Raw genomic sequence first — 271,698 nt, 5'->3', positions numbered from 1 at the left:
GTGCGTCTGTATATGTGTTTGGGTGTGTGCGTGTGTGTGCGCATGCATGTGTACTTGTGTGTGTGTGTGCGCGTGTGTGTGTGTGCGCGCGTGTGTGTGTAAGCATGTGCGTCTGTACACGTGTTTGGGTGTGTGTGCGCGCGTGTGTACTTGTGTGCGCGTGTGCGTACGTGTGCACTTGTGTGTGTGTGTGTTTCTGCAATGACCCCAGAAGCCTTCAGTGATACTCCACCAAGTTTCCACGAAATCTGAATGAAATGATTAAATAAGTGAACAAATCTGTTCTATCCCCTGGAAAGCCGGGGATTAGATTCTGCTTGTTACTGCCGTCATCATTATTAGCACAATTATTTCCCCCAGTTCAGAGGAAGCTTAACCCCCCCAAGACCCCCCGATGCAAATGCAAAGCCTGCATTCCACCCTCCCTCCAGCAAAAGCCATTTTACACACTCTGAATAAGAAGCAGAACGCCAGGCCTGCGGCGCGCTCTGGCTGTCTTACGCTGCCACCTGCTGGCCACTGCGGGCAGTGCATGCCAAAGAGTCCGCGTTTCATCAACATGGAGAAATTCCCCCGACAGTTCAGAGTCTAATCCACACAACATAGATGGCAGGAGGTTCACCCAAAATGACCAAGCGTTCATCACAGGACGATATGTACAAACAAGGCGCTACCTTGCAGTGTCCAATTTAGTTTCTGTCCAATTTAAATATGCTCGTAATGAATGTCGCTCAAAATCTTCAAATCGGTTTATGAGGGGGAACATGACCACTTCTAAAAAATAAATAAATAAATAAATAAATAAATAAATAAATTACCAAAAAAAAACACTGCAAAATGCTAAATAATCTAACGAGGAGCGATTTGTGCCAGAAGAGAATGTTTTTGCAATTAACGTTGGATTCTTGCCAGAACTTTATTTTTTGCAGCTGTCAAAAACTTGTTTGCTTAATGAGCACAGAGCATCTGGCTCTAACAATCAACACGTCTCCAAGCAACACATCCCCCCCCCCCCCCCCGTCACCTGTTCGACACATACCTGTTGCTGAACCCACTCACCCCCCCCCAAACCTCGACAGGGTCACCGCAAATGAGAAAGGTGCTGGGTAGAGAGGCTGTGCGGAGACGGCTTGGGGGGGTTGGGGGGGTCGTGGGGGGTTAGGTACTGTACAGAGACAGGTTGGTGGGGTGAGCGGGGGAGTTGGGGGGGTGGCTGCGCAGAGACAAATTGCGGGGGGGCAGGGGGGGTTGGGTCCTGGCCAGAGACGGATTGGGGGGGTGGGGGCTGTGCAGAGACCGATTGGGGGGGTGGGGGCTGGACAGAGACGGATTGAGGGGGGGGGGGCTGTACAGCTGAGCGCGGCGGGCTTGGCGGTCTCAGAGACAGATGGCGGGAGCTCTAACGGCAGTTATTCCGCGGACCGCCGCTGAGGGTTCGCCACTGCAGAGGCCGCGATGTCACATGGTACGCAGGCCAACGGAAGCCAAGCTCCGCAGTTATAATTACACAATCAGCGCGTCCTCCCTCCGTTACAGCCCTCGCCCTCGCCACCGGCATCGCTGCGTTTCCATGGCAGCACCGCGTCCGAAGCCTCGGGGACGTCCGCATGACAAACAAACGAAGAACGGAGACGCACCCGAGCTTCCTGACGCACCCGAGCTTCCTGACGCACCCGAGCTTCCTGACGCACCCGAGCTTCCTGAAGCACCCGAGCTTCCTGACGCTCCAGAGCTTCCTGACGCACCCGAGCTTCCTGACGCACCCGAGCTTCCTGACGCACCCGAGCTTCCTGACGCTCCAGAGCTTCCTTGGCGGTCTCAGAGACAGATGGCGGGAGCTCTAACGGCAGTTATTCCGCGGACCGCCGCTGAGGGTTCGCCACTGCAGAGGCCGCGATGTCACATGGTACGCAGGCCAACGGAAGCCAAGCTCCGCAGTTATAATTACACAATCAGCGCGTCCTCCCTCCGTTACAGCCTCGCCCTGCCACGGCATCGCTGCGTTTCCTGGCAGCACGTCGGCTCAAGCGTCGGGGAGTCCGCAGACAAAAGAACGAAGAACGGAGCGCACCCGAGCTTCCTGACGCACGAGCTCCTGACGCACCCGAGCTTCCTGACGCACCGAGCTTCCTGAAGCACCAGAGCTTCCTGACGCTCCAGAGCTCCTGACGCACCGAGCTTCCTGACGCACCGAGCTCTGACGCACCGGCTTCCTGACGCTCCCGAGCTTCCTGACGCACCCGAGCTTCCTGACGCACCCGAGCTTCCTGACGCACCCGAGCTTCCTGACGCACCCGAGCTTCCTGACGCTCCAGAGCTTCCTGACGCTCCCGTCTGCAGTAATGCAGGAGCAGGAGGAGGTGCTGTACTCCCGTCTGCAGTAATGCAGGAGCAGGAGGAGGCGCTGTACTCCCGTCTGCAGTAACGCAGGAGCAGTAGGAGGCGCAGTACTCCCGTCTGCAGTAACGCAGGAGCAGTAGGAGGCGCAGTACTCCCGTCTGCAGTAATGCAGGAGCAGGAGGAGGCGCAGTACTCCCGTCTGCAGTAATGCAGGAGCAGGAGGAGGCGCAGTACTCCTGTCTGCAGTAATGCAGGAGCAGGAGGAGGCGCAGTACTCTCGTATGCAGTAATGCAGGAGCAGGAGGAGGCGCAGTACTCCCGTCTGCAGTAACGCAGGAGGAGGTGCAGTACTCCCGTCTGCAGTAATGCAGGAGCAGGAGGAGGCGCAGTACTCCCGTCTGCAGTAATGCAGGAGCAGGAGGCGGCGCAGTACTCCCGTCTGCAGTAATGCAGGAGCAGGAGGAGGCGCAGTACTCTCGTATGCAGTAATGCAGGAGCAGGAGGAGGCGCAGTACTCCCGTCTGCAGTAATGCAGGAGCAGGAGGAGGCGCAGTACTCCCGTCTGCAGTAATGCAGGAGGCGCAGTACTCCCGTCTGCAGTAACACAGGAGCAGGAGGAGGAGCAGTACTCCCGTCTGCAGTAATGCAGGAGCAGGAGGAGGCGCAGTACTCCCGTCTGCAGTAATGCAGGAGCAGGAGGAGGCGCAGTACTCCCGTCTGCAGTAATGCAGGAGCAGGAGGAGGCGCAGTACTCCCGTCTGCAGTAATGCAGGAGCAGGAGGAGGCGCAGTACTCCTGTCTGCAGTAACGCAGGAGGAGGTGCAGTACTCCCGTCTGCAGTAATGCAGGAGCAGGAGGAGGAGCAGTACTCCCGTCTGCAGTATCGCAAGAGCAGCAGGAGAAGCAGGAGACGCAGGCTGGGCTATGCTCCTGCTCTGATATCCAGCACCTCCCCAGCTCACAGGATGACAGGAGCAGCGCAGTAATCATCTATTTTTAACGAGGCGCAGGCTCTCTGCTCAGTGCGCTGCAGGAGAGACGTTCTGGAAAGAGCAGCCGCACGCATGATGAGTGGAAAAAGAGCACGGAAATGAAAATGGGTCAGAAACGGCACAAAAAGAAAAATTAATCATTCTCAGAATGAAACTAATTATATCTCTTTGGGTTTCATTAAAAAGGGCACATTTATAGTAGGTACACGCCTGAATTCTAGGAACTGAAAGAGAAAGGATTTTTAAAAAAAGAGAAGCAGGCCTAATTAGGATGATACAACAGAACTAAAAGCCCAGCGATACTCCCACAGACCCGGCGAATTACAGCCGTGACTGCACACCACTTCCGCCTGAATGCCGTTGAGCCACCGTGGGGGGGGGGGGCGGGGGCGGGGGGAGCGGGCACGGACAGGAGCTCTTCCCCACAGGTGCAGCGGGTACAGGAGTGGTACCAACGCGCCAGGCGAAATGCCAGCCAGCCCTCCTGGAGCGTGCCTGGCACAGGCTGGGACTGCATCACTGTGGCCCAGCCCAGCGCTTCCCAGCCTTTTCCCTTCCGCGGCACACTTTCCAAATTTACAGAGTCTCAGGGCACGTCACCCTCAACAGAAAACAAACGCGAGCGACGTACTGACGTTGATGTGACGCACCAACAGTGGGCCTAAATGTTCTTTTGGGGATTTAATGAAGCAATGTCCATTTTAATGACATTTATTTTGGCTCTTGTGAATGGGATTTGTTCATTTAAGTTTTTTTAATTCATTTGAACGTTAAATTTTTTTTAGAGGATTTCTCTCACGGCACACCTGCCCTCGCCTGATGGCACACCGGACACACCGGTTGGGAAACGCTGGCCGAACCGATGCCACCGTTTCCCAACTGCCCTCTCACTGCTGTGACATCACCGTGATTGTGACATCATCACGCATGACTTTCCCGCCCTTTTCCAGTGGAACGCCAGAGCACTGAAGAGAGCGGAGAACACAGACACAGCTCAGCCCCTGGAGGACCAGAGCGAGGCCTAGACTGTCTGAAACCCCGCGGCTCGCTGGCGAGGGGGGGAGGACATCGTTATTTAGGCTAAAGCGCGGACTGCAGGAAACTCTCAGGCTTCCCACTGAGGCCTCTGGATCTCCAAACACACAGCATACAGAGGGCAAAGAGGAGCTGCTTAGTATGACAGGAGATACACGCGTGTGTGTGTGTGTGTGTGTGTGTGTGTGTGTGTGTGTGTGTGTGTGTGAGAGAGAGAGAGTGAGTGTCTGAGCGTGTGTTTATGAGAGACTGAGTGCATGCGTGTGTGTGTGTGTGTGTGTGTGTTGTGTGTGAGAGAGAGTGAGGTCTGAGGTGTGAGAGACTGAGTGCATGCTGGTGTGTGTGTGTGTGTGAGAGAAGAGTGAGTGAGTGTTGGGAGTATGAGTCGCGGTGGTGAAGAGTGGATGTCAGCATGTGTTGTGAGATGAGTGTGTGGTGAGTGGTAGTTTCTTTAGAGATGAGGCAGGTTGGTGTTGTGTGAGAGGATGACTGGACGGTTTCACGGTGTTGAGGTGGATGTCTGCTTTCAGACAGGCAGACGTACGTTTGAAGTATACTACAGTGCACTTAAGAACACTTGAAGTATAATCAGAAGTTCATGCCGTCATGCTGAAGTGCACTACCATTTCCACGCTGGTGAAGTCACTGCGGCCTCAGGTACAGCAGCCAGAGGTAAAGAGTGAAGCCCACACTACAAACCCCACGCAGCGGAGACATGACCGACATGCAGCCGTGCGTTAGCAGTACCGGGCTGACACGCAGCAGGAGGTCACCCTGGAGGGGGGGTGGTGGGGGGTGTGTTGACCAACCCAGCCCCGCCCCGCCCCGGCCTGCTCACAGCTAGAAGGACACAAGCAGCAGGAAATGTGATTTTGTGCATGAGGTGCCACCGCAGATCAATAGTAATCGGATGCCTCCTCCCCTCCCTGAGCGGGTAAGAGCTCTCTGGCTCCTCCCATCGGGGGGGCGTCAGCGCGAGCCGGGGCGTGAGTCACCGTCCTCCTGACCGGGACCTCCTTCCGTTTTTTATTTATTCATTTCTTTTTTGGCAAGTCATTCTGATCATAATAAAGTGGATGGCCAATCGAGGCAATAAAAAATACATCCAATCAGTGGGTCCCACGCAAAGGCAAGGCGTCCTTTCGAGACGCACGCACACGACACACACGCACACACACGCGACTCACAGCTCTCCTTCAGGACAGCGGGGAAGCCACACAAAAGATGACGACTATAAAAAAATATTACAAATGTAAAGAGACTCATAAATATCACAGGTGCGCTGGCATCAGAAAGGCCGCTGCTCTCGACACCTGCCTCGCCTCCAGGTAAACCTGCACAGCGAGCGGCCAAGCACCGAAAACAAGGCTCGCCCTGGGTACGAAAGCAGTGCATTCTGGGACGAATCCAAAAAAGCATCAACAGACAGAGGTCCTGCACTGACCTGACTGGCTGCACACACACACTCCGGTGCACTGGGGGGGTGGCGGGGGGGGTTGGCGGGGCAGGGGGCGGAAAGTCAATGTAAAAATGAATTAGGGTTCCATCAGACACGGCCCTCTGAGGCCCTCTGAGGCTCAGGGAGGTGGGGGGAGACATTAGGCGGAGTTTTAATTAAAAACATTTCGGCTGGACGTGTTACTCAGGGGCATCCAGACAGCCCAGACGTCTCTCACACGCCCCCCCCCCCAGCCCCCCCAGCCCCCCCAGCCCCCCCCCATCCGCAGCAGCTCGGCCGGGGCGTGCGTTCTCTCCACGCGTCTCACTCTGCGATGCTGCAGAAGACGCAGCGAGGCCCAGACTGCGTTTCCCCGGCTCCACGTTACACCAGGGAGGACACGCACACGCGTGCACACCGCCCTGCACCGCCCTGCACCGCCCTGCACCGCCCTACACCGCCCTGCACCGCCCTGCACCGCCCTGCACCGCCCTACACCGCCCTGCACCGCCCTACACCGCCCTACACCGCCCTGCACCGCCCTGCACCGCCCTGCACCGCCCTGCACCGCCCTGCACCGCCTCGTTAGGGTGTGCGTGCTTTCCTCCTTTACACGCACGGCTGAGAAAAAGCTGAATACTGCACGTGCTCACACACACATTCACTCACTCACACACACTCACTCACTCACATACTTGCACACTCACACTCATTCGCACACTCGCGCACACACACACACACACACACTCACACACATGCACTCACTCAGATACTCACTCACTCAGTCACTCACATACTCACTCATTCACACACTCACACACTCACGCACTGACTCACTCACGCACTCACACTCACTCTCTCACACACTCACTCACACTCACTCACACACTCACACACTCTGAGCCGTGTGTGTTGGGTCCATGGAGGAACCCCAGGCTGTAGACAGGCCGTGAGGAGGGCACGCACACACAGCTCAGTAGGACTCGGGTTCGAAACCTAACGCACTGTGGAGACTCACACACACACACACCCGCTCACTCACCGATCCAGTATCCGCCCTCACACAGCGCAAAACAGGGATTAGATCCCCCCACAGACACTCCACACTCCACAGGCTTACTTTCACCAAGAGACACACTCCACAGAGCAGCAGAGCAATCTTAAAGGATCTGACAGCAGATCTTCCGGGGGGTCGGGGGGGAATATGACTTTGATGGGAGCAGAGTTGCAGGGGAATGAAGTTAATTTCACAGTGGCTGCACAGGGGGTTAGAGAAACAGCCATTCCGCACAGTTTAACATACTGTAATTACCAGGAAAAAAAAGTGAAAATGATTCAATTTCGAAAAGGACTTCAAAAAAGAAGAAAAAAAACATTTACGTTAAACAGAGTTGAGGGGTGCATCCATGTGAGTACATTCGCTTTTAATGAGTGACAAGGAAAAATTACGATTCCAGGCAGGAAATGGAGAGAGAGGGAGAGAGAGAGAGAAAGACAGAGACAGAGAAAGAGAGCGAGACAGAGAGAGAAAAAGAGAGAGCAAGAGAGAGAGAGAGAGAGTGAGGGAGAAGCCCCCCACTGCTTGCATCACATCCAGCAATCGCTGTTTCAAGAGAACACAAATGCATGGGGGGGGGGGGGGCTAGCCAGTCATGCTTTTCCCCCAATGCATGGAACATCTCCAGAAAAGACAGAGAATTAAATTAACCATTAAAAAAATAATAATAATAAATAGAGAAGAAACAGAAAATGAGAGGAAGATGGTGTGAGTGAGGAGGCCACGCCTTTAAATCTCTGGTTTTCAGTGACACAGGAAAGTGGAAAGAGCTGTTCCGGGTTTTACTCAGCGCAGTTATCCAGCTAACTCTGTGATCCCGTTTTGTGATACCGGACCCCCCAGGGCTCTCCGGCTTATCCACAATGCTGTCGCTTGAATTAGCTACAGCGGGGAATCTGGAACTCCAGTCCTGAAGGACAGTAGAGCCCGCTGGCTTTATGTGCATTTCAGCGCTGAAGAGCTGAACTGATGGTACAAACAGTTCACACAACTGTTTCTATGGTCTTAATGGCTGCTGATCAAAAAAATGAAACACTGCCCTCTGCAGGCCTGGAGGACTGCAGTTTCAGACTCCTGGTCTACATGGCATTAGATATTTGAGTGTTCATATATTCATATTAAATACGCAGCAGGACTCAACTGCCTTTCAAATTGTGCCACAAACTTAATCTACAACGCATGCTTTCAGGTTATCACTGGCACTTAACTGAAAATGGCTCAAAATAAGTTAATAAATCATAGCGCCTAAAAGAAATAATGATCACTTACGCAAGTTGGAGTCAAATAAATAAAGTGTGAGTGTGTGCGAGCTCGCGTGTGTGTGTGTATGTGTGTGTGTGTGTGAGTGTGCTTGCGTGTGTGTGTGTGTGTGTGTGTGTGTGTGTGTGTGCGTGCGTGCGTGCGTGCGTGTGTGGGGAGGGGGGGGGGTTTCCGAGTTCATAATGAAAAATAGCTCCTTTTTGATCAGCATGAAGGGTATCCATAGCAACCGCAACTTTGCGCTTTGGAGAGTGGATAAAAAAAAAAAACTGAGAAGCACAAATGAGAGAATATTTTTAAAGAGAAAATTCTGGAGTTTGATGACATGAGCGCACACACACACACACACACACACACACACACACACACAGACACACACACACACACACACACAGACACAGACACAGACACAGACACAGACACAGACACAGACACAGACACACAGACACACAGACACACACACACACACACACACACACACACACACACACCACACAGACACACAGACACACACACAGACACAGACACAGACACAGACACACACACACACACACACAGACACACACACACACACACACACACAGACAGACACACACACACACACACACAGACACACACACACACACACACACACACACACACACACACACACACACACACACACACACACACACACACACACACACACACACTCACACACACACACACACACACACACACACACAGACACACACACACACACACACACAGACACACACACACACACACACACACACACACACACACACACCACACACACGCTCTTAATAACCAAGGACAGGGTTTGGGAGGGAGAAGGGGAGGGAGGGGGGGGGGATATCCTTTGGGCGAATTGATTCTGTTTACCTTGGTTAGGGAAAGGGACAACCAGGCTTTAATTGGGTGATATTTATCTGTCCGCTGTGGCAGGTCCGGGGCAGCGGATTTGGGGTGATATAGAGGGTAGCTCGGCTAATGAAACACCCGCTGATAGAACGCAGGCTTGCTTAATGGTCACACTTGAGTCTGTCCGCTTGGACACACGTCCCCGCGCATGAACGCGAAATGGTAGCACTTAAACAAACACCTCCCTAAAACCACCCACCTGATAAACACACCAACGAGCACACCACACACATGAACACACACACCCATGAGAGATATGACACGCAGTACACACACCACACCACACCACTTAAACACAAATATACAGCACTTAAACACACACACACACACACACACACACCACTTAAACACTACACACACACACACACACACACACACACACACACACACACACACACCACTTAAACACTCTCACAGCACTTACACACACACACACACACACACACACACACACACACACCACTTAAACAGATACACACACACTCCACTTAAACACACACACACACACTCCACTTAAACACACATATACACACACACACCACTTAAACATACACAACACTCCACTACAACACACAGACACACACACTACTTATACCCATACACACACACCACTTAAACACACATATATACACGCACAAACACACCACTGAAACACACACACACAAACACACCACTTATACCCATACACACACACAGACACACACAAATGCTGATCAAAAAGAGAGGGAGAGAAGGGAGAGGAGACAGAGGAGAGGAAAAGATAAGAGAGAGGGAGAGAGGGGGAGAGAGAGAGAGCCCTAAAGACAGAGGGGACACACTGGCAGAGTTCTCCTCTTCTCTGTCAGATAAAAGCAGAGTCAGATCCGGTCCAAGTACAGGCTCAGTGACCCTGCTCCAGCAACAGAGAAAGGTAGACATAAAAAGTCATGGTTGCCGAAAGATGAATGTTTATGTGGTCACTGTAAAAAGAGGAGAGGTGGAGACAGAGATGCAATTCCTCCTAGCACTGTGAGAAATATACTGGGGTAAGAAAAGAACATTTCAGTAAATTTTCTCAACTTCAAAACAACTTTTCTGCCCTGAAAAATGAGGAAAAGCTGCTAAAAATCCTTTCACGAGAAGGACCAACAGCGCCCCCCACAGGACATTTCAGCCTGTGGTACCCCCTCACAGAAGGGACAGTGAGTCCCCACCCAGCGATACAGCATAACCACCGTTCAGAGATATCATACAATAGCTTATACTCACATAATCATTTTATCTTATTTTTCTAAATAATCTTTGTACATTTATTTAAATATAAATTAACGTTTTCCTTTTAAACAGTTTAACCACATTTAGTACGAACTACAAAACTAAATCCTCAGTTAAGATGTTTACGGTACTTGTGCTACCCTCCATTTTATTTAATCAACTCGCATAATGCTTCAGCAATATTTACTGTTTGTACTTCACACCAATAAAGCATACTGAATTTAATTAAACTGAGAGAGGGAGAGGAAGGGAGGGAGGGAGGAAAGGAGTGGGGGGGGGAGGGAGAGAGAGAGATAGAGGGAGGGAAAAGGAGATATCTACACGGCGGGGTATGATGTCGACAGGGCTACACTTAAGCGCAGAATCCTCCAGAGCACAAGAGCAGCCTGGATGCAAGAACGAAGAAAGACGCACAAGTCTCAGGACCAAAGTCTCAGGCAACCCAAGAGACAGGTCACCAGCTCAGCCTGGCCTGGGTGTCAGTGAGCTACTGCAGCAAGCATGCCACCTGGTAGCTCTTATTTTCTTTTTTTGACCGGCCAGCCCTATAAACGCGAATGTCCGTGACTGAGTGAGTGATGACGTTACACCGCGCATGTCTGTGACTGGGTGAGTGACTGACTGATGAAGTTACACCATTGGTCGGCCGGTTCGGTCCAGCCATATACTAGGTTTAGACCTGGCCTTGCTTCCCTTTCATGTATGATACCTGCACTGGTCGTTATTGTACATTCAAATGACGATGGGGAGCGGCGGCAAAGTAAAATGCAGGAAGGCTTCGTTAAAGTAGGACCGCACCGAGTAAGCCTGTAAACCCGCACTTTTAAAATATAACGGCTGAAACTCACCCAAGATGCTTCCAAAAAAAAAAAAAAAAAAAAACTCCCCTCGAGCTTTAATCAATAGACAACAACAATAATAAGCGTAAATTAAGAATCGGTAGCAGGGAAATGCTGAAAAGGTTTGCGGCTATCGATCCTGGCAGTGGCGGAAGTGAGGAGGTTTTAATCCCGATAATCTTGGAGGCACGAGCTCGTTCCTCACGCGGGGTTTAAACAGCGGGGCTGCGCCGCCGCGCGCGCCGTGTCGGAACGCACCAAGGTCGCCATCGTTACCGTAAACTGCAGAAGTACTACTCGTGCCATTCGCGGTACTCGCGCAGAAACGCTTTTTTATCTTTATTACTTTGGCAATGGCAGAGAAGTGTACAAGGGATTAGCAAAACCGCAGTTACTTCAATTCCCGAGCCACCGTGAACATCATCCATGCCCATTCTACCGTAAACAAATTATTTTTTTATCTGACTTTTTTTACGAAGGGATACGTCCAGTGGAAATTAGCATGGGTAATGTTCCTCATACTCCTAGTCAGATATGTGTTTTAAATACTTTAACTCTTTAAGATGCTGGCAAATTGTAAATATCGCCTTAGAATTTTCAACAAAACATGTCACTAACCAAAATGGACAACCATGACAAACTTTTTTGCTCTGAATATTGTCAAAAAAAATAGACGTTTCTCCCACGGTTTCAGTAATCACCAGTAATTTTAGGGCAGCTAATGGGTTAACGTATTTCATTTGATTCCTACGCAGCACTGAGGAGGAAACAGACGGATTATGGACGGTTAGTTGAAACTCAAAATCAGCGATAGGATAAATTAACAGTAACTGGCCAATTCAGCCCTTCAGTTCGAGGCAGAAAAACGTATGAACTGGAGATAATGACTGGAATATGGAATCTCTGTCGTCATGCCTCACTGCGTAGCAGTGAACTCCAAGTACATCTACAATTCCTTTTGATATACGCACGCATGCACACACGCGCGCACGCAGCACTTCAATCAGATCAAGCGCAATTGCGTTTATAATCTCTCAAGAAGGTTGGATCCGTGACAGGTTGGACTGGTTTTATCATCACCGCGGCAGTTTATGTGTACATACTGCCCTCCAGTGGCTACCCGTAAAACTACACCATCCAACTGCCTGCGAACACATGTAATCACATATATAACTTGCAGACGCTCAACGCTCCCAGACAAATGTTTAAATTACAGTGGCTTTTAAAGGAGAACTTCACTCATTTTGTAATAGTTTCTGTCGTTGTCTTTCACCCTGACTGTAGTAAAAAAAAAAAAATGCAGCCAAACGTATACGTTATGCAGATCTCCCACAATGCATTCCTTCGTCCCATGCCCACGTTGCAAAACACATGCAAACCAATGGTGAGGGTGAGGCGCAGACAGTGGGTTAGAAGAGGCAGGTACAGGGGTCATACAGGTGAGGTAAGTGGGGCTAAGTCAGGACAGGTGACTTATTAGGAGTGAGGCAGAACAGGTGAGGTGCGGGGGGGTGAAATGGGAGAGAATCCCATCAGACAGCCAAGATCCAACTACTACAGGACCTGAGTCACCCCAGCAGCCTTTAAAGTGGATGTCTGTTCTCTCATACATTTGTGTTTAGTGAGTTTACCTTTCTACATCCCATAATTTCTCCAGAGTTCAACCTGACAGCCATTTTAAATGGGGCCTGTGAATCATTTTCCCAAATTATTATTATTTTGTTTGTTTCGTTCTTTCTTTCTTTCTACATTACATTACATTACATTCTAAAATGCCTCAGGAAAAATATCCACCACAGACCAGACGGTACACCAGTTAGCTTAGCCAGGCTAGCGCACATGCGCTGGTGAAACCAGACCAGACGGTACACCAGCTAGCTTAGCCAGGCTAGCGCACACGCGCTGGTGAAACCAGACCAGACGGTACACCAGCTAGCCTAGCCAGGCTAGCACACACGTGCTGGTGAAACCAGACCAGACGGTACACCAGCTAGCTTAGCCAGGCTAGCACACGCGCGCTGGTGAAACCAGACCAGACGGTACACCAGCTAGCTTAGCCAGGCTAGCACACACGGGCTGGTGAAACCAGACCAGACGGTACACCAGCTAGCTTAGCCAGGCTAGCACACGCGCTGGTGAAACCAGACCAGACGGTACACCAGCTAGCTTAACCAGGCTAGCACATGCGCTGGTGAAACCAGACCAGACGGTAAACCAGCTAGCTTAGCCAGGCTAGCACACACGCGCTGGTGAAACCAGACCAGACGGTACACCAGCTAGCTTAGCCAGGCTAGCACACACGCGCTGGTGAAACCAGACCAGACGGTACACCAGCTAGCTTAGCCAGGCTAGCACACACGCGCTGGTGAAACCAGACCAGACGGTACACCAGCTAGCTTAGCCAGACTAGCACACACGCGCCGGTGAACCCAGACGAGACGGTACACCAGCTAGCCTAGCCAGGCTAGCACACACGCGCCGGTGAAACCAGACCAGACGGTACACCAGCTAGCCTAGCCAGGCTAGCACACACGCGCTGGTGAAACCAGACCAGACGGTACACCAGCTAGCCTAGCCAGGCTAGCACACACGCGCTGGTGAAACCAGACCCCCTGTCTGCAAACGCAGAGACGCTACAGAAACGAAGACTTGAAAGGTGAATTGACCGTGAGACTCGGCATGCTGGCAGTCTCAGTCTCAGTCTCAGTCGGGCGGGAGAAAGGGACTGACCAGGACTTGGGCTCGCCGAAGTGCAGGTAGTTGATGCTGTAGAGGTCCATGTCCTCGGTGTGCCAGGCGAAGGTGGTCTTCCACATGCCGAAGTACAGGTACGGGGTGTTCACCCCCTCGATCACGATGCCGCACTCCTGCTCCACCATGTCCAGCAGCGTGTTCAGGCGGCTGATGTTCCACTCCCCGATGTCCTGGACGCAGGACACAGGACACAGGACGCAGGACACAGGACACAGGACACAGGACACAGAACGAGACGTGTGAGAACGCTGTTTCAGGACCCACCGTTACCGTAACCAGGACAGGGAGGCACGTTTCGCCTTCATTAGTCAGGAAACACGAGACTTTCATACCCGGAAATGTCTCAACCAAACACAAACTTGGGTATGTCATAAGCACACACACACATCAAGAGGTTTTTAAACCAAGAGGGGCACTGTAACAGGGCAGGGGGAGGGCTTTTGAATATTAGAACATAGGATTTTCTGGGGTGGTGGGGTCCAAAGTGAGATCTTTTCATGGGACCCAAAATACCTGTTGTTGCCCCCTGTCTCTGATAGTTGATAGAAGGAGACCACTTCAGCCAGTCAATCAGTACTGGCTCAGAGACATTTAAGGTCTGATAAATCTGTTTTGCTGATTAATTATAAGAAGAAGAAGAAGAAAAAAACAGGAAGAAAACTAAATAAACCTCTTAACTTTTTTCTGTTTTTAACATTGATTGGCATTTGGTCTTTTAGACAAAAAACCTACTAAAATACTAACCATACTAAAATAGCATGGCTAAAATAGGCATATATCTATGCTCTAGCTGAATCATAAGAAATTCTGTGCGTTTGGACTCCTCCACGTTTTTTTTTAAGAGGAAAGAAATGCAAAACTGCACACGTTCTTCCTCAACTTGAATTTGACTTCAAAACAACTGAGATGGGAGAATCGATCGAATGACTACAAGGCCAGTAAAATCCACCAGACATACACAATCAAATCCACCAGGTGGCGCCAAAACCATACTATTCATTCAGGGAAACTGCCTTGTTGTTTCTTAGTGAATTGCTAATGGAAGAATGGCAAATTAATGATCACATTTTATAACATGTGATCAGAGGGGACTTCCAAACATGCTGAAGATTATGCACTCAAGTAACACGACAAAAACACAGCACTTGTAGGCTGGGAGGCTCGTAAAAATAGGTAAATGAGGCTTCACCTGACACAGGACAGTCATTTCCCTAACAAATACTGAGCTGAACTAGGAGGAGGAGGAGCCAATTCAGCTCCAGGTCTCGTTTTCACTGTAAAACAACGGCTCACTTCCTCACATCCGCAGACGGTCACTGGCCGGTCGCGGAAGCCCCTCCCACTCACCCGACAGCACATAAGCCACGCCCACCTCTCACCACATGGCGGAAGCCCCTCCCACTCCCACTCACCGAATCGTAGAGCGAGCCGCTGATGTCGGCGCCATATATGGGCGACACAAACGTCAGGTTCTTCCAGTACTTCCTCTCCAGGTCGTCAAAGTCCTTGTGTGGAGGAGTGCAGTACCTAGAGAGGGAGAGAGGGAGAGAGAGAGGGACAGAGAGAGAGAGAGAGAGAGAGAAGGACAAATTTATTACATCCAGTGATTTAGTGCACTTACACAGCTCACTTTCGTTTTTGTTTTTGTTTTGTTTTTTTGTTTGTTCTGTTTTACATACAGCGCATTAATACAGCCGGATGTGTCCGGGTGCATTTCGGTTCGCTCAAAGACACGGTGACATTGCAGGGAATTGAACCTGCAAACCCTGCTGGTGTGTGCACAGCTCCCTATCCGTCACGGCTGTGCCCCGTCTCCGGCCCACAGCGAGATACCGGTGTTCACTGCGCAGTCAGCCCAGGCAATAATTCACTCCGCAAAAAAAAAACACAGAACTAAAAAAAAAAAAAAATAAAAAAAAACCAGGGCCTCTGTGATCATCCATACATGAAATTAACCAAAAACTTCCCTGTCCAGTTAAATATACTACTCTTCTTATGAAAATTATTCAGTTTGGCCTTAACCAAAAGAAAGTAAAAATTTAAAAAACACGCTGCTTCATACAGGTTTTTTATGGAGTCAATGAAGTAAATAAGAATGAGCAACTTTTTGATGAGGTTTTGTTTCAGTTCTTTTTTAAAAATGAAAATCTATTAATACTAAGAGGCAGTGAAGCACGCTCTGGGTTAGAAAGGAAGCAGGGGGGGTTGGGTTGGGTGGGGGGCGGGGGTGTTTGTTTCTAGTGTGCAGCTTCACTGCTGCAGCTCAGGGATCCGTGACTGCAGTCACTGCAGCTCTGGCAGATGGCAACAATGGCCGACTGGCGCAAGATGGCTGCCCTCCAGACCCAACCTCCACTCCCTCCTCCTCCTCCTCCTCCACCCTCACCAGACCCTCAGAGTCAGGGCCGGAGTGACAGCTGATCTGTAAAGGGGGGGGGGGGGGTCGGCATGGGGATCGGGGGGGTTGGTTCGCTTCTGATCTCTGCAGACACTGCCAAGAGACCACAGGCTGATCGCTGATCCAATGGCATGGACATCTGTGATTTTCAATGCATGTCAAACTACAGCACGATCAGTGATTTCACTCCATGGTGATCAGTGATTCATCTCCATGGTGATCAGTGATTTGACTCCATGGTGATCAGTGATCCGACTCCATGGTGATCAGTGATTCGACTCCATGGTGATCAGTGATTCGACTCCATGGTGATCAGTGATTCATCTCCATGGTGATCAGTGATTTCACTCCATGGTGATCAATGATTAATCTCCATGGTGATCAGTGATTTCACTCCATGGTGATCAATGATTCATCTCCATGGTGATCAGTGATTTCACTGCTTATCAAACTGGATGGAGATCTTCCACCTCCTCTATCACACCACATTTCAGCAGCAAACACAAGGAAAACGTAACATAGTGGTGCAACACGTGTCACTAGATAATATTTATTTGCAATCAGGAGAAATGTAATAAATTCCCAACTTGTAAGCGGCTTTTTTAAAATGTCAGTAAGTGACTGACTGAACCGAACACCTGGAACAGTCGCTCAGACTGCAGCGTTAGAGAGACAGATCGACAGCGAGACAGCGGTCCTCTTATCGCACAGCGAAGAGCGATCAGCTGCAGAGAAACTGAACACACCACTGCTGCGGGCCAGCGGAGAGCGATCAGCTGCAGAGAAACTGAACACACCACTGCTGCGGGACAGCGGAGAGCGATCAGCTGCAGAGAAACTGAACACACCACTGCTGCGGGACAGCGGAGAGCGATCAGCTGCAGAGAAACTGAACACACCGCTGCTGCGGGCCAGCGGAGAGCGATCAGCTGCAGAGAAACTGAACACACCACTGCTGCGGGACCAGCGGAGAGCGATCAGCTGCAGAGAAACTGAACACACCACTGCTGCGGGACAGCGGAGAGCGATCAGCTGCAGAGAAACTGAACACACCACGGCTGCGGGACAGCGGAGAGCGATCAGCTGCAGAGAAACTGAACACACCACGGCTGCGGGACAGCGGAGAGCGATCAGCTGCAGAGAAACTGAACACACCACTGCTGCGGGACAGCGGAGAGCGATCAGCTGCAGAGAAACTGAACACACCACGGCTGCGGGACAGCGGAGAGCGATCAGCTGCAGAGAAACTGAACACACCACTGCTGCGGGCCAGCGGAGAGCGATCAGCTGCAGACAAACTGAACACACCACTGCTGCGGGACAGCGGAGAGCGATCAGCTGCAGAGAAGCTGAACACACCACTGCTGCGGGCCAGCGGAGAGCGATCAGCTGCAGAGAAACTGAACACACCGCTGCTGCGGGCCAGCGGAGAGCGATCAGCTGCAGAGAAACTGAACACACCGCTGCTGCGGGACAGCGGAGAGCGATCAGCTGCAGAGAAACTGAACACACCGCTGCTGCGGGACAGCGGAGAGCGATCAGCTGCAGAGAAGCTGAACACACCACTGCTGCGGGCCAGCGGAGAGCGATCAGCTGCAGAGAAACTGAACACACCACTGCTGCGGACCAGCGGAGAGCGATCAGCTGCAGAGAAACTGAACACACCACTGCTGCGGGACAGCGAAGAGCGATCAGCTGCAGACAAACTGAACACACCACTGCTGCGGGACAGCGGAGAGCGATCAGCTGCAGAGAAACTGAACACACCACTGCTGCGGGACAGCGGAGAGCGATCAGCTGCAGAGAAACTGAACACACCACTGCTGCTGTGGGCTACAGAAGCCGTGTGAAAAACGACTCGGGATTATTGCTGCACGTACGGTCAAAAGCAGAGACGCAAGATAACATCAGGGGCTTTTTCTCTGGGCTGATAGCACCTTACACCAAACCTGTCAGCATCAGCCCATCGCCAAGGTTACGGCCGATTCGGTGGAGCACACGTGTGCCAGACAGGAGGTACGTTTAACGCACCACTGATGCCCTGCTCAGAAAGGAACCTAATCATATTCATCAGAACGTCTCAATGTTTTAAAATTCACAAGTAAGGCTATATAGAGACTCCAGATTCTATACAATAAAATAAGCCAGTTGAATTATTTGTTATATCAATAAAATCTGTTTAATTTTTTCCTTCATAAGTCTGTATCTCATCTACTTTTCTTGATGAATGTGGAAACTTGGCTGCAGTTTGCATTGGTGTCATAACATGACACAGGAAGGTATCGGATCGTAAGACCAGTACTGACCTCGATCCCAAGAATTTCCACACGGTGAATCTATAGTCAAAAGGCTATGAGCATTAATGATTTCTGCATTCTTGTAAAAGGTTAAATCTGCTTCCAGTCAGCAGTTCACAGAAGCAATTAAGTTTAACCCTTCAAGGTGTAAGACCACGAATGTGTGATTGGAATGTTCATAACTGAGCGTTCTAATGCTGATGTCACAATCGCTGCTGGCGACTGAAAGCAATGTGGAGTTCTAGAACTAGGACTTGAAAGTTCGAAAAAAATATTCCAAAAAAAAAAAACCATCTCTTTAAAGGGTTAAAGAAATCTTTCCCAAGGGAGTGACTTCACCTGCAGCTGTTGTCTGTGAATAGCCACTAGCACATGACTGCAACACTCCAATAAAATAATCAACTCATCAAGTTACGAGGGTTAAATTTAAAACCATTTTCAATTTTACATATATATTTTTTCATGCAGCATCACCGTTGCACAGTGCAGTGCATTAAACAGCCATTTTCACCTTTCCCAATTTCAGTTTCAGAAGACCAGCCTGATGGTGTAAATATTTAGGCTAAAAAAAGGTGTCATATAATGTGATATAGTGTGATATATTGTGATGTGGGGGGTGGGGGGGGGGCAAGTCCACAACTTAAGCCTAGAGGGGGGGTCGCCAACATAAATGTTTAAAAGGTTCAATGACTGCATCATAATAAAGCTGATTTCCTGTGTGTGAGGGGGGTGGTGGTGAGCAACAAAAAAAAAAAAAATATATATATATATACACACACACACACACACACACTCACTCACACACACACACACACTCTCACACACACACAGTCACACTCTAGTGTTCAAATATGAAAGCGTAGTGCTTTAAAACATGGCTCACAAGTGCGTTCACACTGACTGGTGACAGTTCCATCGTGGCACATTCTCACCGCTGTGCTCAGTTTGACTGGTGTGAATGTTTTTGGAGAGCGTTCAGCCAAAAAAGGAGTAGAAATGTCTTTCCACATCTCGTGACCCAACATAACCCCTCTCAGAGCCCAACCAGGGTTCTTCCGGCAGAGAGACATCCTTAGCGTGTGCCCAAGCAGAATTTACAAGCACCAAAGCAAGGACAAAGCGGAAAACAAACCATTAAAACTACAGTTAGAATATAGTTTTGGTAGCCCTCTAATAAACAGACATTCAAAGAAAGAAATCAAATCAGACAAAGAGTTGAATTGTGGAGCCTTTTTTCTCAAAACTCAGTTTGGTGACAGTTATGATTTAAACGTGCATCTATCACGCTGAACATTTGGTGTAGAAAGACAATATTAATAATCACGAGGAAGCTGACACTCCTCTTACAGATTGACATGGAAAGAGGGAGATCAGAAAACATAGCAGCTGAATTTCCTGACGTTTTTGTATCGTTCAGTTCTACGTTTGCAAAATAAAGAGTAATTTTGGCAAGCATTTTAAACCTTGACTATTAAGGGGGGCCAATTCAGGATAGTACAATGCTAACAATTTGAGGTGACCCTACCTTCGACTGCAAGCGCTGACCCAAAGATGGGGAACTGGTCATGCCAGGAAACACCCTCCCCACGGTGGGGGGGAAGGGGGGGGGGGGTTTATGGCATGACCAGTTCCCCATCTTTGGGTCAGCGCTTCCATTAGGCTGTGCTCAGACCTGCCCCCACCAGCCAGAAAAAAACTGATGTAGGAAAACCCAACCATCCCTTAAATAAGGACAGTGCATCATGTGCTCAGGGCTGTGTTCACGTACTGCCCTGTTTATCCATGTATGATGGCCGTGTTCATATCACAAGCCAAGAGAGGAAGGAAAGTGTACATTACATTTAACCCTTTAAGGTGTGAGGTCACAAATAAGCGACTGGAATGTTCTTAAATGACCATTCCAATGCTGATGTCACAATCGCTACTGGTAACTGAAAGCAGTGGAGTTCTAGAACACTGACTTAGAATTTTGAAAAAACATTCCGAAATGCTTTTATTCTATTGTATTTGAATGCATTCTGTTGTGTAGCAGAACCCCCCCCGCCCCCCCCCAGCCCAGCCCACTGCTGGTGGGCACTTACTTCTTGCTGTTGGCCAGCTTGCGGTACTCCCCCACGGTCATCTGCTTCTTCTGGATGTTGTACTGGGTGAAGAGGCCGGACTGGCCCGTCACCACCTGCATGATGGGCGCCGGGATCACCATCTCCTCGATGGTGTCGTACGATTGCCGTGGTTTCCACTCCTTCGGCGGGATCACCTGGCACAGAGAGGTGGGGGGGGGGGGTCAGGGGAGGGCGTGTTGTAGGACATTGTACACAAGTAAATCTGTCAGTGAGTCAGTCGGGGAATTGGTGAGTCAGTCAATTTATCAATCAGTGAGTAAGTCCAGCAGTAAGTCAGGGAGTCAGTGAGTCAGTTGGTGAGTGAGTGGGAGAGTGAGTGAATCAGTTGGTAAATCAGTCAGTGAGTCAGTTGGTGAATGAGTCAGTGAGTCAGTTGGTGAATGAGTCAGTGAGGCAGTTGGTGAATGAGTCAGTGAGTCAGTTGGTGAATAAGTCAGTGAGGCAGTTGGTGAATCAGTCAGTGAGGCAGTTGGTGAATCAGTCAGTCACTGAATCAGTGATTCGGTCAGAGTCAGTGCACCCCTGCTCGTACCTTTGCCAGCCCGGCCCTATGGGCGCCCTGCGCCTCGATGTACGTGATGTACTTGGCGAAGTCCTGGAACTCCTCCATGGTGGGCCGGAAGGTCATGATCTTGCAGCCCGGGTTCTGGGCCATCGGGCTTTCCACAGACATGGCGGCAGGGGGGTCGCTGGAGAGGGCGGAGAGAGGAGAGAGCTGGAGCATCAAGCAGCACAAACCAGAGAGCAGCTGGAGCATCGAGCAGCACAAACCAGAGAGCAGCACAAACCAGAGAGCAGTACAAACCAGAGAGCAGCACAAACCACAGAGAGCTGGAGCATCGAGCAGCACAAACCAGAGAGCAGCACAAACCACAGAGAGCTGGAGCATCGAGCAGCACAAACCAGAGAGCAGCACAAACCAGCCAATCAGGACCCGTTCAAAGGTCCCGCGCCATTAAAATGCAGCATTTTAAAGCAAAGCTCTCTACAAAGCTCTCTTACTGCCCTCTAGAGGAGGAGCTGGTATGCACGTTTAAAGTGAAAGTAACATGGCCAGTAAACCAATTAGGACCGCATGATATAACAAATCGTGATTTTTAAAAGTGTAATAAGAACAACCACCGTCATGGGGCGCACAGGCGATCTTTTGTTTTTTTCTTACAACATACCTGACGCAGTAATAAAACGGCAAATGCAGGAGGCCATGTGAAATGCCTCAGGGGGGAAAAAAAACAGCTGACATCTATAGGGTGCTGATCAGACAGCCAATCAGCAATCAGCAAGGCCATGCAGATTCCATGTGACTGGAAAAAACAAACCACATGATCACACATGACACGCTAAGACCATGCTGCTGAATGGCAGTCTGATCAACAACAAAAAAAAAAAAATGCAAATCAATATATCTGTGCAGCCGCGAAACAAGGCCGTTTAGCCAGCTGTCAATCAAACGCCAACCCAAAGCGCACGTAAAGAACAGGCAAGCTTCCGCATGCCAAACGTTCCGCTCTCGCTATTGTAAACGACATAGCCTACCTCACATCAAAAGGAATTTTTATCGTTTTATCGTTTGATCTATGTGGTTGGTGACTTCATTCATGTTCCAAATGCAAAAAAAAGAAGAAAAAAAGTGACTGCCCAGGGTCTTTAAGAGAATTAGAAAAAGTGTACACAAACCACAAACAGCACAACTACCATAATGCACTCACAGAAATGGCCATTATAGGTTATGGTAAATGGAGATAACTTTTGTAAAATATAACGGAATTTGTACAAATACAATTTCATAGTGGCAATAATTTGTGCGTTTTAGTCCATATATTTCCAAATGTTGCAATATAGCAGGCTATTTGAGTCAGCTGAGCTCATGGTCATTTACCTGAAAATGCACTAAACCTGCATCTGTACACATGCTGTGCAAGCTGTTCCACAAGAGGATCGCTCAACGCTCCAAAAAAACAAATAATATTATGAAGCTCCAGTTCCACGAATAAACAATTATCTGTGTGGAATGAGAAATTAAAAATGCTTCCGGATATCAATGCAGAATTTACCTGCACCTAATTTAGACCCGTGCGCTCACTGCTCTGCTGACAGAAAACAAAAAATAAAGAACGTTCTGCCGTTCATTTTGTTCGAGCCGTGACTGTGATTGACAGTTGTATGCGGACGGCCCTGGGCGAGTTTAAGACCGGAGGTCGAGACTACCCCCCTCGATTCGCCCCGTTCACATTTGGCCGTCCTGAAAGGACCTTCCGAGGTAAATAGCTTCTGCAGACCCTCCTTCTCTCTCAGTCTTACACCCTCCGAGACTGAAGAATAAAACCAAAGGGCTTCTAGAACACTTCCTTTCAACCTCCAACCTCAAACACAGGCACCCGTTAACAAGGGAAGAAAGACAAGGTTTCGCCTTTTAAAAACACAGCTGTGAAACAAAAAAATAAATAGTTTGTCAACGTCCAAAATTTTACCCCACTGAAAAAACGGTAGTGGATATTTTTTGGCAGGGATAATGTTGTTTTCGTGTTGCTGTGGGGAACTGTAAGTGCAAGTATGCGGGAGTTCAGGAACAGCCGAAGCTAAGTCAACACGTCACTCCGATTGGACACACCTGCCTACAGGTATCCCCGCGTTCGAAACAGCTGGAGGGCCAATGTACAGGTGTGCCGCTTGAATACAGGACTGTTGCTTGGAAACAAGCGAAGGCTTCAATCTTATTGTTGCAGCACTGTTTTTAAATTGTAAATAACTAATTAAACGTCCGGATTTAACTTGTTATTTCAAGCTTGTTTCAGGACAACCAGTAAATAAAAGAACAGATAAACACTTCTGTGTTTCAGTTTCACTTCTGTTCAAGCAAAGCCTGTTTTTCCCCCAGCACGAAACCCGGTGTTAGAAAGAAAAAAATAAATAAACTCGGCACTCACCTCTAAGTGGATAATCTAGTATTTCAGGCAAATCCTCTGAAATGATTGTGCCGATATGATACCAGGTGCCAAAGTCAAACGGAACTGCTTTTCCTAAGTTTTTCATCACAGTGTTAGCCTATCTTAAAGTCGTTCTTAAAGAAGGAGAATGTTGCAAATGTTGGAAGGGTTTAGCCTAATATTTAGGTTAGAATACACGATCGAGACCGTTTTTATGTTATAAAGTGATATTCTAGCTACGTTTTCTTTCTTTCTTTTTTTTTTTTTTACAGCAGGTTGTTGTTATAAATGAAAATCGTCAGTCATTGAAACGTTTCGTCACTAAGGGTTAATAAGATTAGCTTCCTTTCCCCTTGCACCCCCTAGTGGACATAACGGGCATAACAAGAAGTCCCTAAAAGTAGACTCCATACAATTCATGGCAGTGGAGTACTTCTGCACATTTTACAGTACATATTTGAGCTCTTTATTTATGAAATACAATATACAAATTAATTTTTTTGGTCTAAACTCTAATAACCTGTTGCATTGTTGTAAATTTTGTCATTCCAGCAGTAGTCTACACATTATGCTGGCCAATCACATTTTTAGGTAGAACAGGAAGCCTGACATAACAAAGGTGAATTTAACCTTCACAGCTAAAAGAAAAAAAACGTTGCCTGACTACCTGTATGTTCACGGGTATTTAAGTCACATTGCATTAATACCGTCTGCAGCAATAGATTTACAGCAAGCCTAAAAGAAAATTTACTATCAGCCAAAAACGAACAGCTTTTGGAGAAAATGAATCCTCTTCTGGTTTTCATATTTTGCTTCCTCAGAGGTGGGAATACTGATAGTTTCGAATGGGAACAGATATTTCTCATCTACAGAACCTACTCCACACTGACAACACAAAAACAACAGAAACTAAATAATCGGGTTACAGAAAAACTAAGGGAGAGGACTTGTTTGAGAATTCAAACTCTTCATTACGACCACGTTAAATCGGCTAGCTTGCAACGCTAAAGTCAAACAGCTGGTCGAATGGCCCGTCTCTGTGCTGTCGTGGTGGTTTGCGTGATTTCAGACGAAATACCTCTGGTACCTGTAAGGTGCTCTTGGTCAGGTAGGGAATTTCAATCGAACTGAAGACCATGGAGCATTCAAACCAACTGAAGGCCAGGTCATACCCATACTGCACATCGCCCATATTGTGTTGCCATGATGTAACCGTAGCCAAGAAATACAACCAACATGCTCATGGCGCGAGTGGTGTATTTGCCTCCTATAGCCATCTGAACCCTGAATGCATTTTGAAAAAAAATGTTTCCACAATTTATACCGTCCTACACTTCCCCCACCAGTAAACTGCACGATCAACAGGGTACAGACTTTAAAGATCTGAACTCCAGAAGAGTCGGAAAAAAGGTTTTTTGGGGTCTGCTGATTGGCTCAACCTGCTAAGACACCGTTCCATTGTGAAGGGAGGGAGTGACAGCTAAATTAGCTAATTAGCCAGCTAGTGCTGTTGAACTGCAGAAACTATAAATGTGAAACACGGGTCACTCGTCACATTCGCAAGCAGGAGCCCGGCTATTTTTTTAAAGAAGATCAAAAATCCTGCGATTTCAATTTTTTTTTTCCAAGCGACTTTGGGGAAAACCGAGCCAAGAGTCATGCATTACCAGCGTGCTGGGCAACTCTGATGAGCACGGGCCTCATTATCCAACATTTCGTTCGGCCCATTCCAAAGCCCCAGCAGGAGGGCGTGAGATTCAGACGGAGGGGATGACCATGTTTCGACGCTCACTAGCGACCCCCCCCCCGGTCAACCAGGTGGCCACGGTGTCTTCCTATGACTCGTATCTAACACAACCCTAAACGCACGAGCGGCGACCTGACAAGAAGCAGAGGCTTGACGTCACGTGTTTTTGGGGGAGCGCCCGTCGGGACTGTGCCCTCGACCGAACTGACCGACGTTACAGCAACGGGACGTCCCCGGTGAGGCACATGACTGGGCATTTCAAAAAGGAGAAAAGACCTGAGAAAAAGCATTCATAACAAAAATTGTAATAATTAAAAAAAAAAAACAAGACTGTTCACCACTGCCCTTCTCATCAGCGTCTGTGCTACAGAAAAGGATCAGATTAATTTACTGGCATGCAATTAATATTAATCTTTCAAGCTGCCTTTGAGCTCCACCACGGAATGAATACACGGCAAACACTGTTCATAAAGCACGCTGACCTCTTCACGCTCGACTTCAGTCTACTGAATTTAACCACAGGGCCAAGTCACATACCGACGTGAAGCTACGTGTCATTCATAAAACCACAGATATGTTTGATGTATAGGATTGAGCAACTGAAGCCATGCCACTGGCTTGCCACTGTGAAACTGCAGAAGTTGCACAAACTCGTCACATTCAGGCAGCCATTTTTACTTCAGAACGAAGCCCAACTGTTCTCAGTTGATCCCAACTGCACTTCCTGTGCCTAAAACAAGTAAGCATGAATGGCATTTTACAACAGAGCACTTGCATAACGTACACGAATGGAACATGAGTGTAGAAAGGATTTGGGACGTATAAGCACTGCTTAAAAGCACCTACAGGCAGACATCCACAAGTCCCAAGCCAATGAGAACGCTCGGTCAGAGAATCGGCAGGTTATTTGTTTCTGGTTAACCTGGTTTGGAGCCTCCAGAGCACAGGTATACCAAAGCAGAACTCTGTCTGGTTCGTTCGTTTTCCCATCACATCCTAGTTTTGATAGCCTTCGGGTAACAACTTAGGCAACCTCACTCACAAAAAAGGGTTCACTTCTGAAGTTTACCACTGATGTAGCTACCGTTTGTGTTAGCGGTAGCATTCGTGCTAAAACTCCAACAGAAACAGTGTCGTTAGTGAACTCTATTCCAGGGCTGGGTGAGTTAAGCAGATGAGTGAATATTCTCAAAATCTCAAAAATAAAAAAAAAATTACACACAGGTTAGAAAATAAAAATATATATATATTCCTTGAATTCTTCACCAAAATAAAATAAAGCACTTTTTTTGCTCAAGCACACGGTAAAAATCGTGCTTGAGGGCAGAAGCTGTGGGCCGATTCGATCGTTCTGAAAAGGTCCAGGGTTCTGCAACCATGGCAACAAATCAATCCCCTCGACAGGTTTGAATTCGGCGTCGCCGCTCGCTGGAGAGAGCGAGGCGCGGCGATGAAGTCGCTGAGGCACGCGGTACCGAGCGCGAATTTGCAATGCAAAACCCGGACACCGCCGTTTAAGGGCACGAACCAGTCAACCCGGCGAAGGACAAGGAGGCGCGGAAGATAAGAGGATCCGCCAGGGGAACCGCCAGCCGAACCCGACCCGGCCGGTTCAGAGAAAACCCCGCCCCGCCGCGCTTCGACGAAACAGCCGTCGAGTTTTAGTCAAGGCGAGGGTTTTCCCGAAGTCGCAGTTTGCACTCGATTCATTACATTACATTACAGGCATTTGGCAGACGCTCTTATCCAGAGCGACTTACAAAGTGTATAACCATAACCAGGAACAGGTATGACGAAAACCCTAGAGAGAAGTACCGGTCCAAGTGCAGGGAACAACCGCATAGTTCAACTTGGACCCTGAAGGTTAAACTGATTAACACTAAACAACGAGAACGGCAACAACGCAGTCTGTGGAAAAAATACAAGCAGTAGTTAAGACGATTCGGTTTTTTTCTTCTTTTTTTTTAAAAACCTCCAGTTATTTCAGGCCGAGTAGCCTATCAGACGCAGAGCTGGTGCTTCGTGCCCCAGTTCAGAAGGATCTGCTTTGACTGCAGAACGCTCTAAATGACTCTCCCCCACTGTTTCTGTGTTCAGTTTTCACACCCTGATGTGAATGAACCTATGAAAGCATATAAAATCTAAAGTCATTTAATGTGTCATTTTTTTTGCCCAAAAATCTTCTTTGAATATCAGATAAAGGGGAAAGATCATTGAGAATGTCAGTTCAAAACAATAAACATCAATCATCTACTGCATGAAAACTTTTTTATTTATAATTTATGCCCCACATGCCTTCATTATAGTGTATTTATATAAATCATATCTTTAATCACAAAAAAGAATGAATGCGATCCAGCAGAGGTAGGCTAAATGGCAATCATTAAACATACAGTATGTATAACATATAGGCTAGAGGAAACACTGTTTGGAATTGAGCTAAAGATAATATATATCAACTATTTCTGCATATATTTATTTCTGTATACCTGTAAAACTATATAATAAGCAAACAGAAACAAGGGTTAATCAGCCTCTAGCAATGAACCTATCCAGTATTTATAAGCCAGCACAGGCATTCAGTATAAATGCATCCCGGGCAATACTATAATTACTTTTGCCGGATTCTTCCGGGGCTGACGTCAAGCCACGTTTGTAGTTAAATTAAACGAGTATGGTCTTCATACAGTTCATCTATTTTTTATTAGAACAAACTACCTCAGGATACGAGAGTAAATGTACATGAACAACAAAAAAAAAGACACTGGAAACAACCGGTCCAAACGTCTCAAACTTAAATGCGCAGAAATTTATTTACATCAGGGCTCGACAGTGCTTCCATTTTAGGAGCATTTGGTCCAGAAAATTGATGTGCGCTAACTGGAAAAAAATAATTGCGGAGCACGTCTACTAACTGGGATGCATTAGTGTGCTCCAAAATTTTTCAACTTCAAAGCACATGTGGGAAAAATGAGTAGAGCCCAGGTTATGTACCTGTAAATGTATTAAAATGTTTAGTACTGATTGTTTATTTATCCTGAGATTATATAGCTCAATGAGGTGCGCATTACTGTACAGTCTATTGTTGTTCGCTAGGAAATCCTCTATAGAAGCTGCTTTCGGTTTGACAGTATAGACCGCCCACCTCCTCTTCCGTGACACTATTCTTTGAACTTACTGCAGAAAGTTGAACTTTTTTTGTGCATATGTAGGCTATCGTGTGAAACCAGTATAAGTCAGACTATGTCACAAGCTTTACAAAAGTACACTAGCCAGCGACCTAGCTATGCATTATTGTTCATATTTACATGCATTTGTGATTTTCACTGTCAGGCACTGATGTTTTTATGAACTTCCCATAGTTGACATGGATGACGAGATGTACGATGTCCAACTCAAGTGCAGCTATCACACAAGGCATGTTGCAATGTCACACATTTGCAATGTTGCAAATAACACAAAACTATCTAGATATAGCTACCAAATTTTACACAGTGCCTCTTGGTCTTTGTGTTTTTATTGTGTTGTTTTTATGGTTTTGCTATTTCTGATTGTACAGCACTTTGGTCAGCTGCTGTTGTTTTTAAAGTGCTTTGTAAATAAATTTGGATTGGATTGGATTAACCAAAATAGTCGGTAATTTACAAAATCTTTTTTTGATATATTTTGTCATTTCTATTTTATGGGGTATTTTATGTGGGGAAATAGCAAAACAAAATCTACATATACATAGGGGTTTTAAAGTAATTAAATAAATAAAACAAAATATCAAACAACTCCTCAATAAATGACCAGCGATGGAGTTATTAATCACACTGAAAATGAATAATGAACTCTAACTTAATCCACTGAGGAAAAAAAAAATGTTTCAACTAATATACAAATTTAGGTTTTTTTTTTAAATTATACATGAGCTGATGAGCTAATGTTCCTAGAAAAAGAAATAAAAGTCATAATACACAAAAAATGTTTGCATTTGATTCCACGTTCAAAATACAAAATTCCATTTTGATTGGAGGAAAGGAATTGTTTTTCCCCCATTTCACCAATGGTATCTCCCCTTAAGCTGCCCTAAAATTCAGCCCTGCGAAACTAGGACTTGGGCGAAGCACACCAGCGATACCAGAGCCATCAATCGGGGTTCACTATGGTGCCAAACTACACACAGACGCAGAATACCGTATTTAAATCACTCACAGTAAGAAATACCGTATTTAAATCACTCATAGTAAGAAATACCATATTTCAAATACTCATAGTAAGAAATACCATATTTCAAATACTCATAGTTAAATAAAACACACAACATTATTTATTCAGCAACTACTTTCCACAATATATTACCCAAGATATGCATCCATCCGTCCATCCATTAAACTATCTATACTCGCTTATTCCTGGTCAGGGTCGGGGGAGGTGCTGGACCCTATCCCAGCATGCATTGGGCGAGAGACAGGAATACACCTTTGAGAGTTTGCGAGTCCATCACAGGGTACACATACCATTCACACACACACACACACACACCCACTCACACACATATACACACACACTCATGCCTAAGGGCAATTTGAACTCTCCAATTCATTACCCAGGATACACATTATATAAATAACACAAAGACTAGTAATGCAGCATATGCTATGTCCTCCACAGCCAAGATAATTCCCATCCTTCAGAGCTCGACTGACGGCAAACAATTCCCTTTTCTTTCAACAGTCCTACACAATAGACTCTGCAAGTTGCACACAAAGTTAACGTCACTGCAAGTTAAGCATGCGAAGACATCATAGATACCCTCGGAGGGCCAGACAGAAACATCTGCGATCAAAGTATCCCATTTCAGCAGACACACCCCCAGCCTCCCGGACGTTCTCCAAGTCTCCCGGACTTAAGCCCAACCTCCCACGTTCCCTCAAATGGCATGCAACATAACCGTGGATAATAAAATAGGGATAGAAATGATTGGTCTTCATTTTTTTTTTTTGTTGCATTAAAAACCATTACATTACAGGCATTTAGAAGACGCTCTTATCCAGAGCGACTTCCACAACTTTTACATTGTATCCATTTATACAGCTGGATATATACTGAAGAAAATCAGCTTAAGTACCTTGCTCAAGGGTACAAGGGCAGTGTCCTACCCAGGAATCGAACCTGCGACCTTTCGGTTACAAGCCTTATCCACTGTGCTACACTGCGGCCATAAAACCAGAGAGGAGCTCCACCAATCAGGGAGCATGAGGGTAAGAAGGACCATAAGCTCCTCCCCCCCTTGTGGTGATTGGTGGATATTTTCTGGCAGCACTTACAAAATCAACTTAACCCTCAAGAGAGTATAGCCAGAAGATATCCACCAATGACTCCACCAACCTGCCTACTTGCAATTTCTTCCATTAAACAAAGAAGTTAACTAGACATGCTGGAGCTCCATTTTACCACTGAGCTAGCGCAAGTGATGATGATGATGATGAAGTCGAGTCAGAAACGCAAACAATACTGTTGGCAGTGTGTTGAGAGAGTGTAAGATTATGGACATTTAAATAAGTACTTCGCTACGACTCATAACGACCCGGATCGATTTTTCCACTTTGAATCGATTTCATCAATCCTGTTCAAAGTATCTTTGCTCCATTTTATTTTCATGGGCGAAACAAATATTGCCACTGCCACAGTAAATGTTTGGGGTCATTGAATATGTACCTTAATTTCAGCCTGATAGAGAACTGACTGAATTAAGTAAGACCCATTTCCTTTTTCCTTCACACCAGGCTTGCTTTTTAAGCATTCTGAGAAGGATTTGCACACCATGTTAGCTAAATATTATTTTGCATGGATCTTTTCATTAGTGACATAATGACCATTTGTCCCATATCGAAAATCGAATAAACAAACCAGGTTCTGACAAAACAAACCCTACTCCTTTTGAAGCAAAGATAAAACTGCATTAACCTTCTTCTAGCATGTGCATGCTTTGATAGCTTTACAAGGTTTTGATACAATTTCTTCAGGCAATTTATGCTTTTGGCCAAGATTACAACAGCACTTTGCGCATACTACTTAATATTTCCACCTCAAAATACATCTGCGATATCCATTGCAAGTTGAATTGATTATTCATTAATGTATCAATTGAACAAGGAACCAGCAAGAGTGGTACTGAGAAAAATCTCTGCAGTCCTACCAACCCCATAATTTAATTGTTTCTTCACTATCCCAAAAGCAAACTGTCTCACCAAAAAAAAGTTTCACTGAAATCCAATCACCCAGTCCACACTAATCTCACTCGTCAGGCCCATAAGTACAATTTCTGGGGTTGAGATCATGTTCACACACAATCACACAACCTCCATTTAACCAACAACAGCAGAGGTCCCTATATAACCAATTTGTAGAAATGAACCCAAACAACTTGCAGCGATATATCTTATGCATGCTACCGTAGACACATTTTCGACATTTCTTTCGCAAAGGAGTTGCTTAGAAAAGAACTGGCAAACAGTATTACATTCATACAGGTATTCAACTGAGAGTCTGAATTCGAAATACAGAAAGAGAAGCCCGTTTTGACAAAGGTGCCTTAAGGTAACGACGTGTCGTCATTTTTTTAAATGTATTTGCTTTATTTGGGTGGGGGGGGGGGTGGCAATAACTCTGAAAATTGGACTAATGAAAGGTAACTGAACGTCACGGGTGAAGCTCTGCTGAAGTAAATCGCTCGTATACAGTTGCCTCCTGCTCTTGCGCACCGTGTATCAGTTGTGGATTTAGTCCACTTACAACGAAGTTACATTTTCACAATTAAAATCCGCAAAAATAAGCAAGTGCAACGCTGATGTCGTAAAAAGACAATAATATTGTACGTCTCCTGATAAACTGTAAAGTTTTGCATGTTGCACGAAGCACCCGCAGTCGTGATTTGCTTGCCATGGCTTTTCTATGGTTTCACAATGTACATCTTATATTTTAAAAATGAAAGTACATGAGACACACGCATCCTAAGTTTCATTTGGAAGATCGGAGTAATTATTTTGCAATTAATTTTGTTTCACTCCAGACAACTTGGGGATGTCCTCAACATCCTGATTTAAAAAATAAAAAAAAATTTACAATCCGAGATGGCTTTTAAATTCACGTTGCAAATCGTTCATTCATATTATCCCACTCTAGAGTCTAATCAACTTGATGCTCTTTATCAATATCAACAAATAAAGGCTTTATATGCACATCCGATTCAGAAATTAGTTTATCAGTTCGACAGTTTATGGAGGTCGGCAAGGGGTCCATCCTTTGTTGTGCTGATACATATTAGTAACGTAAAGTTTCAATAGCTCCGCTCGTTTTATAGTTAAAGGAATAGCATCGCCATTTTATTATGCAAAACGATATATAGCTAGAGTACAACTAATGTTATAAAAAAAATTGACTTTCTCGCTGATCGCCTAGCTTTATGTCCACTTACCCAACTTAGCCAGCTCGCCGCGTATTTAGATCATCTAGCCAACATTAACAGTTGTAAACTTAAGTTATATCTCATTATGGCTGCTACCAAGCTCTCGTGACTACTAAACGTTGCGATATTAACATTAGGTAGCTAGCTGACGAAATTCGGCTAACCAGCCAACTAGCAGCTGATGCAGCGTAAGTCACGTAGCACTCGCCGGATAGGAAACACTGGCTAACTTAGTTCGCTAGCTAGGTACGCTAGCAAACACCAACAACTCGATGTAAAACACTGGATGGCTGAACACACCGTGGCGTGATCAATTGATGTCAGGCTGAAAACTCGCTAACCTACTCGGCGGCTTTCTCTTTCCTGTTTCGCTCGTCTTGAAGATAGCTAGTTAGCACTTGGCTACCCGCTAGCTAGCTTGTTGCTAACGTTAGTTATTAAGTCAGGACAGACAATGCATTGCATTTTAGGGCAACAGATCATGCAATCACGCTGTTCAAACGTCAACGATGCATTTCGCATTTCGGGCTTACAATTAGCAACCCTATAATGTTACTCCACCACTCCTAGATGCCCTCCGACCCCCCATTCCTTCCATAAAAAGTCAACAAAAACAGCACGACGAAGGCAACCACAGCTGTTTGGAATAGCTTCGAATACAGCAAGCAATATGCACCATCACGCGCAATAACGGTAAATGAAAAACGCTTTTTACCTCCTGCTCCCGAGTTCTGTTCTTTATCGAAAATTTTCGTATTAGATTTGTCTCCTTTCAAAATCCACACGATCGATTATCTTGTGAACACTGCACAGAAAACCTCGACGGCACGCCTACTCCCGCATACTGTTCAGCGATTGGTTAGAAATTCACCCTCATAGGCGAATGCAGGCCAAATTCTGGAAAACCGATTGTCTAGTCTCGCTGACAGAAAGGCTGCTGCACCAATGGTATTAGCGAGCATATGCGATAAACTTATCACGGGAAAGACGTCCGTGGAACACAGGTTAAGCTTCCGGCTTCAAGGGGGTTAATTATATGGAAACGTTGCAAACTTCCAAGATGCCATGGAGTCTCTAACCGTATTTATAATTCCGGCCATTGGAACCTAGCAAGATTTTATCAAGACACAGCCCACTCCGTAATGACCTAGCAGACTATAGTTCATATGACGAAACATACTCTCTAAAGACAATGGACACGAGATCTCAAATATTTACCAAGCACCCATTCAGAAGTATCACACCGATATCACAATTATGTTACACCTTAATACACAATAGACTAAATCTGACAAATTTCATTTTTAACTACTGAATCAGCTCAAAGCCCATTCACATACTGTTTGAAGCAGCACCTTCAATGATACAAACAGCCAAGCCACCCAAGTTTCATTGGTCTGCCCTATCCCATTCTGCCATAACTCGTATAGAACCTCTCCCTCTAATTTTTTAACCCACCTCAAATATAAATACTGTGGCAATGCATTCCCTTCGTTTGCGTTTTCCCACCCTCTCGTAAAAAATGGTTCGTAAAACTCAGAAGCCACTAGAACTGATCTGTGCACATCAGACGAACATCGAATAGTCCTACATGTTTAATACAAACTTTATTACATTGTCTTGTGAATTGCATTGTATAGCTCAATGATACAAAAAATGGTTTAAATTTTCATTTTAGTTTTATCAATTCTTTGTTTATCTGACAATTATAGATGAAACATTACTGCAATTAAAAAGCAGTTTATATACATTTATATAAAACCATAGCTACATAAGATAAAACGGCTATAAAAAAACAAATTAATACTACAAATATACAATATGAAAATATACAAAAGTTCCAGTCTGTTTATGGCAACATTTGAGGTATTGTAAAAATAAAAAAAACACCAGCAGCCTTCGTGTTTGTGACCGTGAGTAGGGAACTGAACAGGGAATGAAGTGAAAATGACAAGAGTTCTTTCAAAAATATGCACTGTAAAAAAAATAAAAAAATAAAAAATTAAAAAAAATTTTTTTTAATCAGATTAAATTTTAAAATTAAAATCAGTTTCCCAATGGGCTATAAAAATAATTTTTAAATGATGAACAGATTACAGCCGAGTCCATTGCTACTTTATAGCAACAGTATTAAATGCTAGAGAGTCATGATCATCCAAAAAAAAAAAGAAAATTATTATAATATAATAACCTGCTGAAGAGCTTTAAGGCTCTTGGAAAAAAGTTATGAATTTTATCCACATTTCCCCCCCCAAATACAACAAGAGGGAACTGCACCGATACAGCAGTTAATGAGAACATGGAAACAGAAAATACACAATATGGCCCAAAATGTCCATAACTAAGTTTCAACAATTTTTAAAACAATGACTGCCTGCTTTAGAGCTAAAGTCGGTTACATTTATAAAATTAAAAATCTTGCTACCCCTTTTGCTCCCAGTTTTAATGGACACATTTAACAGGATACCTACTGCAGGCAGATCAATCGGTTATGGGAACAAGTGCAGGACACTTGGTGAATTATAATGAAACAACTAGTTAAACTACTTCTGAGCAGGCAACGTGTCCAGTGTCTTTGTCAGAACATTCTCCTGGACCTCAGAGTAGACAGAGGGATAAACAATCTACATAACACCCTCCCCTGCCCCCCGCCCCCCCCAAAAATAAGAGAGAAAATGCATGGCTTCATTTTAAAGAGGACCCATATCTTTCCTTTATAAACCTATGTTGTGACCAAAGGCCTCAACAATGTTCTTCACATAACCCCTCCTCCAAAAAAAAAAAAAATAATAATAATTTCTAAAAAGGGAGGCCAAAAGCCATCGAACAGCCTGATGGTAAAAGTTGTTCTCCTATGGTATTGCTGTATTACCATCCAAGATTCCATGGCGGGGGGGGGGGGTAGGCGGGATGCAGCAGCAAATTACAAAGGAAATGGCAGAGCCATCATCGGCCATTGCTGTAGCCAGGGAAGAACTGGCTGAGAATGGCTTGCAGGGGCTTGTTGACGCTCATGGCGTAGGTCTTGCCCAGGTCGCTCCTGCAGGCCGGGCAGGTGTACACTTCCGCCTTGAACGACCGCTGGAGGCATTCCTGCAAGAGGGCGAGAACCAGACCGAGAGCGCCTTTATACACTCCGACCACCAGGGGGCCTCGCATCCTGAAGTTCATTCCGCTAGCGCCCGTGGTGTAGCGTGCACAACCACAGGAGAAAGGCTTTAGGTGCCAAGATGCACCCCAAGGTTTAGTCCTACAGTAAATCAGAGCACCCCAGGTATTAACATAAATAACTGGAGATTAAATGGCTCTGTTCCTCACACCATTTAAAAACAAATTCTACTGAGGGCGTTATTGACGTCTTTTCAGAGAATACAAAGCTATGTGTGCCTTGGACTCCAGTGAAAACTACACTTCCCACTCACCCTGCAGACATTGTGTTGGCACTCTGTGGTGATTGGCTGATACACCACTTCCTGGCAGCAGATACACAAGAAGACCTCTTCAACTTTGTTCAGGAATCTCTGCAGGTTTAAAAAAAATAATTTTTTTTTTTAAAAACCCCAAACACAAAGTCACATGACCATCTAATCCCAGAATCACAATCAAAACAGAATCCACACACAAACATTCCCAAATCCTTGCACGTTAGGCGTTCCCGTTTCAGCGGCGTTCCAGAATGCGGGAATCTCTGTGGGATGTACGCACCGGGCCGAGCTTCAGAGACTCCATGGCTTCGCCCCACAGCTTCTTATTGAGCTCATCCCCCTTGATCAGGGCCTTCTGCTCTCGGGTCAGCTTGTAGGCCTCGACCTTCGTCTTCTTGGGTGGGGTCTTGGCTGGCGGGGGCTTCTCGGTTTCTAGGGCAACGTTTCACAATGCAGCCATTTGCAGTTGAGAAGCAAGACTCCACACGGTGGTGGAAAAAAACCAATACCCACAGTAGCCCACAATGTTTCACACAAAATTACAAATAAATGAAAAAAAAAGGAACAACTATCATAGTCCAGCTCATGAGACAAACCCCCCCTTTCAGGCACCCAAATCCACAGTCCACTGGACTCTATGCAAATGTAAATATTACGACGGCCTTGTGTGCATTGGATTTCTCTAATTCTGATATAACGGGTTGCTTGATCCCAGGCTGCTGATTGGCTGTGACCGCATTCTACAGTGATTGTAAATCCGATACAGTAACGGTTAATGAAACAGCTGGTCTGTAAACAGCATCGTTCTTCTGTGTACAAACAGCTACTTACAAATAGTACTACAAAATAAATAACATTGTGTCATCAACAAATTGTCTCTACACATTGTAACCGTTCTATAAAAGTGGCATGGCACGTTGCCTAGCAACACCCCCGTAGCCATGACTGCGTGCGCGATACAGCGCGGCCTCTTGTGCCGTACGGCTGAGGTATTTCAGTACGATGTCACAGTGAGCTCACTGACCGGTGTGCGACTTCCTCTTCCTGCTGCCCTTGGCGGGCGAATCCGTCGCCGCCTCCGATTCCTCCTTGTTCTCCTTCTCCTTCTCCTTCGCAGCGATCGCCTCCAGGTAACCCTCGGGATACTGGGGACGGGACAGAAGAGCACGGATAGTTACAGTAGGGCCTTTCCACAACGGCTGCCTGCAGGCCAGACCACAGGTGCACACAGCTGTCTGAAAATGTTTTTAAAAAGAAGCATAAATGAGATGAACTAGAAGTAGAAGCCTTCTTGAAGTATAGCCGTAAGTTATTTTGGTGTGTTGGCACTGTGTTAAACCTGCATGGTGAGGCCCGGTTTCTGAAAGCGTCACCTGCATGGTGAGGCCCAGTTTCTGAAAGAGTCACCTGCATGGTGAGGCCCGGTTTCTGAAAGCGTCACCTGCATGGTGAGGCCCAGTTTCTGAAAGAGTCACCTTCACGGTGAGGCCCAGTTTCTGATAGCGTCATCTGCACGGTGAGGCCCAGTTTCTGATAGCGTTACCTGCATAGTAAGGCCCAGTTTCTTGATCCTCTCTTTCCCCTCCCGGGTCCAGGGGGCGGGCTCCTCATCATTGCGTTTCAGCAGGTACCGCCACACCAGGAAGCCAGACTTGCCCTTCTCCGGCCAGTACTTCGCCACCTGCGACAATCGGAGGGGGGAGAAACAATTACCCTGTGAGCAGGCCAAAAAAAAAAAAAAAAAAAAAAAAAACTGCCTTTGACACACTTTACACCGCACACACTCACACTCACACTCGCCCACGCACACACTCACACACTCTCACACACACTCACACACACTCACACACACTCACACACACTCACACACACTCACACACACTCACACACACACACACCTTGTAGATGCCGTCGTAGCGGTTTCCGTCCTCAGGGCAGTACTTGCTGTGCTTGCGGCCCTTGGAGCTGCGCACCACCCTGACGGGCTTCCCGGCCTTCCAGTTCCGCGCCTCGGCCCCGTCCTTCTCACTCAGCGGCGCGCTGCAGTTCAGCGCCAGCGCCCTGCAGAGAGGAGCCAGAGAGCCGCGTACAGCATCACCGTCACTATAGCAACAGCACAGCACTGTGTACAGCATCACCGTCACTATAGCAACAGCACAGCACAGTGTACAGCATCACCGTCACTATAGCAACAGCACAGTACAACTCCACCACACAGAACGGTGTACAGCATCACTGTCACTATAGCAACATCACAGTACAACTCCACCACACAGAACGTGTACAGCATCACCGTCACTATAGAAACGTCACAGTACAACTCCACCACACAGAACAGTGTACAGCATCACCGTCACTACAGAAACATCACAGCACAGTGTACAGCATCAACGTCACTATAGCAACAGCACCGCACTGGGTACAACTTCACCGTCACTATAGCAATATCACAGCATCGCGTACAGCATCACCGTCACTATAGTAACAGCACAGCACCGTGTACAACATCACCGCCACTATAGCAACAGCAGTCAACTACACCACACAGCACCATGTACAACATCACAGTCACTATATCAACAGCACAATACAACATACAGCCACACAGCACCATGCACAACATTACCCTTGCTATAGCAACATCACAGCACCATGCACAATATTACCCTTGCTATAGCAACATCACAGCACCATGTACAACATTACATTATAGCAACAGCACAGTACACCTCCACCACACAGCAGTGTACAACATTACCCTCACTACAGCAAAATCCCAATACAACTCCACAGAAGGCTTGCAGAAGAAGAAAGAAAAACACGGTAGAAAATGCAGAGTAGACAGAACAGGGTATTCTAGATAAGTTTAATACAAGGGTGCATTTGGGGGGTTGGGGGAAATTTGGACAATAGACACCTCATGTCCTTCTGAAGTTTTTAACCTCTGTAACAAAATTACTGTAGAGCAATCCTACCTTCAGTCACAACGATTAGACCTGAAAATAATACTCAGGTTGTCTATCCCTGAAAAATAAAGTTATGTAGCCAGACAAGTGTCATTTTTTACCACGTTCCAAAAATCACTGCCAGCCATTGCAAGAGCTTTTTTTCCCTGCATTTTGATAAATGTACGGACTAGGAACCCCTCTAATTCTCCTCACCTGTTCATATTGGTCAGCTTCTGGTCACATGACTGCTCAGCGGTCCTCTTGTTACCCGACAGGTCCCGCCCACCAGAGCCCGTGTAGGTGAACTCATTCCCATAATCCTAGAGGGGGGGGCGGCGGGGGGGAAAGGTATGATTCAGTGTTTATTTACACACAATGCAGTCAGATAGAAATGCTAATCAGTCCAGCAGGAGGACTAAATAGCTAAATTAATTACTGAAATTGTTAAACTAGCTGCTTAGAAACAGCGGTACCGCAATAGCAGCAGGTACCCATTGCTCGCTCGAACAGACAATTAGAGTTGCCCTATCCGTAGCACAAGAGCGCCCTCTACTTTTACAAGATGTGCAGCAATTTGTCTGCTACGAAAGACAATTCTGTAGAAGAGGACTGTATTTTACAGCTGACAAATAGTGCAACTATTTAGCGGATTTTATTATTCAAAAATACAGGCACATCTTACAAACCAGTACATCTCATATACCATGTTTTACCATGAGCTTTGACCAGGGCTTTACCAATGTGCATGCACAACACGCTGCCTCAAACAAGAGCTGCTATCCTGTTGTCCTACAGTTACCATCACTACACCACTGGACATTCAGGGGGTGCGATATTTCCCAGCATGCCCTCATAAAGCGAGTCACTCTGGAGAACAGCGTCCGCTTACAGCATATAATGTATGGACTGGGGGGGGGGGGGGGGTGTAGTATAATGGCTAAGGAGCTGGTCCTGTAACCTAAAGGTCGCAGGTTCGATTCCAGGGTAGGACACTGCTGTTGTACCCCTGAGCAGGGTACTTAACCTGCATCGCTCCAGTAAATATGCGCATATAAACAGATGGAATGGTAAACGCTACGTAAAGTCGCTCTGGATAAGACTGTCTGCTAAATGCCTGTAGTGAAATGCAGGAGAAGGACCCGCTGTAATGTAGCAGTTCTGTGCTGTATGTAGGAGAAGGACCCGCTGTAATGTAGCAGTTCTGTGCTGTATGCAGGAGAAGGACCCACTGTAATGGGGTATGCGGTATGCTGTATGCTGTAGTGTAGCAGTTCTGTGCTGTATGCAGGAGAAGGACCTGCTGTAGTGTAGCAGTTCTGTGCTGTATGCAGGAGAAGGACCTGCTGTAGTGTAGCAGTTCTGTGCTGTATGCAGGAGAAGGACCTGCTGTAGTGTAGCGCTGTATGCAGGAGAAGGACCTGCTGTAGTGTAGCAGTTCTGTGCTGTATGCAGGAGAAGGACCTGCTGTAGTGTAGCAGTTCTGTGCTGTATGCAGGAGAAGGACCTGCTGTAGTGTAGCAGTTCTGTGCTGTATGCAGGTATGCGGTATGCTGTAGTGTAGCAGTTCTGTGCTGTATGCAGGAGAAGGACCTGCTGTAGTGTAGCAGTTCTGTGCTGTATGTAGGAGAAGGACCTGCTGTAGTGTAGCAGTTCTGTGCTGTATGCAGGAGAAGGACCTGCTGTAATGTAGCAGTTCTGCGCTGTATGCAGGAGAAGGACCTGCTGTAGTGTAGCAGTTCTGTGCTGTATGCAGGAGAAGGACCTGCTGTAGTGTAGCAGTTCTGTGCTGTATGTAGGAGAAGGACCTGCTGTAGTGTAGCAGTTCTGTGCTGTATGCAGGAGAAGGACCTGCTGTAGTGTAGCAGTTCTGTGCTGTATGTAGGAGAAAGACCTGCTGTAGTGTAGCAGTTCTGTGCTGTATGTAGGAGAAGGACCTGCTGTAGTGTAGCAGTTCTGTGCTGTATGCAGGAGAAGGACCTGCTGTAGTGTAGCAGTTCTGTGCTGTATGCAGGAGAAGGACCTGCTGTAGTGTAGCAGTTCTGTGCTGTATGCAGGAGAAGGACCTGCTGTAGTGTAGCAGTTCTGTGCTGTATGCAGGAGAAGGACCTGCTGTAGTGTAGCAGTTCTGTGCTGTATGCAGGAACAGGACCTGCTGTAGTGTGGCAGTTCTGTGCTGTATGCAGGAGAAGGACCTGCTGTAGTGTAGCAGTTCTGTGCTGTATGCAGGAGAAGGACCTGCTGTAGTGTAGCAGTTCTGTGCTGTATGCAGGAGAAGGACCTGCTGTAGTGTAGCAGTTCTGTGCTGTATGCAGGAGAAGGACCTGCTGTAGTGTAGCAGTTCTGTGCTGTATGCAGGAGAAGGACCTGCTGTAGTGTAGCAGTTCTGTTCTGTATGCAGAAGGACCTGCTGTAATGTAGCAGTTCTGTGCTGTATGTAGGAGAAGGACCTGCTGTAGTGTAGCAGTTCTGTGCTGTATGTAGGAGAAGGACCTGCTGTAGTGTAGCAGTTCTGTGCTGTATGCAGGAGAAGGACCTGCTGTAGTGTAGCAGTTCTGTGCTGTATGCAGGAGAAGGACCTGCTGTAATGTAGCAGTTATGTGCTGTATGCAGGAGAAGGACCTGCTGTAGTGTAGCAGTTCTGCGCTGTATGCAGGAGAAGGACCTGCTGTAGTGTAGCAGTTCTGTGCTGTATGCAGGAGAAGGACCTGCTGTAGTGTAGCAGTTCTGTGCTGTATGCAGGAGAAGGACCTGCTGTAGTGTAGCAGTTCTGCGCTGTATGCAGGAGAAGGACCTGCTGTAGTGTAGCAGTTCTGTGCTGTATGCAGGTATGCGGTATGCTGTAGTGTAGCAGTTCTGTGCTGTATGCAGGAGAAGGACCTGCTGTAGTGTAGCAGTTCTGTGCTGTATGCAGGAGAAGGACCTGCTGTAGTGTAGCAGTTCTGTGCTGTATGCAGGAGAAGGACCTGCTGTAGTGTAGCAGTTCTGTGCTGTATGCAGGAGAAGGACCTGCTGTAGTGTAGCAGTTCTGTGCTGTATGTAGGAGAAGGACCTGCTGTAGTGTAGCAGTTCTGTGCTGTATGTAGGAGAAGGACCTGCTGTAGTGTAGCAGTTCTGTGCTGTATGCAGGAGAAGGACCTGCTGTAGTGCAGGAGATTTTGGCGCTCACCACGTCGTCCTCGTACCCCCCCGCCAGCACCAGGGAGTACGCCCCTTCGCTGCTCCGCCCGTGGATCCCAGCCACGTGGGGCCTGTGCACCCCCGACTCGCTGACCTGCACACACACACACACACACACACGCACACACACGCACACGCACACGCACACGCACACGCACACGCACACACAGACATGCACACACACACGCAAGCATGCACACACACACACACGTGCACGCAAGCAGACATGCACACGCACACAAGCATGCACACACACACACGCACACGCACACACACACACACGCGCACACAGACACGTGAGATCACTACGCAGAAGCACACAGAGCGCCTGCGCACTGCATCAGTTTTCCATCAAAGCTTTAACAATGCATTTCCGATATGCAAAAAAAAAAAAAGCCGAACTTATTTCCTGGGAATCTGACCGGATCTGAAATGTTTGCGTTCCCTGGCTGTGAATCAGAAGGGTTACCTGCACGCGGAACTTCCACAGCGTTCCCACGGGAACGCCGGGAACGGGGCCGTGGTGGTTGGACGGGACGATGGTGCACTGCTTCGTGCGGCCCACGCACGCCATGCCCTGGGAGAGGAAATGACATCATAACAGGACATCGCCACCCGCCAATCGGGAAACACCGATTCACAGACCCTGAAGGTCTCACCCACGGGCAGGGGGCAGAATGGTGTGCGATTGAACTGCATTATTTCCCCTGTCTGAATAAATGCACTCTCCATTTGGACCACAGACACACAAGGCCGGATGCAAGACCCCTTCAATCCTCCTTTCTTTATGCACCAAGGCCAAGACGAAAAGAAAGGGGGGGGAGGAATAAAACCGACGTCCTCTGGCTTACCTTCCCCCAGTCCCTCTGGCTGGACGAGCTCGCGGACGCCATCTTGGCTTTCTTCTTGCTCTCCTTCAGCTTCTCCCCGGCCAGGACCACCTCGCTCACGTCATTCCTGCACTCGGGACAGTACCTGCGGCGGGCCAAACCACGGCGGCCATCACACCGAGGGAAACGATCACTAAGCACGAGCCGCGATACACTAGCGCATAAAACCTGGAGTGAGAGTCGTTTATACTTCGCCGCACACCCTCGTGACAAGTTTCGCATGACGAAAATCACGTATTTTCAACAGAACAATGAATTTTAATGTCGCAGAACTTCACACTTTGTCGCGCAGTGCTGATTGGACAGCCAGATGAAACGCTGAAAATGTTTGTTGTCATGGATACAGGTTAATTCACAGAGCGCTGCCATATTTTCAGAAACACAACGTTAAGCTGTCAAGCAAACTGTCAGGAGTTTGGCGTATTGTTACCATAGAGACAACAGACCTTCGCAGCAGTATAAATGCAAAATGTTGTGCGACAAAGTATAAATCAGGCTTTAAGGCTGGTGCTGTCATATTAACTATAACTGGTTTTCAACAAACAGAAATAGAAAATTTCAGTATCACTGCCCATAATTCCTAGTTACAATGCGAAATGTGTCACATGGCTAATAATGTGTGCGCTTAAAAAAATAAATAAATAAAAAAAAGGATTTTAGAGATGCCCACAAGAGGGCAACAGAGAGCAAGAAGAAAAAAAGCTACCGTTACATAGTTTTCAAATGAACGTAACCACATTCATGCTAATAAGTCATTTCCTCCGTCCTACTTTAGGATCGAATTAACAAGCCAGCGCAAACCGAAATCGCCGGGTTCATTAGTTCCACTGGCAGCACAAAAACGTAATGCCACATTTGATAATGGTCTTCAAATGAGAACCTGACCAAAAGGCCAGTCAACAATTAAGAACGCAGGCCTGGCTCGGGGTAAAACATTAGTTCAAAACACACTCAAATCATTAGTAGGACCACTTGAATGTCTTTATATAGGGCTGCTGGGTGGCTAATCTTGTTTTTAAAAAAATAAACACACTGTTCTAGTGTGTGGATGGGCCCCACGGTCTGGTACAGAGTCAGAACCGTGCTTAATAAAAGGGAAAAGGTCTTTAAAAAAGGCCTAAAGTTCCTGTAACGCTGACGAATCGCAGGAGAGTAAGAGCCACGCCCCTTAGAGACCGGCAGGCGAGCCGGGGCCCTGGAAGGCCTCAGCGCGGTGCTGCTCTGAGCTCCCCTCCGCGGCCTGATTACCCAGGTGGGTTTAATTTAATTCACTAATCACCTCCCCGGCTTTCAGAGGTGCCCGATTACGCGCTCGTTAATAAACCCCCGGTACGGGGCGCTTCAGACCGCGCAGGAGAGCGCCCCCCCCCCCCCCCCCCGGAGGATTCTAGGAAGGGAACCGAATTTATTTATTTTTATTCGACCTTTACTTAACCGGGTGAAATCAGCTGAGAACCAATTCTCACTTACAACAATGACGTGGGCCAAGAGGCGTCAGGCAAGAGCATGTGAAATAAACACAGTCCACACAGAACGACACATACGGTACAGACACAGAAACTCTCCAAAATCTGAGCACCCGCCCAGCTTCGCCTTCCCCCCCCCCCCCCCCCGGGAGCCCCGCTGGGTACGGACCAGTCCTCGTCGGCGGGGATGGCGGGCAGGGGCGGGTCCAGGCAGTAGATGTGGAAGGCCATGTCGCACTCGTCGCACAGCAGCTGCTTGTCGGGGTCCTGCTTCACGCCGCACAGGCGGCAGTTGCACATGCGGCAGGCCTTCTGCGGGTGGTCCTTACAATGCTTACACTCCGGCCCGTTGGACCCTGCGGGGGGGCGGGGGGGGGCAGGCGTCAGGACGCTACTGCAAACACACACACACGCCATACACTCACACCATGTGCCCTCACACCATGCACACACACACACGCCATACACTCACACCATGTGCCCTCACACCATGCACTCACTCACACCATGTACAAACACAGACACACACCCGCAAACACACCACACACACACATACGCACACACACCATGCACAAACACACACATACCATATACCCTCACAACTCTCTCTCACACACACACACACACACACACACACACACACACCACGCACTCACACACACGCCACGCATTCACACCATCCACAAACACACACACACTCGTCACACACTCACACCACACACACACACACACTCCCATCACACACAGGCCGTGCATCATCTATGTTCTAGGACTGGTTCTAGGTTTGTAAAACCCAGCACGTAACATCGTGGAAAAACCTACTGGGGCAAGCTAGCCCTCCAGCGCTGTTTTCTAAAGGACGAGCTCATATGAATAATTAACAGGAGCTTTAATCTCAACCATCAGTGAGCGCAGAATCAGACACCATCTGTGAACACGCTCACCTTGCAGCTACTCAATGTACAATCCCGCCAAATTATCTTTAGGAAAATTATTTAACTGCTCGACCTTAAATAGGTCTTTAAAAAAAAGAAATACACTTCCACACTGGAAGCATGGCTGAATTACATATTCGGGAATATTCAACTTGCCTTAACATTGTAGCAAGATTTTATTAGTTTTATTTGTCAGGAATGAGGGTAGACTTGGGTAAATTAATATGTAAGTCATGCTAATAAAGCTAGTCAACCTCAAACCCATTACATAAGAACACAAAGTTCAGCAAGTGGTAAAAAAAAAAAATGATGATTAAAAAAATAATAATTCTTTTTAAAGAACTGGGGACTATTCTGAAATAAAATCTGCTCTTTTGTGAAGGTCCTTTATCACTACAAGCCTACTAAGCTGACTGAGGATTTTGCTGCCAAGAACAGGCCAGCAATCACAATAAAGTAAACCACCCTGTTGTCTGTAGTCTGTTACTTTTCATGTACGTTTTGGGGGGGGGGGGGGGAGGCAGCAGTTTGTTACTTTTCAACGGGCTCTCCGACGCCGTCCCAGAATCCTCGGCGCTCCCCGGCTCCTCAATCTTGTATATCTCCGTGGTGAACGCGATGCGGCAGTCATTCAGGGAGTCCCCCGCGTCTCTACAATGCAAGCAGGGTGGGGGGGTCAGCACCGGCACACGCCCTGCCCCCTGCTGGAGGGGCAAGACACACCGGCGCCCCCGTGCTCTACGCGCAGCACGGTTAGAAACAGCACAAGCAGGGTGGGGGGGTCAGCACCGGCACACGCCCTGCCCCCTGCTGGCGGGGCGAGACACACCAGCGCCCCCGTGCTCTACGCGCAGTACGGTTATAAACAGCACAAGCAGGGTGGGGGTGGGGTCAGCACCGGCACACGCCCTGCCCCCTGCTGGAGGGACGAGACACACCGGCGCCCCCGTGCTCTACGCACCGTACGGTTAGAAAAGAACGAGGGAGGCAGCAGACTGAGCATTACTAATGAAAGCAGCTTAGCTATTTAACAGACACCCTGTATACATGTATGCAGGTGAGTGAGTGAGCGAGAGTGAGAGCAAGAGTGAGAGAGAAAGTGAGTGAGTGAGTATGTGAAAGAGAAAGAGAGAGAGAGTGACAGCGAGAGCGAGGGCGAGAAAGTGAGAGCAAGAGCGAGAGCGAGAAAGTGAGAGAGTGAGAAAGTGAGTGAGTGAGAGAGTACGTGAAAGAGAAAGAGAAAGAGAGAGAGTGCGAGTGAGAGCGAAAGCGAGGGCGAGGGCGAGAGAGAAAGTGAGAGCGAGAGTGAGTGAGAAAGTGAGTGAGTGAGAGAGTACGTGAAAGAGAAAAAGAGAGAGAGAGAGTGCGAGTGAGAGCGAAAGCAAGAGCGAGGGCGAGGGCGAGAGAGAAAGTGAGAGCAAGAGCGAGTGAGAAAGTGAGTGAGTGAGAGAGTACGTGAAAGAGAAAAAGAGAGAGAGAGAGTGTGAGTGAGAGCGAAAGCAAGAGCGAGGGCGAGGGCGAGAGAGAAAGTGAGAGCGAGAGCGAGTGAGAAAGTGAGTGAGTGAGAGAGTACGTGAAAGAGAAAGAGAGAGAGAGAGGTACCCGAGCAGTATCCTGGCGTAGATCTCCCTCAGGGTGCGAGTCTCTCTCTTCCTCTGGATCTGGGCGTCGTACCAGTAGCCCCTCTCCTTGGGCTCGTCGGGGTTGTAGTTGAGCATCACCACCATGCCCTCCTCCAGCTGGTGCCACTGGTACACCGTGCGGGCGCGGGGGCGCACGTCCTTCCCCCGCAGCCGCACCACGCCGTTCTCCGGGTAGCTGGGAGAGCGCCAGAGGAACCGGGGGTGAGAACCGCAAGAACCGCGAGAACCAGGGGCGAGAACCCAACACGAACCCCAAACCCCAACCCCAGCGAATCAAATACCCCTAGCAGATGAGAACACACACGCACACGCCAACCACTGCACTTAACCCTCTTTAGAGGAGTGAGGTCACAAACACGTGATTGGAATGTTCTCGACTGAGCATTCTAATGCTGATGTCACAATCGCTGCTGGTGACTGAAAGAGACGGAGTTCTAGAACACAGGCTTAGAATTTAAAAAATAATCGTAATTCCAAAAAACCCTACTCTTCAAAGTAAGGGTTAATAAACAAGGCACTTTCGCCCGCTGAAGCACAATTCTCCCTGCTGCTCCACAGTGCCGTGTTCTCCTGCGGCAGCAGAACCAGCAGACGAGCCAGCAGCTACAGGAATCACACAATAACGGCAGCTCATTCCTGAAATGAAGACAGGAGCGGGTCTCACTTTTCGTATTTGACGTGGTAGAAAACCGCCTCCTCGTCAGAACGAGAGGCCACGCCCTCCGCCTCTCCGGGGGGCTCGATCTCCTTCGTTACCTTGACGATCTGGGCCTCGAACCAAGCGCCCATGTTCAAGTCCCGGGCATCCACAAACTCATTTATCTGACAGAGGAAAAACAAACAAACATAGTATCCATTCATACAGCTGGATATATACTGAAGCAATTCAGGTTTAGCACCTTGCTCAAGAGTTCAATGGCAGTGCCCCACCTGGGAATCAAACCTGCAACTTTTGCAGTGCCCCAGTGCAGTAATGGGGACACTGTGATGTAGGAGATGCTGTCTTTCGGATGAGATGTTAAATCGAGGCCCTGACTCACTGTGGTCATTAAAGACTCTACGAAACTTGTTGCAAAGAGTAGGGGGTTCCCCAGTGTTCTGGATAAAGTCCCAGCAGACTTGCCACCTAACCATCCCCTGATTTAACTGGATAAAAAAAACGTTCTCTCCCTCTCCACCTTAGCTAATGTGTGGTGAGCATTCTGGCACAATAACGGCTGACGTACATCACCCAGGTGGGTGCTACACATTGGTAGTGGGTGAGGTGTAAAGCACTTTGAGCGTTCGGGAAAAGTGCTATATGAATGCAATGACTCATTCATTCATCTATCTTTGGATTACAGGCCCAGCTCCTTCACGCTTGTATAACACAGCGCTGCCCAGTTCACACACGTCCGCACCTTGTAGTGGCCGAACCCGGGGTCGACGAGGTCGGGCAGGTCGGACTGGGCCGAGGTCCCGGGGAGCTGGCCCTCCGCCTCGCCGTGGGTGGAGCTCTTGTCCGACTCGCTCTGGCCCGACCCGCAGCCGGAGTCGGAGTCCGAAAGCTCCGCCTCCTTGTCCTTGCGGGCGGGGAGAGCGAGCGGGGGCGGAGCCTGCCTCACCAGCAGCTGCACGATGTCGTTCAGGCCCACGTTGTAGTCGAACAAGGTGTGGTCGTCCTCCAGCTGGGGACAGGGAGAGGTCGGCACGGGACAGGCGAACATCAACGGGTGCTTTTGAAACGTGGGGGTGCACAAACTCAGAGAAGCACACTGAGGCAGACAGGCTCTCACACACACACACACACACAGAAACACAAATGCACACACAAACACACAGACACCAGTATGCACAGATAACCACAAAGAAAGAAATACACACACACACAGAAACACAGATGCACATGCACGCACAAACGCACGCACACACAGAAACACAAATGCTCACAGAAGCACACACACAGACGCCTGTATGCACAGATAACCACAGACAGAAATACACACGCAGAGTCACACACACACACACACACACACACACACACACACACACACACACACACGTGCGAGATTAAGATCTGTCAGTTGAGAGCGTCACACACAGGGCCCCCACCTGCTTGCCCCTGTAGAACAGCCTCTGGCGCTCCGGCTCCACCTTAAACAGCTCCGACACCTTGAGCCTCAGCTCCCCAACCTTGGTGAGTTTGGACAGGGAGTCGATCCTGTGGGTCTCCTTCCCGTCCATGGTGCGCACCTGAATCCACATCGCTGCTGGCCCTTACGTTACACAGACAACGCCACAGCAGTTCAGGTTTGAGCGCACAGGGAGGGGGGACACACACACAGTAACATTCCAATAACCAGACACTCCTATCCACAGACACACAAAAAAAAACCTACTGAAAGAGGTTTGGGTAACGAGTCATCAGTGACACAACCCAATGGCGGTAGTCCGGCTAAACGGAGCGCAGGTCTTACCATAGGAACACAAAGCAAAGTTAAGGGGGCCTGAGCCTGGAATCCAATATGGGCAATAACCAAAAATCAAAGTCCAAAACATAAACTACATCCCAGTTTGCATTCACAGCACAGATACACAAAGGAAGGAGAGCATGTTCTTCTTCTCCAGTGTTCTGCACTACGGACAAAGGCAGCACCTCGTCACAGTCAACTTACAAATGTTCCTGACACTCAGTTCCCAGAACAGAGACGCTAAAATTAAAACTTCAAACTTTCAGAACTCCTGACGTCAGTTTGAGAACATAATGGTCTCAGCCAATGCCGAGAGCTGCCAAAGACCAGTAATTACGAGCAGGGTTTATTTTATTACTGTGTGACACGACGGAATGGCCATTTTGTTATTTCCTTATAGCTGCCTTCACCACCCCCACCCCCACCGCAAAAACGCCAGACCCCCACAGCGGCGACACCGCCGGACGACATGTAGTAGGCAGTGCATTCCTCACGTCTGCCAACACTACTAGCGATACACGCTAGCTATGGGGTAAATGTAACGTCCACCCTTTTACGCGTTATAAATTACGCGTTTTATAGATTACTGCCAGTGTTATCTGGTGATTGCAAGCGAACGTGCAATGTAACGAGGCGGTAAGAATACCGGCATCACAGGAGAATGTCCAAGTCAAAGAGGCCACGTAACCTTTCAATTACAGAAAACACACACATGTGTCCGTAGAATGGGCCAGTTTACTGGCACCGTTGGCCGTAGAGACAACAGTGGCAGTAAACAAAAACACCCCCATTTCAGGCAACGGATAGCACCCCGCCGAGTATTTGCATTTGGTCATAATGGGACTGAAACCCACTGTGGTCACTATTAAAATACGCAGGCGGTTACGTTGGAAGTGCTGCGTGCAATGACCGGGAGGAAGATAAAACTCCCAACAATAAAATCGAAACCAATTCCAGGCTAGCGACTGCACTTAAAGTTGCCACGCTGACTTCAAGCGCAATTAAAGACGGCCAACTAAGATAGCTTAGCAACATATTTTGGCACATGCCTTAACATACGCCTTATTCGATTTGATCAATAAAGCGAAATATTGAGTTTGGTTGGACACTAGTCCATACTCGTTCCAAATCAATAAGACTTCAATTTCAGAAACACATACGGCACTGATCTTATTTTGAAGCCAAGTTACACAAAGTCTGCCAAAAAAAAAAATAGAAGTTTCCTGTTCGCACAAACACTCTCCATTGGCTGGAACCGGCTAGCTGGTGCGTCTTATCTTTTACGGCTATGCCCTGTTCCGTCTAGATAGCCGACCATCGAACAGAAACGTAACGTTTAAAAGCCATAGCCTGGGAAGAGGTTGTGCTAGCTGCCCAACTGAACAACACAAATACATTACACTTAGCAAAGTTGCTTTGTCTAAAAACGTTACGTCAATGTTACTCTCTCAACTTTGGCTGGTTCCTCAAAATGACACTGACAGGCAGTTAGACAATATAGCAATGAGTTCCCTCGCTAGATAAAACATAAAGAGTGCAGTTAGCTAACGAGTTACTGTATGTAGTAACTGTGAAAAGTTCCTTGATAAACAAGCACTATCAAAACGTAACTAATGATGAGTAGCTAAAAGGTTGTTGTTGAATTTACTACAATGTAGCAAGATAGCTGTCAGTAAGCTATAGTAATTGTAAATCAGTAATTACCTGTGTCCCCCTTCCAAAAAAACAAACAAAACTTTAAAAATTGTCGTTCTAAAAGTTGACTCCACACTGCAAGTTATTTTAACACTAAACTCCAGTGACTTCAATCAATGAGATTCTTCAACCACATGTTGCCCCGCCTACAAAATCCACTTCGCATTCCCATTGGTTGAAAAGTCTCGCATTGTTAGTTGCGATAGGTTACTGAAAGTGTCTTTCAGCACAGCGACTGGAGCCTCAGCTCAGCGCGCGAAAGTTTGGTCTCGCGCCTTAAAGTTGGCCCCGCCCCCCCAATAACTTGCCGCGAGAATATGCAAATTTGTGGCACCGGGGCCGCAGTTGCAAAGAACATGAAGCCCATTGTCGCTGTCCGAGGGAGAAATGCGGCTGAATGGTTGTACATTTAGTTAGCGTTATGCAAATGAAGAGAACAGTGGTACTTATATTTGTTCATAATAAAACCAGTAACAGAATAAAGTTTGAAGATGCACTCCATTGTTGCACCCTGTGCGACGTGATAGGATGTATGATCATGGAATGTTGCGCCATTAGGCCGTGAAACTGTTTGTGGCGCGGTTCCCTGTTTTGCATAGAGCTGCAGCTGTAGCGTTTGGCGGGAGAACTCTTTGCCAAGACGCTTCAGAAAATGGGTAACCCCGCCTCCACCCCACAGAAGACAATACATATCTTATGCGCTGCGTCACAATAGATGAAATACATTTGATCTAACTGCCGCAGCGCCTTCATTCCACTGTCCCCACACCACAGGGAGCTTTTGGCCAATGAGTACAGGAGAAAGTTATAATGTCGGGTCTGATTTTGCGTTCCTCTCGTCAAATTGAAATTATTGTGGTCCTATGAGGAGCATTTCAAAAGGAAGTGGACCAAGTATGAATTCACTTTGTGAACATTGTATGAGAACAAGCAACTGTCAATATGGGGTTAATTAAAATATATTACAATTCTTTATTACTTGTGTTGTTTTTCTTTAATGATTTTTTGGATGGAGGAAAAAAATAATCACAAGCTACATTGATTTGTCTGCATTTGTACATACATTAACTGCATTGTTAATACCACATTAGCCAGACAATTATTTGAGTCTAGTTGAACACTCGTTTTTGGGCTATCCACTCTTATTCTTCCCCCCCCCCCCCAACTTTTTTTCCTTTGCCTTCCAAGTAATGGCCTAACCATTTCCTGAATCATACCACAGCTATTACCCATGCTGTCATATGACCTTTAACCCCAATCCCTCTGTTCCATTCATTGTGCTCCCCGCTCACAAACAGGAAACTCGATCCGTAGGTGGTTCGCCCGCCCCCGTTTGGTAGTAGGGGGGCGACTGTGATGATTCTATCGTGAGTCACCTCCTTTCCTTCAGAAGCCACACAGATGTTCAGGCAGAAGGGAGCACCAACATTTCAGTTCAAAAAGGGTCTCTTATGATGCTGACAATAAGTATGACACGTAAACAAGTAATGTAAAAAAAATACAATTTCTTAATTTATGACATATCATTTTGCCAGATATTTTCCACATCGTCCTTATTGTTGTTTTATACCTTCTTTTTTTTTCTTGCATCCTCCGTTGCCTTCGATTACCAGTGGTGATTGTTACATCGGCATTAGAATGTTCGGTTAAGAACATTCTAACATGCATATTCACCTTGCTCTTTAAAGGGTTCATCTGCTCCTCCTCCTCCTCCTCCTCCTCCTCCTCCAATCTCCAATATCAGCCACCTGTCTCCATGAGGTAGCAGCATACACACTCACACAAACAGATTCTTCTGCAATATATAATAAATGGAAATACTACCATAAAACTTCGTATGTACTTAATATACTTATTGCATAGACCTTACTTGTGATACACACGAAATAAGCTGATGGACAGGACTATTTAAAAAATAAAATAAAGTTAAAAAAAAATTATATTCTACAGCTTAGCATTTTATTTTTATTTTTTGAATTACATTTTAGGGATTTATTTACTTTGCACCCTTCGTTCCAGAAAAGGTTTTTGGACCGGATCCCCCAAGAACATGACTAGCATATTCGTATTCTGCATTTGTGGTGGAAAACCATCGAGTCTACGTGCGCCAGGATGCGAAATATAGCTAGTTGGACTAAGTACAAGCAATAGTCGTCTATTCGTTTTTTTTTTTAATTGATAGCATTATTCTGTAATGGCCACAAGGATAATGTAACACTAACGCGGTCTCTACTGCCATCTACTGTGGGCACGAAACTTCATCAAAAGTGAAAACTGAACTTTGTTACTGCACGTGTTGCTAGCAACCTCTAAAGTTTAAACAAATGTCAGTTGAGACTTCTAATGAAGCTAAATGAATCACTAGGATTGTAATTGTTTTGAACGGAAACATTGCGCTGTCTTTCTACCATCTCCTTGTGAAACTAAAGTAAATCCAACTCTGCCATAATGGTTAGAACAAGAGAAAAAAATAGAAGTTTGAAAGGAATGCTTGCGTCTGGGGGAACTTCCGGGAGCGAATTATTCTTTGCCCTTCGTGTCGTAACATGTAGTGGATCATTTCCGCTTTCTCAGCTGTAGGATTATTTCTTCCTACTGTATGGTAAGTTTGCAGTTTGAATGAATATCGGCTGTTTTTTTTTTGAGCCAGTGCATAGGGAAATTAAGTGCAGGATGTCGCCGTGACAGGCATTTTGCTGTTTAGGCCTACTTATGAAAATGTGAATCAACACATTTTTTAAAAAATGAAAGTGGTTTTAACTGCAGGTGCGCAGTTCTTCCAGTCGTTTCTTAACAGCTGTGAGTCAGTTTTCAGGTCTTTCGATGTGTGTCAGAACGCGTACAGTGTGGAATGCGTCTTGTCAATGCAGTTTTTTTGCCATTAGCGGTGTGTGCAGTAGATTAAGGACAGGCAGTCAACGTGATTTGATCATTTTAAATAGTATTGAAGTCGCAGATGTGGCTGTACGACTGATACGTTTTTATAACTGAACGGATTGGCACGTGCTTTAAACGATTCCATTGTCTAGTAACCGGTAATTAAAATTCCCACGTATTAGTACTTTCAGAGTTTAGTTTGATTGTGGTTATTCTAATCGAACCCCTTGTTTGAAGCCGTGTAGATCTACTATTGGTACGTCATAAGTAGATTAGTCATAGGAGCAAGTGGTCATATCTCAAATATCGCAAAAAGCTGGCCAGATATAGGGGGGGAAAGGTTGTCCGTTGTAACTTTATAAGATATCTCGTTGCTGTGATAGCAGTGGCTTGTATTGCGTCTCCCTTATATTGTTTGTCCCCTTGTCTTTTCAGACGCTCTGGTTGCTGGGGAAGGGAAAATCATGAAGCCTGAAGTGGAAGATAGCTGGTTAGAAATTTCGTTTCGTTTGAAAAGCATGCGCTTGTAAAGGCTAAATTTTTTTTTTTGTTGTTGCCTTTTACAACCATGTGGTCTGAGCATACGGGCCTCTTCTGCGAGATCAGAACAGGATGTCCGAGCGGGAGAGGGAAGCTACGGAGGGGAAACCGCAGGCGGTGGGGGAAGACGAGGCAGGGATCGCGCTGGAGGACGCGTTTCGCCTTCTCTCCCTCGCTCCCAAAGAGAGGCTGCTCAGCCTCACTTTCAAACTCGGCCGCAGCCGGACGGAGGAGCTCGTGCACGCCATGTCCCTGATGGGTCTGGGGAACGAGGCCGAGGCGCTCGCCAAGCTCCGGGCGCTGGGGGACACCGGGGTGGCTCGGCGCCTGGCCGAAACGCTCGAGAGTCGCGGGCGGGGCCCCGAGGCCGCGCGGAGGGGCGGAGGTTCGCCGCAGGAGCCCGGGGCAGACTCCGCCGTCGAGCTGGCGCGGATCTTCTGGCTGCTGGCCGACGAGAAGCTGTGCCTTGAGTCACGGCGGGACCGGGCTTACCGGGCGGCGCTCCGGGCGTGCTCCCGCCAAACCGGAAACGGGGAGGGGCGCGGAACGCTGGCGAGGTTAACGGAAGAGGCCCGGGAGGCCTGCGGCTGGGAGTTCGGAGCTGCGTCCGGGGGGGCCTCTTCCTGTGAGGACGGAGAAACACTACGGTCCGGCGCGGGGGCGTTCCCGCACGCCCCCCCGGGGAGCAGGGGGTCCGGCGGGGGCACCGCGGCCGTGAGGATACGAGGCAGCCGGGACAGCGCCCCGTCCGGGACGGAGGGCGCCAGCAGCCCCCCGTCCTCCCTCCGAACCGTGCACTCGGGCTTGGTGTCCTACCCCAGTCACCTGGAGGTGAGCGCATCCCCCACCGCGCTGTACGAGGTGCGCAGCGCTCTGCGCGACGTGCAGGACCCCGAGACGCCATCTCCGCGGGGCAGCCCGAGCGAGGAGCGGCGGGAACGCACGCTGACCTGCGAAGGGGCCTGCAGCGGCCCGGGGGACGAGGCCACCCCCGGCCTCTCTCCCGACCGAGCTTACACTCTGGAGCACAGTGCTCAGCGCCGCCCCCTGGTGGAGAAACCGAGCGAGGAGTGGCGGGAACGCACGCTGACCTGCGGAGGGGCCCGCAGCGGCCCGGGGGACAAGGCCACCCCCGGCCTCCCTCCCGACCGCGCCGACGTTCCGGACGGCAGTGCTCTGCGCCGCCCCCTGGTGGAGAAACCGAGCGAGTGCGCGAGCCCGCCCGTGGCCCCGGCGGGGTGCGGCCCGCCGCGACAGCGCCCCCCAGAGACCGCGGGAAGCGGCCGGGCCGACGCACCCGAGAGCGCCGAAGCCAGAGCCGCGCCCGGGCGGGGCGGCCGCTCGGCGGGAGCCGTGGAAACCCCGTGGACCCCGCCGTCAGCTTCAGCCTCCCTCAGCGAGGACCGTAAACCCGAGAGCCCGGAAGCGCGCCCGAAACAGGAGGAGCGGGAGAAGGGCGAGGAGGAGGAGGAGGAGGAGGAGTTCTTCTCGTTTGTGATCCTGCACTCCCCGGCGGACGAGGAGCTGGCCGGGCGGCTGCAGGAGAGGCTGGAGGCCCTGGTGGTCGGTCCGGGCGCCACGTTCAACGAGGACTTCGCCGTCCCGGGGAAGCACCGGCTCAGCTGCGTGGACGACGCCATCAACAACTCGGCCTTCACCCTGCTGCTGCTGTCGCGCAACTTCAACCCGCGCATGCTGGAGTTCGAGTCCAACTGCGCGCTCATGAGCTCCCTGGAGAAGCGGCACAAGTCCAACACCGTCATCCCGCTGCTGCCCAGCGAGAACCGGCTGCCCCGCGAGCGCCTGCCCGCCAGCCTGCGCATCTTCGTCCCGCTGGAGGAGGGCGGGCGCGGCTTCGACCGCAAGGCCCGCAAGGCCATGGCGCCGGACCGGATCGCCCGGCAGCGGAGCGTGTGGCGGCAGGAGCGGCGGATCCGGGCGCAGCGGCGGCGGGAGCGGCGGGCGCGCGAGGACAACGAGCGGAGCGCGGAGCTGCTGCGCGGGACCGAGCTCCTGCAGGACCACCTGCGGCTCAGCCGCCTGCTGTCGGACCAGCAGAGGATGCTGGAACATTACGAGGCCCTGCTCGGCGCCCAGCCCGGCGCACACGGCCCCTGGTACCCCGTGCCCCTGGCGCCGTCCGACCGGCGCCCCAACATCCACATCGCGAACGCCAGCTACGTCATGATCGGGAACGACTCCCAAATGACGGTCGGGACGGGGGGGGAGAGACCTCCGAGGGAGGGGGGGTGGGAAGGTCCCGGAGGAGAGGAATGGGAGGAAGGTCCCAGAGGCAAGAAACGGGAGGAAGGTGCCAAAGGAGAGGAACAGGAGTCAACCTGACAGGAGCCCCCCCCCCCACAGAGAGTCTGTTTTAGTCCATGTTCTCATTGTTTCAGTCCAGAGGGTCTGGGTTTTTTTGGGGGGTTTTTTTTTTTGATCTTACTTCCGTTTTGCTGGGAAAGCCACAGCTTAAAATGATTGGGGGGGGGGGGTGTCGCAGGTGTTCTCATTTTTAAAAATCTCATACCATAGGACTGCTATTCTTTATATATGTGGCACCCATATATGTGCTTGTGTAAATGACACTGTTCAACATTTCCTTAAGTAGCTTATAAGGTACTGAGAAACACAGCACTGTATGGACCAAATGTACTCTAACAGAGTTGATTTTATATAGAAAATTCTGTTGTATATTTGCTTTTAGGCATTTGGGAAGGTCTTTTGTGTGTAAATTGACGGTGATTGAATGGTGATTTCTACAAGTGCGATTGCATTTATTTTCTGAGGTGTGTCAATCTTGATTAAATGCATTCCTTTAAATGCAGTGTAGTTGTCAAATTCTTAAAGGCGATGTTATGGACCTGGAGATTTACTAGTGTAAAAAAAAAAAAAAAAAGGAACATTTTTGGAATTTTATTGTATTTTAAATTGGAAACAGAAGCGCTTGTGATACAGACCAGGTCATTCGGTCATATTGTGCATTTGAAGTCAACTATACAAGCATCTCTTTTTGATGAACCAATGTCAATTGCATTAGTTGACAATTTGAAAGTTATTATATGCGCAGTCCGATTTCTGACGCGGTTAGATAAATCATATTTAAAAAATTGTACAACAGGACAAATCAGTTGTTTGGTGTTGGGCCAATCAAAAAATGGAACTGAACCTGAAATGAAACCTACAATAGGGTGTTCATTTGTATAATATTTGTGTAATAATTTATAAAGGCATCGAACAGGCCAGCTGAGCAACTATTTCACCCTGAACAAAAATAATGTTTGACAAAGTTCAGCCTTCAGAATTGGATCATTCAGACGATTTGTGCGAAGTGTACGAATGATTCATTTCTTGAGAAAGAATTTGTTGTATTAATACCCCCCCTAAAATAAACGTGGCTGGGAAAAAAAACATGTTTTGCGTGTCTGGATTGACCGACCTGTTCCCCTGGCACTCCCCAGCAGGCTGACACCAGCAGATGCAGTTTGACCTCACTGTAGGTTGGCTTCCAGTAACCGGCTTACTGTACATAGAAGCTTCCTAATATAGAGGCAGTAAAACACCAGAGAAGCGACAGTGCCCTCGCTGACGCTAATCGAAGGCTATTTATACGAGCCCCTTTAAGAGCTCAAGGTGTGACGCGGTCACATTTCCGCATCGCGTTTCAGGAACGCCCCCGGACGACCGCAAACAAAGCGTGGACTCCAGAAGTCCGAAGTCCAGCCGTTCCGGGCGGAAAGATAAAAACGCAGAAGAAGTGGAAGAGCGGTTTTTAACCGTTCCAACGCGTGGCCCGGCGAGAAACACGGCGTTTTCTCCTGTCCCCGACCGCGTCGCCCGCCGGCGTCAAAAACAATTCCGACAGTCCCACCTTAACCCCGCCCCGCGTGCCCACGGAACATTATTCCAGCTCGGAACGTTCCTTCGCCGAACATTCTAATGCTGACGTAACAATCGCCGCCGGCAATCGAAAGCAGCGTTCGATTTGCTCTAGAACACTGACTAAGCAGCGTTCCATTTGCTCTAGAACACTGACTAAGCAGCGTTCGATTTGCTCTAGAACACTGACTAAGCAGCGTTCCATTTGCTCTAGAACACTGACTAAGCAGCGTTCCATTTGCTCTAGAACACTGACTAAGCAGCGTTCCATTTGCTCTAGAACACTGACTAAGCAGCGTTCCATTTGCTCTAGAACACTGACTTGGAATTGTAAAAAATAAATTTAATACATAAATAAATAAATAAGCATTCTGAAAATCCTGCACTTGAAAGGGTTAAGTGTGTGTGTGCCAGGGCTAACAAGGGCCTGGCAGTTAGGCAGGCGGGCAGGCGGGCAGGCGGCGGGTGGGTGGGCAGGCAGGCCGGTGGGCGGGCTGGCAGGCAGGTGGGCGGGCGGGCGGGCTGGCAGGCAGGCGGTGGATGGGCGGTCGGCGGGCTGGCAGGCAGGCGGGTGGGCGGGCGGGCTGTGTATAGACCCGGTGGGGTTTATTTTTACCTTCATTACTCTCGTTTCAGTTCCTCTCTGAACGGGCTCCCGAGCGAGCGCACCTCGGGTGCCTCCGAACTCAGCCTGACGTGCGGCCCTGTGCCTCTCCTCCGGAGCGCCCTCTGCTCTCCCGCGGGCAAAGCGTTTCGAACCCGTGCGCCTTAACGGGGAAACGAAAGAGGCTCAGGCGCAATCGTGAATCAAAGGTGAACCACCCCCCCCCCGCTGCTGCTGCCATCTATTTTACAATGCACTTCTGACCCCCCTTTCCAAATTCAACACAAACAGCGGGATGAACCCCCTTCCAGCAAGCCACACCCTCTCACGCCCTTTTCTAGAAGGCCATCGCGGGGGGTCCGGGTCAGGGCTCAGAATGTGCCCCGCGTCCCCGTGCTCGATTTCGGGAGGGGGGGGGGGGGGGCACGACCCCAAGCACATCCTCGAGCGAGCAATTTCCCCGAAGGCCCCGTGTCCCGTCGTCACGTGTCCCGTCACCGAGGAAGAGCAGCAGGCACGCCGAAAAGGAGGAAGAGGAGCAGGCACGCTGAAAAGGAGGAAGAGGAGCAGAATTCCACCGATGATGAATTAGAAAATATTCCCATAATGCTCTACGCTTTCTTGAATGAATTGCTTGGATTTAAATTCACTTCCTGAATTGAGGCGACAGAAGTGCAGCATAACCCAAACCATCCCTCACGCGTCTGCACCACAAAGGGAACCAACCTTCCCATGGTGAATTTTCAAAAAAAACAATAGAAAGATCAAACACAATACTGAATAGGTTCACCGTTCTACTAAGTACCGGAAAATCCTAGACCACCATTGGAGCCAACTACCCTGCTTCATGAAACACTTTCCCAGGCAGATATTATTATAGAGATTATATTTTCCATTTTGTTCTATTAGTTTACCAGGATAAAATTCAAGGCCTGAAAACTTGTATTAAATTGTTCACTGGAATATACCTCTGGTTTCGTGGTGCTCGGATGGCCACGTTTCCAGAAAGCTGGTATTTATAAAAACCCTTAGATGACACATTAGTGATTATTTTATCTTGGTCAAATCACCACCTCTAACTCTGACTCATGGCTGCGAAAGGAAATGCACAAGCTGTCATGTGATAAGGGGTTTTATTCAGACGGCTCATTTGGGTTTTTGTTCCTGACAGTTAAATCATTTGATTTGTTATACAGGGGGACTTGTTATGAGGTACTGAGCACTCTATAAAGTTCAGATGCACAATAAAATAATGGGGTTTTTCATAAAAGTGCTTTAAATGCAGAAAATTAGCAACAAAAAAAGAACATGATATAGTCAAATAAAACAAACAAAAAAAATCACCAAATAAGACTGAGGCAGGTTCAGTTGCCTTCCAGGCCTGTCCATCAATGTCAGTGTAGTCTGATGGGACAGACTGAGCCTTTACAACAAAACCATATAAATGACTTATCTAAGGTTATCTAAGGAGAAGAATCTGATGTGGCCATGGTTTTTCCATAGATGCTAAAAGGTTGCCCTAAATCAAACCCTTGTGGTGTAAAAATCACCTGTTCTACAAAGCCCCCACCCCCCATCCCCAACCACAGCCACACAGGTTTCCAGGCCAACAAAAATAGAATGCAGAAATACTCCAACATTCCAAACATCCGAGACACTGGGGAAGAATATTTAAGGTAGAAGTGGTCAGTCCAAATGCTGGGTCTATGGTGATTTAAGCTTGCAGGCTGTACGAGGCAACATATCCAAATCCGTATAACTCAGCATTAACTGAAATTTAAGATATTCTGGCACTTCAATACTTGCACATGTTGTTTCACATGTTGTAATAAGGGGGGGGGGGGGGGATCAGGGGAGAATATGATAAATCAGAAATGCAGCCCTGCTTATACACAACAGAGATAATAAGGAGCCAGTTAGACTGATTTTTTTTTCCTGCAATACAATAATTCAATTGCAAAAACAGAACCAAAAAAAAAAAAAAAAAAAAAAAAAAAACAACCCTAACAACTCCGTATCCTCACATGGATGCATCATCTGACACCAAAACAGAAAAGCACCCCACTCCGGATTCTCCCCTAGCTCAGCACTGTGCGGCACACGGGCACCCTCTCCGAGTTCGCCTCCGTGTCGAATGGCACGCCAACGAGCAGCGCTAAGCATACGCTGCGTCAGCCGAGCAGGAAATCGTAGAGGCGGCGGCTAGAATAAGACCTTAAATCAAATTTAGAGGTCTGTCCGCACTTTAAGGGGGCTATTCCCAGCCCGTCCCCCCCCCCCCCCCAACCCCAACCCCAACCCCAACCCCAACCCGAGCGCTTCACAATGTCTCTATTTTTAATTTGGCTGGGAGAAATAAAAATTAAAATAAAATACAATAAAAAATAGTTTACGAGTGAATTAACATGACTTGGCAAAGAGTGGGTTTAAGTGCTATCACATTACAGATCGGGGGGGCTCGGTGAAATGCCTGAGGGGACCGATAACAGGGCAAAGCAGAGGGGTGCACAGCTCCATTTCGGGGGGCGGGGGTGGGGGGGGGGGGGGGCAGGTGTATGTATGCCAGTTTTGGCTCCTATTGATTACCCAGGCATCATTTTCCAAACAGCTGCGCACAACAACAACGTGTGTGTACCCTCCTCCGATGTCAAGCCCCAAAATGCAAAACGTACTCTACAGCCCACCAGGCTCTTTCTGCCTCACAAATTCGGAAGAATTTTTGTAAAAATAAAAATTCAGCGGCAAGAGAGCAGGCGTGAAATTGGCCGTCGTTGTGCACACCCCTCTGACAGGAAAGAGGAGGGAACAAACAAAAACAAAAAAACGGGCGGAGGTCGGAGGTCAGAGGTCGCGAGGTCAGTGCAGCTCGATGAAGGCCTCCATCTCGCGCGGGACGAGGCCCTTGTAAGGCAGCCTGTGCCTCTCGATGGCGCGCGCGGCCAGGCACTGCAGCGTGACGTGGGCCAGCGGCGGCATGGCGTGGCGCCCGCCGTGCCGCTCCTCCAGCAGCTCGCAGGCGGTCCTGCCCGCGGCGTTGGTGGCGTCGAAGTGGGCGCCCGCGCGCACCAGCGCCGCCATGATGTCGGGGCTGCCGCTGGCGGCGCACACGTGCAAGGGCGTGTTGTTGTCGGAGTCGCGGGCGTCCGGGTCGGCGCCGCACTCCAGCAGCAGCGCCGCCACCGCCGCCGACGGGAAGCGGCCCACGGGGTAGCGCCCCACGGCCGTCGTGTCGCGGTCCACCGCCATGTGCAGAGGGGTGTGGCCGTTCCGGGCGCGGGGGTGGAGCTTGAGCAGGCGGTAGACGGCCTGCCTCTTCTGGTGCTCCTCCTCGGGGCCGCCGCCCAGCCTCTCCAGGAGGAAGAGCAGGTGCAGGATGATGGACAGCACCTTGGTGAACTGGGGCGCGTCGGGGTGCCCGTCCCGCTGCGCCACCGCCCGCTCCACCTCGCGCACGCTCCTGCCGAGCACCGCCATCAGGTCGCGGAAGGTGACGCGCGTCGCCACGGCTCCCTTGGCGCGGTCCTGCAGCACGAAGGAGAAGAGCTCGGCGAAGGAGAGCAGGCTGCTGGCGGTCATGGGGCTGAGCGGCTCCAGGTTGCCCTGCTGCATGTCCAGCGCGTACCGCCACAGCAGCACGCAGCGCTCGAAGTTGCCCGAGTCGGCGTAGACGGCGCCGCGGTAGCGGATGTAGTAGGACGTGTCCGGGTGCGCGGGCCCCAGGACGCGCTCGCGCACCAGCAGCGCCTGCATGCGCATCTCGTCCGGGTCCGCGATCAGCGCCTCCAGCTCCTCCGGCGTCGCCGCCTCGCGGGCGTGGTCGTACGCGGGCACGGGGGGCCCCGCGGCGGCGGGCTTGGCCAGGGCGCCCGCCCGGCCGCCGGGCTGCCGCAGCTCCATGGCCCGGCGCCAGTAGCGCATGGCGCCCAGCAGGTCGCGCTTCTTGTCCACGAAGGTGGCGCCCAGCAGCTCCAGGGCGTCCACGCGGTCCGGGCGCGCCGTGCGCGGCTGGTGCACCAGGTACTCCACCACGTTGGTGTGGCCCGTCACGCTGGCGGCCAGCAGCGGCGTCATGCCGTAGCCGTCCCGCTCCACGCGCGCGCCGCACTTCAGCAGCATCTTCATGATGTCCAGGCTGCCGGACTCCGCGCAGTCGTGCAGCGCCGTGTTGCCCTTCACGCTGCGCCGGTTGACGTCCGCGCCGCGCTCCAGCAGGAACCGGGCGATCTCCTTGTGGCCCTTGTAGCAGGAGATCATCAGGCAGGTGTGCCCGTGCCGGTTGGCCACCTCCATGTCCGCCCGGTGCTCCACCAGGTAGCGCACGATCTCCAGGTGGCCGTCGAAGCAGGCGGCGCGCAGCGGGGTCGAGTTGGTCAGCGTCGTGCTGTTGACGGACGCGCCGTGCTTCAGAAGGCTGCGCACGACCGGCAGGTGCCCCGCGGCAGACGCTGCCCAGAGAGGTGGGGCTCCTTCGATAGTTTCCCCGTCGAAATTGACCGAACCCCCAAGTTCCGCATTAACCTTACAATGCTGGAGAAGGTAGTCGACCACCTCCAGGTGACCGTACCGGCACGCGATTAGCAGCGGCGTGCCTCCCTGCGTCTTCTCCTCCGCAAGCGCCTCCAACTCCTGCGGAGTTTTGTTGCACAGCAACTTCTGAATAAGTTTCACCTTCCCGTCTCGAGCCGCGTTGAAAACCGCAGTTTTAATATCCATTTTAACGGCATCCGACACGGCCTGGGGCCATTTAAACCCGTGTCATCTGTGAAAAACGAGAGAAGGATTCGCTGATTCAATGGGAAAACAGAACCCTCTCCCGTGCTCCCACTGCTGGCTTGCATTTTCCAGCCATTTTAAGGCTGCGATTAAAATGGCGTCCTCTACGTTTGACAGGTCTGCGTTTACCATATTCGCTGAGCATCGCGAAAGTTGTAGTCTTCGGAGAGCAGATATGACATTGGATTCAACGGCACCATTGCCGTGCCATGTACACCATTTCCCCAATGTTATTGCGCGAGATCGGCCCGCCTCCGTGTTTTAAGCTGCCAGAGGTCACTGGGACTTGTAGTTTTCAGAAAACAAGCCCTTGTTTCTGGGTGTCAGAATTTCGTGACAGTTCAGTAGCGACGCTGATTTTAGACGTTGCATGGCGAGTCTGTTGTTCTTCTCGTTGAATTATGCTTTTGAATGTCCCGGAGAGAATTTTACCCAAAAAAAAAACTGATGAAAAAGGCCAGCTATATAGTAGGCTAAAATTAGGCTGGGTGGGTTAGGTTAATCGAGGGGAGGTCTTCGATATTACACGGCTATTTTAGGAGAATGTATTGGCTCTGCACGTACCGTTCCGAAGCTATAGCCTACTCAGTTCATCAATAAATCTTAGACCTGCTATTCTGGCGCTAATCAATTATCCTCGCGCTACAAATCTGCCAGGGCGGCACTGTCAACGTCTGATTGATATTAGCGTTTAAAAAGTTGCTACAGAGTGCTGCATTATAGCTAGAGATAATAATTTGTGAGGTTGTCACAGAGACCGGTGAAATCTTACTGGCAATAGAATGAACGTTAACTGGAGAAACGGTGGCTTGTTCATGCCCATATAAACAGTAAATCACATGACAATTTATTTGATGGAATCTATAAAAGGAAGAAAACGCCAAGATATGAAAAATGAACGACGCTTATGTTGTTGGGAAGATTGCACTGACCTACAGAGCACTGAGGACTGAACTTGTCGATACTGCTCTGGTCGGAAAAAATAGCTCAGTCTATATTTTAGCCAAAGTGATGGAAATTACCACCCCAGGCAAAGGAATCGGCTAGTCTAGCTTGTTTCAGGAACTTGAAGTCTCAAGACGAATGAACAAAATAGAGAAAACATAGCCTATAACAGCGTCTAACCGAAGCTTGCAGTGATACCTTTAATCTTCTGTGACTCGAGCGATGTAGTCCTTGAAATTAGTAACGTGAACTAGGGCGATGAGAGCCCGGCTATCCGATGTGTTTTACAGCTGTGCGACCAAACTGTGACCCTGGATTGATTTCAGCGGTTTAAGATCAGGTTTGATCCAGCTGATCCAAGACCAGTCGGAATCGTTTTGCGCCTTACGGGATAATGAAGTTAACAGATTTTTTAATTGGCAATTGCAAAAGAACAGGGCCCCTGGGGTTAAATATAGGCTATTTCGTTTAGCCTATGACACAAGCCCACGACACATGTTACTGTTTGATTACTTTTCTCGTAAATAAGATTTATCCAATATATTTTTTAAAGTTTTTTTAGCCGTACGCTTTTGTCTACTTTTGTTACATATTATGACCATGTGATTCGTAAGGTGTGAGACGGAATTAAATTCTTTAAAGAAACGGTTTACTTTCTTGGTGGGAACAGTTTTTGGAGTGCACGTAGGCCCACAATGAAACGATATTGTTTTACATTATAACAGTTCGCGGGAGGGTTTCACGTGAGTGTTAGTCCAAGGCGTACATGGGTCGACTTTGAACAGAATATGCTTTATACAGATGGTAAAAATTGTTTTTTATGAATCCGTGGCATTGAACGCGATGTTAATAGAGTAGGCTACTGTTACTAAATGTTGCGTTTTTGTATTTTCAATTCAATCAGTGTTTTCTAAATAATGTCGTGGACAATAATCGAAAAGATATCTTATCAGAATGTAATGCATATTTCTCACGGCTACGGCCAACTTTCTTATTAACAAACGTAAAAGAGAGCAATAACTTAAACTTGCACAGTAAAGTGTTCAGTGTTAATTCAACTCTCAGAGTAGCTACATATGGGTCCCTATTGGACTCATATGTACACTTTTACAGTTGAACTAACACTGGACATTTTACTGTGTGGTGCTCTGGCAAATTCTTATATAATTATATAATTTATATAAAATATATAATTTGACCCAGTTTTTCACATTATTATGCTAAATAATGCATAAATATTTATATTGAAATATATATTAATATATATGTTAGATGTTCTTTGTAGTAACACGGTTCAAATTGAATGCATTTATACATTTGTACTTAATAAGTGTAATCTCAGTCAATAAAACTTCCCACAATTTCACCTTCTACCTAACCCTTTGCCACAATGCCACCCCCCCCCCCCCCCCAGATTAATTTAATCTGTCATATGATCTATGACCCATCTGTTACTTACTGTGGCCATGGTTCGTCCCTAATTTTAATTCATATCAAATGTTTTTCTCATTCTATATGCTCAAGTAATGCTTTCGGTTTTTTGTAGCCAAGCATGTGATGAGAACCATTGGAATGTGTCAATCAAACGCAGGGATGGTCTTCATTGGTTCATTCATTGGTTAATGCTCACGGAGCAGTGCAATTTTGTCCAATGAAAATCATGGAGCAGTGCAATTTTGTCCAATGAAAATCATACAGATGGTTTATGACCGCGCATGCTCTGCATGCACCCGCCCCTCCTGACCCTCTTCCAGTTTGTGTTTCACCTGAGTTTTAACGGCACATTTCAAATATAAATGTCACAGTGTTCGGCAGGTAATAATTTGCAGCGCATAAGGAACCAATTTTAGTCAAAATGGAGACAGCATGAGACACTCATTTCAGCTTACATAAAGCAGCAAATATAGAAGTGGCCACAAGTTCGGTTTTTTTTGTTGTTGAAAATTACACTTTATTATAATGCCACCAATCACGCCTTTCAGGAGGCCAGAATCTAACAAGTCAACAGTATTACTCATTCACTTACCCATTTAATCTTCCATTTTGGAGGATGACTGGCATTGGAATGAATTTGAACTTCAACCAGATACAAAAAAGGTGCAGAGGTGTTTGGAAACGATCTGTCCAGTCGGGACAGATGTGTTAATGGGAATTAATAATGAGTAATCTAGGACTGCTAATGGACAAGGCAATACATGTGGACACACATACCACACGTCAGTCACAAAACCTTAAGATTCACTAATATACGTTTGGTTGTGAATGGAAACTAAGAATCTCCACAATCTGCATCAGCTGAGTGACTGCTGTATATTTTAATATGTTTCAGCACATCACAGTTCAATCACTTAGCCAGTCACACTTACAGGCACACATGCACGCACATACACGCACACGTGTACACATATACATGCACACATGCACGCTCACACACACACACATCAAATCATCCCATAATGGTTGGTGCACATACACACATGCACATTCACACACACAAACAAACACATCAAATCATCTTGCAATGCTTGGTGCAAGCATGCACATGCACGCATGCACACTCACACACACGCACATGCACACACATACACACACACACACGAACACACACACACACGCATGCACACACACGCTCACACACGTACGCACACGCACACACACACGCACACACACACGCACACACACACACACATCCCGTACTGCTTGGCGTGGCCACAGCCCCATGCCGGAGGGCAGACTGGGATTTGTTGTCATCTCTGTTCAGTCACACAACAAAATCACTAGTCTTCCATTCAGCAGCTCGGGCAATTCGCTCTTCTTCACTGACTGCACCAATCCGCTCGCTTCCCCCGCCCCTGGGGTGTCTGAGTCCACCGATACGTGATTAAAACATCCTCATTTACCACCGGAAGCCAAGGCCCCGGAACAGGTTCTGCATATTCTACCGGAAAATCCATGCGCTCTGGATCCCCCCTGGCGACAAATATCACAGCGAAAAAAACAACATCTTTTATGCAAAAACTTTTCTCATTGCAAGATAATGTTTTTTTTTTTTTTTGGTGTTCCAAGAGCCAGAAGCAGTCTGATCATCGGCGTATAAATGTATATAGAAAGAAAAAAAATGCACTAGAGGGTTGATTTTCACTGTACTTTGAGATAAGATTCTAATGTGAGGTTCACACCGTATTCATATCTAAGATTAAAATGGCATGTGTCAAGACATTATAAATAGCACTCCCACATTGTCCTGTAGGTAGAAGGCTCATACAATGGGTTCTCAGTCCATTAAAGGTGAAAGCAACCAAACCAGTATTTTTCTCTTGCCGCCAAAATATCCACATCCATGTGAAGCAAATAATAATCAGATCAATTGTTAACAGTCTCCTGGATTTTTTTTTTTTCCCCTTAAGATACATGTAACCTTCCTCTGACACGTTCATTCACCAGAGCAATTAAGTGAAGACATTATAATGATGAACACAGATTACTGCTCCCAGTAACAACCTATAACGTTGCTGCTAATGCTGTTTGTGAAAATAATTGCTTTTTTTGTGCTCATCTTCATTTTATCTCTCGGTGCCCCCGTCTGTGTTGCTGAAAACAAGACGTGCACGTTATTCTGAATGCCCCCCAACCCCCCCCACCCCCCCACCCCCCGTTCTCCTCCAGGCTTTTCTGGATACAGCCGGTAGCTATGCAACCGGACTGTGGAAGAAAAACAGATTGGCGGTGGTTAGCAGTGGTGGAGGGTTCGAGTGAAAGAGGAACCGAAATGGGAGGGGAGGGAAGGGTGGGTCTGGGGTTGCAGACAAATTCTGAGGCGATCCATGAGGTTGGGGTGCAGGGAGAGACGGGTTTCATTTAAATAAATAAACAACATAATGGTTCTATAGCCTATTAGATTATTTGTCTGCAGTCAATAATCTTTCTGCATTCTGTGTCAGATCACGGCACGGCAACACTGGTCTTGCTGCTCTTAGTTAATGTTACTGGAGGGTCAGTGCAAATCTAGGGACCTTATTTCCCATTTGGAAACATCTCTTAGTGCTCTTAATGGCAAGCACCGTGTGAAATTAATGATAATTCTGACGTTACTGTAGTGCAGTAGCCTAATGTCTTTATGTGACATGATAACATTATGTACACACTGGATGAATCTTTTACTGAAAGGAGCTTAAATGGTAAGTGCTTAGTTTGTAATTTATCTCTCTACAGTAACTCACATAGATACTACAATGATAGCCCCACAACGAAGAAACCATACAATTACAGATATTCACATGAATTAAGCGAATGTCTGCGTCATTAACGTCCAGTAAAGAACGTGAAGGACAAATTTGAGTTTGTCCACGACAAATGTCAGAGACAGCTGTGCGATAATGATGAATTTAAATGACAGCGCAACAATAAGAATAATATGCAAGGTTGCGAATTATAACCTAATCTATAAAATTTTAATAATGAAATAAAAACCACAGGCCAATTGTATTTCAATACATTTAAGTGAAAGGTCGGCATTTTTGGGAACATAAGGTTTTAAATGCCTTTATAAAATGGTATTTTACCACCTTGCTGACTGCACATGTCTTGCTTAATCAATCTTATTTTTTCTTACCTAATGCGAAGGGAAAAAAAGAAATGCATTTTGCCGAAATACACATTGGTCGTGATGTTTCCAGAAACGCTAGATAAATGTAAGCCTTTCTTTTAATTTCCAAAAATATATATTGTGAATATATAGTTAGTATAACAGAAATGTCAATAAAATTCACCATATTGACAAACCCGTAATTGAGTGACGGCACTGAATCTGGGTCTGGGAGCTGTTCGCCGTACGAGGTGCTGAAACCGGCAGGTGCTGAACCCTCCGCTCGTCGTTCGTTGATCAGCCGCTGGATCGAAAGTTTAGCTGTTGTGGGGAAAGTTAGAGGACATTAATGGTCATAGCAATAGGTTGTTTATTACTACCGGAGTCGTTAACAACAAGAACGTGCGAAAAAAGGCAAGCGGCGATGTTTAAGTTCTGTCGACAAAAAGTAAAACGATGCAAATGACGCAAATCGCAATAATAATACTAATACTAACATTTAAGACCAAAAGTCCAAAATCTGATACACAAACGATTTTCAGTTTTCATAGCCAACATAATTACTTGTATTCTGGCACACACCCAGCACAGATTCCGCTGGCAAAAAAAAAAATCAACTACAAGCTAACTCAGTCCTCGTGACAGCCATGTCAAAGCCCGGGTTTCTCTCCAGATGGATGCCTGACTCACCGTTTCTCCATGACGAGATCAACAGGTTACTCTGAAACCATTTAAGCATCTCCTATCGCTCTCGTTTCTCGCTCGTCTCTCAGGCGCGACTGAGGCACACGCCAATATGTTGCCCAGAGCCCCACCTAAATATTCACGTAACATTACCTTTTCAAGTGATGTTACTAGGTGCCTCGAGACAGATTCGTTTTTCGTACATACGGTGAAAACGCAGGGAAGGGACGGATTGTTATGGAGGACGGCTTTAAAAAGCAACCAATGGGATTTCGCTTTTATTTTACATGGGCCGATTACCTCATAGCCACCATGCTGCTGTCAGAATAGCCGGAGTATTAATGGGAATATTGTTAATAATCAATACATTGAAATTATTCAATATCTATTATTCAATGTATAAACATCGAATTATGGAGTGTGTTTACTCTTTGTGTACATAATTACGCAAATTACGATATCGATTATGTTTTACTGTACAATTACAAATAACCTTTACTTATACGCGCGAGCACAAACACGTAGGCTACGCACAAACACAAAGACACACTCACGCACACACGGTGATGGAGCACTCTGTATGTATTTGGACACAATTGTTGTTGTTTTGACTCTGTACTCCAGCATATTGGATTTGAAATTCAACAATGAATATGGGGATAAACTATATATATATATATATATATATATACACACACACACATCCATATTGGGTGAACAAGATAGAAATGAGTCATTTTTTGTAATCAGTTCTCCCATAGTAGGGGACCAAAAGCAATTGGACGAATTCACATAAACTTAAAATAAAGTCACCGTATTTAATATCTGGCTTTATTACTGTAAACCCTTTGCATTCTGTCGCTACCACAGTCCGGTGACCCACAGACAACACCGGATGCTGGCCAGCCTCCCTGCTGATGCTCTACCATCTTTACTTTCTGTTAGTTTCTGGGCCTTTTGCATTCAGTCTTGTCTTCAGAAAGTGAAAGGCAGGTTCAGTTGGGGTCAGGTCATGTGATTGACTTAGCCAGTCAGGAATAAACCACTTTTTGGCCCCTGAAAATCTCCATGGTGGCTTTGGTAGTTTGTCTGCGGTCACTGGGCCTCATTCACAAAATGATTCTTATTCTGGGATTCATGACGCAATTTGCAGATCTTTGTTTTTGTACACATCCCAGGTGTATGAGATGATGAACACTGGCTGTTTGTTAATTTTATGCGCAATCCTGTTCATGTGATTAGCATAAGGAAACAGCCGTGAACAAATACAGATAAGAAAAAAAGGGACTAATGGCGAAATGTTCTTGGAAACGTTCTTACACGCAGTTTACGATCAAATATGATCGTACGCATGTTTCGTGAATGAGGCCCATTGTCCTGCTGCAAGTGTAACAAGTGAGAAGCACTCACCTAGGGTTAGATTTGAACCTGTAACCTCTCACTCGCCCAAATACTCAACAGGCGAATGCGCTACCAGTCAGCTAAAGGCACAATCGCCCCTAGCTAAGGGAAATGTTGGTATTATTTTGAACCATCACCAGAGAGTGTTGTCACGGTAACCTGGACACCCCTTTGCCTGGGGCTTTTTCATTGTTTGGGTTAGGCCCTGCAGGTCCAGTGAAGGCAAATCTTAATGCTACAGAATATAATCACATTCTAGATGATCTTGTGCTTCCCCAACAGAAGCACAGAAGGGACCGGCCCTTTCCTGTCTCAGTATGACAGTGCCCCCGGGCACACAGCAAGGTCCATATAGAAATGGTTTTGTCGAGAACAGTGTAGAAGAACTTGACTGGCCTGCACAGAGCTCAGATCTCAACCCCATCCAACACCTTTGGGAAATCAATAGGAAAGCCAACTGTGAGCCAGGCCTAATGGCCCAATCAGTGCCTGACCTCAGTAATGTTCCTCTGGCTGAATGGAAGCAAATTCCTGCAGCATTGCTCCAAGATCTAGTACAAAGCCTTCCCACAAGAGTGGATGTTGTTATTGCAGCAAAGGGTGGACCAACTCCATATTAAAGCCCATAATTTTGGATGAGATGTAGGATGTCAGGTGTCCACATACTTTTGGCCATGTGGCGTTTCTATGCCTATATCCAAGAGAGTGACCTTGATCTGTTGCACAGTTGAAAAGGGGTTATTCTTCGCAAATGAAAGTATTCTTCAGTCAGCCACTGCAGTGGTCTTCTGTGGTCTACCAGGTCATTTGCTATTGTTAAAGCTCATCCGTGCATTCTTTCTTCTGAACAATTTTGATTTTGACACACCCACTGTTATGGCTATGACTGAAATACTGATTTATTCTTATTTTCAGCCCCATTATGATCTGCTTCACTGCCTTTGACTCTTCTCTGATCCTCACATTGAGAGACAACGGCAACAGACTCCTTTTTTGACCTTCTGTTAGCTTTCTTGTGCATGAACTAACGATGCAACACAGCTGGTCAAGAAACAGATAAGCAGCCAATTGCCCAATTACTTTTTGTCCCTTAAAATGGGGGAACTATGTCTGTAACTCCAACATGGTTAATCCAATATGGAATACCACAAAATTAAAGCAGACAGTCCGCAATTTCATCTCACATTGTTTCACTTTTTCAAAAATCTTGTCACTGTCCAAATACTCATGAACTGCACTTCCCTTGATAATAAAGATTAAATAATAATATAAATAATAAAATTACGTAGCCATGTTTTAATTCTCAGACATATGGCAAAATTAGTCTACGTTAATAATGATTCATAAACAGGTGGTACAGGCGTGTATGTACGTGTATATATTCACTTTTCTTAAGCGAGCCCTCCTCCATCTCAGACGTTCACAGCAAATATAACTACGATAAAAAAAGATGGCGGTAAAACAACAATCAGCGCGGTGACTCTCTGCGTACTCCTTACTCCTGACCAGTAGTGGCTGTCCGCCATTCTGGAGGAAGCAGCCACTCACAGCCAGAGTCAGCGCCGCGCGGTCGGTCAGCCCATGGGGAGCGTGAGGAAGAGCTCGGGCGATGATGATGGTCCTTGGAGAGCGGTGCCCGAGGGATGGGGGGGTGGGGGTGGGTGGGGCGGGGGGGTGTTGTGAAGATGCAGCTACGGAAAATGGCAGCCATCTCCAGCCATTAGCTCTAATGCGGGCTGCGTGCGGATGGCCAGGGGAAGGAGCGGAGGGGCGGCACACAAACAGGGATCCGTTTCATTATGGCCACGGCCCGCGAGCACCGGACACGACAGGGAAAAGGGGCAAAGAGGCGAGGGTGAGACCATGAGCTCACAACACTAATAATAGTGAGGAAGAGACAGGAAGTGGAAAGGCCAGGTAGGTTATGTTACACGCGTGCACATCTGCCGCTGGGCTTATTTGTCCCATCGTCAACCTGAGAAGCCCCCGCCCGCCCCCATCGCCCCGCTCCCCCACCTTCTATATTTCACAAATACCGCCTGTCTTTTTGTAACTTTCCATAAAATGCTTTTGCTTCAAATGCTTCAATAGTATTTCAGAAGATGTCCAAGTCTCTCTCTCTCTCTCTCTCTCTCTCTCTACACAATAAATGATAGTGCTCTTGTAAAGTATGCTTTCAAGGGCATATTTCAGAGAAAGGAAAAAGGAAAAAGGAAAAAAAAAAGGTTATTTTTGGAAATTACAATGAAAGCATTTAAAATGGCCGGATCTCCAGTTTTGTTTCTATTCCTCTCAGGGATGGGCAAATGAATGTATCTATGAACTACATATTAAAATGGTGGAGTGTGTAGACTTGCAGTGTGCTGTGTTACTATAACAACAAAGAACCAGTGTATGACTTAATAATGTGTCCCCACCCGTACAGTGAGTGACTCATGTTGTTTTCTTACGTGAATACCTTTGCCCCTGGAGTTCTTCTCATGTCTCTTCTTAGTATTTGTGCTCACATAATTATGACCAGAAATATATAGCAGCTCTTTAGGAGAAAACCACATTCTACATGCACAAAGAATAAACCAGCCAGAAAAGATATGGGCTGATGAGGGACAGAAAATTTATTTTGCATCAATAGCCATTCTTCCATATGAAAATGGCTGACCTGATGAAGGAAGTATTTAATGTCAAACCAATGGGGGTGGTTGAGGTTTGAAAGGACAAACCACCCACTGTGATCACTCTCTGCGGTAATGTGATTTGGGGAAGAACAGATATTGGGGACAAAAACACATTAATATAAAAACACCGTGTTCATTCCTCCCAACTGGAGTGCAAAACAAACTTCAAAGAATATTACAAATCAACCAGGAACAAAGTCCTTCAAAATCACATGCTGATGCATTTGTCACAAGGTGTGGCAATCTAGCCTTTTGTGTCCGAGCAGGCAGGAGACCCGTGTTCCCCTGTGAGCTATGGACATAGCTCATGACTCAAGTTTTATGGTACGCTCAATATTTTGGCGCAGTCACTCAAAGTGCACTCTGCACTGATTTGTATTGAAACTGTGCCTGTGCGCAATTCAGTCAGACGCAAAGCAAAACACTGCACCTTGTGGCCACCGAAGGAATACACTGTGTCTACAAGATGGGGTCAATGTTTTTTTGAAACTGTGAAATAATATATTAGTCTGCTGGCCAAAAGCACAAAACTACTCATCTCACTTCTTCAGTTCAATTGAATTTACAGCCTTCAAACTGTCATAAATTCAGCCTGCATGCAACATGCCAGCTTTACAGTGGTTTGCAGAGGGACCATTCTCATTTAAAGCCCAACCAGAGCGCGAATGATACTTACACAGCTAGATATCGCACCAATGCCCCATGTAGTGCACTCACTGAACAGCTGAACAGTGCACTACATAGACGTAAAGCCGGCACCAGCCTATTGGATAATAGCCGTGAAAAAAGAGTGGTCTGCGTTGGCCGGGAATCGAACCCGGGTCAACTGCTTGGAAGGCAGCTATGCTAACCACTATACCACCAACGCTGCACACGAAAACGGGGGTCGAAAAAAATTGCCATATATTGCAATATTTACAGTTAATACAATATATATGCTTCGCTATTTCAGGCGACGGTGAGGTATATTATTAATGATCAGATCGTAATCGTAACATTTCCAAATGGTCCCTCCTAATCGCCTTAGATGTTTTCAAGGTTGAATTACCATCACAATCAACTCCAAGTAACTATTTCCTCAAAAACTAAAACATCTAACGTTACTGCAACAAATAAAAACAGCTATTTAGGCCATACAATAAATATTTATTGGGGGAAAAATGCATTGAAACTACGTGACGCAATATTATTTAGTTATTACAATTTTAAGTCGGTCTAATGTTGATTTTAAAACAGCAAAGACAAATTTTATTTTCTGTCAAATCCAAATTTAAGACTTTGCTTGAGTAAACCACCGAACGACCCTGCGTTTGGAATTTATACCGGGAAATAATTAGATACGCAACAAACGAACAAAAGCAGCATTTATTTGCTTGCTAAAACAACTTAACTGCTGATAGTATTTTGGTGCGAGGTAATGAGTTTGACATATTCATTAGCATTATCAATGGACGTCGATGTCCTCCATGTTCTGTAGTTAATAATGGCAACCAGCCACATTCAACACATTGTTTTCTCGGAATCGCGTAGCACTGCAATAAGCGCTAGGCCTACATCGGGGTCGATGTTAGAAAAGCAGAGACCATTCCATGCACATTGTGTGATGCTCGTTCCGCATAAACGTGCAAAACGTGGGCTATTACGTTGTGTTGTGATGAGTTTTTTTTTTTTTTTTTAATGCAGGATTTACTTACAGTGCATCTCTGACAGATCATACATCCACTGCGGCTTTGAGCTGGCCAGGCAAACGTTCAAGACATGCGTCGGGGCCTTAGTTTTACCGAAAAGTTCGCTACTCGATCACGTTGACACCACTGAACTCTGATTTATATACGCTCTATGGTTGACACTAACGTAAGATGAGTCCGCCCTTTGTTGTCAAGCCGACCCGGAGCTCTGACCAATCATTATCTCCTGTTTATGAGTCCAATACTCGGATCCAATACACTCTATGGTCCAACTGGATGTGGCAATTCAGACCAACTCTGCTCCCGTCCTAAAACTAGTTAGAAACGGGTTAGATCAGTGGTCTCCGACCCTGGTGCTGGAGAGCTACAGGGTCTGCTGGTTTTTGTTTTCACCTTAAAATCAGCACCCAATTGAGGCCCAAGACACCAGGTGAGTTGAGTTATACACTTTGTTGTACGTCGCTCTGGATAAGAGCGCCTGCCAAATGCCTGTAATGTAATGTAATGAGTTAACTGTGTAATCAACTGCTCTAATTGATTCATGAAGTACACTAGAATCACTATGAAAACCAGCAGACCCTGTAGCCCTCCAGGACCAGGGTTGGAGACCACTGGGTTAGACAGTAGAAAACCAAAGTCCAGATTCGTCCGAGTGGTTCAGTCGGTGCTTGCCGTGACTTCAGACTGACGCCTGTACCCTAGACATCACCAATTCAAGTTCAAGGCATGTTGGCATCATCGATATAAACACCAGGAACCCATAGCAACTGGTAATTTAAATTCTGGGATGAAAATTGGGGTGAAAAAACCCTTTCACTTTTGTGAGTAGGTTTATGCACTTCTGAGTGAATTATGCAAGAGCTGCTATCAAACCTGCCATAAATTCTTAATAGGTTTGGGCCTCATTCAGGAAACATGCGTACGATCACTTGATTGTAAACTGTGTGTAAGAACGTTTCCATGAACTTTTTTGTCATTCATCATTTATTTATTATCTGTATTTGTTCATGGCTGCATTTGTTTATGCAAATCACATGAACAGGATTCAACAAAAGTACGAATAATTTAAGAAAAGTTTTGTGAATGAGGCGCATTAGTTTCATCCGCTGTGATCAGTTTGCATTGAAAACGCATTCCACGCTGTATGTGGGTCACAAGACAGAATTTATTCTGTTTATTTTACATTCTTTACGCTGTTCGAGTTGGCAGTTATAATTGCAGTTCTGTCGATGATAGAAAAGAGGAATAGAAAATGTCTGTTCAACAGGCTTACCCACCTTTTTGTTGTCAGTGGAAAAGGAAAATACAAATGGATGCACAAACAATAGGTCGTCATTCATTCAACATGCTTCTTTTCAAGCGTTTCGCTCAAGCCAACAAGATAACACTGATTCAGAACTCAAATAAATAGCATTCATTCCAGCTGTACAGTAAGAAACAAGCCACCACAAACAAGAGCTAAACTGTATTTTTACACGACAAAACTTTCAGAGGGAAATCAAGCCTCTCTGTTCAATCAGAAATAAAAACAGAGTATCTTTTGGGACACGGACTTTCAAAACCACCCGTGTTCAAGACTCTCCTGGCCAAATTATACAGGCTACGCCGTGCTTTTGGAGATCCCAGTTTAACCGTCCCCTAGTTATACAATCATCACGATGTCTTTTTCAGTTCAGTGTTCCGCAAAAAAATTATGCCTTGTCGGTTTAAATTTTACTCAAACACTCCGGAAGAAAAAAAACGTAAATGGAATACTGGCACAGGTACCACTGCTCAGACACAACGTGTTCAGCCTCTCCATACGCGGATATGCACAGGTACAGAAGAACACTGGTGGCACAGGTTGGAAAGGTAAACGCATTGAACCGTTGTTCCAATATGTTAAAAAGCACCCACAATAGTGTAAAAAAAAGTGTTTTTCTAATATGCTGCATATGGTCATTGGAATACCAGCAGCTGCTACATCCTTTAAGACACAAAGTCAACCAATGCTTGTTCCGATAAGACGTTTACACACACTGGCTGACAGATCTCTCAATGTCCTGTTTAAAATGAAGTGCTTCTGCATGCCATGAACGTGCAAAAGTGGTAAAGGTAACGTGCTTGGCCGTACTCCATAAAAACAAGACCGCTTTGACTGATCTCAGATCCTCAGTTCCAAAGATTTTCCAAGAGCAGCTTGAATTTTCATAACATCCATTCATATGTTTGTTTTTAAAAAATATTTCTTTTCCCCCATTGTAAAAAACATTTGTTCTTCCATAAATTCCATTTATGCACGTTTGGCCAATTATATTATAATTGTCAAAAGTATTATTACAAAGTAAATAAATTAGAATTCTAGAAAAATAAAATGGCGCCCGAGTCTCTCTCTCTCCCAGTGGTTAAATGGCGTTGGTGTACAAGGCTGTTTCCAACAAACTTAAGTGAACACAGAGGACACAAAAATAGAAGAAAAAAAAAAGACGTTGATATTTTAAAACAAAATAAACATTAAAAAAAAAGAACATCAAAAACAAAACCAACAAAACATTATCCAAATACTCATTTGGCGGTCCTGGTAACAAGTCACGTGTGTGTAAACAAATATTGAGGAAAATGGGTTCTTTCCATTTTGACTCCGGCCTTCTTCCTCTTCCTTCAGCGTTCCTCTCCGGAAGGACGTGCAGGAGGAGCTGTAGTTCGGTCCGTCCCTGGCAGAATGATCTGAGCTTTGCGTGATGCAGTCTGTGCACCTTCCTCTCTCAAGTCCCCCGCCCCCCAAACCCAGTCCTAATATTACCGTATCCTGGTAAACAGGTTCAACACCGACACCGACTCCTGAAAAGGAAAACAAGAGCAGGCGAATTATGACACGACTCTTTCAGCTCGACTGCAAACAGTTCTGACCCAGATAAGCAGGTGAGGTGGGTCCAGCTGTGAAGCCGACTTCCTTAACCCTCTGAAAGAGTGGGGTTTCACAGAACGTTTTTTTAATAGAATGTCTTTTCGTCAGTGTTCTGGAACTCTGCTGTTTTTCCACTGCCAGCAGTGACTGTGACATCAGCATTAGAATGTTCAGTTCTGAACACTCTAATGACATGTCTCACATCTTAAAAGGGCTAACAGGGTCACAACTAAGTGCTGAGTGACGGTCAAACCCAGCCGACCCCCCGAGGTTCTCCGGGACCGGCGACCGTGGCGTACCTTCGTCGACCGCGTTTTGCTGAACACGTTCCAGAAGCGCAGGGTTTCGTCGCCGGCGCCCGTGACGATGGCCTCCCCGTCTGGAGACATGGCCTTCAGGGGAAGCAGAGGTCAGAGGAAGTACAGGTCAGAGTTCAGAGGTCAAAGGAAGTAGAGGTCAGATGAAGCAGAGGTCAGAGTTCAGAGGTCAAAGGAAGTAGAGGTCAGAGGAAGTACAGGTCAGAGTTCAGAGGTCAAAGGAAGTAGAGGTCAGATGAAGCAGAGGTCAGAGTTCAGAGGTCAAAGGAAGTAGAGGTCAGAGGAAGCAGAGGTCAGAGTTCAGAGGTCAAAGGAAGTAGAGGTCAGAGGAAGCAGAGGTCAGAGTTCAGAGGTCAAAGGAAGTAGAGGTCAGAGGAAGCAGAGGTCAGAGGTCAAAGGAAGTAGAGGTCAGATGAAGCAGAGCGCACAGAGGTGAGAAGGCAGCAGCAGCCATCAGGCTAAAGAGTGAGGCCTAGCACTGACACATCTACTGAGCCACGCAGCACGTTACACTGCTCTCATACACGCCTGCTTCAGAACGCCGTTAAAATCAAATTACTCAAATGAGATCATACGCTTTAATAATGTGTCGCCACACTCGCTGTCAGATAAACTATCAGAGACCAATACAGGACAGAATTTTAGCTTTGGTGCAATTATAGTTGGCGACACAATTCTGGGTCTCTGCGCTAACATGTGCTCCTAAGTGGCAAAAGGAGAACGCTACTGCATCCCAATTAGCAGAAGGGATAAATTATTTTTCCCACTTAGCGCTCATCAATTTGCAGGAGAAAAAAGCTCCTAAAATGAGAGCACCGCACAGCCCTGAATTTTGTTAAATTCTACTGTTTTCAGAGTACACCAGCAGCCGAAGCAGGGCTGAGTAACTCCGGCCCTGGAGTGCCGGTGTGTAAACAGGTTTTGTTTCCACCAGTTACCCTGGCTAAATGAGCTAACTGGCTGTATGAATCCCCACTGGTTCAGTCCAAGATGAACTCCCAGTAAAACGTTTCATACAGGGACACGAGAGCAGTCTCCAGCTGTCATTCGTGCGCTCATCAAGAAATGTAGCCAAAACAGTCAGTTGGCGTAAATGTTTGGGCCAATAAAGTAATTAAGGCCAGAAGTCGGCATGGAAACCAGAAACGGATGCGACACTCACTGCCCGCCTCTCAACCTCTAAAGGGTTAAAGCACAAACGTGTACTTGCAAACGTGTACTCAACACAGGTGTGCCTCTCACACAAGGCCAGGTGCCGGCCCCGCCTGCCACAGGGAGGGCTGGAGGGGCGGGGCGCTCACCAGGTAGAGGACTCTGTAGGAGTGGCCCGTCAGCTTGGCCACCTGCATGAGGGACGGGTACTTCCACACCAGGATCTGGTTCTGAGAGTATCCGTGCGTGCTCACCTGCGCAGGACAGGGAGAGAGAGTGGAGATCAGAAACGGAACTCTCACCTGCGCGGGACAGGGAGAGAGAGTGCGGACCAGCAACGGAGCTCTCAAAGCTTACTGCTAAGGGAACGGGCAAACACGGCCAAAACATTAAGAAAAAATCCACTGTAGCGTACTTTATAAAAATAAATTAAAAAATGAATTCACTCTATTCCCAAACAGTCTTAATTTTTACGCCAACGCGTGCCATTGATTTACTCAATACAGTGTTTTAATGACTGATTTCTTCAGCATTTAGCATATTACACCATAACCTCTGTGAAATTAAATTACCGTTTCACTCAAGTGATTGAGTTTTAAACACGCACTCCAAGAGCTATTCGATTTTATTCAAGATTGTATCATTGCTGGAGCTTATGCCTCAGAGCAAAAACTCAAAAAAAAAAATTTCCCTCCAACAAAATACAAGGAGATTAAGTATAAATGGAGGTGTTACAGAAAAATGCAAACTATAAAGTAATATCTGCACACTGCAGTAAATCTGGTTATTTAAAAACACATTTCCTCACCATAACAGTGTAAGTCACACACAATGAGGACCTGCTATATCCAGATAAAAGCGTCTGCGCAGTGACTAAACCTCACATCACAACTGTAAACTATTCACGGGTGACAAAGCAGACGCGCCATAAAGGAGATGGAGAGATGAGAGGGGGAGAGGAGAGGGAGCGATGGGGGGAGAGGAGAGGGAGAGATGAGATGGGGGGGGGGGGTGGACACGGTCGCCATGTGGTCACCCTGCCCTGCGTCGCCGCGGTTACGCACCAGCTCGTTGGCGTGCTTGGACCAGGCCAGGTTGCAGACCTGGGAGCCGGTGTCCATGCACTGCAGCGGCTGGCCCGTCAGCGTGTTCCAGAAGCGCACGCAGCGGTCGGCCGTGCCCCCGCCGGACGCCAGGAGGCCGTGCTGGTGGGGCGACCAGGCGATGGCCTTCACCGCCGCCAGGTGCTCGGTGTACTGCTGCACCGGCAGCAGGCTGGAGTGGTTCCATACCAGCAGCTGGGGGGGGAACAGCATCATCAGGAGTGACATCATCACAAGTGACATCATGTTACTTGATGTCACTTGTTGATGTTACAGTCGCAGGTTTACAGTCAGTCGTTGCAGCCGTGGGTTACAGTCGTGGGGTTACAGTCGGGGGGTTACAGTCAGTCGTTACAGTCGCAGGGTTACAGTCGCGGGTTACAGTCGCAGGGTTACAGTCGCAGGGTTACAGTCGCGGTGTTACAGTCGCAGGGTTACAGTCGCAGGGTTACAGTCGCAGTGTCACAGTCGCAGGGTTACAGTCGCAGGGTTACAGTGGCGGGGTTACGGTCGTGGGGTTACAGTCCCAGTGTTACAGTCGCGGGTTACAGTCCCAGTGATACAGTCGCAGTGTTACAGTCACAGTGTTACAGTCGGGGGTACCTTGTTGTCGTTGCCCCCCGAGGCCAGAAGCTGGTGGTCCGTGCTCCACTTCAGGCCGCAGACCTCCTGCCTGTGGCCCTGGAGCCGTCGCTCCGACTGGAGGGGCGGGGTCCGGACGTCCCGCTGCAGGATCATGCGGTCCCGGCTGCCCGAAGAGAGCTGGTCCGCGTTCCACGCCAGCGCGCCTGGGGGGGAGGGGGGGGGGGCAGGAAGTGGATGAAGGACCCGGGCTACAGAGAGGCGGAGGGGCAGTCGGGGACCTGGGCTTGTAACTCAGAGGTTGCGGGTTCAATTCCAGTGTGAGTGGCTGTGCTTGTGCCTTTGAGCAAGGTACTTAAACTAAACTGCTACAGTAAATGCACAGCTGTATAAACTAACTGAATGCAGCAGTGTAGGCCGTGGAAGTCGCTCTGGATAGCATTTTGGGCTAAAAGCCTGAAGTATATATGTGAAATTGACAGGGGGGGAGGGCAGGGGGGGTGAGTGTCGGCACGGTCCAGTGCGGGTCTGTCCTCACCGACTCTGGCTGTGTGACCCTCCAGGGTGAACATCTTCTTCCCAGCGGCCGCGTCCCAGATCTGCACAAACCCTTTATGAGTCCCCACCGCCACCAGATTACCCTGAAACACACCAGAATACACCATCAGCGTACACCATCACAAACCGGCACCTCTCTCTCAAACAGTAGCATACACCATCAGCGTATACCATCAGAAACCAGCACCTCTCTCAAACACACCAGAATATACCATCAGCGTATACCATCAGAAAACAGCACCTCTCTCTCAAACAGCAGCGTATACCATCAGAAACCAGCACCTCTCTCTCTAACAGCAGTGTATACCATCAGAAACTGGCACCTCTCTCTCAAACAGCAGTGTATACCATCAGAAACCAGCACATCTCTCTCAAACACACCAGTGTATACCATCAGAAACCAGCGCCTCTCTCTCAAACACACCAGTGTATACCATCAGAAACCAGCACATCTCTCTCAAACACACCAGTGTATACCATCAGAATCCAGCACCTCTCTCTCAAACACCAGTGTATACCATCAGAAACCAGCACATCTCTCTCAAACACACCAGTGTATACCATCAGAATCCAGCACCTCTCTCTCTCAAACAGTAGCATATACCATCACAAACCAGCACCTCTCTCTCAAACAGCAGCATACCATCACAAACCAGCACCTCTCTCTCAAACAGTAGCATATACCATCACAAACCGGCACTTCTCTCAAACAGCAGCGTACACCATCAGCGTATACCATCAGAAACCGGCACCTCTCTCAAACACACCAGAATGTACCATCAGCGTATACCATCAGAAACCAGCACCTCTCTCAAACACACCAGAATACACCATCAGCGTATACCATCAGAAACCGCACCCTCTCCTCAAACAGTACATATACCATCAGAACCAGTACCTCTCTCAGCGTATAAAAAACACCCTTCAAGAATACCAGCCACACCAGCTATACCATCAGAAACCAGCACCTCTCTCTCTCAAACACACCACTTATACCATCAGAAACCAGTACCTCTCTCTCTCAAACACACCAGTGTATACCATCAGAAACCAGCACCTCTCTCTCAAACACACCAGCGTATACCATCAGAAACCAGCACATCTCTCTCAAACACACCAGTGTATACCATCAGAAACCAGCACCTCTCTCTCTCAAACAGTAGCATATACCATCAGAAACCAGCACCTCTCTCTCAAACACACCAGTGTATACCATCAGAAACCAGCACCTCTCTCAAACACACCAGAATATACCATCAGAATCCAGCACCTCTCTCTCAAACACCAGTGTATACCATCAGAAACCAGCACCTCTCTCAAACACACCAGCATATACCATCAGAAACCAGTACCTCTCTCTCAGACACCAGCATATACCATCAGAAACCAGTACCTCTCTCTCAGACACCAGCATATACCATCAGAAACCAGCACCTCTCTCTCAAACACACCAGCGTACACCAGAAACAGAACTGTGTTGACAGCCGCCCACACACTAATTAAAAAGATGGTCTGCGATGGAGCCAGACCCCAAACGTTCTCTTTAGCAGCGGCTATCCTCACTTTTGAACAAAGCAAAGACCGAAATGTCAGTCAAATCAGGAAAGGTATTATTTTGGTCTGCTTTTCACAGCATGGCTGCTGCGCTGGCTGAATTATAGGACAGAATCTTCTCCCTTCAAGGCCATTTTCTATGGTCTAGCCAATGCAGTGACTATTGTGTTCTGTGTGTGTGCCGTGTGCGTGCGCGTGTGTGTGTGCGCATGTGTGTGTGTGCGTCTGTGTGCGTGCTCTCTATAAAACACACTCATAACAAAAAGAAAACTGCAGGGATCACACACAGCAGTGTAAATGGTAAAATGGACTGCATTTATAAAGCGCTTTACAACTGATGCCTCTCATTCACCAGAGCAGTTAGGGGTTAGGTGTCTTGCTCAGGGACACTTCATTACATTACATTACATTACAGGCATTTAGCAGACGCTCTTATCCAGAGCGACTTACACAACTTTTACATAGCATTTTTACGTTGTATCCATTTATACAACTGGATATATACTGAAGCAATTTCGGTTAAGTACCTTGCTCAAGGGTACAACGGCAGTGTCCTACCCGGGAATCGAACCTGCGACCTTTCGGTTACAAGCCCAGTCCCTTACCCACTGTGCTACACTTCGACACGCCCAGGGCAGGGTTCGAACCGGCAACCCTCCGACTGCCAGACAACTGCGCAGCGTCCAGTCGCTCTAGCCTATCGCAGACACCGCTCATCGCGGGTTAGCGTGGGTCGCTGTTCACGAGCAAACGCAGACGCAAACGACGCCGAACTCACCCTCTCGGACCAGCCCACTGACGTCACGGAGTCTCCCTCCACAGAGAGGTCACACAGACGAGTCACCTGAGGATTCACACACAAACACACCTGGTGAGCCGCCATTCCAGCCAGGTGAGCTGCACTGTAAGCAACCGCTCACAAAGCTTAGATTATTACTGTACGACACCAGCATTATTAAACTGAACCACCATCCATGACATGCCAATAGTTATTCTTTAGTAAAGGTTCTACACACACGTACAGTGCACAGGGACATTCTAATAATGGTAACAGCACAGCTATAATCAGAAAGACAAAAGACAGTGATACCAAGTTACTTCTATATTCATGTTCATATTCACACACACACACATACACTCGTGCAGTACACTTACAGGTACCTAAATGCATGGGCACACACACACATTCATATAGTACACTTGCACGCACACACACGTACTTACACGCACGCACACACACACACACACACACACAAATACAGTACACTCACACACGTGCACACACACACACATAAATACAGTGTACTCACACACGTGCACACACATGTACGTGCACACACACACACACACACACAAATACAGTGCACTCACACTCACACTCACACACACACTCGTACAGTACGCTTACACACACACACTCGTACAGTACACATACACACACACACACACACACACACACACACACAGAGAAAGCCGCACCTGGCTGGTGCAGGCGCTCCACAGGTAGACACACACCCACACACACACAGAAAGCCTCACCTGGCTGGTGCAGGCGCTCCACAGGTAGACGCACACACACACACACACAGAAAGCCTCACCTGGCTGGTGCAGGCGCTCCACAGGTAGACACACACCCACACACACACAGAAAGCCTCACCTGGCTGGTGCAGGCGCTCCACAGGTAGACGCACACACACACACACACACACAGAAAGCCTCACCTGGCTGGTGCAGGCGCTCCACAGGTAGACGCACACACACACACACACACACACAGAAAGCCTCACCTGGCTGGTGCAGGCGCTCCACAGGTAGACGCACACTCACACACACACTCGTACAGTATACTTACACACACACACATAAATACAGTGTACTCACACACGTACATGCGCGCACACACACACATTCGTACAGTACACTTACACACACACACACACACACACAGAAAGCCTCACCTGGCTGGTGCAGGCGCTCCACAGGTAGACGCACACACACACACACACACACTCACACACACACAGAAAGCCTCACCTGGCTGGTGCAGGCGCTCCACAGGTAGACGCAGGTGCCCAGGCCCACGCTGAGGACGTTGAGGGCCGACCAGTCCACCAGGTTCAGGTAGAAGTCGTCCTGCAGCTCCGGGGCGTCCAGCACCTTGAAGGGGATCTTGGAGATCTTGCGCGTGGGTTTCCGCGGCGACCGTAACAACTTCTGGCTGCAAACGGAACGAGGACGGCGGTGGTCTCACGCACTGAAAGCAACCGCCACTCACCGCAACACCACGTCTTTAACAGCCGTCACGCAGCCTCAACTTCACACTCATCACTAAACCACTTCACGCCAAACACACTGTGACGAGCACTAATCCTAGAGCCTGACTCTTCTACCTCACATTTTGGGGTCAACCAAGACCGTTTTTTTGACATGCGAAAAGGCCGAAGCCAAACTGGACAGAAGGTAAGGCACCAAAATGGCCGCCCTTCCACTCATCTCGATGGAAGATTAAAACGCAGAAGCGCCGACGTACCTCTTGCTGCTGACGGGGGAGAGGGAGTACGGGGAGACCGTTTTTCCATCGTCGGGGCTACAGCGTTTGGCACTGAGGGAGTACTGCGCATGAAACCAGGCAAGCACACAGTCAGCACAGGCGGCCATTATGGCTCTGCACATCAACATGACAAAGAGGAACAATAGCAATGAAAATGGCACTGAGGGAGTACTGCGCATGAAACCAGGCAAGCACACAGTCAGCACGGGCAACCATTATGGCTCTGCACATCAACATGAGGATAAAGAGGAACGATAGCAATGAAAAGAACTATAAGCCACTACCACTGCTACTGCTACACTACTGAGAACAATACTGCTGCCATTAGAAATGATTTTAAAAAACGTACATACACTCAAAAAAATGAATTGTTGTTAATATTTTGTGCAACCAGTGTCCACAAGCTTATTGAGAAAATCCAACCATTCATTTTTTGAGAGTACATTCTCACACACACATGCACGCACCAACACACACACACACACACACATGCACGCACCAACACACACACACACACACACACTGACACACACACAGACAGGCAGGCAGGCACACACGAACGCACAACCACACTCTCACACACACAAATGCACACACACACACTCTCCCTCACACACACACACACACACACATTTTATCTATACGGACATTCCAGCAGCACCGAAAGCTCTCAGGGTTGGAGAGAGAGAGGGAGGGAAGCATGGAGGGATGGAGAGAGGGATGGACAGATGGAGGGATGGAGAGAGGGAGGGAAAGAGAGAGAGAGTGAGGGAAGCATGGAGGGATGGAGAGAGGGAGGGAAGCACGGAGGGATGGAGAGAGAGAGAGGGAGAGATGGAGGGAAGCATGGAGGGATGGAGAGAGGGATGGACAGATGGAGGGATGGAGAGGGAGGGAAAGAGAGAGAGAGTGAGGGAAGCATGGAGGGATGGAGAGAGGGAGGGAAGCACGGAGGGATGGAGAGGGAGAGATGGAGGGAAGGATGGAGGAAGGGAAGCATGGAGAGAGGGAGGGAAGCACGGAGGGATGGAGAGAGAGAGAGGGAGAGATGGAGGGAAGGATGGAGAGAGGGAGGGAGGGGTGGAGAGAGGGCTTCACACTGACACTAAAGAGGCTCCTCCTCTCGGGGGTGGAGGGCTGCAGCCTGCGGTCCTCGGTTTGGGGGTCCTGGACCTTCTCGATCCCGGCCCCGAGCAGCTCGTTCTTCAGCAGGGCAGAGTAGGCCAGCCCGTCTGCTGCCAACACCACCGGGGACAGGGACAGGGAACATAAACACACCTTACCAGCCAGCACTGACACCTCCGGGGGGAAAAAACACACACGCAAGCTACCGTCAAACTGCAGGAGGCGCACGTACACCTCGTGTGACAGCTTACCTTTGGTGGTATCCGACGTCGCGTCTTTTGTTTTCCTGTTTTGGTTGGGCGACTTCTCGTTCTCCTGAACGCAAGACAAAGGAGAAGCAAGGAAAATTGATTGTGTCGCTCGTAATTTACTCAAAAATGAGGTTTGGACAAAACACAGCCACTTTCGTGTTTCCAGACTAACACTTCGAGTCATTACAGGAAATGAAGTCAGTCTCTAGCATCCAGATTTATTTTTCTGACTTTCCTGTGCCTCTGCGGGCTACTGCAAACAGCGTCTGTCGCCATCCTCTCTGCATGAAAGGCAAGCAGTCTCGCTTTCGGCAGTTCTCAAGAACAGAGGGCAGCACCCAATAGCTGCGCGGTTTTTAATCTACATTCGCGGAATGTAATGCTGTGGACCGCGGGGGATTTTCGAGGAGGCAGAACGGCTGACCCCGCAATTACATCGACCGAACGCAGTCTCGCGGTCTCGCCCCCCACTTCAGTTACCGTCTCGCGCTTCTTGGCTAAAATGAACGGAAGAGACGCTCACACGCTGTTGTATACTGCAGCGCTCCACGTGACAGAACACCTGACATTTACCGCAGTTCAATCGTCAATATCCAGCGCAAGCGAATCAGCATGATATTATTTACAATAAAAAAGTATCGCTGTAGTATAATGGTGGGGAAACTTGGCTTGTAACGCAATGGTTGTAGGTTTGATTTCCAGATGTAAAACGGCCGTTGTACCCTTGAACATGGCACTTAACCATTATTGCTTCAGTGAAATATCCACCAACACAAACAGACTGTGCGTAAAAACGTAATCTGCGCACGTCTTTCTGGATAAGAGTGCTGCCAAATGGCAGCAGGCAATGACACGTAAATCCTAACCGAAACTCTGGGTTTGATCGGTGACGCGCGAGCAGTCTGAATTCTGGCCGACAGGGCAGCGCGCGGGACTCACGTTGATCCTGTGGAAGTTGATGTTCCAGTTGGCTCCGGCGCGAGACGGAATGAACCTGTCGCCGTGTTTGCTCGGGGAGGACACGGGCGAGCTGGTGGGCGTCAGGGTTCTCCTCGAATCCGCTGCTTTCTGCACAGGATTCAGAGAAGAAGAAAAAAAACCGACACATTACGCCACGTCGCCTGCTGAAGAGACAGACGCTTAACAGAAACACGTTACTCTGGAGACAAGAAAAGGCCTGCTTTGCCATTCAAAACTTAACTGTCACTGAGGACCAAGCTTAAATTATATCACCGCCTAGCTCACAGTACACCAGGTCCCAACAATGCCCCCTTTTTTAAAGTGTGCTAACTGTAAAAATAAATAAATAAATAAATACAGTATTTTAGGAGCACATCTAATAATTGAGATGACTTAGGACAACAGGCGTTCCTTGACAAAAATGTTAGCGTAGAGCCCTGCATAGTTTTTTTCACTAAAAAGTTTACCCAGTTGGTATGATTTCATTTTGTTCCAACCCAGACATCTCCCTTTAATTATGTATAAAATGTGTGACTTGCATAGACAAAGACTGAAAATTAGATGCACAATTTTCAGACCATAAAAATGAGGCAAGTCACTCTAAAGTTTTCACAATTCTGTATTTTGTGAACACATTTGTTTTGTAAAAGTCCTTGTTTCTGTAAAGTTTGTCCCATATAAAACATATAAAAATACTTCTATAAACATACAGTGTGCACAAATGTAGGATTAAGGTCTGGACTCAACCATTTTTACATTACATTACATTACAGGCATTTGGCAGACGCTCTTATCCAGAGCGACGTACAACAAAGTGTGTAACCATTCCTTAGCTTTGGCCCAGCAATTTTTTGTTCATCGAAATCATCTTGCCGAACTGTGTTTGTGAAAAACAGACGCTGAAATGTATTCGCAAGGCGAAGTCAAAGAAGGAAATGCTAAGTGAACCCAGCTGAAGTTTCATGTCTTTCTGTTCTTAGATTTCCCTCCTGTGGGCGAACAAAAGAATGCACTGAGAACCCCACCCAAGAAGAATGGAAACTCCTCTGGTACACAAGAGCACTCCCACCAATGCAAATTCACTAGCGCCCCCGCTAATCCTGTGACACCTTAGGGTGTGGGCTATTGTAAAGTATATTATTTCAACAACCGGTTTCAACATGGGCTGGGTGGCTCACCTGTAGTCCCTTTGTAACAATCCAGGGGATCCATCCATGCAAAATCTACAGAAATGTGTTTATGCTTGGGTTTGTGTGTATGTGTGTGTGCGTGCGCGTTTGAGAGGTCAGAAGTGTTCGAACACACGCATAACTAAAAAAAAACATTATGGATGTCTCTCAAATAAAAATTTGTTTGTGTAGGAATGTGAGAATTTTTGAGTCTACGCGTGCATTCACTCAATGGTAAGGAGCAGAAGACTCACTACAGGGCTGGCATTCTCGTTGTGGATATTGATCTGTCGAAGCAGCCGACACTCATAATCCTGGTCCATGGCAGTGTTGGATGGAGACAGTTCACCAACGTTCAAGACACCTGTCTACACTCCCAAAGGGAAAACAAACAAGACAGCGGACATTAAAAAAAGATAACTCCTTTATCTTTTCAATTGTGTAGACAGGGCACAATTATCTTACTGCTGCTGCTAAGGGCATCACCACAAAATGCTTGCAGCTGTAGTTCAATTGGTCATTACGTTGCTATAAACAGTATTATCAGCAATTGCTCGCTGATAAAAACAAAGCTAAACAAGCATTTCCCAGTGTACACATTTCACATACTGGAACTTCGAGAGACGTGTGGTTGTATTGGGTAAAGAAGTGATGCGACTACACGACTTAAAGACCGTAAAAATTTCAAAATATAGGTTTAAAACCAGAGGCAGGATTTGCCAAGTTAACAGTTAATGTGTAACGTATTGATGAAAATGATTCCAATGAAAAGAGACGGCACCTAACCAGCCAGTTAGCTTATCTGCCGAGACTGACAGCTATTTTGATTTAGTTAGCTGGCAACTGCTAACGTAGGAAAATGACAAAGATTTGAATGAATGTCAAGCTTAAATGGACAGCTAATGTGAACTGCCTGCTAGTCTGATGTTACTAACTTAGAAACAAATGCTTAGTCTAGCTAGCAGTATCTACCATTATGTAGCTAGCTTAACACAAAATGTAGAACAGAACGTAGTGACTTAGGAATTAATACATTCATTTGAATTAAAACGCTGAGAAGTTCAACATTTAAAATATAAAAATCATCACCAAACCAACATACTTACGGTCACACTGGTCACTTTTGTTGTGTATTTGGTCAACCGGCGACCTGAGCTTAGCTAACAAACCAAGCTAGTACTACAAAACAAAACAAACAGGTTTTACCTCAAGTGGATTTTGGCGATTCTGTAGACAACTGATATGCAATCCTTCGGATTTTCACCCAAATTGAGCTGTGTTCGTGTACTCTGTTACCGTCTCTACACCCGAAAGGCAGTGGAATATGTGCAAGGCAGATATGAAAATACAACCGTTACATATTCCATTGATAGTCGTCCCTGCTCTGACTCTCCCAATATGGAGGCTTCCACAATGTTATTATTCGCATCGCAATGCATTCTGGGAACTACACTTCCGGTGTCAGGAAATTCGAATAAATACAACTTAAAAGCCAGGTAGCGTTGCTAAGGGAACACAATTGTGTGCGAATGCAGTAAAAGAGCATGCAGTGTCCAGTGCAACATGTGAATATTTTACTACGATTGACACAAATACTGTCTGTGTCTCAAATGGGCCACTTATTCCCTATATACAGTGGACTAACTTGGGTGTCAGCCAATTTCTAGCAAATGGTGAGTGCCTGACACCCCATTTCACAGGTGTCAAACTACAGCCCTGGAGGACCACAGTGTCTGTCGTTTTTTGGGGGGTGTTCTGAGCAGCAGAGATGCACTTAATTCATTGATTGGCTAAATAACCCACACACATTGTTCTCAAGGCCCAAATTGGCATCTGAGCGAAAGGAAACTGCAAAAACTTTCAGACACTATGCCCCCCACCCCTCAACATTAATTTTGACACCCCTGCCCTATTCAGTTAACTATATAGGGGCACAGTCAAGATCACTGACTGAGTTCGCTCTCGTAAACATCATACTTAAGAAAGAACAGCAGCAACAAGCTATATCATTTGCTTGCATCAAATCCAGGTCAGCATGAAATCACCAGTTTGGTCAAACCTTTCATTGGAAAGCTTGGCTTGAATGAAATAAAACAAATGCAACAGTGGATCTTAGTAATTATTCTTTACAACCATCGACCACAAACACTCATCAGTACTGTTCAGCTGGAAGTGATTGGAAGGCTAAGATTGGTTTTGCACAACAATTTATAAAGATTGTATGACCGAGTTAAACAGCAATGGGAATAGCTGTATAACTCCACCATTGCGAGAGGACTATATTCTAAACGCAGAAACCACTCTTATTTTGACAGGATCACTGCCTTACGAACGCCGGAAGTCCGAGGTTTCATGCTTGAAGTCGCGCCTTTGATTTCTTTAGCTTTAGCATAGAAAGGAGTTATCAAAATCTTCCGCTTTGCAGTAAAACGTGTGATGTTTTAGTTTAGTCGAAACGTCTCGATCAATTTGTTCCGAGTCAAATGCATGTTTTGTGCATGTTCTGAAAATGACAAGGGAAGAATCTGCGCGGCACATAAAGTCGTTGCTTGTGCACTTGCTTCGCCAGCGACGAGAGTACATAAACAATGCACTCGTACAGAGGCGGAATGAAATAAACAGGCGAATCAGGCACAGAAAATTCCTTTTACAGAGAATGAAAAGGATGCGCATGGTATGTAGCGCAATATCTGCAAGCTAGACAGCATATTAAGTTCTTTCTGGTGGTTAGCGCCTGCCGGCTCCTGTAATTATGTATATTTTCGGTTGCGGTAAGCGAAGTGATGTTATAAATTAACTTTAAATAATGTTGTATATCAAAAGGGCTGCCTATATTATATTGCGTAATTTATAACAGTCCAAATGTTTGAGGAGTTTTTAGCTGACCTTTTCTTTTCTGAATAAACAAGTGTTTCCCTTGAACGTGACAATGCCCCGTTGAATACGAAGCCATTTTTTCAGCTTTCACCTAGCTAACTTTCTCCCCTGTCCTCCCTCTCAGATGGCCTCAAGAGCGCACACGCGGCCCTGGAGCATCACGGAGAGCACGGACTGGTGGGAGCGGGTGGTGATGAAGGAGTTCCAGCCGCGCGACTGGCTGGAGAAGTTCCGCATGAGCAAGGACACGTTCTTCGCCCTGTGCGGCAAGCTGCAGCCGCGCCTGACGCGGATGAACACCAACTTCCGGCAGGCGCTGCCGCTGGAGAAGCGCGTGGCGGTGGCGCTGTGGCGGCTGGCCACCAACGTGGAGTACCGCACCATCAGCGCGCTGTTCGGCGTGGGCTGCTCCACGGTGGGGCAGTGCGTGCGGGAGGTGTGCCACGCCGTGGTGCTGCTGCTGAAGCCCGTGTACCTGCAGCAGCCCAGCGAGCAGGAGCTGGACGAGGCGGTGCGCCTCTTCAGCATGCGCTGGGGGTTCCCGCACTGCGTCGGGGTGCTGGACAGCCTGCACATCCCCATCATGACACCGCCCAGCAAGGCCACGCACTGCTGCAACCGCAACGGCTGGCACTCGGTGGTGCTGCAGGGCGTGGTCAACGGGCTGGGCCAGTTCTGGGACGTGTGCGCGGGCTTCCCGGGGAGCACGGAGGACGTGAGCATCCTGCAGAGCTCCACCCTGTGGACCATGGCCAGCGAGGGCCGGCTGTCGCCGCAGCCGCCGCGAAACGTCCTGGGCCAGCCCATGGGCTACCTTCTGCTGGGCGACGCCGCCTACCCGCTGCAGAGCTGGCTGCTCAAGTGCTACCCGGAGTCGGGTCAGCTGACGCCCCGCCAGCGCCGCTTCAACTACCACCTGCGCCACGCCCGCTCGGTGGTGGAGGTGGCGTTCCAGCGGCTGCGCGCCCGCTGGCAGTGCCTGCACCGGCGCAACGACTGCCGGCTGGACCTGGTGCCCACCATGGTGCTGGCCTGCTGCATCCTGCACAACATGTGCGAGGTGCACGGCGACGCCTTCGTGGAGGAGTGGGCGGACGACGTGAGCCAGGCCGAGTGCGTGCAGCCGTGCGACGCGCTGCCCGCCTACATGGACGACCCCAACGCCGAGCGGGTGCGCTCGCTGCTCTGCGACTACTTCTGCCAGCAGCAGCAGCAGGAGGGCGGCGGGCACATCCCCGAACACCTCCCCTACCGCTCCGTCGCCTCCTTCCTCCACGTGGCGGAGACCACCGCCGCGGCGGAGCTGCTGACCCTGCTTTAGACCCGCGGCGGCCCGACCCTGTCCCCGGAGATCTGCCGACCCCGTTTTTGGGTTTGTCATCCCAATCCTAATAAAAGCACACCTCATTCAGCAGATAAAGCAGGGCTGCCCGACCCTGCTCCTAGGGATATACTGTTCCTGTAGGTTTTCATTTCAACCCTACTTTGGCGACATAGCTCAGGAGGTAAGACCGATTGTCTGGCAGTCGGAGGGTTGCCAGTTCAAACCCCGCCCTGGGTGTGTCGAAGTGTCCTTGAGCAAGACACCTAACCCCTAACTGCTCTGGCGAATGAGAGGCATCAATTGTAAAGCGCTTTGGATAAAAGCGCTATATAAATGCAGTCCATTTACCATTTACACCTGACTCTTACTGATTAGCAGCTCGACCAATATCTCTGGCTGTTCAATGAGGTGCGCTTTTTTTTAGGGTTGGAATGAAAACAGGCAGGAAGACAGTAGATCTCCAGGAGCAGGGTTGGGCAGCCACGAATGAGGTGTGGCTTTGTTAGGGTTGGAGTGAAAACCTACAGGACAGTAGATCTCCAGGAACAGGGCTGGATACCACTTCTTAAGATCCTGAGCCCCCCCCCCCCACCACGTGTGTTAGTTGTGATTACAGCCATTCTGTCCGTCAATGAAACCTGTTAGAAAAAAATATGCTTGGGTTCTCTAGTAATGTTTTTCCTGAAACCAGATAGCACAATACAGATTTGCCCGATACCCATTTTCTTTGTCTTTCAACAGTTTTTCTTTCTTTCTTTTTTTTCCACAAATGCCTTGGATTCAGTTTACGCTTCCAGCTGTAAGGATCCCACTGATTATGCCTGTCAGCCTCTGATTTGCTCAGCTTAAAGACTGGGAACTCTTTTTGTACAGGTAGCGTCTGCCACCCTACACATTCTAAGAATGAAAGCATTAGCTGCTCTTGACTGATTAAAAATGTGCATGTTGGTTTTTTGTGATTTCCTCTCGATCAACAACCAGTTTAGGCCTTGGAAACGAGGTGTGTGGACTCTTTAGCCGGCCAGTGACTTAAATTAAGTGCTCAGCTGCTGAAATGCACCAAAAAAAGACCATCAGATACTGAGGCCATCCAGGACTGGAGTATGATATTCTTGCTCTAACATGTCCTCTCTGTCTACATTTGTATCTTATGATGACTTATCACAACTACCAATTCCTGACTTGAATGCGTGAACATGAATAAATAATGGAGACAGTCCATTTTTTATTTTTTTTCATATTCAAAGCTCTGTCTGACTCATTTCTCGCATACACGGAGGGAAAGTGGTCTGCAGTGTGTGTACTGTAGCTCTAAAGATCATTGTGCTCGGTCAGCATCTTTTTTTTTTTTTTCAAACAAGGTTTTTATTTTGTCCTTTGTTGGATTGGAGGCAGATTCACGTCTGAATCTCTGTTCCAGCCATATTTGTCGTATTTGTTTGCTGGTTATAAAAGTGGAGTTTTTACTTCATTCCATGAGTTCCGGCCTTGGAATTCATTACATTCATTCTGCAGACGCTTTTATCCAAAGCGACGTACAGTCGGTACATACCGAAAGTCACTGGAACAAATACAAACTCAGGTCAAATAAAAGATACAATTCTGCTATAAGGTAGCAGCTATCCACAGCCAGGAACATCAGTCTAGTTCACACAGTAAAGGTAATGGCTCAGTCCTAAAGATAAGTCAGTAAAGCTAATGGCTAAGTCTTAAGACAAAGTGGTGAGGCACGGTCATAAGCATGAAAAAAGAACTAAGACATGATCAAGATCACAGCTGCATGGACATGCTACTTCATTGGTTACACAATCAGGGTAGCCCCGCAGAGAGGTGTAGTGTGAATGCCAGTCATGGTAGAGTCTGAAGAGATGTGACTTAGAGAAGAGCCTGTGACCACTGAGTGTCTCGTTGAATGGGCTGTCCTGTTGGCTGCAGTGTAGGCCATAGTCAGAACTGTGATCCTGACCCTGGTGGTTTTTTGCAAAAATATTTCATTCATACTATTAATTTGGACATGCTAAAAAAACAAAATCTAGTATGTAGTACATAGTATGTGATTTCGAACACAGCCAGCGTGTCAGGGGCTTGCAAACCTGGTGCCTGATGTGTCTGATTTTTTTATTTTTTATTTCCATCTTAAAATAAGCAGCCAGTTCTGACGTGAGAAACCAGGCGAGTCAATTGTGCAATCGCCTACTTTTAAATGATCCAGTTGAGTGAGTTATGGGTAACAACAAAACCAGCACATTCTGCAGTTCTCCGAGACCAGGCAGACCTCTTCTGTATGGAAGGTGTCAATGTCATTACTTATTTCATATTTCAAATAAAATTAGTAATTTACTGCCAGTAATATTTGAAATAAGTGAATATCATCTCTCGTAACAGTATCTAAACTTACAGCATAACCTTTTTCTCAGGTCCTTGTAAATAAATTATTCTGAAGATGTCTTTTTATGACAAAATATAGTTTTTCTGCGGGGTTTTGGAATATAAATTGTCCAGTCTACTGCTGTGACACAGGGCTATTAAAATCCATATATTTTCATGGTTTAGTCCCTTTTGTACACAAATGTTGTTGCACAGTGAAAATCACATTCAGTTATAAATATATTGTACAATATAGTGTATCCAAATATTCAAATGTGTGCGTTCATTTTTAGTTCAGTTTGACACCATTTCCTTGTCAAATAAAACCAATTATGATTAAATGTAAAATAGCTGGTCATTTCAAGTTTGACAGCAACATATGAAATTGTATACTGAATTTTTTTTTGTAATAAATAAATATGGTCCTCTCTAAAACCATTTCTATTATGAGTGCTCTACATTTCAGCCAGTATGTTTTTTTAAATATATTTTATGAGGCATGAACTGTGATATGTTTTTGAAGAGTGAGAGTCAAAGTGAAGCTGGACATTATTACAGACCATGGAGATCTGCTGGGTGAGAAGTGGAGCTGGGCTTGCATTAATAATCAGTCCAATTTTACTAATATAATGGATAAACCGAGGATGTGGACAGAGGACCCCTTGCCCTGAGAAACTTTAAGAATAAGCCCTGTCCAGAATATTCCATCCATCTCTCCATCTCCATTAATTCTAAGCAATCAAACGGACAAATCCGCCGCACGCCGAAGCGGAATTCGGGCAACACGAAGATAGACGATACCTGGATGTGCTTGTGCTGCATTCCGTCGCCCGAGTCGATCCGCACAATATGGAGATCTGTGGACCTACGCGAATCCGACGCCAATCCGACTGCGTATAACGTACGCGACGTTAAAGGAAAATCCAAATGTATGTGGGAGGGGGGTTATCATTTACTAGTCTGACAAATATACATGCAGATGCCATTACAGTGTAGCGTGTACTAGAAAAATTATAAAGAATACAAGTGACACTAAGCACAGCATACTGTCCACAAAATGTGGGCAAAACACAAAAAAGAAATCTTACCGTTTTCTGGTATTCCCTCTTCCGCAGTGCGTAGACTCGCTCTTACGCCGTGCCACACGTGTGGAACAAAATGGTGTCGCCCTGTCACTTGATGTTGAGTTGAAACCGGTAAGTACAGATATTTTACTAATATAGATAACGGTTTAAATAGAATACGGAGTAAGCAAGCCTAAAAAACAACAAGCGGCGTCGGACTGTTGGATATATGTAAATATTCTGAATATATGGCGCAGTTAACTAGCAAGACATCCAACATCAAGTCGTGTAAGTTAACTTTACAAGCTGGCATGGTTACCTATGAAAACTAACGAACATATAAACGGTATATTAACTAATGTACAGTATTTAAGCAGCTAGGATATAAAAGTGGTGGGGTAACATTATGTAGACAACTGCGAGAAAACTTGTTTCAATCTTGAACGTTAGATCTGCAATTTGAGAGAGGGCAAGCTGGTTAGCTACTTTTCTAACACCTGCTTTTTCTCAGTTGGCTAGCTAACCGCTAACAGATGTATCGACATGGGCCTGAAAACCAATCGTACTACACTCATTTATAGATTAAATTCAGATTGTAGCTAGCATGCGATATGTCAGTTTCCTCCAAGCAACACAAAATTCATTTTCAACATTTAGTTGATGAATAACGCTTTAAAATGTGTATCTACTTTACCAAAAATAGAAAACGTTTTCTGCATTTGATTTGTAATGAAATCTAACAAGTTACTCCACATTTCCTTCACAATGCAGACACCGAAACTTATCTGGAGGTTTTTGCCATTCAATGCTCCAGCTCTGAAACGCAGCTACGCTCCAGGGACAGCTGAGCGGTCGGACCCCACTTTCATTTCCCCCCCTCCTACCCTTGACTCTCGGCATGGCCGGAACGGAAGAGGTGAATGCCGTGGGCACGATTCTGGCCAATCCAAAGGAATCGCTGACGACCCGCTTTCGGGCGCTGTTCACCTTGCGCAACCTGGGCGGCGCGGAGGCCGTCGAGTGGATCAGTCGGACGTTTGTGGACGATTCGGCGCTTCTGAAGCACGAGCTGGCCTACTGTCTCGGGCAAATGCAGGATGAGCGCGCGATACCCATACTGGAGACCGTGCTGAAAGACACGAATCAGGAGCCCATGGTGCGACACGAAGCTGGTAAGCAAGGCACTCCCCCACCTGTTCACACTACAGCAGTGGTAAGCCAACCTTGTTCCTGGAGATCTGCCGTCCTGTAGGTCTTCCATTTCGACCCTAATTTGGTACACCTGACTCTTAATAATTAGCAGCTCAACAAGATCTCTAGCTGTTGAATGAGGTGTGGCTTTGTTAGGGTTGGAGTGAAAACCTTCAGGTTTAGATCTCCGGGAACAGGGTTGGTTACCACTGCACTGTGCAGCAACATGGTCACACTTAAATATGCATTTGGAATACTTAAGCCTGTAGATGCTGGTAAGATCTTAAAACAATCCTGCACATCACTGAAACTTTACAATATAACTAATTAAAATGTTGAATATGTCGTTTGAAAGGAGAATTCTCTAATGAATATTGGCAAACAAAGGGCAGGTTAGAGTTGTGTATTAAACCTCTTGTTCTGCTGCCCGTTTCTCCAGGTGAAGCTTTAGGGGCCATCGGTAACCCCAAAGTGCTCGACCTGCTGAAGGAGTATTCCGAGGATCCCGTCGTAGAGGTAGGATTCTCGTAAAGGCCAAGCAAAGAAAACGGCAAATTTCTGCTTGTATGGGGGATCCAAATTTGTGTCCGTTTCTGACACAGAACTGAATTAAACACATTCTGATTAAACAGGCTAATGTTGGTGAGGTTGATTCAGATACTTGTCCAGATGTTTGTTTTTTTGTTTGTTTTTTTTTACCCAGCATGCTCTGCTTCCTCTCCCAGGTGGCGGAGACGTGTCAGCTGGCCGTCAGGCGGCTGGAGTGGCTGGCCGGCGGGGGGGGCCGGGGGGAGGAGGCGGCTGACGGCAACCCGTACGCCTCCGTGGACCCCGCCCCGCCTGCGGCCAGGAAGGGCGTGGCGGAGCTGAGGGCCCAGCTCCTGGACGAGGCGCTGCCGCTGTTCGAGCGCTACAGGGCCATGTTCGCCCTGCGGAACCTGGGCACCGAGGAGGCCGTGCTGGCCCTGGGAGACGGTGAGGGGGGCGGGGGGAGGTGAGGGGCGGGGGGAAGGGGGGCGGGGGGAAGGGGGGAGGACAGAGGGGCGGCAGGTCACTGGGTGGAAGTTTGTTCATTTATTTCATTTATTGTCGTCAGAGGAAACATGCATTCACAGCTCCCAAGATTATACACAATATCAAATCAGAGTTGGACAGTGCAAATATGTTCATGTCTTAAATGTATCGATTTAAAGTTATGGGTTAGTGGCTCTAGGAATGACCATTTTTGTGAAATAATAATAATAGATGATACTTACATACTGCTTCTCAGAAGCCGAAAGACTCAGTATGTTGTGGTGAAAGATGGCTGAGCTCTGCCTTTGCGTTTGGAAAGATCATATTTGTGAAATAATAATAATAATAATAATAATAGATGATGCTTACACGCTGCCTCTCCCCTCCCCCAGGCCTCCTGTGCGGCAGCGCCCTCTTCAGGCACGAGATCGGCTACGTCCTGGGGCAGGTGCAGCACGAGGCCAGCGTCCCGCAGCTGCAGGCGGCGCTGGAGCGGGCCGGGGAGAGCGCCATGGTGCGGCACGAGTGCGCGGAGGCGCTGGGCGCCATCGGGGCGGAGCCCTGCCTGCAGGTCCTGCGCCGTTTCCGCGCCGACCGCGAGCGCGTCGTCAAGGAGAGCTGCGAGGTGGCGCTGGACATGTACGAGTACGAGAACAGCGGGCAGTTCCAGTACGCCGACGGGCTGCAGCGTCTGCAGGGGGCGCAGTGAGGGGGGGGGGCGGGTTGGGGGGGGGGGGGGGCGGAGCTCCGGACGGCGGGGGAATGGGGGGACGACTTCGCCTGTGCTCGATAAGACACGCTCAGAACTCTACAGAACATGCTCAACAAAAAAAACCACCAATCAGCTTGCACGTCTGTCACACCGTCTCAGTCATCAAATCTTTAGACCTGTTTGCTGAGAACACCTTGTTTGCTTCTGTTAAATCGGTGTCTCCATGAGCTGTGGATCCTCTTATTTACTTTAAACACATGCATTCTTTCTTACCTTCAGAGGTAAACATTGAGAATGTTTGAATTGAATGACGTTCAAGAGTTTTCAGTGTATTCGATGAAATGGAACGACCATGGCAACCTTACTCATACTGGATGCATAAATACAATGAACAAGAAAATCAGGTAGATGAAAAAGAAACCTGGAAGTTGTATTAACAAGTTGTCACTTTTGTTTGTTTGTTTTTTTTATCCCGTTTTAATTTATTGCTGTACAGCTTTATAATGGCTCAATCAATGTCAAACACATTAAAGTGAGATGGTGTGAATAAAGTGGGTGAATAAGTGGTGGTTTTTCCAGAGAGGAAGTGAAGACACGCCTCGGTCGACGGAGGTGACGAGGTGTGGTCAGAGAGCGATGCTGGGCCCTGTGCGTGTTCCCCTGTAGCCTAACCTTAGGATGCTCTGAGCCCGTCATAATCCTGTTCATATTCAGCATGCCACTCGCATAAATGTAACTCACTTTTCCTGAAGGAACTTCAGTTGTGGCGTTCAGCCCACATACAAAACAACAACAACAAAAAAACCACTGTCATGAAATTTGACATTGCAGTACTGTGTGGTCCGGACAGTCAGTCGTGTTCTGCTTTACTTAAAACAGGAAGAAACGGAACGCGCCAGCAGAATGTTGAGAGCTGCAGGATTCCGTCCTTCATTCTGCCGCTCGCGAGCACAAATAATGAGATGGACCCTCCTGTGTGGATTAGTGGGAGTAAGGGACAGGGAATTAATTAGCATCATAGCAAGTGGGGGGGGTGCAGGGGGGGGTGGTGTTAGGGGTGAGGAAAGGCTCATTATTGGAGAGCCAGAGAGGGAGGGACCCACACTCCCTCAGACCCCAAAAAGCGGAGGAGCCCAGCGACCCCGGGACAGAGCAGAGAGCGCATCCCGTCCCGCCAACATGCTGCACCCGGTCATGATCGCCATCGTCACCGCCAACACCTCCATCACCATCTTGTACTGGGCCTTCATCCTCACCGAGGTCTTCTCCAAGAAGATCAGCGCCGAGGCCAAGGCGAAGGACAACCCTGTTTAAGGGAACACAGCCGTTTATAATTATAACTAACTTAGCCACCTGAACTATAACTGTCAGAGTATTGGCTCAGTTCTGAGTGCGTGGCTTGTAGTGCTATTGCAGTAGGTGCTCACTAGGGGGAGCTCTCACTCTCCAGGTTCTTTACGATGTATTCCGCTGCTTGCTTCCTGACCGGAGTTCCCAACCCAGCTCCAGGTAAGAAATATGTTATGTATGTATAATCTTCATTTACATCCTGGGAAGGTTGCAATCATTTGGCCCAATAACTGAGTAACAATAAAAATTAGAGATAGACATAAAGACACAACAATATCAACAAAAAACAATACAGTTTGTAAAACTATCATTGCAAATTTGCATATAATTGGTTGGGTGGGAAATTTAGTATGAGAGCAAGATTCAATGGTTGATAAAAAGGCATATACCTATACAGAAACACATGTGAACACGTTTGATTATACATCAGCCGGGTTTAGACTTTTCTGGAAAAAGCAAAACAAGCCCAGTAATTAACCCAGCCATTTACGATAATTAGCATTTTGTCCACGCTTAAAATTTTTTTTTTTTTTGATGAGCTCATGACTAACAGCTAAATGAATATTAAACGGTTTACTGTGTTCTAATCCATGACTCATATTATAGACTTACAGTCATGTAACTATGTAAGCCAAGTCACTGTGTGAGCAACATTATGAATGAGGAGGACACCCTTCAGGACTTGCTCATGGGACAGAGAGAGAATTAGGGTCAGGGGGAAAGGAGAGGAGTTTTGGAACTAGACAGACAGAGCGAGAGACAGAGAGAAAGAAAGAAAGAGAGGGCACCCACTCGCACCCAGAGCTCAGGAACACACCAGGCAGAAAGCGCGATCCAGGAAGAGAGGGCGTTCAGCCACACTCAGTCAACATGCTGCACCCCATCATGATCGGCATCGTAACCGCCAACACCTCCATCACCATCATCTTCTGGAACTTCATCTTGTCTCAGGTCTTCTGCAAGAAGATCGAGGACAAACCGCACGACGAGGTGGTCCCGGTTTAGTGAGTTAGCACGAGGCGAAGCATTTTTTTAAAACAAACATTTTAAAAGTCATGGACTGGCTGGCAGGAAGCACCATTTTGTTTGGGGAGTAGTTTATTCCTTCCTTCTCTGCATCCATCATCTCTGTTAAAGATGGTCTCCACCCAGACAGCAGGTAATGTCTTATGATTACTTCCTGTGAAAAGCCTGAGCCACCTAAAATCAGTGTGTGACTCTTCGGTTCACTAGAACTACAGTAGATATTAATGTTTTGGTCATTGCTATGTTATACCCCATATCAGCAAAATGTTGTGACAATAAAATAGCAGCACAAAAGAACACAGATCGCAGTCATGCCAATGACATCATATTCACTTAAAAACTTTATGTTTACATTTTAGGCATTTAGCCAACGCTCTTATCCAGAGTGACTTATAATGAGTGCTAATTAGAAAAAGGCTTAGATTCGCAAATCACCAACATCCAGCAAGTAGCAATTAATGAGAAGTGCAATGGCCAGCCATAATACCCTGGCGACAGGTAATCCTTTCGTCACTACAACTGACTTGTGGAAGGGCAGGTCAACTGTTTTCTGGCATAGGGGAATACAGGGTAGATAGAGGGGGGGAGATATGGAAGCGGAACATGAGAACAGTTGCAATCTGACGTGAAAAAAACAAATCTTATTTCAGAAGATTTCACTCTCTCACTGACGGAGTGCACGGGGCACAGACCGTTCTCTGATTGGGAGATTAGGGGGTTGCATAAACCCCGCTGTCCCCGATCGCCCGAGAGGCAAAGCCGCCATCGTCACGCAGCGTGGACTTAGCAACAGAAAGACGATGTCCAGTGTCAGCTGGAAAAGTGCTCATGGATTTACCTGCAGATTAAGAGACTTTCAGGGAACCTCCTCCTCGAGAGGGCTTTGTTTACAAACACGGTGGAAGCAGTGCACTATGGGATTTATAGTTCTCTGGTTCCAAAGTCTCCATTTTTGAGAGGCCCATTGAAATTTCCCAGTGTGCAAAGGTGACTACACAGGTGTAAACACCGAACACAAATAGCTGTGATAATCTATTCTTTTTTCCACTTGGAGGAGGTATCTGTATGTGCTAACTTGCAAAGGCCACCACCAAACCTGAGTCAAAAACATATGAGTACATTGTAATATGAGAAATACTTCAAATGGAGGTTCACAATTTAAAACCATGTCTGCTGATTCCCTCATTTTCAATCAAGTGTGTTACTGTTACAAAAACTTACGAACAAATGAAATTTTGTTCTGAAAAAATTGGTGAAAATAGATGTTTCTTTTTACATCTTTGTCTTTAAGTAATATGCCAGGAATTTTTACTGGTGACTAAAGAGTTTGAGTATTTCAAGTGACATGTCCAAAGCCAGGTCTGGCACCACCGTATAGAAACAACTATCGGTGTGAGGCAGAGATTAATGTCTTACACATTTTCTCTCCCTCCCTCTCTCTCTCCTCTCTCCCTCCCTCTCTCTCTCTCCATCTCTCTCTAAGCCCCAGCCTGAGCTCTCGTCCTCCCTGACGGGAAGGAGGGATTGATGTTCCCACCTGGAAGAAGAGAAGCTTGAGGGATGAAATAGTAACCCCGCCAAATCTGGAACATGGACTGAAGTAAAAAGAGCTGTTCTGGGTTTCGCTCAGCAGTTATCCATCTAACTCCGTAATCCTGCTTTGTGAAATACCCCCCAGGTGTAACAACATATCATATAATATTGAGGTTATAATACGAAGATCATTTCCCATAGAATTTTATCTTCCTGTGGATGATTCTTCAATAGAAACTGCTGTTAAGTAGAACTGAATATGCTAGCTTATGGCTGTGCAGTACACATTTTCTGCACTATAAGCGTTAATCAAACATGCTGCGTTGCTTCACTGTGCAGTAGAGGTAGATTAATCTGTACTTGTAATTAAGCTGACCAAGTGGTTTACCAGTGCTGCAATAAAGAAAGGAGTGGGATTTATCCCTTTCCATTTTATCTGATTGCTGTGCTTATCTCTTTTCTTAATTCTGGTACTTAATCAGCGAGTGTGTGAGGGGAAGGGTGCGGTGGGTGCGCCGGTGAACACAGGAAGATCACACGATTCATAACAACAGCAGGAAGGTCTTTTTGGGGTCCTGTTTACAATCATGTTACCTATGAAAAGAGGCAGGCAAATTAGCCTAAAAGGCCCTAAGCTTCTTACAAACTGGGACTCTTAATTAAAACCAGGATTTCAGAAGCTTACTGTGCACTTTATCAAATTGATTCATTACAATGTAAAAAATCAGATTATGTATCATTATTAACACAATGATGTTATATAATTGGGGGGGGGGGGGGCAGGGGGGATTGGGGTTGTGAGAGAGAGGTACTTATTTACTTATTGTCTCTGGATAAAGCATCTCATAAATTCATTTAGACGCTAATTTAAGCGTCTTTGAGTTCTTGAAAAGCGCTATATAAAATAAATGTATTATTATTATTATTATTATTATTATTATTATTATTATTAATACACAGAAAATTAATGCTTCGCTAAATTACACACACGACATAAACCGACGATATTAAGCCAAGATACAAAGCAATCTTTTACTGCGCATCCTCTCTCACCGATCTTCTCAATTTAAATTCAAAATCAGCGGAAGGTGGACATCGCGTAGAGGTTAAAACGCACCCCTGCCGTTAAGATAAACCCGGGGGGGGGGCCTCAGGAACCTGACCTTGAGCTCCCTGGGCTTCACTCAACCTCGGCCGGGTTCCTATTCCGGAACCCTGGGAGTTAAGGGTCCGCCTCGCCGCCATGGCAACTTCACGAACACGGAAACGGAACCCCCGCGGCGCGCGAAGTTACCGCCGGGGATGAGAAATCCACAGGATGACGGTCATCCGAGGCTTGAGACGCCGGCGTGAATCAGGAGAGAAACTTTGGTTCGTCTTCTGAAAGGCAACGGAACAGATTATCTCCTGGGGGGGGGGGGGTGAGTACTGTCCTCTCTCACCCACAGGAAAAGAAAGAGAGAACACAGAGAGTCCACAGGTATGAAAAAAGCACGTGTCCCTGCTTTTGTTTTTCTTGAAATCTGTCTGTCTTATAGTTGTGAGGACAGAGCAGCAACACCAAATCTAATACATTCCTATCTCAGTGAAGGTCATTATCAGTGTATAACATGCAAGTATAATATATTCTAAATACAAAATGCTTTCCGCTTAAATATGAAACAGTGACTATCATGGTTGTTTTACAGCTATGCGGTGGTAAACAATCATAATAATTGATATTTATCAAACAGTATCTGCTCTGTTAAACATGTGATTTACCAGTGCGGTTTTACAGAAAAGCATACAGATATGCCGATACATGCAAATGCTTGTATCAGCTATAACTAGTCACCAGCCAGCAGCTCAACTGACTGCATCCTGTGTCAGTACTTGGGAGTTACTTTACTGTACCTTTCTTTAACATGACTTCCTAACTCCACAGACCTTATGTACGAGCAGACAGACAATTGATGTCAATTCACGGTCCCTCAACAAAGAACCATGCCACCGTCACCTTGAGGTACAGGTTGGGAAGGAAGACTATTGGGCGAGGACTGTCGTCATGGAAACCAACCGAATGCCCCGGGACCCTCAGGAGGACTCATTTTTCGAGAAGTACAAACCGGCGTCCTGGGACGGCGTCACCCTCCCCAACCACGTTGTTTACCTGCCCCTGGCCATGGCGGCAGTGCTCTTGTTGGCTTTATACGCCATCACAAGGCATCTGATCACAGGCCTGATCCATGACCTGGCAGGTAACGTTAGTCCTGCCCATCACCCCCCACCCACCCTGCCACTCTTATTGGTGCATTCTGGCCAATGACAGTGGATCACATTGAGTAGATTGTGCAGTAAGAAGACAAAAAAACCCCAACAGCTAATCTGCTTTGCAGTGTGTCACATACAACTGACGTAGACTGTATAACATACAAATTACACACAGATAACACGAGTAATGAAAGAAACATTAAAATTTGAATGAAAAATTTGTAGTGGCACGGTAAAAGGTTGTGTCCAGGGTGGTTTGGGCTATTTCCGCTGGAAACCTGTGCTGTGTAGTTTTACTGCTGTGTAGCTTCTTTCTACTTTTACAATGCACTGCGTAGTTGCCATCCCATTACCCCCACTCTAAAGACCCCCTTCAGTCACATCACTTCCCGTCTTTTGATCTCAATCAGGTTTTGTGGGTTTTGTGGCTAATAACCTTACAAAATCAAATACAGCTGAATTATAATAGTCCGTTTTTAATAAAATGCATGAAACCAAATTTCTGCCTTATTTATGCCCCCACAGTATTTCATTATGGATGCTGACCTTAAAGTTGCACCTTAAATAAATGTAAAAACAGCTTTTAAAGTTTTTTATAGAGGGGATAACAATACACTTACACAATACACAAGTATTTAATGTTCTTGGAGGAGATCCACTAGAAGGATTTATTGCTTGACCTTCAGACAGGCAGATTACCATGCTTGGTATTTTCCATGAACAGATAACAAAAATCATTACGGGTAGGTCTTCATTGCTTTATGGATTGGCTGAAATATCCATGCACGTGTTCTGCCCACAACCTTTAATGATAATTAATGTTGTAAATTAATTCATCTTTATTCCAGCTAAACTGCCTGGTAATACATAACCATGACTCTCCCATCGTAAATGAGTCTTTACAGGTTAGCTTTACTCAACTGCTGTGTCACTAAATTTGCTTGAACAACATAGAACATTGGCCTCCACTGCCGTGGGAGGGAATTATTAATAAATTTATAAGAAATGATAAATTACATGATGATGACCCATCCACAGCTCAGCATGCAGAAACACACGAGACAAAAAGCAGAGGTGGGTCAAATAATTATGGAAAATTGCTGCAGATCCTTGGGAATTCACACGAAACATTCAACCAAACCAAAACGTACGATCATATGAAAGAAGAACGCTGAATGTTGAATATTGACAATAGATTTATTGTTATTTGTTGACTGCCAGTATCCTACTCTACGGCCTTTTTGTTTTTGTACTGGTGTCTGATTTGTGCAGTATTTTGAATAATTATTTGACCCACGTATCGTGCAAACATTATATTATATATTATATTACCTGATATTTACCTGAGCGAATATTACCTGAGCGTACGGTTTCACTGCTGTCTCCCGGCAGACTGCCTGTTTGGGGAGCAGCCCCCGGGGGTGATGGTGAACCCCTGGGACTGCAGAGACAAGTTCCGGGTCGACTGGAGCCCCAGGGCCCTGCCGGAGCTGGAGGAGCTGGCCAGGGCCGAGCAGATCCAGGAGGAGATGGAGAGCGATCGCAACCGCAAACTGTCCCCCATCTGGGTCATTCCTGACTGTGCCGTGCCACGCCCACCCCGAGCTGGGCCCCGGGTGGCCTTTGGGAAGATAATTTAAACACCCATGAGAACATACAGGCCCTCTCACATCCACACCCAGAGTGAGGCACATTCAGAAGCGCGCGCACCAATATATATACTGACACAAACAAAGACACTTGCGGAGTAACTGACACACAGATACATATGCTGACACAAACACAGACGCAGTAAAGTTCACTCACCCGACTAACTCACACACAACACGAACACATATACTGCACACAGAGACAAAATGCACAGACCACGACGACACATAAGACACACAGACACATATACTGACAAAAACAGAGAGGCATGCAAAACCACTGACAGGCATATGACATAAACACAGACCCATATACTGACACAAACACAGATGAAAGTACTGCCACTGACATGGATAAAGGCACAGACATTGACACTGACACTTGAACAGATATATACTCTTTGTCTTTTTTTTCTAAAAATATTCACAAACTATATACATTTCTACTCATCTTAAGTGTACACACAAAACAAAAAGAAAAAAACACTAAAATAAAATTCAGTTTGATTTATTTGTAGATTCTGTCATGTCCTGTCTAAAATGTATTTGTGTGCTTTATAGTGTTATTTACAACACACATTTTACTTGAATTTGGGGTAATAATGGTAATAAAAAATGTTACCTGTAAAAACGGTTCTTAGATGCAATAAGGGTTATGGGTGAACGATAGAACAATGACAGTTATTATGATAAATTACCTCGCACTTACTGTGTACAGAACATTTAGTCAATGCGTATGCCCCAAGGTTGCTCAAGCACTATTTGCAGCCGTCTGTTTGCAGAACCTGGTTTGAAAATTAACGGGAATTTACCCAGGAGGAGGCAAAACAAGAAGCAGCATCTTGAGTCACGTGTTTTGGATGAGAGCACCTGCTGTGCGTTCTCTCAAACTCTTAGCCGTGGCTGCGATGATAAACACAGCCGTGAATATGATCGGGCGTTCCAAAGAGGGAGAGAGAGAAAACAAACCAATGATTAGATTTGTTGGAAAATGCCTTCCTTTACAGGGCAATAAAAAGCTGTTATATGGCCACATAATCTCTAGGCACTTTTACGCAGTCTGTACTTTGGTCACTGAGGATGTAAGCGTCTACCATTTAGTAGTAAAAAAAAAACACACAGACATTTACAGACAGTCACAATCACGGCACGGAATAATGTCTCTCCAGCTAAGTATCCTAGCCTTAGTGCTGGTGGCTGTTTCTGTCTGTCAAGCACAGACTGGTAAGTCCATCTTTTTTTGCCTCTCTCTCATAAAATTGAGATTTTTTTGTGAATTAACTGATTTTCTAAGTCTAGCACTGTTGTTTGCACCTTGCTATACATACATGGAAAGTCAATTTGGTTAAGGATCGTCTGCTAAATGCCAAATTTAATGGTAATGTAGCTGTACCAATACCTGAATTGTAGGTTTGCAACATGAATGCATTTCATAATGGCATAAGGTACACAAGCTGTTCTCTCAGTGTGTAATCAGCCACTCCTTGTTTAAGTTAAATAAGTCCTCACACAATGCTTCAGACTCCCTGGCGACCACAGCAGTTGTCAGCCTGTTGTGCTGGAACAAGACAAACCCAGGTTGGGTATAGACTTTGACTACAGGGGACAAGTGTTGGCTGAAAGGCCAAAAAAAAAAAAGATTACTTCTACATCCTGATGAACCCTTTAAAGTGTAAGATCACAAATGTGTGATTAGAATTCTTAACTGAACATTCTAATGCCGATGTAATAGTTAATGATCACTACAGGTAATTGAAAGCAATGGTGTTCTAGATTCTAGAACACTAGCTAGGAGAAAGAAGGAAAAAACCTACTCTTCAAAGTAGTTTTTAAAGACCAAAACAATATAGAGATTCCTGCACGATATGGAATCCTTCCAGAGGACATTATATTCCTAAGATTGGGAGCCATAAATGTTGTATATTAAACTTTTTTTTAAATTTTTTAAACTCTGCAGCAGGTTTTGTGTTTTGGGCGTAGAGTTGTTACATTACAGGCATTTAGCAGACGCTCTTATCCAGAGCAACTTTTGACACAGCATTTACATTGTATGCAATTATGCATGCTGAGGCAATGCAATGCAATGCAGGTTGGGTACCTTGCTCAGGGGTACAGACGCAGTGTCCTCCCGGGGAATCGAGCCTGTGACCTTTAGGTTACAAGACCAGCTCCTTACCCATTATACTACCCTGTTGCCCCCTCCACCCCCCAGGCAGACTGACCGGCGGCACGACCGGCGACGGGGGGGCCATGAAGCCCTGGCTGGTGGGCATGGCCGCCGTGGTCGGCTTCCTCTTCATCGTCTTCACCCTGCTCATCATCAAGAGGCTGCTGCGGAAGGACAGGTGAGCCCGGGCGGCTTCCACAGAACCAGGCCCCTCACCCAAACAGTCCACTCTGTTCACCGGGGCGGCCATTTTAAACTCGCCTCCAGGATGTTTGGTACCGGGGCGGCCATTTTAAACTTGCCTCTAAAATGTTTGGTTATTCACTGTTCTTCTGCTATAATGCCTTTTTTTTAAATTCAGGAGTTGGGATAAAGGAATTAGCAGAATGGAGAGAGAGAACTGGCTCAAAATAATGTGCAAGTCATGCAAGCGTATTTCAGGGAACATTACATAATTAATAATGGTTTATGGCCCAGGTTTATGGCCTAATTGAGATAAGCAGTATTAAGATGTTCTTGGCCGTTTTTCTTTTCCATATGTTCTTAAAAGTTACAGCCTAGTCCTGCTCTTTCTTTTAATTGAGGAATTATTAAGTTGTTGATACTTAATTGTATGACTCTATAGGCCAGATATTCTAAATGTTTTAATATGTGCAGGTAATATTAAATAATCCTGATCCCCGGACAGCCATTACAAGTTTCATTTTTACAATTGATTTTCCTTTCTACAGAGGAGAAGAGGAAAGTTTGTGTGACAATTGCTCAGAAAAGGGAATTGAAGAGGCACCTGAAATCAAACAGACCAACCTATAGGGTGAACGGGAAATGGGAAAGAGAGTCACAGATTGTACCGTAAAGGCTTCTCAGACAATTGCATAAGCATGTATTTGATCTACTGCAAGTGCAACCATCTTTTTCCTTGGTCAACTGCATCACCAGTAAACAAATTCGCCCAAAGGAAAGCACATGCTTTCACTCAACAGCAGAAATATCTATAAATGAGCAACAAATCTTGACCGGGAGTGCAGTATGTATTTATACGTATGCGAAAGGATCGACTGAAAAATAACATTATGACGATTGCCTTTACCACCACCAGAGGGAGCCAGATGCTTAGCTGCTGCTTCTGATGAAGAACCACGTCATTATCATGCATCAATATATGATGTTACTTTTAGAGATGGGCTACACTGGGATCATGTTTCCAGTTTCCATTATGCTATTATATCCTTAGCGTTGTTGTGTTATTTTGCCCACATTGTTTCCAAATAAAGCATCGCTTTGCCAACAAAAGCTTTCTGATAACATTTAAAGCACTGTTTAAATTAAGGGAAATGGAAGATAGACAATAGAAGAGGAGTGTCCAAGCTTAACCAAAAAGGGTCAGTGTGGATGCAGGTTTCTGTTTTAGCCTAGCACTAAGACATCTGATTGTACTTATCAAGGTCTTGGTTGAAGACCAGGATTAGTTAATTTGTTGAATGGGGTGTTGTAATGCTCGGGTGAAAAAAAGCCTGCACCCATGACGGGCATTTTCAGACAGACTACTTAAAAATGAATGGAAGTCAGCAGGTATTTGACAGGGGAAATGCAGGAATGGCAGTGAATTGGTTCAGACCAGTAATGGTGATGATGATGATGATAATGGTGACGATGATAATGAGGGCGATTATTCAGTTCTTTTTCTACCCAATCAGAGATTTGTAAAGGTAGTAAGATGGAGACATCACCATTTCTTGGCGCTGAGTGATCAGTCACTACATGGTAATTGAAAGCAGTGGAGTTCTAGAACACTGACTTGGCAGTGTTTTTGAAAAAAAAAAAAAAAAAAAACATTCCCCCCCAAAAACTCTTCAAAGGGTTGGTCAATTAAGTACAGAATAACAATGGAAAACAGCAGATCCTATAGCTCCACAGAACTAGGGTTTGGGGAGCCCTGGGATACTCTTGGCCTAAATGTGAAGGGCAGGCTCTTGTATGTTTTTATTTTTGCCGTTGGATATTTTTCTGAATGAATCTACATTAAGTACCTTGCACAAAGGTACATGGCAATGCCCCTGCTGGGAATCAAACCTGCAACCTTGGACTCAAAAGCCCAGTTTCCTACAAAAATTCAAAAATTCAAAGGTCATTTTAGATCACTCATATCAACACACATTGAATGGCCTTGTCCACAATTTTTCTTTAACTTTCTTAATTTAATTTGAGAGCACTTAAAGCGGTATTCAGCTGAATTTTGGAATGTATGGCCAAGATCTTTTTTTTTTCCCCGAAGCTGATTGCGTGTTTAAATTATGCTGTGAAAAAGAATAACAGTGGTTAAAAGGCGGTTGCCAATTTTTTATCTGACTCTTACGCTGATTTACAGGACCACCCAGGGGAAAAAAAAAAGCCCACATTAATTTCGCGAATAGGTACACTGGCGGCAACCCGCAGAAACAAACCTTCTGTGAAATCTCTTTCCCTCCTGTCGCAGTTTCACAGCGCTGTCATCTCGGGTTCGACACAGAAGAGCAGCATCTGAAATCGGAGCCAAAGCGAAGAACGGCAGAACCTATAAACTATCCACAAGGCCGTACGGACAGCCTTGACCACCACGTGGCAGAACCAGCAGTATTTAAGCCACAGTTACCCACGCTACATTCAGCGCAACACCACACGGATTTTCATCAAGTTACAATTTTTTTTTTTTTTTTTATCAAGTTCGGTTTCAATTCAGGCCCGATTCTCATTCTGACTTTTTACAATTTTACCTTCGGGAGCACAGAAGTTCATCATTATCCTGAAGTAGATCTGGTGGCTCGTCAGATTATCTGTGGCAGCAGCACTGTAAACCTAGAGATTTAAAGGCCCCGGTGAAAGACTGAGCATGATTTATTGTCATCAGTAATCTAGCTGTCTGGCCTCCATTTTCCCACAATGCACATCAGTGTTTCTGCAGCTGCTGATGGGGGTTTAAAAAAAAAAAAAGATTTTTCAAGATTATTTTCAAGCAGGAACGTCACAGCCTCCGGTTCCCCAGCTGAACTGATTTCTCAATTTGTCTTTTCTCGATACTTAATGCACCAGCATGCGATCCCTCCGCTCTCATTTTGTCACCTAATTGGTCTTGTGCAACAGAAAGAGGAATTAAAGTCTTTGTTGGGTCATCTGGCGCCCATCTGTGTGCGGTTTTTATGAGCTGTTCGTACGCCACGCTGCGAATTGAGTTATTACATTCATGAGCACGGGCCTAAGTACACTGAAGCCTGACAGAATATTATTTTTAATACCGAACTGACAGCCAAGGAATGCCCGAGCTCAAACACACACATGCGGGAACAGCCACTGAAAACCTGGTGAAACTTCTAACTGGCTTTCTGGAGTGGTAGGCCTACGCCATTTTAAATTTGCTGAGAAAACTCGCATTAGCCTACATTTTCTTTGTGACCCCAAATTGTATTAAGAGGGGGTCACAGGTCACAATTTATTTACTTTGTGACTAGTTATGGTGAGGATTTCACATTTAATTGAAGAACAAAGATGCACTGCCAGTGAAAAGGTTCAGTTCAACTTTCCAAACAGGCAGCCTGGCTTTAATATCAATGTTAATATTAATACTGATACACCAGTCACAATTTGTTAATGGCATTAAGTGCAAAACAAAATTTATGTCTGCCTTCAGTCAATTTGACTTTTTAACAGTCCAGTGAACTTCCTCAGCCCACGTTTGGAAAGGGAAGAGACGGCAAGTCCAGCATTTGCGGCGCTAATTTAAACGGTTCCTTGAGGACGGAGTTCCCGCGATTTAGGCAACGGTTGCGCAGCCCGAGATCAAAATTCTATCAACAGATCTGAGATAATGGAGCGAGGCCACCCCTTGTCTCTCTGAAGAAATAAATGGGTGTGTCCGCGCGGAGGCTATCAATTTAAGAACAGAGGCATTACACATGAGGACGGTTTAACACAGAAGTTACAAATCAGTGGAACTACGATAGGAAAGCCACCTGTCATGGCTATCATCAAAAAACCTTTAAAAGTGTGACGAATGGATGTCAAGTGAGGACAGACTTCTATTTTTTTTTTTTTAAACCAAACTGAAAACTTCTGCTTTCCATATTTTTACTCTTTGTAACTGCATGGCTCCTGGAGTTTTACTTTTCTAATCCATCTCTAATTGATTTGACTTTCTATTTTTCTTTTAAAACATGTGTAACCACCCCCCTCCCCTTTTCCGAGCCAAAAATACAGTTTTCATAATATGTGGAAACTTCGCTTTCTACGCTGGGTCTCGAGTCAAATTGCTTTAAATGGCGGCAGCGACTTCAAATTTCCTGGCTGCGGCTGGCGCTTTTGTGCGCCGTATTTCATCTTTGGCCAGACGAACTGTAACGCTCTTTGAACTTTACGAACGTCCATAACCGCCAGGGGAATCCGCGCGGTCCGCGAGCCATTTTTCAATCCCCGTGACATCGGAGCGACACAGGAGGTGGGCTAAGGACAGCGGTTAACCAGTTCAAGTCTTACGTCACAGCCTTCCCACCACGAACTGTATACGCTGTAAATGTTCAATGTCAATTTAACTCTATCGGAGTACATATGATTACAATGGGGCCATGTGTAGCCTACTCTGTAAGAGTTGAATTAACACTGAACATTTTGCTGTGTACCGTGACCTGGCCCCCTCCACCAATGTTTCCCACAATGCCTTGGATACTTCCTACCCTCCTGATGATGAACAATAATGTATAAACATAAAATAAAGGTAATTTGATTTACAAAAAGCTTATGTAAGATAGAGGCCCATTCAATGTTTGTTGAGACATCTGCCACAGGGGATATGCAGTGTATTTATGCAGTAAGATCATGTCCAGGAAATTTCCACTTGGAGACTAAAAAATAATTCAAAATTTAAACATGAATCTTGAACTCCTTATTATATAATGCACCAATTTTCCATGCCCTCCAAATCCCACACAGATCAAGACCAGACAGTCCACAAGCAGGTCTGTTTTACTACAGCAACACATTTCATCTGTTTTACATGCAATTACTGCAGTCTTCCATTTGTACTTTTGATTGCATCAAAGTTCAGCTCAGCCAGTCCTTCAACCTCATTTAACTCCTGCCAAAACAAAAAAAGCAGAAATAAGACTCCACATGTAGAACCAGAAGAAACATATGGAATAACTAAGGAACATAATTTATCAGGAACTACGGAATTTGCATGCAGCAAGTGATGCCCCCTTTTCATTAAATTTGTCCAGGGACATTACCTCAAGCTCTACAATAATCACTTTCCAACAACCCCCCCCATCCCCATCCCCCCCGATCCATTCTATGCTGATGTAGGAAAAGCAGAGCTATAACCTTTAGCAGGCTGAGTAAAGCTTCTGCAATGATACATCACACTTGCGCAAGCAACAGGCTTCACAACGCGGCCTAGTTTTGCCATCAAGATTGAAAGCACTGTATGGCCCTGTCTGTAATTAAAATGTTCCCTTGAAAATTTATATAGGTTTGTTTTTTAAATGAAAAAAGCTCAATTTCACTCCATCTATAACAGTGTAATTTAGGAGAAATTTTCTTAGAATGTCTGGGCTGTCCAACTTCAGCTAGAAAGAGCCAAAGCAAACAGCCTTCCCCCTATGGGGAATTGCCTCATTATGTGTGGGTATAATGGCTTTGTTTCACAGCAATGGCCACATTTTACACCTCAGCTCAATGAACTCTCCTCCTCCAGGGGTGTTTTATAACTCGCTCAGTCACACTCCAGGTGCACAACAATACACTACATGGCCAAGTATGTGGACACCTGACATCCAACATCCATACATCCATTATCTATAGCAGGGTTGCGGGGGGGGGGCGGGGGGGGGGCGGTGCTGGAGCCCATCCCAGCATGCATTTGGTGAGAGGCAGGAATACACCCTGGACAGGTCGCCAATCTACCCTATTCACTCACACACTCATTCACACACAGTCTCCAATTAGCCTACCTGCACCTTTGGAGTGTGGGAGGAAGCCGGAGTACCTGGAGGAAACCCACGCGGACACAGGGAGAACATGCAAACTCCACACAGAAAGGCCCCAAGCTGAGATTTGAACCCGCAACCTTCTTACTGTGAGGCGACAGTGCTACCCACTGCACCACCGTGCCACCCTGACATCCAACATCTCTTCCAAAATAACGGGCATCAATATGGAGTTGGTCCACCTTTTGCAGGGATTTGGTTCCGTTCAGCCAGAAGAGGTCGGTCACTGATTGGGCGATTAGGCCTGGCTTGCAGTTGGCTTTCCAATTGATCCCAAAGGTGTTGGATGTGGTTGAGGTCAGGGCTCTGTGCAGGCCAGTCAAGTTCTTCCACACCGTTCTCGAAAAAACCATTTCTATATGGACCTCACAGTGTGCCGACGGACGATGTCATGCTGAAACAGGAAAGGGCCTTCCCCAAACTATTGGGGAAGCACAGAATCGTCTAGAATGTGATTATATGCTGTAGCATTAAGATTTGCCTTCATTGGTACTAAGGGACTTAGCCCAAACCATGAGCAACCGCCCCAGACTGAGGTGTCCAGATGCTTTTGGTCATATAGTTTATGCCTTCACAATCCTGCTTAAAGCCTTCATAAGCAGGCTATTAATGCTTTGTACGGTGTTATGAAGGCTGACATAGTAAAAAAAGGGCCTGTTATGAAACACGCAATATCACATTTTGACTTGTGTCACTTGCTATAAAAGTATGAACGCTGCACTGAAGGCTTATGGCAGAATATTCCAATGTACATTAAAGCGTAACCCAACTCTACTGAGATTTTATTCTGGACGGAGGAGAGATCACCGGTGCCAACATCGTTACCGTACTCCCATCCGTAAAAAAAAAGAAAGAAAAGCAAGTCTCCACTCTTCATTTTATTCAAATCGTTAAAATGAAATAAAAAGCGGACTTCCTTTCCAAACCGAAGACTGTATTTTTCCATCGCTGGTTCCAGCAAACCTACATATGAGGGGTAACGGCTTGAGTACTGATTAGAGTCAGGTGTGTTGGGCCCCGTGGCCAAGCCTAACTGAAACCATACCCCCGAACATCAATTGTGCAGGCTTTTTTATTTTCTTTGTACAGGTTTGAATCAGGACTCTCTCTCCTTCGCCTTCTTGGAAAACGCTGCCGGGCATCGGAGGAAGGAATCGAAAGTTGCCACCGATCCCCGAGTTATCTTCTGGGTTCCGAGTCCGTTAATCGCGGCAGAGAAACAGGAGAAACGGCGGGAACGGGATCAGTCGGTCACGGTTGGGGAGCGGGACAAGGGGCCGCGGAGTTCAAACGCACTCGCCGACTTTCGGTGAGCAATCGAAGTTTCCGCTCGAGCGAAAGTCAAATTGACCGTTTCTTAAAACGGGGTCATAAAACGAAAAAAAATTCCGAAAGTATCCTTACCTCCCGAGGAATCCGTTTGAAACCAGAGAACGGTGGTCCCTCTGCGTTTTCTCTCCACGAGCTCCCACAACAGAAGAGTTACGTTCAAATCCAAACCTGAACCATGAAGCTTGAAAAAGCACGAAGCATTTTAGCACTTCATAAATCTAAACAATTTAGCAAGTTGCTTATTACATAAATGAGCATGTTCAAGTTTCAATATTCTTTATTTACTGAAATTATTCCATATTCTCAAAATCCAGTAGTGCAGTTGCATGCAATTGAAAAATGAAATTCTCAATCCCACAGAGCAAAACGTTCAGTGTTAAATCAACTCTTAATGGTCCATATTGAACTCATATGTACATTTTAAGAGTTAAATTAACACTGGACATCTTACTGCATAGCATGTCTATCTTTCATTGTACAGTTCTGCTTGCTTAGAAGCCATTCAGCCCTTTAACATGTAAGATCACAAACACCTGGTTAGATTGTTCTTAACAGAACATTCTAATGCTGATGTCACAATCACTACTGGTAACTGACAGCAATGGAGTTCTAGAACATTGACTTCTGAATTTTTGAAAAGGAAAAAAAAAAAAAAAAAAAACCATTCCAAAAAAAACCTGCTCTTCACAGGGCTAATGCACATCAGAGTGTCTCGCACAAGGCAGTCACAGGTCCTCTGAGAAGCTGTACAACACTCTGCAGTACTGACTGTACTGCATAAAGCAGCTCATTTGTTATCTTTTCCACTGCCTGCCCCCTTTCAGGGGTCCCAGACAGCGTACGTGAGATGCGACAGGTCAGGGTCGCGGTGAAGGGGCCCGGGGTGCTAAAATTAGGCCGCAGTTTTCGGGGAACAGAGCCCTGCGTCAGACGGGGTCTACGCTGCAGTTTGAGGGGCGGCGGCTGTGGAACACAGACGGGCTGCTGGGCCTCAAACGGAGTACTGAGAGACCGTCCGGAAAACTCTTACGGAAAAATGGAATGTACTGCCAGATATTGTAACACATGGGAATAGATAATTGTGGATATATATATATATATATATATATATATATATATATATATATATATATAGAGAGAGAGAGAGAGAGAGAGCGAGAGAAAGAATAACCTTGAAATTAGATTTTTTTTGTCTATAAGGGACATGTAAGTTACACAGGAAATGCAGTGATTAACTGTCATGGCAACTGCTTGATAAATTGTTCTGAAAATGCAAAAAAATACAGACATACAGATAATATATGTTCGCTTCTTGATTATGCTGTTAATTTAACCAAGTGCTGCAATCAGTGTGGTTTATTTTTTCTTTAAAAACGTACTCGCAGTGAATTGCAATTTCATTTTCACAAAAGCAAACATTGTACATTCTTACACGCATTTAAACGTAATGCAATTAAAGGAACGCAACGTAATGTATTTAATCTGATTGATTACATTTATATAATGAGAGAGTAAAATGATACACTCATAAATTGGAATTAGGTCTTTCTGTTGATTTCAGGGCTATTGGAATGTGACTGTTTCTCCGGCTGTGTTCTGTCAGGACTCGTTATATTGTAATGGTTTGGCTGCATTTTCACGGTGCTCAAATCCTTGTCGTTGCTCTCCGAACTCTGTCCTCTGTACCTATATATCACAGATTCTCTATATCACAGACAGAAATGATTGGATTTACAAATAAAAACCAAGACCGCAATTCTGAGTTGTAGCATAGCTTGTTTATTATTTTTATACTTTTTTTTTTTGTTGCATAGGGGAACATCCTCATTTCCAGTAATGCAGTTATGAGTTTTATGCTAACAGCGACGGCTGAATATAATGTTATAATCAAATATTGTCAAAGCTGTAAAGGCCCCAGTTCGGACCGAAGATTCGCGAAGCAACGGAACAATTTTAGAACGTTGCGGTGAGGAGTCGCGAGCGGCGCGAACTACCCCATCTCAGAACGTCCGCTGCCGGCGCTCGCCGTTGCGCGCGATCCAACTCGTCTAATAGCAGGTTGGCGAGTTTTAGAAGGCTGCGAAGAGTCGCCAGCTGCAGCTCGTCACGTCGCGAATTTTCGGTCGGAACTGAGCTCGAAAGTCTTCCCTCACACCAGTTGAAAAAAACACGTGGCAAATTTAGTTTTGCTTCCCAAAAAAACCCTCTTTGACCGTATGACAAAGAGGGGTAAACAAACAAACAAACAAAAAAAAAAAAGCATTTGCATTTTTACATTTCAGCTGTTTCAGTGAGAAATGATCACTGACATTTTGATGAAGAAGCGCTTTTAATTCTGTAAGCAAAAGAAAAAACAAACATACTGTGATTAGTGATCCACATACTATATATGAACCAGCGTGATTCCTGGTTGGTTCAATAGGCCAGGCCAGAACTAAAGGCCCACATGCTCTTTCCTGGTGTGAAGTGTGTATGTGTGCAGCAAGCAAGCGATTAATGGTAAACTACTATGGTAATATTGTAAAGTATAATGTGAAAAGCAAAACCCCTTAAAATGTAACACTGCATTAGAGTGTTCTCTGAGAAGCACCTCGACCTCACACGACCTCCGATAAAACCAACTTCTACTCGCCGAGAAATTTAAACAGCATGCTTTAAAAGAAGGCTTTAAACAACCAAACGGAATACCCAACAAAAACAAAAAAACAAACAAAAAAAGTTGAAACAATCACGCAAGTTGTCATGATAGGTTGAGGTTTTCATCGAGTGGTTCACAGCCCAGCTTAACAGTAAAAAAAAAAAAAAAAAAACACCCTCTTGAATAAACACTGAATCTGTGGAATGAAAATGCGCATCTCTGCTTCCCAGGCATGTTACTGGAGAATTTCTTCAGAGGGAAACATTAAAATGTTGTCGTGGAGATTCAACCGGACAGATTCTGGTTCTGATTCTACACCCTCAGCTGGAGACTGTTGCGCCTCTAACCTCCGAATGGGAGTCCCATCATGACAGCTTGCCTGGTGAACGGCGCGCAGAACACAGCGGGATGGGCGGGGCCAAGACAACTACAGCCACGCCCACCCCGGCACAAATGAAAAAGACATTGAACTCTGACGAAAGTGAGAAGAGACACTGTAGCTCATTGTACAGAGAGCACAAAGGTTGCTGGACAATAAAAAGGTTTTGCAGTAAAATGACAGGCACTGCTTGTTGAAATCATTTTTGGTATTGACTATTTGTATCTATTTCACTGTCTTTTTTTATTATTTTGTTTACCTGCTGGCTTATTCAAAAGAAGAAAGATGATTTTTAAAACAAAAAAAAAAAAAAAAAGGTACCCAGTTGCCCCGTGAGGCAGTACACACACGGAATCCTAACAGCTCAAAGGTTCTAATGGAATCTGATAGGCCTTGTCGCGGCTGTGACCTCACAGAAGCTTAAACAGGAAAAGCCCGAGGTCACTACAGATCAAAGGAAAATGCACAGTTTGAGCAAATTTATACATTTTCCTGAAGCTATTCGTGCACAAAGTTTTCTGCATTTAGCATTATGTGTTTAATTCAGGTATTTTTTTAAAAACAGATCTGTGGGGGAAAAAATCTCACTTCCAGTTCCCAAGTGCATTACTGTCTTTTTTAAACAGTAAAAAAAAAAATCATGAGTTTTTTTTTTAAATCAAAATTTGATTATCTCCTGTCCTGGTACTGTTCAGTAAACTCTGCCTGCTGGGGATTATTAGATTTGAGCTAATGCACACAAAAAGGCTTTCACTGTAGTGGCTGTTTCACAGCAGAAATGTTAATATCTTAAAATAAGCAGTATTAAGTTGTAAATAGGCTGAGATATACATTTGGCCCTGGCATGTAGTCAGTCCATATAGCCCTTGTTTTGGGTCAGGGAAAGGGTAACTCCACCGGTACCAGTGGGTCCCAGCATAAACATGTACCGTCTGATTAGCAGATTCAAGACTGGTTAAATTCATGTGATCTTACGTGTAATACAGGAAGTGCAAGACCAGAGGATGAAACCGAAGCTGGTCACCCACAGACCCAGTCGAGTTGCCCTGCCCTGTGCATAAGGTAACACCAGAGTACTGAAAAGAAAAGAAAAAAAAAAAAAAACGTCCCGCCATTTTGTTTCTCTCGCACGGCCGTACAGATCAGGAAATCACAACTGGAAACCAAAAATGAAATTGTATTACAGGAACGTAAATAATGATAACAATAATTATAATTTTCAAAATTCTCTTGGCTAAATTAGTTCTCCGATTGCCTGAGTTTGTAATAAAAAAGAAAAGAAGGGGGCTCTTTGTTAATTTCTCAGCTTACTGTATAACTTTATAAGACTTGTAAGAGTTACAAAGGGCCATGGATCAAGACTCAGGGAGTCCAGGCACCAGCCATTTTACTTCCTTCCATCTTCTGCTGTCATATAGCTTAACACAGGTTTCTGGAGCCATGATTTCAATAAGCCTATATTTACTGTAGCTCTCTCCTCAGAAAATAAAAAAGAGTAAAAATACAAAAGCGTAGCTGGCGTTGAAGACACACCCCCACACCCCCACCCCCACCCCCCACCTCCCCACACTCTCATTAGCAGAAACAGGCCACTATGTTGTCATCCAGAGCAGAACAAGGCCACCCTTGAGTAAAACTACAGTAACATTCACAGCTTGGCTGACACAAGAAAGGCACTCGAAGCCAAGCGAGGGCGCTTCGGACCTGGACTCATCCAGCGGAGCGCGTCTGATTGGTACACACACTTCCTTTTTAGCGACTGAATCTTCACAAACAGGCTTTTTAAAAAAACAACATTTAACTGCACTGTGTCCACATTTCATGTGAACCAGTTTAATAAAAATAAAAAAAAGAAAGAAAAAAAAAGCAGACACTTCCAATGATTGTCAAGGACTGTTCCAAGAGCTTAGCTTTGCCAGAACACAGCTCACAACTAAATCAAGTCCAAAGAATATGTACCATCTAAGCTGAAGTTCAAGTCATTCGCTCTGCAAAGTCAGTGAAACACAAGACAAAATACAATAACAGGCTAAATAAAGTTATTCCCGTTGGCTAGCTATGTAAGTGAAACGAGGCCAAAGATAATACAAAAAAGCGGTTGGATTTAAAGCAGCTGTTTTTTTTTCTTGCTCACTCTTTCATAATTCTCTCTCTCTTTCTCTTTCCCACTGCCTCAACTCCTCATCTCTCAGGTAGAGGATCGAAGGTATTTCCAGACAAACAAAAAAAAAAAAAAAACTTTTGAAGGAGGTTTTCCTACAACGAAACATCAATAACCAGCATATCTAGTGCAATCTGCCGAAAACAAAAGACGAAGAAAATAATAATAATAACTGCGCGAGTGATCTCGAAGGGTTGTATGACAATGCCGAAAATGAAAGAAGCACAGACCCGGGAAACAGACTGTGGGGGAAAAAAAGGCAAATGGAGTTTGCATATTCCCTCGAGGATAGACCTGAAGACGACGACAAAAATCTCTCCGTTTAAAATGACGATAAGCGAAGCTGAAATTACTGGAGTCAATGTTTCAAGTCGAAAACCGGCAAGACAGGTACCCTTCTTCAAGCATCGGTAATGTGCTCACGCTATCCACATAAGATCTCCCCCCCCCCCACCCCCGAAGGAATTCTAATATACTGTGGCTTGGCCACACGCTTATGACAACTAAAACAACACACAAACACAAACATGTATTTTCTCATACAAAAAAAAATAAAAGAAGAAAAGAACGGTAGTTATATGTACATTTTCGTGTGGCGCTCTAATCGATATACTGCAACAGAAGCGTTTATACACAGGCTAACGTGTCCGAATTTAAACAATCCTATAATAATCATAACAACAATTACTACAAAAGAAAAAATATTAGTAAAAGGGCATTGAAATAAAAAATAAATGTTTTTTTTTTTTTTACATGCATCGATTTTGAAATGCATGTTAATGTCATTCAAAGCAAGTTCAATCATCACCTGTGGCCACTTTAAAAAAAAAAAAATTTTAAAAATTAAAATAAGAGTGTGCCGTGGAGAACGACCCTGTGTTTCTAGTCCCACTCAGCTGGGTCGGGAACCAAATACTACTCAAAAGACAACGGTGTGCTACAGGACCAGACCAAGGTGCCAGACAATGAAAACCCTGCCCCCCACCCACGCACCCCCCCCCCCCTTCCCCCTGCAACCCCCCAGGTGTTGGTCCCCGGCTGAAGCTGTGTGTCGGGATCATAAAAATGTGTGAGTGGAACAGTGCAAATCTTCAACAGGACATGTACAGAGACGGCTGGGTCTCCCCCCCGTTCTTCAGGGGAAACGGCCGGACGGGGTACAGCGAGGGGGGGGGGGGGGGGAGCGCGAGACAACTATTTTGGAACTGCCGGTTTCAAGCGGCGATCGTTTAAGGTCTTAAGTCGCGCGCGTGTGTACGCGCGCTTACGTTCGCCCAAAGGAGTCCAAGTGAACCTCCCCGCATGTAGTAGCCGAAGAAATCGTCCAGCTACATCGCCCAATAGCGGTGCCCCTCTCTCGCTGAGGTGTGTAGTGTATTAATAGCTGAATGAAATTAAACGAGTGTCGGAGATGTGTAACAGGGCTGCTAATCACAGCAGGCCTCGTGGCCCACAATGCACTGCGGCACACAGCTCTGGAGAGTGCTTCAAAAATAAATTTAAAAAATGAAATACTAAGAGCCCTTTTTTTTTTTTTTTTTTGACTAAGACCTTTAACACAAGGCAAAACCTTTTAGCACAACCAGTGATCGGTGCGAAAACAAATACCATGACCAATCGTTGGTCACGTTGTTGGTTTTGTGTGTGGCTATAAGGGTTTTGCACGTGCTGAAAGTCTTAGAAAACCAGGCCCCAGGCCCCTAATACTCGGGATAGTGAACAAAAGAGCACGGGTTGTGTTCATTGCCCGACGGGTAAGACTCCGGTCTCATTACATGTCCTGTTTAAATACGAGGAGCCGCTTCCTGATTGGCGGCAGCGTTTGGGCTTGGCGCGCGGGAACGATGGATTTGATGGAATGCCTAAAACTATCGCACTTGCTTCAGCCGGGAACCGCGACGGTGGGGTGCAAAAAAAAAAACCGTCCCCCACCAGGATCTTACGACGGGGATGTAAACAATACCTCTCACTTGGCCATTTTTTATTTAAAATTCTTCTCTTTTTTTAAAAATAATTCTTGAGTTCAATCTCAATAGCTACCAGCACTGCAATGTCCATTGCAGAATCAACACAGTACACTGCATAACAGTCTTTTCAGAACGCGGCCTCTTCGGACCCTCAACAATCGCCCCAAATAAAACTGACTCTCTCAACCCGGCAAATCTGCGCAGTAACAACTGATAAATTATCGCCAAAAAAAAAAAAACTACTGAAGCATCTTTGCATCGCTTAGAGAAAAAAAGATCGAAAAAAAAATCGACAGGTCAAATTAAACATGAACGTGCAATTCTCCCCCCCCCCCCCCATGAAAACTACTCTCTTTCCACTGTGTGTGTTCATTCATTTTTCATCTTTTGCATCAGTTGAAACACCATTAGCCTACACTGGGGGGCCAAGTATAGGAATATGCAAAACTATACGAGGATGCACCTCAGGCCTAAATATGGTGATTCCTAAATGTCAACTAATTTAATTTTTTAATTAATTAATAAATGCTTTTTTTTTTCTAAAATTCTAAAAATGGTACATAATGCCAAACATTCTACTGGAGCCAGTGTAAAGTACATGTTTTTGTACTCCTCCTCCCCCCCCCCCCAATCATTTTAAAAATCATTTTTACAAAAAGGGTAAGTCAGGTACTTAACAAAACTGTACATCTTACAAATGACAGAATTTGCCTCCGGTGTCCGCCCCCCCCTCCTGGCCCCTCCCCTGTTAAAGAGGCACAACTGGAACGAGTGGGGGGGGGGGGGGCACAGAAACCTTGTTCATATGCCTTTCTGCCGCCCCCCGCCCCTCCCCCCCCCCGACTGCCAGTAAAACTCATCAATTTTAATCTCAGGTCATTCCACACTCCTCTCCCACCTGTCTGTCCAGCATTTTTACTATTAATTCATTCATCAATTTTATTAACTGTGCTCTCCAGGACTGTTTTGGGTCAAACTCCTGTCTCCATAATGGTCTCTCTCTCTCTCTCTCTCTCGCTCACTCTCTCTCTCCTAAGTACAATCTGAGAGAGAAAGCAAAGTGCCAAGGAAGCCAAAATGTAGGCTGACTCTGCGGAGATCAGTAGACACACACAAGCGCGGGGATCTGTGACCCACGGAGGAAGACGGGGATGAATTCTTCCCAGGGAATTAGCCTTACACCTTCGTAGTGTGTTGTAGTATTCACTCTTGAGTCCAAAAAATAAAATAAAATAAAAATATTCCCACTTTATTTACCCTGTTTTGATGCACACCTTCCTGATTTCCAAACATACGATCGAACTCCACACAGCAGACGGGACTGCACAGGAAACATTCACATTACAATTTAAGTGTCTTCAGCGGTGGCTGTGAAGATCATTGCTATGAAAGTAATTAATCCAGACCCTCTCTTTCATGAAACAAAAGGGTGAGATTCAATGGTTGTCGAATGGAAAACCGACCAGAAAGAGAGGTCTGTCTTTACCGTCCGTCTCCACAAGTTTTCAGCCACTCTGTGGCAAACTCCTCAAGCCATTTCCCTCGAATAGGGGCTTTAGTCTGTGGGAGGGTAAGAGGGACTGTTTAGGCTCTGTTCTGTGTTAAGGCATTTCACATGGCTCTTTCCTACGCACTGTTTATCACCCTGCCTCTCACTCGCCCTCCAATCTGCATAGCCAGAACAACAAACTAGACTAAAGTCAGTCAAGTTCGTCTATTGCAAATTCTTTTCTACTAGTACACGCTCATCACTGCTGATGGTCAATACTTTGGCTGACACCAACGAAACCACTTCTCCACACAATACTCATTACTCTGCAGTTTCTAAATCAGAACGATATCGAAAACAGGGAAACACTGAACTTCTCAACTTCGTCTCCAGCCAAACGCTGAGTGGACAAACTTTGTATTGCATATTTTAATACATTGCAACAATAACGTTAGATGGAAGACAGACAACGGGCCAGAATGTTAATTATGAAAAGAAAAAAAAACATTTTTTAAAGATGAAATGATCAAATTAATTGGACTCATAGCATCAATGAGATGGGTAACAAGAAGGAAAACAACAAATAGGGCATCCGGCCCGTTCATTGCCACTACACTATTTCAGGCATTACCAGCGTCCTTTGATCAAGTCTTTCTGTTTCTTTTTGAAAGTTCTGCTTTTATACAAATGGCAACCTATAATTTATTTATCTTTGATAACTGGATAATGGCAAGCAATCACACATGCAGCATTATTATTATTAATTATTTTGTGTCTTTATGGACAGTAAATCGATGGCTTTAAAAAAAAACAGTTTTATTAATTATTATTTTTTGTTTTTTTAAACAAATGCAAGGCACATAATGTGGTTTTAAGTATTAAAAACATCGTGCAAAGTAGTAGCTAAAACGACACAGCCAGAAAACCAGAGTCAACGAGAGGCCCCGTCGCGCAAGCGAGCCCCTGTTTGGAAGGTCGGGGGGGGGGTCGGGGGTTGGGGAGGGGGAAGGGATCAAGGCGGGGTTGGGGGTTAAGGGGGGGGGGGTCCAAACGAACGCGTCTCAGCCATGCACCCACAACAGCGCTACGCTGGTTAGTACGGCTAAAAATCACTTGATTTTCTTGTTTGAAAGCACCATGCATTATTATATATTATATATATATTTATTTTTTTCAGTACAATTTTATATCAGCACCTTTAAAAAGTCGTCATATTCTGTCTTTAAAAAAGGGGTAGAAGGCTGAACGGCAGCAGTCAACACCAATTCAAAGTTTGCAATCTGCCAAGCTGCAATCTGAAGGTTATCGCTAGGTAGCTAAATGCTAAATGCACAGTATTACTTTGAAAAGCTGCTTATGAAAGCCATACACGCACGCACGTACACACACGCAGGCACGCACGCACGCACGCACGCACGCGTGTATGAATGTTTGATGTGTGTCAGTTCGATTATGCGCGCGCTGTTAGCGCAAACACAGGGCGTTTCGCGTGTTGTTTCCTTCGACGGTCCCCGCCGGTAGCGGTAGCCTTTGAAAAGGTGTAGCGCGCTCAGAGCACTGTAGAACCTGTCCACCTCTCTCAGTCTCACACGATTTCCCTGTCTCACCTGTAGCCTAGCAGGAGCTAACTGAGGCTCACCTCTCTTTCACGCACACTCAAACACACAAAGACAGAAAAAAAATAACTTTACAGAGAAAAATGGGGGGGAAAAAATCATTATTTTAGGCACTTTTTATGGCTTCACGGTTTGGGTTTGGTTTGGAAATCATTAGCCCTGATGTTATTCTTAATTGTTTTCATACTGGTATTCTCGAGCTATAACAGTAAGACGCGCGTACACAAGGCGACAACTGCACAAGGATACCTCCGCGATGTGAAATCGTTGTTTATCCTTGTGTGAAAATTCACATTTAGGGTGCACACTATGGATGCGATTTTGCCTGCTCTTTTTTAAGGTCCGCGTGGGCTTCTCTCCAGAAAAATTACGGGTTAGTTAGTGTTATTCAACAGCTACATGTATGCTTTCAAATAGCAATGTAGAAAGCTTGCTAACTGCAAATATATGTATATATATGTTTATGTGGAAAAAAAAAAATTATTTTTAACCTTTTTCTGGGATAATTTTAATACTTCTGGTTTCTTTGCCATTTTAAAATGGTTTGTGGCTGTTAATTTTAACGGTACAAGTATCTTTTGTCTTCATAAAAATGTTCAATTGTTCTATACCGCTGTTGGCCTGTTGGGGGCGCCAATGTGCAAGCGGCTAAGCACAGCAGCCAGTACACCTGGGGTTGCCTCAGAAGCTGATACCCAGATAATCCACTCACTCACATTCCCATTTCCCATCAGTGTGCGACACGTGATTTGAAAAATGTCATCATAAATTACTTTCTTTTTTGTTAAAGTATTACATAAAGAGAGCATCGTTTTTTTTTTTTTTTTTAAAAAAGGGGGAAATATCGAGTCTCCATTATGTGGGAACAAACAGTTAAATATAAGCAAACTGGGCTGGACAGTCCAGTCAATCCAAATCTGTTCATTTTTCCTGTACTTCTACACACACAAGACATCTTCTGGATACACATACAGAATATTTAAGTGCACTAGGGCGGGATAAAAAAAAGTTGCAATACACTGTAATAACTTCAGAAAGCCAACGCTCACACACCATGTACCCTGCTACCAAATGAACACAAAAACACTACGCCCTAAAAAAACCCCTAAAAACCTACTTCTGACTTGCGGCATATCGTATCGATTGCGCCAAACAAATAAAAAAAATGAAAAGGATAAAATAGAATAAAATCAGCTGCTAAAGAAGAGAATTAAAATCAGAGTAGTGCAACGCCTTTCATTTCCAATGCAATCTTAAACTAAGTACACAAAGCGAAGAATGTTCATCCTCCACGCTCAATACTGCAGCACTAGTGACATAACTACTGTAGTAGTCACTGCTTCACCGTGCAAAATAAACCCTGTGAATTACCCCAATAAAAACTGTAATAGGGAGACAAGTCTGTGACTATGGGGAGGCTGGGGAGGGGGGGGTGGCTCCAGATGTTGGGGTCTTACACAAACTAGGAGAAGAGAGCAGCTTTTGATCAGGAGAGAAACACGTTCTCCCCGGATTTACCAAATAGTTTTCTTTAAAAAAAAAAAAAAAAAAAAAAAACTGCTTCAAAAGGTCATAAATCTGGCCTCAGAAATTAAAAATACAGATGAAACAGGGCCAGGTCTCCCTGCCAGAAGGGGGAAGGGGAAGTGGGGGGGGGGGGGCACAGGCTGTTCCTCAACACTTGGAAGAAAAAAAGAGTTTAAAAAGTGCCTCGTTCCAAGTTTCGTGCCTCTGCTTAGTGCTGCACATTCAGGCGATTCCCAGATGGGACGGGAGAGGGGTTGGGCGTCGACCCGCCACTTCCTGGAGTGGCGATGAAATTCAAAAAGGGGCGGAGCTACAACGATCCGTCAATCACTCTGTTTTGAACCAATCAAAATGTTTAGCTCTCCAACCGCTCACGGTTCAGGTCACAAATGCGTACGGGCAGCTCAGACTACACCACCTGCCCGCTCTCCTGCACGGCGAACCTTCCGGAAGCACAGGTGTGTGCACATGGGCTGAATATCCGCCTCAAGGCCTGTCTGCTCCTCACCTGTTCCGTTTTCTACCTGTTGCCGCTCCGTTCTTCAGCCTAGCGTCAGACAGCGGGGCCCTTAACTGCAGCGCACACCGCCATTCGCCAACACGCCCACGCAGCGAACCGGCTAACCTAGCGGCTAACCAGCGCACGGCTAACTCCCCCCGCCCTCTTCCCCTGCTATGAGGGTCAGCTTCCCGTCATTGGTCATCACTGAGTACTGGTCTCTGAAGACGAAAACAGAACCACCCCCTCCACAACAACAAGCCAGTTACTGTAATACATCTGGCTGCTTACAAGGAGACCTTTTTTTCCCCAAACACACCCCCCCCTTAAACAAAAAAGAAAAGTTAAAAGAAATAAAAATGAACAGGCATAAATGATTGTCTAAGGAACTCAATAAAACACAGACCTTTTTTTAGTTATAGTCACAATGTTGGATAAAGAGGGTCTTGACCAGTTGTCAACTTTCCATCCCATCTAATCCCCCCTTCCCCCTCCCTCCCCCCTCCCCTCCCCTCCCCCTCCCTAGCTTCAATACAGGAACCATCAGCGTCGTCCCAAAACTTCTGGAAAAATATAATCGCTTGGAAACACTTCTTTCACTTTTCACTCTCTTGTCGATTAAGAAAATAAAGGATACTTGTTTTGCATATATGAGGAAGGAGCACCTGTAGCAGAGGAAGGATGATTAGGCAGGGGCATTGCAGAGGAGGTGGGGGGGCGGGGGTAGAAATTCTGCCCCACTGTCCATCCCAGTCACCCCCAAGAATCCTCTTCTCTCTCTCCTCTCTTCTCTCCATCTTCTCTTTCACTCTTTCCACTCGAAAAGGCCAGCTGCAGTATCTTTTACATCTCTGCATATATATATATATATATATATACATATGCATACGTACATACACACATATGTATATATACATATGCACACATACATACACACACACACACACACACATGTATGTATATATATACACATATATGTGTTTTCCCTCTTGCATCTCCTTTGCAATTTTTTTTTCTTAATTCCACAAAAAAAATTTAGAATCTCAAATCTTTATGTCCATGCCCCTCAGGCTCATCCTCATCTTGTTCAGTTCCCCAGATACCAGGACTAAAAGAGAGAGAGAGAGAGAGAAAAAAAAACAACAGGAAAAAACATTATTTAGCAAAAGTCAGACCAGAAGCAAAACAGGAAATAACAAACGGCACGCAGAGAGAATGAAGAACGCGGTGACACTGCCCGGCTTCCTACACAACGCGCTTCGCCACCGCGTTCATTTTCACAACACTTCCTGTCGAACACCACAGAACGTGGCCTCCTTTGTTTTGTTTTTTTTAAACCTTCAGCCCTTTAAAGCCAGGCGCAAGATCACAAACGGGTGATTAGAATGCCCTCGGCTGAACGTTCCAACGCTGATGATGTCACAATGAAAACCAGTGGAGACTGAAAGCGGTGGAGTTCTAGAACACTGGCTTAGAATAGCGAAGAAAGAAAAAAAAAACATTAAAAAAAACCTACTCTTCAGAGAGTTAAAATCGCACAGGTTTAAGAACTAGTTGAGGAACAGCACCGCTGCCCCTGTTCTGTGATATGGAGATGGGTTGCAGTCTGTAGGAAGATTAATGGCTCTGCAGTGTCATATCCTGCCCAGGGCAGTACATGTAAGCAACTGCAAGTGCACAGACTCCCCTACTGCTTACTGATTAGGCCACATTCAACCTCAGCTGTGAATCCCAGTTCACTGCACCGTCTCAGTAAAGAATATACCTGTATGTGCGTGTGTGTGTGGTGTATGTGGTGTATGTGCGCATCTGCGTGTGTGTGTGTGTGCGTGTATGTGTGCATGTGTAAGTGTGTAAGTGTGCATATGTGCGCGTGAGTGCATAACTCTGTTAGTCTGAAAATATCCATTCCTCTGACCCACAGCTGAGTTTCTTAGAGCCCTGAAATGAGTGTCTTCTGCCCTACTGGGCCGAAGCACCACCAGACCAGAGAAAACCAGGAAACAAAGAGCTGCTAATAAAAATAATATGAAGGAAAAGTGATTCTGCAGCTAGAGAGAGAGGGGGGGAGAGGGGGAGAGAGAGAGAGAGAGAGAGAGAGAGAGAGAGAGGTGGAGAGAGAGAGAGAGAGAGAGAGAGATCCCAGCAGGATTCGCATTCGCAAAATGCGAGTTTGGCTTCCAGCTGCAGAGACGGTCGCTGAAGTCCGTTTAAAATGTGACGCCGCTAAAATTGAAAACAGACCAAAAAATAAAAAATAGAAAATAAAAAAAACGAGGGGGGGGGGGGGGGGACGGGCCAAACGACTCGCTCCGCTCCGCTCCTCCTTTGCATCAGGCCGGGCTTCGGGGTCGTTTTTCGCGGCCCTTACTGCAGCCGTCTCTAAACGCACCGCACGGTATCGAGCCAGCACGACAACAAAAAAAGAGAGGGAGAGGCCGGAAAAAAGCATGTGCTTCAGTACGTTCCAGCTCCACAAATCTCTCCTGCTTTTCCAGAGAGGAGAACACTATTATTATATCATTATTATTATTATTATTATCTGTTGCATTTACACAGCGCTTTTCTTTCTGGCTGGTGAATAAAAGCGTTTCACGGTGATGAGGGGGAAACTCTGCTCAACCACCACCAATGTACAGCACCCACCTGGGGGATGCACGGCAGCCATTTTGTGCCAGAACGGTCACCACACATCAGCTGAGGTGGAGCGTGAGAGAATGATTTTTAGCCAATTAAAACAGAGGGATGATTAGGTGTTAGGTTGAGAGAGCCAAGTTGGGAATTTAAGCAGAACACCGGGGAACCCTCTATATGTGAGGGTAGTGGGCTTGTGAAGCCAGGTCCTTTCGGATTCTCCTTCGCCACACGCAACACGGAGATGTACGCCACACAGCGCTCCCATTTCTCCGGCTCCCGCTCAGCTCCAGGATCCCTGATCAGGGCTGATCACCCTCAGCAAACGGCTCAAAGCCACCCAGAGACACCGGCTCTCCGCTGACATCGCTGGACATCGCTGGAGCGCAGCGCGCACACACAGGCCCCCGCAGCTCTGGTTTACGTCCACGTCGCCCGCTTTATGACTCCGCGCCATCTCCTGAGCGAAGCCAGCGCCACGCATAAATACATAATCCGTCCCCCGCGAGAGCCAGCGCTCCTCTGGTTTACATTAGAGGGGCTGAACGTTTGTTTGACTGGGAGCTGGGGGCTTTTCAGGCCAGGTTTTCATTCAGGCATTTCTCTGGCCACCTCCTAGGTCCTTCACCTCACCAGCAAAAGTACAAGGTTTCCCCCCAAGACTTCTTCCCCCTGCCCCTGCACTGGCGTTTAAACGGATTATGTTTGCGTTACGTTCACAATGGGCAAGTAAGAACCGCTAGCACCGCTACTTTTGCTAGCAAAACAGTGCGGCCACTATTCAGTGAGCAACAGTGAGGCATTTGTGAAACCTGTTTTTAAAAATGTCCTGTAAATTACCATTGAGGGAACTGAAACCAGCCCTATATAACTGATGGGAATCATACAGCAGTCAGCATCTCTGTTTGAGTGCCCGTCTCAGTCACTCCATTCGCTCATCTATACCGATAAGGAAGAAAGGGTGGAAGAGGTGCTATGTGGGCCCAGAGATAAATTCTCATTGGCTGTAATACACACTATGGCCTCAGGAGGGCAGCATTCTTCACCGCCGCTCATAGCGGTGAGTGTGGAGCGCAAGCTCAGCACTTGTGCACACGTGCGCACCCGTGCGCGTGCACGCTCATGCGCTCACGCTCACGCACGGCGTGACCTGCAGTGTGCACACACACAAAGGGCCCTTGTTCTGTATGGTACGCCGAATTACAAGATCAGTACGCTTATAATAACTGCATTAGAGAGAGAGAGACAGAGAGAGAGAGAGAAACAGGAACGGGATGGGGGGGGGGCTGGCAGGGTATTGCTTCAGATGAGAAAAATCCAACTATTCCCTCACTCACTTATTTCATGATCTTGAAACACAAATTCTCTCATCATCTCCGGAGTCCAAACCCTTTGTGTTCCCCGCATTCAGATGTCTGGTGGGGGTGGGGGGGTGTGGGGGGGGGGGGGCGCCACCGCCGAGTTCTGTCTGCACACCCCTCCTCCCACCCTGCTGCATCTCTCTCTCTCTCTCTCTCTCTCTCTCGTTCGCTCTCTTATCATCTTCCTTCCTCCCTGCGCATAATTACACCGATGCAATCGTGCCTATTAATGCCTAATTAACGCAGAATGCTGATCAGTGACTTTCATTTCCGTGATTTGTACACCATCGCCTCTTGCTCTTTTTGCAAGACCTGCAGTTCACTCTGAGGCACTTTAACAGAGGAGAGTAGGGGCTGGATTGGGCATTTTGTCCATTTTTAACCGAGCCTACGTATACGGCTTACTGATGTGCAGGTTTAGGCTAAATGAGTGCTCTATGTCTGCTCAGAGAAGACAAATAAAAAGCTAGCTTTGAGGGCTGCTACTGCACTGCGCACCAGAAAATGGAGGGAAAGACTAAATATTGCTCCTTCCCTCCGCCTGTGTCCAACTCCCTCCCTCACTCCCTCTCTCCTCCTTCTGCCTAACTGCTGCTCCCTTTCTCCCTGCTCCTGTCCTTGCAGACTGCTCCTCCCTCCATCTCGCGCTGCTCCTGCCACCTCCTTCAGGCGCCAGGTCAACTCTTTGCCTCAAAACACACTTTATTCACAAGAGCTGAGGGTATACATTTAATTTTGCTGCTGATCGGTTAATTAATTATTTTTTCTTTTTCTGCTATGCTCCCCCCCCCCCCCCCACGCATACAAATAGGAGCAATAGAGGGTAACAGCTGACTAGGGCATAACTGCCCTCTGAAATAATTTGGTTCTTGTGAGCATATTTGCCTCGATGTCGGGAAGGATCCAAGGTGATGAGAGCAAGGGGACGTAAGTGTGCGGGCGCTCTGAGTCAGTGGTGCGGTAGTCTAACCTCACACGCTGCACTTTTAACAGCGCTACCAAAGTGAACTGCGAGCAGGAGGCAGTGACAAAGAGCTTAAAGGTGCAGCTTCACGCAAAAAATATTATCCACCTGTATTGTAGCACTCTTATAATATCTAATAAGTAAATTAACAATCTAGAGCAGTGCACACGTACACAAACACACTGACGTGCACAAATGCGAGTATGTTTTCAAAACAGGCCTGAAAAATCTATCCCCGCTGTGCACGTCCAACAACCTGTCAGAACCGTACCAGTTGCAGGACAGACTTTGATTAGTTTGGTCTGTTATTACTTTCTTTCTTCTTACTCTCTCTCTCAGTCCCTGAAGTTCAAGTTCACCCTGCAATTACATCATGTCTCGTTTCCCCTAGCAACCAGACTGCCGTGGACGTGAGCATCCCATTGCGAGGGCCCTCCTTGCCCCCCCCCTCCCTTCCCCCCACCCCTCCCCTCCCCTCCCCTCCCCTCCACAGCATGAGCAGGGCTGAGGCCCACAGTGGGAGGAACTCTGGGAAGGCTTCACAGAGCAGGAGTCCTCCAGCACAGCGTTACAGCTCTACTGCACGGTCCCGGGCCACACTCTGCCGGTGGCGGGTTCGAATGGAGCGCTCCGGACGAACCCGCTCGTTTAAATCAGCCAGCCCACCGCTGTGCTTCTCCGTGTCTCCTCGTACCCGTGTTAACGCGTACCCCAGGGATCACCAAGGGCCGAGAACTGCCGGTTTTCCACACTACCTGGGAGTCAAGACCGTCGGGCTAATCAGTAAGACTAACTGTTCGGTTGACTGCCTGGGAGGAAAGCAAACCTGGGCCGGATTTGGATTCGAGGATCAGATTTGATGATTCGTTGCGTCACATGATCACCATCTCTCAGTGATCATGTGACGCCCCAGCGTGTCACTGCTGGACTGCTTGAGCCTCATCTGTGCGTCACCTACATGAGGAGGAGCAGCCAAGGAACTAAGTAACTACCCATCCATATCAATAAAACGCACACACACGCGCGCATGCACACACACATGCGTGCACACACATACACACGCACGCACGCGCACACACATACACGCACGCGCGCGCACACATACACGCACGCGCGCGCACACACATACACGCATGCGCGCGCACACACATACACGCACGCGCGCGCACACACATACGCATGCACACACACACATACGCATGAAAACACGAACATCTGCACTCGCACAACACACACACACACGTGTGCAGGCACGCACAGAACAAACATAAGCACACACACAAACCCGCACGCACACATGCACACAGGCACACACAAACACATCACATGAATCAGTGTGCCTGCAATGTGCACTGGTGTGCTGTGTATGGTAAATGTGCGTGAGAGAGACAAAGAAAGAGAGACAGAGAGCGAGTGAGAGAAAGACAAAGGAAGAGAGAGCAAGTGAGAGAGAGAAAGGAAATGAGAGAGAGACAAAGAAAGAGAGAGAGAGAGTGAGAAAGAGAGGGAGGGAGAGAGAGAGAGAAAGTGAGAGAGAGAACAAGAGAGGGAAACAGAGAGACAGCGAGAGCAAGTGAGAGAGAGAGAGCGAGAGAGAGTAAAGTGAGAGAGAGAGAAAGAGAGAGTAAAGTGAGAGAGAGAGAAAGAGAGAGAGAGAGCACACTCATTCACAGATTCACAGACTCTGGGCTGTTTCCCTTACTCAGCAGTATCCTAACTCTGGTGCACTTGCAGTTTTTTATGCAGTGCGCAGGACTGCAATGCAGCAGGGCCACCGCAGCAGGCACACCGCAGCAGGGTGGGGTAGGACAATGGGCAAGGAACTGGTCTTGTAACCTAAAGGTTGCAGGTTTGATTCCCAGGTAGCATGGTATCACACTGATCATGGGCTACACACTCATAATAGATTACACACTGATCATGGATTACCACTGATTATAGGTAACACACTGATAATGGATTACACACTGATCATGGGTTACACACTCATCATGGATTACAGACTGATCATAAGTAACACACTGATAATGGATTACCACAGATCATGGGTAACACACTGATCATGGGCTACACACTGACAATGGATTACACACTGATCATGGGCTACGCACTGATCATGGATTACCACTGATCATGGATTACCACTGATCATGGATTACCACTGATCATGGATATATGCATTTGAAACACATAAAAAGTCTGCAAATGTTGGCAAAACTCCAACCGGGCCCAGAATTTTAAACACAAATGCATTTCAAAACAACACGTACAGCTGCGCGAAAGAAGTACTGGAGTCTTAAAGGGTTATTTAAATATTTAAAGCCAAACGATCCGATGCAAGTCCGGAGGAGAGCGCCCGCTCTTTACGGGCCGGGCCGTCGCCGGGAGCGGAGATTACCCAGCTGCCACCGGGAGTGAGCACCACACAACAAGCCAAGGCCACGAAACGATACGCAATAATACAAAATGAAAGCTGGGAGGACGAGAGGAACGAACTCGCCATGCCAGAAACATAAACGCGCCCACGTGTTTGCAGTTTTCACCGCCCGGAAAACCTCATTTTTAGTATGAGGTATCGCATTAAAGCTGTAGCGACAGGAAGGCGTGCGCTCAGGACGACGGCCAAGGCCAAGGCGTTAGCCAGGTGTGGTGCCCGTGCTAGACACACGAGGGCACGTGCCCGGATGCCACGCTGTAGCGCCCGGGTGGCTGGGCAGGAGCAGCGGCAGATCCCAATTGGCTGGAGAAGCAGCTTACCCCCACAATCTACGATTAAGCCCCCCCGATGTGATAAGAATGTTCTCACCTGAACATTCTAATGCTGATGTAACAATCACCCAAGGGGAGGTGGTGGGGGGGGGGGTTGGGGGTGTGACTGAAAGCGCCGGAGTTCTAGAACGCTGACCTTGAGCGGAATTTCCAAAAAAAAAAAACCTTTACTCTTCAAAGGGTTAAACTGTGAATGTGAGTAACAGGGCCGTCGGAGTGAGTGAGAGAGAGAGAGAGAGAGGGGGAGAGAGAGAGAGAGAGAGAGAGAGAGAGAGAGAGAGAGCTGGACCTACAGCACTGCTGGAGTGCGAAGCTCCAGGTGAAGCCCGCTGCTCCAGTCCCTCCCCTCGTTCTCACTCCCATATCACTACCAGGAACGGGAATTCCCATGCAAACGGACACCATGCCGAAATGGTACTGTAAGTACCTCATACTTTGGCACACCTGGAGTGCCATTAAAGCGCACGTAATTACAGTCCAGGTATGCTGAAGTACACTACCCTCATCACGTGCTGCCAACAGCACCGTAGCGCTGAGTGAGAGCACAGAGAAGCACTTTAGCAGAAAGGAAAAGATGATGTCACACGTGTAAAAAAAAAAAACATACGGATAAGAGTCTGACCCCCCCCTCCCCCCAACCCCCTTACCTGCGCCTGGTAGAGCCCTCCAGGGTCCCGGGGTCCGATACCTACAAAGGGACGGTTGGGGGGCGTCCCAGGGGCCGAGTATGCTAAGAGAGAGAGAGAGAGAGAGAGAGAGGGAGGGAGAGGGAGATTGAGAGAGACAAAGAGAGAGATGAATGCTTACAGATCTTATCTTGCCCAAAGTCGATAGTTAATATCAATATTACAGACTATTAATCCTTCAATACAATATATTTGCATTCAGCAAGCAAAACTAGAACTGGGGGGAAAAAAGACACACACACTCACACACACACACACACACATGCACATACACAGACACACACACACACACAGACAGACGCACACAGTCATACACACACACTCACACACAGACACACACAGACGCACACAGTCATACACACTCACTCACACACAGACACACACACACAGACACACGCACACACTCACACACACACACACTCACACACACAGACACACACACACACACACACACAGTCATACACACACACTCACACACAGACACACACAGACGCACACAGTCATACACACTCACTCACACACAGACACACGCACACACTCACACACACATACACACACACTCACACACACATACAGACACACGCACACACACACACAGACACACTCACACAGACACACAAGCGCACACACACACGCACACACTCACACACACAGACACACACACACACAGACACACACACACACACACACACAGACACACACACACACACACACACACACACACACACACACACACACACACACACACACACAGACACACACACACACACTCACACACACAGACGCACACACGCACCGGCATTAGCACATTACTGCATTTGTAATTGAGTCAGATGCCATTGGATATGTGTCAACGGGGCTCAACCGGGGAGCCACTCCGCAGACTGTTACTCCATTAGTCACGGTGTCAGAAATGTCACGCGTCCCGCTAGCTTTTCACTCGGCCGAAATACGCATCTGCGAACAATCCCGCTTTCGCTGGGCCGTGAATGGAGCTTTCAAGAGCCCGGAGACTGCAAGCCCGCCCGCATGCATTGAGGGTGGGATTACCTCACCATCTGCTCAGAGTGCTGCGTTAAAGATCCGATGTCGGGCTAAATTACACTAACGACAAACAGGATGGAGCCGAAGGAGACTGTGTGTGTGTGTGTGTGTGTGGTGTGCGTATGAGAGGGAGAGAGCGAGAAAGAAAGGGAGAGAGAGAGACTACGAGCGTAAATGACTTGTTATGTAAATCACGGTCCTCGTTAATGAAAAACATGTCTAAATCCCTTGTAAATTCAATTAGCCTTCTGAGCCGGATAATTAAGGAGACCACTTCTCTTCCCCGGCGACGTCTTCCCAGGGATCCCGCGTCTGAGTTTATTAGCACCGCTGGCTTTGAAGGCCGTATATTAAGGAGCCGCGCAGCGCGGTCCGCAGACGCACGCTGTATTTCTACGGGAGGGGAGTCCGACTGCGAGCCCGTCACTGCAGTTAACCACAGCCGGACCTCAACAACGATTCAGGCCCGTGGCTATTTTTGCGCGTAACTTGGCCCGCTTGGAATCACCTGTTTTGGAATACGGGCAGTTCCCATAGTAAGTGCAAGCGGTGACAAAGCAAACGTAACTAAATGGTTCTGGAATACCATCCGTCCTCCCTGGATAACTTTCAAGTTTACTAGAGGGTCAATATCTTAAAAGTCTGAAGCTCTTTTAAAATAATTTATTTTCTCTGTTTTTGGTCGGGGTTGGGATGAAGTATTGTTTACTAAACGTTGTTTATGATCAGTTCTTTGTAAACTAACAGAAAAGCACTACTGCACAAACAAAAAAAAGAAAGAGAGCAACAAGGCTGAGAAACAAATGTCTGAGAAAGTGAGAGGCAGAGAGGGGAACAGAGATCAGGGAAAATTAAAGACATAGCGCAGTCAGGTGGTTCTTACAGTATTCCACAAATTACTGCAAGAAGGCAAAAAAAAGAGGCCTGTATTTGTTTATTATGAAAGGGGTCGTTTCGAATCCCGGATGCTGATTGGCTGTGGAAGCGGCAGTGATCACGCCCTCACAAATGTAGCAATACAAGGGTGCGTGGCTCAACAGCTAAATTTAACACAACGTGAAACGCTTCCCGATCGGCACGACGCACAGTGCTTAACTTTAGCACGTCTTCATAAACTGACTACTGAGGTAGAACCAGCTCCAGGGTTCTGCAAATTACCGGTGTGCTTATTGCTGCAGAAATCGCAACATCGCTTCAGTCAGGTTTATAAATCTATATTAATAAACGCTTGCTCTCGCGCCCCTCAGTAATGAAATGAATGGCGCGAGCTGATCTGGCGAAGGGACTCCGCGGGATTAAGAGACCGGTTCACAAAAAAAAAAAACGATTTAAAAAAAAATACCTGCCAAGGATTAAGTGCCACTGTTTCTGATTCAAGTGCTCCGCGTGTCCGCGGCAACCCGGTCCTCACGGCTGTCAGTGAGCGTATTGAGCTGTCCTCTGCTCTTCTTAATTAAATTAGCGTGATTAATGGGGAGTGGGAGTTCTGGCGGCGCAGCGGATGGCTGCGTTCTATCGTTTTCTCCGGAGAAAAGTGCCTCTCGCTGCTGCGACGTTTTCCAAGAAAAACAAAACAAAGAACTAAAAAGCTGGAGTACTGGAGATCGTAACGGTGCAGTTATTAAAGGCTCTCGAATGTAACACACAACTTAAATTCAATATTACGCCTGGTAGTCTCGTTTTACAAAAGAGAAAAAAAACACGCATGCACGCACGCACGCACGCACGTAGACACACTATCTGAGGCGATGCATCCGGTGTTAAAATAAAGATGAACTTTGAACCGTATAAATCCGACGAAATCAGAACGCTTCTGCTTGGAGCCTGTCACTGTCATTGCATGCCACTGTAATTACGCTACATTTCATGCAGTTGAAAGAATGTGTATGTGACTGTTTGAGGATTATGGGAGTATGACAAACTTATATGAACCGAATATTAAAATTCAGGGAGGGGTGCAAGTCAAGGCTATGAGAAGGAGACTTAGGGGGGGTGTTGAAATGAGGGGGGGTACTCTATGGGCTGGAGCCGCAGATACAGCGGGGGAGGGGCTTATGGAAGGGGGAGGGGCTTACTGGGAGACGTAGGCGAATTGGCTCCGCCCTCGGAGGTGGTGGCGCTGGATTTGGAGTCGGTGGGCAGCGAGAGGCGGGGCATGCCGGGGGGCGGCGGGGGGGCCAGCATCTGGGAGGAGATGTAGTGGCTGGGCACCTTCACCTGCCCACTGCCGTTCAGCTGCGGAGAGAGAGAGAGAGAGAGAGAGAGAGAGAGAGAGCGCAGGTGAGCAGGGGGGGCACCTGTGGAACACCTGCAGTATGGGGGGGGGGGGAAGCCCCACACAGCTCCTCTCCAAAGCATCGCTTTTACTTTACAGCCGTTCTACAGACAGCATCATCCAGGGCGACTTTCAATGCAAGAAATTCCGATCAGTGATGGAAGTACGAAGAATTCCCTGGGGGGGGGGGGGGGATACAGACCCAAGAGAGACCGTGTAAGAAAGTAAAGCCTCCACTGACACGCTTCTTGTCAACGACTCAACTGAACATGAAAGTATCTTATACAAACAAGAACACGACAGCCCTAATGAGCACTAACCCCTCAAGGTGTTATATCACTACTATGTGGTTACAGTGCTCTTAACTGAACATTCTAACGCTGATGTCACAATCACTGCCGGTGACTGAGAACAATGGGAGTTCTGGAACACTGACTTAGTGTTTTGTGAAACGCATTCCAAAAAACCTACACTTCAAACGGTTAAACGATGTTATGTGAACGTTGGGAGGACAGAACAGAGGGGGCGGGGTCCCCAAAGCGCGGCCTGGGAACGTCCCGACACCGCCGCACTGCAGAGGGAGAATTTCAATGACTCTGCAGAGAGGGGCGAGCGGCCTGATAAATGTATTCTCTCTCTCTCTCTCTCCCTCTCCCCCTCTCTCTGCCTATCTGTCTCTCTCAGTTTTCAATATTCAATTTCGAGGCACTTTATTGGCATGACACGCATTGTGTTGCCAAAGCAAATATTTCAAAGAACAACAATCTCTCTCTCTCTCTCCCCTCCTGTCTCTCTCCTTCCCTCTCCCTCTCCCCCCTCTCTCTCTCTGTCTCTCTCTTTCACTCTCTCGCTTGCTCTCTCTCTCACCCTTTCCTCACTCTCTCTCTCTGTCTCTCTCTCTTACTCTCTTGCTCTCTCTCTCCCTCTCTCACTTGCTCTCACTCTCTCACCCTTTATCTCTTCATCCCCCTCCCTCCCCCTCTCTCTCTCTCTCACACTGACATCAGGGTGGGAAACGGGGGACTCCTTCACCCCTCTCAGACTGTGCTCTGTCCATACTGCTCCCGAGACGTGCCACTGCTTTGCTGAAAAAGGTTAATGTGCATTACCCCATGCCTAACAGACCCGACGGAAGACTCAGTTACACTGCCGCTGTTCTTCCTGTTTGCCAAAGCTGAGAGCCCTTTGTGTGGTTTGGGCCCAGCTGAGAGACTCAGACGGGTGCAGTCCCAGTGCAGCGTCACCACGGCAGTCAGCGAAGCCTCGGCTCCTGGGGGGCTTGTCCGGTTAAGGGGGCACACGGTGGCGCACGGACGAGCCCCCAGCGGACTCGGATCGAATTCAGCCCGTCCCAGAGCTGACTGTGGCCAGTAACACCACAGGACAATGTGCAACTGCTGAATGTGTGGCGGGGGATGGGTTATTTATGGGAGGGGCTCAGTCAGTCAGGGGTCAGAATTTCATTGTTATTTAGCGACCCCCCCCCCCCCTCCCGCTGGTCGATCGTGGGCCCGTGGATGGCATGTCATTAACACCAGATTTGACAGGTCCTCCTCTGACTCCACTCTGTGCAGGCTCAGTTGCAGTCTGCAGTGTGCAAAGAAGAACAGCTGGCGCCACCATGTGTTTTGGAGGAGAACTGCGGGTGTCTACACTCTCCCTGAATGGGCAGTGGGGTTTGCAGCTCGCAAGTGGCCGCGGTTGCAGATAACGCAGATAACGGGACATTCCAAATTAGGGTGGGAACTGGATACGCTGGAAGATCTGCTTGCTACTTTATTGGGGGAAACACAGTTACAGTGAACGACCAGTGGGTGGCGCCGTTCATACTCTTGGTAATTACATTACCGGGGGGGCGGGGGGGGTAGTCTCACACACAGAGGGACGAAGAGGTCCCATGCCAGCCCTCCTCCTGCTTCACAGCAGAGAGCTGGTAACTGGAGCCAAATTAAAGGCTGAGCTTCGGCAGGGCAGAAATGGAGTTCATGGTCCATGACCATCCAAAAAATAAAAAACCTTTCCAAGCAAAATACGCTTCTCACAGTGCGGTCAAAGAACTGGCTCAACATGGTGGAGAGAAGCCTGAATAAAACGTTTGGGCAGATAGAGTTTATTCACAAAAAAACAGCTAGTGGGAAAAAAAGAAGAAGAAGAAAAAAACTGTGATCCAGACTGAAAAGCTGTTTGCATACCCGCTATCAGCCACAACGCACCCAAACAGCCTGAAATCCCTGGTATTCATTTCATAATCAATCATCATTGATCTTCCGCTGGCTGCACTCACAGCAGTGTGTGGTGATATTATATAAGCAGCACCGCATGTCAGCCGTGTCCAGAGACAGAGCGGTGTGTGTGTGTGTGTGTTTGTGTGTGTGTGTCGTGCGTCGTGCGTTGCGTCGTGTTGCGTGCGGTGCTGTACGTTTGGTCTGACGAAGGCGTATCCGTGGAAACCTGAAGCCGCGCGGCGTTCCTACATGGCTGCGGCCTCCAGCCGGTATCTCAGGTTACAGAGGAGAGAGAGAGAGAGAGAGAACAGAAGGAGAGTGAGGTAAGACGAGAGAGGAGAGAGGGAGAGAGACAGGTACAGAGGGGAGAGAGAGAGTGAGATTGAGAGAGAGATACAGGGACAGAGGGGAGAGAGAGAGAGAGAGGGAGAGAGATACAGTGTGCAGGAAGTGGAGGTAGAGAGAGAGGAAGAGAGAGGGAGAGAGATACAGGTACAGTGCACAGGAAGTGGAGGTAAGAGAGGGAGAGGGAGAGAGAGAGATGCAGGGACAGTGCACAGGAAGTGAAGGTGAGAGGGAGAGGAGAGGAGAGAGCAGGGACGAAGTCACAGGAAGAGGATGAGAGGAGAGCAGTAGGTAAGAAGAAGAGGAGAGAGACTCAGGTACAGTGTGCAGGAAGTGGAGGTGAGAGAGGTAAGACCAGCGTAGAGGCGATCCTCAACCCTGGTCCCGGAGAGCCACACCACACGGCTGCTGGTTTTCGCTGTGACTAAGCGTTTAATTGACCAATTAAAGAGGACGATTACACGGTTAACCCCCAACACCTCGCTCGGCTCCTTGGGCCTAAATTGGTTGCAGATTTTGGCAGAGGTTGGTGAAAATAAGAACCAGCTGACCCTGCAGACCATAGCTGCGGTTCCCCTGGAGTAGAGGAACCGAAACCAAGGTTGTGTTAGACTGACTGCATTGCTACAGGGCAGGGCAGCACCATGTGGACCTGACTTGTGACTAACTCATACATTCACTCACTCATGAACTCACTCACTTAATCACTCACGTTTAGCAGGCTGAAGGTTCACCACTAGGGGGAGCTTGTTAGCACTCACGGTGCTTCTAATCAATCACACCGTGTGTCATCGCGAGCTCGTTTGCGCGTGCTGTAGAGGCGCCATATGCGACCGTGCGAGCGCGCGCGCGCACTCACTCACCGGGCCGGGCTGCTGGCTGGACGGGTCGCAGGCCAGGGACACCAGGTCTTTGAGCGGGTCCTGGGAGCTGAGGTGCGGCGGGTAGCGGATGGCCGTGTGGGGGAAGTAGCCGGAGGCCGACTGGTTCAGGATGGAGGTGGTGGGGAAGTGCAGAGCGGAGGAGGGGTGGGGACTCCTGGAGATACCTGCGGAGGCGGGAGACGCTCGGTGAAAAGCGCGTTTTGGCAGGAGGGCTCGGTTATTGAGGAGCCCTGGCAGGGAGCGCTGAGGATAATTGCGTTTAATTTAATTTTATTTGGGCTTAATTTGATGTACCTCGTTAAGCCTAATATGCGCTGCGCGGCTGAGAGTCAGCAAAGCTCTGAACGGCGTCTCAGTCGATTCAACCGTTCGTGCAGCAAATTCAAAAAAGCCGTTTAAAAAGTAGAACGTGTGTTGCCTGCATTCATGGAGCTAAACCGTAACGTAAGAACGTCTCGTGGCACAGTATGTGTAAGCATGGGCGAGCTCAGCGCCCGTTGTGTTTGTTAACTTTCACTCTCATCAGCGCATTCTCAGATAAGCAATGAGAAATCTCTGAGCAATAGGCCTGTTCCTAAGTCTCTCGCGACTGAGGGTGGCGTTCAGCGAATTGTTCACCTTGAGCCGCGCTTAATTCTCCAGTCGTGCGGCGGATCTGAGCGCTCTGTTCATTAAGTACAAAGTAAGAGATGAGACTAGCCTACTGGACGGGCCATAAGGAAGGAGCTGACTCCGTTTCCTTTTTTCGTATTCATTTCCGGTCTCGACAGTGCGTTGCACTGGAATACACATTTTAACACTGGGGCCTAACGAAGCTAAACAGGAGCGACTCCACAGTTTACCTGACAGCGCGAGCATCGTTAGCCATGGCACACTTATTCCCCTGCAGCAGGGGAGTAATTTAATTTCTTACGTCCGCTGCGTAAGGAGAAGCTCATTATGCCTTTCACAATGCAGAGGAAACACCGCACAACCTCCTGATAATAACTCAGATTCTCTCCTGATGCTTACTCATCTGGTTTGCTGGACGGGGACAGAGCCGCTCGCTCGTTATAGAGACGTTAATTTATGTAACTTAGCGCGGCCGGTTGTACTATCGGCGCAACGCGCTAATGCGTCTGACATATGCTAATTCACGGCCAATTCATTTTAACGGCCGCTTTAATTATTCGTGCATCGCCCGTCACCCATTACTCTATATTGTCCCTGCAAACAATTACGTGTCGGACCAGCCTGGGCAGCCTTGCCTGCTGTTCGACTCAATAAAAAAGGAGAGACGAATCCACAGAGGGACGGCCTCCCTCTCCCTTGGTTAATGGTGTTATGGCTTTAAACAGGAACACGCACATTAGCGCTGTTTGGATTAATGGGCACTCAAGCATGACCGTGAGAGAGAGAGAAAAAAACTTCTGAATGCCTCTCATCTCTAAGCGTGGCTTTAAACTCTTAAGCACAGAAAGTGCATTTCCTTTAAACAAAGAACTCACCAACACTCTAAGCTGTAGGCCTACTTAAACTACACTACACTGTAAACAATACTAAAACATTGGAGCATTATAAGCTATACTCATGCTGTACTGCACTATGAAGTACAATTTCTATGTCAAATAAGAAGTTGTTTTCCAATCAGAGTTTTGGGTGCTGAAACAAGGACATCAACTATGCTAAATAACCGTGTCTGTGCTTTTCTTAAAGTTCAGGCAAACCTCTCCTCCAGACGCTTTATAAATGCACTGACACTTGGGGTACATATGAGAGCCAATGCGCGAGTCTTAAGATAAATACAGAAAACCCACACCAGGATCATCGCATTTACTGTTACCCAGCACTCCACAAGCACCGTGGACTTACTGACATGACAAAATGTCAGATGCAACACTTAAGTTCCATTCAATAGTCTAAACCTGTATACGTCACACAGTCCATAGACTACGTGCGGTCTACGTGCTGAACAGAAGTGGCTGAGTTACTGCACGGTTTCTCCGAACGAACCCGCCTACACTATAGAAACAGGTTCAGGCCATAGTGTTACGGTTTACAGCTAACCGGAATGCTACGCCATAACCCTGCGCAGGGCGCAATGCTCAGACAGGGACGGTGTAGAGCACTGGATGGAATGCTAAACTAAGGCCTTGCGCCGTGTGGATATCGATTGAAGACCGCTAGTAGGAATACTATGCTACGTACCTGCGCGTTATGCAGACATATAGGTTGTAGACCGCTAGCTGGAATGCTACGCTATAGCCCTGCGCAGTGTGCGGTGCACAGACAGTGTGCAGGGCGCGTGGTGGAATGCCATGCTACAGCGCTGCGCGGTGTGTGTGCCGGGCGCTTCGTGGAATGCTACGCTACGGCCACGCGCGGCGCGCAGACAGAGGACGCTCTCTCCTGGGGCTCACCGCTGTGCACGGCGATGACAGGCCGGTGGTGCTGCGTGAAGCTGCTCAGGCGCGGGGAGTTGTCCTGCGGAGACGGGCTGTCCATTTCCGTCTTCTTAACGGTGGGGGAAATCCCTGCGGAGGGGAGGGGACAGCGCACGGGGGCGTGCGTGTTAGCGCTCGCCGCTAAACGCGGGAATTCCCTGCACTCCTGCGTTCACGAGCTCTCTGCAAACCCTGCAGTTAATAATCCAAGATCGTAAAATCATAGGGTCCTATCAGCAGATTCTGAGATGTTTAGCGTTAAAACGTACACGTCTCATATCATCGTATTTTTTGTCAGGTGTAACGTTTTTGTTTTTAAAAAAAAGAAGAAAAAAAAGAAAGACAACACTCATTTCAATTGTTTAATCTGCTGTATAGTTCAAAAAGAGACTTAACAAGAAAAAATCCCACATAAATAACACATTTAGTCAAAAATGCAGACTAATTGATAAAGTCCTGAGCTTATAGTTCTGTTTGTTTCCACTTAGTCAGCAGTACCAGCCGAAAAAAAGGTTGCACATTTTGAGATCCAGTCAGAGATGATTTACATTCTGTATTTAGTGTTTCCATACACATTAAATATTTTGCCTAAATAAGCCTCAGTAAAAAAAAAAAAAATAATAAATTTAATTCACAAAGAAAAGCAAACATGGTGTGTAAATCAGATTTAGACAGATTGCTGATCTGCACAATCTGAAGTGAACCCTAAAGATGTTATATCTGTACGTGACCACAAGGGGGCATAGATAGGCATTCCAGATGACGCCACCATCACTGCAGTGAACTGCAGTCAGGCCAGTGGATCTGAAATCCTTCTGGCCTGAACTGCAGTCAGAGCATTTCGACTCAAACACACCATTTTGGCTCAAGTTCAGGTTATAAACAACGACGCGCAACAAAAGCCAGGACAAAAACTGTGGCAAAAAGCAAGGCCACGTTTCTCCACCCAATCTCAATCTGTTTCAGATTAGTGCTTTCAGATTTTTTTTTTTTTTTTGGGCTGCTTTAAGTTCCTATGTTTAAACAGAAAAGTTTCAACACACTGCACACCCGATTACACCATACTTCAAATACACACTGTCATACCTCCCTTCCTCTCTCTCTCTCTCTCTCTCATTCTCTCTCCCTCTTTCTCTACTCAAATTCTAATTCAAATTCAAAATGCTTCGTTGGAATGACGTATATTGAAATACATATTGCCAATGCTCTTTCTCTCCCCCCCTCTCTCTCTCTCTGTCTCTCTCTCTCTCCCCCCTCTCTCTCTCAGTCTCTCTCTCTCTCCCTCAGTGATGTGTGAGAGACAGTGTCCATAATGCCCTATCAAAGAGCAGCATCTTACCGCCAGACTGGTCAAGCAGCTAAACGCGCTCTCTCATTGGCTGTCGGTGCCCCCAAAGCTCGGCCATCGCACCACTCCTCTACACGTCAAGCACAACCGCCTCTGACTCCGATCGCCATTTTTGGGGGCCAGATCGATTCTGGCCGCGCTCTAAAAACACGATGCCAATAAGATTTTTAAAAAATCATGGGCTTCCTTTCAGTCACAGCCGGATAATAATAACGGCTTCTGAAGAATACTGAGCGGGAGAAGGTCTCCAACTCCAGCAAAATGGGGGTCGATGGCTGCAGTGTTTTAACACAGAAGCTTATTCTGCTGGAACTGGGACAGGCTTACCCGTCCCACTTCGGGCCATCCAATTAAAGAGTACCTTGGGAGGGGGGCAGGAAGACTCCTGCAGAGGATTGGGGGGCGAGTTGGGGGGGGGGGCAGGAAGACTCCTGCAGGGGATTGGGGGGCGAGGAGGTGCGGGAAGACTCCTGCAGGGGATTGGGGGTGAGTGGGGGGGGGGGGACTCCTGCAGGGGATTTGGGGGGGTGAGGGGGTGGGTACGTTAGCACTGGTACCGCTGTAAGCTACAGCACTGAGTGTCGAAAGGCGTTACAGGATCACCACCTCCATAAACACGACTGCAGCCGCACCTTCTCCTTCCTGTTCCTCCCTTCACACCATTCTAAACCTGAGACTGAATGAGGGACATCACCCGCACACCTCCGCACCCTCACACCTGCACACCCCCACACCCGCACACCTCCGCACATCGTGCGGCAGGGCATAGAGTGCATGCTCTGTTGTTACGGCAACCGGACTGCAACAGTTACCGGCTCAATTAGGAGCCGCCTGACATGCCAACCGCACCCCGTCAGGACAATCACATGTGCCTGTCACACACCTGTGTGCGCACACACTCGCCTCACACACACACACACTGTCACACACTCACACTCACACTGTCACACACTCATACACACACACACACACTCACTCACACTGTCACACACTCAATAATAATTTCTCTGACGGCCTCCTTAATTACCCTCCTGTGTAAATATATTAAGTGACAAAAGAATATTTGTGTCCAGCGAGTGCTGAGAACACTCACGCCACTTTGATTAATTTCAGGAGCACGGTAACTATGGTGGAACTCATAATTTAATCTAATAAATCATGACGATACTCCTGATTAATGGATTCGCTTTAAAGACACTTTGTTCGAAATAATAAAACGCTCACACTGTTATTTTACTCTTGCACGCCATTAAGAACGGAGGGGAAAAGAGGTTCAGCGATTTACGCCCCAAACTAACAGCATCCAGCTCTCTCCAAAAACCAGAGCAACACTAAAATAAATAAAAACAACACGGAATAACTTCCATAAGCAGAACAGCCAGGGACTTGCGCATTACTTCCCAGCAGCAACCAGGTACAGGGAGCGTGTCAAAATGGACCGAGAGTTTTATATAACGAACACACAGCCCTGGGGCCTTTAGCCTCAAACCTTTACTTAAGGGACTGAGGGCGAGTTACTTCCTTTTTTTAAAAAAGAAAAAAAAAAAAACCTTTCACAAAAAAAAAAAAAAAAAGAAAAAAACAAGAGGGCTCATGAATTAATTAAAACTTGGAGTCTGGGTTTAGGAAAGGGGAAGCTGGGGGACGGTGAGCGTCCGGTCCGGCGGCTAGGGGGGCTCATCTTCTGCTGGCGCTCTATAACTCGAGATGTTCGTCTTTGCTGCGCCCCCGTTCTGCTCGGCGTATTTTCGACACCTTCGGGGGACGCGGTGGCGGCCGCCGCTGCCCTCGAGCGGCGGCCCAGCTGAGCGACACGTTTCGGCTGTCAGGGTGATTGACGGCAATTCAAAACGAAACAAAATAAAAAAAACGTCACGTCGCTTTCAGACCGAAAGGGATTGAGCTCTTATTTCCAGCCCCTTGGGTTAAAAGCAGAGGTGTGCAGATCTGAAAGGGGGTGGGGGGGGGGGGGGGGGGGGCAGTACCACATTCAGGCGAGATCTGCAGTCAAGGCTAAAACAAAAACACACTTGACACTGACTTGAAGGCTTTGGTGGAGGTGCTTGAACGCCATTACGCAATTGCTGAATTTATTTAATTTTGCAGTATTAGACTGAAGCATAATCTGTTGGCATAACATGACAGAGGGATGTGCAGCAGAGGGTGGCGTGGGGGGGTTTTTCCTGACAGGAATTAATTCGGTCTAATGACAGGAATTCCCCGTGGCGTACTTGGCAGCGGCATCGCATCGCACGGACTGTCACTCAAACTGAAACACAATGAGGTCACTCGGATATTTAAGCCAAACAAAGCAGCGCACTGGAATGTGTGTTTCGCAAAACGTCAGTGACAGACGGAGGGAGGCCAGGCAAAGGTGAATCTAAACAGCAGCCAGGTAAAGGTGGTAAAGGTGAATCTAAACTGGAGCAGGTAAAGGTGGTACAGGTGAATATAGACTGGAGCAGGTAAAGGTGGTACAGGTGAATATAGACTGGAGCAGGTAACGGTGAATCTAAACTGGAGCAGGTAAAGGTGGTACAGGTGAATATAGACTGGAGCAGGTACAGGTGAATATAGACTGGAGCAGGTAAAGGTGGTACAGGTGAATATAGACTGGAGCAGGTAAAGGTGGTACAGGTGAATATAGACTGGAGCAGGTAAAGGTGGTACAGGTGAATATAGACTGGAGCAGGTAAAGGTGGTACAGGTGAATATAGACTGGAGCAGGTACAGGTGAATATAGACTGGAGCAGGTAAAGGTGGTACAGGTGAATATAGACTGGAGCAGGTAAAGGTGGTACAGGTGAATATAGACTGGAGCAGGTACAGGTGAATATAGACTGGAGCAGGTAAAGGGGTACAGGTGAATAGACTGGAGCAGGTAAAGGTGGTACAGGTGAATATAGACTGGAGCAGGTACAGGTGAATATAGACTGGAGCAGGTAAAGGTGGTACAGGTGAATATAGACTGGGGCAGGTAAAGGTGGTACAGGTGAATATAGACTGGGGCAGGTAAAGGTGGTACAGGTGAATATAGACCGGAGCAGGTAAAGGTGGTAAAGGTGAATATAGCATGGAGCAGGTCAGGGTGGTATAAGATGAATCTTTAGCAGGTAAAGGTGGTATAAGATGAATCTTTAGCAGGTCAGGGTGGTATAAGATGAATCTTTAGCAGGTCAGGGTGGTATAAGATGAATCTTTAGCAGGTCAGGGTGGTATAAGATGAATCCTTAGCAGGTCAGGGTGGTATAAGATGAATCCTTAGCAGGTAAAGGCGGTATAAGATGAATCCTTAGCAGGTAAAGGTGGTATAAGATGAATCTTTAGCAGGCCAGGGTGGTATAAGATGAATCTTTAGCAGGTAAAGGCGGTATAAGATGAATCCTTAGCAGGTAAAGGCGGTATAAGATGAATCTTTAGCAGGTAAAGGTGGTATAAGATGAATCTTTAGCAGGTAAAGGCGGTACAAGCTGCTCACCTCCTTCCATCTCGTCCTGCCAGTTGCGGGAGCTGCTGGCGGGGGAGTTGGGCGAGGTGTAGTACTCCCCCCCGGGGCTGGTGTCGATGTCGTCCTCCATGGAGCCGGACTTGTGCCTCTTACTCCTGCGTGCGATGAAACGAGGGAGAGGAGAGAGGGAGAAAAAAAGTAAGTGGGAGAAACGTTAAAATGATAGAGAGGAGGAGGCGCACAGAGAGAAGAGGCTGGCGGTGGAGGAGGCGCACGGAGCTCAGAAAAGGCCGCCAGGGACCGAGCAGCAGGGGGCCGCGCCGCGACAAAACAGCTGCTAACAGCTAGCTTCGCAGCTAGCTCCGCCCCTGATGCGCCACCAAAACTAAGATAATAAATTAAAGGCGGATTTTTTTGGCGGCGCTGAGGCCCAGATAAATTACCGCCACTCTCGCCTCGCCCGCCGTCACCTGAGCAACAGCCTTCGTTCTCGACTGTAAGAGCCCTGGTGCGTTTCCACTGAGCAGCAACCCTGCGCCTTCCACTCAATACGCGCCGATAGAGCACCTCCTCGCTGAGCGAGCACCTCCTCACTGATAGAGCACCTTCTCACTGATAGAGCACCTCCTCAGATAGAGCACCTCCTCACTGAGCGAGCACCTCCTCACTGATAGAACACCTCCACACTGATAGAGCACCTCCTCACTGAGCGAGCACCTCCTCATTGAGAGAGCACCTCCGCACTGAGAGAGCATCTCCTCACTGATAGAGCGCCTCCGCGCTGATAGGGCACCTCCTCACAGAGAGCACCTCCTCACTGATAGAGAACCTCCACACTGAGAGAGAACCTCCGCACTGATAGAGCACCTCCTCACTGAGTGAGCACCTCCACACTGACAGAGCACCTCCGCACTGATAGAGCACCTCCACACTAAGAGAGCATCTCCTCACTGATAGAGCACCTCCGCGCTGATAGGGCACCTCCTCACAGAGAGCACCTCCTCACTGATAGAGAACCTCCACACTGAGAGCACCTCCGCACTGATAGAGCACCTCCTCACTGAGTGAGCACCTCCACACTGATAGGGCACCTCCACACAGAGAGCACCTCCGCACTGATAGAGCACCTCCTCACTGAGCGAGCACCTCCTCACTGATAGAGAACCTCCTCACTGAGAGAGCACCTCCACACTGATAGAGCACCTCCGCACTGATAGAGCACCTCCCTCTGCGCTGATAGGGCACCCCCACACTGAGAGAGCACCTCCTCACTGAGAGAGCACCTCCACACTGATAGGGCACCTCCACACTGAGAGAGCACCTCCTCACTGAGAGAGCACCTCCACACTGATAGGGCACCTCCGCACTGATAGAGCACCTCCTCACTGAGCGAGCACCTCCTCACTGAGAGAGCACCTCCACATTGATAGGGCACCTCCACACTGAGAGAGCACCTCCGTACTGATAGAGCACCTCCGCACTGATAGGGCACCTCCACACTGAGAGAGCACCTCCGCACTGATAGAGCACCTCCGCACTGATAGAGCACCTCCGCACTGATAGAGCACCTCCTCACTGAGAGAGCACCTCCTCACTGAGAGAGCACCTCCGCACTGATAGAGCACCTCCGCACTGATAGAGCACCTCCTCACTGATAGAGCACCTCCGCGCTGATAGAGCACCTCTGCGCTGATAGAGCACCTCCTCGCTGATAGAGCACCTCCACACTGAGAGAGCACCTCCTCGCTGATAGAGCACCTCCTCACTGAGAGAGCACCTGCTCGCTGATAGGGCACCTCCGCACTGATAGAGCACCTCCACTTATCAGTGTGTGTGCCCTTGCGTCCGCTCAGCCAGTTCCCCCTCCTGCGATGCACCGTTTCAGTTTAAAAAAGAAGTGATGTTTCCAGCGGATCAGCTCCGCGCCGTGACCACCGTGTAATTCCCAAAGCGTGGTGTGCCCCACAGGTACACCGCAGCCGGCACGGGAAGGGGAGGGGCCTGAGTCACTTATAAGCAGCTCAGAGATCACGGCTCAGCAGACTGGAACGGACTGTTACACTTGTACTCAGGTGGATACGCCTGGCTTGGCTAGCTGACCGTGGGTCCTGACCGGTTCGTTGGCTCACTGGCATTGGCAGGTGGGTGGGTGCGACACAAAAAGTTTCGTCGGGTACTGGGGCTCCTGCTTCTGTCCCCTCTGCTTCTTAACTACAGAACGTTCTGGTGCCATGTTACAGTACAGAACGTCACCGGCCAAAGGATCGTACACGGTCACGCCCTTTAGTGAGTTTTCAGAAGGGGTATCAAATTAGAACGTATCTGGTGTACCTGCAGAACCTGTGGGGACACTGTGTGAGTGTGTTTGGGACCAACCTGCAGGAGGAGGTGCTGGGCTGTGAGGAGGTGCTGGGCTGAGTGAGTGTGTTTGGGCCCAACCCGCAGGAGGAGGTGCTGGGCTGTGTGAATGTGTTTGGGACTGCCCTCTGGAGGAGGTGCTGGGCTGTGTGAGTGTGTTTGGGACCAACCCACAGGAGGAGGTGCTGGGCTGTGAGGAGGTGATGGGCTGTGAGAGCATGTTTGGGACTGACCCACTGGAAGAGGTGCTGGGCTGTGTAAGCATGTTTGGGACTGACCCACTGGAGGAGGTGCTGGGCTGTGTGAGTGTGTTTGGGACTGACCCGCTGGAGGAGGTGCTGGGCTGTGTGAGTGTGTTTGGGACTGACCCGCTGGAGGAGGTGCTGGGCTGTGTGAGTGTGTTTGGGACTGACCCGCTGGAGGAGGTGCTGGGCTGTGTGAGTGTGTTTGGGACTGACCCGCTGGAGGAGGTGCTGGGCGTATGCTGGGCTGTGTGAGGTTTGGACTGACCCCTGGAGGAGGTGCTGGGCTTGAGGAGGTGCTGGGCTGTGTGAGCGTGTTTGGACTGACCCCTGGAGGAGGTGCTGGGCGGGGTGCACTCCCTGGAGTCGGCAGTCCTCTCAGCACTAAGGGTTGAGGTCGTAGGCCAGGTGACCCTGCAGCTCCCCCAGGGAGAAGTTGGGGCCTGCGCCCGTCACCACAGGAGCTGTAGACACACACACACACACCGTCAGGTCAGGACAGCGTCCACACACACACAAACACACACACACACACTCACACATGCTCACTCACGCACGTACACCCACAAACACACACACACACAAACACACACACACACACACACACCGGCAGGTCAGGACAGTGTCCACACACACACGCACGCACGTGCACACACATTGGCAGGTCAGGACAGCATCCACAACCATCTATCACACACACTCAAGCAGTAACTGCATAATATATCCTGTACAGAACACATAAACACACAAACACATTCATACACACTCATCATATACTCAAGCAGTAACCACATGTTATATCCTGTACAGAACATGTAAACACACAAACACATTCATACACACGCATCTATCACATACTCAAGCAGTAACCACATGTTATATCCTGTACAGAACATGTAAACACACAAACACATTCATACACACTCATCTATCACACACACAAACAGTAACTGCATAATATATCCTGTACAGAACACGTAAACACACAAACACACTCATGCACACTATTATTGCATCAAGCCAAACCAGATAATGCAAAAATGTGCCTGTTACAATGAACCACTGTTTCTCGTATCAATAACAGCCACGTCATGCGTTCACCTTTTGTTGTGTATGTTGTTGAGCCAAAATCCTGGTGATAGTGAAAAGTGTGGAAGTGTTTCCAGATGAACCGTGAGGGTGTTGTGAGGTTCTTGGTGTGTGTGTGTGTGAGTGGTTGCAATTGAGTGAGTCTGTGTGGCTAGGTCGGGGTGTGTGTGAGTGGTTTGGTGTGTGTGTGTGGTGGTGAGTGTGTGTGTGTTGTGCGTGAGGTGTGTGGTGTGTAGTGTGGTGTGTGCGTTGTGGAGTGTGTGTGTGTGTGTGGTGAGTGAGTGTGTAGTGTGTGTCGTGAGTGTGTGTGTGTTGTGAGTGAGTATGAGTGGAGGTGTAGTGGTGTGTGTGTGTGTGAGATGGAGTGGTTGTGTGTGCGTGGAGTGATGTGTGTGTGTGTGGTGTGTGTGAGTGTGTGGTGTGTGTGTGTGTGGTGGTGAGAGTGTGTGTGTGGATGTGTGGTGTTGGGGTGTGTGTTGATGGGTGTGTGTGTGCGTGAGTGAGTGAATGAATGTGTGAGAGTGTGTGTGCGTGAGTGTGTGTGTGTGTGTGTGAGTGTGAGTGTTTATTGAGTGAGTGAGTGTGTGAGTGAGTGTGTGTGTGTGTGTGTGAGAGAGTGTGTGTGTGTGTGTGAGAGTGAGTGTGTGTGTGTGTGTATGAGAGTGTGTGTGTGTGTGTGTGTGTGTGTGTGTGTGTGTGTGTGTGTGTGTGTGTGTGTGTGAATGAGTGTGTGTGTGTGTGAGTGTGTGTTTGTGTGAGTATGTGTGTGTGCGTGTGTGAGTGTGTGTGTGTGTGAGTGGTGTGTGTGTGTGTGTGTGTGAGTGTGAGTGTGTGAGAGAGGTGTGTGGGTGTGTGTGAGATGTGTGTGTGTGTGGGAGTGATGTGTGTGTGTGTGTGGAGAGTTGGTGTGTGTGGAGTGTGTGTGTGTGTGTGTGAGAGTGTGTGTGTGTGTGAAGAGTGTGTGTGTGTGTGTGTGTGGGGTGTGTGTGTGTGTGGTGTGTGTGTGTGTGTGTGTGAGGTGTGTGTGTGTGTGTGTGGTGAGTGTGTGTGTGTGTGTGAGAGTGTGTGTGTGTGTGTGAGTGTGTGTGTGTGTGTGTGTTTGGTACCCGTGTTCGTATCCGCGGGCGCACACAGGATGTAAGCGCTTGCGTAACCCATCAGGTACAGAGGGACCCCTGTCTGGCCCGGACGACCTCGGCGACCTTCCTGGAGCGGGGGTGCAATGCGCCCGCCCTGCGCCGCCCGCGCGGAGGAGGAGCAGCGCGGCCGCGAGAGCAAAGGCTCTCCTGTTAGCGGCGCCGCGTCGTCAAACACGGGGGCCCAAAACGGTCGCTCCCCGCCGTCTCTCCGATTACCGAGACACTGGGACAGGACAAAGGGAGGAGGTTCTCTCGCGCCAACCCCCCCCCCGCCAAAAAAAAGAAGAGTCCTCTCCTGATCAGCTGACGGGGGACTCGGCTCTTATTAAAAGGTGCCCGGGAACGCAACCCGCGGCTACCCGACAGGAATGCGGGCCTGTAAACATGCCGCTGGAACGGCACGCTGCGGTCTGCCCAATCACGGAGCTCGGCTGAACAGGAGGTTCCAGCGCAGGCAGGCAGGCAGGCAGGGCGCGGTTTTCATTAAAAAAGAAGTGGGTTAATTGGAATTAAAGTGGCAACGCCCAAACACATATGTACCTGTTAGGAATTCTGAACTACAGGAAAATCAATAGACACGAGTTTCGTTGCCAAAAGAACACGCCGTGTATTTATTTAACTGAAGTGAGCACCCCGTCATAATCCGTACAAACCCTTCTTAAAATGCCCGAAAGAACCAAAATCGACCACACAACCCCCTGGGGCTAAAGAACACTACACATCGACCCAATCCAAACAGACAGAGAAAATTATCAGCTGTCTATTTTTTGGTAACAGTATCTGCAGAAATTTAGAATTGCATTCGTGCGAAAAATGCAAACACAACACTGGCACACTGAACACACTCCAATGGCAGTACGATCTAGACCAGTGGTTCTCAACTCGGGCCAGAAAGGGCCGGTGTGGGTGCAGGCTTTTGTTCCAACCAAGCAGTTACACACCCGATTCTACTAATCAACCTTTGGAGTCTTTACTAAGGACCTTGATTAGTGGAATCAGGTGTGTAACTGCTTGGTTGGAACAAAAGCCTGCACCCACACCGGCCATTTCTGGCCCGAGTTGAGAACCACTGATCTAGACGGCTACGTGCAGCTCATTTGCATTTAATTAATGACCAGCGCACACATCCCAGCAAACTAAGGGTGTTTTCACACCTGCGCTTGTTAGTCCGGTTAAATCGGACTCTGGTTCGTCTTCCCCCCCCTTGGTGCGATTCGTTTGGGCAGGTGCGAACACTCGGTAATCGCACTCGGGTGCGGGACCAAAAACAACAACCGCGCCGAGACCCTTGAGAGGCGGCGGCGGTCTCGGCCCGGTCCCAAACGAACTCTGGAGCGGTTCGTTTGTGGTGGGAACGTGATCCGACCTCGATCCGACCCGACCACCAGGTGTACCCCACAAGTTTGAGCTAAACGGCTCCTGTAGCTGTTTTATTATATTTTATTACATTAGCTCCCTTGTTCTGCTCGGTCCTCTGAAGGCAGCACGTCTCCTTTGCAAAGTGTGAAGCAGTATAGCATTTTCAAGACGTTTCCTCAAAGTGCATTCGGCATTCTGCTGGTATAATTTTGCCTGGTATATTGCCCAGTTAATTACCACGGTTACGAGCAAATGCCAACTCTGCCGTTGCTCCATGTTAAATGGCATGGCAATGTTTCTCTCACAGAAATATGCACTAGTCCAGAACACAGGACCTCCTTCCTGTATTTACTTTCTTGCTCCCGCCCCAGACACATCTGACTAATAAGGGGAGTGAAGGTTCTCACGTGGTTTGTGGTGATGCATTTTGGTTCGCTTGGATTTTTCTCTGCGCGAAAAGTGAACTGAACCAAGGGGACATACCGCTCCACGTGAACTCCATGAACTCATCGACTGATTCGGACCGGAGCAAACAAACCATAGGTGTGAAGACGCGGTGTGAAGTTTCCAGGTGGTCGAGCTCAAACAACGCCTGCCCGTGTCCTCACAAACACATGAACACCGCCGCTGAAGACGCTCCATGTCTATGTAAATTCATCTACTGCATCTTGCAAATGACTTTTTAACCTTTCGAATGGTAGGGGGTTTTTTTTTTTGGAATGTTTTTAAAAAAAATTCTAAGTCAGCGTTCTAGGACTCCACCGCTTCCAGTTACCAGTAGTGATTGTGACATCAGCATTAGAATGTTCAGTTAAGAACATTCCAATCACATATTTTGTGATCTCACACCTTAAATGGTTAAAAACACCCACTTACTTTATTCTAATAAAGCATGGTGAATTGGCCTTAAAAAATGAAAAGTTTATGGGACTCCCACACACTGTGTAAATGCTTACAAAAAAAATACTATGCCATCTACAACATTTTGTTCAGATAGCGTGTCTACAGCTAAACGACAGCCTATTTCGGATGTCCATAGGCCTTTCCTATCAAATTCATCTAGCACAAAACCGCTCTTTAAAAAAAAATCAAAGTCAGGGTTCAAAGGCCAGTCCAATGTTGGTGGCGGGAGGGGGAAGGCTCATTGGGAACGCTGTCTGCAGTTGATGCTCCAAGTGGCTTATGCCGTCTGGCCTGTAATCTCCTCTTTAGCCGTCCACTCTCTCCCCAACCAAATGCTACACAGTTTTAGGCATTTAGCAGACGCTCTTATCCAGAGCGACTTACACAACTTTTTCATATCATTTACATTGCATCCATTTATACTGCTGGATAGATACTGAAGCAATGCGGGTTAAGTACATTGCTCAAGGGTACAACGGCAGTGTCCTACCCGGGAATCGAACCTGCGACCTTTCAGGTTACAAGACCAGCTCCTTACCCGTTATACTACACTGCTGCCCTACGCATCTCCATGCCTCTAACGCTACGGCAACCGTGGCCTGCTTTGTAGCAAGCCCCCGCTCCCAGACCCATTCACACTACACTACAGCGCAGTAAATAGTGTGCACTGCTCAGGGAAACAGCCGCAGACTCTGTCAGCTAACGCCAGATTGCAGCGAACGCTGTGAAATACTCAATTTTCCCTCTCCGCCGATCGTGATGTCACTCAGAAAAAGAAACAAATTCATAAAATTCATACTGCTCAATGTGTGAGTGAGTGTGTGTATGCGTATGTGTGTGCACGCATGAGTGTATGTCTGCGTGTGCGAGTGTGTGTGTGTATGTGTATGCGTGTGGCATAATTTTTACTTGCTCTGTATTTATTAGCTGATAGATTTATAGATATAAGAAATATATTTCTATATATATATATAATAATCAATATGTAATTACAGACAACAGAAGAAACAATTCATAGGACACGTGCATACATTCACACTTTTGAAACAACAATGGCAATTCAAGATATCAATGCAGTTTTCCAGTTTTACTGATTAAGACGGCCTTACTTCTGGACACTTGCACGAGTTCTGTGACGTTAAAGACTCCCGATGCCACAAAGCTCTCCTGAAACTCTCATCGGGTAAGCGGAGAGAGAGAGAGAGAACAGAGAGAGAGAGAGAAGACGGACAAAGAAGAGAAGAGAGAGACAGAGCGCAGACGAGAGAGAGGACAGAGCAAGCAGACAGGACAGAGAGAGAGAGAGAGACAGACCGACAGACAGACAGAGAGAGAGAGAGACAGAGCGACAGACAGAGAGAGAGAGAGAGAGACAGAGCGACAGACAGAGAGAGAGACAGAGCAACAGACAGACAGAGAGAGAGAGATAGAGAGACAGAGCGACAGACAGAGAGAAAGAGAGAGAGAGAGGGAAAGAGATAATTATCCATGAGAGCTTCATGTACTTGCAGGCTCCTAACGCCACTCGCAGGACAAAGATGGAGCATCTGCAGAGTAATGGACGGGATGAGCCGGAATGGCAGCTCTGCCAGAGTCGCAGGCAATAACAGCTTTTTTTCGGTGGATTCCCCCGAAGCACGGCGTTGCTTTCAGACTGCGGCTGAGCGTTGCAGAAGAGCAACGCGTGGTGACCGCACGCGTGTGTGTTAAAGGTGTGAAGGGCGTTCACGGGGACACGGGGCGAAAGCAAAATCCCCCGAGGTTTCCGAGCCTGGTTTTGAAACGCGTGGGGATCTGCCCCTTTTTTTCTGCAGGGTTCGAACACCACACTGCCGCTTCTGAAGGCGAAAGGAATCCTTACCCGCGGTAACTACAACAGCGCCAAAACTGCAGAAATAAGACCCGGAGCGCATTCAATGGAGCAGGGTGGACCGACGCTTTGGCCTTGCCTGGGTCCAGACCTTTGAATCCTGCCCACTGCAGATGGAAATGGAGCGTAACGAGCTGACAATTCTTTCTGATATCAGGCTAGCTTTAGCCTCCACGTTGCCTTCCTCAGAGTTGTGAGAAATGGCGACTTTTCTGTGGTTCTGATTCACAGCCACTCTGCTCTGAGGTTACTCAGTGTGATTACAGTACATCAGCACAGTACGTCATTTTCTTCTCTGTCAATTCTGACCGCATAAAATTCGCAGATTTGCAATTACATGACATAGGAAATTCTAGGGCCAATATCAGTAAATGGCATTTGACTGTCCATAAAGGTTAGTGCTCGTACCAACACCCCATTTTATTTTATCGCACAAATGCAAACTGTAACCAAGTTTCCATACCGAACAGGAGTACAGATGTCAATTTCACAGGCCCAGATTTGGAAAGAACAGAGTAAAGGGGGAGTGAGTTACAGTGTTAGTAACAGCAGAGTAAAGGTGGAGTGTGAAACAGTGTTAGTAACAGCAGTGTTGAATGGGAGAGCGTGTTTGAGTATTAATAACAGCAGTGGTGAATGGGAGAGCATGTTTGAGTATTAATAACAGCAGTGGTGAATGGGAGAGCGTGTTTGAGTATTAATAACAGCAGTGGTGAATGGGAGAGCATGTTTGAGTATTAATAACAGTAGTGGTGAATGGGAGAGCGTGTTTGAGTATTAATAACAGCAGTGGTGAATGGGAGAACGTGTTTGAGTATTAATAACAGTAGTGGTGAATGGGAGAGCGTGTTTGAGTATTAATAACAGTAGTGGTGAATGGGAGAGCATGTTTGAGTATTAATAACAGCAGTGGTGAATGGGAGAGCGTGTTTGAGTATTAATAACAGTAGTGGTGAATGGGAGAGTGTATTTGAGTATTAATAACAGTAGTGGTGAATGGGAGAGTGTATTTGAGTATTAATAACAGTAGTGGTGAATGGGAGAGCGTGTTTGAGTATTAATAACAGTAGTGGTGAATGGGAGAGCATGTTTGAGTATTAATAACAGTAGTGGTGAATGGAGAGCATGTTTGAGTATTAATAACAGCAGTGGTGAATGGGAGAGACGTGTTTGAGTATTAATAACAGTAGTGGTGAATGGGAGAGCATGTTTGAGTATTAATAACAGTAGTGGTGAATGGGAGAGCATGTTTTGAGTATTAATAACAGTAGTGGTGAATGGGAGAGCATGTTTGAGTATTAATAACAGCAGTGGTGAATGGGAGAGCGTGTTTGAGTATTAATAACAGTAGTGGTGAATGGGAGAGTGTATTTGAGTATTAATAACAGTAGTGGTGAATGGGAGAGCGTGTTTGAGTATTAATAACAGTAGTGGTGAATGGGAGAGCATGTTTGAGTATTAATAACAGTAGTGGTGAATGGGAGAGCATGTTTGAGTATTAATAACAGCAGTGGTGAATGGGAGAGCGTGTTTGAGTATTAATAACAGTAGTGGTGAATGGGAGAGCATGTTTGAGTATTAATAACAGTAGTGGTGAATGGGAGAGCATGTTTGAGTATTAATAACAGCAGTGGTGAATGGGAGAGCTGTTTTGAGTATTAATAACAGTAGTGGTGAATGGGAGAGCGTGTTTGAGTATTAATAACAGTAGTGGTGAATGGGAGAGCGTGTTTGAGTATTAATAACAGTAGTGGTGAATGGGAGAGCATGTTTGAGTATTAATAACAGTAGTGGTGAATGGGAGAGCATGTTTGAGTATTAATAACAGCAGTGGTGAATGGGAGAGCATGTTTGAGTATTAATAACAGCAGTGGTGAATGGGAGAGCATGTTTGAGTATTAATAACAGCAGTGGTGAATGGGAGAGCGTGTTTGAGTATTAATAACAGTAGTGGTGAATGGGAGAGCATGTTTGAGTATTAATAACAGTAGTGGTGAATGGGAGAGCGTATTTGAGTATTAATAACAGTAGTGGTGAATGGGAGAGCATGTTTGAGTATTAATAACAGTAGTGGTGAATGGAGAGCGTGTTTGAGTATTAATAACAGTAGTGGTGAATGGGAGAGCATGTTTGAGTATTAATAACAGTAGTGGTGAATGGGAGAGCATGTTTGAGTATTAATAACAGCAGTGGTGAATGGGAGAGCGTGTTTGAGTATTAATAACAGTAGTGGTGAATGGGAGAGCATGTTTGAGTATTAATAACAGTAGTGGTGAATGGGAGAGCATGTTTGAGTATTAATAACAGCAGTGGTGAATGGGAGAGGTGTTTGAGTATTAATAACAGTAGTGGTGAATGGGAGAGTGTATTTGAGTATTAATAACAGTAGTGGTGAATGGGAGAGCGTGTTTGAGTATTAATAACAGTAGTGGTGAATGGGAGAGCATGTTTGAGTATTAATAACAGTAGTGGTGAATGGGAGAGCATGTTTGAGTATTAATAACAGCAGTGGTGAATGGGAGAGCATGTTTGAGTATTAATAACAGCAGTGGTGAATGGGAGAGCATGTTTGAGTATTAATAACAGCAGTGGTGAATGGGAGAGCGTGTTTGAGTATTAATAACAGTAGTGGTGAATGGGAGAGCATGTTTGAGTATTAATAAAGTAGTGGTGAATGGGAGAGCGTTTTGAGTATTAATAACAGTAGTGGTGAATGGGAGAGCATGTTTGAGTATTAATAACAGTAGTGGTGAATGGGAGAGCACTGTTTGAGTATTAATAACAGAGTGGTGAATGGGAGAGCATGTTTGAGTATTAATAACAGTAGTGGTGAAATATGAAGGAGAGCGGTGTTTGGGTATTAATAACAGCAGTGCTGAATGGGAGAACGTGTTTGAGTATTAATAACAGTAGTGGTGAATGGGAGAGCATGTTTGAGTATTAATAACAGCAGTGGTGAATGGGAGAGCATGTTTGAGTATTAATAACAGCAGTGGTGAATGGGAGAGCGTGTTTGAGTATTAATAACAGTAGTGGTGAATGGGAGAGCATGTTTGAGTATTAATAACAGTAGTGGTGAATGGGAGAGCATGTTTGAGTATTAATAACAGTAGTGGTGAATGGGAGAGCATGTTTGAGTATTAATAACAGTAGTGGTGAATGGGAGAGCATGTTTGAGTATTAATAACAGTAGTGGTGAATGGGAGAGCATGTTTGAGTATTAATAACAGCAGTGGTGAATGGGAGAGCGTGTTTGAGTATTAATAACAGTAGTGGTGAATGGGAGAGTGTATTTGAGTATTAATAACAGTAGTGGTGAATGGGAGAGCGTGTTTGAGTATTAATAACAGTAGTGGTGAATGGGAGAGCGTGTTTGAGTATTAATAACAGTAGTGGTGAATGGGAGAGCATGTTTGAGTATTAATAACAGCAGTGGTGAATGGGAGAGCGTGTTTGAGTATTAATAACAGTAGTGGTGAATGGGAGAGCATGTTTGAGTATTAATAACGTAGTGGTGAATGGGAGAGCATGTTTGAGTATTAATAACAGTAGTGGTGAATGGGAGAGCGTGTTTGAGTATTAATAACAGTAGTGGTGAATGGGAGAGCATGTTTGAGTATTAATAACAGCAGTGGTGAATGGGAGAGTGTGTTTGAGTATTAATAACAGTAGTGGTGAATGGGAGAGTGTATTTGAGTATTAATAACAGTAGTGGTGAATGGGAGAGCATGTTTGAGTATTAATAACAGTAGTGGTGAATGGGAGAGCATGTTTGAGTATTAATAACAGTAGTGGTGAATGGGAGAGCATGTTTGAGTATTAATAACAGCAGTGGTGAATGGGAGAGCGTGTTTGAGTATTAATAACAGTAGTGGTGAATGGGAGAGCATGTTTGAGTATTAATAACAGTAGTGGTGAATGGGAGAGCATGTTTGAGTATTAATAACAGTAGTGGTGAATGGGAGAGCGTATTTGAGTATTAATAACAGTAGTGGTGAATGGGAGAGCATGTTTGAGTATTAATAACAGTAGTGGTGAATGGGAGAGCGTGTTTGAGTATTAATAACAGTAGTGGTGAATGGGAGAGCGTATTTGAGTATTAATAACAGCAGTAGGGAATGGGAGAGCGTGTTTGAGTATTAATAACAGCAGTGGTGAATGGGAGAGCGTATTTGAGTATTAATAACAGTAGTGGTGAATGGGAGAGCGTATTTGGGGGAGGACTCGCTGAGCTCGTACCCATGTTCGCGGCTCGACTGTCCTCCTGGTCGGAGCCGATGCCCGTGCGGGGGCTGCTGCTCTGCTCTGCCTCTGGAAAAGAGAGAGAGAGAAACGGAGGGAAAATTTCAGTCCTCAAACGTTTTGGAGAAAACAGGCACCCACACTTTCTTCAGTAGTACACCTCAGAGTCTGTACCTCGCACCAGTGGCAGAGAGCTCATATTTGGACAGCGCTTTTAGGATTTCACCACGTTCTCCTTGGTGAAGAGTCGGTTAATCGGATTAAGGGATATCATAATCAGAAATCCCAAAGGCTGTGCATTCTCAACGGGCTTCACAGCTCACGGTAAACAAGCACTTGGGTAACAGAACATTTTTTAAACAAACCAAAACAAACAACCCCAGGATATGTGTGTGCTTAAAAAAAAATTCCTCTTACTAAAGGGGGGCCAAACTCAAAAAGTTTGGGGACCAATGGCACAAGTAATCACTGTTACTAGTGTCAGTCCGGGGAAGAAATGACCTAATCAAAATAAAAAGACGTGTTGAACATTTCACTGAAACAAACGTGTGAATCCCACATAATTATAACAACCTGATTTTATTTTTCAAAACCAAATAGAGCGTTTACTGAGTTGGTGGCGATGCTAAAAAAACTCAACTCAGACACAATGGACGTACGATAAATAAACAAAATCATCAAAAACAGATAATGGCCGACTCAGGGGAAACAAATTGCCGAGAGATTTAATTTAATATTTTCCGCGCGACAGACAGAGAGAGGGAACCAGTGTCTGGTGAGTGGTTGAAAGCATTCAGATACATTTTCCACACAAGTGCTCATTCAGCCATCATTGTGTAATGGGTTTTTTTTTTTAAATGAAATGGACAGAGGTGGAAAATCCAAGGGGTCAGAAAGTCCAGAGGCAAGTTTCTTCCGAAAAATTGAACTCACTAATTAGTTCCACGTCCTGACTGATGAATTGTGCTAATTAGCAAATCCAGGTGACTGTGGGAAAAGAATATTGGGGAGGACTTTTACTTTCTGAACCCAGATTTTTCACCTCTGGTAAAGAGCAAGAGGCAGAATCCACATGCTGGTGTATGTACAGGGATGAGGGGTACTGAGACATACTTGACACGGCAGTATAATTATAATTTCTCACTGGTTTGGAAATCACGCAAGTTAGTAAATAAAAGGTTAAGCACGCGAGGCAGATTGTTCTATCAGCAGCCTGAACACTAATGGCGTTTTGGTTTTTTTCTAAAAATATGAACTGACACACGTGGCCCTTGGCCGGGACGTCCGAAAATCGCGCAGGAAAGAGGTGCGCCGGCCAAGAGCAGGCGCCAGCGCTGCCGATGGACAACAAACAGCAGGACGGGGCGACGGCTACGAGGGCGCGGGGACAGCGTAGCCAAAAAAGCTCTCCGGGCTGCCGTTTGAGTTCCTGCGTCTGCGCACCTGGCGCTCGACGATAAAAATAAGAAAACAAATAAAATGAATTCGGCCCGGGCCCCGTGCCCCGTGCCGCCGGTCCTGAGAAGGGAGGGGGGCCGAGCCGGCGCGGGCCGGACCGGCCGCCAGGAGCCTGGCCGCGGCTGAAAGGGGGAGACACGGCTGAACGAATGAGCACAGCGGATAATCCCCCCCCCCCCCCTATCTGATAGGCCCGGCTCCACCGATATTCCACTACGCCGCGCGCGTTGAGGGTTCGCTGCAGATCCGACGCGCTCTGACGCAGGAACTCACGCAATGCCCGGCTTCTCCTACGAGACTCCTTCCTTCTGTCTTTCCCTGTCCTGGGGGTCGGGGGAGGGGGGGGCAGGCCTGCCCTTTTCCTGAAGCCTCCCCTGCTGAGTGTGCTCTTTTAAAAGGTTTTTTTTTTTTTTTGGTTGTTGTTTTTTTTTTTTGTGCATTCTTGCCTGTCTTTAATTCCCCTTCTCCTCCGCTCACCCGGGTGGGGAGGCAGAGGGCCGGGGGGGGCTCCTCGGATAGAGCTGCTTCCGGGATTTAAACAAAAATGAATTTTAATTCAATTTGGGAAGTGGTGGCAGTGCACAGGTTTTGAAAAAAGGGTGTGAGGGGGGGGAGGTGGAGCGGGGAGGGGAAGGGGGCGTGTGGGGGGGGCGGATTGGCAGCTAAGGGTTCTGAAAAGACCCAGAATAAAGTCTGTATCTGTTCAGGACTGAAGGCCAATAAAGCTGGGAGCCCACAGCTGCTGATCTGCAGTGGGTCGGGGGAGGGAGGGTGATGGGGTGGTGGTGTTGGGGGGGGGGGTGTTTGGAGGAGCTGCTTGGAGTTTTGACTGTTGCTTGTGTTCGGTTCTGCTGACCTCAATAATGGGAAGGAATAAAACAATTTTTTTTTTAAAGAACAACAAGAAACGAGCTCCTGCCTAGCCAAGTGGGGCAGCACAGGCGGGCACTGGCAGCGGCACGGATGGGCACTGGCAGCAGCACAGCCTGGCACTGGCAGCGGCACGGGCGGGCACTGCCATTTCTGCTCTCCTCTGCCGTCATTAATGCAAATCCAGTTCCCCCTTTCCAAGAGCAGCAGTTACCGGGCAGACAGCCCTCACGCTGATCCCGTTGGCAAGGACAGAGAGAGAGAGAGAGAGAGAGAACCAGACAGAAAGAGACAGAGAGAGAGAGATAGAGAAACAGAGAGAGAGAGAGAGAGAAAGACTGGCACACAACTCAGTCCTCCAGCGTGCAGGCCCACACCTTACTTTGGCACCACAGAGGAAGAACTGCACGGCCAAATATAAAGCAAAACAAACCGGTCTGAAATAAACTGTGCCGACGGGGCCGAAAAAAGTTTCTCTCTTTTTTTTTCTTAAAGGACTGCTTCACGTCCTTTTTTCTCCCCACAAGCCAAAAGTAAATGTGGACAAAAATCATTGGATAAAAAAACAAAAAAATAAACTGTACATCGCCCGATGATGCAATAACACGGAGGCAGTAACTACAAAAGAAATCAGCCATTTTCTCTCTGGTCGAGAATCAGGGCAGCCATTTTGTACAAACGTGGCTCAACGTACTACACTTCCCTCCCCTCAATGTTCTCATTTCTGAGCGTTTTCTCTCTCACTATTTCATTTTTTTACTAAAGAATCTGAAGACTTATTGCTTGTCTTTTCTGTCCCGGGCGACGTTTCTTGGCGCTTAAATCCGCGCCCGTTCGCACCTTTCCGCACCAGGCACTGGCGATCCCTCGCGCGTGGTCCAAACTTGACTTCTGCACCGAAAAAGAAAGGTACATTTTCTTCTTCCCTCCTCCCCCCCCCCCCCCCCTTCTTTCACTCTCCCGGGCTCTCCTGTTTCGAACTCATGATCTCTCGCACTTGCTGCTGTAAACTCGTTTATCTTTCGGGTTCCTGTTGTCGCCCTCGCCATTTTATTTTCACACACACACACACAGCCTCTTTCTGGCGAGCGTTTTGCTGAACGACGCTACTGAGGTCTTTTTTTTTTTTTTTCTTTTTTTTTTTGGCAGACATTTCGTGTGCAGCGGAGTTGGCAGCCATTTTAGATCGCTCTTTCTACCTCTCTCTCTCTCTCTCTCTTCTACCTCTCTCTCTCTCTCTCTTTCCTCCCCCCCCCAGAGCAAGAATGCACAAAGTACAAGCCACCCTGCAGAAGAGAGCCAGGGATCCTCCTGTGCCAAGTCACCCCCCAACCCCCCCAGATGAAAGAGGGAAAAAAAAGGAGAGAAAGAGAAAGAGAGAGGCGGCAGATCGCCAGCTGAACCGGTGGCAGAGGGGGCGGGGGGGGGCGGGTCATGCTGGCTGGGAGAAAGTTCGCCCGCATTTAAACGAGGAAGACATTCCGGTGGAGTAAGACATTCCGGTGGAGTAAGACATTCCGGTGGAGTAAGACATTCCGGTGGAGTAAGACATTCCGGTGGAGTAAGACATTCCGGTGGAGTAAGACATTCCGGTGGAGTAAGTCGGGAATTAACAGTGACCGGTGGCTAAACGGTAGCCACGGAAACATCTCTGCAGGGAGGGGCGTGGGGGGGGGGTGGGCAGGCAATGCCCGAGTTCCTGGCACTCCTCTCTGACCTGCCCTGCCCTACGGCCGTGCCAAGCAGAGCTGCCCCGAAAACCCCCCCCCACCGCCCACCTCGCTGCTCAGTACACACACGCAGGGAGAGAATTTCGAGAGAATCTCGCCACCCTCATTCGCACACGCACACGCGCACCCCGAACCGAAAAATCAGCGATGCGCGCTCTCCTTTTTCGCCCGTGCCATGGCGTCCCTCGCTGGTCGTGACACCGTGACGACCGTGACCCGAGTTCTGACTTTTTTATGAATCACCGACTGGATCTCTGAGTTCTGAGCGCCACACCCATTCCTGAGGAACAGCGAGATCGACCCGGAGGACGGAAAGCACGTCTAAAGAAAGCTACCGGCGCTGAGCTACATGTCCGTGTTTTTTTTTTTTTTTTTTTAAATAGAAAATTGGTATAATTAGTACTCATAAGAACATGAAGCACACAGACATTTTTATGGGACAAGCTTTCATAAAACCATAAGTATGTTAAATATTTATTTCTCAAGAATGAATGCATTAATGTTGTAACACGTTGTTCTTTAAAAAAATGTGAACAAACATCAATCAAGCCGTTAACAGGAAGTAGGCCTCATATTTTCTCATAAACACTTTGACACTGACTGCCTGCATACCGGATTGGTTGGGGAGTGGGATGACAGCAATAAAGCAAACATTAATCAGAGTGTTTCATATTTTCAGTTGATTACCGAGCAAAGTTACACCTATTAAACAGCTCTTTATTAATCTTCACTGAAAAAAAAAAACATTTTAACTGGCAATATTTTTGGCACCTATTTGAAAACATTAATTAAAGACCACAGCAGTGTGAAGTCCTGATTGGTCAAAGTCATGGCGCTACCAGCAGCACCACATATAGGTCACTGACAGGAAATCCAGCTCCAAAAAAACGCAACTGAAATTCAGCAATCAATCCTGATCCGATTTGGAGATTACAGCATGTCCGTGCTGCGCGGCGCACACAGCGATCGCTGTAATGCACTCTCAAGCGCTACTGACTCCACTGAGCAGAGGCCCCATCCCAACGCAACCCAGCTTCAGCGAGATAAAATCACCGCGGCAGTCCTCTTGTGGATGCGCTCCACTTTTTCTAACCGGTTCGGCTAAAAATACTAAGAGCTTTCATTTGTAAAAAAAAAATAAAATAAAAAAAAATTAATTAATAAATAAAAAAACACTCCATTAAACTACTTAATTGTTGTAAATGCCTCTCGGAACCCAGCTCGCGGATCAGCCTGCTCTCGACTCAGTTCAGTGCGTGGGAAACGTTTTTTTCCAAGTGTGCTGCACAAGTATCTCAGATATCAGCTGGCTGTGCAGAGCTATCGCTCGAACCCAGCGGAAACGCTGAACTTCGCTCAAACGGAAACGCTTCACCGTTAAGTGGAATTAACGGCATTTTCTGTTATTGTTGCTGTCGCTGTTGAACGCAGAGTTGAAACGATCGGCCTTCTATGAGCTGAGGAGAGCTGAAGCGAGATCATTCTGTCCCGTTAGGTTTTTTTTGCGTTTCTATTATTTATGTTGGAAACTGGGGGGGTGTGGGGGGGGGGGGGGTGTTTGTGAGATGCAGTGAGCGCTGCCTGCAACGCGGGACCAAATGGATCGATAATTCGCACATACGGCACAAACCGAGCGTGCTGACCATCTCACACCACCACCTCCAGGCTAGACTCAGTATGTCCTGCTTTCCAATCTCTCTCTCTCTCTCTCTCTCTCTCTCCCTCCCTCCAGCACACTCATTCATATTCATACTCAAATATGATTTATTGGGATGACATGAGGATATTCTACCCAAAATTGAATCTCTCTCTCCTCCCTCTTCACTCCTTTTTCCCCTCTCTCTCTCCCACTCTCCCTCCCTCTCTCTCTCATTCACTCTTTTCCCCCTCTCCATCCCTCTCTCTCACTCTCAATCATTTTCCCCCCTCTCCCTCACTCGCCCTCCCCCTCTCTTTCATTCCCTCTTTACCCCACTCTCTCTCACTCCTTTTTCCCTCTCTCTCTCTTGCGCTCACTCCTTCTCTCCCACTCTCCGCCCTACTCTCTGTCCTTCCCTGCTGCTCCCTCGCTCCGTGTCCTCTCCCTCTCTCCGGATGAGAGCCCCCGGCTCCATCGACGAGCGCCCGACTGCTGCAGCCAATCACCGTTCAGGAAAGGGTGATGGAGCCGGAGATGGACAGAGGCAGAGAGAGAGAGAGAGAAGAGAGAGGGAGACAGAAGAGAGAGAGAGAGGAGACAGAAGAGAGAGAGAGAGACAGACAGAGAGAGGGAGAGAGGGAGAGAGGCAGACAGAGAGAGAGAGACAGACAGAGAGAAGGAGAAAGAGAGCAAGAGAGACAGACAGAGAGACAGAGTGTGAGAGAGACAGACAGAAAGGAAGAGGGAGAGAGAGAGACAGACAGAGAGAGGGAGAGAGAGAGACAGACAGAGAGACAGAGTGAGAGAGACAGACAGAGAGGAAGAGAGAGACAGACAGAGAGAGGGAGAGAGAGAGACAGAGAGAGAGGGAGAGAGAGAGGCAGACAGAGAGAGGGAGAGAGAGGCAGACAGAGAGAAGGAGAGAGAGAGAGGGATCGGGCTGCTTAGCGCATGTAAATATGAGCAGCCTTTAACAGGCTGCGAGGGACTGCAACCGCGGGGAAACTTTCGTTAGCCCGACGCTAGCGCTAATCAGCATTCTGCCGCGTTTAACTTCACAATCACTCGTTTATTAAAGCCGTCGTACCAAAATCACGCTGGACTTTTGATTTGCACTACAGTACTTTATAACCACACTGCACTGATCAGTGGGCGAACAGTAAAACATTTATATCGCTCGCAGGTTACTGCTGGTACACACGCAACAGGGCTTATACACACCATTGCAGAAGGGGCTCAGTTTAAAAATGCGCTTTTATTCTCCACGCAGAAACCCGGGGAGCCTTCAGCCAGCTCAGAGGCGCTCTGCTAATCCGCTCGAGAAATCTGCTGAGCAAGGGCGACGCGGGAAGGAGCCGCCGCAGCGACTTTAAATTAATGCGCCCGCTTTTATGAGCTGGGGCGGCGGAGTGTCCTATATATACGGCCTCAGCGTTGTGGGGGGGGGGGGGGTGAGGGGGGGGCGAGGAAAGCGGAGTCCGCACGGGAGGCCTGTGTGCCGGTGAACAGCACCCACCTGCAGCGATGGCCCTAAGCAAAATTTTATTGCACCTACCCCCCCCCCTCGCCCCCAACTCCCACCCCTTTCTTTCTGGAAAAAGTTATCATGGATCGCGAGGCCAATCTTGCAATAAGATGAGAGATGAGGAGGGTGAAGAACAACCCATCCATCCATCTATTATCTGTACCCGCTTATTCCTGCTCAGGGTCGTGGAGCCTGTGCTGGACCCTATCCCAGCATGCATTGGGAGAGAGGCAGGAATACACCACGGACAGTCCGCCGGTCCATCACCAGTCGAACACACACCATTCACGCACACATACACTCACACCCAGGGTGAATTCAGAGTCTCCAATTCACCTAACCTGCATGTCTTTGGACTGTGGGAGGAAACTGGAGTACCTGGAGGAAACCCACACAGACACGGGGAGAGCATGCAAACTCCACACAGAAAGCTTAGGAGCACACCAACGCATCCCTAGTAGTAGATTATGCCCCTAGATTACTTTCCCAGTAAGCACACATCTATTTTCAGCAGCAAATGCTCCTAAAACAGAAGCACCGCCGTAGAGCCCTGCTGCATGCTGGTACCAGAGCATCCGGGACAGAACACATCTCGGTCCCGGTCCCGGTGCCGTCCTCTCCAGCTGAGAGAGATCCGGACGTGGAGAAATGGCGAGAAAAAAAACCAACAGCAGCCTGGAGTTCCCGTGGAGCAGACAGAAGCGTGCCGCTCGAGCGCATGGGCTAAAGCAGGGCTCTCACCAGCGTTTGGGGCCGGAGTTCCGGGACGGGGGTGGGTGGGTGGGTGGGGGTGTCGGGACACTTTGTCAAGCGAAATTGGTGGGGGGTAGGGTGTGGATAAGTGGTCCAGCTGACCCTCACAGGCAGGGTGGGAGTTTGAGGGGAGGGGGGGTACACTGACAGTAATGACACACTGAGCATCCGCTCGAAACTGGGGAGACAAACAACAGCTGTCAGCTGCTGGAGGAGTGTTTTCCCCCCATACACACACACGCACACACATACACACACACACACACACACACGCACGTACGCGCACGCACGCACGCACACACACACACACACACGCACACACACACACGCACACACACACGCACACGCGAACACGCGCACACACACGTACACGCACGCACACACGGACGCGCGCACACACACACCCACATACGCGCACACACACACACGTACGCACGCATATACACTCACACACATGCATGTACACACAAACATACTGTAACCTTACCCAAAAGAAAAAGTGTGATCCTATGTCTCTATAAAGTGTCTTTCTGACGCTGCTTTTGTGTAAAAAAAAGTGCCATGCAAAGAAAATGTAACTGAATCACATCTGACTTTAAGGACACACTCTCTCTCTCTCTCTCTCTCTCTCTCTCTCTCAAGTCGGGCGGCTACAACTGGACATCACAACCAACGAGACGCCCCCGCTAAGAGAGGTCCAAGAACGCATCGTACCACGAGGAACAGGAACCGACGGTCTCTTAGCGTTCGTGGCGGAAAAGCGCCAGGGAGCCTCCTGACTCCAGTTAGCACTGTCAGCCTCAGCCGGGACAGCAGGCTAAAGGGGGGTTTTACCCCAACGCCGACAGCCGTTATACGACCGCGACTGGCGCTGACGTTTAATAGGGCTGAGTGAAGGTCTCGCTAGTATCGCTAGCGGAGCAAGGAGCTGTAAAAACTCCTATTTTTCCTGCTTTTTCCGCAAAGCCACAATATAAAATCCAGATGGGAACGCTGTGTTCTTTTAAAGTTATTTTTGGACGGATTTCATAGACATATTAAAATATATATTTATATAAAACGGGCTGGAACCACCCACCCTCCCCACTGGATTGGCCATAAAGAGTTCTGCCTCTCTGCGCTGTTTTCCATTTGACTGCAACATGTCATTTGCAGGGACTCCAGAGAGAGAGAGCACAGGGAACTCAGATGTGCGATTAAACACACACACACGCACACACACACACGCATTCACACACAGTCACACACAGTCACACACACACACGCATTCACACACACACACACACACACGCATTCACACACATTCACACACACACACACACATTCACACACATTCATACACACACACACACACACACACGTGCATTCACACACACGCATTCACACACGCAGACACACACACACACACACACGCGCATTCACACACGCACACACACGCACAGACACACACACACACACGTGCATTCACACACACGCATATGCACACACACAAACATACACGCGTGTACACACACACGCATGTGCATACACATGCATACACATAGATACACACATTCACACACACATGCACACACACACACACACACACACTAATCCTGCAATGACAAATACACATCAGTATTGTATCACACCACATTTTTACAAAGAATACAAGCAATACCCTTGTCATTACTCACAGATTTTCTTTCAATATATTAATGACTTCTAATGCCGTTAACGGAAGCTTCCTCCTCCCACTGCTTGCATATATGTAAGTGTATGTAAGTCTATGTGTGTGTGCGTGTGGCGTGTGTGTGTCTATGTCTGTACGTTTGTGTGTATGTGCGTGTGTGTGTGTTTGTGCCTGTGCATGTGTGTGCTTGTGCATGTCTGTATGTTTGTGTGTGTGCGCGTGTGTGTGGTGTGTGTATGTCTGTATGTATGTGTGTGTGTGTTTGTGCCTGTGTGTGCTTGTGCTTGTCTGTATGTTTGTGTGTGTGTGTGTGTGTGTGTGTGTGTGTGTGCGTATGTCTGTATGTTTGTGTGTGTGTGTGTGTGCGTATGTCTGTATGTTTGTGTGTGTGTGTGTGTGTGCGTATGTCTGTATGTTTGTGTGTGTGCGTGTGTGTGTGTGTGTGTGCATGTCTGTATGTTTGTGTGTGTGTGTGTGTGTGTGTCTGTGTGTATGTCTGTATGTTTGTGTGTGTGTGTGTGTGTGCCTGTGTGTGCTTGTGCATGTCTGTATGTTTGTGTGTGTGCGCGTGTGTGTGGTGTGTGTATGTCTGTATGTATGTGTGTGTGTGTGTTTGTGCCTGTGTGTGCTTGTGCATGTCTGTATGTTTGTGTGTGTGTGTGTGTGCGTGCGTGTGTATGTCTGTATGTTTGTGTGTATGTGCGTGTGTGTGTGTGTATGTGCCTGTGTGTATGTTTGTGTGTGTGTGTTTGTGTGTGTGTGTGTGTGTGTGTGTATGTGCACTGCAGAGGGGAGGACACTGGAGCGGACTGCTTGCAGTGCAGCAGACGTGCGAGCTAGCGGATGTGCACACCCACACACACACGCACAAACAAACATACAGACATGCACAAGCACACACAGGCACAAACACACACGCACATACATACAGAAATGCACACACACACATACACACACACTTACATACATGTGTATGTGTATATGTGATCTAGTACTAAAGGTGGTCTATGATGTGTGGCGTAGAGTTGATGAGCTGTAGAGTGGTGCAGAAACACAGGGAGTCCATGAGTCACACTAACGGCCCAATCAGCTTTCACAGTGAGGGTCAGTCACAGACAGCACCGCCACAGACCACAGACCCAGCACCCACAGAGGGGAGGGGGGAGAGGGGAGAGATCCCTGGCCCCCGGTTGCCCGTGGCGACAGGCCACAGCGGGTGTGTGGCGCTGCTTGTGTTGGGCCTGCAGCACGGCGGCCTGTTTGGATCTGTAAACGGGAGAGACCGGGGTGGGCCCGACGCCCCCCACCACCGCCAGAACCCGCACCCCGCACCCACTCCCCCCCAAACCCCCCCCCACCCCCACCACCACCACTCAGCATCACACCCCTTCTCCCTGTCCCCAATTCCCTCTCTCTCTCTCTCTCTCTCTCAAAACATGGTGTTTCTGCCACGCCAAACAATGCCTTTCTTTCTGTGGTCAGACCCCTCAAAGGGTCTACCTCTCCTCTCTCGGCCCCGCAGTCTCAGCTTTCTGTCGGGGGGGGGGGTTCGGGTTCGAGAGAGCGGACTGCACAGGAACGTCAACGGCGTCTGCCAAGGCCCTTCGGCTGACGTCAAACGACGGCGTGCACAAAACCACAACAGCAAACGCGTACGAGCTGTGTAATCAAACACCCCCCCCCCCCACCCCCAATCCACCCGCCGTTTCTCCCTCTGCTCTGTGGTCAGGCCCCCGACAGCTCGCTCCCTGTCCCCCTCCAAAGCAAAGAGGAGAACCCCCCCGTCCCCTCCCCGGCTGTATGTGTGGTCTCTAGAACACGGATTGGCCAAGTTGGTTTTACCATAGCTCAATTTTTCCACGTTACGTGCAGCCTCATTGCTTAAGGACAGGTATGTATGCACACGAGCGTGCGTGCGTGCGTGTGTGTGTGTGTGTGTGTGTGCGTGCGTGCGCGTGTACCTCTGTGGGGGGATGTGGGTTTCATACACTGCCATTTTTTTATTTTCATTACATTAGCTTTGGTCATTAAAATTAATCCCCTACCACACTGACAAATAAACTTCCTTCTCAGGACCTGCCCTGGGTAGGGTTACAGATGAAGGACTCCCAGTTCATGTACTTTCATTTTTATTTTTATTTTTTTTACCTCCAGGCCAGGTGTGGGGGGGGGGGAAAGAAAAAAACTGACGTGCAGTACTAATGTTTCTGAAACACTATACGACATGTAGGCGCTCCAGCTTAGCAAGGCACACACTTAACACAGCCCTGAAGAACGATCGCGAGCCTGCAGCAGATGCGGACAGGAGAAGCGTGACTGAGGGGACTTTTTAAACCCCCACTCTTTATTCACCAATACGGATCATCAGTCACAACTGGAAGCCTGCCCCATGACTGCAGTGAACTCTGGCACTCTGGCTGGGCGTGCGCTAGCTCACAAGCTAACTCACACGCTAGCTCACACGCTAACTCACACGCTAGCTCACATACTAGCTCACAAGCTAACTCACATACTAGCTCACAAGCTAACTCACATACTAGCTCACAAGCTAACTCACATACTAGCTCACAAGCTAGCTCACACGCTAACTCACACGCTAGCTCACAAGCTAGCCCACACGCTAACTCACACGCTAGCTCACATACTAGCTCACAAGCTAACTCACACTAATAATAGCTCACACGCTAACTCACATACTAGCTAAGCTATCACATACTAGCTCACAAGCTAACTCACATACTAGCTACTGCCACAGCTAGCTCACATGCTAGCTTGACACACTGCTGCTCCCTGCAGGCAGCAGTTTACCGCTGCATCAGCATTGGACACAGGACTGCACAGCCATTGGACCAGAGGACTGAACAGCCATTGGACCAGAGGACTGTACAGCCATTGGGCCAGAGGACTGAGCAGCCATTGGGCCAGAGGACTGTGCAGCCATTGGACCAGAGGACTGAGCAGCCATTGGACCAGAGGACTGAGCAGCCATTGGACCAGAGGACTGTGCAGCCATTGGACCAGAGGACTGAGCAGTCATTGGGCCAGAGGACTGCGCAGCCATTGGACCAGAGGACTGCACAGCCATTGGACCAGAGGACTGAGCAGCCATTGGACCAGAGGACTGTGCAGCCATAGGGGCAGAGGACTGTGCACCATGGACCAGAGGATGAGCAGTCATTGGACCAGAGGACTGAGCACCATGGACCAGAGGACTGTGCAGCCTTGGACAGAGGACTGAGCAGTCATGGGCCAGAGGACTGCGCAGCCATTGGACAAGACTGCACAGCCATGAACCAGACTGCACAGCCTGCCAGAGGATGACAGCCTTTGCCGAGACTGCAGCATTGGACCAGACTGTACGCCATGGCCAGAGGACTGTGCAGCCATAGGCCAGGATGTGCAGCCATTGGCCAGAGACTGAGCAGCCATTGGGCAGAGATTGCATATTGCAAGCGATGACAGGCTGGCGAACTTTAAAAGCTAGCGAAACAGCATGTGTTACATAGGCAAAACCCCCCCTTTTAAGTGGGCACCAAAACCCCCTTTTAACTGGGCACCCCCACCCCTGCATCGCCCCAAGGTACCCATCCCTCCTTCGCCCCACCCCCACCATGTCAGCGCTGACATGGTTGGGATTCAACTGAGTAAATTGGAATTCTGATTGAAATGACAGTGCTGGGAATTTCACACACAGCTAAAACAAAAAAAAAAAAAAAACAATTTCTGCATGAATAAATTCATAATAAGCACATTAATAATAAAACCGATGCTGATGAAGTTTAATGTTCCATGCACTTTGGCGTAGGACGGCTTACTGGGACGGCGTACTGGGCCTGCGTTGTGGCGGTTTGCACATCTGATCTCAATCGGGCTCTGGGTTTGCGCTCGAGCTTGACTGTGAGCAGAAGAGGCAGCCCAGGGAGATAATAAGCTTCAGATTGGGAGGTCTGAGGCTGGCGTGTTTACACCACATGTGAGGAGGAAACGGTGGCGAGCGAGGAGAAAGCCCGACCAGAGCGGTTTTGTACGAGTGTGCTTGCGTTCTGTTTTGGAAGAGATCGCATCGCCGCCGCCTGTCCACCGACGGCACACAAATCAGCCCGACTGTCAGAGCGCAGCTCGCAAGCACGCGCGTCACGTACCGAAATAAAACCCGTTAGAATAAGAGCCCGAGCTCTCTGATGTGACTGCGCGAACTTTTCAAACTGAATTTTTAAAAATAACGGAAAACGAAGAACGCACTTTTTTGTAGCATTATCGTCCCAATAAGCAACGGTATTTTAAATATCGATGGTATTTGTCTGAACCGCGCACTGAAATCATGGCTATAAATATACAGCAAGAAATAATTTGGGTTGTAGCTCTAAATGTTTCCTAATTTTATTGTACATGGTATTCATCTAAAAATACTCAGATGAGCACCGCTCTGGCGACGGTAGGCTACGCTGTGATAAGATGATCCACGAAAAAACAAATCAGATTATTTTACCAATTGTAACTGTAAAGGCATGTACTCAAGGGAAGTGTTTAATGCCTAAACTATTTCTCTTAACGACTGGAGGCTTTTACACAAGAAAAGAGGGCAGAGGTTATGCTGTTGGTTGGTCTGCTATGTGACATTTTAGAACACTTCTCCGTGTTATTCATGCAAGAATTATAAAATTCAAAACTCAAGAAATCATAAATGGTGATCAGTCTTCTGAATAATAATAATGCTTATTTAAGAATAGACAAAACAGACCGTGAAAATGAGATTTAAATAAATAAACAGTGTGCCCAATGTAAGCAACTAAATATGCAGGAAAGCAAAAACTATTTGCAAAGGAGAGTCCCTGGTCTAGTCACCAACACAGCTTAACGTGCTTCCTATTTAGTTTCAAACTTTCATTGAGATAAGAAAGAACAACACTGAAGACATTTTGAGGTATTTGGTCAGGTAACCATTAGCCTGGGTCTTCACCGGGCAGAATGTACAGTGCAGTTTGTTTAAATCCCACTGTTGCATTGGCACTCCATAGATGGGCCTTCCACCAAAGTACAGCCCATCCTTTGGGGTTCCCAGCCTCTTCATCTCCACAATGAACGCACCCCACCGCCCTACCACCCCCCCCGCCCCCCACCACCACCACCATCACTACCCACACAGACACCAGGCTTGCGAGAGGGGGGGGGGGGGGTGAGGGTTGGATCTAGGTTTGGGCAGGCCTCCACTCAGACGCAGCGCTGGCTGGACAGCAGCACCAGCTGGAGCGGTGAGCTGCTGCCCAGAGGTACCGGCTCTGGCCTGGACGGGAGGATGGGGGGTAAGGGCGGGGGGGGTCAAGGAGGGGTGAGAGGGGAGGGGCGGAGTCTGGCACGGAGGAGCTGAGGCTGAGGCGTTCGGAATGGGAGGGGTGCCGCTGCCAACCGCCAGTTTCATATCTTATCTGTCTCATAACCTTTTGGATGGGGTTGGGGGGGGGGGCTCTATGCGGGTCAGTGGGTGGGGTGACTATCTGCACTGACTGTACAGCCCCCCCAGGATTCTGCCCCCACTGATTGCGCCCCAACTGACATTAATGCCGATTCGATATCGGGTTCAGCGGAAACGTCAGTGCCAAAAAATGTTTTAAAAAATCCCCTTGTTTACTGTCATTTTACACTCTGCAGAAGGGACTTCACCCACAGGGCTTGCTAACACTTTAAGGTGTGAGGCCACATGGCCAGAGTGTTCCTAACTAATGCTGATGTCACAATCACTGCTGGTAACTGAACGCAACGGAGTTCTAGAACAACAGACTTAAAACGTTCCAAAAAAACTTACTCATCTAAAGGGTCAGGAAACACAGTTACTGCAAAATGCCACAAGACGGTACAGGCAAAAAATAAAGAAATTATCATAATAACTTCCATGCTCAAGCAATCGAGTGAAAGTACAAATACACATTTATAAGACGTCACTCTGAACGTTGTACCAGCAGGCGATGGAAGGGTCCGTCTGTATGCTCCATGGAACATGTTTACTTCTGCCTCAGAACGGTGAACTAAACCGTGGCAGACCCTCCTAAGGAAAATATTATCGTCGAGCATGTAACTGGAAAAGAGCATAACAAAAGGATTCCTGCTAAGGCTTAATAAAAAAAACGTGTGCGGCACATTAGACCGAGAGACAGAGAGGAATAGAGCAGGGGCAGGGAGGAGGGAGGGAGGGAGGGAGAGAGGGAGAAATGGAGACCGTGTGACGTAGCATTTGTCCTGGAATGCCCTTCTAAGCCTGCCTGCACTCCAAGTGCACGCTCTCTCTCTATCTCTCTGTCTCTCTTTTATTTGCTCTAACCCTATCAGGACTTCAAGAAGCTTAAATATATTTATAACATACACTGTAACAGCAGAATGCGTAGCATACAGATTGTGTCATCTGTGCTGTTGTTCTTTCCACTGAAGGACAGCAGTATTAACCCGTTGAAGAGTAGGTTTTTTTCGGAATTGTTTTTTTTCTTCTCCAAAGTTCTAAGTCGGTGTTCTAGAACTCTAGAAATGCTTTCGGTTACAACGTTCACAGTTAAGAACATTCTAATCACCCATTTGTGACCTCACACCTTATAGAGTTAAAGAAACCCCCACCCTACTGCACTCCCTCTCTCTTGTTTAGCTGTCTCTAATGAGCCTCACAGCATTCTTCATGCAGTGAAGTCATTCTCACAGCAACTTTTATATCGGTGGCAATTTTATGAAGGATTTCATGCACATGCAAACAATTTACAGTGAACATCCCTCCCACACCGCAACGCAAACAGCTGCCGCCTGCGATGCCGGGGCCAGGTGAAGGGCAAAAATGCCGAACGAAGAAGAGGAAGGAGCAAAAAAAAGCTTTTCAATAAGGACTTAAAGGAGACTTGACATTTGAGTAATCTGAGTTGCCGGGACAGGGCAGTGTAACACTGACACACTGGAGCCACAATGGTGCAGAGCACGTGTGCCCTGCTGTACGTCCACCAGGGCCCCAGAACGCTCCATTGTTCCTTTGTGCGCCAGGCTGAGACTCTCCATTATGACATCACAGAGGTCAGGTGGCGAGCCAGCGCTGCGTTACGCAACAGGGCGCTAGCGCCGGAGGCTAACCGGGGCACGCGCTCTAATCCTGTCCTGACCCGCTCCTCTGTCCTCTGGGATGGGGGGCGGGGCGGGGCGTCATTCATATCCCAAAGCGCTGCTGGATGTGTGAAAGCTCCTGGATGTAAAGCCAGCTGCAGGCCTCGGGGGGGGGGGGGGGCGCGGTAGGGGCCGGGACCCTCGCTGGCTACACAGGAACCGACAGCAGCGTTAGCATCAGCGCTAAAGGCGCCTGGCAGCTAAACCACCTGGGAAACACGGTCCTGGTCCCGCCATGGCCCAGGTGTATGAGATGATGAACGCTGAATCCTGCTCATGTGATTAGCATACGGAAACGGCCGTGAACAAACACAGATAAGAGAAAGAAAAAAAAATGAATGCCGAAATGTTCTTGGAAATGTACTTACGCACAGTTCTACGATCAAATGTGATCGTACGCACGTTTCGTGAATGAGGCCCAATGAGTTCAGTTCAACTCCCACAGCTGCCTCAAAATGCTTGAGTATCAGATAAGCTACAATAAAATAACTACTTGTACTTGTACTAGAAGTACTGCAGAACCACTTCAAGGACACAAGGACACTAGATGCCCAGAAGGTGATGTCTGCATATACATCACACAGTAATAAGTCCCAATTCAGCAGGAGAGCAGCCGGCTGCCTGCCACGCTGGCACTGAGAGGAGAGGGGAGGGGCAGAGGGGAGCCTAGTTCTGCAGCGCGCTGGGACGGGGGGTGGCTGGGGAGGGGAGAGAGGCGCTATTATTAGCGATGGAAACCCTGAGCTGGAGCTGATCGATACGAGAGAGACAGAGAGAGGAGAGAGGAGAGGAAAGCCAGGAAACCGAATCCAGGAGTCTACCCCTCTGCGTCTGGGGCGGGGGGGGGGGGGGGGGGGGACACAAGCAATCTCCCTTTGGCACACTCCCTCCTGCAGTCACTGCCGTCCCATAATGCTCTGGGGCTTCAGTGAAAAATCCCCCCAGCTTCTGCCGACACTCCCGCCTGCAGTCACTGCTATCCCATAATGCTCTGGGGCTTCAGTGAAAAATCCCCCCAGCTTCTGCCGACACTCCCTCCTGCAGTCACTGCTGTCCCATAATGCTCTGGGGCTTCGGTGAAAAATCCCCCAGCTTCTGCAGACACTCCCTCCTGCAGTCACTGCCGTCCCATGATGCTCTGGGGCTTCAGAGCAAAATGGAACTGACTACCCAGGGCCCCAAAGCAGGGGGTCCTGGACTAAAAACTTTGTTTTGGTCTACTATTTTGAGGGGCTCCACAGAGACTGGGACAGGGCCCAGAATTTCATGCCACACCCCTGAGAGCCTGCACTGTACTGGGCCACTCACCAGCATGCCAGAGACTACAGTCCCCACAGTACCACAGGACGGCTTGTGCTGATTGGAGGAGAGCACACCGCACATCTCTCACAGCCAATCACTGCTAGCCTGCGGGCCGTGTTGTCACGAGCAGAAACTGTGTGTGTAGTCTTGGTAACGCTGGCTGACAGAGACCCTCCCCACCCCCGGCAGGACAGGGTCAGCTGTGCCTGGAGGCTGTTAGCATTCGCTAATTGCGAGCTAACGATGCAGTCAGAGCCAATTCCTAAGCCATTAAAGCACAGAGACCAGCCAGCGCTCGCCAGCATAGCTTTTACACACTGAGACAACACCCCCCCCCACCCGCCACAGAGAGAAATTTCTGAGCGCCGTCAATAAACAAATACACAACGAACCAAACGAGCACGTCTGTAACAGCAGGCTCAAGTCTGCTCGACCTTGCGGAGTTCCCCTATTCCAAACAAATCGACCGAACATTTGCAAATGATGCTTCGCAGCCGACTGCGAAAAACAGAGACGATTGTAAACGCCCGACCGTAAACACAGGGTGCGCGATTTGTCCCGCGCACGGGAGACCAGCCCCGGAGACGAGCGCGATCCCAGTTCCGATCCGCCATACGCCACTCAAACCGCCCGACACTTTTCCAAGGAGCGCTCGAAAACGAACATGTGAGTGTGTGGAAGGTAACCGCGGGCAACATCGCGAAGGGGGGGCGTGGGGGACCCGGAGCTATGATTTAAAGGAGTCCGTGTTTATAAACCGCCAACGTTGAACTAATTGAAATGGCGCTCTCTGGCCTGGCCAGGCTGCCGGGACAGGACTTGGAGCAGAGGCGCTGCGGCTTTGCGGAATTCCCAAAGTTGACCCGGGACCGTCCGGAGCAGAGGGACGTCCAGCAGCGGGAATATCACAGAGGTTTTTTTTTTTTTTTCGAGCCTGGTTTCGTCGCCGGGGCCTATGGCGGTTTTTACGGCACAGACGCGGCAAACGTGCTCCAGTCCAGAGCCGTTTACCTGCGAGGCCACAGAAGTCCTCAGCTGTCCGTCACCCAGACAACGTGCGGGACAGACACGCCTGGAAAGAGGTGGAGGGTGACGGAGAGGGGGGCTGGGGGTGTAAGGGGGGGGGGGGGGTTACGGGTGAGTGCGGCCGTGTAACTCAAACCTCCAAAACAGCTGGTGCAAGCAACCCCCCCCCCCCCCACCCCACCCCACCCCAAACCTCTCTGAGTAATCTCACACATGCGTTTCATTCCAAACAAACAGCCGTATGTAAAATATTCCACCTTTCGGGGGGGTTGGGCTTAAGTATACAAGCGTAGGTTTTCCAGTACTCAATCACTTTAATAAGGGGATGGGGATGGAGGGAGAAGATGATGATGGAGGGGGGGAGGGGTGGGGGGGGGTAACGTGGGGCAAATATCAGTTTTTTTGTGACCCCCCCCCCCCTTAGCTAGCCCAGCTTTTCTGCTTTCTAAGCTCCGGCCCCCTCCCCTCTCCTGTTCCTCTTTGCCCCATAAAATGTGATCCAGACTAGAGTGCGGAGGTAGTGGAATAGCCCGGGGGGAGGAGGTGGTGGGAGTGGGGGGTAGGGAGGTTCCCCCACTGCTTGCTAAGCAGTCCTGTCGCAGTGGTAACATCATCCACTGCAATTTAACGGAAGGGTTAGATTTCATGCCCGTATAAAAACGTAAAAAAACAGAATGCAAACAAAAAAAATTTCTTTCAAAGAAAGCTTTGTAACTTCAAGAATCATTTTCCTAGTTCTCAGATATTATCCTCTCTTTTCAAAAGCAACAATCAGACCCATTCATTTTCCCACCCAAGATTGTACGTTGTTTTCTTAAAGAAGGTGCACACACAACCAGGTTTACTTCTATTAATTCCTTTTAATTTCCACCCTATCAACACTTTCACTCACAACTCACACTCGACACCACCACTCCACTGCACCAGCCATTCCAGATTTCTCACTCTGAATAACTACGCTGTGAATTTACTACAACACAAACACATGAAGCCCAGAAAGAGCCAATATGAGTTGCTTAGCGCAGTGCCATTGTTGCCAGGCAGCAGCAGGGCATCTCTACATACATAAGAATCACGCGTGGCTAAAACAAGACATGCTGCAGGCGGACCAGATATTCAACTCCAACGCAGCGTGGGACACACAGCGCCCCGACTACGAGTGAGCCAGCCGGGGGGGGGGGGGTGTTTGGCGGCTGGTGAGACCACTGCTTCTTCCGATGACATCGTTTCTATTAAACTAATTAGCGAACCCTAAATGCACGTCTCTGAAAGCAGCCGGCCGAAACAGAGAGCTGTCGTTAGCCGTTTAGCACGCGGGGAACTCGCACATATGGGGCTTCTCCAGTACTGCAGCTTCTGGCTGACAGATGTTTGGTCATTGAGGCCGATGCGTCACATGGGAGGAAAAAAGTAATTCTGTCTGAAATCTTGAATCTTGAATGCAAATGTTTTCACAATGCGGTGGGGGCATTGCCTCCTGAGGGCTTGTCTGTATCACAGCTTATTTTACTCTTCAAGTTTAGACAAGACCAGGTCAAAACCTAGTATATGGCTGGACCTAACACACTTCATCCGGCCGACCAATGGTGTAACTTCATAACTCGGCCGACCAACTTCATCACTCACTCAGTCTCAGTCACTCAGTCACAGACATTTGCGTTTGTAGGGCTGGCCCCGCTGTTGCGGTCCAGTCAAAAATTAATTTATATATATATTCACTGCCGAAGGGGACATACTGCATCAGCACAATGATTTTCGTAAGGGGACAAAAGTGGAACAAGGAGGAGGCGGACAAAAAAGTGGGATAAAAGTAGTCTGGAGCGGATATTTGCATCGTGGCATTCCTGCCCTATCAGCTCCCTTCCTGTCTGCTGCGCCCGTCGGTATTTGGAGAGTGTTCCGGAATCCTGAAAACCCGCAGCGCGATCGCTGGAGAAGGTCGCCTCACCGCACCCCCCACCCCCCCACCCCCGCGGAGGAGGACGCCATGCGCACCGCATATCCCCCCCCCACGGGCTTGGAGACGCACAACTCAGGTCTTCGTAAAAAAAATAAAAAATAAAAATAATAATAATAATAATAATAATAAAAATAAATGAAATAAACACTGATCGCCCGAATGCAAAACGAGTTCCAGAAACAGGCAGGGGTTCCTCTATTTAACAAATAAACAAACAGGCCTAAAAAAAAACAGCAACCGGAGAGCGGATAAAAACGCCTGACTAATAATTCACCGTGCCCAACAGGCCACCAAAAAATCCGGCAGCCTTGTGACTCCGACAAGATTAATTACTCAAATGGCACTTGGCTCCGAAGCTTCTCGAACATAATTAGCGGTAAAAACCCAGACGCTGTTATAGCAGAGGGGCACAGGCTACCCGCTGCTCTGTACCCGAGTTAGTGTGTAACTCACAGCCCGACAGTACCGGTTGCCAGATTTGCCTGGATCTCGAACGGAATTTTCAAATTATTTGTAAAGATTCGGTCTTGATCGAACAATATAACGTCCAAAAAAAGAAAATGTACAGTTAGTCTGTAATGGCGTCTCAACCACTCCCCCTGGTCTGTGATCCGTTCCGATACCTATCCTACCCCCCCCCCCCCCCGGCTACGAAAGCATCTGATTGCGATATGTCAGCAACCACAACTCCTTTTACCCCTACTACCTTGTCCGCCATCAGTTCTGACCGCTCCCACCATCCAGCTGCACAAGTTGACAAATTATAAATCTGGCAACCCTATCCAACTGTCCAGCAGGCCTGGGGGGCTGGGTTGGGTTGGACTGAAACTCCCCCCCCCCGGTCTGTGCATTTGAACCCGTGGGCCCAGCAGCTAAAAGGATCCGGGGGAGGTGAGAGATTTATTATTCATTCCCAACTAAACCGCCGTCTCCTGTTACCGCTGTTAATTCAGCAGTCTGAGGCGGACGTATCAATCCGTCTCCATCTCCCCTCCGCCTCCCCTCCATCTGCCCTCCGCCTCCCCTCCATCTGCCCTCCGCTTCCCCTCCATCTCCCCTCCGCTTCCCCTCCATCTCCCCTCCGCTTCCCCTCCGAGCTCCCCACGGCTCCAGCCCAGTACAGGCTGCCAGCCACCAATCCGTTTCCCTTCCGTTTCCCCTCCATGCTCCACACGGCTCTGCCTGGTACAGGTGGCCGGCCGCGGCAGCACCCAACAGCACATCAGGCCCAAAAAAACCGGCCTTTTTACTAATCTGAGCATCGCACTCACAAAAAAAACCATGACGAGCAGCTGCACATTTATTGTCATTACATTATATTACATTCATTTGGCACACGCTTTTGTCCAAAGCGACGTACAAAAAGTGCATTTCATGGTCATGGACAACTACAAAACACAGGTTCAAATGACTATTATTTTCAAACGCGTGCACACACAAAAAGGGGCTTGCATGGTGGAAACATCCATTTGCGGTGCAGTGATGATAATAATAATTTGTGCCGTGTTCTTTTGCATGTTTTTTTTGTATTAATTCACGAAATTTTCCCTAAATACATGTTTGGGTTGAATTTCGTATCTAAAAAAAATACTTATGCAAAAAAGTGCCTTTTAGAGAAAAACAGCGTTGGGGGGGAAACTGCCTTTGTCTCTTTCTTTTCTTTGTCAGGGTTTGTGCCCATATTTCTTTAACATACAACCTATCTCCACTCTGCAGTGTTTAGCCCTAATATATTTTCAAATGTTAATAACAAAGGGCATTTCACAGCATGCGTGATTTGCATGACCTCAGCAATGCAGTTTGACCTGGGCTACATCTGGAACGTCGGTACCTTGGGCAATACAACTAAAATGACAGTTTTATGTGACATACTGCCATTTTGCAGTGCAACACTGGACACGTTTTTGGGTCTGCAGCAGGGGGTGATAAAAGAATCAACAGCTAGCCTAAAATAATATTTGGTCATTTTTGAGAGTCTGTATTCGGCTTTTCTCCGAACACCTCCCAGCGCGGGATGTCGTACCCCCGGGACAGAGACCGCTCTCCTCCCTCACTTCCGAAGCGGAAGCCGCTCGTGCCCGACAGAGGAACCGGTTGGATGCGCAGGTTTTTACTGTGGCGCTCGGGAACGGAGAATCGGGATGTTATCCTTGGCACAAGCTTTTCCATAAATGCACAGCGCAGCAACGAAAGGTATTTGGCTTTTTTGTGTGCTTCGTCTCACTGCCGGTAAAAGAAAAGATCAAATCCAGACCAGTCAAATTATTTTTTATTTTGCTATTGCGGAAGACGGTGATTGCTATCAGTATGCGCAGCACGGTAGCATAATCACGTAAGAGTCTCATTCAATTCTCATGGCCCCAGTGATCCGACCCTGACTTGACCGCTAAAACTACAGCGAGTTTGTAATCGGCGCTGCGCAGCCTACCTGCGGAAGTTCAAAGAAAAGATAACGATCACCGAAAGCATCCGTGAACCGGCACATTACACACCTCATCAACGGCTGAATGGAACCAGTACAGTAGGCGGTTCATCCATTTGCAGTTTAAAAAAAACTTTTTTTTTTTAAAGATTCTCTCCAAATATTTCTTCATTACTTTTTTTTATTATTTCTGAGTTGGACATGTTTCAAATATGAACAACATAAATAGAAAAAAAAAAGAATGAAGGAATTTCTGCTTCCAATGTCGTCAGGCGAAAACTACCGCAGAAGTGGAGATGACTAACTTCGATAAATAATACATTAGAACGACTGTAAGGGACGTATCATTAACCTTGTCCTGCGCTGGATTGCACACGAGGAGTGTACTGTACAACGGCTCCCTTTTCAAACGACCGGGGCTCTGAGAACAGAGAAGCCATTATCTCCGCAGACCGGCCTCACCAACAGCCCGAGGAAACAACCACCAGCCCACCGTCACTGACCAGAGCGTCTCCGCCTCGTAAATAAAGGTGATCAAACCAGCCGCAGACGGCAACCGTATTTTGTTTTGTTTTTTAAAAAACCGGGGTGAAACGCACAACAACGGCAACATAAAATGACCAAAATAAAAACCGCCGTGTGCAACACATGGATTTTTAAAATGGATGAATCTCTTAAGCTGTAATTACTGCCTGACATCAGACAGCAGGCCCTTCTGTTCCAGCTGTAGATTGTGCGGAGTGGAGAGGGCTTTAATCAAAGCCTAATGAATTATCAGAGGGGGGTTGGAGGGGGGGGCAGAGAGGGGCTGGTGGGGGGAAGGGGGGGGGGGGCAGTAGCCCGAAACAACCATGTAATTACCTATTCTCTCTCACTCCCGCTTCTTCCCCCGCTTCCTTCTCCTTTCCCTTTCTTTGTTTTTTGTTTAGATCCTCTGCTCCTTGCGGCGGGGAACGGGAGCGGGAGCGGGCCAGGCGCCAAGCGTGCCATCAGTGGCAGAGCCCCCCATTGTCCTGATGCCACCAGTGATGCCAGCTGGCGGGTCTGGCGGGGTGCCACGCGGAGCGGAGGCAGCTGGCACTGAGCAGGGGGAGAGTTCGGGGGAAGAGGGGTGAGAATTGGGGGCGGGGCTGAGACCGTGGGGGGGGGTTGGGGTGCGGGTGGAGGGGGGGGGGGGGGTGGGCGATGGGAAAGGCCGTTGGGGAGTCTACAGTACACGCACGCACACACGCACATATACATACACACACATACACACACACACACACTCACATATACATACACACACACACACTCACATATACATACACACACACACACACACACACACACACACACACACACACACACACACACACACACACACACACACCTCACACACCTCACACACACACACACACACACACAAACACACAAACACACACACACACACACACACAAACACACACACCCTCTGGGAAGGCCCAGGTGTGTGTTCCCAGTGAACAGCTGCTGCCAGTAAGCGCCCTCCTCTCCCTGTCCCAAAACAGACGGAGGGCTTCAGTCCCTCTGTCGCCCACCGCCGCCCTCCCCCCCCCCTCGCAGACCACGCCAACTTGTTTTTCTGTGCCGTTTGTTTGTGGGGGCGGGCGGGAGGACGTGGAGCAGCTTGCACCAGATTCACGCCTCTTTATCTTTCGCTGATTAACTTCCAGGGGTAAGGAGGCCAGTAAGAAGTGGGCTGTGTTAAATGACAGCTGAGCCGGCCTATAAAAAAGCACGATGCTGGGACAGGGAGAGGGAAAACGCTGTTGCACAGGGTCCGCTGGGTACACAGCCTCGGGCCTTTACATTGGGAAACGCCGCTACAATGTGTCATTCCCGAGCACAGGGACCCAGCGCTGTAGCACAGGGACCCAGCGTCGCGCATGCAATGAGAATTTCAGCTCAGTGTGCATGCAGCAGCGTACAGTCTGGCTTCCTGTTAACAAAGATGAGGGAGATTAATTGATTCTCACACACACACACACACACACACACACACGCATGCACACACACACACATGCACGCATGCATGCACACACACACGCGCACACGCACACGCACATGCATGCACGCACACGCACACACACATATGCACGTATACACACACCCACATACGCGTGCACACACACACATACACACACACATGCATGCACGCACGCACATATATACATACCCACATACGCGTACACACACACACATGCATGCACGCACGCACATATATACATACCCACATAAGTGCACACACACACACACACACACATAGATGCACACACACACGTGCACCTGCACGCACACATACACACACACCTGAACACACATGCACACACACACACACACACACACACTCTCTCTCTACCCCCACGCAGCCTGGTGTCCTCGTGACCGATGCCAGGGTATCAGGTGTGGGCAGTGCCCGCCGTGCCCGCTCATACCCAGCCCGGGGGGGGGGGGCATCTCCGGCCCCCATTTCCAGCTGGCCCGGGACAGAGAGGTGCAATTAGGCCCCTGGACAGGTGCCAAGCAGCCCCCACCGCTCAACAGAAGCAGATTATTCACCAGAACGTCCCACATGTCGGACGCAGACGGCACTAATACATCACAACGAATCTCTTCTTTAGCGCGTCCCGTAACAAGGCCACGACAGCATGAGAGCCGCTTCAACTGCACCCTTTTTAAGGGTTACCCCTTATTCCGGCACGTTCCCCAGCAGCCACACATTAAATTTCATATCTGTCTGTGTAAACGCTTTCATGAGGAAGAGAGAGAGAGCATTTTAACACCTGCAGCCAATACCTTTACTTACCGTTTGCATCGCTATGAAATAAATTTAAAAAATATGCAAATGTTTATGCGTAACGAAGCAGGTGTTAAAACCGATATATTTCACTTTTGCTGTTATCTGCGCTTAGTGGGGAGCGCTTTAAAAGCTTCACTGCTTCATGGGACCGTGCGGAATTCTGACCCTAATTGGCGTTCCGCTCTTTAAGGGAACGTTTCTCCACTAAAGGTTCATCCAGAGCGATCAGCGATCTCTGAACGAAATCATGACAAACGGGCCTGGTGCATTTATTTCCTCTCAAAGTGACCGATCTGAATAAAATTGAAAATTGTGGCAAATTGGTGGGGAAGGGGGGGGGGGGAACACTGCAGCAGGTTAAACCTGGAGTTAAACCTGCAAACACTGTGCCCCCTCCAGATCTGGAGTTAAGCCTGCAGACACTGCAGCCCTCCAGGACTGGAATTAAACCTGCAGACACTGCAGCCCTCCAGGACTGGAGTTAAACCTGCAGACACTGCAGCCCTCCAGGACTGGAGTTAAACCTGCAGACACTGTGCCCCCTCCAGGACTGGAGTTAAACCTGCAGACACTGCGGCCCCTCCAGGACTGGAGTTAAACCTGCAGACACTGCAGCCCTCCAGGACTGGAGTTAAACCTGCAGACACTGCAGCCCTCCAGGACTGGAGTTAAACCTGCAGACACTGCGGCCCTCCAGGACTGGAGTTAAACCTGCAGACACTGCAGCCCTCCAGGACTGGAGTTAAACCTGCAGACACTGCGGCCCTCCTGGACTGGAATTAAACCTGCAGACACTGCGGCCCTCCAGGACTGGAGTTAAACCTGCAGACACTGCGGCCCTCCAGGACTGGAGTTAAACCTGCAGACACTGCAGCCCTCCAGGACTGGAGTTAAACCTGCAGACACTGCAGCCCTCCAGGACTGGAGTTAAACCTGCAGACACTGCGGCCCTCCAGGATTGGAGTTAAACCTGCAGACGCTGCGGCCCTCCAGGACTGGAGTTAAACCTGCAGACGCTGCAGCCCTCCAGGACTGGAGTTAAACCTGCAGACACTGCGGCCCTGCAGGACTGGAGTTAAACCTGCAGACACTGCGGCCCTGCAGGACTGGAGTTAAATTTGCAGACACTGCGGCCCTCCAGGACTGGAGTTAAATCTGCACACACTGCGGCCCTCCAGGACTGGAGTTAAACCTGCAGACACTGCGGCCCTCCAGGACTGGAGTTAAACCTGTAGACACTGCGGCCCTCCAGGACTGGAGTTAAACCTGCAGACACTGCAGCACTCCAGGACTGGAGTTAAACCTGCAGACACTGCAGCTCCTCCAGGACTGGAGTTAAACCTGCAGACACAGCTGCCCCCCAGACCTGGAGTTTGACACCCCTGCTCTAGACCGTGGGTAAATACGGGTCCATTTGGGCCGCTTGACAGGTTCTGAATCATTTCGTATTCTGTATGTTGCATTTACAGCTACGTGGCTAAAGCGCAAAACCCAACAACACACATTTGCTGCACACAGCTGTCCTTTTGTGAGCATAAAGCACTCACTTCGACATTAAATAACCTTAAATGAACAGACCATTTAAAAAAAAAAAAAAGAGTAGACAGCCAATGACAGTGCCGTTAACCACAGAAGTCTTGGGAAACTAGCTCAGGTCCAGCGGCTGGTTTTCAAATCACTTGACTCTTAATACATTATGGCTATTTAAAGTAGGCTCATCCTAAATGCACAATGAGTTTATTCTTAAATAACATCTTTTTTTTTCTTTTAAAAAAATTCAGCGATTCAGTATCTTCATATTTAATGCTTCAAAGGAAAATTCACATTTTTAAAGGTTTCTGGGTGTTTTCAAGGTACCTTCGACGGCACTGCGACTAAACACATTAAGTGTAAAACAGCTTTGGTGAAACAGAAATTGGACAGACATATGTGGAGGAAACAATCTGTGCAGTGTGTCAGCACAGTACTGTGAGCGAGGCGGGGGGGGGGTGATGGCCTGTTTAAGTCAGCCGGTTAGCATGTGCTATTTGCCTAGCCTCGAAAGACACTTCTGACTAAACGACTACATTGAGCTGCTCCTGCAGTCTTCCCCTCCACTAAAATCAGTAGTACACCAAGTGAGATGCAGTACTGTAAATGAAACTCTTAAAAAGTAATTCATGAAGAGACGTGAAGCCAATTTTTTGTGTCGCTCGGTTAACGGGAGTGTGGTTTAAGTACTTTCCCCAGGTCTTCTCTTCGACACCGAACTGTACACACAATGCCTAGAAATGTCTGTGTTTTTTTTAAATGCACGAGTCTGTGTACACTGGAACCGGACAGCATACATTGTAATGGAGTGTAAACTGGCCTACCCCGCCCGCAGCAGTGTTTGGAGCGGGAAGCACGCCACAAAGTCAAACAAGGTTAACCCGGGAGCGCTACGAGACTGCAGCGCCGCATGTGAGAGCCATCACAAATAAAGCTGCGTTAGCCGCATGCGCATGCTGCGTTAAGCTAACATGCGTTAGCCACATGCACATGCTGCATCAAGCTAACATGCGTTAGCCGCATGCGCATGCTGCATCAAGCTAACATGCGTTAGCCGCATGCGCATGCTGCATCAAGCTAACATGCGTACGATGCGCATGCTGCATCAAGCTAACATGCGTTAGCCGCATGCGCATGCTGCATCAAGCTAACATGCGTTAGCCGCATGCGCATGCTGCATCAAGCTAACATGCGTTAGCCGCATGCGCATGCTGCATCAAGCTAACATGCGTTAGCTTGATGCAGCGCGCGACAGGAAGGAAGCGCTCTCAAACGCATGCATTTCATGTCTGTGGCTGGGCATTGCCGTTAGCTGCATGCGCACGCTGCATTACGCTGACAGCAATGCCCAGCCACAGACATGGAGCGCGTACGTCTGAGAAAGCTTCCTGTCTGATTCACTGAAACACACGGCTCAACACTTGATTTTTTTTCTTTCTTTCTTCTTTTTTTTTCCTTTAGAAAATAGATAAACAAAGTAAAGAGAAGGCATCACGGGATATAAAACGTGGGGTACCCCCCCCCCCGCCAAAGTATTTATGAAACTGTGTAGTGGCTACAAGGGCTGATCAACATGGAGTCACGACACGACCACTTTTCTACCTCTAAGAGATCAGTGTTTTGCACTCACCAAGGTTTAAAAAAAAAAAAAAAAGTTTGATTTCTGCCCCACTAATCAACGTCATATCGACCTCCAACGTAGATTAGACGTCCAATCAGCATAAAAATGTTTGATGGATGTGGACACAGATAACTAATCGTGAATATAATATAATACACAGACAACTAATCATAAATATAATATCATGCAATATAATATAATGTACATGGTGTGATGGCTAAAGGGCATATATGACCACCAATCACAAAGATCTAAAGATATCAATCGACTCAGAAGATCATTTTTCTACAAACTGCAAATTATTATTATATAAACACTGAAAACATCCCCAATAAGCACTATAAAGAAAACCTTGAAAAAGAGCGTCGTGAACATTAAAAATTGTTTTCCGATGAAACCATTTCTGACTTTCAAATGGGTTCATGTTAAGGTTATCCATATTGTGCTCAACATATTGTTAAAAACTTTCTGCTAGTCATGTCTGTATAGTACACATTGTGTTTATGAGTATTTGGCAATTTTCTGGGAAAACAGCTCATCGTTCATTTGAAAAGATAATTCTTCTCTGAATAACAATTTTTTATCAGCCAGGAAATTTGGCAGCGTGTCACATTCTCCAGGCAGAATATGACGCAACCACATCATTTTACAGAATTATCAAAAGAAAATATTAATTCTGGGGAAGGCAAGGCCAAGTCAGTCCAAACAAAGTGCATTCCACCCTCGACTACATGACTGATTTAAAAAAATTAAAAAAAATTGATATTCACCCATTTTATATCAAATAGCTGTTTTACATTCTGCTGTATGTTAACTACTACAGTATACATTAACGGCGACAATGAAGTGAATTGGCAAGTCGTGCCACACGTTTTTTTTCGGAAGTGCGTTTCCCTAGCCTCCGCGGTACGCAGTTCGGCCCAGTCCCACTTCTGCCCCCGCCTGATTGGCCAGTACCCACCACAGAGCTAACGAAGAGGTCGAGAGTATCGTACACCTCATCGAACCCGTGTTTCGCAGCTGTCCAATGACCATGATCTGCACTTTTTGTACGTCGCTTTGGATAAAAAACGTCTGCTGAATAAATGTAATGTAATGTAACGTCATGCAGAAAGAGAGAGAACGTGAAACAGGGTCCAAAAAAAAAAAAGGAATGGAGAAAGACAAAGGAAGGGAGGGATGAATACGGAGGAGCGATAGCTCTGAGCCTGGGCTGTCCTGCCAGACCTCTGGAGCCACACACATCTGTCACTGTCCATTACGGAACTGAACTTGTTCTGGCGTCAGTGAGCCCTTTCCATTTAAAAACGAGGACCCGGAACAATAAAAAAAAAAAAACACATTTGGTTTTCCCATTCTAAGGTGCATATTAGTACTTGTTTGGAGTTTTAGCAGTTTTGACAAGCAATTAGGTTAGGCCACTTAAGACTGACATAAACGTGAATGTAGTTTTTTTTTTTTTTTTTTAATAACCAAAACACCACATAACCAAAAACAGATTTATTGGCAAATAAATCTTTCTACTCTGTACCGACCTAGCCATTGTGCAGGCTAACCGCATAAGCCTGACTCATCAGACCCTCCCTCTTGGACAGTGCCACAGCCAATTACACACCATCCTGAGGGGCTGCCTGCCATAGTCTGTAATAGACTGCACACTGTGAGTCCAGTCATTGCACAGAGCAGCACTTTAGCTAAATACACCACCCGACAACCCCACACAAACAGAATGATCATGCAGACTTTCCTCGTTTCTGGACATACTCTCTGGTCCACCCTTCTTTTTTTGTATAAATGATAAAATCCCTGTATACCTACTGTATTTATTTATATTTACAGGGCAAAAGAAACAGTTATCATTGCTTCTTCGAGGATAATATCAACAGATAGTTTTATCGTTTAAGGTAGTCTTTTGTTTTCTCAATATTTTTCTAAAATAAGTAATAAAATAAACCAAAATATTCAAAACCCAGTAGGTCCTCCTGGTGTTCTGTTTCACAGTAAGCCAAGGCCTTCATAGTTCCTGCTATCTGTTCCTCCGAAACAACCAAATTTTAGCTTCCTCTGTTAAGGAGAAATTTTTTAAAGCCTTTAAAAAAAATAAATTAAAAAAAATCACAATAGAATCACATATTCCTCTTTAACGGGTTGATGGATTTAGAAGCCTGTAGTTTTTTTACGATTGCTAAATCTACAATAAAATGGACAGTTTGTTCAAACCAGGAAAATGAATGCTGTTTGAGTACCGAGATTGTTGTGACAAGTTTCTGATTAGCAGAATGAACTTATTTTCCTCTTCTGAACTCATTCAATTCTCGCCTGCTCGTTCCGCTTCCTCGTATCTTTTTCCAGCCTGCACTTCCAGGAGAAATCCTTTCGCTTTTGTGTTGTCTGGGGAACAGCACGCGACTCAGTTTGGTCTCGCGGAGCTCTAAAAGGTTACGGGCACAAGAAGGGGGAACTCAAGGCAGACTAAAAAAAAAAACTGCCGTCAGTGTAGATGGCGGCCCTGACGCATGAGATACAATCATTTCTGGAGTAAGCAAATGCACACTCATCAAATTTTAATCAGCAATGCAATACTACTCAAATGTAAGGAAACGGAGTAAAACGATGCTTTTTTTTTTTTTTTTTTTGCAAAAGATGCTCGCAGTCAATGCAATTGTCTCCCCCCCCCCCCAGCTTTTAGATGTGTGAGAGTGATATTTCTTTGTGTATTAAAACTCAATGAGTATGTGCTTGCTTATATCCGTGTTTGTTGCTTATTCGCCACGGCGGCTGCTCTCTGGTCTCTGCTCTTTGATCGTAGCTTAAAGGGGTTCCCATAACGCCGTGCGTGAAGTGCAGTTTATTTTTATTAGCCTCTGAGGCAGCCCCTCCCAAACTGTTCCCTGGCGTGACCCCGTTTTAACACTGGAATGGTTCTGGGACTGAAACGTTTTGTACATAAAATAAATATTCAGTGCTCGTAAGGCCCCCAGCCTGGGGGTTTTAATTTTCAATTTTCCAGAACATTTCTGAATGTTCAAAAAGAACAAAGCGTACAGATTTTGTCATTCAATGTTCAGCACTATTGTGATACACGGTTAAGTAAACAAGCAGGTGGGGGGAAAAAACACCTTTGATTGTTCAGTCAAGAGGCAATTGCTCAAAAAATATGTACATATCTCTCATCTGTCGGTACTGAACAGGCCTTCGGCATCACAATTTTGGCAAACTTATTCAACCATGAGTAAGTGCATGCCAAGGTATGCACGCCATATTCAGATATTCAAAATACTTCGGTTACTGCCCATTATTGATTTTTTCATCGTGTGTTGATAAGACAAAGATACTCTTTATATTACGAACATTTATTTGGCATAAATAATGTAATGCAGCTGTGAGCTGTAATGCATTTGTCTCCGTATTCATTCGCAGGAGCAAACTGCGGCCACGGCGTGCAATTTCACATTCACATGGTAACACTTGTCCAAACTAATGTTGAAACCTGAGCTAAAGCGTCTTGACACAACCTGTTGGGCTTTGTAGCAGAGAAGACACGCCTAGGCTCCCTAGAAACGTTCAGAGCTCTGTTTAAAACTTAATCACGCTTTCTGTCCTGTTTTGTGGATATCGGTGTTTTTACTGTTCGGTACATGAGAACTCATGCGTGAAAGCCAGGGTGATTTGGCACAATCAAGCACAGGCTAAAAGAATAGGCGAGAGCTAGATAATAAAAACAAAGACCTGCGTTATACTATGTATTTATTTATTTGCAGACCGTGAATCTCCCTTCACTAAAATAATTTCAGCCTTAAACTGAGTAACTATATTATATGTAGGCCTAACTGTAATAACGATAATGTTTATTTTGGCGATGTTAACTTTTAATTAGCCAATGACTCATTTAATTAATTAAATGCGAAGGAAATATAATCTGTTCTTGAGGAAAGGGGGACGTGAAACATAGAAAGCGCTTAAAGCACAGACATATATTTTAGAGGACACAAGGCGCTCTCCCCCACTGCTAAGACTGTATGTGGAACATATGGAGAAGTTGTCAAATTCAAGGCTTGTGGGTGAAAAGACACGCTAAGAGCAACCCAAAACCACATTCCTGACTCATAAAATCTACCTTCGGTACCGCATCTGTGCAACACATGTCCCATATGCGGGAGCCGTAGCGGTACTGCATCAGTTCCAACTTGATCCGAGATAGGCATAAATTTATCACGTTAGAAAACGTTTGTGCCTTCGCGGATTTCTGTCCGTGAAAATACATTTTGCAAGAAAGTAGCCTACACGACACGTCGATATTTTATGCCTACACCCATGGGGTGGAAGAGGTTAAGTGGCAAATTAAGACATTGTTCCAACAGAAAAAATGCTCGGAGGAGTGAATCAAACTCTACATAATTCTAAATACGTTTGGTGCGCGTACCTGCAAGCTCTTCGTGCGCAAGAGATTACCGTTGAAACAAAATGAGTCAGCTGAATTAGTCACTCCAGCACATCAACAGTCATTAGACAGATGTGTATTCCGACATCTTATAGGCCTACTGTATTCATACACCTTATCAGTTGCATCAAAATATAGATCAGTATTTTTTTTTCCCTGTATGAAAAAAAAAGGTTCTAGAACTTGCACACATAATTCCTAAAGTTATGTAATGGTTTCATCTAAGGTAACGGTTAATATACTGTCACCAGAGGGTCACAGAAATGTAAGCATCTGAATATTATTTGTACGTATGATATCTTTTATATGTAGCAAGCACGTTTAAACACAGCTTATGAATACACAGCTTATGAGTTAATAATTGTGAATCATATTTATCTGCAAATATAATTCACAATTAAATACAAGCGTTTATTTTTTCTTTCTACAATCAAAATTTGGCAGGCTTCAACGTTAATTAGCTAAACTGAGTTTGTGAAGAGGAAAATAGTTACACTTCAGTTCGTTTGTAAGCTATGGTGAGACACGCGCTCATTGTACACATGACTAGACCACAGTAAAAAAAAAATTTTTTTTTAATTTTAGTTTTTTTGTTGCTGTGCGTTTTTGTTTTTGTTCAGCTAGCACATTTCATGTTTTCTACATCCACGTTATGCTGATAGGTCACAGGAACAGTAACGGAAGAAGAGGACGAGGAGGAGTTGTTTGTCTTTCGCGTGCTTCATTGCTCTCGAGGACGCCTGGCTCGTTTGCAGAAAGCCGCAGAAAGCGCCTGGCACTGCGCACGCCTGTCCCGCCACACCGTATCGATCGCTGACGAAGCACAACGGCAGCCCGACTTGTCCCGAATGCTTACCTGCCGCGGGTTTCTCCCCTTTCCTACCGCAGAAATGAATAAAACTGCCGCTGCGCATGCACACACTCATAGGGGGGGAAAGACCGAGCAACAACCGCATTGGAACGGCCCGTAAAACTGCAAGTGTGGCCGAAACGAAGATGCTGACCAGCAGGACCAAGATCCACTGGATCTAGTCCACTGGAAATACCACAAATCTACCGATCCTGTTAGCACCAGCAGATCATACTGTCTTATCGTACATTAGCAAGGCCCAGGTTCCGCGGTGTGCTGGGAGATCATTACCCTAGAGCAGGCCTCAACTCAGGCCCTGGAGATCTGCCGGCCAGGGCGCTACAATGCTCCCATGTGAAAGAGTGTTTGCTTGGGAAAATTGATGTGTGCCAATTGGAAAAAAAATAATTTATGATCGTATAATAATTAATTTAACGCATACCAATCAGCACATCTACTGATTGGTGTGCATTAGTGTGCTCCTAAAGTTTTCAACTTAGAAGCAGAAGTGCTCACTGGAGAAAAGAAAAAAGTTAGCATAGAACCCTCCGGGGCCTGCTGGCTTATTAGTCACCTTAAAAACCACAATCAGTAGAGTACCAAGAGGCTGGGTGACTAACTTAACTGCACAGCCAACCGTTTTTAAAAGATTTTTAAAAATTGCTGAGTAACGCCAAAAAAAAAAAAAAAAACCCCTCACATAATCCAGCAGTTTTGGAGCCTTAGCTGTAGACCAAAGGTCGCGCCGTCGCACTGGGGTGACTCATCCCACTGTGAATCAACCCACAGCTATCTGCCCATCGACTAACCTGTTATCACCGCTGACTTCCCTAAAAGAGCACGCGGAAACACAGCTCTGTTTATTTAAACCCTTTGAAGGGTAGGCTGAGTCAGTGTTCTAGAACTCCGTTGCCAGGAGTGACTGCGACATCGGGATCAGCTGACCCAGGGGCGCGCAACTCCGGTCCTGGAGGGCCGATCTGCGTGCCGGTTTTTGTTCCAACCGATTCCCATTTCTTACAGCTCTATAAACTATGCTGCTTCACTCCTGTGCTCAACTGAGCACAGTGAAATCTCTAGGATACACTTGCAAGACTGACTCTAGCTGTTGCTTATGCACGTCAGATCAAGATACGATTGGGCCAATTCAATAAATGTTGGGAAATGTTGGCACAAAATCCTGAAACGGATTGGCCCTTGTTGTGCACCCCTGATCTAATCGCATACTTGTGATTGTACGCCTTAAAGGGTTACAGCATCTCAACATAGCTGCGACATAGCTCAGGAGGTAAGAGTGGTTGTCTGCCAGTCGGAGGGTTGCCGGTTCAAACCCAGCCCTGGGCGTGTCAAAGTGTCCCTGAGCAAGACACCTAACCCCTAACTCTGGGGTGTCAAACCGAACCCCAAGGGGGCCGCAGTGTCTGCAAGTTTTTTGTGTTTTCCTTTCAATCAGCTGTCAGGTAAAGCCTTGAAAAAAAGGTGTGTGGATTCCTTAGCCAATCAATGACTTACATTAAGTGAAATACCTCAAAAACCAGCAGACACTGCGGCCCTCCAGGACTGGAGTCTGACGTGTGTGCCCTAACTGCTCTGGTGAATGAGAGGCATCAGTTGTAAAGTGCTTTGGATAAAAGCGCTATATAAATGCAGTCCATTACCATCAACTGCTGATTTTCATTCTCAGTTCATTCATAATGGGAAAAAAACTTTGATGTTTCATCTCCAATTTCTCTGCGGAATCAATGACAAGTTTAGTGTTTTATGTTCTGAAAAGTACTACTTGACAACTACATAAAAGCAGACACCCAAAACATATTTATTCCCAATTCCATCTCTGTTTTTCTATGGAGAAAGGCTACCAACACCAAACATTCAAACTACTCACAGTGCATGCTGCAGTTAATGCGATGTTCCCTTGTAGCATCCAAATATTATAGCACAAATATCACTTTGACATTATTTCGGGTTCATGATGAACGTGTGCTACAGTCCTTCAACACACACTACAGGTCCAGAAATGCAGAGAAGGGTAACAGTAATCACAAGATGACAATAAAACATTCCACTGGGGCAACCCCCTCCCGAAATTTCCAGCCATGTACGCAAGATGCGTCACAAGTTAATTTAGACGTACACGGCTTCTATGAAACCGTACTTGGGGTTTGCTAAAATCAGAACTAGCCATTCTTGATGTCATCTTTTTCTCTCTCCATTTGAATACGTAAACAGAAAGTACATTTTGGTAGGATTCGCATAGACAATTGAGAAATCCACAGCGTGTAGGACCCTTGGGGTTCATAAACTGCATAAACGCAATGACAGCGATGCTTGCTTAATCTATTAGCTCATTATAAATAACTATTTTCAGAACATTTTAACCACTGAAACATTTGTTCTGCATTAGGGCTTTCGCAAACCACTTGAAAGTGTGGTGAGCATTTGAAGAAAAAAAACGAAGAAAAAAAAAAACTTTCTTGGTTTCAGTATGCAGAATCGCAAAAACCAAAAGTACGTCTGTATTAAGTTTCGTTCTATGAATTAGTGTTGGGTTTGCTGCGTGTGCATCAGTAGAAACAAAAGAAAAAAGGTCACATTTTAATGTGTCAGTTTGTGGTCGTGTGTGTTGAAAGATGACAAAAGACTGTACGCCTCAGAACTGTAATGGGTTTCAGTTCGCCGTCTACAGGGGCTTGTGCGATTATCGTCATGGTGACCACGATCAGGATGTGCACCCACTCAAGGTGGAAACTGCAGTCTGAGTTTCCCATTGATGTAAAAAGTGATCCAAGTGATCAGATGAAACGATACCAGAAATGGACCCGATCTCCAATCTAAAACATTTGGTTTTTTTTTTGTTGTTGTTTTTAACATAGCTTCTCCTGCTGGCTCATGTGCAGTTTCCGCATAGTTGGTGGAGCTACCCTCATGTGAAGAGCCACTGTTAGCTGAGCACACAACATGGCCGCTCTGTGCCAGCGCACCGGGCTCCACCTCGATTGCAACTCGACATTAGAACTGCAGAGCAAGTATGTCTCAAAAGCTATTGGATTCCGGGTCGATTGGTCTTAGATGCAGGAGTAAAGACAGCAGCCACTGGCTTCAGCAGGTGCTGAGCGAGGAAGACTATCAGGAGGAGAAATGGAGAGGAAGACGGGGGGGGCGTTTGGGGCTGTGATTAGACTCCATTACATTAATCATTACACCAGATGTCCATTCGTAGGCCGGTGTAACAATATTTCACTCCCTCCCTCTCCCAGCCAATCACTCACAGGTCTCACACTGGGTGTGTGTTTGTGTGTGTGCGTTTGTGTGTGCGGGGTGTGTGTGTGTGTGTGTGTGTGCACGTTTGTGTGTATGTGTGCCTCTGTCTTTCTGCATGTGAGTGTGTGTGTGTATGTGTGTACTTGTGTGTGTGCGTGTGTGTGTGTGTGTGCATGTTTGTGTGTATGTGCGTGTGTGTGTGTTTGTGTGGTTGTGTGTGTGTCTCTATGTGTGCTTCTGTGTGTGTGTGTGTGTGTGTGCGTGCACACACGTGTGTGTGCATGGGGCTCTGTGTGTGTGTGTGTGTGTGCGTGTGTTTCTGTGTGCGTGTGTGTGTATAAAACTGACACCGGCTGCACACACTCTGGGCCTGGCTGTCAGCGGGAAGGTGATGATCAAGCCGTCCGTCTTTCTGCAGGGCGGCAGATGGCAAAGGATTCTGGGAGAAGTATTTTTACAGCTCTCTCTCCTCACTCCTAAGAGTACCGAGAAGGACAACCCACACTTCTGTTCCTCCGCATTTCACTCTCGCTCTCCCGGATAAAGGACTGAAGGAGCAGTAACATTAGATTCCCAGAGAGATCACCCTCCCTCCAAACGCCCCCCCACACCCCTCCTGAAACCCACCCCGCCCCCCCGCAAACGCCGACTCAAATGAGATCCACTTATTCCCAGCTCCAATTAGCCCCACAGAGCAAGAGTTCCGTCTGCCCGAAAGTGGCTGGTTAAGACACAAGTGGGAGCGCAAATTCAATGTCATTTACATCCTTCCTCACCCCCTCTTCCGCCCTCACCCCCCCACCCCCACCAATTAGGAGGAGGAGAGGAGACTGCAGCTGGCGTGCCGTTGAAAAGAGAAGGAGGAGGCTCCACCAGCGCAGGCCGCTCGGGGTAACACTAGCCGCTGCTCGCCAGGACCGGCGATCGTTTGCTCGGGCCTGGCGCGGAAAGATGGCTGGCAGAGACGACGCCGGTCCGACGCGCGGAGAACGGAGGGGTTCCCCGGGCGGGGGTGGGGGGGAAGACTCCTCCGTTTCCAGGGAAACGGCGCCGTCGGGAACAGGACCCGCCCGGCCCGGAATTTGGGCCGGGTCCGCGTTACTCAACTTCCACGGAAAGCGCCCGACCCGCGCCACGCTGCTCTTGGCACGGGGAACATTCGCCAACGGAGAACTGCAGACGATGACAGATAAGGGCCCGTCGTCATGGGTCTGTGCACCGGGAACGGACGAGAATTTCCACGCAAACGGGGGGGCAGGTCGAGCGCAAACACAAAAGCCATTTTCAGAAATCGAACTATTTTCAGATGTCTTCTCGTACTTTTTTTTTTTTGTCATTTGGGGAACCATAAAAAAAATGATATAAACCGTCAAAAAGTTTCCTAAATGAATATAAAGAAGATGACTGGCGTCATGTGAAAGCAAATATGTATTCGGTTTCACATGAGGAGCTTATCGTACTGCGTAATGTAACTCCAGGTCAAGAACGCTCAACGTACAGCAAGCACTCCTCTTCAAAGGAAATACATTTAATATAAATAAATAAAATCTTCAAATAGAAGCCAATAATCAATAAAATAATATAATAGAAAACACACCCCACACTTTACCACAACTGAGTGCAACCTCTAGGTAAACAAATTTGTGATAAAGAAGTATATGATGTAATATTGGCTGAAAAAATAATCTCAAAATGCTTGCCTATGCCAAGATTCCTCTTCAGTACATAATCACAGCAAATACTTTTCACAGAAACATTTTGCTATGTTAAGACACTGAAATACTGTTTGTCAGGAAATTTCTAAAATCAATGCCCTTCCTAATTTCAACAGAAATGGGCATTACCAGTGATGTAACTGGCAAAAAATGTATTGTGAGGAAAATCCCTCGATTTACAACTAGGGTGGTTCTATTATTGCAGCTTTTCACCAGAATTTTTTGGGAAAAAGGCCCGTATGTTTTTCTGGAGGAAATATGTATGTAGATAAAAGCGTAATGAGCTACAGCATTATTAAGCTAACGGGGGTGTACGCTATCACCCCCCCCTCCACTATTACTTCCAGTCCATGTCTGTCACCAGTCGGGCAATTGGACTGCATGTCAAGCTGACACTAATCCGGTGTCAGATTTTTTAAAGTACAGGACAAAAACACAAAATCCCTGTCTTTTGCATTCAGTCCTGTAGCACTGCATCCTCTCTCTCTGTTGTTCTCTCTCATGTGGACGCCTCCTTCTCGTCATGCTAAACTCTTCTCTCCTTCTCAACCTCTCACTCCTCCTTTGTTTCTCGCTCCCCTCACTCTCTGCTCCCTCCTCCCTCCCTATCCTTTTGTCTTCTCATCTCTTTTTCTGCTTTTCTCTCCCTCCTCTCTCTCTCTCTCCCTATCCCTCCTTCTTCTCATCTCCCTATCTCTCCCTCCCCCACCCTCCCCCCTGCCCACAGCCTACATTCACGTATACAACAGAGCCGGCAGTCTGCCAGCGCAGTTCATCCATCGATCGGGGCTATCGTTACACACAGAGCTGCAAGTCTCTGCTGCTTTCAACCGTGACCATCCTCTCCTGTCTGCTGCTCTCTCTTCGCTTTCTCTCCTCTCTCCCTCTCCCTCCCCCCCTCCCTCCCTCTCTCCCTCTGTCTTCTGCTGCCTCTCCTCGCTTTCTCTCCCTCTCCCTCTCTCTTTCTCCTCTCCTCCCTCTCTCTCCTTCTCTCCTCTCTCTCTCTTCTCCCTCCCCCTCTCTCCTCCTCCCTCCCTCCTCCTCTGCTCTCTCCTCCTCTCCCCTCTCCCTCCCTCTCCCTCCCTCCTCCCTCCTCTCCCTCTCCTGCCTCCCTCCCTCTCTCCCTCCTCCCTCCCCTCCCTCCTCCTCCCTCCCTCCTCCCTCCCTCCGTCTGCTGCTCTCTCTGCCCCATCCTCTCCTCATCCCGCTGCCCTCTCTCCCTCCTCCCTCCCTGTCTGCTGCCTCTCTCTTCCCTTCCCTCTCTCCCTCCCTCTCCCTCTCTCCCTCCCTGTCTGCTGCCTCTCTCTCGCGTTCTCTCTCTACCCCTCTCCCTCACTCCCTCCCTCTGTCTTGCCTGCTCCTTCTCTTCCTCCCTTCTGCTCTCTCTCTCTCTCTCTCTATCCCTCCCCTCTCCTCCCTCTACTCTCCTCTCTCCTCTCTCTCTTTCAGTCTGTCTGTCCTCTCTCCCTCCTCTCTCTCTCTTTCTTCTCTTACTCTCCTCTCCTCTCCTCTGTCTTCTCTCTCCTCTGCCTCTTCTCTCTCACTCTTCCTCGCCCTCTCTCCCTTCCTCCCCCCCCTCTCTCTCTCTCTCTCTCTCTCTCAGGGCCCACCCGACCGCGCAGTTTGGGAGAAGGTTAGCCGCTGGAGGTGACTCCCTCCTCTCTCTCCCTCCCCCCCCCGGCCGAGCGAGGGCCGCTGACGTCACGGCCGGCCCGGGAGAAAGATGGCCGCTCCCCGCTCGGCTTCGCTGCGGTCACGCCGATTCCCCGTCCCGCCCGGCTCAGCGAAACTAGGCCACCGAGGGAAAGGCATCCCTCCCTCGATAAAAACGCAACCCAATCCATCTCTGAGCCACGCTCTGCACCTCTCAAGCCTCGGACCAGAGACTCCTCCATTCTTTATGCTGTCTCTCTCTCTCTCTCTCTCTCTCTCTCAAGCCTCTGACCAGAGACTCCTCCATTCTTTATGCTCTCTCTCTCTCTCTCTCTCTCTCACTCTCGACCAGAGACTCCTCCATTCTTTATGCTCTCTCTCTCTCCTCTAAGCCTGGGACCAGAACTCCTCCATTCTTTATGCTCTCTCTCTCTCTCAAGCCTGGACCAGAGACTCCTCCATTCTTTATGTCTCTCTCTCTCTCTCACCTGCAGCTCCTCCTTCTTGCTCTCTCTCTCTCAAGCCTCGGACCAGAGACTCCTCCATTCTTTATGCTCTCTCTCTCACTCTCTCTCTCTCTCTCTCTCTCAAGCCTCGGACCAGACACTCCTCCATTCTTTATGCTCACTCTCTCTCTCTCAAGCCTGGGACCAGAGACTCCTCCATTCTTTATGCTCACTCTCTCTCTCTCAAGCCTGGGACCAGAGACTCCTCCATTCTTAGTGTCTCTCTCTCTCAAGCCCTTTGGACCAGAGACTCCTCCATTCTTTATGCTCTCTCTTCTCTCTCTCTCTTACTCTCTCTCAAGCCTGGGACCAGAGACTCCTCCATTCTTTATGCTCACTCTCTCTCTCTCAAGCCTGGGACCAGAGACTCCTCCATTCTTTATGCTCTCTCTCTCTCTCAAGCCTCGGACCAGAGACTCCTCCATTCTTTATGCTCTCTCTCTCTCTCTCTCTCTCTCTCTCAAGCCTCGACCAGAGACTCCTCCATTCTTTATGTTCTCTCTCTCTCTCTCTCTCTCTCTCCCTCTCTCTCAAGCCTCGGACCAGAGACTCCTCCATTCTTTATGCTCTCTCTCTCCCTCTCTCTCAAGCCGGGGACCAGAGACTCCTCCATTCTCTGTGTTCTGCTGAAGACTGAGGCCCCAGTTGAGTTTGGGTGTAATATGCGCATAAGACAATATGTAAATATTATTATGATAGGACAACACGCTGGGGTGTCTCGTGGCGTAGCCTGTAGAGCTCTGTCCACATGCTCATTGCCAGCCGCGACGTCAGTGGTTCGAGTCCGACCGCTCGACATTTTCGCACGTCTCTCCCTCTCCTCCCCCTTTCTTCCAGTCTCTCTACACTGTCCTATCCAATAAAGCTGAAAAGACCATAAAAATATATTTTAATAAATAAATACGATATGTAAACATTGTTCAAAATCTTAAACTTATGTTATGCCACTAACATATGCGCTAGGGCCGTATTTTGAATAATAAAGTAATATGTAAGTTCCAAGTGAGCGAGATATTTTGGCAATGAATAAAATAAAAAATAAAAAACAGAAAGCTGACACCTGACAGTAAGTCAATACGCTTTTCCCGAAAAACGACAGTCAGGCTTGATGTTGTCACAGGTTGAGTAAATATATAAATCAAGGCCATGGAACGGAAACACCCGGGCGGTTTCCAAAAAACCGGAAAAATTGTGAAACGTGCGACCCGTAACACGATGACCGAGCGGCTTTCCCAAGAACGGCGCAAATTCCAACTCCGAATTTACGTCACATAAAAAAACATTTTATAAACGTTATCTTTCCGTATGTAAATATAATTGTTTACTTCTTTTTTCTCCGTTATACTTTTACAGAATGCCCCCGTCCTGTTCATACCACGAGTCCTTTGAGTTTCACTAGTGTAATGTAATGTAGTTCAGGTGAAATCTGTTATTTTATGTGTTTTATAATGTATTTTTTATTCAGTATGTTTGTCCTGCCTGCTTTATCATTGTACACCTGCCAAAGGAGTGCAGACCAAAAAAAAAAATCTTTTTTCATTTATAGCTTTTAGCAATATCTGACACAATGCGTCAGATTTCCGTTGCTTAAATTAATGTAAAAAATTGTACTCTGTGCTTGACAAATGAGCCGAACAAAGTAAAGTTTAAGCATGCAGTATAAAATGTGCGGTGCTTCTTCCCAAACTCCGAGCTCCGCTCTTGTTACGCAGCATACCTCCCCCTGTTGGAAACGAAATAATGCAGCTGAACTTGACCTGAAATGACCCGCCCCTCCATCCCCCCCCGCCCCTAAATTTATCTCCGCGGAGCAGCAGAGCGCATTCCACAGCCGACGTGTTTACCGAACATCTGGGGGCCTCTCCGCGCTGCCGCGGCTACGGTCCTCATAATGAGCATTAGCAGGGCTGAGACACAAACACACGCACATACACACACTCACTCACACACACACACATACACTCCTGTACACACACACACACTCACATACACACACACTCTCACACACACACACTCACACATACATACATACACACACACACACCCACATACATACATACACACACACACACCCACATACATACACACACAAACACACACTCACTCACATACGCACACCACACATACACACACACACACATACACTCATGTGCACATACACACACTCACTCACTCACATACACAAACACACACACATACACTCACGTACACACACACACACTCACATACACACACCACACACACACCCACATACATACACACACACACACACTCACATACACACACACCACACCCCTCACTATCCATCTTCCGCCGTGGCCTGAAGACTCATCTCTTCAGACTATACCTAGAATAACCACCACCATGCTGTGTATATATATATATTTTTTTTTTAAATTTTAAAAACCCTTTTTCCTGTCACTTGTTGCCCCATCCCTGCACTTCTTGGTAAATTGTATTTGTCCTAATACTCTAGCTTAATCTTCTGCCTAGTTTGGCTTTGCAGATGTTAGACCAGGATAGTGTTCATTGTTCTCGGCTAGAAATAGCTGTACAAAATAAGTAATTGTACCTTACTGAACCCGTGTTCAGCAGTTGTCTACGATCATGAAAATGCACTTCTTGTACGTCGCTTTGGATAAAAGCGTCTGCCAAATGAATGTAATGTAATGTAACACCAACATACACACACACACACACACACTCTCTCTCACACACTCACAAACACACACACACACCATTCACATACACACTGACACACACACACCACACACACACACACACACACTCACACACACCACTTGCGCGCACACACTCACACACATCACTTGCGCACACACACGTGCACACACACACAGGCGGTACAGTGGCACACAGAGTATGCATTGATACGCAGCTAGCAGCTTGCAGATGGGAGGGGTTCATGGGAAGGTCGCCCTCACAGGCAGGAAGGAGGAGCTTGGCTTTCCTGGCAGGTCCTCAGAAGTTTGGGCTGTCCTCCTGAGAAGTGTATTAGCGCGTTGCCAAATTGGTCAGCCCAGTAAAAAAAAAAAAAAAAAAATCCTGCATTTCCAGCCCTGGGGCCAGATGGATCCCGATGGTCGTCCCAAATCGAAATCCCAAGACTTCGGGGGGAAAAAAAACGAAGGAGGATTCCTAAGATGGCGGCCGTGCGGAAAACAGGCACGTGCCTCACTATTGAGCCAGTGGCGAGGGTTACGGTCATGTACACGCACGCGATCACGTGACCCAACGCGGCGACTGAGCATCAAGGGTTTGAAAACAAAGTGGCAGTTTAGAAATAGTGTTTAAAAGCGTGGGTCAGTTTGGCGGGTCAGGCCAGTTTTAGCGGGACTTTGCGCGTGAGGTGACGGCGTCTTATTTTGGGCCCCCCGGGGGGCCACGCGCGGCGTCCGCGTTCGTCGCTCCGTCTCGCTTCGCTTCGTTCGTAAAGATCGACGAACGCGGCGTCGGGTTCGAAGCGCCCAGCTGCCTCGGCGCGGCGGCTAACAAACACCGCCGCTACCGTGGAGGCCCCCGGGAGCAGAGAGCTCGCTGCGCTTCAGAGTGCAGCCGTGCCTGGGCCTTTAAGAACAAGTGCTGACTGGCTGACTTCCCAGCTCCCCCCCCCCCTTTCCTCCCGCCCTCCCTCCCTCCATCCTTCCCTCTCCGGTCACCCCTCCTCCTCCCTCCCTCCCTCCCTCGCTCCCTCGTTCGCTCGCGCCTGGGCCTGAGCGAAAGGGAAAAGTCCGGGCTCCTTATCTGCGCGTTTACAGCCAGGGGCTTTTTTGTGAAGCCGTTACGGCAGGTCAGGTGACGAGAAGGCCGCCACTGTGACCCAGACGTCTCTCGGGGTGAAGGTCGTCTGAGGGTGGGGGGTGGGGGGGGGGGAGCGTGGCGGAGGGGAAGAGGGTGGGGTGAAAGAAGGAAGGAGAGTTGCGTGGCAGAGCCAGAGAGAGAGAGAGAGACTGCAGCAGAAGACAGAAATAATCTCCGCTGCAAACAAGCACTTTCATTCCTTTTTTTTTTCCCCCCGCCTTGCTTTCCGCCATTGCGCCGCCCGTCCTTCTCCTCCTCCTCCTCCTCCTTCTCCAGCTTCTCGCGGGGGGAGAAGGAGCGCCGCGTTTACTCTCGTTTACTCTCCATCGACCGGGCCAAAGCAAGCAAATCCGCCAGCTATTTGCTTTCAATTCGCCATTATGCGCACAGAAAGAAGCTCTGAATTAAACACTGATTAAACAGAGTCTGGCAACGGCCTCGGTGTAGGGCAGTGGGGGGGAGGGGGGGGGACAACGACAACAACTTTGCATCCTTAAGAAAACAACGCTCTTCTCTCATGCAACTGTTTACACCAACTTTCACCGTGATGGATTAATGGTGGATCTAAAACTTTTAAAGTACAGCGAAGAAAAAAAAAAAAACAGAAAAATACTCCAGGAGGCACTTAAATACAAAAACACTGCGAAAAGTTATTTATTTTTATTTATGTCTCTGCCAGACTTCCTCGCAGATGGCAGACACTTGCAATATAATACCAGTGGAAGGCAAAATAAATCAAAGCAAACAAATAAGGAAGCAAACAAACAAACAAACAAACTAAACAAACTGCCCAGGCCTGAGAGTCTGAGGACGGGATGCTGAGTCACACACCAGGTCCTCACAAGCACAGCACCGTGTACACACTGTGCCCGTCGGTCCCCGCAAACCACTGTCTGCTCACCTGCCCTCACACCACTGCTCTGATACACACACCAGGTCCTCACAAGCACAGCACCGCGTACACACTGTGCCCGTCGGTCCCCACAAACCACTGTCTGCTCACCTGTCCTCACACCACTGCTCTGATACACACACCAGGTCCTCACAAGCACAGCACCGCGTACACACTGTGCCCGTCGGTCCCCGCAAACCACTGTCTGCTCACCTGTCCTCACACCACTGCTCTGATACACATGTAATATATACACACACGTATACATGTGCAATACACACATATACATGTGCAATACACACACATATTCATGTGCAATACACACACATATTCATGTGCAATACACACATATACATGTGCAATACACACACACATACTTGTGCAATACACACATATACATATGCAATACACACATACACACACTCCACCCTGTGTATCCACTGCAGTCACTCAACAAACCCGAACAGACCAGGAAAAAAAAAACCACCCAGATCCAAAGCAGAATCACGTAGACTTCTGTACTTCCACGCTAGCTGGGAAGCTAAAGCAAAAGGAAAACACCTTAAAAATTAAACAAACAACAAAAAAACAAAAAAAAACCTCTCCTGCAAGCCGTATAGTTTTTCCAACTCAAGCGGAGATAATGCAAACTTCTGTTTTTCGTTTTTTTCTGCAGTTTTAATCAGGTCCCCCTCTCAGCGCTGGCAGGGGCCCCGAGCTGCCCTGGGATCACCCCGAGGGCAACTGCGGCCACGGAAAACAGCCGTCCCGCGCTGGAATCCGTCCCGGGTTGGAGTTCCGCCAGAACCGAGGAAGCAGGCGAGGTGGCAACAGCGCCCGGTCCGAAAAGAACCCCGCTTTCCCAAGCTAGCCGGCCAGGCTACGCCCCGTTTACACAACACTGTAAATTTTAACACGTCTCCGAGCCCGGCCTCGTCCGAGAGCGCCCCGGCTCCTTAAAAAAAATGATTTAGTGCCCCTGCACTTGGCTCGGACGAACTCTTTCGCTCCCAAGTCAAACCCAGGCTCTGCCGAAAACCTGTGCGTGTCTCTGGCTCGGGATAATAAAACGCTTGTTTTTTTGTTTTTTTTTTTTAAAAAAAAAAGGTCGCTCAGCACACACAGCAGCCCGGATCGGGGGCGAGGACGCGCACCCGTAAATCTCCAGTGCTGACCTTATTCTCGGCAGCCTTGCCTTTCAAAAGACGCAACCTACGGGTTTCACACAAATGCATTTTCAGTGGGGCATCGCAGCCGCTGGCCTGCTAAAAATTTTTTTTTTTTTTTTTAAATGCATCCGACTGTTTAACAGCAGTGCTGGGAGAACGCACAGCGTAAGCCGTTTTATACAGATGGCTCTTTATTCACAAACCGTTAAAATGCAGTGGGAGACGTTAAAATTTAGCCGCCTACAACTTGAAGCACAGTGCGTGCGCTTTTATGAATGGGACGGAATGGAATATGCTGATAAAATGGAGATGGATGGATCAGATACTCAGCACGCCGCTGTTTGTGGTGTGTGCGCTTTTGTCAAATGTGACAGCAAAGGACGACACGCGTGTCGTAGCCAAGTGCCATCTCTTTCACACGAAACGCATTTCACGCCGCATTCCGTAGTTGTTCAACGGAATTCAAGGGAATTAAGCTATCTTATCTCGAAATGCACACATGACTCACAGAGCCAAAAATGTAAGTCATCTCTGAAGGAATTTAATTACAGTACAAATAAAGAACTATCACACGGTCAGGACGAGTCTGGGTTAACCCATTCAATGCCGCAAACAATGAGAGAACGACGTAGTAAAATAAAAATAAAAAACCGTTGGTGTGAAAAAGTAAGCGATTTTCATCACAGCTAACCTTTGTGGAAACTCCTGTCCGCTAAATCTGCGAGGAAAGTGCTGATCTTAGATAACGGACGACAACTGCAAGCTAAAGGGCTTGAAACTGATTGTATTAAGATGGCAGTAATACAAGGACAAGCTTGTGCTCAAGCCAAAAAAAGCCAACTTTAAAATAATAATTCTGTGTAGCTTTATTTTTTTGGCAGTTTCCTCATGGAAAAGCACTTCAGCATTAGCTGTATGTACTGAATTCACAGCAAAAAACACACACAAAATAACTAAAAAGGTCATATTTTTCAAGAAATTAGTCTGTTTTACACTCTATCATCTATACTTGTTCTTGCTAATAAGACATAGGATTCCAATAGTGTAACCAGCTGCCTCATTCAAGATTTGCCCAGGAGGTGAATTTACTTGACAGCGAAAGTAATTTTGCAGCGTTAAATTGCTGCGTTGGGGATCAAAAAAGCGCACTGCAACTCCCAAATGGATTCACAGATTTGCACAAGATTTTGTGGAAAGGTTGGTCATGAGCCAAAGAAGAGGTCACGTGTTTGTGTGAGGGTGTGTGGGTGGATGCACGCACACATGGATGCATGCGCGTGTGCGGTCGCAGCTATTGCAGATTCACGCTTGTTTTTACATCTCGTTACAAGACTAAAACACTTAAGACAGATTGTAACGGGCAGGCGGTCGGCACGCAGGCACTCACCCCTCTCCTGCACGAAGTAGGCCAGGTAGAGGTCCAGCTCCTTGACGGAGACGGTGATGTGGTGGGGCTGGACGCAGAGGACGGGGTTGGTGCAGTGGCCGCCCTTGACCAGCCGCTCGCCGTCCGTGCTCTCCAGCGGGATGCCCTTGAACAGGATGACCATCACCAGGTCCAGCCGCCACACCTTGTCGGCCTGCCGCAGGCAGTCGATGCGGCGGATCTTGCCCTTCTGGTCGGGGTTGGAGAGCACGCAGCAGGGCGCCTTCTTGCCCGTGATGGCCAGCACGAAGTCCTCGCGGCACTCCGGCCGGATGTCCTTGCGCAGCTTGGCCAGCAGGCGGGACGCCCACTTCTGCTTGACCTCGGCCTTCTCGCCCAGCAGCTCGTCCTTCACCGCGCGCTCCTCGTCCTTCGTCATCCTCTTCTCGTGCTTCTTGAAGTACTTGCGCTTGCGCGCCTGCAGGTTGAACCAGGTGTAGGCGAAGGCGCGGACGTGCGGGAGGAGCGCCTCGATGAACGGATGGAACTCGTCCTGGAGGGGGAGGAGTCACACGGAAAGAGGCCACAGTCAGCCGCCATATCCAGCTTCGACTTCGATTTACCATAGAATAACTTTATTTACTGCAAATTTACCATAGAATCTATTTGTTTACTGCAAATTTACCATAGAATCTATTTGTTTACTGCAAATTTACCATAGAATCTCTTTGTTTACTGCAAATTTACCATAGAATCACTTTGGAAAATAAATAAACCGCCAGCCAGCGTGTTAACAGAGGGGCCAGTCGTGTGCTTCCTCGAGGTGCTCAGACACCGTACACAGTCATCTTTCATTTTTATCTCATTTGGGTGATTACTTTCCCCCAAAATCACAGTATGAGATTTTATCCAGCCTTGCTGTCACTCTCAGTAATTTAAAGGCTTATAATAGTACCATAGGAGTCAATAATTAGTCCAACTACCGAAGTCTGGGAAAAAAAAACTGAACACAACTACAGAGCATCACTAGCCTGGGAAAGAAACTGTACACGGTTATAGCACAGTGTTAGTCTCTGAGAGAAACTGACCTCAAGCAATAAACATCCTGAGCCGCCCTCAGCAGCACAACATATTAAATGCTTCCAGCTGCCCTAACCACCCCACTCTCACTGCAGCTGCCCTAACCACACCACTCTCACTGCAGCTGCCCTCAACCACACCACTCACTGCAGCTGCCCCAACCACACCACTCTCACTGCAGCTGCCCTAACCACCCCACTCACTGCAGCTGCCCCAACCACACCACTCTCACTGCAGCTGCCCCTAACCACCCCACTTTCACTTCAGCTGCCCTAACCACACCACTCTCACTGCAGCTGCCCCTAACCACACAACTCTCACTGCAGCTGCCCTAACCACACCACTCTCACGGGCAGCTGCCCTAACCACACCACTCTCACTGCAACTGCCCTAACCACACCACTCTCACTGCAGCTGCCCCTAACCACACCACTCTCACTGCAGCTGCCCTAACCACCCCACTTCACTGCAGCTGCCCTAACCACACCACTCTCACTGCAGCTGCCCCTAACCACACAACTCTCACTGCAGCTGCCCTAACCACACCACTCTCACTGCAGACAGCTGCCCCTAACCACCCACTCTCACTGCAGACAGACTGTCTAACACACCACATCTTGTATGATACCCCCACTTTGCATGTGGCTAATTATCCCCATCTAGAAATAGTGTCTCTAACAGACTTTACGTCTCACTGAGTCCAAACCACTGCATGCCAGCGGGGCCCAAACAGACCTTATGTAGGCTGGCCCAGAGAGCCACTCTCACTGCAGCTGCCCTAACCACACCACTCTCACTGCAGCTGCTCTAACCACCCCACTCTCACTGCAGCTGCCCCTAACCACACCACTCTCACTGCAGCTGCCCCTACCACACCACTCTCACTGCAGCTGCCCCTAACCACACCACCCTCACTGCAGCTGCCCTAACTACACCACTCTCACTGCAGCTGCCCTAACCACACCACTCTCACTGCAGCTGCCCCTAACCACACCACTCTCACTGCAGCTGCCCCTAACCACACCACTCTCACTGCAGCTGCCCTAACCACACCACTCTCACTGCAGCTGCCCCTAACCACACCACTCTCACTGCAGCTGCCCCTAACCACACCACTCTCACTGCAGCTGCCCTAACCACCCCACTCTCACTGCAGCTGCCCTAACCACACCACTCTCACTGCAGCTGCCCGAACCACACCACTCTCACTGCAGCTGCCCTAACCACACCACTCTCACTGCAGCTGCCCCTAACCACACCACTCTCACTGCAGCTGCCCTAACCACACCACTCTCACTGCAGCTGCCCCTAACCACACCACTCTCACTGCAGCTGCCCCTAACCACACCACTCTCACTGCAGACAGACGGTGTTAAAAAAAACACCAAACACTTGTATGATCCCCCAGCTTTGTTCATTAGTGGCTAATTATCTCGTTGCTAGAAATAGTGTTTTCGATGGAACAGGACTGTGGGGGTTTTTTTAAGTTTACTCTGAGTTTCCGAAGAGCTCGCGGCGAGCCAGCGAGGCCAGCAAACAGACCTTTGATGATATTCGGCAAAATGGCCACAGAGAGAAGAAATAATCCTGTTTTCTTTTACTCGTGGCATGAAAACAAAAACAACAGCCTCAGCGTGAATAAATACAGACGGAATCCATGTTCGAATTCCACGTCAAATTCTACCTCACTTCTCTCCATCTTGCTGTCAGAGACAATAAACCTCACTTCATTCCCTGCGTGGACATTAAACTCATCTATTCTACAAACTCAAGCTGAAATGCCCAGTGAAATGTGAAAAGCAGCTACATAATTTCATCATTAACTTGTGTTTGGAAAGAAGGTAGGATTCCCCCCCCACCTTCTCTAAGAGAAGGGATCTTAATTCCTGAATTCTAATTTGGTTCAGCTGCAAGAAACAGGATATAACATGTTTTTACTTCTTGCTAATTTATGGAATTAAAAAAAAAAAATGAAGAGAGAAAACAGTGGACCGAAATTCTGAGCGTCAGTTTCCGTCCTTACACAGCGCTAGATAGCGAGCGACTCCGCGGGGGCCGGATCTGGGGCCAGTTCTGGCCCAAATTCAGCACTGACCGGGCCGGACTCGTCCCACATCTGACCCGGAGTCGCTTGCCATCTGGGAGAGGGCTGTTCATCGTGGGTGGAAACACCAGGACAGATAGCCACGAGCCGTGTAAAATTCAAAAAACTAACGCCGAGCATGGAGAGAAATATTCTTCTGATAGAAACCAGCCGGAATCCAGGACGGGACGTCCGATCGGGGCGTTGCAAATTCTCGATAAGCGAGCTTGACCGCGCTGCCTAAAAACAGGAGGAGAGTGAAGACAGGGATATCCCCGCACTTGTTTTGTAAGGAGCGGCCTGTTCTTAAGATCACGTCGTAATCGCGTTCGTAACGCTGAAAGCTTTTAAGCGGCCCAGGATGTGCAGTCCAGCGAAGGGATGATTCCACAGGACGTCACTTACGGGAGGCGATCGCACTGGAACACACGTCACCCTGTGTTTGCGAGGTCCGGGCAAACCGAGCGTTTAAAACGCGCCTGTCGCCAGACCTCCTTCGTACTTCCTCTCCAGCCAATTCACAATCCGGCTCTCGCCCTCCAGAAACGTCAGGCCGCCGCTCTCCAGGAATGTTCTCCCGCACCGAAAAAAACAGCGCCGGTTTTATTATTCTATTATTCGCGGGAAACTTCGCCGACCACACCTGCGGCAGAAAGTAAACACTACTCTGGGTCTCAGCTTCAGGCTGTTAGAGCTTGTTTAAAAAAAAAAAATTTAAAAAAAAAAAAAAAGTTTTCACGGCAGTTAAAGAAACTACTGTAATTTTTAAATTGGTGCTGGTGTTTGGGGGGGTATGTTTGGGACTGGAGGAGAGGCTACTGTTCAGCTTTACACACACCCCCTCCTCCAGCAGATTTCAGCTCTGGTGTTTAGATAGCTGCCCCCCTCTGCACCTCCAGACGCTACCCAGAATCCTCTCTGTTCAAACCCGGATCGTCGCAGGAATGCCAGTGAAAGTCTGAGCGTTATGATGTGGGTTCTTCACCAAACCCAGCCGGTTAAGACTCCGGCAAGCCTAGGACCATGGCTCTCGTTCAAATGCGCTAATGGCTAGTTTGAGCTCGCTTCAATTATGGTCGTAATTCGGAGCATGTGTGCCGAAATAATGCCGCGAATGATCAGCAGCGAAGGTCTCGTGATCCTGGCTCATGAGCCTCAGATACTGCCCCTCACAAGCGCCTTTAGTGAGCGCTGAAAGCATTATATTACATTTATTTAGCAGACGCTTTTATCCAAAGCGACGTACACAAAGTGAATTTCATGGTCACGGACAACTACAGAACACAGGTTCAATAAGGTACGGTACTCATTTCGTACAGCTGTTTCTAGCCAAGAACACAGTTCAGTTCACACAGTGAACACTACTCTGACCTAACTTATGCCAAGCCAAACTAGGGAGAATAACAAGCTACAATATTAGGAGAAATACAGATTGCCAAAACTTCAGGCCAGGTCAGGCGATTTTTAAGCAGAATCCCGTTTAGTGTTAAGGTTTCACAATCCCCGGCGATTACAGAGGCCACCGTCAGCCAACGAGAAAAAATGACCTAATCAACAATGCAATGCTCCAAAACAACCAATGGGACGCGAGCTTTCAACACAGCCATTTGCCAGCTGCTGTTTTTCCTCGAGAAGCAACACGTGTAGATTAAGCAGCAAGACCCAAAAACTGCAAGGCTAAAAACTACAGCTTGTTAAAAACAGAAGAAAGAAATGAGGAGGAGATGATTGCGATGTGACTGGATGACCAACCTTTCTTTGATCCATCCATTACAGACTAACATTACATTACATTACAATACAATACAATACAATACAGGCATTTAGCAGACGCTCCTATCCAGAGCGACTTACATAGCATTTACATTGTATCCATTCATATAGCTGAATATATACTGACGCAAAGCAGGTTAAGTACCTTGCTCAAGGGTACAACGGCAGTGTCCTACCCAGAAATCGAACCTGTGATCTTTAGGTAAGTTCCTTACCCATTATAATACACTACCTGACTACCAAGAATCTCAGGCGATCTCATCATATACATATGGATTGTTAAGAAGAAAATGTCTTTTTGATGACTGAGTATGTATGTCCTCAAGCTCAGTTCTGTGCTTTACAGCCACTGAGCGAACGAGCGAGAGACCAGCGAGCTTGCAGAAACGCTCTTATTAACAATGGTGGCCGTCTCTCGAGAAGGTGACGCGCAGTACAAGCTCTCCGGAAGCTCGAGAACCTGAGAGGAACACCAGTGCGGACTCCCACCATTCCACAGTAGCCACCACGTACAGTGCGATGGGCCGTCCGCTCGATGCTCGCTGAAGATTCCCAGATATCGAATCGAGCTAGACTCAACCTACACGGATCAACGGCAAGCTCAGCGAACGCCTGCGGGCCGACACGGTGACGGCGAAGGCGAGGCGGCTCGGCTTACACGACGCAATCGCTGCGACAGAGGAGGACCCCCTCGGCTTGGACATCGCTGAAGTCCGGGAGGCAGGAGAGCCCCGTGTCTCCACCTTGTTACCCCCACGGGCCGCTTGGGGAAATGTGCCCACTACGGGCTCCACGCTGTCACGCGTGCGGATGTCTGCGCGAAATAATCGATTGATTGACAGCAGGGACAACTCAGGGTATGCACGACAGCCGACACGTCGATATTCACCACAGAGCGCCTGCGCAGAATCAACAGCGGCCGAGTCGCAGGCCCACAAGCCCTGTAGCTCCAAGTTTAATCTGCAGTGTCTTTTCAGGCTACAACGGCTCACCTTCCCCCCCCCCCCCCCAGCCCCCTTCTGCTATTGTTCCTTGGAGATTACCAAAGGCCCTGAATAGATGTTGAACTCTTCCTCTCTCTCTCCCCTCCCTCTCTCTCCCCTCCCTATCTCTCCCTTATCTCTCTCCCTCCCTCTCTCTCCTCTCTCTCACTCCTCTCTCTCTCTCTCCCTCTCTCTCTCCTCCCTCTCTCCTACCCTCTCCCTCCTCTCTCTCCTCTCCCTCTCTCTCCTTCTCTCCCTCTCTCTCTCTCACTCTCTCTCCTCTCTCCTCTCTCTCCCTCCTCTCTCCTCTCTCTCACTCCTCTCTCCTCTCCTCTCTCCCTTCTCATCCTCTCTCCCCCTCTCTCTCTCCTCTCTCTCTCCCGCCGAGTGTCATGTTATAGGGCCGAAACAGCTGATCGTCGGCGGGATTAACGCGTTGGGTTAGAGGGCCGCAGTCAAAGCTGGCAGGGCTCCTCGTAGCATCTGCTCTGTGGCGGAAACCGACACCCCCCGCGCAGCACCGCCCTGCCCCGAGCCGCGGGGGGTCGTTTGAGGACACGTCCGCCGTCGAATCTGCCGGCCCCGCTCTGCCGCGCAGCAGTTCCCGGCAAAGCTTGCCTGATTTAGTCGCGCCTAAACAGCGGACGAACACCTGATGATCACCAGGATTCCACAGCACAGCTGGCATGTCAGGACCTTTCATTACATTACATTACAGGCATTTAGCAGACGCTCTTATCCAGAGCGACTTACACAACTTTTACATAGCATTTTTACATTGTATCCATTTATACAGCTGGATATATACTGAAGCAATTCCGGTGAAGTACCTTGCTCAAGGGTACAGCGGCAGTGTCCTTACCCGGGAATCGAACCTACGACCTTTCGGTTACAAGCCCAGTTCCCTTACCCACTGTGCTACACTCCGTCCAGAGCTCCGTCCACTCCTCTACATTTCCAGAGCTCGTTCAAAATTACATCAGTAAGAAAAAAAAACACAAACAAGACAGCTTTGCCAATGGCTATGTGAAACGAACCCAGCACCTTATGTCAAATTAATGGATATACACACACAATAGAGATAAAACTAACCACAATAGCGATACGATCCAATATCGTAAATAAACATGCACCTCAATAAACTAGTATTTTTAGCAGTGGGGGCTGGTTAAAAGTTCAAAGGTCACTATCGATCCACAACAATCGAGACCAGGGCACCGTCAGTGTAGCATGGAGACTAGAACTCCGGCCACTTCACACCGAGGACAGACCGGTCCGAGATTCGGTCCGTTACGATGGGCCTGGGCCAGAGGTGGGTAACCCGGCTTCAAAGAGTAAAAAGACTGACCATCACCATGCACTAAACCAGCTGATTCTAATTAGCATAACTCTTCAGCATGATAGGAGAACTAATTATTGTGATCAGCTGGTTTAGTGCAATGTTGGTGGAGCAAATACATGGTCAGTCTTTTTTACTCTTTGAAGCCGGGTTACCCACCTCTGGCCTGGGCGATATCGCTAAGGTCCGCGGTGCCCTTCGTGTGAGAGTCCAGCCCAGGGGAAAGTCACCGGCTCGTTCCCACCGGGATACGGAAGGTCCTGGCCGGCGTGCAAACGGGGGCGAAGGGGACCTGACGTTTATTTCCAGTTCTGACTCATCCTACGGCTCGGCTAGCCTAGCGCGACTGCTGAGTCAGCGATCCGCCACGGCGACAAGAAAGCCGGTGACTCAGTGTGTTTGGGGGTGTGTGTGTGTGTGTGTGTGTGTGTGTGTGTGTGTGCGTGTGTGTGTGTGTGTGTGCGTGTGAGTGTGAGTGTGTGTGTGTGTGCGTGAGCGTGTGTGAGTGTGAGTGTGTGTGTGTGTGTGTGTGTGCGTGTGTGCGTGTGTGTGTGCATGTGCGTGAGCGAGTGTGAGTGTGAGTGTGAGTGTGTGCGTGTGCATGTGCGCGTGTGCGTGTGCGTGTGCGTGTGCATGTGCGTGAGCGTGTGTGAGTGTGAGTGTGAGTGTGTGTGCGCATGTGTGAGTTTGGGGGGGGGTGGGGGAGGGAGCAGGAGCAAGGGGGTAAATGACAGTTCTTCCCCAGCCCCCAGCCCCCCCTCCCTCGCCCCCTCTCCGGAATTCGGAACAACGATCGCCGTGTTACAATAATACAATTATCGTTGACATCGACCGTTTATATCTCCGAGCCGAAATGTTTCGCGACCTCGCTACAATGCCATACCGAAATAACACGCCGTCGTTCCGGGGACTAAAATTAAAATGGGGGTGGGCAGTGTGAAAAAACCAGGAAGCATCGCCCGCTGCGAATACCGCGATATAATTCGCTCGGCTGTTGCTGCACCTCTTCCCTGCGCAGAGATAACTCTTGTTGCCCGATTCAGAAACATGAATGCCTCAGCAGACCATTGAACATGAATTCAGAGGTTTTTGACCTTTTGTCTGATCCAGAGACCCCTACCCAGGTTCAACAGCATCCATTTTCCTGTCGTCCTTTAACCGACTTTGTGAAGCTGAAGGCACACTTCTACTTTTGTCCTGTGACGTCCACCACCCCCATTATAAGTTAAATAGACGTATATTTCAAACGTTTTACATCTTGAATTTTTGAATTATTTATATTTATCCCAATGTTTTATATATAGTCATTGCAGATCAAGTCTTGCCCGGGACCCCCTACCCTTGTTGAAAACCCAGGACATTATGGCAAGAGAACTTGGCTCACAACTCCAAGGTTAAGGGCTTGAGTCCCAGCTGCACTGCTGTGGTACCCTTGAGCAAAGGCGCTTGACCTGAATCGCTTCATTAAACACACAGCTGTATCAGTGGGCTGTACGTGAAAAATGCAAGCAGCCCCGGGCTAGAGTAGGCTTGCCAGAATTCGAGCTTGTGAAGACCAGGTAACATGCACAGCTGAAAGCAAACCAGTCCCAGGCGTGGGGTGGGGTGGGGGGGCGGGTCCAATATCGGACCGGTTAAAATTTCGGCCATCAATCACTCGGACCGGTCGTTACATTCTAATCTTATCCGGGGAGAGCTACCGTCAGTTTAGATAGTCACAGCATGCAAGAGCCCCCAAGCACAGTCAATTTCCATAAAATAATAATAATAACAACTTTATATTGCACTTTTCATACAGAGTGTGTAGCTCAAAGTGCTTTGACAGATCAACAAAAAAGCACCGTGAGGCCAGAACACATGGTCCATCATTTAAATTTGAAAAATAAATGAATAAATAAATAAATAAAAAGTTTATGCACATTATTTTGGAGAGTAACTGTAAACGCTATCTGGGATTGTGGGACACAGAAAGCTGACCCCAAATGCCCCCTTTCTCCAGCCTCCAGCACCGCATCAGAGAGTGGAAAGAAAAAAAAAAGCCAACTTTTTACTGCAGCGGCACGGCCTGCTGGCGCACTATACGTTTAAATCATCCGAAAACCTGCAGAGGAAACACTGAAAGATGAAACTGAGAAGGAGTCATAAACGCTGCCTCCTTCAGCGGGAGGCTGCTCAGACACGCCCCCCCCCACTCCCGCCCCCCCCTCGAGGCGGCTGCTGGCACAAACGCTCTGCGAGGTCATTTAGGGACACGCTCGTCTCTGGACCACACAAGTCAGGCTGTAGTTGTTTTTTTTTTTTAAAAGATATTGTGATTGTGCAGTGTTTAGAGGGTGAGAACTGTTTTTTAGTTTTTGTTAGCGCTGCTGTTTTTGCACCAGACGCCTCGCGACCTCATTTGATTCACAGCCCCACTCCACATCGTGCGTTACTTAACAGCTAGAGGGTTTTCCCCTAACAGCAGGTTCACTTCACTTCCGAAAAGACAGAAACACGTGTGGAAACGGGAGATCCCCGGATCAGAAATCTGGATCCAGGACCGGCATTCCGAGAACACGATTTAAGCAAAACACAGACGTGCGCCTTTTCAAGATGATCTGGGGGGGAGACCTCAGTCAACTTTCCTCCATTTTTATTTTTTATCTATGTATTTATCTGAGACTTTCAGGGATTTTCTACGGAGCGTGGGAAACGTGGAAAATTCCTTTCCACTCAGAAAACAATCAGCACTTTATGCAGCCGCGCTCTTTGTGAGTCCCAGCGCTCCCAGCTCACCCAGTAGTGAGACTGGTCTATGTCTGTCCTGGAAGGGGGCCACGGGGCAGGGGGGGGGGCGTCTGCAAGCCTTTAAGCCCCAAAGCGTAGAGTCCCCAGATTAGAACAGTAGCTCTTAAGTAGTGATGTGGGTGCATGCACGCATGACTGTGCCTGTGTGTGTGTGTGTGTGTGTGTGTGTGTGTCTGAGAGGCCATCTGAAATAACCACTTTTTTTTTTTTTTTTAAACATGAATGCAAGTATACATGGCAAAACACAAGAGTACTGGGGGTAGAGACTTCCATGGGTATTCCATGAGCCAAATTCACACTCTCTGTTTCACTTAGCTGATGAACATGATCTAGGGAAGGGGGGGGGGGGCGGGGGGTGCAGAGTGTTCTGGTAGCAGATCCATTCAAAATGCAAATACAAAAGATGTCTTGTCCAAAGAACGTTTTTTTTAAAAACCAAACTGCAATTAGTTAAAAAAGGTGCTTTGTTGAAGGAGCATAGAGTTGTTTCTGGTGTGTGGGGCCGTGGGTTGCTGTGGGGGGGTGGGGTGGTTTGTCAACAGTGCAGACATTATGCAATTTTACTTCAAATTACAGAAAGTTGAAAATACACACACACACACAGACAAACACATACGCGCGCACACACACAACACACACACACAGACTTAAAATAAATTATAAATAAAAGCGAAGTTCAGTTTGAAGAAAAAAAAAAAAAAACATTTGGAATTTAAAAGAAACAGATTCAGTCATCTCCCTATAGTATGTAACCCCTAATGAGAGAATATTTCAAAAGAAATGGTCACATTATTTTCCCCCAAAGACGCTTGGTTGTGGAAAAACATGCCAAGCTTGGCGGCAATGACCTTAAATCTTCTGGGGCGACACACTTCGCCTGTAACTGAAGGGAAAAGCCAGCGTGGGCCAGACGCGGAACTATTCGATTCCGCTGTAAATACAGGCAAACAACTGTGTGATCAGTCTGCTCCACATACAACATCCATCATGCTCAGACACGTTTTATTTTTAATGGCACAGATATGCTCTGGTTCACACCCCTAACACAACACACCTTTAAACTCACTGGCCTCAACTCTCTCTCTCTCTTCCTCTCTCTCGCTCTCTCTCTCTCTGCATGCATCAACAAAGAACACTTAATAAACAATAAAGAATTTCTATCACTTTAAATAAATACACATAAATAATACCGCACATCAATAAGTAGGCAGTGTGACTCAGACCAGGTGGAAAGGCTTCTGTCAACCCCCAGCTCTTGGGTAGCCAAAAAAATAACAACAAAATAAAAAGCATGACACTTCCACTACCAACACTATCAATGCCATGAAGCCCCAGTTAGACCACGCACTGGTCTACACGTGCAATGGCCCTGGAATATAATCTGTGTGATTGAATACGAGATCCACTTTATCCTCCACAGGCAGACTGTGAGGCTTCGCCCCCCAGAGTCCGATATCTGACGCATTTCAGCGCAACACGGGAGGAGGCCTGAAAGCTGTTAATCACACGGATGATTGGCACACCGTCGGACGGGATAAAACTCTTCACCGCTCTTCAACCCGCCAAAAAAAAGCCCCTCAACGGTGGCGGCCTTTCCTGCTGGCAGAAGACTTTTGTTTGATTTTTTTTTTGTTCATCCTGTTTTTAGGCCCTGTTTTTTCAGCTGTTGCACAGTCTTCCGCTAGACCTCAAACCTTAAAGGTCAGTCACGAACAAACTCTTTCAGTATTCCTGAATGGTTTCTCTTGGTTGCGCTGACTCCATTACTCAGCAGGTGGAGAACAGCAGAGAGTCCACCGCTAAAACACGCTCCTCAAAACCCCTGCAACCTAAGAGTACGTTTTAATGCTCAAACAGCCACCATGATTTTTAACTCCCTCCATTACACGGCTCGGTTTTGAGCAGAGAAAGTGTTTCAATCATGCATCAGGCCAGACTAAACGCTTTATGCTATGTTATGCTCAGTGGTCTAGGCACACTATGCTATGCTATGCTCAGTGCTCCAGGTACACTTTATGCTACGCTACGCTCAGTGCTCTAGATACACTTTTCCCAAACACAAAGTAGAATTTAAAAATGTCATCCACTCTTGGAGAGCGATGGAAGTTTTATTTATTATAAACACTTTAAAATGCCGACGTGTTCCAGCTGGGGGACTTCGTCAAGGAAACACTGCAAGACACAAAAACGGCGAATCGCAAACACACACCCGCCAAACTCTGAAGTAGACCATACACCCACTCTTTCAAAAAGGAATCAAACACAGAAAGAAATAAAGAACGAAAAGGGTCCCCCGTCTTTTGTAAAGAAGCACTTTACAAAAAACACTCTGGACATAAAATAACGTTCTCGTAATATTTTTGTGTAAGGAAAACAGCTAGCGAGTCGCGAGCCACAGAACTGCACACCCCACCGCCCAGCGGCCCCCCAGTTAAAATACATTCGCTTTGTTCCGCCTCATCGGGGGAGGGGGGGGGGCATGATCTCGCGATTCGAGCGATTTCCCACGGCACGCACCCCCACAATGGAGGCGGACGGCCGGGGGCAACGCTCCACACGCGGTGGAGACGATCGAGACGTCACTTCTAATCACACATTTGTGGCCTCACACCTTTAAATGGTCAAAACTGTCAGCAATGTCAGCAGTAGGATTCTCAATTTGTCTTTGTATAAAGCCATCAGACAACGAGGCACACATACATAACAAAGAGGGCACTGCAGATAGATAGTTAGATAGATAAAATACATCAATAACTTCACAACAAAGCAGCCAATGTCAAAAATGCATGTTTCCAAAGGAGGAAAGAATGACTAACGACCGCCAGGGAGGCAGTGCGCCGCAGGTTCACCCAGCGTGAGAGCACAGCCCGCCTCTCCGTGAGAAAGCAATGGCGGTACTGACACAGAAGCGCCGTCACCTCAGATCACCCCGCGTTACGGTTCTCAGCAAACACACACACACACGCGCGCACGCGCACACAGTCATCCTGCGCTGCATGTGCTCAACCCCCCCCCCCCCCCGCCCCCCTCCCCCTCCCCCTCCCCCTCCCTTAACCCCATGTGACATTAGTACCGCTCACTGGCTTGCCTCATAATTCCTTTCTGTTCCACACTGTCAACTTTACGCAGAGCATTTGGAGTCCACATCCTTCTCATTACTGCCCAAAACTAATCCCAGGTAATTCAGCCTGGTCTAATAATAGTTAACTGACGTCTTTCCCTTTTTTAACCACGGTGAAGACACAACAATCTGTCCCGTCCTCTTCAGCAAAACCCTGTGAAACCTATTCCAAAAATGTTCCGCGCAGCAGACAATCAGAGAGGTTTTGAGGCTTATATTTTCAATCACACTGAGGGCGCAGCGCTGGTAAACAAGGGTGTTTGGACAGTGAACTCATAAACTAGCGGCCATCTTAATCTCAGCTTTACACTAATACAGGAACTGGCTCTCAAGGCCGATTGGATTTTCAACACGGCGATTTTCAGATTAACACCATTCTCCACGTCTATGAGAAAACTAAACCCAAAAGCAGCAATACAGCTAATCTCTGTTCAGAGACGAGAGTACATGTTCAAGTACAACATTTAAATGTTATTCTGTTGGGCGGTGTTTGTGAATGTTTCACCCAGTATATTAAATACTACACAAACCTTCCATCTCAGAAATTGTGGCCAGTCAAACAATCTGTTAGCAAAATCAGCACAGAAGTCCCTGTGCGATCCAAATTCCAGTAGAGCGGGGCGTCCTCAATCTCACCCAGAAAGGGTGTGTGTGGACGCAGGGTTTTGTATCACCAAATCAGTTGCACACCTGATTCTACTAATCAACCTGCTTAGCAAAAAAGCACACATCACTCAGCAGCTAGCCATCTCACTGAGTTGCTAATTAGTAAAATCAGGTGTGGCAATTCAGAGTGAAAACCTACAGGAGTCCAGATCTCTAGCTGTTGAATGAGGTACGTTTTGTTAAGGGTTGGAGCGAAAACCCACAGCAGTGGTTCTCAAACTCGGTCCTGGGGGACCCCTGTGTATGCTGGTTTTCATTCCAACCTCAACAGCAATCCCAGAATTTTAACAAGCTGTTAATTTTTCTTAATTAGGTGCTTTTCGTGTTTTAGAGCTGGGGTTCCAGAACGGGCCAGTGTGGGTGCACACACTTGATTCTACTAATCAATCACTAGAGTCATTGCTAAGCACCTTGATTAGTAGAATCAGGATCAGGTGTGTGCACCCACACTGGCTCTGATAAGACTGGGACCCAGCTCTCAATGTGAAAGCACCTATTAAGAAATACAGCTGTTAAAATCTGGTTTGCGTTGAGGTTGGAATGAGAACAGCATACAAGGTCCCAGACCAGTTGAGACCACGACCTACAGAATGGTAGATCTCTAGCTGTTGAATAAGCTGTGCTTTGTTAAGGGTTGGAGTGAAAACCTACAGGACAGTAAACCTCCAGTAACAGGGTTGGCCAGTCCTGGCCTACACCCACGCCAGCCTTTTTTTTTGGGGGGGAGGATAAATTTGAGGACCCGTGTAATAGAGGGCAACAACCACACGAAAGTGCTTTCGCCCTACCCGTGGCTCACTGAACCGAAGAGCGGAGCGTGTGTACAAAAAAGGACAGAATGTCCCCACTATCATACTGAGGACCCGAATACACACACACACCTACAGAGACAAACCGAAGAGGCGGCGGGTTTCACGAGCGGACCTCGATCTGCGGAGGAGAGCGGGACGCCGCGGAGCTCGCTGACCTGCCCGCGGCGGCAGGATTAATAATGGACGCGTACCAAACTGCTGAAAAGGGCACTCGAGCGAAAGTGTGAAACGGCAGTTTAAAACAATCCTCTGCAATCAGGCCCCGAATAGCACCGTTATTAAAATAACCGTCGCCGTTCGGCCGTTCTCGTAAAAACGCGGGCGAACTTTAACGTGGGAAAACGGAGAACGTGTGAACGCCTCTCCGCAGTACCTCCTTTAACGACTACCGTCGAGGCTTTTATATAACGAGAAGGATAAGTGGTTACATTTTTACACGCCAACATAAAATGGATAAGTGATTATGTTTTTTTTTACCATGGGATAAGCCTTTTTTGTTTTTAAATCACCAAAAGTGGAAAAAAAAAATCAGTTCTTTGACACAGGCCTGCACCAGATGAAATCATTAGTGGAAACCCAGCAGCTTGTCTGAGGATGATTCAATTATCAATTAGCTAACCATCAGAATGAGGGAAAACAGGTGATTTGACTTTACCCGCGAAAGGAGACTTAATTAAAAGTTGATGACCTGTGGAGAAAGCAGGCCCAGCTCAACCGTCAGGGGGCCCTCAATTTTGGAGAGAGGCTCCTTCCTGACCTACCCCCCCCCCAGCCCCCCGCCCTCCCTTGCGTCTCTAATCAGATCAGGGCTCATAATTCAATTCTGGCCTCTGCTCTGCAAGACACAACAGTTCTAATCCCCCACAATCCTAAGGGAATGAACTCGCCCCACCTCCCCTCTCCTCCACAGCATGAGCAGTGTATCAGGAGGGGAGGGGAGGGGGGAAGCCCCCAAATTGAATTAAATCCACTTTCAAATGGGATGAATAATTTATGTTTGGGGGGTGATGGATATGGAGGCTTTCAATTATTCAAAGTCAAAACAGAATTTAAGAACTGGTCTGCAATTGGTGACTTTGCTCACCAGTAGCCCCATCCCTGTGTCTCTGTTTAGAAGAGGGGTTCAAATGTTACTTCCACTCCTGTGCAAAAAACCTAACAATAAAAATTTATTTTATGATTTTGATGTACACAAATTAATGAACTTAGTCATCAATAATACAGCAATCGGGATTTTAACAGTATATCTCCAATTAGCATCTTCATTTGCAAAAATACTTTACAGAACTACATGAAACATGAAGTCCATACCAACTCTATGGCTATGGTGAAAGAGAGTGTCCAGTATTGCAGATATAAATATTGAACCTCATACATTTGTTTTCACCCAAATGGTCTAGGGCAATGCAAAAAGCATATAATGCTTTTTTTTACTTGGGAAAATATGTACTGATTTCTTTGTTCACTACTCATTAAGTACAATTAAAGATTATATCAATTATGCTGAGTACACTAACTTTTCGCATGGGTAGACATATTTACACATCGTTTCTCACGCGTTTCAAACTGCACCGCACCGAGACGATACGCGACCGATGGAAGCGTTTCCGCGGTTTCGATTTGACCGAACGCCTATCAGGCTGCCGAAGGGTTCCGTCGCCATTTCCACGGTTGCCATGGTCACCAGGTATCCACACACCTGGAGAATAGCGCACGTCTGAGCTCTGTCGACGTCTTCCTCTCTAGCGTCAGGAAACCGCGGTCGAGAAACTCCTCAGAAGAGACGGAAAAGACGCCATCTTTGGCTAATTAGAATAATCGCGATTTGCACACCCTGTGAGACGGGCGAACGGGAAGCTCCTGCGTCGATACAGAGAGTGATCCTGCTCAGATTTTACGCCGGTAACCACAATGCACATACATACATAGATACATATACATATATATGTCAATATTGACATAACAGTTCAGGACTATGGAACCGTTTCTAAAAAAAAAAAAAAAAAGGTACCTAGATTTGTATTGCCATGAACACACCTTTTTAAAGAGATCTGTGCATGCATAATGTACCAGTAAGCATCTACTCCATTCTTCACACAAGGTCCAACTCGTTACAGTTCAAATCAGGTTGATTATTGGTGGTGTTTTGGTGAGTAATGTGGAGATTAGATGGCTATTTCCTACTTACTTTTATGAGATTAGGATAAAACTTGAATTTCGGCTTTAAAATTAATGACCACCATCCAGTACATTGACTAAAATAGTAGGCTAACTCGGTAGGAAACCAACACATTTCAAAGACCATAAAACATAAAATAATCAAAGGAAAAGAAGTAAGGACTTTCTAAGCCTCTTCAGATTTACTGCTGAGATATAACAGTACTGCTTCCAGTAGAACAAACTAGTTCCAGTCCAGGGAGGTGATCCCCCCCCCCCCAAATGTTTAATCTTCTCTGAGACACCGCAGGACCCAGGGTTCAGTGTAGCGGGATGGTCCTGACAGGGCTACAGTGGAGGAAAACGGCCTTGACAGCGTGTACACTGTGGCTGAAGACTTTGAGGACAGTAAGAAAAGGGATTTTAGGGAAGGAAAAGCCTTCCGCGCTGGATAAGCCAGCTTACGCCTTTTACTCTCCTCCCCCGAATCTGCTCCCCGCTATTTCGGAGAAGGATTTGACTTCGGGCTGTTTACAAAAAACGTTGTTTCGAAGACTGGATGAAATTATGGAATCCCCATGATAAAAAAACCCCCTCTAGTAAATATCAGACATGAGACTGCAGAATACTTTATTACTGCAACAGGCTGTAGCACAGATCCATCATGAGCAGCCACTTACCCTAGCAGTGGGATTCAAATGACTGCCCCCCCATCCTCCCACCCCCCCCGTTCCAACGGCTACATTCAATTATCTAACATTGTGCCACGCTAATCTCGCTAAGCCCCCCTGTGCCACAGCAGGACGCCATAGCGACCCGGGAACACAGGCTGCTGTTCAAAGCCTCTCCCTCCAGAATACGCCTGTTTGAAGGAGGAAGGGGGGGTGGAGGGGGGGGGATTAACACGCCATGATGTCATATTTTGTGCTCGCGTTCTCATAAGCCTCGATTTGCATTGCTTCCGTTCGAACAGATGTAAAGATGGCACCGCGTCCCACTGAAAACTGCACCAACGGGCTGCATTTAGGCCCAGCTGAGGAGAGCCTACTTTCCAAAGGTCTGATTGGTGGGGCTTTGGCGGAACCTCCAATTGGCCGAGTGGGCCGTCACTCACGCTTCACCGTTCAGAGCCACGCCCATCTGCCGCATCGCTATTGGGCGAAAGCCACTTGGAAAGCACAGCACAAATAAGATTTAGGAATAATCTGCTCCTCCATTTAACTTTGAGATTGCACTGCAGAGCTTGTTCACAAATAGGGCGTTTAATGGCATGTTTCTATGACGGAATCCATTTTTCTTCATAGAGGTCCATACCTCTGCTTCCCTCCTGTTGCTTGACGAGGCCGTCTGTTGTCTCAAGAACACCGAGAGTCGAAATCTCAGTCTTTTCATTTTGCATCGGCTCCACCGGGCCGCAATGAAAATAAGCTTTTTATAGCATTCTTATCCTTGATGGATGCGGTGTGCCATGCCTGTCTTCACGTGGAGGGGATTTACGCGCCTTTTAAAATATCAAATAACTCTAACATAACCCCCCTTGATCTTGATCGTTTTTCGGCAAATCGTCGCTTTGCTACTTTGAGTAAATGTTTTCCCGTCGTTTTAGTCACACAGTTCCACGCGTTCCACGCAGGGTAACTGGCAGCTGGGTACGCCAGGGACGTGCTGTGAGGAGATAAAACTGTTTCAGCCATTACCTCGTCTGAATTCCTACCACAGCCCCAAACGCGCCGGGTACACACAAGGCCTCCCACGTCTTCTTGGACGACGGCGGCAGCGTAATATTGAGCTATTAATAACCGAGCTCCGGTCAGGATTGTTCTCCATTCCTCAGTCCTGTCACGGGTTATATGAATTCCACTGTTTTTTGTTTTTTTTTGTTGCAAATTACACGCCCCAGGTGTCCACCAACCACCTGAGAGAATTTTTTTTTTTTTGAAACGCGTGATTGGGGACAGCTGCGTTTCCACTCGAGAAGTGCTCGTTATCCAGCTTTGACGGTGTCCTATTTACCTCCGCTATTTTGCTAGAATTTAATGACGAACATAAAAAAAAACTAACTATGAAATTCGGCGTGAATTTTGTTCTGGGAGAGATTTTGGAGCGGAGGCACAGCCGGACGATTTGGCGACGCGCGGCGTGCCCGTTAGCGTCCGACGAGCGACGCCCCGACACCAACGCACCCCCACGGTTTCGGAGCGACCCGCCACAATATGCGACGGGACATCAAGCAGCTCCAGTCATCTCAGAAAAACAAAAAAAGATTCTTCGGGAGGAAATGGCAGAATTCCTCCCTAAATCTCCAGCCTTCCCTTCCATTCTCTCCCATGACTCCACACACTGTTCTGGGCAGCTGTCACATAAATATTTACCAGTTAAAAGAAAACGCACGTCACTGACACATGACTAAACGCTCAAGAAGGCGAAGGATTTTTTTCAACAACAACAAAAAAAAATAAAAAAATTCACAGGCTCCAGGGAACAAAAAAACTGAGCCTGACAAAAGCCGTTAAATGAGCAAAAGCACAAACTGTACTAAAGGCCCCGTCTGGATACCGCGAGAATGAAAGAAATATCCCCGGTCTTTACTCCACCAGCACAGCGCGCTCCGGGAGGGGGGGGGTCACGTCAGGTCAAAGTCTGCAACACGAGGACGCGTCCACGTCCCTCCCAGGCTTCTTCACACGGGCTCAGAAAGACTTCTGTCCCAGCTTTCTTTCTTTTCTTTTTTTAAAAGAATTTCTTTTTTTAAAAGAAAAAACATGCCACCTCTGGGGACTACAGGCTAACACGTAGCGCTTTTTCCTTCTGTCTTTTTCTCTCTCTTTCCTGTCTTTCTCTCTCTCTCTTTAAGCCAGCTGACACACACACACACATACACACAGCAGAGCAGCGTACAGTAAGTGGAGTGTGTGGTGAGAGAGAGAGAGAGAGAGAGAGAGAGAGAGCAGGATGCACTTAAGCCTTGGTAATAAAACAACGCCAGCAGAATAGACACGCTGTTCTAAGGCTTTCTGTCCATTATAGTGGGGCATGGAGGAGGGGGGGGGGGGGAGGAGGGTTAAGCGATTTTAAAAAAGATCTCAGAATCCCAATTTAAAAAAGGCAGGTGTCTCATCCCAGTCAGCGGTGGTACAGATACTCTTTGGGATACAGGTACAGAGCCCCGGGCTCACCTGTCCCAATCCACCCCCCTTCCCACCCCCACCCCTCCAAAGACCAGCGTCCTTCACAGAACAGCCTGCAGCTCATAGCTGGAAAACATGGAGTTACCCTCCCCCCCCCCCAAAAAACAGACAGGCTTCAAATCACATGCCTGCTAATAGCATGGAGAGTAAACAGACGATTCCCACCTTCCCTTTAAACTGTGTATGCACCGCACACACACACACACACACACACACACACACAAGCGCACGCGCTGACTTTCCTGGAAGCCCTGTAAGCTGCTTTCTGTGTACCTGGCAAACACCTTCGCAGGCAGACAAGCTGCTAGGCCGTCCCATTTCTGGGAAAGACTGGGTACGGCGTGCGAACGTCTCTCTCCTTTCCAAGAGCAGCAGCATGTGTGAGACAGAAGAGTCACTTAAGGGGGGGGGTAATATTTGGAAATAGAAAAACCGGAAATTGAAAGAGAAGAGCTAAATTGCGTTGGATGATATAACGTTAGAGACACGGTATTAGATCCCTGTCTCATCCCTGTCTAAGAGGCCTCAGCTGAGAACTGTAACAGTACCGTTCCATTTCCTTTGATTTCTAAACGAACAGAAAACAAGCACCACTGTCTCTGCTGCCACTGAGCAGACATTGCATTACATTACATTGCATTTATTTAGCAGGCGATTTTATCCAAAGCGACGTACAAAAGGGCATTTCATGGTCATTGGACAACTACTACACACAGGTTCAATAAGGTACGGACACCAGTGTGTTCTACAGAACTTCAGCAGAACGCTTGAAACGCTGCATACACCAACGCGTGTGTCATTTCATGAGCTGCCGTTCGTGTAATCCTTCGGAAAAAAACTGATTTTCTTTCAACAACAATTTCTGTGGTAACCCCCCCAAAAATAATGCCGAACGACTGGCAAAAAAAAAAAACGAAAAAAACCAACGATACATTTTTATGCGTTAACATTAAACGTATAAAACGAGGCAGACTTTTCTGGGGGGCTTTTTCTGTGAACGTGTGAAAAGCTGAACCTCTCTGACATCCACTCCAGCATCAGTGCTGAAGAACGCAATCCCTCCCCGGAGAAGAGCAGGGAAGCATGGCCTCGGCCCTTCAGGAGGCCGTCCAAAACAAATCCGGCCCTCGTCTGGGGCCATGTTTGAAGGGCCTTTGCTTCTTGTAGAAAATCCAAGCCAAAGAAAGTAAGAATCCACAGCAGCAGCGGGCCAGACAGAGGGAGTGCCCCAGGGATGCGCTCTCTCTCTCTCTCTCTCTCTCTCTCTCACACTTTCCCTCACTCTCTCACACTCTCTCCTTCTCTCTCCCTCACTCACACTTGCTCTCTATCACCCTCTTTCTCCCTCTCGCTCCTTCTCTCTCACTGTCCCACTCTCTCTCACACTCTCTCACTCCCCCTCTCTCACTCCCCCTCCCTCCCTCTCTCTCCCCCCCCCCCCTCTCTCTCACTCTCTCCATGCTGTTCTGTGTACAGAGCACTGCTGCTGTATGACTAGCTCCAGTAGCCACAGACTCTGAGCTCAGGGGTAAATCAAACTCACCGATCCAGGTAAAAAAAAAATTGCTATTGTCTTTTCATTTGTCACATTTATCAACACCGTTACTTTTCTAAAATCTGAAAATGTCCCGCACCCAAGGCGTCTCCATCCCACTGGTGATCCAGGATGAAACTGCCTAGGCCACAGCACACCCCAGCATTTATGCGATTTTGTGTATTTTCTATGTAAATTTACATATATTTTATCCTGCCGCTTTTCTGCTAAACTTGCGAAACAGACCTCCTCCCCATCGCACATTAATGCTTCATATTCAGTCTGAATATTAAAGAGCTTTCCCTGGTCTCAGAAAAGCTCAATTTAAAATCAATACTGGGCTGCCAGGGGATCGACGGGCAGGAACCTTCGAAGGAGGCTTGGATTGTTACGCTGCATTTCAGTACATCACGGGGATTTCTTTTTTCAAATTTCGATACAGCAAAAATTTGTAATCATTGCTCTGTACACCACCAAGGTATGAGTACTACATTACAGTATTTTATGCATGTCTATGTTAAATATGCAGCTTCGCGTTCCATAAGCTTCAGTAAGCATAAAAATATTACAGGTTCCTGCAAAGAAACATAACTTACTCATACAGACAGATATGACAGACATGGAACAATATCTGCTGACGCCTGACATGATGTAATCAAATGCATGCATCTTCCAAGGTTGTACTTTTACACCTCGTTGCAAAAAAAGTGTAAAAAAAAAAAAAAAAGTGTAGCTAGTTAATAAAAGTTCAAGTTAAGAACTCAAGATGATTCTTTTTTTTCCCCCCCCTGAAGTATAAAATTCTGATATTGTCAGAGGGGAAACTCTTGTAATGTAATAAAGTTTATTTCCCCGGCGAGGTCAAGAGTCCTGGTAAAGTCCCTCCACAGCGCAGACACAGGAACCTGCCCTGTAGGGCCCAAATTTAGCCCTCTGAGTCTGCCACGGCATACTGATCACACCCACGCGGCTAATTTGAGAGGTCGCCATGACGACCGTCAGAGTTTACCTGACACGTGCGAGCTCATCAAAAATCTCCCTTGCGTGTGAGAGGGAGAGGTCAGCGGGTTCACCCGGGGACTGTCGCCTCGGTAACGGTCTATACGAAGCCCCGAGCCTTTACGGAGAGCAGAGCAGCCCTTCCCCCGAGGTGTCTCCCCCACCCCCCCCCCCCCAATATGAGACCTGTTTCAGATCTGATCCCCCCCCGCCCCCGCCACCTCGCTGGCCCCCCCCACAGGATATTACCACATGACCGCGCGTGTGTGTGAGTTGTGTGCGTGTGTTTGTGTGTGTGTGTGTGTGTATGTGCGTGCGTGCGTGCGTGCGTGTGTGTGTGTGTGCGTGTGTGTGTGCGTGTGTGTGCGCGTGTGTGTACGCCTGTATGCGCGTGTGTGTGCGTGCGTTTGTGTGCGTGTGTGTGCGCGTGTGTGCGCGTGTGTGTGTGCGTGTGTGTGCGCGTGTGTGTGGGTGCGTGCGTGTGTGCGTGCGTGTGGATGCATTTGAGAGGGGACAGATGTTAAGCTAGCCTGTGCAACGTCTCTCCTCCACCCAGAGTTCCAATGCCATTGAGACTTCAAGCGTCTGTTCGAGTCAAACATGGATTTAAATTAAATATTGATGTCGAAAGATCATGACAGCTCATGTTGAAAAAATCCACTCTAATCCCACCGATAGGAATCGAGCCTCGGTGACGTGCATCTTCAAACACGCAGCGATCGGGGGCTCTTTTAAATTTAGGCACACAAAGTGATTCGTGTTTCCACTGCCCCCCCACCCCCCCCCACCAGAACGAATACAGGCTAAAACTCTTTTTTTACGACTGCATCTGCTGTGATCCGTAACCCCCCCTCCCCCCCCCCGGGTCTCGTACGAGGCTGGAACCGAACCGCCGATCAGCGCCTCGAACCTTCTTCCCGAACGACGACGCCGCAGAAACCGAGCGCCCCGTGGCAGGACTATGCGCCTGTCTCAGTCACCTGCGATTCTCCCGCACGCTGCCAAATAGTGCGCCTGTCTCAGTCACCTGCGATTCTCCCGCACGCTGCCAAATAGTGCGACTGTCTCAGTCACCTGCGATTCCCCCGCACGCTGCCAAATAGTGCGACTGTCTCAGTCACCTGCGATTCCCCCGCACGCTGCCAAATAGTGCGACTGTCTCAGTCACCTGCGATTCTCCCGCACGCTGCCAAATAGTGCGACTGTCTCAGTCACCTGCGATTCTCCCGCACGCTGCCAAATAGTGCGACTGTCTCAGTCACCTGCGATTCTCCCGCACGCTGCCAAATAGTGCGACTGTCTCAGTCACCTGCGATTCCGATTCTCCCGCACGCTGCCAAATAGTGCGACTGTCTCAGTCACCTGCGATCCTCCCGCACGCTGCCAAATAGTGCGACTGTCTCAGTCACCTGCGATTCTCCCGCACGCTGCCAAATAGTGCGACTGTCTCAGTCACCTGCGATTCTCCCGCACGCTGCCAAATAGTGCGACTGTCTCAGTCACCTGCGATTCTCCCGCACGCTGCCAAATAGTGCGACTGTCTCAGTCACCTGCGATTCTCCCGCACGCTGCCAAATAGTGCGACTGTCTCAGTCACCTGCGATCCTCCTGCACGCTGCCAAATAGTGCGACTGTCTCAGTCACCTGCGCTTCTCCCGCACGCTGCCAAATAGTGCGACTGTCTCAGTCACCTGCGATTCTCCCGCACGCTGCCAAATAGTGCGACTGTCTCAGTCACCTGCGATCCTCCCGCACGCTGCCAAATAGTGCGCCTGTCTCAGTCACCTGCGATCCTCCCGCACGCTGCCAAATAGTGCGACTGTCTCAGTCACCTGCGATCCTCCCGCACGCTGCCAAATAGTGCGACTGCCTCAGTCACCTGCGATTCCGATTCTCGCGCACGCTGCCAAATAGTGCGACTGCCTCAGTCACCTGCGATTCCGATTCTCCCGCACGCTGCCACATAGTGCGACTGTCTCAGTCACCTGCGATTCTCCCGCACGCTGCCAAATAGTGCGCCTGTCTCAGTCACCTGCGATTCTCCCGCACGCTGCCAAATAGTGCGCCTGTCTCAGTCACCTGCGATTCTCCCGCACGCTGCCAAATAGTGCGCCTGTCTCAGTCACCTGCGATTCTCCCGCACGCTGCCAAATAGTGCGCCTGTCTCAGTCACCTGCGATTCTCCCGCACGCTGCCAAATAGTGCGACTGCCTCAGTCACCTGCGATTCTCCCGCACACTGCCAAATAGTGCGACTGCCTCAGTCACCTGCGATTCTCCCGCACACTGCCAAATAGTGCGCCTGTCTCAGTCACCTGCGATTCTCCCGCACGCTGCCAAATAGTGCGACTGCCTCAGTCACCTGCGATCCTCCCGCACGCTGCCAAATAGTGCGCCTGTCTCAGTCACCTGCGATTCTCCCGCACACTGCCAAATAGTGCGCCTGTCTCAGTCACCTGCGATTCTCCCGCACGCTGCCAAATAGTGCGACTGCCTCAGTCACCTGCGATTCCCCCGCACGCTGCCAAATAGTGTGACTGTCTCAGTCACCTGCGATTCTCCCGCACGCTGCCAAATAGTGTGACTGTCTCAGTCACCTGCGATTCTCCCGCACGCTGCCAAATAGTGTGACTGTCTCAGTCACCTGCGATTCTCCCGCACACTGCCAAATAGTGCGACTGCCTCAGTCACCTGCGATTCTCCCGCACACTGCCAAATAGTGCGCCTGTCTCAGTCACCTGCGATTCTCCCGCACGCTGCCAAATAGTGCGACTGCCTCAGTCACCTGCGATCCTCCCGCACGCTGCCAAATAGTGCGCCTGTCTCAGTCACCTGCGATTCTCCCGCACGCTGCCAAATAGTGCGACTGTCTCAGTCACCTGCGATTCTCCCGCACGCTGCCAAATAGTGAGACTGTCTCAGTCACCTGCGATTCTCCCGCACGCTGCCAAATAGTGCGACTGTCTCAGTCACCTGCGATTCTCCCGCACAGAGCCAAATAACCAATCACTGCAAAAACACAAAAATAAAAATAAAAAACTCACGGCTTAACGAAAGCGTATCAGCGTTTTTTTTGTTTGAGTCTCTGAGAAACAGGAGTCCTTGACTTTGCCGTACCTACAGAGCGTTCTCCTGCAGTAGACAACAGTTCTGCACGGGCAGGTCAACATTAAAAGTTTTTTTTTTTTTTTTTCAAATCTCAGTTAATTCCCGACACCACTGTGGCTAGTACAGCTTACACAGCCCCCCCCCACCCCCAACTACATGCATTAACAGTAAAACTGAATGTATGGTGCAGAGAGCATCGTTCAGCGAAACGCTCCTTCGGAGAAAACCGATCTGAGCGTTCTTATCAGACCATTCGGGCGCTTGTGTGCCGAGACAAAACCACCAAATTTGCAAGTATCAGATTTTTTTTCCCCCGTTTTAATCGCCTCGTATCTCAAGTTCAATTTCCCGTCATATCATTGCACAGGTAGAGGAGGCATTTTTTATTTATTTTGTTTTAGCACAAGGAGAAGAATAAAAGCCACAAACGTAAACTTGAACTCAGGGAGAAAAAAAAACAATATGTGGGGGGGGGGAAGTAAAAATTAAAAAGTAAAAACTAAAAGGAGTCTGTACAAAGCACTTGCCCTTAAAAATGAACTTATCAACCAAAACAGACATGTCAACAAAAGATCGTACTGACTAAGTTGCCCAGTTTTAGCACAAAGAGAGAGAGAAAGAGCTGGAGAGAGAGAGAGAGAGGGAGAGAGAGAAAGAGAGGGAGAGAGAGAGAGAGAGAGAGAGGGAGAGAGAGAGAAAGAGCTGGAGAGAGAGAGAGGGAGAGAGAGAGAGAGAGAGAAAGAGAGGGAGAGAGAGAGAGAGAGCAGATGCCACATCAACCGCGCGGTCTCGTTCTCAGTTAACATCGTTCGACCGATTACGAACTTTCACAAGAGAAAAATGAAACGCAGAAACTTTCCATTCGTAAATACTGTGTCCTTTACGACAAACTAAATACACGGGAGTTTTGGAGCCTGTGTACCTGGGGGGGGGGGGGGGGGGTGGGTAAGCTGGGGGTGGGTAAACACACAAAGCTGGGGGGGTGTAAACACAACCCAGCCGCTCTGCCACGCCAGCAGCATATTTCTGACTCCCCTCCAGCGACGTCCGCGTTGCCAAGACGTCCAGGTTTTCCCACTCTGTGAATACAGGGAGAGTCTTGCCTGTGCAATACAAACTCTCTGCTCGCACAAAGCAGCACTGAGACAAAAGCCCCCAACCACTAACCCTGACCTCCTCCTGTTCTGCACCTGTATTTGTATTGACGAATCGGTCAAGGCTGCTACGACGAGGCTTCTTGGCAGTGCGTAGGACCACATGTACTCTGCTGGGACTTGAATTAACACGTTTTACAGTGTACCCACTGCTGAGAAGCCTCACAACACCCTTGACCTATTTGTCAATACACATACAGCTACAAAACAGTAGGAGGCTATTTAAACCAAAAAAATTAAGATAACATTTAATTACAATCCATATAATATCCAATGAAGAGAATGTAGTGTGTCCTCTTACGTCACTTTCAACAGTTATGAACAGTTCAGAGTTCCAAAAAACCTCCCTGCCAAATTCGCTCATATCATATCATATCATATCATATCATATCATATAAGTTAAACTCCAATACTCAAATCAAAAGTAAGCGGGGTTGTATGTTCGGGTGAAATATGAATCGGGCTTCATCGCATGAATATTCAGGCAGTACGTAATCACCATGGTTCCCCCAGCCCAGTCGGACACAGGACATAGCCAACAGCCCCCAGAGAGGTCTCCACACAGCCACACGGAGGGCCCACAATGCACCAGTGACAGACACCCTTCCAGCCTGTGTACCCCAACATTCCCATCCTCCCAGGTGAGAGGCCGGCAAACGATTTCAAAGCACGATGGTTAGCCTTCGCTTTCTAATACTGTCTACTCCAGCAATGAAATAAAGTGCAGCAATCAAAAGACTTCAAAACACGCACATGCTGTGTGTAATTAAGTCAAGACGGTCAACTGATTTGTTAAACGACGGCTATATTGTCGATCACATAGAAGAGATGTCAGGCTGGACATCACCACCAGAGGACTGGGGGACCGGTCTGTGGTTTAGTTTGGACTCAGAACTTTTGAGAGAAAAGTGGGGCACGTGTAACACAGAGTGTTAGTAAACATGCTTGTTAGCAAATGCACTGTTAGCAAGCACGCTATTAGCAAGTGTGCTGTTAGCAAACACGCTGTTAGCAAGTGTGCTGTTAGCAAACACGCTGTTAGCAAGTGTGCTGTTAGTAAACATGCTGTTAGCAAATGCACTGTTAGCAAACACGCTATTAGCAAGCATGCAGTTAGCATGTGTGCTGTTAGCAAGCATACAGTTAGCAAGTGTGCTGTTAGCAAACATGCTGTTAGCAAATGACTTTAGCAAACATGGGTGATAGCAAAGCACTCAGTTAGCATGTACTGTTGCACAACAGTTACAATTGCTGGTTGAAATTGTACAAATTATTGAACATTGCTGATTGCACAGTTATATTCCCCTTCCAATAAGGTGATATCAATTATGTTTGATTTCATTTTTATGACATAAATAGATTTTCAAAGTCAACCTATTTTTCAGCATATTGCTTTCATTGAAAGCGTCCGAGGATATAGTCTGCGTATAGCATAAGAGTAAAGAGGGCCAGCAGTGTTCATTATTTAAAAGAACGACTCAGTCTTCCTTCAAATAAGAGCTGTTAGTAACATCTTCACACCTTGCACTGCGTAGCGGAAAATAAGAAAGTTCTCAGTAATCCGTCCTGCTCGCTGCTTGCACTTTTGAACCCGGACTGGCACTCTGATTTTACAATGTTACCCCCCCCCTTTTTAAACGGCCCCGCTTCTATTATTAACCAGAGGGCGGCTGGGGAGGAAGCTGAGGATAGCTGCCTGGGTGTAATGAATCAGCACATCTGAGCGCACCGCACAGCACACCAAGGGACCAGCTCGGCGTCTATTGGCTGCTCGGATAGGAAGCACAGATTCCGCATCCTGTCGCTGGCCCGTCGTTGCAGGACACCCTTAACTAGAGATCCTGTAGAATGTAGAGCAGGAGGAGCTCTTCTAAGCCATCTTCTAAACTACATACACACACACATATTGAAGAGATGGGGCACATTAAGCCTTTGAGTAGTTTTTTTTTTTTTTTTTTTAGTATTCCAGAACTCCGTTGCTTTCAATTGCCACCAGTAGTGATTGTTACATCAGCATTAGAATGTTGAGTTAAGAACATTCTAACCGCATATTTGTGATGTCACACAAATGATTTGTGATCTCACACTGCTCGCATCCTTTGGCCAAAATGGTCAAGAAGAACGTGTGCAAATGAAACTCATTAATCAGACCCGGCAACTGAATTAGCATTGGATTTTGGAAAAAAAAAAGGTCACAAGCAGGTTTAAGCAGACCTGGCTCAAATGAGTATTTGAAATACTTTAATTCTTCAGACACCGGAAAAGCTTGAAAACAATCCAGCAGATCTCTGAGAATTAACAAGAAAAAAAGAAACATGCTACTAACCAAAACGACCAACCAAAGGAAATAATAATTTTATTATGAATAGTCAGTGGTTAAGAATAGATGAGTCTTCACAAAATTGCCAGCAATCTAAAAGTGCCTAAAGGGTTAAAATAAAATAGTCCAAAAAAATTATTTGACCTCTGTCTGGTTTTAAAATGAATCGAAAATGCTGTACCGGTCACAGGCTGTCTCTGTTCAGCCAAAGGCATTCTCACCAGTCAGTAAAGACAGTAGAGCACAGCATAGCCCCCCCTACCCCCACCCCCCGGCCCCTGTCCCCGCCTCATGTGGCCGGCCTACACTCCAGACCCGCCCTCCTCACAACGACCCAAAATGCACCCATCCCCGCCAGTCCCCCCAAATATTAATCCCCCTCACACACACACACACACACACACACACAGAGTTCCTGACTCCGTTTCTAATCCTAATCCAAAGGAGAGAGTGGGCATGAGGAAGTGAGCCACAGCACAAACGTACACAGCGCACGTCTCAGCCCCGAACAGCACACACGGTTAAAACGCTCAGTGTCGATTTAACCCTAACAGTGTTCAGTAGGGACCACGTGCGCTCTGTCAGAGTGTACTTAACTCTGAGCATTTCTAAAGTGCAACTGCAGTCATCGGCACACCTGTATCAAACGCCTGTTTGAAACACCTCAGCTCTTTAGATGCAAGTCAAATCTGAGAGTACTCCTGCACTGTAAATATGTCCAGTGTTAATTCAACTCTAACAGAGTACATACGAGTCCAATACATTACAATTACCAGCATTTAGTAGTCGCTCTTATCCAGAGCGACTTGCACAACGTTTTACACAGCATTTACACTGCATCCATTTATACAGCTGGGTATATACTGAAGCAATGCAGGTTAAGGTACCTGGGAATTGAAAAATCGAACCTGCGACCTTTCAGGTTACAAGGCCAGCTCCTTACCCATTACACTACACACTGTTGCCTGGGGACCATGTGTACTCTGTAACACCGGACGTTTTACTGTGGAGCGTACACTCACCGGCCACTTTATTAGGTACACCTGTTCAACTGCTCGTTAACACAAATATCTAATCAGCCAATCACACGGCAGCAACTCAATGCTTTTAGGCATGTAGACATGGTCAAGGCGACCTGCTGAAGTTCAAACCAAGCATCAGAATGGGGAAGAAAGGTGATTTAAGTGACTTTGAATGTGGCATGGTTGTTGGTGCCAGACGGGCTGGTTTGACTATTTCAGAAACTTCTTACTGATCTACTGGGATTTTCACACACAACCATTTCTAGGCTTTACAGAGAACGGTCCGAAAAAGACAAAATATCCAGTGAGCGGCAGTTCTCTGGGTGAAAATGCCTTGTTGATGGGCAGAGGTCAGAGGAGAATGGCCAGACTGGTTCGAGCTGATGGAAAGGCAACAGTAACTCAAATAGCCACTCGTTACAACCGAGGTATGCAGAAGGGCATCTCTGAACGCACACCACGTCGAATCTCGAAGCAGACGGGCCACAGCGGCAGAAGACCACACCGAGGCCAGCGAGGTGTACCTAATAAAGTGGCCAGCGAGTGTGTTTTTCTGACTCGCCTGACTCAGGTGTGACGGGAGAAGCAGGCGCTCGCAGGTGGAGACGGAGAGGAGAGAGCCGACCGGCGCCACAGAGTCACGGGGGAAGAAGAAAAAAAAAAAACCCACGCGGACTGTTCCAGAACATTCCGCCAGCCCCCGTGGCCTTGACCGCGGGCCCAGATCGAACGCCACGTTTTGAAATCATAACCGGGCTCGGCTGCCCCCCCCCCCCCCCCTCCCCCCCCTCCCCAGACACATTGCTCAGCCTCACACCACAGTCCACCCCCACACCCCCCCCCCCAACCATAACGGCTTTTACCAAGTTCGTCACCAACGGCCCAGCTCAGCCCGATCACCTGGGACAGTCCGTTTAGTCCAAAGATCACCTGGTTTCCCTTCAATTCTTCTAGCTTATATATATATATATATATATATATATATATATATATATATATTTATATATATATAGTGTGTGTGTGTAGTTTTTGCCTTGTTTAACCCACAAACGAACTCCAAAATCACTTGCAGTCAAAAACAAATCCTGAAATGCTGATTTCATTTCAAAAACACAATTTTAGCCTACATCTACTCCACAACGCACAACATGGAGACATAAACAAACACAGACGTAGTAAACGCGACCATACTTCTTACTTTTTTCTTTTTTTTTTTTACCTGGCTCATCCAAAACACAACAGTAACTAAGACTAGCGCTTCTGGCAAAAGATAAAAGTCCAAACAAAATATATAAATAAACCAAAGCAAGATGTCGCTGGCATCGGGAGCAGGGAGCGTTCTGCTCTCAACATGAGGCATTCTGGGTAGAACACTTGAGGCCCGCAAATCGTCAGCTTCGGCATGTACTTGTTTCTTTATAGTTTATATAGTTCAAATATATATATATAGCTTCGGCATGTACTTGTTTCTTTATAGTTTATATAGTTCAAATATATATATATATATATATATATATATAAATAAAAAATAATATTATATATAATATATATATACATGTATATATATATATATATATATATATATTTTTAACACAGAACACAATATTAAACTCCTAAGATCCAGCAATTCATTTTTGTCCCCTGTAGGGGACATGATTCTCAGGTCATTATCTCAAGAATGTCATATTCTACCATAGTGAAACCTACACTACAAGGGACACTCAATTAAAAATACAAGAAAATATATTTTTTAAAAATATATTTTCACAGCGACGTGTCATCCAAGATGCTTGTATATTGTGTCAAAAAAATTTTTAAATACACATTTTTTTCCTCCTGGGAGGATATAATTGATTAATATCCAAAAGGAAAGTTAAAGCTTATAGGCTAATTCAAACCTATTACAATGATTTTGCAAGGTCGATCTCCCTTCTTTCATTGAACCTTTCTAATAACGAACTCTTCTTTTTCAAATTTAAAAGTAGATAGGCCTGAACACACTTTAAATTGACTGTATCACCACTAGATACTTTACTTGTTTTACCTGTTGTCTCATTTGGCCTATCTAATGCAATTATTAGGCCTACGTGTTCATTTGTTTTCCAAGTCATGAAAATTCAAAATTTCCAAAAGTTCCAAAATTAGAAACAATCACTATAATTTAAGGTACTTCAAAAAAAAAAAAAATTTTTACTCAAAAGTATATTTTGAAAGGTGGCTATTTAAAATACTGCCATTACTTCTTAATATATGTTTATTGGAACTATTACAATGAATCCCTGACAAATTAAAATGGATAAGGGCTACCAGACTCCTTAGCATTCAGTAGGCCTGTGTTAGACAGTGGATATAATACAGCATTTGACTCAAACCAAATCAACCAAGAGCACACCTATGGAACAAATGGGCACGTTCATTATTTATGACAAGACACCAAGTATTTGAAAAATAAATCAGAAAGAAAGTATCAGAAAACTGCACATTGACTGAAATTATTACCAAAGGCGCAGAGAAGGCAACCCAAGGGTCCAGCTAAAACAAGCCACCAATTCTCAGCTTCGAAATGTTTCCTTTATAAAAGAGCTGCACAAACGGAATCAAACCAAAAACCTTTAAACTCAATTTCCGCCGCTAAGGAATTAGCCTCCGCAAAAGACCTGCCTTCTGTTTTGGAAGCTGCCCTGAAAAAACATATCTGCGATTCAGGCTTTGTTGGTTTCCGTCCGCCTCACCTGTTCTTGTTTATAGTTGGCAACATCTCCACGACCAAAACCTTTTACAACCCCAAAACAATACAGCTACAATGGCCACCGGTTTGGCTCCACTTTCACGAGATCCACGAGACGCCTGCCTTTCCCACTCCGTTCAAGAATGATGTGGGAAAAAATATATGTACTTTTATTTATTTTTTATTAACCAAACAATAATTGTATGGCAATTCTGAATCTTTCCTTGACTGAAATAAGCCACTGAAAGTTATAAATATCTTCTCTACCTCTCGGCAAATGAAAAGTGTGGTCAAAACAGAATAATAATCATTCATTTTTCCCACGGCGCGTGGGAACTGCCGCCGTGGCCTATGCATGGCAAATTGTGGTCACTCACTCACTCACGAACGACCTTTGAGGGACGTTTTGTGGGTGGCATGCGCAGGTGGTCCCACTGCCAGCTACAATGTGTCTGCGGAAGTGAGCTGCGCCGTGGGTCTGGACGGTTGTTATATTACAAGCATAATAATACATAATTGAATTAATAGTCTATTCCAATTTGCATGTTGTACACAATGAGTATGGACCGCTGAGGAGCACGTTTAGGGTAAAAGAAATCAATCCATACACAATGGTCATTGGCTATAGTCGTTTGCTTGACACATAAAAATTATACAGAGTCCAGTTAGCACAAAGAATGTGAAGTAACATGGAGGCTCAGTCTTAAACACAATTAAACAGAGTCCTGTGTGTCTTTCCTCAGTTCCCAGAAAGTATTTTCTCTGTGCTCTTTTCAACAGAATCTGTTTCAACAGAATCTGGGAAAATTCCTACAGTTCAGATTTTATTTGTCAGTCAGTTTAGTATAAAATATACAGCACTTGATTACTGGTAAATCCAGAATAAAAACAAAATCCTGAAAAACGAGGCTATCCTGGACTATTCTGCTTAACGCCACACATTAAAATACGTCACTGCTTTTTTAAAAATTTGAAAAAAAAAAAAACTTTATTGGAGGACGGAATCAGTTTGCTGTGTTTAATCTAACTGACCATCCCCTTCCTTCCGTCCAGCGTTATGTTCAGCTGTGTAGCGCGTGTCTAAGGGGGGACTTCAGGCATATCTCCCTGTCCACGAGCACACAGCCGTTTTGGAGGGAAACCCAACCGTCACATAGCCTACACCGATCACGTTGCGCACACAGCAGGACAGATAAGATTAAGCAAAGGTACAGCATGCACTCGGCAACCAACTAATATTGTAATGAAGACCCCCCAAGATTTTTTATTTTTTTATTTACTGGTTTATGTTTTTATCATAGCACCAATATGTACAATGGTAGCCTTTAAACAAACAAACAAAAAAACCTAACAGGACCAATGAGAATGGAACGCAGCCCCGATACTGTAGAGAGATTCTGTGAACAGGTTTTCACTGAAACGTACTTAGGACTGTAGACGAGCCCTGTTTACACGAGTTCCGATGCAACAATTTCAGCCATAGTTAATACTGTACAATACACACACAAGCAACTCGGGTTACATCCGGATTCAAATACGCTCGATAAATACTGAACATATCCTTACATGCCCTCCAGACTGGGATCGCTGGCACGAATTGCGTTAAATGAATGAAAGCGCGCTTTCACCTAAATCAACACCAGGACCGTAGTAAACAGCAGTGCCTACGTTGCTGATAAACGCAACTCAATAGCAATATTCTCTTAAAATTCTCAATATAACTTGATTTCGAGTTAACTCAAAACAGAAGTTACGCAAAATGCCAAATATGAAACTTTATAAAGTTGGGTGAGGGAAAGAGCGACTGTGTGACCGAAGCTCTTTAAGGATTGTATCGACACTCATCCCGCCCTTTTCTCAAATAGCCTAAACTCTCATCTGCATTTTTAAACAGGCGACATATATCACATACGGAAGGCTCGCGGACACACAAAAACACATTGCTCATGATGCTAAAATATAAAAAGAAGCGAAACATTTACCTGAGTAAGACAGAGAGGAGAATACATCATGGTGCAATGGAACTTATGACTTCGCAAGTGGAAAAAAAACTGAGAAGTCACTGAATCATTTCTTCGCAATTATCATCATCATCACCACCATCACCACCACCATCAACATCATCCGATTTTGAGTCGGTAGAAACTTAAAGCCCTCCGAAAAAATCGCGATGCAACAAAATATAAAGTGCAAAAATTGTAGAAGACAAATATAACTTTGAACAGAATGCGCAGAGAACGCTTGGATAGGTGGAAGATCTATAAATCTGTTCCATTTAGGAAATGGGGGAGAGAAAGAATCAAAGAATGAGAAAATGAAAAAGAGGGAGGAATGAAATGACGTTCTGAAAATAGCCCATCCCAGAAAATAAGGAACTTAAAGATGCAGTATCCCCGATTTCCAAGGTCCAGCGTGATCCGCACAGTTCACAAAATAAACTCGTAAATACGACACACTCTTTCTCTCTCTCGCTCAGGTGCAGCGTCCGAAAGAGATGTTTCATAAACAAAAAGCAAATGACTTTCTCTCTCCCCTGCGAGCTCGCACACTCCCTCACTCATTCCCTCCCTCCTTTCCCCAGTCAGAGGGAGCGAGAATGGTGATTGCGCTCGTGCGATACACTCCGAACAAGAACGCTGGAGCTCGCGGCTCATTTTCATTCAACAGTCTTCAGATTAACGACTGGAATCGATTTCTTTAAAACTCAAAGGTCATGGAATAGCACACACTTCTGCCTTCGGTATCAAGTTTTGTGGAAATAAACAAGTGGCAGCATTAAACGGCGTTCATTGGGTCGGCTAAGGCTCCACGACTCCAGATAATAATTTTGCCATTGATGAAAAATACAAAATAGAGCTCTCCAGGCTGCGAGACAACCAGGATAATAGTCCTAAATTCTCGACAATTTTATTGCAAAGAGAAATCTAATTCAGTTTCAGAGATAGCCTGTTTTAACTCATTAAGGGCTTAAAATGTGCGACCAATCCAAATAAGCAAATGCGTAAATATGCGTAAACTTAGAACCACGCGTTTTGTCATTAGAAAATAGTGTGACACTTTATGAAAGAACTGTAAGGATGGTGTAAGGATCTCCACATCACGAAAAGAACAGATTCAAATTTCTCTTGTGTGCTAAATGGAAAGTATATCTAGTAGGCTTGGTGTAAATCATCACAAAAATCAAACCAGTTTCTTGTTTCACCCAGGCGGTGTTTAAACATTATAACAGTTATTGTACAAACTCTAGTAAGAACTATGTTAAAACATAAAATATTAACATGAAAAAAAAAGCCGGGAATGAATGCAGGATATGAATCATCTGGAGGTGTAACCTAAATAATATCTAGTGCAGCAGAGTCCTTTGCAGTAATGTCACTGGCGAAAGCATGCTTACAATTTGCTCAAGACTGTTATGCCTCGAAACATATGTGTTTGTGTAGGATTAGTATGTATACATAACTACTGGCAATGTATTTTATTCAGACTCATATAAGGAAACCATATAGCCTACTGAGACAGGTGCGACCACGTGAACACAGGTTACCCAAGTTTGTCCTGGACGGAGTGTTGTAGGCTACATTACATGTTTGTTTTCCTCAAAATGAACATTCAGCTTGATAAAATGAATGAATAAAGAAACGCGGACTGCGGGACACAGGCATTCCCTGTGTCAACAACCAATGCTTCGTATCAGATTCGCGGCTCAGCAAAACCGATTGCTGCTGCCCAACCGCCACTACGGTTCTCCGATGTCATATTTTCAACTTATTTTCTATATTCGTTCGTGTGAATAGCGTGTCCTTCCGTGCACCACAAAACTCACCATAATCACCATCGGTGTCTATTTCTGTTTTCACTACTTAACGACTTCATGTTCTGCATCAGTAGTGCGATTTTTGTGTTATGGAATGTGCTCAGGACAGCCATGCAGCATATTACAGAAACTCCCCTGGCCAGCTACAGCCTAACTATTCATATCCTTTATGGTCTAAAAAAAAAAAAAAGTAAATAATTCGGTAACGGTACTGACATTCTCTAAGTGAAAGGGCACGGAGAGTCCACTTTCATTATATGTGCCCTGAAAACGTGAAAACTAAAACTGCGTAACTTTAAACAACTTATTTAATGACACAAATCAGCATGATTGTGCAAGCTATCAAAATTCTCAGGCTTTTTTTTTAATTATTATTTTTTAAAAGGTTCACGTGGAATTCGCGTCAAAGTCGCAAGGACTATGATTATGACAAATTGGACCTGTAATAATCGAATGCTGGCCGGCTGTTCCTAGAGTAGAATGTCCCAGAAAGTGCAAGCACTCGTGTGGTATTCACGTCCACATGCTTGCAGAATTGGATACAGTTACCAGATCATGAACCTTTTAGAAAAATACATTTACATAAATACCAAGAACAGATATAAGACCTACGAGAATGCATTGTTGTACACTGATACTGATCGGTGTGTTTGGCTGTATCGCAGCGGCGCTGTAACTGTGACGAGTCCCCGCTACGGAGCGCCTCTGTCGGTCTATGGTTCAAATTCATGCCGGCGCGCCTGCGGCTTCGGCTGCGGCCATTTTCTGCTCTACAAACTCTGTACCGGCTACTGCGTCTAGCGGCTTTGAACTTCAACTTGGCCTTCGGGGTCCCGTGCCGAATACGCATCTGCTCAACCCGTACTCGTAGGCAAATAACCAAGAACTTTAATCATGGGTTAAGTGGCAAAAATGTTCAATATTTTCACGATTACGCGCCCAATGGCAAAAAATATGTCTGCACTTTCTAACCTTTCCCACAAACCTTCCGTTTGGCTAAGACCCAAGAAGAAAAAAGAGTAACTGCCGAGAAACAGGAAGGGGGGGAAGAAAACCGAAATAGGCTTCTCCTGCTATAATCTCAATTCGTCTGAAAGAGAACCGAACTCGTGACCGTTCACGCAGCGAGTCAGTTGGAATAACGACAAATAATGAGGAAATCGATTTGTTAACGTACCATTGCCGAGCGAAACTGCCAGCCCCCCCCAAAAAAAGTTGTAGCTAACAGGCTCTTTCAGCACCGCAGTTCAGCGTCTGGTCATCTCGTCGATGCTGTTGTTTTTTTCTATTATTATTATTATTATTACATTTCCATTCTCTTCGTAAAGAAGTAATCCTCGGTCTTCAGAAGGGGAGCAACCCGAGGCGGGATACCGTAGAAGCGTCCGACGAAAGCTGCAGCTTCAGTCCGATCCGAGCCCCCGTCACAAGGTAGAAAAGGACAACAAAAAATAAATAAATATCATGCAATACTATTAAACGGCTTGCACAATTCGTGCCAGGACTGTAGCCGCTTGTAGGAGTATAGCTACATCGGTTGATGGTGCCTTTGCGGTGTCGTGATGTTTGCTTGGATATCTTAAAATTAGAGTGCCGGCTCGTCGGTCTCATAGATGTTGCAGCACTGTACACATGTCTTCGAGATTTTTTGCGCTATCAGCGTTTCCGTCTGATTGTTTCTCCTCTGTGTCCATGCAGACGGTCCGAGTGGTGTTTTCCTGGGAGACCTTACTGTCGTCTCGCTAGAGGAATAGCTGAAACACATGGAGAGGTGGGGGGGGGGGGGGCAGTAATCTATTATAGTGTTGCACTTGATGGCGTAGTTCATATAAAAGCGGGAGAGGAGGAAAATATATATCAACAGTTAACAGTCAGTGCACAGAGGAAGACAAGCACTTGGTTAAAAGAAAGTCTTAAATAAAGCAGAGTATATTTTTAAAATTCTTTTGCGTTTTGTTTGGTGTTTTATTTCAGTATGTTATAACGTGCAATGAACTCTCTCTGAAAGGTAGAGTCTGTAGGAATACTAAAACGCATGCACCGTCCCCTTTTAATTTTTCCTGTGTCCCGTTTTTCACCTCAGAGTATAGTTGCTTGGCATTTTTTTGAGCAGGTGACGTTTCACCTGATTAATGCTGCCTATTATCCTGGACACGGTATTCCCAAAAGTTCTGACAAATCACAATTTGTAGGAAGAGAAAGATCAGACTGCCGCAAAGACCTGGGATAAGATAAATGTTTTCCATATATTTACATATTTGTCAAGCTTTATTATAATATATTGGACACAGTAGCAAACAACATAACGTTTTTTAACTTGCACTGATTTTGGCAAAATATTCCCGAATCGGACGCTTCCAGTGTATCTATACCTCTGCTATCGCTCTGCCTCCCCCCTCTCCCACCCCTGCTCTGACAAACATGCTCTCTCTCACACACACACACACACACACACGCACGCACACTGCAACTTCTTATATCACAAGATATACTGCAACCGACTAGCCTACGTTTTAACTATAGAAAAAACGGAAGCATTAGACTATGAATACCAATTAACGGGTCACTAAGCATTTAAATCTAGTAAGGCATGATATACTAAAATATCCAACGTCAAGTTGCGTGGTTTGCGAAAACCATGCGAGATTATATATTTTTCGTTATAGAATCGAAACGAACATTTGCGTTAATATCTTAAGTTATGAACAATTATGCATCTTTAGTGATCACTATTTTGGCTATTTATAGGTAATGCACCGTTGTTGCTGCATTACTAGCATTAGATCTTTAGGGTGAAAATAACCAAAACTGCTGCTTTTAATTTTTCCACGTAACCTATAATTTAATAAAGTGAGAACCTGAAGTCCTGTACTTGCCTCCAATTCTTAAAACTTGGCCCTCAGCCTTTGGTGAACTTATTTCTCTATACAATACTACCATTTCTAGGGAAACCATGTTTCATATTCGACTTCACGTGCATTGCTAACACTCAAAGTTTGCAACAGAAGCATGGTGGTGGTGCGATGGTGGTTCACGTGTCTGCATTAAATATTAAATACTTATGTTTTACGGCCTGTATTTGTAACCTTTGTACGTGGCATTGCGTCGTTACTTCTGTTAGCAAGGTGAGCAACGACCGGAAAAAAAAACAAATGCAGACCTGATTGTGTTTGGCCTTCCCTGACAGTTAATGTCACGTATTTGCAAACTAAAAAAAAAATTAACTAACGAGTCTGACACTGAAATCCAACATTAATTATACTGTTAGTAGTGAAGGTAAGAAAAATATATTGCTTTATTTGTATTATGCAACATATAATGCAGCACACAATCTACTCTCACGAGATGAGCACAGCGTCACAGACTGGTAAAATATGCATTGTAGCTGCTTTTCACCGACGCACAGCGACAAATTTTAGGTGTGTTTGTTCAGACTGCTGCCTAAACCCATAACTTTAAGCCGATATGGCTCCTATATGCTGCCCTACTTTTCAGCACGCTTTATGCATTTGAGGCCTAGTAGGTTTTCATTAGAAGTCAAGTAGATTTAGTTGCAGTGCACGGTTCATATTTTTTCCATGATATTCGTTAAGTTCATTATATATATATATATATATATATATATATATATAATATATTAAATATAAATTTTTCATCGAAGAAGCAGACTGAAAGCGAGGTTAAAGGACTTGACCAAGAAGAACAATTAACAATATACATTTTAAGTTTTATCCATTCAACAGCAACAGAAATGTATTTAAATCAAGTAAAGTCGTCTGCATAAATTAATGAATATAAGGACAGCAATATTTTTATACATACTAAATTTACCCTGTTGTTTAAATTCATCTGTTATTTTTAAACAGTCAGCGTTGTTTCTGTAGCCGTTCTTAAAGTGTTGACGGTGAGTCGTGTTGATTCTTTAGTTGGTCATGTATTAAATTTACTTAAATTTATTTCATTACCACACCAAGGAGTTCCTAACATTAAATGTGTGACACATTTTTATTATTTACTTACATATAATTACATGAAACAGTTCCACAAACATGCCATTGTCGTTTTGTGGGGTTGGAAATAATTCAACCGTTTCCACATTAAAAACATTAAGGCCTATTTTCGTATGTGCTTTTTTTTAAAAAAAGAAGGACTGGACCTCACCATGTTTATTTGTATTATCCTACCATATCCTCTCTTATTCCAGTTCTAAGGTAAATGAACACATTTTGTGGAAAGTTCTTGAAATATGAATCGTATTTATATATTTATTTACCTACCTACCTACCACCTCTTTATCTAGGCCTACTTATCTAGACATTTTCGCAAGCATGAGTCGTTCCGTAATTTTCGATTCAAATAGTGCATTTAGAATAATGGCGAGGAATTGCATTACTGGTGAATGTCTGACACAATAATCCATTCAATAATTAACCCCTGATTCGCATTTATGAAATACACTGGCTATATCACAGAAGGAAAATCAAAATGAAATATTTTGGGGCAAAACAAAATTCCAAAAGACCTCAATAATCACGCCAAATCAAAAATGTCCTGGACTTGTGAAGAAACATTGGAAATGTTTTATGTATATATAATCTAAAAATACTAAATATTCGAAATGATCACTAGTGGAATCTCAGACTTGGCTTTCCGTCTCTGTAAATAATTGAACTGTTTTTAAAAGGAAGGCTGCGTCACTACTATATTATCCTGGATTGCGGCAGATTCTCGCTTTTTATAGGGTATGTAACAAAAGAAATACACGGTTCCATACACTTCTAATTAAATAATAATAAGAACGACCTGGATTTTTGACCAAATTTCACAGACTTAAACAGTAATTGAACAGGGGATATAAACTTTGGAGATAGCTACGCATTAAAGCCGGATAAATAATTCGAAATGTAATTATTAATTAGATTTATAATTAATAATAATTAGGCTACCAATTATTATAATAATTACTAAAACTTAAAGTTTATGATGAACCAAAAAGTTTTCCTGTTTTCGCCCGAAATCCAACACACGACAGTAAACTTGGAACAGAATGCTGACGAAGACAGAATTACTATACTGTACAAGCGTCGCAAAGTCTTTGAGATGAAGAGTAAATAGATTTGCTGTTAAACTACATTTTCAGCTTTTCTTTGAAACAAATGATTAAAAACAAATATATATTGCTGTTCAAAGAGATATTTTCTTTCAAACAGATATTTTATGTCAGCTGTGATTCCCTCACTTTTAAATAAATGTAATGTTATTGATAATTGTGTAGGCCTGCTTAGATAGACGAAATACTTCATCAATAACGCCTGAGTTCAAGTAGTTTGTTGTAGACAACCATATTGTTTCTATATAAATATCCGTATAACCACCAATAATTAACATATTTTAAAATAAATTGAATTAATTTAAATTAAAACCGCCTCTGCGTTTTGCGGGGGGATCCCTAAGAGGCATATTTGAGTGCCTATGCCCTACAATGCCAAAATCCGATTTTTCTTTCAGCAACACCTTTCCAGATGTACGGAGAATATGGGAATCCTTCAAAATAATTCAATTAATTCAGTCACGTGGCAGCTGATCCACAGAGGACCCGCGTGCTCTGATCTGTCACTCCTGAAATATAAACTAAGCAGTGACTAAGAACTTCAGAGGTACCAAAAAAAAAAAAAACATTTTTAAAAACATTTTATGTTATTATTTGGTTTGATTCTTACTTAAAACGTCTGTCAGTCTTAAAACAATTCAGCTAGTGAGTTTGTTGCAGCATTTATTCACAATATGTGTTCATATATCATGGATGTGTTGTTTAAAATAACTAAAAGAGCACTGCAGTTATTACTCCGATAATTATTCCAAATACTAGAAATCTTGTACTTTTCATTCGAGTAGACTATTTTTTTATTGGGGGCTGACACTAAAAAATAATTTAAAAAATAAATAAATAAAATAATTTAATGGAATCAAGTAGAACACCTTTTCAGTAAGTGACTTTCCCCAAGATGAGTGCCAGGTGTGACTTTACGACAGCGTACACTCGAAGACGCGAAGGAGAACCCCGTATCTGGTACACGGCTCTCCAAGTGCTTCTGTGGCTCTCGGTCATAGACCGCGCCGTCCCGGCATGCCACCTGCGCTGTGCTGTGCTTTATGCAAGTCAGAGAGCGCGAGACATGATCCGACACTTCAGGGTGGATTAGCGGATGGTGCTGCAAGATTCCTTTCGACAGAAAAAACAAAGCTCCCCCCAGCCTACATTCGAAAAATGTTCAGAAAGATTACACCGGGGTTCGCAATGGATGTAATATCGATCTTTCCCCCTTTTTAAAATGAGAAAGTTAGTGATCTAGACACTTTCCCAAACAAGTGTCACATTTGAATTATTTTCTTTTCTTTTTTTGCTTCTTTTTGAAGGCACAGGGTGTTTTGTCACTGACAACAAAAGGTGGTACCTACAATGTACCGGATCAAAGAATAGGCGAAATGCGTACTTACCCTAATCCCACGGTCTCGGGTCTAACAAAACAGCATTTGTGATGGTTTTGTTAAATCATTTCTATACATGTGAATGGGTATCGTAATATGCAAATACAGCGTGTGTGTGTGTACACACACACACACACCTAACCATAAAGTGTGAGAGAGTTTAATCAGCAGCTTGGATGCATGGGGTGATATAAAACCGCGAATGTATCTGGATTTCAAAATGAATCAGGCTTGAATGAATTTGAGCTGGAAAGGACACCGGTGACCCCGCCAGATAAATCTCACTCACAGGGACAAGGCTGTGTGTCCTGTAACTTAACACCACCTCATGCAAAAGCTGCCCCAGAAAATTCACCAAAGAGCCAGTCGGTTTGATTCTGATTTGGCTCAGCTAATAATAATGTCTTAACCCTTTAAAGAGTGTTCTTCTTTTTTTCTAAATTGCTTTCAGTTACCAGTAGTGATTGTGACATCAGCATTAGAATGTTCAGTTAAGAACATTGTACATTTGTGACCTCACACCTGAAAGGGTTACAGTTGTTGCTGGTGTATGTACATGCAGTACGTAGGTACTTGACTGCAGGTATTACAGTAGGGCCATTGTATTACAACCCTTATAGTCAACAGACTCCGTTAAATTCTTGCATTTCACATGTTCCCTGTAGGTCAATGGTAACCAATCCTGCTCCTGGAGATCTACCATCCTGTTGCTGTAGATTTTCTCTCCAAACATAACAAAGTGCAATTCATTCAACAGCTAGAGATCTTGTTGAGCTACTAATTAGTAGTCAGGTGTGCCAAATTAGGATTGAAATGAAAACCAACAGGACGGTAGATCTCCAGGAACAGGGTTGGTTACCACTGCACCATGCACTGCCCTATTTGTTAAAGCAAGGTTAGGGAATATTTACGCACAACTGGCATAACTGGACCCTTATTCATATTAGTACACATTTGATTTGGTTAAAAAAAATTACCTGAAATCTGTGATATATCCATTCATGTGTCACCATAAAGACAAACCAGACAGCAAACTGGTTTTCTTCTTTTGCCAGGTGTATTTTAGATTCCTGATACTGTAAGATTTTTATTTTTTAAATTTTTTTAAGTAGCACGTGGTTAATCTTTCCTTCAACATTCACATTTAAAGACGCTAATGACGCTGAGCTCCTGCTGCAGGTTCCAGCTTCTCTCGGGAGTGGTTTTGACAGTGCTGGAATGCAAGCAAAGTCAAGTCGCACAACATGCTCGGAGCAAACCATTTGTGACATGAATTTCCACTGGCAACCAAAACTTTAGCAAATTTCCATGAAAAGGTCTCATTCTAGACAAGTTTCTCTACATTATTATTTTTGCAAAAAAATTTCCCTTAAAAACAAGAGACGGGAGATGAAGAGAGATTCAATCTGTTTTTATTCAGAGCCAATAGTGGTGAAGTTTATGCTCCCAAAAGGAGTGCCATTGCATCCCGACTCGTGGAAAAACGTTCCTGACTGCCAAAGGTTTCGGATGTGTGTGCGTGTGTGGGTGGGTGAGTGTGTGCGCGTGTGCATGAGTTTGAGTGAGTGTGTGTGCTGTGTGTGTGTGTGTGTGTGTGTGCGTGGGGGGTGGGGGGGATAGTCTCTGCCCACCTCAACAAAATTAGTCCCCATCAGAGTCAAATACAAGCAAAGGATTCTCCATTTTCTCTTCATAATACCTTCATAGAAGGTGGCCATTCTTGGTGCAGAAACATAAAAAAAGTATTGACCAGATTAAGGTTCACTTCTTTTTTCAATTCTGAAGAGCTAATATGCATAGTAGCATTTTCAATTTTTCCCCAAATATATTTAGTTTTGATGGTTGGCTTGCAGTCCAAGTAAAATACAGCCTATGATTATCACACATTGACTGCATTGTAAATCAAAGTTCCAACAGCGTCTCTTCTGGTCAAGCCCGCCCTCTGCTGGACACCGAGTGAATATGACCACCAGGAAATAGTATTTTGCAATTTAAATCACGTTTTCCCATGACTTCAAAACATTTATCACTTGTAAATGACTAAAGCAGCACCATAACGATACTATATACAATTTCTGAAATGCAGAGGTGGACAATCCAGGTTCAGAAAGTAAAAGTCCTCCCCTGTATTTTATTCCAATCACCTGGATTTGCAAATTAGCACAACTCTTCCGCCAGCAGCTAGAACTAATTAGTGAAATCAGCTGGCTGAGAGTTCATGGGTGGAAGAAACGCATGGCAGGATACTTACTTCCAGATCCCTGGACTTCCCACCCCTATTGAAATGTCTGCTACCCAGTCTGGGTACCATGTGTGTCCCCCCGAAAACAAACTTTGATTCTAATTAGGAAGAGTAAACTGCAGCACTTATCCCAACACCACAGCAGTCCCCTACTGTAGCCTCCTAGAACTACAGTAAATATTTTAAATATTTGTGTGTGTGCTGTGTACACAGTAAAATGTTCAGTGTTAATTAAACTCTAACAGAGTCCAACAGAGTCTAACAGGGACCATATGTACTCTGTGAGAGCTGAATTAACACACGACATTATAATGTGTGTGTGAGAGTGATACAGGAAGATGATGAGTGGGCAAAAAGAGAAAAAATAATATTAAGACCGCACAGATCTGAGGGACTACAGCTCAGTTTCGTCATACTATACATAATAATATCATCAGTTGCCTTATGGCAACCCTGAAATTTCACCAAAACATTATTTTATTAGCTTACATATAGCCAGTAACTGATATGTTAATAATAACTCGTAATATTAATAGTAATAATAGCCCTCGGGATTTCGTTTACAACGATGAATGATGTCTTAACAGCGACTGCTGGCACTTCAGAACGCAGCGTACACCAGAAAACTCTGACAGAATTAAGACGGGCACACACGGACCAGAACGAGCAGGACATGCAGGACATTCAGATTCTCCAAGTCCAGCAGCGGTAATGACCTAGGCGTTATAAAGGGCTCTAGGCCCCCTGATGGTTGAAGGGGGCTGTTTTCGCGGGAGCTGCCTGCTGCAGCGGTGGCGGTAGGGTGAGGACAGAACTGAGGTCAACGTCGGTTGGCTAGTTTTCATCCAGCTCACTGGTACAAGCCTGCCCCTCATAATCTTAAAAAAATAAAATAAATAAAAACCCATAAAGGGCCATTATAATGCCAATATGCTGTGTAATTTTAGACTATCTCTGTTTAAATGCCCAGCTGGACTAGTGAAAGTCCTGCAGAGGAATTGCAAATGTAATCACACACGCGCACACGCACACATGTAAGCACGCGCACACACACACACACACACACAGCACACACGTGCAAACACAAACACACACACACTTCCGAAATCACTGACACACACTCTGGAACACAAAGAGTCAAATGGCCAGAGGCAAGAGACTTTTCTTCACTTTCCAAAACAACAAGCTATATGAGCAGAGGAAGAAAAATAAAATTAAAATAAAAAAAACCTTCTGGAAACTTTGCCCCCCCTTTTCAGACGAAACCCTGCCAAAAACCCTACCGAGTGCCAGCACCCCTCCCTTTTTCAGAGAAAGCACGTTTTTACTACGGGCCATCTGAATGCTCGCTCAGTGCAAACCGCTTTCATTTCCATATTCCAGGCCCACTTGGCACAGTCCCGCAATCACCTTCCAGGAGCACCAACACACTCTGTTAAACACGACCGTTTCAAACACAGAGCGGACTTGCCTGCCACGTTTGTTTGTTTACATTTTCCTGAGTTCAAGCCGCAGTGTGGCGAGCTCTCTCCTGCAGAACCGGGGTGGGGGGGGGGGGGGTGGACAGGGCGTTGACTCAAGGTCACGGCTGCAACGCCGCAGAAAAATTCCGTTAAAAGATCACCTTCCCAGCGCTGAAAATTCCACCTAAGGCCAGCTGGGATTCTAACGTGGGGTTTTTTTTATTTTTTTATTTAAGATGCTGTGTTTTTGACACTTTCTAGTTGGTCATAGCTGGTCTGTGGGCGGTTGAAACCGGTCAGGTGCTGGGAGAGAAAGGGTCAAATGGGAGGACTGGCTGATTAGATTAGATTCGATTCAGGTCGTCGCCTTCTGAGACAACGAAATGCGTCCTCTGCATTTAACCCATCGTATAGGCTTGTCGGAGGGCGAGTGGCTGTTTGACCAGCTAAAATTGTCAAACACACAGCTTAAATGAGCTTGGCCAGTTTAGGCTGGTTTAAACTGGAATATTCAGCAGGGTTGCCTCGGTTGACCTGAGTGAGTGAGTGAGTGGGAGCTGACTGAACTAGTAATGCATTTGCCCATGAGAGAAGTTCTGGCTCCCCATACAGACCGAGTTTTTCCTTTTTAAATGTTATTTTATTCATGTATTACTTATTTGCTGTCTCTGTCAGTCTTGTATAAATGTGTTTTATTGATTTTTATTTTTTTTTTACTGTTACTGTAGATTTTTTCTGTAAACCACATTGCATTGCATTCGGTTGTAAAAAAATTAGCTATACAAATAAAGACAGATTGATTGACTGATTGATTGAGATTGAATCTGTGCAGTGCCAGAGCCTTGTTTTGCTATATAGCCATGAACTGTCCACCTGAAAACATACGACCAGGCTGCAGAATAGATGTTAAACCCAATGGGGGGGGGGGGGTTATGTGGAAGTATTGGTGGAGCAGTGAACCTGCGAATCTTCCCAGAGTTGGCAATAAAACGGGTAAAAAGAGCCTTGGGCTTTCTTAGTTACCACAATATCAGCCTGTTTATTTCCATATCCAAACAGCTGTTCTGAATTCCTAAAACAAATACATTTGTGTAATTTTGATCACTGCAAAGGTTTTCAGATGTTAAAAGTGAAAGAAAATGACATTCATTAAAGAAGCAGATACAATACAGTCCAAAACACTCGGTACATAATAAAAATGCTTGTCCCACTCAGTTGCCTGTTTTTTTTTTTCAGCTAGCTGTCCAAAACAATGAATGAATGAATGATGAATGAATGAATGAGTGAATGAATTAATGAATCATTGCATTCATATAGCACTTTTCTGAACGCTCAAAAATAAATTCTCACACCAAGGATGAGTCAAGTTCTCTCACCTGTATGAATTCTCAGGCGTTTCCTTATAGGCATACTATGCCGCATATTTATCCTGAAAATATTATAAAACAACCATCTGGGCTTCTTCGTTTGCTAGCTAGAAACTAACACTCTGCTGAAATCTGATCCCAAATCACGGGCTCTGGGGAAAGATGCATTGGCAATCTCCGTCTTTGGGCACTTTTGCCAAATTCTTACACCGTAGCCTGCATTTGTTATTCTAAATGTGTTATTCTAAAATTATCATCCAAACCCTTCACACAGGGAACACTTGGTGTTTTCACCTGTATGGATTCCACGGTGGGTACGTAGATGCGATTGACTAAAAGAAGTTTTTTTTTTTTAATTTTTAAAAAAGACTTCTCACACCGATTAGCTACATTTTTTCAGATGAATATTCCGATGCCTATTAAAAGTACATTTCCGAATAAAATGCTTTCCGCACTGAGTACAAGCGTATGGCTTTTCAGCTGTATGACCTCTCAGGTGTATCAGGAAAGGACATTCTGAAGCGAAACGTTCCCCACACTGTGAGCATTGGAAGGGCTCTTCTCCTGTATTAATTATCAGGTGGTAACTTAAATGGCTTTTACGATGAAATCCCTTCCCACACCGAGTACACGTGTAGGGCTTTTCACCTGTGTGGGTTCTCTGGTGGGTGCTTAATTGACACTTACGAATGAATCCCTTCCCACACTGAGTACATGTGTAGGGCGTTTCTCCTGTATGAATTCTGAGATGGGTGTTTAAATCAGTTTTCCTTATGAAACGCTTCCCACACTGAGTGCATGCGTAGGGCTTTTCCCCTGTATGAATCTTCTGGTGGGCGCTTAATTGATATTTCATAAGGAAAGACTTTCCACACTGAGAGCACGGGAAGGGCTTTTCACCTGTATGGATACTCTGGTGGGAACGCAGCTGAGCTCTCTTAATGAAACACTTCCCACACTGAGTACATGCATAGGGCTTTTCGCCAGTGTGAATTTTCTGGTGGTACCATAAAACGGATTGACGAATGAAACGCTTCCCACACTGAGTACACGTGTAGGGCTTTTCTCCGGTATGAATTCTCTGATGGGCGTCTAAATCATATTTCCTTACAAAGCACTTTTCACACTGAGTACACGCGTGGGGCTTTATGCCAGCATGCATTCGCAGGTGAGCACGCAAACGAGACTTCTGAAGAAAACGCTTCTCGCACTGATCACACTCGAAGGGCTCTTCGCCCGCACGCGTTTCCTGATGCTCTTTTAAATAGGTTTTCTGAAGGAAGCGGTTCCCACGCCGAGCGCGGGTGTAGGGGCTTTCACCCGTACGGATCCCCACATCCTGGACTGGTTTTGAAGGCTCGAGGCGTCTCAAACGCAGGGTGGAACGGTACCGTTCGCTCCCGAGATTTTTAACGTTTGGACTCGGCGCTCCCGCGCACCGCCGTGGTTCTGCTGGGCCTTCGTGATCGACGCCGGCTCCGTTACGCACAGCACTCATGAGATCGCTCACTAAAACTTCCCTGGGTTCACGCTTCAATTTTTCAGACTCAAAGCCGTGGACGAGACCCGTGTGTTCAGACTTAACGTGGCCTCCATCATCGGTCTCCGTTTTGATTCGATCAGGATTCTGATGGGTTACACATCCCAGATTTGCAAAGTCCGGGCTCTCTGTCATAAGGTCCCCAGCGTAGGTGGGGCCCAGATCAGTTTCTGTTTTTATCAATGGTGCGTCTGCGTGGTGTACATCACTGACCCCGCTGTGCCCTGTAACACACTCCGGCTCCAGTGTGTTGAGTCCTGGTGCAGCACACTCTGTCTCTGACTCTGCCATGTGGACAGGCTCCAGTCCACTGAGTTCCTCTTCTTTCTGTCTGATCCTGTGCTGCTCAGTGAGCTCTGGTAGTGTTGCCTCAGTGTCCCGTCTCAGACAGACTCCTGCCTGCATCATACTGCTGCTCAAAGGTGTGCAGAACTGCAGCTCCTGGAGGGAAACGGTGGAAGGGATTTAGCCTTAGGCTAGTCTAACTGCATCAGCTGACCAGCGGACACATTTAAATTTCCATTTTTAGTACCCGATTTGGTCTTTCCTCCCAACTCGGAATGTACAACCACATCAAGACACTCATTCAATCCTTGGAACGTATCTCCACCAACTGACAGAGCAGAGCCATGTTCTGCCAGATGGTTTCGTAGCCTTCTCTCCCAAATGAATATCCTGCTGCCAGCCTCAGCATATATACACACTCTGCAAACCACCATTTTGAGTTGTGCAGTCATTTCTCAGGATTTATACAGTTCAAGAGCAGCTGGCGCAGGCTGATCCTGACTCAGCTTCCTACCTGGGTGATGCACAGTACCCAGTCATTAACGAAGCTTCAATTTCAAGTGGCACATCGGTCATTTCAAGCTTTGCGTTAAACCCACTTTATTAATTGTCCATACTCAAGACATTTACATACACACACAAATACATACATATATCGGTCTGGGAAATAATCGTTCTGTTAAAGGAGTACCATGGTGGTTGAACGTGACACTTCCCAGTTGTCTTCAGGCAACAACAAAAGAAATGTGCATAATTTTTTTATTCTTCAGTCATTTCAATGTACTTTAAAACGTATTTCTAGCCTAATTCCCACTATAAATTCACCGAACGTCTGGCGTGTAATGAGAACTGTCAGTTAGCTATGTTGACAGACGTTCCTGTTACCTAGCTACCCCCATGATACGCTCTCTTGGGAGACTGAATTCACAGCTAGCTAGCTTAGTAGTATATCAGTATCGATAGATAGCTAGGTAAGGCGTGACTTGTACAGTTACAATTTGCTATCTACTACAATTAATAAAGCACAACTAAACGCCTCATAAGCGAATAGCAGCTAACGTTACGATAACATTGCCTATAAGCAAACCAAACTAGCTAGCTAGCTAATGATAAACCAGAAATAATCTAAGGACTCTAATTTAAGTGACTAACGTTAGTCAAATATTTGCATGTCTGACAGCAGGGTGTGTCCGTCAGATTCTTACGGCGTGAATAGATGGTTACTGTATCGTGACGTAGAAAATGACAACTTCTCACCGTTGAAAATGGACGATGATTAAACGCATATTCTCAAATCAGAACGACATATTAATACTTGCTCATGTGTTCCTCATGCCTTTGTGCAAATAGCACATAAAACAGAGAAAGTGTGAAAATCACCATGGTACTCCTTTAAAGCCTACAACAAACACTCCTTAGAGAGAAAAATCTTGAATAAGTCAAAATGAAGTCAAAATGAGAATACAATGTTTACTTGCGGATGTTTAGCTGGCAAACTAAATAATAGGGGCCAGTAAAAAATAAGCACGCTAATAAATTTGGCAGGAGGCTCAGATTATTCTATTATTTTTTATATTTCTAGCAAGCAAGCTTCAATGTGATTTGAAAAGGCAATGTTTAAACATAAGTAGTTTTTCATTCTAGAACAATCAAACAGCCTCCAAATAACATCAAAATCAAATGGGCTAACGTAGTTTGAAAAGTCGCAGAAATGTGCCATATGCCCCTTTAAAACTGTATCCCCATTTTATAATAATCTTATGACTGACTTCATAATGCATTGCGATTTGTCTACGATCGACGTTAGCCTATAGAGAAGAGATATACGTAATGCTTCAAATATTCGAGAAATTCGAACTTTTGAACATGGAAATGTAGGACTGCATTTAACGTTATCCAAAGCCTTTACATGATGCTCTATCCAGGAGTTGGTTAGGTCTGCTCAGCACTTGACCCGATGGTTGAACGCACCCGATCAACAATGTTACCTCACGGATACACATTATAATGGACCATTACAAACGTCCGCAATCCAAATAAGCTATTTTGCATGAATACTCTACGTGCTGAATTGGTCTCTTTGCACGAATTCACTTGAAAATTTACCCGTGCGTTTCAGATGATTCTAGCTAAATAAACCTGAGCTAGCCTAGTCTAGCTACCAAGCTAGGTCTTTTACAGGAATTACGCTCCTCTACCGGCTTTAAGCTAGCTCAGCTGACGTCACAATCGAAGCTTTAACTTTTTTCAATTCCGTAGTTGACTAAATGCTAAATGGGACAAGAAAACACAAATTAAACACACTGATACAAATTAAACAATCAACCAAGTAGATGAAGAGTAAAACAATTTTAACAACAATAGTTATAATTGTATTAGGGTATATGTCCGTAAAGCAATGTACTTTTAGTAAACAATTGCCAATGGCTGAATCCAAGGTGATGGCATTTCAGCTAACCCCAGGCTGTGTGTTTGCAGCGGTAATTGCAATTATCAACAGATCCTGTGCAACCGGTAGTGGAGGAAGCTTGTCGATCTAATATATATATAGGCCAAAAGATAATTTAAATCTTACCCATATTCATCCTGATTGATTTACTTTCTTGGGTTGATTGGCCAATTCCACTGATTCCGAATGCGTATTAGTGTAGTAATGGTGGGTCGTTCTGTGGCGAACAAAACGGAACTGCCATCACACCATCACCGCGTTTCCGTACCTTTTCTCGTGAAAGCCTCGACAATAGACCAGAGCCATAGGACTCGGCGGCTACTTCTTCTTTGGTTTTAATGGCGGTTGTAAAACTAAAATTAGTGCATTACCGCCACCTACTGTATGTATTGCTGTCTGGTTTAGTTCTCTCAAAAAAGAAATAAAACAGCCCAACCCTCCCATATCTGACTCGCGATTCTTTACCATTTCTCTATATCCCTTGAGTCTGACTCCCTCCAAAATTCCCTGTATTTCGTCCCCCTTCACATCCGTTATTCCTAAAATCTCTTTCGCTGCCTCCACCAGCATCTTGATCCTCTCTGATTTTGTTTCTATTTCACTAGCACAATTGATCACCATCGCTATTGTAATATTTTCTTGCATAGGTTCAGACTGAACTCATTTATGGAGCCCAGCAAGCCGTGTAAAATGATCTCCGCACCACCACTTATATTTTCACAGGTTTTAGTCAGTCCAGTAATTAGGTACAGATACAGGAGCAAGGCGGTCACAGGCTACCGCTAGCGGTACAAACAAACCTTGTAAATCAGCTATGGCTGAATTATCGTCTAGTAAAACGGTGCAAACACCAATTCTAAAAGAAACAAACAAAACACAATTACTATACAACCGACGCACTATCCCCGCCCACATTAAAAAAAAACCCTACATTCAATTCCATACATAGTATTCAAATTACACAAATGACAAGAAATCGCCGCTTATCCCACCTCACAGCGGGTCGTTCAATCCACTATAGTAGATAATAAAAATATTTACTTCAGTTCGCATCAAAACAAACCTCGTCGGCACTCATTACACATATTAAACTAATCCTTATTACTCTCAGTGCATCGGGAGAAATCGGACAACAGACAACACAGCAATACAAACACTTCACTTACGATTCAAAGAGCGTGCTTGAATTTGACGCCGCCGCTTCCCTGGCATAAAATGCAATGCTGTTCTCCCAAGTGCATATGTTTGGGCAGACCAAACAGACCATTTTAAAGGGACTACTTCCTCCCTCGCGAATTCCCACTTCCTTTGAAAACTCCTCCCACAGGGTGAAAACGTCACTCCTTCACTGGGTCACACTATAAACAAAGATATTTATACACGAAGATGGTGGACTTGGTGGATCTCTCTGCTATACATGCCATGAACCTTCTTCTTTCGATATACATCATTTCTCTGTCACCTCTCACTTGATCTTTTCCCTCTGTTCCAGTTCTATTCTGTTCCTTCCTCACAGTTCCCGTTTCTGCCCTCACTCTCTTCGTTGCTTCTGCATATGTTATTTTGTTATTTTCTTTCTATCTCACTTTCCCTCTTCCTTCTTTCACACTGCGTTGCCCCCACTTCATGATTTCCCCCACACTGAAAACATATTGCCTGGTCTTTAGACATTGTACAATATTCATCCGAACACCCATCTTCCCTACACCTTCTACACCTGTGATCCCTTTTCCTACAAACTGCTGCCACGTGTCCATAGCCCGGACACCAAAAACACCTCAGTGGAACACTCATATGCCCTCACCATGTAACTAACGTAATCTAAATAAATCGACCGACGGCTATGCTGCAAGAACTGCGTTTAAAATATCAATGGCGAAGACTCACTGAGCTAAACGTAGGCTATACGGTTCCTAAACGAACGACAGACAGTGAACGAATCAGCGTATCCACTTCCGAAATGAAAGAAAGCAAGGAACCCGGTGACGATGTGTTGGATGAGCTGAAAGACCGAACTGGTCCAGTCGTTCAGAAAAGAGAGGTCGACGTATTAACAACGTCATTGCAATGCCTGGTTGGGGAAATAGGCTACAACGTCCACATTTTTTTTTTCTTTGAATATATGGAAACGAAACACTGTATGTGCACAGAAAAAGCTATAGGGCTAAGGTACAAATAGGCTAACCCGCAAACGTCGCATGGTTCATTCCATATTAAATACTGGTAAGGGCAAGCTGGCGAAATATGGTTAAATCGAAGTGCACATCACATCATTTTCATATTCATCAAACCATTCAGTGACCTCTTGTGCCCTGTAGATGGCGGCATTGTCATCCTGGAAGAGACCACTCCCATCAGGATAGTTTCATCATAGGATAAAGGCGATCACACAGAAAAACTTAATATTGTTTGCCAGGAAAGTGCCCCCACAGCATAACAGAGCCACCGGACCCCCTCACTTTAGGGGTCAACCATTCAGGTCTGTACCGTTCACTTGGTGTACACCACACATGCACTCACCCACTTATTGAAAATATGGTGAAGGATGACTCATCTGACCATACCACTTTTTTCCCCCACATCCATGTAGACCAGTGCCTATGGTTTCTGCACTACTGAACACTGAAATGTGCATTAGCTTTTGTAATGAGGGGTTTATGCACTGCAGACCTACAATAATATCCCTCTATATCTAGTTGTCAACTGACTGTTCTTGCTGACAGTCTGATCACGTCCTGCATTGACATTCTCCGTCACCTGAGGAAGAGTTGCTCCTCTGTTTGTCCTTACACACCACACTAATGCACAGGCATCACAGCCATCGAATGTGCGCTTTAGACCACAATTTCCGACGCTATTTACAGATGTCTTTCCCTTAGATCTAAATGCAGATGTCACTTTAGTCACCGTTCCTGTTGAAACACTAGTCAACTGAGCAGTCTTTTGGACTGAAGCTTCTGCCACCGACCCACTTGCCATCTTGATTCAAAATCGAGATCAACAGTGTTTCCTCAACATTTTTATACATGCCACAGAGCATGATAGGATGTTAATTGCCTAATTGTATCATCAGTACACATAAGTGGCTTAAAAACAAAAAAAAAAACAGCATGCTGATAATAAAACATGGAATGACTGAAGCTGCTTCGAACTTAGCAAGTGATTTTTACCCCTATAATAATAGGAAAATAACAAAAAAAAATGATTTACCAAAAAATTATGAGAATATAGCCTATAGTGTTTTATGAAATATATAATACATGGCCTTCAAAACATTCATTCCAGAATATTTCTGTAAGATGACCATGGAATATGCCAGAAAAAAACTAGAAGTAGAAATCCTAAGTGTGATGCAACTACTCCACACCTCATGGCAACAAAACAGAATATGAAATATTCAAGAGATAACAATACAGAAACGTTAAATACGCATGTCTAAAGGTCTGATCCTGCTGGTCCGTCGTTTGAAGCGATCGTTACGATATAATACAGCGTGCGGCGCTATTACAAAGCCAGCAACGGAGAGGAGAGCAGATGGAAAAGCAGACTTTTTATTAGTCTAGTATAATCTTACAACCCGCCCTCCTGTTCCCACATTAAGTCGCCACAGACCGATGTGCTTATGAGCCGATTGCAGTGCAAGGGACCGTATTCCTAATTTTAGCCACTCGCACCCTCTGCTTCTGGGAATGATTCGCGTCAGTTTCCCGATGTCTGAAGTCACGGCCCGGAACCACAACGCTGGGGGGCGACCCGACAGCCCCCCCAGAACAAAGTGAAAAGCGGAGAAAGTAGATATGACAGATTGTTATAGCCCTCGGCGGTACAGGCAGCGTCCAGCACGACCTTTAACTAGAAAGGAGCGTGCAGTAACAACGCATTATGCAGGTATTATACTTAAAAAAAAAAAAAAAAAATTGTCTAAAGTGCTGAAGGGTTAATTTCAGCTTAACTAAGTGCGGGGACTCCGTCACATGGCTG

At 46.9% G+C, this 271,698-nt stretch overlaps 10 protein-coding genes, 4 long non-coding RNA genes and 1 other non-coding gene across 34 annotated transcripts in view; 7 read left to right on the top strand and 8 right to left on the bottom strand.

Moving 5' to 3' along the window:
• kdm4b (lysine (K)-specific demethylase 4B) overlaps positions 1–33,768 on the bottom strand; it is an 81,298-nt gene extending 47,530 nt beyond the window's left edge. Inside the window, 5 exon segments of the mRNA XM_064334021.1 lie at positions 13,870–14,063; positions 15,306–15,420; positions 20,670–20,845; positions 21,244–21,400; positions 33,554–33,768. Coding sequence (XP_064190091.1) covers positions 13,870–14,063; positions 15,306–15,420; positions 20,670–20,845; positions 21,244–21,384 — 626 coding nt within the window. The 5' untranslated portion in view covers positions 21,385–21,400; positions 33,554–33,768.
• Positions 33,769–34,428: 660 nt separating this feature from the next.
• Positions 34,429–51,621, bottom strand: LOC135252245 (E3 ubiquitin-protein ligase UHRF1-like). Its single transcript, XM_064330109.1, has 17 exons — positions 51,477–51,621; positions 49,414–49,577; positions 48,723–48,989; positions 47,987–48,144; positions 47,282–47,497; positions 46,215–46,330; positions 44,914–45,100; positions 43,240–43,363; positions 42,858–42,965; positions 42,378–42,482; positions 39,425–39,531; positions 38,162–38,324; positions 37,807–37,944; positions 37,288–37,408; positions 36,544–36,695; positions 36,261–36,359; positions 34,429–35,931 (listed from the first exon to the last, which is right to left on the bottom strand). Exons 2-17 carry the CDS (start codon positions 49,564–49,566, stop codon positions 35,785–35,787), a joined length of 2,361 nt encoding a protein of 786 aa, XP_064186179.1. The 5' UTR covers positions 49,567–49,577; positions 51,477–51,621; the 3' UTR covers positions 34,429–35,784.
• Positions 51,622–53,736: 2,115 nt separating this feature from the next.
• Positions 53,737–57,707, top strand: ticam1 (TIR domain containing adaptor molecule 1). Of its 6 annotated transcripts, none has more exons than XM_064330110.1 (2): positions 53,737–54,069; positions 54,780–57,707. In XM_064330110.1, exon 2 carries the CDS (start codon positions 54,957–54,959, stop codon positions 57,225–57,227), a length of 2,271 nt encoding a protein of 756 aa, XP_064186180.1. In that variant the 5' UTR covers positions 53,737–54,069; positions 54,780–54,956; the 3' UTR covers positions 57,228–57,707. The 6 variants fall into 6 exon arrangements, with proteins under 6 accessions (XP_064186180.1, XP_064186184.1, XP_064186182.1 ...); XM_064330114.1 differs by lacking the exon at positions 53,737–54,069 and adding an exon at positions 54,084–54,233; XM_064330112.1 differs by lacking the exon at positions 53,737–54,069 and adding an exon at positions 54,085–54,266.
• A 4,374-nt stretch (positions 57,708–62,081) lies between these two features.
• LOC135252244 (protein fem-1 homolog A-like) lies at positions 62,082–65,429 on the bottom strand. Of its 2 annotated transcripts, none has more exons than XM_064330107.1 (2): positions 65,284–65,429; positions 62,082–64,126 (listed from the first exon to the last, which is right to left on the bottom strand). In XM_064330107.1, the coding sequence occupies exon 2, from the start codon at positions 64,078–64,080 to the stop codon at positions 62,224–62,226; it is 1,857 nt and encodes a 618-aa protein (XP_064186177.1). In that variant the 5' UTR covers positions 64,081–64,126; positions 65,284–65,429; the 3' UTR covers positions 62,082–62,223. The 2 variants fall into 2 exon arrangements, with proteins under 2 accessions (XP_064186177.1, XP_064186178.1); XM_064330108.1 differs by lacking the exon at positions 65,284–65,429 and adding an exon at positions 64,270–65,238.
• Positions 65,430–69,127: 3,698 nt separating this feature from the next.
• LOC135252243 (uncharacterized) lies at positions 69,128–76,477 on the bottom strand. Of its 2 annotated transcripts, none has more exons than XR_010329369.1 (2): positions 76,125–76,477; positions 69,128–69,991 (listed from the first exon to the last, which is right to left on the bottom strand). It is a non-coding gene; the product is annotated as an uncharacterized LOC135252243 (long non-coding RNA). The 2 variants fall into 2 exon arrangements; XR_010329368.1 differs by lacking the exon at positions 76,125–76,477 and adding an exon at positions 70,361–70,589.
• On the bottom strand, positions 75,227–75,298 carry trnag-ucc (transfer RNA glycine (anticodon UCC)). The gene has a single exon. It is a non-coding gene; the product is annotated as a tRNA-Gly (tRNA).
• A 786-nt stretch (positions 76,478–77,263) lies between the features above and the next one.
• fzr1a (fizzy/cell division cycle 20 related 1a) lies at positions 77,264–98,070 on the bottom strand. 7 transcript variants are annotated; one of them, XM_064330097.1, is made up of 15 exons: positions 97,986–98,070; positions 97,699–97,787; positions 90,584–90,697; positions 89,140–89,268; positions 88,201–88,264; positions 87,929–88,059; positions 86,804–86,886; positions 86,308–86,491; positions 85,050–85,115; positions 82,698–82,800; positions 82,181–82,365; positions 81,539–81,772; positions 80,624–80,728; positions 79,305–79,397; positions 77,264–78,938 (listed from the first exon to the last, which is right to left on the bottom strand). In XM_064330097.1, exons 2-15 carry the CDS (start codon positions 97,717–97,719, stop codon positions 78,897–78,899), a joined length of 1,554 nt encoding a protein of 517 aa, XP_064186167.1. In that variant the 5' UTR covers positions 97,720–97,787; positions 97,986–98,070; the 3' UTR covers positions 77,264–78,896. The 7 variants fall into 7 exon arrangements, with proteins under 7 accessions (XP_064186167.1, XP_064186168.1, XP_064186166.1 ...); XM_064330098.1 differs by lacking the exon at positions 97,986–98,070 and having other exon boundaries at positions 87,929–88,056; positions 97,699–97,839; XM_064330096.1 differs by lacking the exon at positions 97,986–98,070 and having other exon boundaries at positions 97,699–97,838.
• Positions 92,636–95,770, top strand: LOC135252240 (uncharacterized). Its single transcript, XM_064330103.1, has 2 exons — positions 92,636–93,003; positions 93,331–95,770. Exons 1-2 carry the CDS (start codon positions 92,839–92,841, stop codon positions 94,525–94,527), a joined length of 1,362 nt encoding a protein of 453 aa, XP_064186173.1. The 5' UTR covers positions 92,636–92,838; the 3' UTR covers positions 94,528–95,770.
• dohh (deoxyhypusine hydroxylase/monooxygenase) lies at positions 97,956–101,429 on the top strand. 2 transcript variants are annotated; one of them, XM_064330104.1, is made up of 5 exons: positions 97,956–98,093; positions 98,733–99,133; positions 99,592–99,668; positions 99,878–100,127; positions 100,559–101,429. In XM_064330104.1, exons 2-5 carry the CDS (start codon positions 98,860–98,862, stop codon positions 100,873–100,875), a joined length of 918 nt encoding a protein of 305 aa, XP_064186174.1. In that variant the 5' UTR covers positions 97,956–98,093; positions 98,733–98,859; the 3' UTR covers positions 100,876–101,429. The 2 variants fall into 2 exon arrangements, with proteins under 2 accessions (XP_064186174.1, XP_064186175.1); XM_064330105.1 differs by lacking the exon at positions 97,956–98,093 and adding an exon at positions 98,110–98,249.
• Positions 101,430–101,945: 516 nt separating this feature from the next.
• Positions 101,946–105,227, top strand: LOC135252242 (uncharacterized). The gene is made up of 2 exons (XR_010329367.1): positions 101,946–103,387; positions 104,738–105,227. It is a non-coding gene; the product is annotated as an uncharacterized LOC135252242 (long non-coding RNA).
• Positions 105,228–105,909: 682 nt separating this feature from the next.
• Positions 105,910–108,839, top strand: smim24 (small integral membrane protein 24). 2 transcript variants are annotated; one of them, XM_064330094.1, is made up of 3 exons: positions 105,910–106,267; positions 106,712–107,024; positions 108,430–108,839. In XM_064330094.1, exons 2-3 carry the CDS (start codon positions 106,832–106,834, stop codon positions 108,675–108,677), a joined length of 441 nt encoding a protein of 146 aa, XP_064186164.1. In that variant the 5' UTR covers positions 105,910–106,267; positions 106,712–106,831; the 3' UTR covers positions 108,678–108,839. The 2 variants fall into 2 exon arrangements, with proteins under 2 accessions (XP_064186164.1, XP_064186165.1); XM_064330095.1 differs by lacking the exon at positions 105,910–106,267 and having other exon boundaries at positions 106,648–107,024.
• Positions 108,840–109,364: 525 nt separating this feature from the next.
• LOC135252235 (uncharacterized) lies at positions 109,365–114,007 on the top strand. Its single transcript, XR_010329365.1, has 3 exons — positions 109,365–109,910; positions 110,899–111,031; positions 111,585–114,007. It is a non-coding gene; the product is annotated as an uncharacterized LOC135252235 (long non-coding RNA).
• Positions 114,008–119,955: 5,948 nt separating this feature from the next.
• Positions 119,956–253,205, bottom strand: nfic (nuclear factor I/C). 2 transcript variants are annotated; one of them, XM_064330091.1, is made up of 12 exons: positions 250,051–252,726; positions 215,237–215,768; positions 166,070–166,152; positions 161,081–161,144; positions 155,867–155,945; positions 155,653–155,712; positions 152,912–153,036; positions 148,062–148,175; positions 145,642–145,826; positions 142,009–142,168; positions 138,851–138,933; positions 119,956–131,583 (listed from the first exon to the last, which is right to left on the bottom strand). In XM_064330091.1, the coding sequence occupies exons 1-12, from the start codon at positions 250,078–250,080 to the stop codon at positions 131,563–131,565; spliced, it is 1,536 nt and encodes a 511-aa protein (XP_064186161.1). In that variant the 5' UTR covers positions 250,081–252,726; the 3' UTR covers positions 119,956–131,562. The 2 variants fall into 2 exon arrangements, with proteins under 2 accessions (XP_064186161.1, XP_064186160.1); XM_064330090.1 differs by lacking the exons at positions 119,956–131,583; positions 138,851–138,933; positions 142,009–142,168; ... (5 more) ...; positions 161,081–161,144; positions 250,051–252,726 and adding an exon at positions 253,060–253,205 and having other exon boundaries at positions 165,926–166,152.
• Positions 253,190–253,826, top strand: LOC135252236 (uncharacterized). The gene is made up of 2 exons (XR_010329366.1): positions 253,190–253,313; positions 253,581–253,826. It is a non-coding gene; the product is annotated as an uncharacterized LOC135252236 (long non-coding RNA).
• Positions 253,827–263,093: 9,267 nt separating this feature from the next.
• On the bottom strand, positions 263,094–269,217 carry LOC135252229 (gastrula zinc finger protein XlCGF57.1-like). Of its 4 annotated transcripts, XM_064330083.1 has the most exons (4): positions 268,884–269,217; positions 268,518–268,573; positions 267,844–267,934; positions 263,094–265,424 (listed from the first exon to the last, which is right to left on the bottom strand). In XM_064330083.1, the coding sequence occupies exon 4, from the start codon at positions 265,389–265,391 to the stop codon at positions 263,826–263,828; it is 1,566 nt and encodes a 521-aa protein (XP_064186153.1). In that variant the 5' UTR covers positions 265,392–265,424; positions 267,844–267,934; positions 268,518–268,573; positions 268,884–269,217; the 3' UTR covers positions 263,094–263,825. The 4 variants fall into 4 exon arrangements, with proteins under 4 accessions (XP_064186153.1, XP_064186154.1, XP_064186152.1 ...); XM_064330084.1 differs by lacking the exon at positions 268,518–268,573; XM_064330082.1 differs by lacking the exons at positions 267,844–267,934; positions 268,518–268,573.
• Positions 269,218–271,698: the final 2,481 nt, after the last annotated feature.

The sequence above is a fragment of the Anguilla rostrata genome, chromosome 4 (assembly GCF_018555375.3).
Source record: "Anguilla rostrata isolate EN2019 chromosome 4, ASM1855537v3, whole genome shotgun sequence".
Lineage (NCBI taxonomy): Eukaryota > Metazoa > Chordata > Actinopteri > Anguilliformes > Anguillidae > Anguilla > Anguilla rostrata.
The sequence above is the reverse complement of the archived record's forward strand: the minus strand, read 5'-3'. Positions and strand labels throughout refer to the sequence as shown.

Excerpts from the sequence above, each read along its gene's own strand:
- LOC135252245 (XM_064330109.1), bottom strand. The coding sequence starts at position 49,566 with ATGTGGATTCAGGTGCGCACCATGGACGGGAAGGAGACCCACAGGATC. Across the intron at positions 38,325-39,424 it reads AAGCTGACCAATATGAACAG|GGCGCTGGCGCTGAACTGCA; the intron begins GTGAGGAGAATT and ends TCCTCTCTGCAG. Across the intron at positions 37,945-38,161 it reads GCTACGACGGCATCTACAAG|GTGGCGAAGTACTGGCCGGA; the intron begins GTGTGTGTGTGT and ends CGATTGTCGCAG.
- ticam1 (XM_064330110.1), top strand. The coding sequence starts at position 54,957 with ATGTCCGAGCGGGAGAGGGAAGCTACGGAGGGGAAACCGCAGGCGGTG.
- LOC135252244 (XM_064330107.1), bottom strand. The coding sequence starts at position 64,080 with ATGGATATTAAAACTGCGGTTTTCAACGCGGCTCGAGACGGGAAGGTG.
- LOC135252240 (XM_064330103.1), top strand. The coding sequence starts at position 92,839 with ATGACAAGGGAAGAATCTGCGCGGCACATAAAGTCGTTGCTTGTGCAC. Across the intron at positions 93,004-93,330 it reads GAATGAAAAGGATGCGCATG|ATGGCCTCAAGAGCGCACAC; the intron begins GTATGTAGCGCA and ends CCTCCCTCTCAG.
- fzr1a (XM_064330097.1), bottom strand. The coding sequence starts at position 97,719 with ATGCAGCACAAGCACATCCAG. Across the intron at positions 81,773-82,180 it reads CGGGGGGCAACGACAACAAG|CTGCTGGTATGGAACCACTC; the intron begins GTACCCCCGACT and ends TTCCCCCCCCAG. Across the intron at positions 80,729-81,538 it reads CCAAGCACGCCAACGAGCTG|GTGAGCACGCACGGATACTC; the intron begins GTGCGTAACCGC and ends TGTCCTGCGCAG.
- dohh (XM_064330104.1), top strand. The coding sequence starts at position 98,860 with ATGGCCGGAACGGAAGAGGTGAATGCCGTGGGCACGATTCTGGCCAAT. Across the intron at positions 99,134-99,591 it reads CATGGTGCGACACGAAGCTG|GTGAAGCTTTAGGGGCCATC; the intron begins GTAAGCAAGGCA and ends CCGTTTCTCCAG. Across the intron at positions 99,669-99,877 it reads CCGAGGATCCCGTCGTAGAG|GTGGCGGAGACGTGTCAGCT; the intron begins GTAGGATTCTCG and ends TTCCTCTCCCAG.
- smim24 (XM_064330094.1), top strand. The coding sequence starts at position 106,832 with ATGGAAACCAACCGAATGCCCCGGGACCCTCAGGAGGACTCATTTTTC. Across the intron at positions 107,025-108,429 it reads CCTGATCCATGACCTGGCAG|ACTGCCTGTTTGGGGAGCAG; the intron begins GTAACGTTAGTC and ends GTCTCCCGGCAG.
- nfic (XM_064330091.1), bottom strand. The coding sequence starts at position 250,080 with ATGATGTATTCTCCTCTCTGTCTTACTCAG. Across the intron at positions 215,769-250,050 it reads CTCCTCTCTGTCTTACTCAG|GACGAGTTCCATCCGTTCAT; the intron begins GTAAATGTTTCG and ends CTCCCCCTCCAG. Across the intron at positions 155,946-161,080 it reads ACTCGTGCAAGTGTCCAGAA|CTCCTGTGGTGACGGGCGCA; the intron begins GTAAGGCCGTCT and ends GTGTGTCTACAG.
- LOC135252229 (XM_064330083.1), bottom strand. The coding sequence starts at position 265,391 with ATGATGCAGGCAGGAGTCTGTCTGAGACGGGACACTGAGGCAACACTA.